Source organism: Grampus griseus (assembly GCF_964374135.1).
Source record: "Grampus griseus genome assembly, chromosome: 5".
In the NCBI taxonomy this organism is placed as follows: Eukaryota; Metazoa; Chordata; class Mammalia; order Artiodactyla; family Delphinidae; genus Grampus; species Grampus griseus.
Genome location: NC_138998.1, coordinates 88554270 through 88842627, shown reverse-complemented (window position 1 = coordinate 88842627; position 288358 = coordinate 88554270). Strand labels below are relative to the sequence as shown.

The 288358-nt window shown below is 39.9% G+C and overlaps 2 protein-coding genes across 2 annotated transcripts; one reads left to right on the top strand and one right to left on the bottom strand.

Annotated features, from left to right (window-relative positions):
• Positions 1-50452: 50452 nt before the first annotated feature.
• On the top strand, positions 50453-64256 carry HHLA2 (HHLA2 member of B7 family; the record flags this gene model as incomplete). Its single annotated transcript, XM_082655328.1, has 5 exons — positions 50453-50516; positions 52077-52427; positions 53430-53696; positions 61233-61550; positions 64108-64256. 5 exons carry the CDS (start codon positions 50453-50455, stop codon positions 64254-64256), a joined length of 1149 nt encoding a protein of 382 aa, XP_082511454.1.
• A 14146-nt stretch (positions 64257-78402) lies between these two features.
• MYH15 (myosin heavy chain 15) lies at positions 78403-245918 on the bottom strand (the record flags this gene model as incomplete). The annotated part of the gene is given in 63 exon segments (XM_082655327.1): positions 78403-78417; positions 80965-81030; positions 81034-81045; positions 81049-81078; positions 81082-81099; positions 91534-91585; positions 91928-92025; positions 92693-92797; positions 94578-94660; positions 94663-94744; positions 97192-97317; positions 101021-101047; positions 101050-101226; positions 101459-101651; positions 107531-107646; positions 110467-110478; positions 110480-110518; positions 110522-110595; positions 112765-112875; positions 112878-112896; positions 112900-112992; positions 112996-113016; positions 113020-113113; positions 116637-116773; positions 116777-116833; positions 119198-119316; positions 129925-130018; positions 130024-130050; positions 143518-143715; positions 143719-143825; positions 143828-143867; positions 143871-143906; positions 147669-147759; positions 150891-151036; positions 152688-152794; positions 152797-152863; positions 154234-154391; positions 154394-154487; positions 161104-161359; positions 165196-165332; positions 167148-167271; positions 168176-168293; positions 171840-171875; positions 171878-171926; positions 172760-172827; positions 175815-175947; positions 177018-177197; positions 184372-184550; positions 184840-184861; positions 203730-203743; positions 203746-203847; positions 218800-218938; positions 220168-220271; positions 229886-229981; positions 230059-230122; positions 233193-233258; positions 233262-233285; positions 235564-235643; positions 237591-237690; positions 237694-237738; positions 239211-239354; positions 241744-241850; positions 245822-245918. Coding segments are annotated over 63 exon segments (5625 nt in total).
• Between the last annotated feature and the right edge of the window lie 42440 nt (positions 245919-288358).

The following is a 288358-nucleotide window of genomic DNA, read 5'->3' as shown; positions in this document are numbered from 1 at the left end:
CACAGGCTCCGGACACGCAGGCTCAGCGGCCATGGCTCACGGGCCCAGCTGCTCTGCGGCATGTGAGATCTTCCCAGACGGGGGCACAAACCCGCGGCCCCTGCATCGGCAGGCGGACTCTCAACCACTGCGCCACCATGGAAGCCCGCCTTCCTTCCTTCCTTCCTTCCTTCCTTCCTTCCTTCTTCCCTTCCCTTCCCTTCCCTTCCCTTCCCTTCCCTTCCCTTCCCTTCCCTTCCCTTCCCTTCCTTCCCTTCCTTTTTCCTTTCTTTCTTTCCTTTCCTTTCTTTCCTTTCTCTTTCTTTCTTTCTTTCTTTCTTTCTTTCTTTCTTTCTTTCTTTCTTTCTTTCTTTCTTTCTTTCTTTCTTTCTTTCTTTCTCTTTCTTTCTTTTTCTTTCTTTCTTTCTTTCTTGACACTGTGGCAACACACATCATCTTCCAGCAACCTAGTCTGATTCAAGGATAGAACTTAACAAGCCTATAGGAGTGTATATGGAATGCAGTTAGGATCTCTGAGACAATTCTTTCAGCCAGGTATATTTTTTAACATACACAACTATTCTTCAATACCCATCAGCTAGCTGCTGATGATTAAAAATGGATCTAGATATTTTAGAAATTAAGCTGACAAGTGGAATTGTAAGTAACAGTAAGGAAAGAAGGGGATAGCTTCATGTCCCAGTCATTGATATAGGTACCCTATTAACGTAAATAGTACATAAGTTTACCAAAAGAATCCTGATGAGTCATATCCTAGAGAGGGTAAGGTAGCCTATAATACAGGGAGTTTGCTTCTTGAGAAAAGTATTAGCTTTAACTACAGTCAATTTGGAATTTAGTCCTTATTGGAGCAGTATTTTTCTTAAGCCCTATTAAAAAGTAGAGATGGTTCTCTTTCAAAGCTTTTTAGAGAGGGTATAGCTAGTTATCATCAATAGCCATGGGAAAATAGATCTTAACTAAAAGGTCTACTTTCACAAATATGACCTACTAAATATGCCTCGCAGGATGAATTAGCTGCAAAATGCATCCATAGGTTACAGGGTTAATTGACCTGTTCTATGGAGTTCCTTTATAATTGACCAATTATGTTGATGACTGTGCTGAAAACAATGACTTGACTTTGCTAATGTTCAGTCTAATTGCTGGAAATAAGTAATTACTCAAATCATTTTTTCCCAGCATCTTTTTCTTCATATTATACCAATTCATGTTCATTGTAGAAAAATTAGAAAATACAGATAAGAAAAAAAATCATTCATAACCCTATCCCGTAAAGAAATAATACTAGCATTTTATTCATGCTGTCAAATATTTTCTACTTACATATATTTTGTGTCCATGTATATTTTTAACTAAGATGTCAGTTGTGCTGACCCTGCCTCTTTCGATCTACCTCAGATCAGCTTGTAATACCACTGCACCCCCCCAGTCATATGGGAAGTTCAGTGAATGTCCTAAGATTCCTAGAATTACTCAGGGACTTTGTTAACCTTGGTTATCATTTCTTTCTTCATCTTGTAGATGTTTCCCTATCTCCACTTGGCATACAGCTCCTTTTCCTCATTCTCCAAAACACATACAGTGTCACTCACAAGGCAGCATAAAGTCCTTTGGCCTCTGAATGCCTTATTATTTTGCTCTTTCTCTGTTTCTTTGCTCTTTTCTTCTTCACATCTCCCACACCACAAATTCACAGTGTGTCTATTTCTTATTCACAGTGCCTTAGGAAAAGGCCTTGATAAGATCACTGCATGTGGCATTTAGGACCTAGTGACCTGGATGGGAAGATGTCAATGTCCCTAAAGGAATTCTAGTGATAGTGAGTAAAATGCTTTAAAAAATCCCATCATATAATGTTATTGACTTTAAAATAAAGAATGGGCCCATGCTATGTTTACATTGAAACCACACACATACATCTAACTATGTTGTTAACAGATTTCAGCGAATTTGGCCTTTTTACAACCGTCAGATTGCACTCACAATCTCTCTTCTCTAGATGGTTTGTCTCCATCTGAATTCTGCCGCACATACTATGGCAGCCATGAAAATACTCAGGTCTCCTGCTGGGGGGAGTATAATTGACTGGCAGTGCCAGCTGCTGCAACTCTGGATCCACCACCTCATTTGTACTAATGTCATGCTTCCCATGGCCAATCCCAATCACTGAGCACAGTTGGAGGTATTAATGCAGGCCCTTTGCTGCAACACGAGTGACTTCTCAGATGGATGACTGACATAAAAATTCCCCATCAGACTGGTTAAGGCTTTCTTGGAACCCCACCGTAATCTAAAACTTTTCCCACTCAATCTTCCTCCCCTGTCTTCTTTACAAGTGTCAGAACTTCTTCATCATCTGAAGGCCTTCTCTGCCTTCTCCAGCTCCCTTCTGTTTTCCTTCATGGGTGTGCCCCCCAATAAATCTCCTGTAATAATCCTCTCGACATCTGCTTCTCAGAAGTACCCAAACTAATACAGACATTTAGCAAGTGACCATAAAGCGTCATAAAACCTGTTTCTGCAAGTTTGGTGAAGTACTGAAACTCTTGTCCTATAGGTACTCAAAGTTCCTTGCCTGACAGGTTTATAAGAGGCAGACACTGCTCTTATAAACTAATTCTAGTGCTAACAGCTCTTGTAGTCATAGGCTTCTATTACACTCCTGTTTATGCAAGAGCAGATATGCTTGTACCTTTCACCAATGAATAAATATTTTTAGCATCTCTCATGTTAGTTGGCAGGTCCTTCAGTGCTGATGGAGTTAGTTATCACTGAAGCACTGACAGTAGCTGCTTCTGAAGCACGTGCTCCCGAGTGTACACACTGAACAGTGTTCCTCAAATATTAACTAACTACCCCTGGGGAGTAAATTAAAACCAGTGCATACACCTATTATATGGTCTATGCTTAATTATTTTAAACTAATCACAGTGGAATGTGAACTTTACCCATGTCAGTGTGTCAGTAAATGCGTCATATCTAATGACTGCATAGAGGTCAATTGCATGAATATCCCACTTATTTTAATCAATTCTGCAAGAGTTGGGGTTTGGGATTCCTAATTTTTAACTGTCAGTTTCTGATTTAGCAAAGCCTTTGTGTATACTTTGGAACATTGTCCAAATTTTTATAGAATATATTTTAGAAGTAGAATTATTTGGTCAAAAAGCATACACAGCTTTAAGGTTGTTTTTTTTTTTTTTTTTGCGGTAGGCGGGCCTCTCACTGTTGTGGCCTCTCCCGTTGCGGAGCACAGGCTCTGGACGTGCAGGCTCAGCGGCCATGGCTCACAGGCCCAGCCGCTCCGCGGCATGTGGGATCCTCCTGGACTGGGGCACGAACCCGTGTCCCCTGCATCGGCAGGCGGACTCTCAACCACTGTGCCACCAGGGAAGCCCAGCTTTAAGGTTTTTGATATTCATTGCCAAAGAGTCATCCAGGAAGTTTGTTCCAATTTACAGTCCAACTATTACTGTATGAGTAGGCTTATTTCTTTATCTTTTATTTTCTGCATGTGAAATTACGTGTAAAATGTAAATGTTTAATCGAAACAACAACAAAAACCTTTGAATCCTCCACCCAGGTTACAAATTAGAATTTAAAATCCTTCCGTGTTTGTTGCTTCAAAACACGCCTTACCAGGCCTCCCCTCCTACAGCGGGGCAAATACAAAGCTAGCTGTGCGAGGGAAAAAAGGCAAGACAAACTCAATAATCTCTGGCTCTTGGGCTTCTGCTTCCAGGGAGTTTACAAGAGCACCTTCTGGGATATTCAGTGGGAGAAGGCCATTCATGAGTTCTGGGAAATCTGAGGCTCACCACAGTCTATGAATTTGGAAGGGTTGTAGTGTAAAACAGGTACTAAACATCTGATATGCCAGAGTGAAGTGAACTGCCCTAGGTTTCTTGCTTCCAAACTCACCATGGCCTTCTTTCAGCTCTCAGAACTAAATAGAGGCAGGAAAGTTCAGTGGGATGAGATAAATGCCCACAGGCAATATAGGCATCAAGACCTGAAGGAAAGAGCAACACACTTATCAGCAAATTGTCAAGAAGACCACATTTTTACCTGGGTCAGACTCTCCAGGGCATTTATCCAGGTGTTTATTTTAAAAAAGACTACACCAAGGCAGTAGGGATCATGGCCATACATCCTGCAGCATGTCTATGTGGACTCTTGATGCCCCAATCTGGTCTGGTTTCCATCTAGCATCTTGGGATGTCTGTTCCCTGTCCTCCTAGGAATTCCTTCATCCCTCTTCTATCTGGAACTCTTTTTGTTTCTCCTGTACCATGTCTTCCTTTTTCTTTGTTTATACTTTCATTTTGGTGGAACACATTTTCAGTAGCTTCTTGAGAAAGCTTATGGGTAGTAAATTCATTTTTTTGAGGCCATCATTCAACCCTCACAAAGTTTGAGAGTTTGACTATAACTTTATGTTACAAGTTATTTTCCTTCAGGAGTCTGGACATAACACCATTTTCTTTCTGCTTGCAATGATCCTATTGCAAAGTCTAAACTCATTATGATTCCTCATCCTTTCTGATCTGCTTTTTCTTCCTGGAAGTTGATAGAATCTTCTTTTCCTCTAGTGTTTTTAAGTTTGAGACGTCTTTGTGTAGATATTTTCATCTACTACTTCCATTCAGTAAGATTTTTTCAGTAATAACAGTTTACTTTCTATTCTGAGAAATTTTCTTTTTTATTGAAGTATAGTTGATTTACAATATGTTATCACTTATATGTGGAATCTAAAAAATAAAATAAATGAATGAATATAACAAAACAGACTCACAGACGCAGAGAACAAACTAGTGGTTACCAATGAGGAGAGAGAAGGTGAGCAGGGAAAGATAGGGGTAGGGGATTAAGAGGTACAAACTACTGGGAAATTTTTTTGAATAATTTTTTTTGTTTTCTGTTCTGTTTCCTCTTTTCTTTCTTTTTTTTCTCATCAGTTTTCTGGGGTTGTCATCCAATTTTCTTTTTTTTTCCTCCCATTTTCTGCTTCTTTGTCTTTTTTGCTATACTTTCTAGGAGACTTCCCCTACTTGTTCTTCTAACCTTCTAGTGACTTCATTTCTGTTATGTTTTCATTTCTAAGCTCTTGTCTGTTCTCCTAAATTTTTATGGCATCCTGTTCCTCTTTTATAGATGTAGCATTTTCTTATTTCTCTGAGGATGATGATAATTTTATTTCATTTGGTTTTGTTGATTCCTCCCCCTCCTGCATTATTTATTTACTTCAAGATGCCTTTTTATGAGGGAGATCAGTTTTTTTGGTTTCTTGGTTTTTGTTTTTTGTTTTTTGTTTTTGCGGTACGTGGGCCTCTCACTGTAGTGGCCTCTCCCGTTGCGGAGCACAGGCTCCGGACGTGCAGGCTCAGCGGCCATGGCTCACGGGCCCAGCTGCTCCGTGGCATGTGGGATCTTCCTGGACCGGGGCACGAACCCATGTACCCTGCATCGGCAGGCAGACTCTCAACCACTGTGCCACCAGGGAAGCCCGGGTTTTTGTTTTTAATTACTGTCTTCCATGATAGGAGCTTTCCTCAGATATCTATCTGGTAATATCTAAATGTCTGCTTAATATAAAGAATGAGGGGATCTAAAAAGCTCCTCTGTGGCTCTGAGAGCTTGAACTATGGGCCAAGCTTATCAACTGAGTTCACTGTAGAGTGATCTACAGTGAGGGTGGGGGAGGATCTCTGTATTCAGCATTAGGTGTAGGTTGGACGCTTTATCCTAACCTTTACTCTAACTCTAATCTGTGCCAGGATCATCACTCCAGACATCTTGCTTTTAGTTTCTCCAGAGAACAAGCTTCCAGATTTCTCTTGGGAAGGGCTATTACTCAGCAAAGTAGAATAGAGGAGGGAATCTGGAAAGTTTAACTTCTTTTTTTTTTTACATCTTTATTGGAATATAATTGCTTTACAATGATGTGTTAGTTTCTGCTTTATAACAAAGTGAATCAGTTATACATATACATATGTTCCCATATCTCTTCCCTCTTGCGTCTCCGTCCCTCCCACCCTCCCTATCCCACCCCTCCAAGCAGTCACAAAGCACCGAGCTGATCTCCCTGTGCTATGTGGCTGCTTCCCACTAGCTATCTGCCTTACGTTTGGTAGTGTATATATGTCCATGCCTCCCTCTCGCTTTGTCACAGCTTACCCTTCCCGCTCCCCATATCCTCAAGTCCATTCTCTAGTAGGTCTGTGTCTTTATTCCTGTCTTATCCCTAGGTTCTTCATGACATTTTTTTTCTTAAATTCCATATATATGTGTTAGCATACAGTATTTGTCATTCTCTTTCTGACTTACTTTACTCTGTATGACAGACTCTAGGTCTATCCACCTCATTACAAATAGCTCAATTTCGTTTCTTTTTATGGCTGAGTAATATTCCATTGTGTATATGTGCCACATCTTCTTTATCCATTCATCCGATGATGGACACTTAGGTTGTTTCCATCTCCGGGCTATTGTAAATAGAGCTGCAATGAACATTTTGGTACATGACTCTTTTTGAATTATGGTTTTCTCAGGGTATATGCCCAGTAGTGGGATTGCTGGGTCATATGGTAGTTCTATTTGTAGTTTTTTAAGGAACCTCCATACTGTTCTCCATAGTGGCTGTACCAATTCACATTCCCACCAGCAGTGCAAGAGTGTTCCCTTTTCTCAACACTCTCTCCAGCATTTATTGTTTCTAGATTTTTTGATGATGGCCATTCTAACTTATTAAATAGTATAATAGGGTCTGACTGCATATTTTGTAAATCTCTGATTGCTAAGAGATTTCAAGCTCTAGTTTATTCCTGCCTCTTCTGCCCCCTATTTGGGCAAGCTGATAAAAAAAGCCAGGGCACTCCTTCCTTTGGCACCAGAGGGAAGTTCAAACCACTCCAGGAGTGAATTCTTCCATAGTCCCACCCCTTAACCATGATAAACACCAGGGCCACTCGCTCTCACTCTCAAGACACTCAAGCCAATTCCAGACCAGCTTGAGTGCTGTCCTGCTCTGCCCAGAAAGTTTCATGATGTGAGTAATACAGTTTGTTCTTACCTCTTAATGTATGCATGGTGTCATCAATCTAGATGTCCCACCTGTTAATAGGGAGGGCATCTTAGTGTGCTTGGGCTGCTATAATAAATTACTATAGACTAGGTGGTTTAAACAGCAAACATTTATTTCTCATAGTTCTGGAAGCTGGAAAGTCCAAGATCAAGGTGCTTGCAGATCCAGTGTCTGGTGAGGGCCCAGACATCTGGTTTGTAGATGACTGTCTTCTCACTATATCCTCACATGGTGGAGAGCAGAGAGAGAAGAAAGTTCTCTTCTTATAAGGACACTAATCCCATCTGAAGGGCCCCATCTCCCAATACCATTTCATTGGGTTATTATAGGTTTCAACATATGAATTTTGGGGGGATACAAGCATGAAGTACATAACAGAGAGGGTCCATGTCACCTGCATTGGATGGCTACAAGAAATAGCTTTCATGGAAGATTTTCTTAGTTTTTCTTTTCCTGCCAGTCCTATGCCTTTAAGCACATTGTGGTATAAATTGACTGGCTCCCACACCTTCCCAGTAGTAGTAACTAGAGATTAGATTTATTGGGTCTACTAAGCCAATTACTACTTGCCCACCTATCTCTAGCTTCCAAAATTTTGCTTACTTTTTTCCCTTTTCTGTTTTTCTGGTTTGTATCTCTCTCTCTCTCTCTCTCTCTCTTTTTAATTTATTTTTTATTTAAAAAAATTTTTGGCCAAGCCACACCGTTTTCGAGATCTTAGTTCCCAGACCAGGGATCGAACCTGGGCCTACTGCAGTGAAAGTGCTGAGTCCTAACCACTGGACCACCAGGGAATTCCCTGTATCTTTCTCTTTAAAAAAAAAAAAAAATTCCTTCCCTAAATTTTTATTGACTTAAGAAGGTAAAAAATAAAATTAGAAACATGCATTCAACTGCTGTTTTAACCTGGAAATCCTGGGCAGCTCATTTCTTCAGAACTTGTAGACAATAGGTGCTATCTTTTCATTTATTGCTAAATTCCTGAAATGTATACTGCATTTAGTTCTAATTGCTCTGACAATTCAGATTATTGATATTATTGGATTCTGATCTGGTCCTCTGTTCATATGACTAAAAACCTAAAGTACAATTTCATGAGTCATGGCAGATTCTTAAATTCAGCCATTCAGTTTTCCCTAACTTTGCTTCCTAATTTTAGTGGCACTCCATTGTAACGCAGATGGAAGCCTTCTATCAACGTTCTAGAAACAAGTTGAAATGAAAATGAATTATCTATATCTATCTCTATTCCATTTGTGTGAGAGATGGAAAGATAATCAATTCATGGGTGTCTGTTTAAAATGAAAGCCACTCTTCTTCCCTTCCTGGTTATGAAAATTTGACCCATCTTTTGAACAAATTTAGCAATGATTTAAAATTCTTGGTTATACATTCCAGATTTAAATTATGATTTCAAAATGCAGTTGTTAAGTTGAAAATAATGATCTTATCAAATGGTAAGCCTGTTTTGGCTTCACATTTGATTTATAGGTTGGTAAAAGAATTTTATTATTAATTCAGAAGTTATGTTTACAGTAAAAGCATATAGATGAAAATTAGTCCCTTTCTTCCATAAACTTTATCAGAGTCCTAGTTTTCTTTCTTACAAGCAGCAGGCCATATTAAATTTATGTCTTGAAAAATGATCTGTGTGAAGATAAGCAGGTATATAAGTATGTGGGCTTTTTTATGCTGACAAGATCATACGATGTATGCTGTTCTATACCTTATTTTATTTAACTGTATATTTCTGAAGATTATACCATATCATCACAGTTAGATCTCCCTTATATTTTTATTATGGAAATAGAATTTTTTGTGGAAATAAAACAAATACAGGAAAGTACACAAAATACATATGTTAAATGAATCAGCACAAAGCAAAAGCCCATCAGTTAAACACCACCTGGCCAGCCAAGCAATAGGATGTTCCTAACCCTTTATGTCCCCTCCAAGTTTTTACCATCTCTCCCTCAAAGGAAACCTCTTCCAAACTTTTATGATATCATTTTCTTTCCTTTAGTTTTACTACCTACATATAAATCCTTAAATCTTATAGCTTAGTTTTGCCTGTTTAGAATTTTTTGCCTGGGTTAGGATTTCTGGCAATTTAAATCCTGCAAATTTAGCAATGATTTAAAATTCTTGATTATACATGAATTGTTTCATGTCTGGCTTACTTAGTGCTTTCTATTTGTCCCATTTATTTTATGTTTTTTTTTCCTTCAAGAGTTTCTTCTTTCTGGCCCTTACCAAAAATTTATTACTCTACTTTTCTCTTTACTACCTTGAAAGTTACACATTATTTTGCAGTTCTTTTACTGGCTAACCACGAAATTATGACATACATTTTTGGTTTTGAAATCCTTATATTAATTGGTATTTACCCTCTTCATGGGCAACGCAAGAACCTGAGACTCCTTTTAGATATCTTAACTCTTTTATCCCTTTTATCCCCTCCGTTTAACCCCTCTAAACTTTTAAGCCAGTATTGTTATGTCCTTTAGTTCTGTCTATGTTTGGAACACTATCATCATTGTCATCTCATCATCATCATCATTGTCCGTTTACTTATTTAAATTCACCTTTTCATTTCTCTTCATTCCTTCCTAAATCTGGGACTTCTGGTATCATTTTCCTTCTTCCTGAAAAAACATGCCTTTAATATCCCTTTTAGTGCTGATCTACTGGTTACAAATTTTGATTTGTGTGTCTTAAAATTATTTCACTCTATTATTGAAATATATATTTTGCTAAACTTATAATTCTAGGTTGGTAGTTATTTTCTTTTAGTATTTTGAAGATATTATTTTGTATCTTCTGGTTTCCATTAACTCTACTAAAAGTCAGCTATCTGCCTAATTGTTGCTCTTTTGAAGGGCAGTCTGTCTTTGTTTACTTCCAACTGCTTTAAGATTTTCTTTTTCTTTGGTTTTTAACATTTCACTATTAGGTGCCTGGTTGTTTGCTCATTATGTATTCTGTTTAGAGTTGTTTTGCCTTCTTAAATCTGTAAATTAATGTCTTTCATTTTTGGAAAATTCTTACCCATTATTCCTTCAAATAATTCTTCTTGCCTATTCTCTCTTTTTCCCCCTCCCTAGAATTCTACTTATATTGCACTTTCTCACTGTATCTTCAGTTTCTTACCTTCCTTTTTAATCTTTCCATTCTTTTGTTTCTCTTTGCTTCATTCTGGATAGTTCTTTCTGACTGATCAATATCCAGACTACTAATTTCCTTTGACTCTCTAAACAGCTGTTAAATCAGTCTATTAAATTGTTGTTAATTTTAGTTATTATTTTCCAGTTCTTGTAATTTCTGTTTATGGTTTTCAGTCTTCCGCCAAAATTCTCTATCTTGTCCTGATTCCTTGAACAAAGTAAGTATGGTTATTTAAAAGTCTATGTCTAAAAACTCTGCCTCTGAAGTACTTGTGAGTTTTATTTTCAGTTATTTCTGTCTGTTTATTATCTTGTCTCTGAGTGCCCGGTTACTTTTTATTGTGTGCCAGATGCTATATTTACAAAAATGTTTTAGAAATAATTTTCAGCTTGGAATAATATCTTCTTGTAAAGAGGATTTGCGTTCTGCTTTTTTTCAGTCATATGGAGTACCAGTATTCTGAAATAACCTTAATCTAATTTCATCCACACAGCATGTAGAAGAGTACAAATGCTACACAAGATGTGATGGTGATGCCTCTTTTGAATGATGCTAAAGTATCTTCTATGGTAAATTGGGAGATACACAATCAGATTTCAGTATAATCTGTACTGGCTACTTGTCTAACCATCAACTGTGTACCAGGTAGTAGTTTAAGTGCTTTCAAATATCATTAATATAGTTCTTAAAACAATGATTCCAAGATGGATATTACTATTATCCCTATGTTACGGATGTAAAATTGGACAGAGAGGAGTTGGGTTACTTAGCCAATGGTACATGGCTTTAAATGGAAAAGCTGAGCTTTGAATCCAAGTAACCTGGGTCCAGAGTCTCTGATCCTAACCAATGAAATAGAGTGAGAATTTTCTTTAGGGGAAAAAAATTGTAGGTTATTGTTTATGCCAATTTCTCTGAGCTTCTTTAGCTCAGTTCCTGGATGCTGAATGTACTGAACCAAAGGGCAAACACCATTAATAGAATCATTTCACTTAAGTTCTTTCTAGGGGCAAGTTTTGTGAATGGTCACTAGGCTAACTTAAAGAAATTGGTTTGCTAAGAAATAATACTGTTGAGGTGAATTTAGACTCAGTACTATATTATTCTGGGAAATGGCAAAATTTGGAATTATGTGGGGAAGGGCAGCTAGGAGTGGAGCTCTTGACTTTGTTTAATGATTACAAATTTAAATTAAAAATGCATTATCTGTTATTTTGGCAGTAGTGTTGAGTGTTTAGGAGAAAATCACAAAAGGATTATTATGTGGGTGTGGGGATCGCATTTTGTGTAAACTCACTGCTGTGGTTCAGAATTGGGAGGAAGCAGAATGAATAGTGGGTTAAGTGTGTGGCCTCTATAGACTCCTTTGCACTGAGAGTAGACGGAGAAACTGCATCTTAAAACTCAGAATCTTTGCTTGATTCATGTGTGGGATTTGTTTATTGTGTTTCTTTTCACAGTGACTGCTCAGGCTGTTTCAGAACAGTTGGCTGAATACCCAGAGAGTGTTTGATTAGCTAAGTTAGGAAGCAAGATGCCATCCAACATAGAGGAAATTTATCCTGGATAAATGTAGATCATTTAGTCAAATTGCTAGACTCTCAGCATGCTATGGCTTCCCTGGGAGAAAATACCATAGGCACTTTCTTAGAAACACAAGTAAACAGAACTTATTTTTGAGGAACCTGAAGAGCATGACTTAACATATGATTCAGGACCAGCCAATATGACCTTAGAGGGAAAGATTCAATAAGAAAAGAAAATGATCAGAGTAAGGCATGAAACTAATCCTACAGAGGGCTTTTTGAGTCAGAACTCCTCTTAGTTGCAAGTGACAGAAACCAGATTTCAGCTTAATCACAGCCATCAAGAGATGGGGAAGAGGACCAAATTATGGTCTTTGGGCTTACTACACTGCATTTCAGTATAAATTTATGCTCATTTTGTTGGATGGACAGAGGACCAAAATAGTTTCAACAGGACTAAATGTACTTTGGAAGGCTCTGAACTTAAAGGGGGCGGGGGAGAGAAAGAATGCATTGGCTCATAATACTGGGAATAACAGGCATGGCACTAAATTACACTTGACTGGATCCAGAGGCTGAAAAGATACCACTGTTGCCCTTGCACCATCCAACTTACCCTTGCTCTCTGTTCTTCTCTTTGTGGGCTTATTAACTCCTACTGCATATGTGCTTCTCCTATGTTATTAGAGAAGAGGGACATAGGTATATTTCACTCTTTCTAGATTAGTCAGGCCTGAGGCAAGTGTTGTATTGGTTACCTACTGATGCATAACAAATAATCCCCAAACTCAGCAGTTTAAAACAACAAACGTTGATCATCTCACACAGTTTCTGAGAGTCAGAAATCTGGAAGCAGCTTAGGTTAATGGTTCTGGGTCTCCCATAGGACTGCAGGTAAGATGTTGGCCAGGGCTGCAGTCATCTAAAGAAGCTGGAGAAACTGCTTCCAAGCTTATTCCTGTAGTTGTTGGTTGGGAGATTCAATTACTTGCCACATGGATCTCTCCACTAGGGCTACTCATACAGCATGACAGCTGGCTTCCCCCAGAGTGAGCAATCAGAGAGCAAGAGAAACCAAAATGGAGGCCACAGTTCTTTTATAACCTAATCGCAGAAGTAACATATCATTTCTGCAGTAGTCTGTTGGTTACACTGTACCAGAGTTGGTCTGTCTAGGATACAAGGGTCTGAATGCCAGGAAATGGAGTGATCATTGAGGGCCATTTAGAGGTCGGCTCCCACAGGGGCTGTAATAGGCAGAACTCTCAGATGGCCCCAGGATTCTTGCTTCCTGGCGTACACACTCTGTATGATTCCCTTTGAGTGTGGGCTGGGCCTGTGAATATGACTGGGTAGTCACAGCCTTGATTAGAATACACTCTGTGACAGAGGTGAAGGGATTTTGCAGATGTCATTAAGGTCCCATAACAAATGATTTTGAGGTAACCAAAAGAGACATGATTCTGAGTGGGTCTGACCTGAGCAGTGAGTCCTTTAACAGAGGGTCCGAAACTTGAAGCAGTGAAGACACTCTCCTGTTGGCCTTGAAGCAGCAAACAGCCAGGTTGTGGAGAGGGCCTTGTGCCAGGGAATGGTGGGTGGCCTCTGGTTGCTGAGGGTTTCAGCGCTACAGCTGCAAGGAACCAGATGCCACTGATAGTTAGCAATCTTGGAAGACAACTCCAGGCCGCAGGTGAGATAGCAGCCCTGGCTGACACCTTGATTGCCACCTGGTGAAACTCTGAGCACGAGATGTAGTCAAGCTGTGCCTGACACCTGACCTACACAGATTGTGAGATAATAAATGTGTGTTTTTCTCAGCTATTAAATGTGTGGTATTTGTTTTGCAGCATAGGAACTAACATAGGTGTCTACCTGTGAAAAGAGGTAGGTGGATGGCACCTCTGTTGATTTCTCCTCATATTGTGAATTGGGAGGAAAATCCCCAAGGAAGGAAAGATGCTGTTAGAGAAATGAGGGAATGGCAAGGCTGCTGGCAAAACAAACTTAGCTCTCAGAGTTTATTATAACATTTCAAACCTGGAGACCCTAGCTATTTCAATGTGAATCATCAAGCAAACAACATCCTCCACTAATGTCTAAAACATTGTTCTCAAAATGTGATCTCTGTACGACCTGTAATGGAACTCTCTGGAGTGTTTGTTAAAATATAGGCCTCACTCCAGATATAGTGACTCAATCTCTGTGGGGGATATAGCTTAGAGCCATGCATTATTTTTATTTATCATTTCACAGAGTTTTTTTCATTTGGAAGATTTTTGAAATCAGAAAAAAGTTGAAGTACAGCGAACACTTGTTTGCCTCTAACCAAGATTCAGTTGATGAATATTTTACCCAATTTTCTTTATTTCTTGTATACATGTATGTGTACACTATTCTATTTCTGAACCATCTGCAAGTAAGTTACAAGCATTATGACACTTTACCCCTAAACACTTTAATATAGATCTCCTACAAATGAAGTAATCTCATATAATCACAGACCCTTACCACACTGAAGAAATGAAACATTGATGTATTATCTAATATATAGTAAATTTTTTCCAGTAGTCCTCAAAACTTCCCTTTAGATTATTGCTTCTTAAAGTTTGATTCATAAACCAGCAGCTTAGGCATCACAGTATTTTAACAAGAATCCAGTGGTTTCACATGCGCATCAGTTGGAGAAGCCCCGTAGCAATTTTTTGATTGAGGACCTAATCAAGGATCACGTTGCATTTTGTTTATCAAAGTTTTCTTTACCCTCTAACATCTTTAAACCAGAATAGTCCAAGGTTTTCCTATTTTCTTTCTGTTCTCTCCTTCTGCTCCCTTTTTGTTTACCTCTCTTCCCTTCATCTACACTGGCAAAAACAATGTGAAATTTAAAAACTCCTCTATGCTTTTGAAACTAACCACAGAAAATTGTGTAAGGGTTTTTTTTTTTTTTGTAATAAAGTATTTTTACATTAAAGTATGTACATTGTTTTTCTAGACTTAGTGCTATTGCACATCTAACAGGCTACAGTATAGTGTAAACATAACTTTAAAAAAATTTTATTGGAGTATAGTTGATTTACAGTGTTGTGTTAGTTTCAGGTGTACAGCAAAGTGATTCAGTTATACATATACATATATTCATTCTTTTTCAGATTCTTTTCCCATATAGGTTATTGCATAATATTGAACAGAGTTCCTTGTGCTATACTGTAGGTCCTTGTTGGTTATCTATTTTTTCAAAGTATTTTTTAAATTTTTCTTTTATTTCTTTCTTTCTTTCTTTATTTATGGCTGTGTTGGGTCTTCGTTGCTATGCATGGGCTCTCTCTAGTTGTGGTGAGTGGGGGCTACTCTTTGGTTGCAGTGCACGGGCTTCTTATTGTGGTGGCTTCTCTTGTTGAGGAGCATGGGATCTAGGTACATAGGCTTACGTAGTTGCAGCATGTGGGCTCAGTAGTTGTAGCTCATGGGCTCTAGAGCTCAGGCTCATTAGTTGTGGTGCCCGGGCTTAGTTGCTCCATGGCACGTGGGATCTTCCCAGACCAGGGCTCAAACCTGTGTCCCCTGCATTGGCAGACGGATTCTTAACCACTGCTCCACCAGGGAAGTCCTGGTTATCTATTTTATATATAGTAGTGTGTGTATGTTAATCCCAAGCTCCTGATTTATTCCTCCCACCATGTTTTCCCTTTGGTAACTGTAAGTTTGTTTTCAATATCTGTGAGTCTGTTTCTGTTTTGTAAATAAGTTCACCTGTATCATTTTTTAGTTAGATTCCACATATGAGTGATATCATATGATATTTGTCATTCTCTGTCTGACTTACTTCACTTAGTATGATAATCTCTAGGTCCATTAGACCTAGAGATTATTCAAATGGCATTATTTCATTCTTTTTTATGGCTGAGTAATATTCCATTGTATATAAGTACCACATCTTCTTATCCATTCCTCTGTCGATGGACATTTAGGCTGCTTCCATGTCTTGGCTATTGTAAATAGTGCTGCTATGAACATTGGAGTGCATGTATCTTTTCAAATTATGGTTTTCTCCAGATATATGCCCAGGAGTGGGATTGCTGGATCATATGGTAGTTCTATTTTTAGTTTTTTAAAGAACCTCCATACCATTCTCCATAGTGGCTGTACCAATTTATGTTCCTACGAACCGTGTAGGAGGGTTCCCTTTTCTCCACAAGCATTTATTTTTTGTAGACGTTTTTTTTTTTTTGCAGTACGCGGGCCTCTCACTGTTGTGGCCTCTCCCGTTGCAGAGCACAGGCTCCGGACGCACAGGCTCAGCGGCCATGGCTCACGGGCCCAGCCGCTCCGCGGCATGTGGGATCTTCCCGGACCGGGGCACGAACCCGTGTCCCCTGCATCGGCAGGTGGACTCTCAACCCCTGTGCCACCAGGGAAGCCCAACTTTTTGATGATAGCCATTCTGACCGGTGTGAGGTGATACCTCACTGTACTTTTGATTTGCACTTTTCTAATAATTAGTGATGTTGAGCATCTTTTCATGTGCTTCTTGGCCATCTGTGTGTCTTCTTTGGAGAAATGTCTATTTAGATCTCTGCCCATTTTTTTACTGGATCGTTTGTTTTTTTGATATAGAGTTGCATGAGCTGTTTGTATATTTTGGAGATTAATCCCTTGTCGGTCACTTTGTTTGAAAATATTTTCTCTCATTCTGTAGGTTGTCTTTTCACTTTATTTATGGTTTCTTTTTCAGATTATTTTCCCATATAGGTTATTACAAAATACTAAGTATAGTTTCCTGTGCTATATAGTATGGAAACTATTGACTGTTAATAGTAAAATGGTCTCTGGGTGGTGAGACTAGTGAGTTTTAATTTTTTAGTGTATTTCCTGCCAGTTTTTTGCAGAAAGGAATAATTGTAAAATCCTGACTTGCATTGTAAATTTCATAGGAGAACTTCCCATAACATTAAATATCAATCTAACATTTAAAATCACCTCATAAATAATGTACGTTTATATACCATATTATTATTTTAATCTTCCTTTTATTGGACATTTAAATTGCTTCCAATTCTTCACTGTAACAGAAAGCTTTGTCCATACATCTATTACATCTCTGATTATCATTATAGAATCCTAATGGGGTTGCTGGTGCAAAGCTTACAGTAAACTCTAACTGGGGTGTGTGCCCAACTCATGTTGACTCCTTCAGAGGCTCTGGCTGTGTCATCATTCTCAGTCCTTGTACCTCATCATTCTGATCCAGGAACAGAGCACTTGAATTCAACCTAGTCCCCCTAAAAGATTTGGAAACCTGACAGAGGTAGAAAAGATGGGGTCATCTCAAGTAGGGACGCGGTGCAATGACCTCAGGCTTCTGCAGCTGGGTTTTGACGCTGCAGTACTCCTACTCCTGTCCTTCCTAAAGCTAGTTCGTGCAGCCCTTGTTTGAATCATTTGAGCACTTTAACTCCTTCCTTTCAAATCCATGTCTTACTTGTTATTCTGGGTTCCTTTCTGTTGCTACCACAAACGAAACCTCTAACTGATCCTGATGGTGGTTTGCATACAGCAGGCACATAGAGAAAGGTAGTACTGATATTTGGAATTAGCCATTGGACCTTGCTGAGGTAAAAGGCAGTGAGGCTCCCTTCTATGATCTGGGATAGAAATGTGAAAGCTTGTGGTAAGGGGCTGCCAAATATCTCACCAATCTCTCACTCTCAGGCAACTGGGCATCTCCTTGCGGGTATAGCTGAGTGTCTGGATAGCTGTTTCCAAAATTAAGAGAATGGAGGCTGATGAGTCACCCTGGCCCTGCCTATTATACTGCTGGTTCTGGTCCAAGATCACAAAGTCTTTAAGTGTATGTGATAGGATTCAAATTTAGGCAATCTCACTGTTTAGCCTTAGTTCTTAACCACTTCTTCATAGGCTCTGCTAAATGCAGCTAAGTCATCTTTTATGAAAAGATGCTAATGCCAACTGCCCCCACTGCAGAGTTGCCAGAGTTAACAAACCAAAAAACAAGACTATCCATTAAATCTGAATTCCAGATAACCAATAAGTGATTTGTTTTCGTGTGCATATGTCCCAAATATTGCCTAGGACATACTTGTACTAAAATATTATTAACTGTTTATCTGAATTCAAATTTCACTGGAGGTCTTATGTTTTATCTGGCAATTCTACATGGCCCAACTCTTTATGTCTCTTTTCATTATTGTTCTCTAAGTAACACAAAGTAATATAAATTCAGCACACACATGCCTTAGAGGAGACAGTGAAGAAAACATTTTCAGAGGAAATTTCAGAAATTCAGATTTGCTAAAATCATGGCAGTAGTGCTCACCAGGTAGCCTGTATTCAGTGAGCTAGCCTAGGCCGCCAGCTTTAATTTCAAGTGTGATGGCCTGATAAGTGCAAACCATTGCTTACTACTGTCCTACACTAGGAGACATTGAATTTCTTCTCCTCTATCATTCTGGGGTTTTCCTTGCTCTCAAAGTCTGCAAAAACTAAAAAAAAAAAAAACCCATTAGTTTGGATATATCTGTATGTGTCTGGCCCATCTACCTCTCATTTTGTTCTGCTATTGGAGGTCAGAAAAATCTTCTTTCCTACAAGAGACAGATTGCTGAGCCAGGCTGAAGAGTCCTGTAAAAATGCACATTGCCAACTCTTTTCGTAGGCCAGGACTACAGAGAAGATGCAGTGAAAATGGGATCCCTAAACTCAGCAGAGTTAAGAATCACAGTGAAGGCAAGTGATTGCAGCCCAGGTGGATGTGGTCAGAGATCCAAAGCCAGTGTAGTAATCAGGGCTCAGGAAATAGACAACCAGAAATCTTTGGCTCACATCAAACATGGAATTTTTAGGAATTAAATTGATGATCCAGCCTTTATAGTCTAGTTTTTGTTTGCTTGTCTGTTTTTACTTTTTTGATATATTAAAAAAAAATCTTCAATTGCCATCAATGTTTTCAATAGCTAAACCAGGGCACTGGATGTGAATAAGGTATGACTATCCATATGTACATCTTTCAAGACTTTGAAAATATCCTAGGATGTGGTATTGCTTTTGATCAACTGTTTTGAAGGTACAGGGCATGCGAATAGTTACCATTTGGCTTTCCTACTCTAGGTAGCCTTCATAAAAGAGGTCAAAGAGCTGATGTAGGGATTCCAGAAGTTGTTAAGGATAGACATTTCTAGTATATACTCAGAGAAAAATGTGTTAATTATAGTCCCTCGGGGACTAGTGTGAGTAAACCTAGCTGACCCACAGATAGTCCTTCTGGGAAAATAGCATCCACTTCAAGTATTTACAACAGAGAGAATTTGATGCAGGAAACCAGGTGATAGAGAAGTAGGGAAATCAAATAGAAGAGAGTGAGGAACTCAGGAAACAGTAGGAAGTTACTTCTATGATGGAAGGAATTGATGCTATGGGATGCCAAGAATGAGGTCACCTTGTGGAATCTGGAACCCTGGCAGGTCTGCCTGACAGAAGTGTGAACCATGGAAAAGGTGGGGCTCGTGCCAGAAATGCTGCCCAGCACATTATTCTTTACTCAGGTGGTGATTCTCATTGTAACTGCTGTCCATATGTTGTTTCCTGGTAGGTCAGCCTCTGCTCAGTTCTGTTTGTTTCTATAGCTAGAAATTCTCCTACAGGGGTTCCTGGGTTCAATAAAGACACTGGAAAATTCAGTCAGAGAGAGGGAGATACCAACCAATGCTACTAGGAAGATTTTTTAAAGTGAGGTGTCTTTGCCCATGTCCCCATCTGTTCAGGCAGTGAGATCCAGGCCCAGCATGATTCACTGTGGAATGATGATTCTGCTTCTCCTTGCATTGGATTCTGGTCCTTACTCTCCAAAGATTAGCTATCACCTTTGAGAAATATAAATTCTCTCATCTACTCACCTCTTTATCAAACCTATCTTCTGGTAATTCCTCCTTGTCTCACTTCTATCCCCTCTAATCTTTCTCTAGACTCTAGCCCTTCTATGGATCTACCACCACCCTTGCCCTCCCTCTCTCCCCATGCCTACGGACACACTGAGTAACATTCCTTGGCCGCATTGCTCTCTCTAATTATGATCCTAATTCCCAACTACCTTACCTTAACCTTCTGAGTTGTATCTGGGACCATATCTATTGCCGTTCCTTCTCACTACATACTAACTAAAGTTCTGTGAACCAGACTTTTTTCCCTACACAGCTGCTGCATCCAGGAGTAATAATAGACTTGACAAAGCCAATGCTCATTAAAATCAGTGCTTCTCAGTTATCTGTAGTTAAATGAACAGGAAAGTTTTGTTTCTAATCTGTCATGGACAAATTCATCGGGAAGATGTAATAAAAATGGATTGCCAGAAAAATGAAATTCAAAAGAACATAAAATGCAAGCCTTGATTTTTTAATTATTACATACAGTAAGCATAGAGACTTTGATACCAATTTGACAGAGTAATTTTAAATGCTTATTCTCTATTCCTATACTTACATTATGAACCAGTAATAAACAGTTCGCTGACTGGCACCACCCTGCAGATCCCCCACTTTGAGTAGCTCTGCTTTAGATAATATTCCCCCTCAAATTCTGCTTCTGTCTGTGGTCCAAAAGAAATACTTCACCACCACCAAAACACTCTCATACAATATAGATATAAAAGAAGGCGCTTTATTCTAAGACATGGCACAGACTATAGTCATTCTTTCTGCCACTTACCCCTAAGCCAGAGCTGACATTTATGCCTTCCTTTTCCTATTACCCATTCTGTGATCTTACCTTGGGCCCATCCCTCAGCTATTTCCCCAGCAGGGTAACCTGAACCTTGATTCTTGAGCTGTTTTAGTTCTTGGTGCTCTTGCCTATAAAACAGAAATGGTCTCCCATTAACTTCTTCCACAGAACATCAAAACCAAAAAACAAAATGGAAGGGATCCACTAAGTTCCTATCATATTCCTCCTAGCTGTACAGCAGTAATTGCAAGTTCCCTTATTAGTCGTGGTCAATCGCCCCAGGCAAGACAGTTTCCCACTTTTCTGCCATTTTCCCCTGGCATGAAGAACCCAAATGACCAGTTTTAGCTTCCAGTTCAGAAGAACCATGCTGTGTCCCATGATAAAAGCATTCTTCCCTTAAGTACTAAAAGAAAGGATGAATGGACACTAAAGGGACAGTGAATAACAGTCATGAGAGCGGGTTAATCAGTTATACTTGTTAGACACACCAGTCCCTCTTCACTCCGTGGTTCTTAGATCCACATCTTGTAACCAAGGGGAGGCAGTGCCTTATTTAGCACACGGTTCGGAACCTAACCAGTAGTCTGCCAAGTAGTTACGTCATGTAGCTTCCAAGGTGGAATAAGATGCCCTGTAAGATAGCAGAGCTAAGTTCTTATAGGCATTCCACTATGTTAGAAGGCTAACAGCTTCATTGATAGGGAACATAAAATAGTGAATTACATTTGAATTAGTCCCTGGCCTTCTTTCTTTGTTTTTGACCAAGGAACTCCCTTCCCAGCCAATTTGAGTGGGATAATACGATGGTATATGGAGTGTTCAGTAAGTCTGCAGTTGGTAGTTCTGACTGAGGCATGGTCAGGGGGAAGTGGAAAAGGGAAATGCTGTCCCCTTCTCTAATGAAAGTGATTAAATATTATCCAACAAGAAGCTGACTTGTCTTTGTTAGGTATGATGCCACATCAGAGATGTGAGCTGATCCCTAAGGCTGACAAGTTGAGCACTCAGCTGTGGCATAGCCTAGTCCACTTTGATACAGAAAAGGATTAGAGGGAAAGAATCTCTCTCCCTGCTACCATGGCTGCCTTATTCAGGTTCCATGTGAATGCTTGCCAGAAAGGTTTCACCACCGAAGAGGCTCTCAATCACATGAATAGGTAATGATGGAGTCAGGTCAGCTGGGCCTCCTTTTCCTGCTTGCTCAATGGACTCCTGAACAATCTCATGCTCTGGATTCATTCGGAATGTTCTGTACTAACACCCCTTTTCTCAATCTTCTAATCAGCCTTCTTCTGTAGCGTTGCCCAAAAATGTCCAAAAAAGTGGTACAGAGCCTGGCTTAAGGCCTCTTCTTCATTTAGCCAAAACTACATTACCCTCTACTCAACGTCCTACTGGACTGGAAGTTTCCCCTACTCCCTTGTCCTTCAGGGTTACCCACCAGGGGCTCTAGTCCTGCAGGGCCTATTTACAGGTGGTGGCAGCTATTACTCTGCAGAACCGTCCTTGGTGCTCAACAGCTTGTTAGAGGAACCCCCTTTGAGGCCATAAGTTCTGGTTGAAGATGAAGCAGCAGCATGGTAGGCTCCATGGGCATGTAAGCAATCTGCGTGTGGAATTTATTTGTTCTTTCAGAGCTTGATGGAATGCTGGAAGGTGCGCTCAACTTTGTTTTTACTTTTGTTGTAGATATTGGATCTCTGATCTGTAGAATCTAAAACTCAAGTATCTTCTTCATGAACTCTGTGTTATCTGATCCTCCTAGACACAATTTCTGGAAGAAATATCCCTTGCTAAAGGGAGTAAAGCCTTTCTTCAAAACCAGGAGATATTATTGCAATTCTCTTATTAGGAATTGTCACAGGCATCGTTCAATATCTGGACCTGCCTCAGTCATTGTATTATCTGGTCAGCTTGGTCTGTGAGGAGACCAATATATTCATGCGCACCGATGTGTCAAACACATATACCCTGTGTTTGAAAGGTCAGAAGACCAACTTAAAGCTTTTGTATTGTCCCTTCTTTAGTCTCAACTCTACAGACTCAACACTAAACTTACAGTGTTGAAGTACATATGATTATGTCATGACATGTCCAATTTATTCTTTCTACAAATGTTCATGTCCTAATTGTATACTAAGTTACTTTACTGCTATATAACCTTATTTTTAAAGGCTCCTTGAAACAATTATTTACTCTTTTTTTCTTTGAAAGAAAGAAGGAGAAGCAGGAACCCTAGAGAGTAAAATAGCTAGGCAAACTCTTTTCTAGTTGTATAATAGAAAACTTCCATTATTTGCAAGGTAAACCTTCAGCTGAGAATCAGTATTTTCCTTTTAATGCTTACACTAGAAAGAAATAGGAATTTTAAGGTTAGTGTGGTTTTGTTGTTAGAAATCTCTTCCTATAAAAAACATAAGGCACATTACAAACTTCCGTTGACTCGTAACTAATGTTTATTTTAGCTTCAAGATTAAAAGTAGTTTTTCACCATTAGCAAGAAAATGCATGTCTCTAACTTTACTCTGAATGCATGTCTCTAACTTTACTCTGGTACAACGTGATACAACTTCCTTCAGTATTTTGTTGTAGTGGGAAAAGAGATTATTTTTTTTCTTTTATTTATGTAGACAGAAATGGAGCCTACTTCCTGTGTCAGCAGCTCTTCCTCAGGTAAAAGACTTATTTTTATTTTGTGTCACTTTGGAATGTTTGGAGACATTTGAAGACCCAACTAACAGCAATTTAAACTTAACAGGAAGTCTAAAGATATAAAATCCATAACAGGCAGATATAGGGACTCAAAATATTATTAAAAGCCCAGATTCTTTCCATATTTCTGCTCTGTTATTCTTATTTTGTTGACTTTGTAATCCTCATACTTGTTTCCTCACATCTGTAGGATGGCTGCTACAGCTCCAGGCATCAAAACAGTGCTCAGAAAGTAGAGGGAAGGGGTTTGCCATTAAGTTCTGCTCTTGCATCTATCCCTGTTACAAGGATTCCATAGAAATCCTCCCAACAGACCTCTGTTTATTTTTCATTGTCCAAAATAATATCAAAATGTTTGTTTTTTCTGTTTGATTTTAGTAGTTAATTTTGGATACAAAGCAGTACAAGAGGCTGGCCACACTTTCCTACTTCTTTAGTCTCAGAGTTAGGAGGAGGAAAAGGTGGACATACAGACATATAATTGGTTCAGTACTCAAGAGTGGGATAAATATGGTTAGCTACCAGACTCTCAGTTTGCAAGAAAGTTGGGAAGTTCTGACTGGTTTGCGCCCCTGATGCAGGCCCAGCTCTTCACAGTGTTCAGCACCCTAGTTTCTCCTTTCCCAAATGAAGAGGACTTCTATCCCACATGAGTCATGGTCATCTCATTTACATTTTCTGAACCCCACCTCAGTTCTCCTTTTAGCTAGAGGTGGTCATACCCTGCACAAGGCTGGGTGGAGGGCGAAGGAGTTTGGTTAGCAAGAAAGGAAGGAAATGGTACCAGTGGCTATCACAGTGTCCTTTTCACTTTATCTATTTCACACTGTTAAGTTTGCTTTTAAATGGTTTTCTGTCACATCTATGTATTGATGCTTACAAGCTGGCTCCTTTTACTCATTTTCTGAAAAACAAATCTGACTTCATCATTAGCTTTCCATTTCCTTAGTATCGATTACAGAAATGGTCATGATTGAACCCTTGCACACCTTTCCAGCATTTTCTCTTCCAAGTTGCCTGCTTGTTTTTTTATGTTCTCTCTTTTAGCTGTATCTTTGTTCTATTGTCTGCCTAGACTATCTTCCCTCATCCACTTCCCTCTTCTCTTCCTTACAGGTCAGTTTCTCCTTATCTTTCGAAACCGATGCTTCAGGAAGCTTTCTTTAACACCCCGTCCCCTCTTAAGCTCCAATATTTTTCCTCTGTGCTTCCAGAGCACCTGGTGGGAGTCCTTGGTGCTGCCTGTATCTCTGCATTCTGATTTATTTGTTTATATAATCCATCTATCTTTTGGTACCACACTGAGCTTTTTGAGATTAGGGACTATCTGACTTACAGTCCCGTGATCTGTAGGAGATGTTCAAATTGTGTGGGTTTTTTTTGTTGTTGTTTGCTTGTTTGTTTGTTTTTAAAATAAATTTATTTATTTTATTTATATTTTTTTGGCTGAGTTGGGTCTTCGTTGCTGCGTGCAGTCTTTCTCTAGTTGTGGTGAACCGGGGATACTCTTTGTTGTGGTGCGCAGGCTTCTCATCGTGGTGGCTTCTCTTGTTGTGGAGCGTGGGCTCTAGGCGCACAGGCTCAATAATTGTGGCTTGTGGGCTCAAGAGCGCAGGCTCAGTAATTGTGGCGCATGGGCTTCGTTGCTCCGCGGCATGTGGGATCTTCCTGAACCAGGGATCAAACCCGTGTCCCCTGCACTGGCAGGTGGATTCTCAACCACTGCACCGCCAAGGAAGCCCCAAGTTGCTGTTTTTAATGACAGAAAAGATGGTAGGCTTGATGGATGACTGGGGTTCCATACAAAAAAAGATCTAGTCCTGTATCCTAGAAGGTCAGGATTAATTTGAGGTATTTCACTTTCTCTTGTTTCTCAGAACTTTAATGTTTTCTGACTTTAATTTAGAAATGAGTTGTGAGTAAAAGATAGGGCTGAAGCAATAGAGCTTTACAAACAAAAGTTGTTTGGCAGGATTGACTCTGAGCTGTACAGAAAGCTCGTTGGTACAAAGCCAACCTGATAACCACTGTACTTTGGCAATGACCCACTGAGCTGTGCACACAGAGCTAGGCCAGCAGTCTTTCTTTTCTTCTGGTTTATTCTTTGGGTTAGCTACAGCTTTAAATTCTAAGAACTGAAAGCCCCTAATTCAGGTCTACATAGGCACATGTACCCGCCAGAAAGCAGTCCATTGTAAATCATCACTTAATGAACACTCTAAGTGTTGCCGAATGAGGTCGTATAGACCCCTGCTTGGGCCCTAGGCTGGCCGAGGGCCCCTGCCTCAGTGGGGAAGTTTCTTTTTCTGCTCAGGTTCATGCAGCCAAAAAACAAAACTGAATCAGAGATTGAAGCAGCACAAGCTTTATTCAATGGCCAGAGAACGGAGAAGCAGGAACTTAGTTCACAAATAACTGCTCACCTGGGGGACAATTAAGGCAAGATTTTAAGGGCAAGGCTAATGAAGAGAAGGCATATGCACTGGTTTTCTGGGAATAGGCTGGATTCTTCCTGGAACTGGGGTGCCATCTCTTTTCTGCCCTTGTATGGTCCTCTAGCATCTGGGTAGGAAGCAGGTCGAACCATCTTGGTGCAGACAGGCAGAGATCTTACTATAACAGTGAGATGGTAATGAGCTGCAGGGGGACCTTCGTCCCACTTTTGAAGCTCAACCAGCTTGCACCAGTTTTCTTGTAGTTAGACTCTCTTATTCCTGTGCTGTGAACACAGCTAGAGAGTATGGTTAGTTGTGGTCTTCTGTAGGTTTACCTGGAGGGAGGAGCAGGGGTAGGTTCTGGGGCAACAGCACTGGTAACATAGCAGCTAAGAATAAGTCTTGTCAAGATTGCGTTTTGCCTGTTCTTCACACTAAATCCTTGATTCTGATATTTCGCTATAGGTCACTCAACCCTAAAACACCCTGATGTGTAGATACAAAGAGGAGTTATTTACTTCTGTATTTGAAAGGATGATACAGGGATTGAGTTAGGATGGTTAATCTCATTCTGAGGAATACTGAATATATCACTTACCCTACAAGGTATTTAAATGCAACAACTGTGACCATCACAGGATGGGACTCTGATATCAGAATTAGGTGATAAACCTAAATCAACGTTAGGAAGGAAGCCTTCTATTGCAGTCTAGCCCAGATTCTTTGACCTCCAGGTACTGTTGCTGGCCCTCCGTAGTACAGAAACATTGTCTCACACTATCTGTGGTGAGAATGCAGAGTACCGTTTTAGAGCTTTCATTATTTAGCTGAAATCCTTCCGTTGGACACAATCAACCCTAGTAGTTGGTCTGGTTAAAAAGAAGTGAGGTATCCAAATTATGTTTTTTTTGTTTTTTTTTTTTCTGTACGCGGGCCTCTCACTGTTGTGGCCTCTCCCGTTGCGGAGCACAGGCTCTGGACGCGCAGGCTCAGCAGCCATGGCTCACGGGCCTAGCCGCTCCGCGACATGTGGGATCTTCCCAGACCGGGGTACGAACCCATGTACCCTGCATCGGCAGGCGGACTCTCAACCACTGCGCCACCAGGGAAGCCCCAAATTATGTATTTTAAACATTTTTAAACTTAAAATACACAGCTGTCTATTCATTTTCTAATTTTTTGAGTGGAGAGCACCAAGGCCTTGTTCTGAGTATAGGGCCACTGTATGATTTTCTATATTATCTTTCTTACACAGACTAAATCAATAACTCACCATCCAGTATTTCCAGTTTTTGTTTCTTAAAAGTGTCCAGGGAGCTTGGCATTTAGATTGTTAAAAAGAATTCAATTCCTTCTAGAGCTTTACAATTTGCTTTCAGTCTTTTACTATTGTTTCTCCCACACCTAATATAAATAGCTGAATTTTCTTCCCTCCTTTTTTGTGCTTTTATTTAGCGTCTCCAAAGCATTCATCTTATTTAACTTAGTTGTTGGAGAAACACCAAGTTTGTCTTGTCCTCCCGTTTAATCAATTAACATAATATATAGTTGAATTATTTAATGATGATAACACACGTTCTGAACAGAAGGGAGTAGAAGTAGACAGGCACAGCCAACAGGCTTCCTGGAGGCATTTGATGTGCCATGGGCATCTTTCAGTGTCTGTTAAAGAGGGAGAGGTGACTGTTTCCAGGAAGTCCTTGGACTTACATCTGCACATGTTCCAAACTCACCTCACTTAATGCAGTCTTGTTCAATTACTTACTACCTTTATGTGATTGGCAGAACACCTGCTGTCTGCCTTGTTAACCCTGGCATTTTTTTTGGTCTGTCACATTGGCTTTGCAGCCTTCTTGCTAAAACAAAACAAAAAACAAAACAGAAAAAACCCCTCCACTCTGTCCAGCTATATTCTTTCTCATATAGAGCACTGTTGAGGAGGATTATGTAATCTATGCTTTTGCCAAGAAGAAATATTTCATGATAGAAGTCTGAACTGGAAAATGGTCCTTGAAGGCTAGTAAGTGCCCTGGTCCCTTCTATGTAATGTAGTTTCCTTTACATGTGCTTTGTCTAGGGCTCCACTTCTAGGAGACCAACCCCTTTGGAGATGGGGGTTTATGGACAAGAATGAAGCTTGTCCCATAAGGAAGAAAACCGTAAGGAAGTGTGGGAAGCAGGATGGGGCAGAGATAGAAGCTAAGCAAGGATGGGGCTTTAGGTGAAGTGTCAACCTCATTTCCATGGTGGGGCTCTGGACCACAGAATGTCTCGTGACTTGAAGCCACCACTGGGGCACAGAGTAGGGAGGGAGTGTAACTGCCAGAACCATAGCTTCCATCACCTAAGGACAAGCATCTGAAAAAGGCTACAGTGATGTGAGCAGGTAGCACTAACTGAGCAATGTGTGCTTGAAAATGAATGGATAAAAGTGATTGCAGGGGATCTGAACAGGTGATTAATGGTCTGCTAACATACAAAATATCAAATATTAAATATGTGGCATTTTTGAAATAACTACTATTATTCGGCCCAATTTATGACCTCCCTAGATTTTCTTGGCCTCACCTGTTTCCTGGGCTTTTAACTGGTTGGACAAAGACAGCTCCTTCCCCAATGCCACTGCCACATTTCCAAACCTCAGCAGCTGACCCTGCCTCCCCTGGGGAGGCCAACTTCAGCATGTCCTCCATTGTACCCTGCACAGTGGAAGCTGCAACAGCTACAGGATCCAGACATGACCCAAGGAGACTCCCAGAGGCTGCAGTTTCCCTTGCCCCATATTTCCAGATTCAAAGTGTCATCCTGGGAGACATGACGTCTGGCTTCCTTAGCGGCTGTCCTGAGGGGCCAGGTGCACAACCAGAAAGAGCATGAGAGTTAAAGCCCCATGGGGTAAACTTTGACCGGTGGAGAAAACCTATAGATAAGTTCCTTTTGTTCTCCTCGTCCGATGGATTGTTCTGAGGTGCTGTGTTTCTGCAGAGGATGCCTGGAGAGCGTCCCCTGTGACTGAGCAAGTGGCTCTGCGTTCTAAAGCTATGGCCCGCAGGGCAACCGCTACCTCGTATCTGCTTTTCCTCCTTTCTTGTTTCACTCCCCTTCTCCTTCACTCTTGCTGCTCTGTAGCTGCACCTTTTCACCTCCCCCAAAATGTGTTAGCACGTGCTTTTAACCTGGGTTCCAAACAAACCAAGAGCTACTCCCTACACCCGCACCCCACCCCCAAAATGAACTTGAAGCGAAGACAGTACCTCTAGAGATTCAAAATTTCAACCCAATATATGAATCCTCAAGTGGAGGATTTTCATCATAAAACAACGGGAGATTTTTTTGAGTAAGGAGAAGGTAATCCTAAAATTGTTCTTTTTTCTATCTAAACAAAGTCAATCCTATTAAAATCTAAGTGGATGCTGAGGAGAAATCCCTAGGATGCTACAGAGTTTTCCTTTGTTATGACTTCTTTCACAGATTGCCTCAGTGCCCTGAGCACTGTGGAGAGGCACTGAATTTAAAAACAATGCAGCGGAGAAAGGAGCACCCTGGAAGCCACTTTTCCTGAAGGAATTCATAACGTGAACCGGCATGATTCAAGTGATGTGAAACATTCTTGTTTATTGAACAAGAAAATTGACCTTCTATGTGCAGCTGGTCATATCAGGCCAGCAGTTATGAAGCCAGGACTAGTCTTGACTGTTACTAATGGGCAGACTAGAGAATCTGACCTGAACACAAGTGAAGTTTGTCATTGTCCCAATTAGTGCTGATGGCCTCAGTCAGTGTGGTCTGTAGCTATTAAGATGAGTATAGGAGTAGCTGTTCTGTTCTCTTTATTTTATGTTGTAGAATGGCCTCAATTTTTTCTTCTGTCTGGTTAGTCTCAGCATCTGGATTTCTTTTTGCCATGTTTCATTACAGAGGCTGCTTCTCTTTGCCTTTCTCCCCCACATCTGGAATCCAGCCAAAATGTACCAGAACAAGATGCTTTCTAACATTTGAGCCCTTTTGTGAAGGGTGCTGATTGCAACTTGGGTAGTTTCAGTTTAATCCAAGGTGGAAGATTTCTGCTGCTTTTAGGGAAGAAAATAAGTGTCTAAAAATAAAACTTAGGCATGAAAATAGGGCCAAATACTCATTAACTGCCTCACTTAGCTGAATGCTGAAATTATTTCAAAAGCGTTAAATCAAGCATTTGTGTAGAAGAGGTTGAGTCTGTTTTTTTATTCACAGTACTTTATCTTAGATGATAAACGGGTTACTGTAATTTCTCATTTTATCCAAAAGACATGAATTAACTAGTTTTCAGGGGCCTAATTTTCAGCTCATGCTGACCCTTGAATTGGAGCCCTTGTGTTCACAAGCCTTTTGGAATGTATGCTGTGGGCGAGTCAGGGTATCCATCCAAAGCTTGATAGGCTAGGGTTAAGAATTCGATCCGAGTGTGGCTGGAAGTCTCTGAAGGGATTTAAATAGGAGGCTGTTGTAGACTCATTTATATTTTTAAGGTGCGACCTCGGATGCTGTGTTGACAGTGGATTATAAGGAGGCAAAGGTAGAACAGTGGTATCTATCCAGATAACTATTTTCGATATCCAGGTAAGAGATGTTAGTGGCTTTGGAGTAGAATGATAATGGTAGAGTTGGAGAGAAGTGCACAAATAATGGAGTTTTGTTGATCCATTAACAAGAGACTGGTTAATGGGTTAGATATGGGACATGAGGGAAAGGAAGAATCAAGGTTAAGTTTCTGGACTAAACAGCATGGAGGATATTGAGATAAAGACTGGAGGAGAAATAGGGTAATTTTTATGGTCTTGTTCAGGGTGGAGAACAATGGTAAAGGGAATGAGGTATAAATCAAGGGATCATGTTTGTTGTGTGATGCCTTTAAGGCATCTAAATGAACAGGTCAAATGGGCAATTGAATATATGACGTTGACTCAGCAGATAAATTTAAGAATCCTTGGTGTACAGATGTCACTCAGAGCCACGGAATACAGGGATCTGTAAGCAGCTCTTTGCAGGAAACCACACTTAGCAGGAAACACCTTTGTCTTGTCACTTTAGCAGAGCTATATTGTAACTAATCTTAAACCAGACACCCCCATGCTCTACTCATCTCCAGCCCAAGCACACCTATCAAGTCTTTGGATCACACAATACCTTGCCTAACCTGTTGGTTCTTTCCGTAGATCAAAGAAGTAGAAATGAAGGATAAGTAATTAACAGATGACCAGATCTCTTCCCTAGCTTCCCCTTCAGTAATCTTGTGAACAAACTCTGTTAACAAGACAGCATCTAAAGAAAGATTACAAGAAGTCGAAAAGCCTGCACACAAGCCTGTACACAGTCGGGGCTGGTGACGACTCTGACCCCCTATCTCAATGATTCACTGAAATTACTTCCCTTTAAAAATTTTCACAGCCAAGCAGAATCTTCGGAGTTGGTTTTGTGGGGACATGAGACTGCCTTCTTACCAGATTTCTGGCTTTCTGATAAAAAGCAGCTTCCCTTTCTATCAACACTTGTGTTTCTCTCAGGTATTGATTTTCAAGCAGCAAGCAGCCGGACCTGAGTTCAGTAACAGGCTTATCTAGGGAGAGAGTACCATGAAAGTATAAGTCCTGAGAACTTTCTATACTTCCACATAAATAGGGCAAGCAAAGGAGGAGGTCCAGTAAAGGACTAAGGAGGAGCAGCAATGAGGAAGGAAAAACTAGGAGAATGTGGTGGCCCAGAAACAAAGAGAAGAATCCTCCGTAAAAAGGACAAGAGCCAATTGTGTTGAATGCTGCTGTGAGATTGAATAAGATAGGGACGAATTGTATCCACCATTTTTGGCAACATAGAACTTCTTGGTGTTACTGACAAAGGGTAGTTTATGACATGTCATGTAAGCAGGGGCCTGGAGTGGATTGGGGGGAAATTGTAAGGGGGAAATGGGGGTGGCTATTTAGACAATTATTTCACAAAGTTAATAGAGCTGAGAAATAGGTATATAGTTAATCCAGAGTCAGAGGAGAACGCTGTTTTTTCTCATGTTCTTTTTTTAAAATATTTATTTATTTATTTGGCTGTATTGGGTCTTAGTTGCAGCACGTGGGATCTTTGTTGCGACATGTGGGATCTTTCATTGCGGCTCGTGGGCTCCTCTCTAGTTGTGGCACACAGGTGCCAGAGCGCGCAGGCTTAGCAGTTGTGACGCGTGGGCTTAGTTGCCCCATAGCATGTGGAATCTTAGTTCCCTGACCAGGGATCGAACCCGTGTTCCCTGCATTGGAAGGCAGATTCTTAACCACTGGACCACCAGAGAAGTTCCTCTCATGTTCTTAAGATGGGACAGGGCTTCCCTGGTGGCGCAGTGGTTGAGAGTCCGCCTGCCGATGCAGGGGACACGGGTTCATGCCCTGGTCCGGGAATATCCCACATGCCGCAGAGCGGCTGGGCCCGTGAGCCATGGCCGCTGAGCCTGCGTGTCCGGAGCCTGTGCTCCTCAACAGGAGAGGCCACAACAGTGAGAGGCCCGCGTACAGAAAAAAAAAAAAAAGATGGGGCAAATTGAAATATTTTGCTCATGGGATGGATCTAATAGAGAGAAAGAACCTAATCATAGAGTAGAGAAGGGATGTAATTACAGGGACAGATTTCTTGAAGATAAAAAATGATGTGCGATGCAGAGCAAAAGTGAAGGATTTGGATTTGGGTAAGAGGAGAAGGGGAGGCAGAAAGAGTGGACAGGTGTTAATGGGTTGGTTAAATTGGTGGTAGGGGGATGAGGGAGCATCCCTGGTTAATTTTAATGAATTAATGAATCAAGAACATTAGCTAAAAGGAGGATGGGAAAAGGGGATATTGGAAATTTCAAGAAAAGGTAGAAAATATTGCAGTCATCATGGAGAATGGGAAGTTGAACCTGTAGTACAAAAGTGGAAATGGAATGCTCCAGAGTTACATTAAACAAAGTGGAGTTAGTTTTTGCTTGAAAGAGATTGATTAAATCTTAAATTGTTTTTTAATAGCCTATAAAGGTGAAATGTATTATTACATATTTACATATATTCATAGTAGAAAATGAATTTAATGATTACTTTTAATCTTACTATTCAAGAGATAAGCCTTGTGATATATATCTTTTCATATATTATACAAGCAAATACAACTATAAGAAAAAATACAAAGGTCTTATTTTCATAACTACTACTCTTTTACAAGTTTTTACTTTGCCAAGCACTTTATTTTATTTTTGTTTTATGTTACATTATTTTAATACTATGTTGGTTCCTATTACACGAGAGTGATTTAATATTTCTATATATTTCAAAATAACCACCATGGGAAGTCTAGTTATGATCTGCCACATTACAAAGATATTACATAATTATGTACTATATTTCCCCCACACTGTACATTTCATACCATGATTCAATTATTTTGCAATAGGAAGTGTGTACCTTTTAATCTCCCTCATGCATGTCTTTTCTTCCCCCTACTCCCTTCACCTGTGGCAACAACTTGTTTGTTCTCTGTGTCTATAACTCATGCTATTTTGTTATGTTCATTTGTTTTGATTTTTAGATTCCACATATGAGGGAAATCATACAGTATCTGTATTTCTCTGTCAGACTTATTTCCATTAGCAAAATACCCTCTAGTTCCATCCATGTTGCCACAAATGGCAAGATTTCATCCTTTTTATGGCTGAATAATATTCCACTGTATATGTATATCAAAACTTCTTTATCCATTCATCTATTGATCGGCACTTATGTTGTTTGCCTATTGGCTATTATAAATAATGTTGCAATAAACATAGGGGTCCATATATCTTTTCTAAGTGGTGTTTTCATTTTCTTTTTATTTAGTTATTTAGTTAGTTGCACCAGGTTGTAGTTGCAGGAGGCAGACTCCTTAGTTGCAGCTCGTGGGCTCCTTAGTTGTGGCATGCGAACTCTTAGTTGCGGCATGCATGTGGGATCTAGTTCCCTGACCAGGGATCGAACCTGGACCCCCTGCATTGGGAGCACGGAGTCTCATCCACTGTACCACCAGGGAAATCTCTGGTGTTTTCATTTTCTTCAGATAAATACCTAGGAGTGGAATTTCTGGATCATATGATAGTTGTACTCTTAATTTTTTGAGGAATCTTCATACTGTTTTTCACAGTGGCTACATCAGTTTCCATTCCCACCAACAGTGCACAAGGGTTCCCTTTTCTCCACATCTTTGCCAACAGTTGTTATTTGTTGTCTTTTTAAATTCTTTTTTAAATTGAGGTATAGTTGATGTACAATATTATATAACTTTCAGGTGATTCACAATTTTTAAAGGTTCTGCTCCATTTATAGTTGTTATAAAATACTAGCTCTATTCACGCTGTTGTACAATATATCCTTGTAACTTATTTATTTTATACATAGTAGTTTGTTCCTCTTAATCCCAAGCTCTATCTTGCCCCTCACCCCTTCCCTCTCTCCACTGGTAACCACTAGTTTGTTCTCTATATCTGTGAGTATGTTTCTTTTTTGTTATATTCAGTAGTTTGCTTTATTTTTAAGATTCCACCTAAAGTGAAATCATACAGTATTTATCTCTCTTTGTCTGACTTATTTCACTTAGCATTATACCCTCCAGGTCGAACCATGTTGTTAAAAATGGCAAAATTTCATTCTTTTTTATGGCTGAGTGGTATTTCATTGCATATATATACCACATCTTCTTTATCCATTCATCTGTTGTTGGACACTTAGGTTGCTCCCATATCTTGGCAACTGTAAATAATACTGCTATGAACACTGGGGTACATGCATCTTTTCAAATTAATGTTTTTGTTTTTTTCAGATATATACCCAGGAGTGGAATCGACGGGTCATATGGTAGTTTTATTTTTAGTTTTTTGAGAAATCTCCACACTGTTTTCACAGAGGCTGTACCAATCTACATTCCTACCAACAGTGTAAGAGGGTTCCCTTTTCTCCACATCCCCACCTACATTTGTTATTTGTGTTCTTTTTGATGATAGCCATTCTGACAGATGTCAAGTGATAACTCATTGTGGCTTTGATTTGCATGTCCCTGATGATTAGCAATGATGAGCATCTTTACATATGCCTTTTGGCCATCTGCATTTCCTCTTTGGAAAAGTGTCTATTCAATTCTTCTTCCTATTTGTTAATTGGGTTGTTTGTTTTTTTGATGTTGAGTTGTATGTGCTGTTTATATATTTTGGATATTATCCACTTATCTGTCATATCACTTGCAAATACTTTCTCCCATTTGGTAGGTTGTCTTTTCATTTTGTTGATGGTTTCCTTTGCTGTGCAAAAATTTTTAAGTTTAATTAGGTCCCATATGTTTATTTTTGCATTTATTTCCTTTGCTTTAGGAGACAGATCCAAAAACATATTGCTATGATTTATGTCAGAGTGTTCTAACTATTTTTTCTTCTATAAGTTTTATGATTGCTGGCCTTACATTTAGGTCTTTAATCCATTTTGAGTTTATTTTTGTATATGGCATTAGAGAATATTCTAATTTCATTCCTTTACATGTAGCTGTCTAGTTTTCCCAACACCACTTATTAAAGATTCTGTCTTTTCTCCATTGTTTATTCTTTCCTCCTTTGTCATAGATTAATTGACCATAAGTGTGTAGGTTTGTTTCTGTGCTCTCTATCTGTTCCATTGATCTATGTGTCTGATTTTGTGCCAGTACCATACTGTTTTGATAACTGAAGCTTTGTAGTATGGTCTGAAGTCAGGAAGCATGATGTCTCCAGCTCTGTTCTTCCTCAAGATTGTCTTGGCTAGTTGGAGTCTTTTGTGTTTCCATACAAATTTTAAAATTATGTGTTCTAGTTCTGTGAAAAATGTCCTCGGTATTTTGACAGGGATTGCATTGAATCTGTGGATTGCCTTGGGTGGTATGGTCATTTTAACAATATTCTTCCAATCCATGAACACAGTATATCCTTCTCTCTGTTTATGTCATCTTCAGTTTCTTTCATCAGTGTCTTATAGTTTTCCAAGTACAGGTCTTTTACCTCCCTGCGTAGGTTTGTTCCTGAGTATTTTATTCTTTTTGATGCAATGGTAAATGGGGTTGTTTCCTTAATTTATCTTTCTGATAGTTCATTGTTAGTGTATACAAATTCAACAGATTTCTGAATATTAATTTTGTATCCAGCAACTTTGCCAAATTCATTGATGAGCTTTAGTAGTTTTCTGGTTGCATCTTTAGGATTTCTATGTATAGTATCAGGTCATCAGCAAACAGTGACAGTTTTACTTCTTCCTTTACAATTTGGATTTCTTTGTCTTGGCTGATTGATGTGGCTATAATTTCCAATACTATGTTGAATAAAAGTGGTGAGAGTGGGCATTCACTGTTGAGTATGATATTAACTGTGGGCTTGTCGTATATGACCTTTATTATGTTGAGGTATGTTCCCTTTATGCTCACTTTCTGGAGAGTTTTTATCATAAATGGATTTTGAATTTTGTCCAAAGCTTTTTCTGCATCTATTGAGATGATCATATAGTTTTTATTCTTCAAATTATTAATATGGTATACCACATTGATTTGTGGATATTGAAAAATCCTTGCATCCCTGGGATAAATCCCATTTGATCATGGTGCATGATCCTTTTAGTATATTGTTAGATTTGGTTTGCTAATATTTTGTTGAGGATTTTTGCAAGTATGTTTACCAGTGATATTGGCCTGTAATCTCCTTTATTGTGATATCTGTGACTGGTTTTGGTATCAGGGTGATGCTGGCCTCATAGAATAAGTTTAGAAGCATTTGTTCCTCTGCAGTTTTTTGGAATAATTTGAGAAGGATAGGTGTTAACTCTCCTCTAAATGTTTGGTTGAATTCACCTGTGAAGCCATCTGATCCTGGACTTTTTTTTTTTTGGGAGTTTTAAAATTACTGATTAAATTTTATTACTGGCAATAGGTATGTTCATATTTTCTGTTTCTTCCTGGTTCAGTCTTGGAAGATTGTACATTTCTAGGAATTTGTTCATTTATTCTAGGTTGTCCATTTTATTGGCATTTAGTTGTCCACAGTAGTCGTTTATGATCCTTTGTGTCTCTGTGGTATTGGTTATATCTTCTTCTCTTTCATATCTGTTTTTAATGATTTGGGCCCTCTCTTTTTTTTTCTTGATAAGTCTGGCTAAAGGTTTATCAATTTTGTTTATCTTTTCAAAGAACCAGCTCTTGGTTTCACTGATCTTTTCCATAGTTTTTTTAGTCTATTTCATTTATTTTTATTCCAATCTTTATGATTTCTTTCCTTCTACTAAATTTGAATTTTATTTGTTCTTTCTCTAGTTGCTTTAGGAGTAAGGTTAGATTGATTATTTGAGATTTTTCTTGTTTCCTGATGTAGGCTCGTATCACTATAAACTTCCTCTTTTAACTGCTTTTGCTGTGTCCAATAGATTTTGGATCTCTGGTTTTTCATTTTCATTTGTCTCCAGGTATTTTTTTAATTTCCTCCTTGATTTCTTCAGTGATCCGTTGGTTGTTTAGCAGCATATTGTTTAGCCTCCACATGTTTGCTTTTTCAGTTTTTTTTTTTTTCTTGTAGTTGATTTCTAGTCTCATAGCATTGTGGTAAGAAAAGATGCTTGATATGATTTCAATTTTTCAAAATTTACTGAATCTTGTTTTGTGTCCTAGCATGTGATCTATCCTGGATAATGTTCCATTTGAACTTGAAAAATCTGTATAATCTGCTGCTTTTGGAAGGAATGTTCTATATATATCTCTTAAGTTCATTTGGTCTAATATGTTTTCTTATTGATTTTCTGTCTGGATGATCTATGCATTGAAGTAAGTGGGGTGTTAAAATCTCCTACAGTTATATTACTGTCAGTATTTCTCTTTATGTCTGTTAATATTTCCTTTATCTGTTTAGATGTTCCTGTGTTGGTACGTATATATTTACAGTTGTTATATCTTCTTGGATTGATCTCTTGATCACTATGTAATATCCTTCTTTGTCTCTTGTAACAATCTTTATTTTAAAGTCTACTTTGCCTGATAGAAGTATTGCTACCCTGCTTTATTTGATTTTCATTTGCATGGAATACTTTTTCCACCCCCTCACTTTTGGTCTGTGTGTGTCTTTAGATCTGAAGTGATTCTCTTGTAGGCAGCATATATACAGGTCTTATTTTTGTATCCATTCAGCTACTCTATGTCTTTTGACTGGAGCATTTAGTCCATTTACATTTAAAGTAATTGTTGATATGTATGTTCTTATTGCCATTTTGTAATTGTTTTGGTGTTGTTTTTGGTTCCTTTCTTCTTTTGCTCTTGTCCTTTGTTATTTGATGAGTATCTTTAGTATTATGTTTGGATTCATTTCCCTTTTGTATGTGTTTATACATTATAGATTTTTGGTTTGTGGTTAACATGAGGTTTATATATAACAGCTTATATATGTATCCATGATTATTTAAAGTTGCTGATCTCTTAAGTTTGAACACTTTTTTTAAAATGTAAATTTATTTATTTGTTTTTGGCTGCATTGGGTCTCCATACAAATTAAAAAATTTTTTTTCTTTTTTTAAATTAATTAATTTCTTGGCTGCATTGGGTCTTTGTTGCTGCACGTGGGCTTTCTCTAGTCACAGCGAGCAGGGGCTACTCTTTGTGGTGGTGCGCAGGCTTCTCATTGCAGTGGCTTCTCTTGTTGTGGAGCACAGCCTCTAGGCACGCAGGCTTCAGTAGTTGCAGCACGCAGGCTCAGTAGTTGTGGCGCATGGGCTTAGTTGCTCCACGGCATGTGGGATCTTCCCGGACCAGAGCTCGAGCCCATGTCCCCTGCATTGGCAGGTGGATTCTTAACCACTGCACCACCAGGGAAGCCCTGAACACATTTTAACAACTGTAACAACCTTGCATTTTTATGCCCTCCTCCATGTTTACTGTTTTAGCATAATATTTTATATATTTTGTGTATCCCTTAACTATTCATTGTGGATATAATTTTACTACTTTTGTCTTTTAGTCTTCCTCCTAGCTTTATATGTGGTTGATTTACTACCTTTACTGTTTACTTGCCTTTTTGAGGTTTTTCCTTTTGTAATCTTCATACATGACCTTTTCTTTGTGCTTGGTGAAGTCCCTTTAACATTTCTTATAAAGTTGGTTTTGTGCAGCTGAGCAATTTTGCTTTTGCTTGTCTGTAAAACTTTTACTCTCTGCTTCAGATCTGAATGATAGCCTTCCCTGGTTGAGTATTCTTAGTTGTAGATTTTTCCCTTTCATCACTTTAAATATATCATGCCACTGCCTTCTGGCCTGCAGAGTTTCTGCTGAAAAGTCAACTGATAGCCTTATGGGAGCTCCTTTGTACATCACTTGTTGCTTTTCACTCACTGCTTTTAATATTCTTTATCTTTAAATTTTACCACATTTTTTTTTTTTTTTTTTTTTTTTTTTGTGGTACGTGGGCCTCTCACCGCTGTGGCCTCTCCCGTTGTGGAGCACAGGCTCCAGACGTGCAGGCTCAGTGGCCATGGCTCACAGGTCTAGCCACTCCACGGCATGTGGGATCTTCCTGGACTGGGGCACCAACCCGTGTCCCCTGCATCGGCAGGCGGACTCTCAACCATTGCGCCACCAGCGAAGCCCTAAATTTTACCACTTTAATTGCAGTGTGTCTAGGTGTGTTCTTCTTTGCGTTGATCCTGTTTGGGACTCTCTGTGCTTCCTGGACCTGGATGTCTGTTTGCTTTCCCAGGTTAGGGAAGTTTTCAGCTATTATGTCTTCAGATATGTTCTCTGTCCCTTTCTCTCTCTCTTCACTTTTTGGTACCCCTATAATGTGAATATTAGTGCATGTGATATCCTGGATGTCTCTTAAACTGTCCTCATTTCTTTTTATTCTGTTTTTTCTATTCAGCTTCAGTGATTTCCACTACCGTTTTCCAGTTCACTGACCTGTTTCTCTGTATCATCTAATCTATTGATTCCTTCTAGTGTACTTTTCATTTCTATTATTGTATTCTTCGTCTCTATTTGGTTCCTCTTTATATCTTCTAACTCTTTGCCAAAAACTTCTGACTTTTCACTCTCTTCATCCATTCTTCTCCCAAGTTCTTTGAGCATCTTTATAATCATTCCCTTGAATTCTTTATTGGGTGGATTGCTTACCTCCACTTCACTTAGTTTTCTTCTGGGGTTTTATCTTGTTCCTTTGTTCAGAACATACTCATTTGCTGCCTTAATTTGCCATTTTTATTTCTATGTATTTGGTAGGTTATATTTCCTGACTTTGGAGATATGGCCTTTTATGGGAGGCATCCTGTGTGTCCCATCAGTGCTGTCCCCTCTGGTCACCAGAGCTGTATGCTCTAGTGGTTCTCCCTTGTGGGCTGCATGTGCCCTTCTATTGTGGTGAGCTGACTACTGTGGGTGGTCTGGTAGGTGTGGCTGGCCCCTGGTCCTGCGGGTTGCCAGGCCTTGTGTTGTGTAGGGGCTGCCAGCCACTGGTGGGTGGGCCCACATCATGTGGTGGCTGGCTGCAGAGCCCCAGGGGGCCCTGGGGCTAGTTGTAGCCCATTGGTGAGCAGAGCTGGGTTCTGGGTGGGTGGTTGCTCAGCCAGGGGTCCCAGATATAGTGTCAGCCTACTGGTGGGCAGGACCAGTTTTCTGACACTGCTGGATATGGGCTCTAAGTTGTCCCAAAGCTGGTATTGACCTACTGCTGAGTGCAGCTGGATCCTGGGGAGGCTGACTGAGGGGTCCAAGGTGTCTTGTAGCTGGCGTTGGCCAGCTGGTCGGCATGGCTAGGGTTCAGGGGTGTCCAGAGCAGGTGTCTTCCTGCTGGTGGGTGGGGCCTGGGGCCAGGGTGTCCTGGGAATAGAGCCTGTCAACTGGTGGGTAGAGTCATTTCCTGGGGTTTCTGGCTACACGGCCCAAAGTGTCCCAGAGCTGGTATTGGCCTGCTGGTAGGTGGGGCAGGAGCCCCAGGGGTTCCAGAGATGATGCCATCCTGCTGGTTTGTGGGCTGAATCCTGATACAGAAGGCTGTGGGACTGCAGTGGTCTTGGGGCTGGTGTCCACCTGCTGGTGGGTTGGTCCATGACCTAGGGGATCCAGGGCTAATGCTGGCTCAGTGCTGGGCCAAATTGTGTCCTGCAGTCTCTGGCTGCCAGGCTAGGGATCCTGGAGATGATGCTCATTCTCTGGTGGGCTGTGCAGGGTTTAATTCTGGATCATTGGTGGACCAAGCCAAGTCCCAGGTTCTCTGGCTACAGGGCCTGGGTGTCCTAGAGCTGTTATTGATCATCTGGTGGGCAGGGTGGGAGCCCAGGGGTCCCAGGGCTAATACTGGTCCACGGAGAGTACAGCTGTGTCCTGGGGCCCCTGGTTACAGGGACCTGAAGGTCTCAGAGTTGGTGTTTGGCCTGCTGGCGGGTGGGGCGGGGTCCCAATGGCTAGCTTTGGAGCCCCAGGACTCCCAGGCCTACTGCTGGTGTATATTGGGTGGGGTTGTGTCCTGGGTCCTCTGCTGGACAGGGCTGGGTCCTGGGGCTGTTGAAGCCTCAGGAAGTCTTGAGGTAGCAGGCTTGCTGGTGGGCAGGGCTGAGTTGTCCCCACACTGGTGCTGACAGGCTGGTGGGCGAGGGCAGGTCCCGTCACTAATAAACTAGAGGGAGGATTCCAGAATGGCACTTGCCAGCACCAGTGTCCTCACCATAGAACGACCTCCCCAGAATGGCTGCCACCAGTGTCTGTGTCCCCAGGGTGTGTTCCAATTGCCTCCTGCCTCTCTGGGAAGCTCCTAAAGACCAGCAGGTGAATCTGACCTAGGCTCCTTCCAAATTACTGCTTCTGCCCTGGGTCCCAGAGTATGTGAGATTTTGTGTGAGCCCTTTAACAGTGGAGTCTCTATTTCCCACAGCCATCTGGCTCTCCCAAATGTAAGCCCTACTGGCCTTCAAAGTCAAGCATTTTGGGGGTTCATCTTCCCAGTGCAGGAAACTTGGCTGGTGAGGTTGATGTGGAGCTCAGACGCTTCACTCCTTGGAGAGAAGCTCTGCAATTGTAATTATGCTCCTGTTTGTGGATCACCCACCCAAGGGTGTGGGTCATGACCATACCACATCTCTGTCCATCCTACCCCCCTCTTTGTGGTTTCTTCCTTATATCTTTAGTTGCAGAAGATCTTTTCTGGTAGTCTTCAGGTCTTTATCATCAACAGTTGCTCCGTAAATGTAATTTTGATGGGCCCATGGGAGGAGATGAGCCTAGGGTCTTCCTACACTGCATTTGGCCACTTGCCAAACATTTTAGCTGTTGCTCTGAGAAAGATGGAAACTATTAGAGTGATAATTTTGACATATGGCAAATGTTTTCCCTATTTATTTGTATTTTAATATGTTTTTCTTGCTTTTCCAGTTTTTTAAAGTCTTTTTTTTTGTTTTGTTTTTGGCTGCTCCACTCGGCTTGCAGGATCCTAGTTCCCCAACCAGGGATCAAACCTGTGCCTTGGCAGTGAAAGCACGGAGTCTCAACCACTAGACTGCCAGGGAATTCCCTGCTTTTCCCATTTTTATGTAGACATATCTGATATAGAAAAGTATAGCCATGTTAAAAAGGCCCTTTTCCAAGGCTGTATATTCATTTATTTTATTTTAGTATTTAAAATATAAAAATGAAACTATAAATTACTAATTTACCAGGTTTCATTTTGATAGGATATTATGAAGGAATCTAACTTTATTTTTTAGAATAGTTTTAATCATTCTTGCATCTCATATCCTACAACAGATTGAGTACAACTTTGTAATAGTGGAGCTCCCAAATGATTTCTTCAAAATTTTCTTTTAGAGGTTTTAAAAATTATCTATAATCCCATCACTAGAAAAAATCAGTTCTATTTACTTACTTGAATTTATACCATGTGTGTATGCATTTTGCCATCTATATTTTCTCACTTTTTTTAGTTTTCAAAGTACTGTTTGTAAACCATGATTTTAATGGCTGCTTCATAATTTGCACAATTACTGGACTTAAGAATATGTTTTCAGGTTTTGTTTTTTTAATGTGTGATTATAAATAACACCATAGTTAACACCATTGGCATTTAATTTTTTTTTTACATCTTTAATGGAGTATAATTGCTTTACAGTGGTGTGTTAGTTTCTGCTTCATAACAAAGTGAATCAGTTATACATATACATATGTTCCCATATCTCTTCCCTCTTGCATCTCCCTCCCTCCCACCCTCCCTATCCCACCCCTCCAGGCAGTGACAAAGCACCGAGCTGATCTCCCTGTGCTATGCGGCTGCTTCCCACTAGCTATCTACCTTACGTTTGGTAGTCTATACATGTCCATGCCTCTCTCTCGCTTTGTCAAAGCTTACCCTTCCCCCTCCCCATATCCTCAAGTCCATTCTCTAGTAGGTCTGTGTCTTTATTCCTGTCTTACCCCTAGGTTCTTCATGACATTTTTTTTTCTTCAATTCCATATATATGTGTTAGCATACGGTATTTGTCTTTCTATTTCTGACTTACTTCACTCTGTATGACAGACTCTGGGTCTATCCACCTCATTACAAATAGCTCAATTTCGTTTCTTTTTATGGCTGAGTAATATTCCATTGTATATTGTGCCACATCTTCTTTGTCCATTCATCCGATAATGGGCACTTAGGTTGTTTCCATCTCCGGGCCACTGTAAATAGAGCTGCAATGAACATTTTGGTACATGACTGTTTTTGAATTATGGTTGTCTCAGGATATATGCCCAGTAGTGGGATTGCTGGGTCGTATGGTAGTTCTATTTGTAGTTTTTTAAGGAACCTCCATACTGTTCTCCACAGTGGCTGTATCAATTTACATTCCCAAAACAGTGCAAGAGGGTTCCCTTTTCTCCACACCCTCTCCAGCATTTACTGTTTCTAGATTTTTTGATGATGGCTATTCTGACCGGTGTGAGATGATATATCATTGCAGTTTTGATTTGCATTTCTCTAATGATTAATGAAATTGAGCATTCTTTCATGTGTTTGTTGGCCATCTGTATATCTTCTTTGGAGAAATGTCTATTTAGGTCTTCTGCCCATTTTTGGATTGGGTTGTTTGTTTTTTTCTTATTGAGTTGCATGAGCTGCTTATAAATTTTGGAGATTAATCCTTTGTCAGTTGCTTCATTTGCAAATATTTTCTCCCATTCTGAGGGTTGTCTTTTGGTCTTCTTTATGGTTTCCTTGGCTGGGCAAAAGCTTTGAAGTTTCATTAGGTCCCATTTGTTTGTTTTTGATTGTATTTCCATTTCGTTAGCAGGTGGGTCAAAAAGGATCTTGCTGTGATTTATGTCATAGAGTGTCCTGCCTATGTTTTCCTCTAAGAGTTTGATAGTTTCTGGCCTTACATTTAGGTCTTTAATCCACTTTGAGCTTATTTTTGTGTATGCTGTTAGGGAGTGACCTAATACAATTTTACATGTACCTGTCCAGTTTTCCCAGCACCGCTTATTGAAGAGGCTGTCCTTTCTCCACTGTACATTCCTGCCTCCTTTATCAAAGATAAAGTGCCCATATGTGTGTGGGTTTATCTCTGGACTTTCTATCCTGTTCCATTGATCTATCTTTCTGTTTTTGTGCCTGTACCATACCGTCTTGCTTACTGTACCTTTGTAGTATAGTCTGAAGTCAGGGAGCCTGATTCCTCCAGCTCCGTTTTTCGTGCTCAAGATTGCTTTGGCTATTCGGGGTCTTTTGTGTTTACATAGAAATTGTGGAATTTTTTGTTCTCGTTCTGTGAAAAATACCCGTGGTAGTTTGATGGGGATTGCATTGAATCTGTAGATTGCTTTGGGTAGTAGTCATTTTCACAATGTTGATTCTTCCAATCCAAGAACATGATATATCTCTCCATCTATTTCTGTCATCTTTAATTCCTTTCATCAGTGTCTTATAATTTTCTGCATACAGGTCTTATGTCTCCTTAGGTAGGTTTATTCCTAGATATTTTATTCTTTATGTTGCAGTGGTAAATGGGAGTGTTTTCTTGATTTCACTTTCAGATTTTTCATCATTAGTTTATAGGAATGCCAGAGATTTCTGTGCATTAATTTTGTATCCTGCTACTTTACCAAATTCATTGATTAGCTCTAGTAGTTTTCTGGTAGCATCTTTGGGATTCTCTATGTATAGTATCATGTCATCTGAAAACAGTGACAGCTTTACTTCTTCTCTGATTTGGATTCCTTTTATTTCCTTTCTTCTTTGATTGCTGTGGCTAAAACTTCCAAAACTATGTTGAATAAGAGTGGTGATAGTGGGCAACTTTTTCTTGTTCCCAATCTTAGTGGGAAGGCTTTCAGTTTTTCACCACTGAGGACAATGTTGCCTGTGGGTTGGTCATATATGGCCTTTATTATGTTGAGGAAAGTTTCCTTTATACCTACTTTCTGCAGGGTTCTTATCATAAATGGGTGTTGAATTTTTTCGAAAGCTTTCTCTGCATCTATTGAGATGATCATATGGTTTTTCTCCTTCAATTTGTTAATATGGTTTATCACATTGATTGTTTTGTGTATATTGAAGAATCTTTGCATTCCTGGAATAAACCCCACTTGATCATGGTGTATGATCCTTTTAATGTGCTGTTGGATTCTGTTTGCTAGTATTTTGTTGAGGATTTTTGCATCCATGTTCATCAGTGATATTGGCTTGTAGTTCTCTTTCTTTGTGACATCCTTGTCTGGTTTTGGTATCAAGGTGATGGTGGCCTCGTAGAATGAGTTTGGGAGTGTTCCTTCCTCTGCTATATTTTGGAAGAGTTTGAGAAGAATAGGTGTTAGCTCTTCTCTAAATGTTTGATAGACTTCTCCTGTAAAGCCATCTGGTCCTGGGCTTTCGTTTGTTGGAAGATTTTTAATCACAGTTTCAATTTCAATGCTTGTGATTAGTCTGTTCATATTTTCTATTTCTTCCTGATTCAGTCCTGGCATGTTGTGCATTTCTAAGAATTTGTCCATTTCTTCCAGGTTGTCCATTTTATTGGCATATAGATGCTTGTAGTAATCTCTCATGATCTTTTGTATTTCTGCAGTGTCAGTTGTTACTTCTCCTTTTTCATTTCTAATTCTATTGATTTGAGTCTTCTCCCTATTTTGCTTGATGAGTTTGGCTAATGGTCTATCAATTTTGTTTATCTTCTCACAGAACCAGCTTTTAGTTTTATTGATCTTTGCTATCGTTTCCTTCATTTCTTTTTCATTTATTTCTGATATGATATTTATGATTTCTTTCCTTCTGCTAACTTTCGTTTTTTTTTCGTTCTTCTATCTCTAATTGCTTTAGGTGCAAGGTTAGGTTGTTTATTCGAGATGTTTCCTTATTTCCTCTTTGATTTCTTCAGTGATCAATTTGTTATTAAGTAGTGTATTGTTTAGCCTCCATGTGTTTGTATTTTTACAGATCTTTTCCTGTAATTGATATCTAGTCTCATGGCACTGTGGTCGGAAAAGATACTTGAAACAATTTCAGTTTTCTTAAATTTACCAAGGCTTGACTTGTGACCCAAGATATGGTCCATCCTGGAGAATGTTCCATGAGCACTTGAGAAAAATGTGTATTCTGTTGTTTTTGGATGGAATGTCCTATAAATATCAATTAAGTCCATCTTGTTTAACGTATCATTTAAAGCTTGTGTTTCCTTATTTATTTTCATTTTGGATGATCTGTCCATTGGTGAAAGTGGGGTGTTAAAGTCCCCGACTATGAATGTGTTACTGTCAATTTCCCCTTTAATGGCTGTTAGTATTTGCCTTATGTATTGAGGTGCTCCTATGTTGGGTGCATAAATATTTATAATTGTTATATCTTCTTCTTGGATCGATCCCTTGATCATTATGTAGTGCCCTTCTTTGTCTCTTCTAATAGTCTTTATTTTAAAGTCTATTTTGTCTGATATGAGAATTGCTACACCAGCTTTCTTTTGGTTTCCATTTGCATGAAATATCTTTTTCCATCCCCTTACTTTCAGTCTGTATGTGTCTCTAGGTCTGAAGTGGGTCTCTTGTAGACAGCAAATATATGGGTCTTGTTTTTGTATCCATTGAGCCAATCTGTGTCTTTTGGTGGGAGCATTTAGTCCATTTACATTTAAGGTAATTATCGATATGTATGTTCCTATTCCCATTTTCTTAATTGTTTGGGGTTTGTAATTGTAGGTCTTTTCCTTCTCTTGTGTTTCTTGCCTAGAGAAGTTCCTTTAGCATTTGTTGTAAAGCTGGTTTGGTGTTGCTGAACTCTCTCAGCTTTTGCTTGTCTGTAAAGGTTTTAATTTCTCCATTAAATCTGAATGAGATCCTTGCTGGGTAATCTTGGTTGCAGGTTTTTCTCCTTCATCACTTTAAATATGTCCTGCCAGTCCCTTCTGGCTTGCAGAGTTTCTGCTGAAAGATCAGATGTTAACCTTATGGGAATTCCCTTGTGTGTTATTTGTTGTTTTTCCCTTGCTGCTTTTAATATGTTTTCTTTGTATTTAATTCTTGACAGTTTGATTAATATGTGTCTTGGCGTGTTTCTCCTTGGATTTATCCTGTATGGGACTCTATGTGCTTCCTGGACTTGATTGAGTATTTCCTTTCCCATATTAGGGAAGTTTTCAACTATAATCTCTTCAAATATTTTCTCAGTCCCTTTCTTTTTCTCTTCTTCTTCTGGAACCCCTATAATTTGTATGTTGTTGTGTTTAATGTTGTCCCAGAGGTTTCTGAGACTGTCCTCAGTTCTTTTCATTCTTTTTTCTTTATTCTGCTCTGCAGTAGTTATTTCCAGTATTTTATCTTCCAGGTCACTTCTCCGTTCTTCTGCCTCAGTTTTTCTGCTATTGATCCCATCTAGAGTATTTTTAATTTCATTTATTGTGTTGTTCATCGTTGTTTGTTTCATCTTTAGTTCTTCTAGGTCCTTGTTAAATGTTTCTTGCATTTTGTCCATTGTATTTCCAAGATTTTGGATCATCTTTACTATCATTATTCTGAATTCTTTTTCAGGTAGACTGCCTATTTCCTCTTCATTTGTTAGGTCTGGTGGGTTTTTATCTTGCTCCTTCATCTGTGGTGTGTTTTCCTGTCTTCTGATTTTGCTTATCTTATTGTGTTTGGGGTCTCCTTTTTGCAGGCTGCAGGTTCGTAGCTCCCATTGTTTTTGGTGTCTGTCCCCAGTGGCTAAAGTTGGTTCAGTGGGTTGTGTAGGTTTCCTGTTGGAGGCAACTAGTGCCTGTGTTCTGGTGGATGAGGCTGTATCTTGTCTTTCTTGTTGGCAGGTCCACATCTGGTGGTGTGTTTTGGGGTGTCTGTGACCTTACTATGATTTTAGGCAGCCTCTCTGCTAATGGGTGGGGTTGTGTTCCTGTCTTGCTAGTTGTTTGGCATAGGATGTTCAGCACTGTAGCTTGCTGGTCATTGAGTGAAGCTGGGTGCTGGTGTTGAGATGGAGATCTCTGGAAGATTTTCGCCGTTTGATATTATGTGGAGCTGGGAGATCTCTTGTGGACCAGTGTCCTGAAGTTGGCTCTTCCACCTCAGAGGCACAGCACTGACTCCTGGCTGCAGCACCAAGAGCCTTTCATCCACTTGGCTCAGAATAAAAGGGAGAAATAGTAGAAAGAAAGAATTAGTAGAAGAAGGAAGGAAGGAAGGAAGGAAGGAAGGAAGGAAGAAAGAAGGAAAGAAAGAAAGAAAGAAAGAAAAGAGGGAGGGAGGGAGGAAGGAAGGAGGGAAGGAGGGAAGGACGGAGAAAAGAAAGAAGGAAAGAAGATAAAGTAAAATAAAGTACGATAAAATATAATAAAGTTATTAAAATAAAATAATATTAAGAAAAAACATTTTTAAAGATAAAAGAAAAAAAAAAGGACGGATAGAACCCTAGGGCAAATGGTGGAAGCAATGCTATACAGACAAAATCTCACACAGAAGCATACACATACACACTCACAAAGAGGAAAAGGGGAAAAAATCATAAATCTTGCTCTCAAAGTCCACCTCCTCAATTTGGGATGATTCGTTGTCTATTCATGTATTCCACAGATGCAGGGTACATCAAGTTGATTGTGGAGCTTTAATCCGCTGCTTCTGAGGCTGCTGGGAGAGATTTCCCTTTCTCTTCTTTGTTCTCACAGCTCCCGGGGGCTCAGCTTTGGATTGGGCCCCGCCTCTGCGTGTAGGCCGCAGGAGGGCGTCTGTTCTTCGCTCAGACAGGACGGGGTTAAAGGAGCAGCTGCTTCGGGGGCTCTGGCTCACTCAGGCCTGGGGCAGGGAGGGGCACGGAGTGCGGGGCGGGCCTGCGGCGGCAGAGGCCAGCGTGACGTTGCTCCAGCCTGAGGCCCGCCGTGCATTCTCCCGGGGAAGTTGTCCCTGGGTCCCGGGACCCTGGCAGTGGCGGGCTGCACAGGTTCCCCGGAAGGGGGGTGTGGATAGTGACCTGTGCTCGCACGCAGTCTTCTTGGTGGCGGCAGCAGCAGCCTTAACATCTCATTCCCGTCTCTGGGGTCTGCGCTTTTAGCTCCGGCTCGCTCCCGTCTCTGGAGCTCCTTTAAGCAGCGCTCTTAATCCCCTCTCCTCGCGCACCAGGAAAGAAAGAGGGAAGAAAAAGTCTCTTGCCTCTTCGGCAGGTCCAGACTTTTCCCCGGACTCCTTCCCGGCTAGCCGTGGCACACTAAACCTCTGCAGGGTGTGTTCACACCGCCAACCCCAGTCCTCTCCCTGTGCTCCGACCGAAGCCCAAGCCTCAACTCCCAGCCCCGCCCGCCCCGGCGGGTGAGCAGACAAGCCTCTTGGGCTGGTGAGTGCTGGTTGGCCCTGATCCTCTGTGCGGGAATCTCCCCGCTTTGCCCTCCGCACCCCTGTTGCTGTGCACTCCTCCGCGGCGCCAAAGCTTTCCCCCTCCGCCACCTGCAGTCTCCGCCCACGAAGGGGCTTCCTAGTGTGTGGAAACCTTTCCTCCTTCACAGCTATCTCCCACTGGTGCAGGTCCTGTCCCTATCCTTTTGTCTCTGTTTATTCTTTTTTCTTTTGCCCTACCCAGGTACGTGGGGGTTTTCTTGCCTTTTGGGAGTTCTGAGTCTTCTGCCAGCGTTCAGTAGGTGTTCTGTAGGAGTTGTTTCACGTGTAGATGTATTTCTGGTGTATCTGTGGGGAGGAAGGTGATCTCCGCGTCTTACTCTTCCGCCATCTTCCCGGAAGCCTCGGCATTTAATATTTAATTGAATTTATTTTTAGTATATTTCCTAGAAAAGCAATACATGTCCACGGTAGAAAACTTTAAAAATAACCGACATAAACTATTATCCAGAGAACCACTATTTAACGTATACCAAATCTTTATTCATTCAACAGCCATTTTTCAATACCTATTATGTAACAGGTACTGCTTTAGATGTGAAACCTGTTCTTCAGAGTTAACATCCTTCTGTAAATTTAGTGATATGTCATGTCAGCCTCCTATGTGCAGAAATGTGTGTGCTTTTAAAAAGGGACTATGCTTCTTAAAAGTAGCATTGTAATCTGATTTTTCTCCTGTAACATTAAGAGCTTCTTTTGATGCCATTGACCCATATTTTACAGTATTATCTTTAATGGTTGCAGAAGAATTATTTGTGTGAATGTACCATAGTTAATTTAATGAATCTCCTATAGGCAGACACTTTAATTCTTTCTTTTCCAATTCCTGTTTGTACTTAAAATCTGTAACTTGTATATTTTGCTTCTCTTTGATAGTATAACTAATACGACCTCCACATGACATGAAGGCACAGGCAGCTCTGTCTTTCTTCTTCATTCTTATATCATCTCTATGTGGATCTCAAGGTAAGCATCTTTATAATACACCCAAGTGTCAGTTGTTTGTATCATTAGATAGGAACATGAGCCACAAGGCAAGGGAGCTGTTTCCTCTGTAGCCATAGCTTATCAACTTTTCTAACTTTTCTTCTATCTACTCTAAGGTTCTTTCTAATCTGTTATCTGCTACCAAATATAAAATCACTAGAAAGGCAAGTTTGATTGATTGGTTGATTTGGTTTTTTTTTTTTTAAGTGTAAGCTTGGTACTTACTTGACACTTGACAAAAGGCGTTATCAGCTTTGCTAGGCCCTGTGGCAGGCATTTTAAATTATCCAATGAAATATTAGAGGTGTTTAGTAGAGCAATTAGGGAGGTCGACAAAAACACTCCTTTTCTTTCCCACCTTTCCATGTCTTTCTTCTCAGCTTGATGCCACATTCCTCTAGCACTTGGTACAGAGATAGACTAAATCTCTCTAAGGCAAAGTGGGACATAGAGTGGAAAGAGCCTCAGAGGAGGGGGCAGAGGAAAAAGACTTTGTGACAAGGCCATATGAACACCCGATTATCCCATCTAGGGTAGCTTTGAGCAAGGTCAAAGGAGTTTAGTCCATTGTCCGTAAGATAAGGTCCTTTCCAGTGCAAATATCACAGAATTCATAGATAGGGCATATGATCTACTAAAATGTTTTGTGAATTGGTTAAAAAATCTGGATACTGCCTTCAGTGATTATGAAATGGGTAAGTAGATTTTCTTTGCAAAAACCTGATTGTGATGAGTCCATTTGCTTTTTAAAATCACCTTCTGAAGTTGACAGTAAATATATATATATATATATGTATATATATATACACACACACACATATACAAACATATATATTAGGAGGATTGGACCTCTACATTTATATCCAGAATAATATTCCTTAACTATATTTTGATGGACTCATAGTATATCCTGAGAGTTGTCTTAAAGCCAAAATAAATGAATCACTTCATTTCCCCTTTTGGACTCCTCCTCTTATGTGCACCCTTTCTTGAAACTAATGTCTACATATTCCCAACAGACCCCTTAATGCAGCATTGTTTTCTACATGCTCCAAATATTTCCTAACCCAGCCAAGTTAAGTTTATTCTATTCTTTTAGGGCCTGCTAGCTCCAGCTAGCTGGATAAACTAATTTGTTATTGTTATAGTAGGTGTTAAAAATGAATGTGTTCAGGAAATAAAAATCAACAGGAATCTTTAATTTATATAACATACATAATTTCCAGCAACTGTAGCAGGCCAGGATCAGAGGAGAGATGAGACTATTGATCAAGCATGGAACAAAGTTTCTATGCTTTATGCTGTTGTCAATTCTCATGGTTACATTGAATACAACAGATACTCGATTGAAATTTCAGACACTCAAACATAGAGCTTCATGGCTTGTTTCTAGTAATTAGACTAGCAAGTGTTCTTGATAGATGATGTGGTCTGTTAATGATCAGGCTGCTGACCTAGGATAGTTCTTCTAGGTAGTCCTGGTATAACGCTTGATAAGCACCCATCACTAATTCTCTTCATAACTGCTCTTGTTTTTAGATACGTTCTTTTTAGCTTCCATAAGTCATGTTCCTATGAGTGAGCAAATAGTCATTGGAAGACTTGATGAAGATGTAATTCTCCCTTGCTCATTTGAGAGTGGGCCCGATGTTGTAGTTCACTGGAAGAATCAAGATAACTATGTTTACTCATACTACAAAAACAGTGACCAGTTGGAAAAGCAAGATCCCAGATATGTAAATAGGACATCCCTCTTCCTTGATGAAATTCACAATGGGAATGCCTCCCTATCTTTCAAAAGATTAAAGCTTCAGGATGAAGGAACTTACATATGCTACGTGGGAACATCACTTGGAAAAATCATAAACAAAGTGGTACTAAAAGTGGGAGGTAAGTGTACATATACCATTTTACAAAACATGACAATGATACCATTCCATGTTTTCTGTAATGCCTTCTTCTTAATTTAATATGCTATGGGCTTCCTTCCAAGATAATACATACAAACTACCTCATTATTTTTAATGCATAGTGTCTCATAGTTTAGACATGCTATAATTGATGCACCCATTCCTCCATTAGTAAGTATTTAGGTATTTCTAGTGTTTTACGTTACAAAAAATGTTGTGATGAACATCCGTATATTTAATACTGGGAAATGGTCTGAAACAAAAGTATCAGAAGTAAAATTTTAATATGGCATTTATACCAGCAGCGTAAGAGTATACATTTTCCCCTTAAGTCTTATCAACACCTAATATTACCCATCTTAAGACATTCTGCCAATATGATAGCTTAAAAATATTGAATTGATTTAAATTACATTTTTCTGTTTTCTAAATGAAGTTAATTATAATACTATATGTTTTCTTCCTGTTTGTATTAACTTCATTTATCTAATCATTTATTTATTGGGAGGGGCATTTTCTAATGGGTTGTTTTATCTAGCTCATGTTCTTTCTCCCTCTGTTCCATTTATCTGCTTCAGACCTTGACTCAGAAATCTAAGAATTATGGGTAAACAAAGAATCAAAAAGGCTCTGAGTCAGTACCTGAATAGTACAAACTGCTGCATGAGCTCTAGTTTATCAGCTTTGACACCCACATTTTGACTGCTCAGTGAGGCCATTAGATTTTTTTCTAGAATTCTTTCTAGAGAATTGAGCTTTCTAGTTGCTATGTATCCATACATGCTCTTTTTTCCTTGTAGATCACCAGACTATATCTTAAGGTTCTACAGGGTTTTTGCTGTTTTTCCTTTCAGAAACTGCCAAGTTTTGCTCGCAAAGCTTAGCTTTTCATTTCATGGGTATTAAAATAATGTGTTCTGCGCAGATGGGCTAAAAAGAAGCTAATGACAGTTCCTCACGTGCCCTTCTTTCTCCCACATAGCTTTTGTCACACCTGTGATGAAGTATGAAAAGAACACCACAAACAGCTTCTTAACATGCAATGTGTTAAGTGTTTATCCTTATCCAATTATCACATGGGAAGTGGATAATACACCAATCTCTGAAAACAATAAGGAAGAAATCGGATCTTTGGGTCCTTTTTATATTAACAGTAGAGTAAATATTACAGGATCAAATTCATCTTATCAATGTGCTATTGAAAACACATTGCTGAAGCAAACATGGACAGGGAGATGGACAATGAAAGGTAGGCTCCACAAGGCTTTCTATGTACCTGTGCTGTCAGAGATAGGGAGGGAATGGGGTTTGATTTACAGGTTAAGAGAAGAACACAAAGGAAGGAAATGCATTTGCAGCAGTTAGAAGACCAGGACTGGAGTCCCAGATCTAATATTACTGGCTCTGTTACCTCACACAGTCATTTTTACTTCTGAGCGCTGGTTCCTGGTTGGTAAAATGGAAGTAATTCTTACCTTGCAAGGTGTTTATGAGTTGAAGGAAAACAATTGTGAAATGGAAAGCAGAAAAGACATCCATGAACATTGCTGTATTTCTCTATGGTTCTTCTACATAGAATTTTCTACTTGCATTGGACTTTAGAAGATCAGAGGAGAAGGAAAGGATACTTGTTTCCGAGCAGGTCACAACCTCTGATTCTTGCCAGTTTTTCAACCAACAGAAATTAGTATTGCTTCTGTTTAGTCTCTTTCTGTTTAGTCTTCTTAAGTAGTATTAGCCCATTAATCTTCATCAGCACCTCTACTCCTTCCTCTCATTTATTTGAACAAACCCAAACTCTCACCAGTCTCGATATCTATAAGCTACTGTTTAAGAAGAGTTTAAGGAGAAGAAAAATTAATTTGGCACCATTTATCTAATTCTGAGGAAAATTATCAATATTCTTTTATACTTCACTAGAAGCAAAGCAAATTTTTTCTGTAAATCTCTATTATGTGGTGAAAGTGGAGGTTAGCTTTCCTTTTTGGCCTTCTCTTCCCCTGAGTTTCTATTTTTAATATTTAAATTTATTGAAGTATAGTTGACTTACAATAATATTAGTTTGGGGTATAAAACATAGTGATATTTTTATAGATTACACACCATACAAAGTTATTATAAAATATTGACTATATTCCTTGTGCTGGACATTACATCTTTGTGACTTATTTATTTTGTAACTGAAAATCTGTATCTCTGAATCATCTTTAACTATTTCGCTTCTCTTCCCATCCCTCTCCCTTCTGGTAACCACTAGTTTGTTCTCTGTATCTGTGAGTCTGTTTCTGTTTTATTATGTTTGTTTTTTAGATTCCACATATAAGTGAAAACATACAGCATTCGTCTTTATTTCTCTACTTATTTTACTAATTATAATACCCTCCAGGTCCATCCATGTTGTCACAATAGCAAGATTTTATTCTTTATTTATGGCTTGGTAATATTCTACTTTGTGTGTCTGTGTAACTCAAATCTTCTTTATCCATTCAGCTGTCAATGGGCACTTGGTTGCCTACATATCTTGGCTATTGTAAATAATTGTTTTATGAGCTATGAACATTGGGGTGCATATATCTTTTTGAATTAGTGTGTTTGTTTTCTTCAGATAAATACACAGGAGTCAAATTCCTGGATCATATGGTAGTTCTATTTTTAATTTTTGAGGAACCTCCATCATGTTTTCCATAGTGACTGCACCAATTTAAATTCCCACCAACAGTGCACAAGGATTCCCTTTTCTCCACATCCTCACCGACACTTGTTATTTGTTGTCTTTTTGATAACAGTGATTCTGACAGGTGTGAGGTGATATCTCACTGCAGTTGCATTGATTTGCATTTCCCTGATGATTAGTGATGTTGAACATCTTTTCATGTGCCTGTTGGTCATCTGTGTGTCTTATTTGGGAAAATGTCTACTCAGGCCTCTGCCCATTTTTAAAAATCAGATCTTTTTTTGTTTGTTTGTTTCATATTGAGTTGTATGAGTTCTTTATATGTTTTGGATATTAAACCCTTACCAGGTATTATATCATTTACAAATATCTTCTACCTTTCAGTAGGTCACCTTTCAGTTTTACTGATGCGTTCCTTCCCTGTGTAAAAGTTTTAAAATTTGATTAGGTCTCATTTGTTTATTTTTGCTTTTGTTGCCCTTGCCTGAGGAGATAGATCAAAAAAGTATTGTTAAGACTTATATCAAAGAGCATACTGCCTATATTTTCTTCCAGGAATTTTATGATTTCAGTTCTTACATTTAAGTCTTTAACTTGTTGTGAGTTTATTTTTGTATATGGTATGAGAAAATATTCTAGTTTTATTCTTTTACATATAGCTGTCTAGTTTTCACAACACCACTTATTAAGGAGACTGTCTTTTTTCCACTGCATATTTTTGCCTCCTTTTTCGTAGATTAATTGACCATAAGTGCATGGGTTTATTTCTGGGTGCTCTATTCGGTTCCAGTGATCTATGTGTCTGAGCTTTGTGCCAGTACCATACTATTTTGATTACTATAGCTTTGTAGTGTAGTTTGAAGTCAGGGAGCATGATAACTCTAGCTTTCTTCTTTCTCAAGATTTTTTTGGCTGTTTGGCCTAAAAAATCACTAATCATCAATAATTTGTGTTTCCACACAAACTTTAGAATTATTTGTTCTAGTTCTGTGAAAAATGTCATGGGTATTTTGATAGAGGTTGCATTGGATCTGTAGATTGCTTTGGGTAGTATGGACATTTTAACAATGTTAACTTTTTCCAATCCATGAACACAGAATAGCTTTCCATTTATTTGTATTGTTTTCAATTTCTTTCATCAGTGTCTTACAGTTTTCAAAGTATAGGTTTTTCATGTCCTTGGTTAGATTTATTCCTACATATTTCATTCTTTTTTATTTAATTATAAATAAGACTTTTCTTAATTTCTCTTTCTGATATTTTTTTATTAATGTACAGAAACACAACCGATTTTTTGTACATTGACTCTATCCTGCAAATTTATTGAATTTGTTTATTCTAATAGCTTTTTGGTGGAGATTTTGTGGTTTTTTATGTATGGCATCATGTCATCTGCAAATAGCAACAATTTGAATTCTTTTCTTCTAATTTGGGTTGCCTTTTTTTTTTTTCTTGTCTGATTGCTGTAGCTAGGATTTCCAATACTATGTTAAATAGAAGTGGCAAGAGTGGCATCCTTGTCTTTTTCCTGATCTTAGAGGAAAAGCTTTCAGCTTTTCACCCTTGAGTATGACGTTACCTGTGGGTTTGTTATATATGGCCTTTTTATGTGAATGTATGTTCTCTCCAAACCAACTTTGTTGAGAGTTTTTATCATAAGTGGTTGTTGAATTTTGTCAGATGCTTTTTCTGCGTCTTTTGAGATGATCATGTGATTTTTATCCTTTGCTTTATTAATGTGGTATATCAGATTGATTGATTGATGGATATTAAACCATCCTTGCATCCCTGGGAAAAATTATACTTGATCATAACATATGATCCTTTTAATGTGTTGTTGAATTAATTTGGCTTACAATATTTTGTTGAGGATTTTTGAATCTATGTTTTTTGGGGATATTGGCCAGTAATTTTCATTTCTTGTAGTGTCTTTGATTGGTTTGGTATCAGGGTAATGTGGCATTGTAGAATGTGCTTGGAAGTGTTCTCTCCTCTTCAATTTTTTGGAATAGTTTGAGAAGGATAGATATTAACTCTTCTTTAAATATTTGGTAGAATTCTCCTGTGAAGCCATTTCATCCTGGACTTTTGTTTGTTGGAATTTTTTTAGTACTGATTCAGTTTCATTACTAGAAATCAGTCTGTTCAGCTTTTCTATTTCCTCCTAAATTAGTCCTGGAAGAGTATAAGTTTCTAGGAGCTTATCCATTTCTTCCAGGTTGTCCTATTTGTTGATGTATAACTGTTTATAGTATTCTCTGATGATTGTATTTCTGTGATATTGGTTGTAACTTCTCCTCTTTCTAATTTTATTTATTTAGCACACCTCTTTTTCTTGATGAGTCTGGCTAAAGGTTTTTCCAATTTTGTTTATCGTTTCAAAGAAACAGCTCTTAGTTTCATTGATCTTTTCTATTGTTTTTTGGTCTCTACTTCATTTATTTTCACTCTGACCTTTGGTATTTCATTTCTATACTAGCTTTGGTCTTTATTCATTTTTCTTTTTCTATATCCTTTAGAAAAGATACGTCATTTGAGATTTTTCTTGTTTCTTGAGGTGGGCCAGTATCGTGATATACTTCCCTCTTAGAATTGCTTGTGATGCATCCCATAGATTTTGGAACATTGTGTTTCTATTTTCATTTGTCTCAAGGTGTTTTTTGATTTCCTCTTTTATTTCTTCATTGACACTTTGTTTTTTAGTAGCATATTGTTTAGTCTCCATGTTTGTGCTATTTCCAGTTTTCCTGTAATTGATTTCTAACTTTATACTATTGTAGTGAGAAAAGATGCTTGATATGATTTCAGTCTTCTTAAATTTATTGAGACTTGTTTTATAACCTAGCATTGTGACCTATCCTGGAGAATGTTCCATGTGAAGTTGAAAAGAATGTATATTCTGATGTTTTTTTGTATGGAATGGTTTCTAGTTATCTATTAAGTCCATTTAGTCTAATGTGTCATTTAAGATCATTTGCTTATCTGGGAAACTATTTCTTCTTCAATTCTGAACGATAACCTTCCTTGGTAGAGTAACCTAGGTTGTAGAGTTTTTCCCCTTTCGGAATTTTAAATATATCATACCACTCCCTTCTAGCCTGCAAAGTTTCTGCTGAAAAATTAGCTGATGGTCTTATAAGAGTTCCCTTTTATGTGACTCTTTGTTTTTCTCTTGCTGCCTTGAAAATTTTTTTGTCTTTAACTTTTGCCATTTCGATTATGATATGTTGGTGTAGATCTCTTTGGGTTCATCTTGTTTGGGACTCTTTGAGATTCCTGGACCTGAATATCTTTTTCCTTCTTCAGATTAGGGGAATTTTTAGCCATTATTTCATCAAATATGTTTTCTACCCCTTCTCTTCTCCTTCTGGAACACCTATAATATAAATGTTAGTATGCTTGATGTTGTCCCAGAGGTCCCCTTAAACTATCCTCATTTTAAAAATGTATTTTTTCTTTTTTGTTGTTCTGATTGGGTGGTTTCCACTATTCTATCTTCCAGGTCACTTATACATTCTTCTGTATTACCTAATCTGCTCTTGATTCCAATTTTCATTTCAGTTATTGTATTCTTCAGCTCTTTTTTATATTTTCTAATTCTTTGTTGAAGTTCTCACTGTGTTCCTCTGTTCTTTTATTGAGTTTGGTGAGCATTTTTTGTTTTTTTTTTTTTTTTTTTGCCGTACTCGGGCCTCTCACTGTTGCTGCCTCTCCCTTTGCGGAGCACAGGCTCCGGATGCACAGGCCCAGCGGCCATGGCTCACGAGCCCAGCCGCTCCGTGGCACGTGGGATCTTCCCGGACCGGGGCACGAACCCGTATCCCCTGCATCGGCAGGCGGACTCTCAACCACTGCGCCACCAGAGAAGCCCCTGGTGAGCATTTTAATGACCATTGCTTTGAACTCTTTATCAGGTAAACTACTTATCTCCATTTCATTAGGGTAGTTCTTTCATTTGGGACATATTTCTCTGTCTTTTCAATTTGTTCAACTCTCTGTTTGTGTTTATAAAATTAGGCAAGACAATTACCTATCTCAATCTTGAAGGTATGTCCTTTTGTGAGAGTCTCCCTATGCAGTCTCCACGTGCCCAGTGGCTTTGGTGGGAGAGCTGGATATGAAGCAAGCATGGAGAGGGGCCTTTTCTGGGGCACACCAGGGCTATCACTGGCACAGGCTGGAGCTGGGGGGTGGGGTGGGCTAGAGTTGGAGCCTGGTATGGACTGGGGCTTCTCCTGAGGTGTGTTGGGGGCTGCTGCCTTGGTGAGGGGTGGGGACTAGAGCTGAGCCAATCACAGGCCAGGGCTTCTTCTGGGGCATGCTGGGGGTGCAGCCTTGGTAGGTGCAGGCTGGAGCCAGGGGGGCTAGAGCTGGAGTCTGGCACAGGCCAGGGCTTTTCCTGGGGCATATGAGGACTACTGCCTTGACAGGGGTGGAGCTGGAGCAGTGCAGGGTCTCCCTCATGGGTGTGGGTCCTGACTAGATCACTTCTCTTCCCCTCCTATTCACCTTGGTGTATTTTTTTCTTTATATCCATAGTTATAGATGAGCCATTCTGCTGGTCTTCAGGTCATTCTCAGAGAGAGTTGTTCTATATGTAGTTGTAGTTTTAGTGTGTCTGTGGGAGGAGGTGAGCTTAGGGTCCTCCTACTCTGCCATCTTGGCCCTGCCTCTACCCCTGAGTTTCAAATTCTCAAAATATTCACCAAGAAGACACTAAAAATATGAACTATTCACTACCTTTATATGATGTCAATAGTGTGAGCAGCCAGTGTTCTCTGTTCATCAGCCAGGCAGCAATGGAAACATGGGAAAGGGTTGAAAATATTAAATTGCAAATATTTTCTAAGGAAAATCATAATTTCTCATGTTTATTCAGAAATGAGTATCCTGGAGTTCCAACAGTTCCTTAGGCTCAGCGTTATTTTGTCTTGTTGAGGATCTATTATGTACCAAGCTTTGCCACTCTCAGACTGTGAACTTAAGAACCGGATGTGTACTAGATGCTGTGGACTCTTACTTCTGGATCCACAGCATCTAGTACAAACATGTAAAAATAAAACTAAACCAGGAATGCAGCATACAAAGAGAGTGAGTAATTCTGTTCACCATGGTTGGGTGTGGGTCAGGTTTTTACAGAACATATGCTTAAGGAAGTTGCATAAGGGCAGAATTTTAAAAGAGCAGTAGGAAATTCCAGGAGAACATAGGCATTCCAGGCAAAAAACATACTAGACACAAAAGCACAGAGGAGTAAATATTGCTTGAATTTGTGGAAATATAAATGGTTGAGGGTTAAACTGAAGTATCAAAAGATAAGCCTAGAGTAGAAGGCAAAAACCAGATCAAATGGCTTCATCTTGCTGAAGAGCTTGAGCCAGCCCTGGAGGTAGTATGGAGCCAAAGAAGGATATGAAATATTGGAGCGACTGGAAGTGGCATTTTAGATGGCTTGCTTTGGCATCACTCTCGCACAGGTGGACTGCAAAGTAGGTATGTCTAGAACCAGGGAGAACAATTCATGGTAGTCCATAGAGGCCAGCTGACAGAACTAGAGAATAGGAAGGACAAGATGGAGTTAGCTCTGGAGGGACAAGCTAAGCATACCCAGCAGAGTCCCTGTTCTAAGAGCTCGGTCCAGTGAGGAATTACCTGCACAGTTAGAAATATACTTCTTACGTGCAAGAAAAGAGACTCTGTCTTGAAAGAGAGATTAAGAAGTGGTTGAGACCATGAAATTAGCAGAGACTGCCACGGTGTAGATAGTGACAAGGACGTAACTCCAGCACTCAGGGTCAGCAGAGGAAGATCACTGAGTTTAAAAGGCTGATAACCATAGCAACATTCTTGAGTGATCACCGCCAGGCTGTAGGAGTTAAAAACCAGGTGTGTCACCTCCCTAGCTGGCCCAGGCTTAGGTCTCCTGAAGCCTAAGCTTAACCTTGGTGGGAGACTTTGAAATAGTAGTAGTAAAGCTTTTAATAAACTCCACAGTACAAATATTTCATTGCTTTCCAAAAGGTATTTTCAAAGATATTTCTAGGTGTAACTTAGAAAATTCATTTGAAAATTTTGTTTTCATTAATCTTTACTTTTCTATTCTGTTTTTAGATGGCCTTCGTAAAAATGAAAGGGAAAACGTTTCACTCTCGTGTAAACCTGAAAACAGTTTTTTCCTACCAAATGAAGATTTCAGGGTCACTTGGTCCAGGGTGGACAGTGGGAATTCTTTGGTCCTGGCTCACTTTCTGAACTCCTCACAAGAAACAATTATCAATGAACCCCTACTTTCACGGAACAAAATTCTGATAAACCTGCATGACTTCTCTTTGACTTTGAAGGATCTTCGTCTTTCAGACAGTGGAGAATACCTGTGCAACATTTCTTCAAGCAAATATACTTTACTCACCATCCAAACACTGTATGTAGGTAAGTTACAAGTAGGGTTGCATAATGGGTTTCGGGTACAGCAGTAGAGATTGTGAACATCAAACAGGAAAATTAGGTTGCCATTTCAAGAATACCTTTGAATAGAATTTCTGAAAATACTGTTTACAGGGATACTTCCAGTCAAGAAAATCTCCTTCCTTCAACCACAGGCAAGTCTTGCATTGAAAAAACAGAAATTACTCCCAGAAGATTTCCTTTTTAGGGTTTCAGGGCTTCAGAAATGAAGAGGGAACCTATATGTTTTGTTACTCTGTGGGCTGAGCATCTTCAGTTCCTGTTACCACTGTGCCTCAGGGTCTGGGTTTGCGGAGTTGAAGCTGTGTAGGTACAGGAGGAAGTTAGAATTTGGACTCTGCTGGATGCTGGGGAAGCATGGTCTGTGAATCTGGTGAAAACAGTTACCAAAGGGCATTTGAAACATTACGTGTATGCCTGATTCAGCTCATTTTTTTCTTACCTCTATTGGTAGCTAACTGGTAAAACTCATTAATTAAAATATTTCTAGTCCAGTATCCATAGAGTCATAGACTGTGTACTCATGAAGTTGACTTTCAAGGTGGGCTGATCACCCTTACCCTTAAGTGATCAACTTGACATCATGGGAGACCACGGCACTTCTCTTTCTATTCTTTATTAAAATATAAGTCAGTGGAACGTATGTTTTAGAAATATTTTTATCATTATAGTTAGGAAAATTAGGAGAAATAACAGATTTGAAGGTTTGGAGATTCTATGTAGTGCGTTTTGGAGATAAGAATACAGAGTTGTCCTTGGGTCAAGGACAACTTCAAATAGATAGAAACTTCAAGACACTGAGTGATAACACTCCCTTTGTAGAGTTGCTACTTTGAGGGTACTGAAAACTGAGATGCAGATGAAGCTCCTATTTTTCCCCAAAATAGGACTGTCACTTTTACATAAAATACAGTTAAGCTTTAATTCTATTTTCTTAAATGTTGGATTCATTTTGGAGTTTAGAAAAATAATCAGGAAGAAACAGTCTGAAGACCACATCTGGCCCATCTTTCTAATTAGAGGTCTAATTTTCAGTTTACACAAAGTGAAGCATCATGACCATTCCACCTCTGTCAAAGAAAAGCTTTTCAGAACCTCTCATTCTGAAGTAAAATACTGGTCAGTTGAGACTGCAAGAGGGTTTGCCCATACTTCCCCCCAGAAAGAGGTCTATAGCAGGAACTACTCCATCGGGGCAGGGAACAGGAGAAACACTCTTTCAAGGAAACTTGCTGTTCTGTACTGAACTGCAATTTTCTGCTTACTGCCTTGCCCAGGAAATACTGCAGTATTTGAAAAGGAGGCCCAGATAGTGGGGCTTATGATTCCTAGAGTCTGGATCTTCTCTAGAAAGGTTGCACTGAATTGAATGAAATTAAATAATTCTTGCTAAATTTTGCTGCTGAATCAATATGTGATCTTGGACAAATCCCTTTACAGATGGGGGAACTGAGGGTCATGGATAAAGTAAGAAGCTATACATTGCAGAATTTTCTTCAGGAGGAAAAATATGCCTATGAAAACACTTTAGGAAGTCAACATTTCTACTTAATTACTCCTTCTCTACGTGGGTATAGAATTTCAGGATGACAAATGTGTGGAGAGATAAATGTTTTATTGGTTGTAAAACATTAAGTAAAAGTATATTCATAAAAACTGACATCCATTATATAGAGCTGTTCATTTTAAAGAAAAGCCATAATTATCTTCCCCCCTGAATTTGACCTCTGTTCTCTAATGCTTGCTCCTTACTCTTTGGTAGAACGTGGATTATAAGATTAGCTGGTTCTGACTTTGGTTACTCAAGGTCTCCAAGTTTCTGGCTTCTGAGTTCCCCACTTCCTTTAATACCAATTATAACAATGCTAGTTCCAACCAAGATGCTGAAAAGAGTTCTGGCTCCTCCAGTTATTCCTGAGGAGCTCCAAGCACTATCGGTTATCCTGGTGGTCACCTGTCACCTTTTACTCAAGATCATGGCTCCTACTCAACTCTTCTCATCCCCTCTGCACTGCTCATCTCTATTCCTCTAGGATCCTGCCTTGTCCAAGCCAAGGGTACACTGCAACCTCCCTTCATCCCCCAAGGAATACACTAGGCTGAGGCTAGTTTGTAGTCATAATTATTCCTTTGTAAAAGTGTGTTGATTATCTTATTACAGTAAAAAACAATAGAGACTTAAAATACATAGAAGACTCATTGTCTCTCAAGTTTTCAGACTTTTTCTCTCCTGACTCTCATCCCCACTAGGCCCCAAATTGGTTAATATCACAGCTTTGGCAGGTTTCCCACAATAGACACATTGAGGTTGGGAGTTATTATTTATGCTCATGAACAACTCTGGTCCAGACAGGGCTGTTGTTCATATCTTTAATGGGTCTTTTCACTAGCAAGAGTTTTTTCACTAATATGAAATCTGTCTCCCATCCAGAACGCAGAAATAGCTAGTTATAAAATTAGTAAATATACTCTACTCACCATCTATACATTTTCTTTTATTTTCTGGTAACTTTTCTTCCAGCTTATAGACTTTTTGTTGAAGCAAGTCAAGGAACAGTTGTCGGAATAATTTCAACATTGGTGGCAGTCATGGTGGCAATTTTGTTAACTCTAGCTGTTAAATCAAGAATACGCATGTTGGGGAGAAGGCGGAAGATGGCGGAAGAGTAAGACGCGGAGATCACCTTCCTCCCCACAGATACACCAGAAATACATCTACACGTGGAACAACTCCTACAGAACACCTACTGAAGGCTGGCAGAAGACCTCAGACCTCCCAAAAGGCAAGAAACTCCCCACGTACCTGGGTAGGGCAAAAGAAAAAAGGAAAAAACAGAGACAAAAGAATAGGGACGGCACCTGCACCAGTGGGAGGGAGCTGTGAAGGAGGAAAAGTTTCCACACTCTAGGAAGCCCCTTCGCGGGCGGAGACTGCGGGAGGCGGAGGGGGGAGCTTCGAGGCTGCGGAGGAGAGCACAGCAACGGGTGCGGAGGGCAAAGCGGGGAGATTCCCGCACAGAGGATCGGTGCCGACCGGCACTCACCAGCCCGAGAGGCTTGTCTGCTCACCCGCCGGGGCGGGCGGGGCTGCGAGCTGAGGCCGGAGCGCAGGGAGAGGACTGGGGTTGGCGGCTTGAACATAGCCTGAAGGGGTTAGTGCACCACAGCTAGCCGGGAGGGAGTCCGGGGAAAAGCCTGCACCTGCAGAAGAGGCAGGAGACTTTTCCTTCCCTCTCTGTTTCCTGGGGCGTGAGGAGAGGGGTTTAAGAACGCTGCTTAAAGGAACTCCAGAGACGGGCGCGAGCCGCGGCTAAAAGCGCGAACCCCAGAGACGGGCGCGAGCCGCGGCTGAAAGCACGGACCCCAGAGACGGGCGCGAGCCGCGGCTGAAAGCGCGGAATCCAGAGACGGGCGCGAGCCGCGGCTGACAGCGCGGAATCCAGAGACGGGCGCGAGCCGCGGCTGAAAGCGCGAAATCCAGAGACGGGCGCAAGCCGCGGCTAAAAGCGCGGACCCCAGAGGCGGGCGGGAGACGTTAAGGCTGCTGCTGCCGCCACCGAGGGGCCTGTGTGCGAGCACAGGTCACTCTCCACACCCCTCTTCCGCGGAGCCTGTGCAGCCCGCCACTGCCGGGTTCCCGGGATCCAGGGACAACTTCCCCGGGAGAGCGCACAGCGCGCCTCAGGCTGGTGCAAAGTCACGCCGGCCTTTGCCACCGCAGGCCCGCCCCGCACTCTGTGCCCCTCCGTCCCCGCCGGCCTGAGTGCGCCAGAGCCCCCCAATCAGCGGCTCTTTTAACCCCATCCTGTCTGAGCAAAAAACAGACGCCCTCCAGCGATCTACACGCAGTGGCAGGGCCAAATCCAAAGCTTAGCCCTGGGAGCTGTGAGAACAAAGAAGAGAAAGGGAAATCTCTCCCAGCAGCCTCAGAAGCAGCGGATTAAAGCTCCACAATCAACTTGATGTACCCTGCATCTGTGGAATACCTGAATAGACAACCAATCATCCCAAATTAAGGAAGTGGACTTTAGGAGCGAGATCTATGATTTTTTTCCCTATTTCTCTTTTTGTGAATGTGTATGTGTATGCTTCTGTGTGAGATCTTGTCTGTATAGTCTTGCTTCCACCATTTGTCCTAGGGTTCTATCCGTCCATGTTTTTTTTTAATTTTTTTTTCTTAATAATTAATTTTAATAACCTTATTATACTTTACCTTCGTTCTTTCTTTCTTTCCGTCCTTCCTTCCCTCCTTTAGACAATGAATCATCCCAAATTGAGGAGGTGGTCTCTGACAGCAAGATTTAGGATTTTTCCCCATTTACCTCTTTTAGTGAGGGTGTATGTGTATGCTTCTGTGTAAGATTTTGTCGGTATAGCTTTGCTTCCAAGATTTGTCCTAAGGTTCTTTCCGTCCCTTTTTTTTTTCTAAATAAGAAGTTTTTAATTCAATAACTTTATTATACTTTATTTTATTTTTACTGTATCTTCTTTCTTTCTGTCTTTTTTCCTTCTTTCCCTCCTTCCTTCCTCCCTCCCTCCCTCCCTCCTTTCTTTCCTTCTTTGCTTCTTTCTTTCTTTCTTCCTTCCTTCCTACCCTCCTTTCCTTCTTTCTTTCCTCATACTTCTACTAATTCCCTCTACTTTTTCTCCCTTTTATCCTGAGCCTGTGGATGAAAAGCTTTTGGTGCTCCAGCCAGGAGGCAGGGCTCTGCCTCTGAGGTAGGACAGCCAACTTCAGGACACTGATCAACAAGAGACCTCCCAGCTCCACATAATATCAAATGGCGAAAATCTCCCAGAGAACTCCATCTTAACACCAGCACCCAGCTTCACTCAACGACCAGCAAGCCACAGTGCTGGAAAACCTATGCCAAACAACTAGCAAAACAGGAACACAACCCCACCCATTAGCAGAGAGGCTGCCTAAAATCATAATAAGGCCACAGACACCCCCAAACACACCACCAGACGTGAACCTGCCCACTAGAGAGACAAGATCCAGCCTCATCCACCACAACACAGGCACTAGCCCCCTCCACCAGGAAGCCTACACAACCCACTGAACCAACCTTAGCCACTGGAGACAGACATCAAAAACAGGAGGAACTACAAACCTGCAGCCTGCAAAAAGGAGACCCCAAACACAGTAAGATAAGCAAAATGAGAAGACAGAAAAACACACAGCAGATAAAGGAGCAAGATAAAAATGCACCAGACCTAACAAATGAAGAGGAAATAGGCAGTCTACCTGAAAGAGAATTCAGAATAATGATAGTAAGGTTGATCCGAAATCTTGGAGATAGAATGGACAATAGATTGGACAAAATGCAAGAATCAGTTAACAAGGACCTAGAAGAACTAAAGATGAAACAAGCAACGATGAACAACACAATAAATGAAATTAAAAGTACTCTAGATGGGATCAATAGCAGAATAACTGAGGCAGAAGAACGGATAAGTGACCTGGAAGATAAAATACTGGAAATAACTACTGCAGAGCAGAATAAAGAAAAAAAAATGAAAAGAACTGAGGACAGTCTCAGAGACCTCTGGGACAACATTAAACGCACCAACATTCGAATTATAGGGGTTCCAGAAGAAGAAGAGAAAAAGAAAGGGACTGAGAAAATATTTGAAGAGATTATAGTTGAAAACTTCCCTAATATGGGAAAGGAAATACTCAATCAAGTCCAGGAAGCACAGAGAGTCCCATACAAGATAAATACAAGGAGAAATACGCCAAGACACATATTAATCAAACTGTCAAAAATTAAATACAAAGAAAGCATATTAAAAGCAGCAAGGGAAAAACAACAAATAACACATAAGGGAATCCCCATAAGGTTAACAGCTGATCTCTCAGCAGAAACCCTACAAGCCAGAAGGGAGTGGCAGGACATACTGAAAGTGATGAAGGAGAAAAACATGCAGCCAAGACTACTCTACCCAGCAAGGATCTCATTCAGATTTGATGGAGAAATTAAAACCTTTACAGACAAGCAAAAGCTGAGAGAGTTCAGCACCACCAAACCAGCTTTACAACAAATGCTAAAGGATCTTCTCTAGGCAAGAAACACAAGAGAAGGAAAAGACCTACAATAACGAACCCAAAACAATTTAGAAAATGGGAATAGGAACATACATATCGATAATTATCTTAAATGTAAATGGACTAAATGCTCCCACCAAAAGACACAGATTAGCTGAATGGATAGAAAAACAAGACCCTTATATATGCTGTCTACAAGAGACCCACTTCAGACCTAGAGACACATACAGACTGAAAGTAAGGGGATGGAAAAACATATTCCATGCAAATGGAAGCCAAAAGAAAGCTGGAGTAGCAATTCTCATATCAGACAAAATAGACTTTAAAATAAGAACTATTAAAAGAGACAAAGAAGGACACTACATAATGATCAAGGGATCAATCCAAGAAGAAGATATAACAATTGTAAATATTTATGCACCCAACATAGGAGCACCTCAATACATAAGGCAAATACTGACAGCCATAAAAGGGGAAATCGACAGTAACACATTCATAGTAGGGGACTTAAACACCCCACTTTCACCCATGGACAGATCATCCAAAATGAAAATAAATAAGGAAACACAAGCTTTAAATGATACATTAAACAAGATGGACTTAATTGATATTTATAGGACACTCCATCCAAAAACAACAGAATACACATTTTTCTCAAGTGCTCATGGAACATTCTCCAGGATAGATCATATCTTAGGTCACAAATCAAGCCTTGGTAAATTTAAGAAAATTGAAATTGTATCAAGTATCTTTTCTGACCACAACGCCATGAGACTAGATATCAATTACAGGAAAAGATCTGTAAAAAATACAAACACATGGAGGCTAAACAATACACTACTTAATAATGAAGAGATCACTGAAGAAATCAAAGAGGAAATCAAAAAATACCTAGAAACAAATGACAATGGAGACACAACGACCCAAAACCTGTGGGATGCAGCAAAAGCAGTTCTAAGGGGGAAGTTTATAGCAATACAAGCCCACCTTAAGAAGCAGGAAACATCTCGAATAAACAACCTAACCTTGCACCTCAAGCAATTAGAGAAAGAAGAACAAAAAAACCCCAAAGCTAGCAGAAGGAAAGAAATCATAAAAATCAGATCAGAAATAAATGAAAAAGAAATGAAGGAAACAATAGCAAAGATCAATAAAACTAAAAGCTGGTTCTTTGAGAAGATAAACAAAATAGATAAACCACTAGCCAGACTCATCAAGAAAAAAAGGGAGAAGACTCAAATCAATAGAATTAGAAATGCAAAAGGAGAGGTAACAACTGACACTGCAGAGATAAAAGAGATCATGAGAGATTACTACAAGCAACTCTATGCCAATAAAATGGACAATCTGGAAGAAACGGACAAATTCTTAGAAATGCACAACCTGCCAAGACTGAATCAGGAAGAAATAGAAAATATGAACAGACCAATCACAAGCACTGAAATTGAAACTGTGATTAAAAATCTTCCAACAAACAAAAGCCCAGGACCAGATGGCTTCACAGGTGAATTCTATGAAACATTTAGAGAAGAGCTAACACCTATCCTTCTCAAACTCTTCCAAAATATAGCAGAGGGAGGACCACTCCCTAACTCCTTCTACGAGGCCACCATCACCTTGATACCAAAACCAGACAAGGATGTCACAAAGAAAGAAAACTACAGGCCAATATCACTGATGAACATAGATGCAAAAATCCTCAACAAAATACTAGCAAACAGAATCCAACAGCACATTAAAAGGATCATACACCATGATCAAGTGGGGTTTATTCCAGGAATGCAAGGATTCTTCAATATACGCAAATCTATCAACGTGATAAACCATATTAACAAATTGAAGGAGAAAAACCATATGATCATCTCAATAGATGCAGAGAAAGCTTTTGACAAAATTCAACACCCATTTATGATAAAAACCCTGCAGAAAGTAGGCATAGAGGGAACTTTCCTCAACATAATAAAGGCCATATATGACAAGCCCACAGCAAACATCATCCTCAATGGTGAAAAACTGAAAGCATTTCCACTAAGATCAGGAACAAGACAAGGTTGCCCACTCTCACCACTCTTATTCAACATTGTTTTGGAAGTTTTAGCCACAGCAATCAGAGAAGAAAAGGAAATAAAAGGAATCCAAATCGGAAAAGAAGAAGTAAAGCTGTCACTGTTTGCAGATGACATGATCCTATACATAGAGAACCCTAAAGATGCTACCAGAAAACTACTAGAGCTAATCAATGAATTTGGTAAAGTGGCAGGATACAAAATTAATGCACAGAAATCTCTCGCATTCCTATATACTAATGATGAAAAATCTGAAAGTGAAATCAAGAAAACACTCCTATTTACCATTGCAACAAAAAGAATAAAATATCTAGGAATAAACCTACCTAAGGAGACAAAAGACCTGTATGCAGAAAATTATAAGACACTGATGAAAGAAATTAAAGATGATATAAATAGATGGAGAGATATACCATGTTCTTGGATTGGAAGAATCAACATTGTGAAAATGACTCTACTACCCAAAGCAATCTATAGATTCAATGCAATCCCTATCAAACTACCACTGGCATTTTTCACAGAACTAGAACAAAAAATTTCACAATTTGTATGGAAACACAAAAGACCCCGAATAGCCAAAGCAATCTTGAGAACGAAAGAAGGAACTGGAGGAATCAGGCTCCCTGACTTCAGACTATACTACAAAGCTACAGTCATCAAGACGGTATGGTACTGGCACAAAAACAGAAAGATAGATCAATGGAACAGGATAGAAAGCCCAGAGATAAACCCATGCACATATGGACACCTTATCTTTGATAAAGGTGGCAGTAATGTACAATGGAGAAAGGACAGCCTCTTCAATAAGTGGTGCTGGGAAAACTGGACAGGTACATGTAAAAGTATGAGATTAGATCACTCCCTAACACCATACACAAAAATAAGCTCAAAATGGATTAAAGAACTAAATGTAAGGCCAGAAACTATCAAACTGTTAGAGGAAAACATAGGCAGAACACTCTATGACATAAATCAAAGCAAGATCCTTTCTGACCCACCTCCTAGAGTAATGGAAATAAAAACAAAAATAAACAAATGGGACCTAATGAAACTTCAAAGCTTTTGCACAGCAAAGGAAACCATAAACAAGACCAAAAGACAACCCTCAGAATGGGAGAAAATATTTGCAAATGAAGCAACCGACAAAGGATTAATCTCCAAAATTTACAAGCAGCTCATGCAGCTCAATAACAAGAAAACAAACAACCCAATCCAAAAATGGGCAGAAGACCTAAATAGACATTTCTCCAAAGAAGATATACAGACTGCCAACAAACACATGAAAGAATGCTCAACATCATTAATCATTAGAGAAATGCAAATCAAAACTACAATGAGATATCATCTCACACCAGTCAAAATGGCCATCATCAAAAAATCTAGAAACAATAAATGCTGGAGAGGGTGTGGAGAAAAGGGAACACTCTTGCACTGCTGGTGGGAATGTGAATTGGTTCAGCCACTATGGAGAACAGTATGGAGGTTCCTTAAAAAACTACAAATAGAACTACCATATGACCCAGCAATCCCACTACTGGGCATATACCCTGAGAAAACCAAAATTCAAAAAGAGTCATGTACCAAAATGTTCATTGCAGCTCTATTTACAATAGCCCGGAGATGGAAACAACCTAAGTGCCCGTCATTGGATGAATGGATAAAGAAGATGTGGCACATATATACAATGGAATATTACTCAGCCATAAAAAGAAACGAAATTGAGCTATTTGTAATGAGGTGGATAGACCTAGAGTCTGTCATACAGAGTGAAGTAAGTCAGAAAGAAAAAGACAAATACCGTATGCTAACACATATATATGGAATTTAAGAAAAAAATGTCATGAAGAACCTAGGGGTAAAGCAGGAATAAAGACGCAGACCTCTTAGAGAACGGACTTGAGGTTATGGGGAGGGGGAAGGGTGAGCTGTGACAGGGCGAGAGAGAGTCATGGGCATATACACACTAACAAACGCAGTAAGGTAGATAGCTAGTGGGAAGCAGCCGCATGGCACAGGGATATTGGCTCGGTGCTTTGTGACAGCCTGGAGGGGTGGGATGGGGAGGGTGGGAGGGAGGGAGACGCAACAGGGAAGACATATGGGAACATATGTTTATGTATGACTGATTCACTTTGTTATAAAGCAGAAACTAACACACCATTGTAAAGCAATTATACCCCAATAAAGATGTTAAAAAAAAAAAAAAGAATACGCATGTTTTCCGACACAGGTAATATCTCATGGAGGATTTGGTCTTGTGCCTGGGTGTTCAGGTAGAGGTGTATCAAACATACACCTGCAGCTGCACACCTACACTGCTGCTAGGCATGTAAATAGATCTGAATTTTCTGCAGAGCTGTTTTTAAACTTTTTCAAAAATTCTTTAAAAGGTGCCCACATTTCCACCTAACTATTTACTTCTAGGAAATTATCCTGAGTTAAATGGTCAGAGACACAGCAAGCTATATACAAGCACATCCATTGAATCACACTGCCAGTTTTTCATTGAATTTTTTTTTTTTTTTTTTTTTTTTTTTTTTTTGCGGCACGCGGGCCTCTCACTGTTGTGGCCCTCCCGCCGCGGAGCACAGGCTCCGGACGTGCAGGCTCAGCGGCCAAGGCCCACGGGCCCAGCCGCTCCGCGGCATGTGGAATCCTCCCGGACCAGGGCACGAACCTGCGTCCCCTGCATTGGCAGGCGGACCCCCAACCGCTGCGCCACCAGGGAAGCCCCATTGAATATTTTAATAATAACAGGAAATTGATTAAATGAATTGAAAGTCACGTGTTATTTAAGTTGTTTTATTTCTCTTTTTTCTACTAAAGAGAAAATTTAGATATGGCAGTAAAATAATACACAGGATGATCTGAATTATCTTGCATTGAAAAATAGCTGAAAAGAAGCTAAAACGTTCTTTGCCTTTGTAGAGAGGTACTACACATCTCTCCACCACACATCTGCCCAGGTACTTCTATTATGTCTGGACTTCCTTAAGTCCCTGGGCTCTGTTTTCGCTTTCTTTGAGTTTCGCCTACAGTTGCTACTGCTCAAAACAGCATTGTCCTTGATTGGCTATTTTATTTTAATCCTTGTTAAGTTTTTAAAAAAACTTTTTTCTAAGTTTTCTGCTAGAAAACTGTGTTACTTATAGCAGTTTAATTACTTGTAGTAATTTAACATGATACATTAAGATTCCATGGTCACAGGACTTCTAAAAAGACTTTGCTTTTATCAACAGAATTAGATCTATGAAAAGCTTGAATTTACTTATTTCCACATTTTACAGATCAGAAAACTAGAATCCAGAAAGTTAACACAAATTCTAAGTAGGTTTGTGAAACAGACTCTTATAAGCACCACCTAAGATGACCCAGCTAACCAGTGGCAGAGGTAGATCTAGGGCCCAAGAAGCTCTCCCTCCTTTCATAATCTCTCCGAGAAAGCTCTGAGTGTCCTGGGAGGTTTAAATAGATCCCATGTCCCTTATTTTGATTGATATTTGCCTATTGCCCCCGCTGAAGTTAGGGTTATTTGATATAGCAGACACCATTATTGAAGGTAGGATTTTAAGGGTGATAGTGAGTGAGAATTTCACCAGTTGTAGCCCTGTGATTGTTTATACTAATAGGTCAGTCCCCTTACTTGTTGCTCCTCTTAGCTGCCAGAAGTAGAAAAAGATGGGAGGTTGCAGGTAGTCTAGTTTGTCCCCCACATGTAAACCCTAATATGATGATACTTGTGATTAGATAGGTTCCAATTATAAGAGAGGGGCCACTACATACTGCTCAAGAAGGATGGTTTAGTTTCTATATTGGAAGTGTGCACAAGTCCAACACAAAGTACCTGGCACACTCAAAACTGGACAAAGGGGAGCACAGAAGATAGTGCATTCCCCCAGAACTTTGCTAGAAAACCTGAACTTGAAGGGACAAGAAGAAAGAGCAGTGCCCAAAACCTGCAAGGAGAGTTATGGAACAAGCTGTGTTGTGAGGGTGACCTTCACTCAGAGGACACAGATAGACTATAGGGAAGGAGCTAGAATAAGTACCTGATTTTGCCCTTCCCTCCCTTTGATCTCCACCCCAACTGGAAACCAGAGGGCAGAGAAGCCCTGCAGGTAGAACCCATCCAGGTCAGCTTCCCGTGGCAGAGAGCAGGATGGATCCTGATTCTGGAGGAGCAGTCAGGAGATATCAGAAAAAACCATGTTAGGGTATTGACCACTTAAAATAAAAAGAAGTTCCACAGTTCTGTAGTTAGGTGGGCTGAAAATATATTTCAAGCTGTTAAACTAAAAGTCACAAAACCTCCAGTTCCCAGGCTGTTGTTTCATATGTATGTTTTCTTTTTAAAGTCCCTTTTCTATTACTCTGTTTTAAAATGCCCTTAGTATAAATTATCCTAGATTTTAGCAAGACCCAGAAGGAAGGCCTTCCTTGAGAAATGACATTATGTCTCTTTTTCCTATCCATCACCACCTTGGCTATTTTCCATTGTTTATATCTGGTAGGAATCAGGCCAACAATCTTAAAGAGCCAGGAATTGCTGGCCTGGTTGAATTGCCTTTATCCCTGCTTTGGAGGACCCTGAAACAGCCATAAGAATTTACTGCTGTCTGTTTCTGATGAGGTATTTGTACATTAAATTCATTTTTAATGCTGTTTGTTGGAAAAAAGATTTGAAGAGGGGAGTAACTAACGTGCTTCTAATAATATAATTATACTGAGGAGGGAATAAGGGAGAATTTGGGTGTTTGCAAAGCCATGTTTTTTTAAGTTCTGTTTTTTCTTGTAGTGGGGCATCCATCTACTGATCAGAGATCTAGCCATTGACGGTACTGCAAAAGAAAACGTGGTAAGGCATTTCCTTTATCAAACTATTTATAGTATAAGGATGCTTCTGTAAAAGGTAACTGAAGTTTTGACTGATTCACACATCATCATGCAGGACTTTTACACAGAAAAAAAGGCAGGAGGGATTGCAGGATAATAGAATGGGGAAAAAAATACACTTAGGCTTTTCCCACTGTAATTAAACATGCTCTACTTGCTTAAATAAGTGTGTGCTCTTATCATCTCCAACTGTTATTTGTAAAGATGATTTCAAATGGCACTATGTACCAATATACTTATTATTCTGATGGAAACATGGGATTGCATAGGAGTGGAAGGCAATACAGACAGATAAAGAAGAGAAAAGCAGCCTATAATTTCTGCCCGGACTCAGACTGCTGACCTTCTACACTTTTCCAGCCACTTCTAGGTTCCTTCAGAACTTATAATTCACTTACGAATTATAGCGTGATTGCATACTTACTTTTTGCTGCACACCTTTTATTATTTATGAGTTCCATTAATCAGAATAAATAACAGTAAAGAGTGGGGTAAACTTGTTTTTCTACTTGTTAAAATCTCAGGAACATCTAGCAGGAAAATTAAAATTAACTGATAAGACCCAGACTTCATAACTACTTATTTTATAACTGTCTCATGGATCTTGGATTACAGATGCAAACAGTAGCTTAAAGCTCCCTCCTTCCAAAAAACAAAACAAAACACTACCAGCATTTAAATACTTAAGATAAAAATGGTTATTCTGACATGAACAACGGTGATTTTGAGTCCATTTTTCTTGGTTCTAGGCTCTTTCAGAATATTCATTCAGTAAAGGAAGTGAAGACAGGAATTGACAACACAGCACAAACATCCTTAATATCCAGTGATCTCACCTCCCCTTTCTTCACTGCGATTCCAGCAATGGCTTGTCATGACCCAACAATTCTGCCATTGCAAAGACTTGTGATAGTGGAAAGAGAATAATTACCTTCTTTCTCACGCCCTAAGAATCATTCATTGACCCCCCTACATGCATCAAGATTATAAATGCCTGGATGCCAAGGGTTCCAGTTCAGCTTGGAAAAGAACTATCCCATTCATTTACATTCCTGCTGCAATCAGCCCAGGAGGCTACAGTGAGGTTTCCTCCAAGAACTCAGAAGAAATGAATCACTAAGAGATGATTCAAAATCTGATTAACTAATGATGGGTGAGTGGTAGAAGCAGAAGTCACTATAGTGAAAAGGTGAAAAACCAGAGCCTAGAAAACAGGCAATGGCTTTGCTAAAGTATTGTACTCTAGTTTTATATGAATGGTTAATATCAGTTTAATCAACTAGATTTAGTATGGTGAGTCTTAGGAGCCCCAAAGAGTAAGAATGTCAGTATCTCTAAGACTACCCAGGGTGCAAAGGGCCCTATCAACTCAAGAATTGACATCTCTGGGGTTGGGTTGTACCCTTCAACACCAGGGTTTGCATAGCCAAGTGACCCTAGTTATGAAGATAATTTGATTTACTCTTTTGGCTCAGTTGTCATATTGTTAATCAGATTTCTAATAAATTTAGATTTTCATAAATTTTATGCAAGGAGAGAATGGATAATTCAGCTGACTAGATGATCTGTTCTCAATTTCATCATCAATATAAAAGAAAGAAAGCCAAACCAAGACTTTTGTTAACTTATTCAAGTTTTTAACCGTATAGCTTACAGGAGAAAACCAATCCTCAATTGTGTATTAATACTATCTGATCGAGAGAGAGGCATGGACATATATACACTACCAAATATAAAATAGATAGCTAGTGGGAAGCAGCCGCACAGCACAGGGAGATCAGCTCGGGGCTTTGTGACCGCCTGCAGGGGTGGGATAGGGAGGGTGGGAGGGAGGGAGACGCAAGAGGGAAGAGATATGGGAACATATGTATAACTGATTCACTTTGTTATAAAGCAGAAACTAACACACGATTGTAAAGCAATCATACCCCAATAAAGATGTTAACAACAAAAAATACTACCTGATCCAATTTTCTTTATCAGCTGGACTTCTTTCACAATCTCCTACTTTGCACATAGCTCTGTTGACTTCAGGTATTTGCTACAATGTTGTGACCAGTGTTCATCACAAACGGTAAAGTATTAAGGACGCTTAAAGAAAAACTTTAGAAAAAAGCACATAAGACACTTGGTGAGGAGAAAGTGCTCAGAATTGCTCTAGTCTACTTACGGTGATGAGGGTGATAAATTTAAAGACCAAAGCCAACACATTGAGGATGGTGGACAAGAAGGACTCTGTGTCCTTCAACGCCGCTGAGTCCCTGAATTAATCTTAGAGCCACCTGTGTGAAGCAGGTTGGATCAGAGAGGCAGACTGCTGAGAACGACAGAATAAGGATTTATTATAGAGATTCAACATTATAGAACTGTGGGCACTGGTGAAGAAGTCTGCACCAGGCTGTCCCCTCTGCATCTGGTGCTGGGCCTGAGGTCGCTGTCAGTCAGTTGTGCCAGCGGTCAGGAAGGACAGCTGGACACGGACTGAGGATGGACTGGAATTTATAAGAACAAACTGGACCCCATGCAGTCTCTCAGGGCCTCCAAAGTCAACACTGTGAGTGACCTGTAAGATGATAAGCTGGCGCCCATTGCCATGGAGCTGCATACCTGCCGGGCGAGGATTCTGACAGGAGCTGAGAGAGCTGTGGGTCCACAGAGCTGTGGCCCATCCCAGCTAACTCACCTTTTTAACCTGGAGTAATAGTTGCCAGCTATCACTGTGCCTGGGGCCATACAATGACCTTATGAGCACAGAAAGAACCCAGCTGTTCCTTCACTTCTTCCTCTCAAATCTGGTGCATATTTCTCTTGTGACCAACTTTAATCCAGAACCACACAGGAAACGTACCTCCAGCTTAGCCAAACTGGTACAATACAAAGACAGCATACCAGCTATCACTGATCTGAACATCTTGAGTGGGTGTTGTTTCAGTATTGCACAAGTATGTAGCCTACATGGTTGTCCAGCAGGAGGGTTTTACCTACAAGTGCAAAATGACCAACTATGACTATATGTAAATCACTATAGAATGCTAAGAAAAGCCTGTTGTCTCCCACCATTAGTGGCTAAAAATATAGACTCACGGATGTAGAAATAAGGCCAGCAGAGTTCACTAACTTCAGTAATAATCATTTACCAATATGCCTTAGTCCCCGTGGACCATAACATAGCTCATGTCTTCTGTGAATATTACTCATTAAGAAGCAATATGGACAAAGTATTTTTTTAACATCAGAATTTAAAAGATTCTTGCATCTATTTAATTTTTCATGGGAAATGTTTACTTGCCTCTGAGGAAAGTTAAAAAAAAAATCAAAAAAATCCCCACTACACTTGGAAGCAACAATATTCCCTTTTATTATTTCATTTTCTGATCACCTTGTTTAAACTACTTTTGACACAGCATAAACATGTTTTTTAAAATGTCTGTCTCACAAATGAGTGGATATATCAAAACAGAGACTTATAGATACAGAGAACAAACTAGTGGTCACCAGTAGCGGGAGGAGTAGAGGGAGGGGAAGGGGATTAAGAGGTACAGACTACTAGGTATAAAATAAATGAGGCACAAGGATGCAATGTACAGCACAAGGAACATAACCAACATTTTATAGTAACTTTAAATGGAGTATAATTTACAAATGTCGACTCACTGTGTTGTACACCTGAAACTAATAAAACGTTGTATATCAACTATACTTCAGTAAAAAAATTGAGTGTATGTTTCAAATGCAACTTAAGTTTCTGGCCATAAAACAGTACCTCCTTGTACTTCTCCAGCCTCTGTCCTTTATAAACAAGGACTGGTCATTCTTCATGAACCTGAAAAACAGAATATCAGCGTGTTCTGTGAGATTCCTGTGACTTTCATTAGTGCAACGCATACCAAGAACCAAACCCAGTGCTTTCCAGACGTAAGCAGGACTTAGCCAACTCTTCATTAGCTTCAAAGGGAGGCAGGGAATTGAGGCAATTGTCTGCATCAGAGAAAGCAGACACCGGTAATTCACCGCAAGGGTGTGCTCGGTCACTTAATTTTTTGCTCGCCTTGCATTGCCAGCGAAGGCAGCGCGCTCTATAGAAGACCCCATGAGGGAGACACTAGCCACATCACCGATTTGCTCCACAGACCTGATGCACAGTTCTATGAGAAAACCTTTTCCTTTGGTTTATGACAGTTGAAGGAATTTCAGGCTCTCCTCCTGTGAATGGAAAACAGTCATTGCACTGCCAAGGACGATTTTCCTATTCATCTCTGGCCTCTCAGAAGCAATTTCTGCTTCACTCATTTTATTCTTTGTTGGAAATAATCGTGACAAAGTCGAATGCATTACATCTGTTTCCGAGGCCCTTCGACCTCCTGCAGCTGAGTGCAATTGCCGCACGTGTGAAGTATTTCCCTAAACAAATCCATTACGTGGGGTTGCTGGGCAGGTTCTGCACAGAAGACCCCAATCTGAGGCCATAACACTTCTCAAACTGAGGCCAGAGTTCAAACCACTTAACTGGATCTCTCCATATAGGCCTTATCCCTGAGACAACTACTTGCTCATCGATAGGAAACTTCTGGAGTCTGCAAATGTCTCATATTTCTCATATTTGGATCCAAATATATTCAACATAACCAATCAGTCTCTTCTTCAAAAGAGATCCTTCGCCCTCCCATAAGGTAGTATTTATTATTGGCTGCCCTATCTACTTATCTTGAACGGTTATTAGTAATTCATTTATAATAAATAAGAAAGACCAAGCATGTACCATGTTTTTAAAACTGAAATGATGGTGCCTGTGCTAAGTACTCTGTAGGCATTCTGTGGAGGGTATCCGACCCCCTTTAATTCTCTCCTTCTAAAGCCAGATCACACTTTAAAACTGTGTTTCTGGGAACAATCTCAATGAGGAAGCTTAGGCTACTCTAACTGCCACAATATGAAGTTTGTGTCCCCGCCCACAAAATTCATAGGTTGAAATCCTAACCCCCATGGTGATGGTAGTAGGAGATGGGGCCTTTGGGAAGTGATTAGGTCATGAGGGTTGAGTCCTTGTGACTGGGATTAATGCCCTTATGCAAAAAAGACCCCAGAGAGCTTCTTCCTTCTCTTTCTACCATGGGAGGTTACAGTGGGAAGAGGGCCGTCTACAGGGAAGTGGCCCTCACCAGATACCAAATCCGCCAGCACCATGACCTTGGACTTCCCAGCCTCCAGAACCATGAGAAATATTTGTAGTTTGTAAGCCATTCAGTCTCTGGTATTCTGTTATGGCAGCCTGAACAGACTAAGATAATGACGCTGCCAAGCCTACAGTTTAGTGCTGTCACTCTATCACTTTACCAGGAAAATTAGGGCACTGGCCCCTACTATTGGATCAGAACTAAAGTTTGGTGGACCAGAGATGTAGACAGTCCCTTTCTCTGTTTTAGGGAAGATAGCTAAAAAGCAGGACTCTTGCATTTGTTCTCATTCATGGCCTCAATTTTTTTTTTTTTTTTTTTTTTTTTTTTTTTGCTGTACACGGTCCTCTCACTGTTGTGGCCTCTCCCGTTGCGGAGCACAGGCTCCGGACGCACAGGCTCAGCGGCCATGGCTCATGGGCCCAGCCACTCCGCGGCATGTGGGATCCTCCCGGACCGGGGCACGAACCCGTGTCCCCTGAATCGGCAGGAGGACTCTCAACCACTGCGCCACCGGGGAAGCCCCATGGCCTCAATTTTAAACGTGTCCGCCTGGGGTCTCCATATCAATATGATACAAAGTCACATACTTGCCCACAATAGAAGGAGTTCACTTAGAATTTCAAGCAGATCCATCTGTGCTTCTTTAATCATCTTTGCTCCCTGGACTTCTGACGGTTCTACCCACATGAATCTAGGCCCTGGAGCTCAGAGCCTGCACATTAACCTAGAATTAAGCATTTGAGAATCATAAATACAGTGTGCATCCCACTCAAATGCTTAGTGCTTCATACTCCCTGGACAAGTAGAATTAATAAATATAGGAAAATTTTGTCAGAACCAGTTTTTTTTGTTTGTTTTTTTTTTGTTTTTTTTTGCGGTACGCGGGCCTGTCACTGCTGTGGCCTCTCCTGTTGCGGAGCACAGGCTCCAGATGCGCAGGCTCAGCGGCCATGGCTCACGGGCCCAGCCACTCCGCGGCATGTGGGATCTTCCCGGACCGGGGCACGAACCCACGTCCCCTGCATCGGCAGGCAGACTCTCAACCACTGTGCCACCAAGGAAGCCCCAGAACCTGTTTATTGATGTAGTTTTTTAAAAGCCTTTAAGAGAGAAACAAGAAATTTCCATGTGATGACATGAACCTGAAACACAAATGCTTTAAAAGTTAGAGCAGAGCTGAATATCTGACGTACCTTTTCCCCAAACTCTTTTGCTTTAATCTTGAGCTTATTAACTTGAGATTCGGCTATCTCTGCCCTTTACTTAGCTTCATTCTACTCATGTTGCTGCTTCTTATACTTGGAAAGTTATGGACTAGCTTCTGCTTCCTGTAAAAATAAAAAATGAAAAAAAAAAGGAATCCCTGAGCCTACTAGTCATATTTTTGTTCTTCTCTGACGTTAGAAAGTTGAAAAATGTGTGAAAGGAATCTAAACTTCTGAGTATTGAATGGAATATCATATATTGGTATGATATACATGGATTCAGATTCCTAGCAGGCACCAGATCCATTTTATAACTGTTGTTCCCTGGAAATTTAGAACATGGTCAGCACTTTCCACAAACTGGATGTAGTCCAGCTTTCACAGATTTGGTATGTGATAGATTAACCACAGTTATTTGTTTTGTAATCAGTTTAACATCCTATTCTGGGTAGAGGGAGCTTGTCTTTACAATTATAAGGGTCAACAGGTAATTATTAGACATAGCAGTATTTTAGCCCAAAGCATTTAAATAATCAATTCAAAACCCTTCAAGATATATTATTATTAGGCATAAGCCATTATATATGGTGCTTATCAATTACATTCCATGGAGCTACGGCTACTAACCAGGGTTGACAAGTACATTTCAAGAGATGGTAGTTTTGGCCACAGTTATGTCCAGGCGCATCAGATAAAAGGACTGTGGGCTGCATTTATGCTCAAGCAAGGTTTTAGAGTAAGGAAAGCCCTAGGGTGAGGAAGGTCTCAGGGTGATTACGCAACCAAAAATTTTCCATCTTTACATGATACCATGCTGTTATTTGGCTCATTTTTTTGCAATGCACATGTTTGGGCATAACCACAAGGTCAAGGGAGAGAGCTCTGTCTCCCTGAAGGGAAAAGTTGCACAAATTTTAACGATAGGTAATAATTCTAGTATGAGAAAAAACAGAATGAGCAGACTAACCTGAGCTGGTCCTCTCTGACAAGCTGCTCATCTAGCTTAGGGCCACATATCTCTATTAATCAAAAGTAAATGGGGGGAGGGGAAGATGACGGAAGAGTACGACACGGAGATCACCTTCCTCCCCACAGATACATCAGAAATACATCTAAAGGTGGAACAACTCCTACAGAACACCTACTGAATGCTGGCAGAAGACCTCAGACCTCCCAAAAGGCAAGAAACTCCCCACGTACCTGGGTAGGGCAAAAGAAAAAGCAAAGACAAAAGAATAGGGATGGGATCTGCACCAGTGGGAGGGAGCTGTGAAGGAGGAAAGGTTTCCACACACTAGGAAGCCCCTTCGCGGGCGGAGACTGCGGGTGGCGGAGGCGGGAAGCTTCGGAGCCGCAGAGGAGAGCGCAGCAACAGGGGTGCAGAGGGCAAAGCGGGGAGATTCCCGCACAGAGGATCGGGGCCGACCGGCACTCACCAGCCCGAGAGGCTTGTCTGCTCACCCGCCGGGGCAGGCGGGTCTGCGAGCTGAGGCTCCGGCTTCAGTTGGAGCGCAGGGAGAGGACTGGGGTTGGCTGCGTGAACACAGCCTGAAGGGGTTAGTGCACCACGGCTAGCTGGGAGGGAGTCCAGGAAAAGGTCTGGAGCTGGCGAAGAGGCAAGAGACTTTCTCTTCCCTCTTTGTTTCCTGGTGCGCGAGGAGAGGGGATTAAGAGCGCTGCTTAAAGGAGATCCAGAGACGGGCGCAAGCTGCGGCTGACAGCGCGGACCCCAGAGACGGGCATGAGACGCTAAGGCTGCTGCTGCCGCCACCAAGAAGCCTGTATGCGAGCACAGGTCACTATCCACACCTCCCTTCTGGGGAGCCTGTGCAGCCCGCCACTGCCAGGGTCCCAGGATACAGGGACAACTTCCCGGGGAGAACGCACGACGTGCCTCAGGCTGGTGCAACATCATGCTGGCCTCTGCCACCGCAGGCTTGCCCCACACACCGTACCCCTCCCTCCCCCCGGCCTGAGTGAGCCAGAGCCCCCGAAACAGCGGCTACTTTAACCCCGTCCTGTCTGAGCGGAAAAACAGACGCCCTCCGGGGACCTACATGCGGAGGTGGGGCCAAATACAAAGCTGAGCCCCTGCGAGCTGTGAGAACAAAGAGAAAGGGAAATCTCTCCCAGCAGCCTCAGAAGCAGTGGATTAAAGCTCCACAATCAACTTGATGTACCCTGCATCTGTGGAATACATGAATAGACAACGAATCATCCCAAATTGAGGAGGAGGTCTTTGAGAGCAAGATTTATGATTTTTTCCCCTTTTCCTCTTTTTGTGAGTGTGTATGTGTGTACTTCTTTGTGAGATTTTCTCTGCATAGCATTCCTTCCACCATCTGTCCTAGGGTTCTATCCGTCAGTTTTTTCTTTTTAATTTTTTTCTTAATAATTAATTTTAATAACTTTATTTTACCCTTCCTTCCTTCCTTCCTTCCTTCCTTCCTTCCTTCCTTCCTTCCCTCCCTCCCTCCCTCCCTCCTTTAGATAACGAATCATCCCAAATTGAGGAGGTGGACTTTGAGAGCAACATTTATGATTTTTTCCACTTTTCGTCTTTTTGTGAGTGTGTATGTGTATGCTACTATATGAGATTTTGTCTGTATAGCTTTGCTTCCACCATTTGTCCTAAGGTTCTATCAGTCCATTTTTTTTCTTAATAATTATTTTTTAATTTAATAACTTTATTATATTTTATTTTATTTTACTTTACCTTCTTTCTTTCTTTCCTTTTTCCTTCCCTCCTTCCTTCCTTCCTTCCTCCCTCCCTCCCTCCTTCCTTTCTTTCTTTATTCTTTCCTTCCTTCCTTCTTTCTTTCTTCCTTCCTCCCTTTCTTTCTTTCTTTTTTCTTCCTACTTTACTAATTCTTTCTCTCTACTTTTTATCCTGAGCTGTGTGGATGAAAGGCTCTTGGTGCTGCAGCCAGGAGTCAGTACTGTCCCTCTGAGGTGGGAGAGCCAACTTCAGGACACTGGTCAACAAGAGACCTCCCTGCTCCACATAATATCAAATGGCGAAAATCTCCCAGAGACCTCCATCTCAATGCCAGCACCCAGCTTCACTCAATGACCAGCAAGCTACAGTGCTGGATATCCTATGCCAAACAACTAGCAAAACAGGAACACAACCCCACCCATTAGCAGAGAGGCTGCCTAAAATCATAATAATTCCACAGAAACCCCAAAACACACCACCAGACGTGGACCTGCCCACCAGAAAGACAAGATCCAGCCTCATCCACCAGAACACAGGCACTAGTTGCCTCCACCAGGAAGCCTACACAACCCACTAAACCAACTTTAGCCACTGGGGACAGACACCAAAAACAATGGGAGCTACGAACCTGCAGCCTGCAAAAAGGAGACCCCAAACACAGTAAGATAAGCAAAATTAGAAGACAGAAAAACACACCACAGATGAAGGAGCAAGATAAAAACCCACCAGACCTAACAAATGAAGAGAAAATAGACAGTCTACCTGAAAAAGAATTCAGAATAATGGTAGTAAAGATGATCCAAAATCTTGGAAATAGAATAGACAAAATGCAAGAAACATTTAACAAGGACCTAGAAGAACTAAAGATGAAACAAACAATGATGAACAACACAATAAATGAAATTAAAAATACTCTAGATGGGATCAATAGCAGAATAACTGAGGCAGAAGAATGGATAAGTGACCTGGAAGATAAAATAGTTGAAATAACTACTGCAGAGCAGAATAAAGAAAAAAGAATGAAAAGAACTGAGGACAGTCTCAGAGACCTCTGGGACAACATTAAACGCACCAACATTCGAATTATAGGGGTTCCAGAAGAAGAAGAGACAAAGAAAGGGACTGAGAAAATATTTGAAGAGATTATAGTTGAAAACTTCACTAATATGGGAAAGGAAATACTCAATCAAGTCCAGGAAGCACAGAGAGTCCCATACGGGATATATCCAAGGAGAAATATGCCAAGACACATATTAATCAAACTGTCAAAAATTAAACACAAAGAAAGCATATTAAAAGCAGCAAGGGAAAAACAACAAATAACACACAAGGGAATCCCCATAAGGTTAACAGCTGATCTTTCAGCAGAAACTCTACAAGTCAGAAGGGAGTGGCATGACATATTTAAAGTGATGAAGGAGAAAAACCTGCAACCAAGATTACTCTACCCAGCAAAGATCTCATTCAGATTTGATGGAGAAATTAAAACTTTACAAACAAGCAAAAGCTGAGAGAGTTCAGCACCACCAAACCAGCTTTACAACAAGTGCTAAAGGAACTTCTCTAGGCAAGAAACACAAGAGAAGGAAAAGACCTACAATAACGAACCCGAAACTATTTAGAAAATGGGAATAGGAACATACATATCGATAATTACCTTAAATGTAAATGGACTAAATGCTCCCACCAAAAGACACAGATTGGCTGAATGGGTAAAAAAACAAGACCCATTATATGCTGTCTACAAGAGACCCACTTCAGACCTAGAGACACATACAGACTGAAAGTAAGGGGATGGAAAAAGATATTTCATGCAAATGGAAACCAAAAGAAAGCTGGTGTAGCAATTCTCATATCAGACAAAATAGACTTTAAAATAAAGACTATTAGAAGAGACAAAGAAGGACACTACATAATGATCAAGGGATTGATCCAAGAAGAAGATATAACAATTGTAAATATTTATGCACCCAACATACGAGCACCTCAATACTTAAGGCAAATATTAACAGCCATAAAAGGGGAAAGCGACAGTAACACATTCATAGTAGGGGACTTTAACACCCCACTTTCACCAATGGACAGATCATCCAAAATGAAAATAAATAAGGAAACACAAGCTTGAAATGATGCATTAAACAAGATGGACTTAATTGATATTTATAGGACACTCCATCCAAGAACAACAGAATATGCATTTTTCTCAAGTGCTCATGGAACATTCTCCAGGACAGATCATATCTTGGGTCACAAGTCAAGCCTTGGTAAATTTAAGAAAATTGAAATTGTATCAAGTATCTTTTCCGACCACAGCGCTAAAAGACTAGATATCAATTACAGGAAAAGATCTGTAAAAAATACAAACACATGGAGGCTAAACAATACACTACTTAATAACGAAGTGATCACTGAAGAAATCAAAGAGGAAATTAAAAAATACCTAGAAACAAATGACAATGGAGACAAGACAACCCAAAACATGTGGGATGCAGCAAAAGCAGTTCTAAGAGGGAAGTTTATAGCAATACAAGCCCACCTTAAGAAACAGGAAATATCTTGAATAAACAACCTAACCTTGCACCTAAAGCAATTAGAGAAAGAAGAACCAAAAAAACCCAAAGTTAGCAGAAGGAAAGAAATCATAAAAATCAGATCAGAAATAAATGAAAAAGAAATGAAGGAAACGATAGCAAAGATCAATAAAACTAACAGCTGGTTCTTTGAGAAGATAAACAAAATTGATAAACCATTAGCCAGACTCATCAAGAAAAAAAGGAAGAAGGCTCAAATCAATAGAATTAGAAATGAAAAAGGAGAAGTAACAACTGACACTGCAGAAATACAAAAGGTTATGAGATATTACTACAAGCAACTCTATGCCAATAAAATGGACAACCTGGAAGAAATGGACAAATTCTTAGAAATGCACAACATGCCATGACTAAATCAGGAAGAAAGAGAAAATATGAACAGACCAATCACAAGCACTGAAATTGAAACTGTGATTTAAAATCTTCCAACAAACAAAAGCCCAGGACCAGATGGCTTCACAGGCGAATTCTATCAAACATTTGGAGAAGAGCTAAGACCTATCTTAGCTTAACTCTATCTTAACTCTTCCAAAATATAGCAGAGGGAGGAACACTCCCAAATTCATTCTACAAGGCCACCATCACCTTGATACCAAAGCCAGACAAGGATGTCACAAAGAAAGAAAACTACAGGCCAATATCACTGATGAACATACATGCAAAAATCCTCAACAAAATACTAACAAACACAATCCAACAGCACATTAAAAGGATCATACACCATGATCAAGTGGGGTTTATTCCAGGAATGCAAGGATTCTTTAATATACACAAATCAATCAATGTGATAAACCACATTAACAAATTGAAGGATAAAAACCATATGATCATCTCAATAGATGCTGAGAAAGCTTTTGACAAAATTCAACACCAATTTATGATAAAAACCCTCCAGAAAGTAGGCATAGAGGGAACTTTACTCAACATAATAAAGGCCATATATGACAAACCCACAGCCAACATCATCCTCAATGGTGAAAAACTGAAAGCATTTCCACTAAGATCAGGAATAAGACAGGGATGTCCATTCTTGCCGCTTTTATTCAACGTAGTACTGGAAGTCCCAGTCAGAGCAATTGGGCAAGAAAAAGAGATAAAAGGCATCCACATTGGAAAGGAAGAAGTAAAAGTCTCTCTATTTACAGGTGACATGATATTTTATATAGAAAACCCTAAAGACTTCAATAAAACTGTTAGAACTAATAAAAGGATTCAGTAAATTTGCAGGATACAAAATCATTATACAAAAACCAGTTATGTTTCTGTACACTAATATGAACTATCACAAAGAGAAATTAAGTAAACAATACCATTTATAATTGCAACAAAAAGAATAAAATACTTAGGAATAAATTTAACCAAGAGGAGTGAAAGATTTGCACACTGAAAACTATAAGACATTAATGAAAGAAAGTGAAGAAGACACAAATAAGTGGAAAGATATTCTGTGCTCATGGATTGGAAGAATTAGTGTTAAAATATCCATACTACCCAAAGCAATCTACAAAGTCAATGCAATCACTACCATAATTACAATGGCACCTTTCACAGAAATAGAATGGAACCACAAAAGACCCCGAATAGCCAAAGCAACCTTGGGAAAGAAGGACAAAGCTGAAGGCATCATGCTCCCTGATTTCAATTTCAAACATATTACGAAGGTATAGTAATTGAAACAGTATGGTATTGGAATAAAAACAGACATGTAGATCAACTGAACAGAATAGAGAGCCCAGAAATATTCATATATAAATGGCCAATTTATGACAAATGAGTCAGGAGTATATAATGGAGAAAAGACAGCCACCTCTTCAATAAACGGTGTTGGGAAAATTGGACAGCCATATGCAAAAGTATGAAATTTGACTGTTATCTTACACCATACATAAAAATGAACTCAAAATGGATACAAATTTGAATCTAAGACCTGGAATCATAAGACTCAGACAACAGAAGACAACACAGAGTGTAAGCTCCATGACATTGGTCTTGACAAGGATTTTTTTTTTCTTATTTGATGCCAAAAGCAAAAGCAATAGAAGCAAAAATAAACAAGTGAGACTACATCAAACTTTAAAACTTCTATACAGCAAAGGAAACTATCAACAAAATGAAAAGGCAACCTGTGGAATGGGAGAAAATATTTTCACATCATTTATCTGAGAAGAGGTTAATATCTAAAAAAATAAAGTATACAACTGAATGTCAAAAAAATTAAAAACCTGATTAAAAATGGATAGATGATCTGAATAGACAATTTTCCAAAAAAAACATACAAATGGCCAACAGGTACATCAAAAGGTACTCAACATCACTAATCATCAGGGAAATGCAAATCAAGACCACAATGAGGTATCATCTCACACTAGTTAGAATGGCTATCACCAAAAAGGTAAGAAATAACAAGTGTTGGTGAGAATGTGAAGAAAAGGAGTCCTTGTACACTCTTGGTAGGAATGCAAATTGGTGTAGCCACTATGAAAAGTAGTATGGAGTTTCCTCAAAAAAGTAAAAATAGAACTACCATATGATCCAGCAATTCCTCTTGTAGGTATTTATCTGCAGGAAATGAAATCACTATCTCAAAAAAGATATCTTCACCCCCATGTTCATGGCAACAGTATTTACAGTAACCAAAATATGGAAGCAATCTAAGTATCCATCAACAGCTGAACAGAAAAAGAAGATGTGGTGTGTGTGTGTACACACACACACACACACACACACACACACAGGAATATTACTTAGCCATAAAAAAGATGGAAATCCTGCCATTTGTGACAACATGGATGGATCTTGAGGGCATTATAATAGGTGAAATAAATCAGTCAGAGAAAGACAATATATTATCTCATCTATATGTGGAATCTAAAAAAACTGAACTCACATAAATATGAGAACGGATTAGAGGCTGCCAGAGGGGGGTGATTGGGGGTGGGGTAAATGGGTGATTGTGGTCAAAAGGTACAAACTTCTAGTTATAGGATGAATAAGTCCTGGGAATGTAATATAGAGCATGGTGACTATAGTTAACAATGCTGTATTGTATATTTGAAAGTTGCTAAGAGAATAGATCTTAAGAGTTCTCATCACAAGAAAAAAAAATTTGCAACTATGTGGGGTGATGTGTGTTAACTAAACTTGTTGTAATAATCATATTGCAATGTAAACATATATCAAATCATTAAGTTGTACACCCCAAAGTGATACAATGTTATCTGTTATATATATATATATATATATATATATATATATATATATATATATATATATATGAAAGGAAGGGAGGGAGGAAGGAGAGTTTGGTTTAACCAACTCTTTGTGTTGCCTAGAGCACTCCTCCCCCACTTCCACCTTAAAGTACAATCTGATAGTAGATAATTAATTACTAATTTTAAACTTCCTAAGGCAGGGGCCAATATATAAGAAATAACCTGACTGGGGAAATGAGATATCTACTTTAAAAATAAAATCCCTCTTTGTTTTAATCCGCCTAGCTCTCTACCTCTCAGGTTTAAGAAACTTGAAGACTCACAGAATTATGTGGTCATAGGGAATTCCAAACCCAATAGAGGTTTAACTGCTTAAAACCAATTTACTCAGGTGAGTAAATTTACTGTGTGGTAAAGGAGGCCACACAGAAGAAAACTGAAAAAGGCTAGGTGGCTGCTGCTATTAATGTTCCCCCCACGTGGGGAGGCAAAGCCTCTGTTAGGTTTACGTTCATATCTCAGCTCCCTCCAAGGCATTAAGTAACTGTGGTTGCCCTAGTTGTGCAGGGCTCAGATTTCCCTTCAAGAAAACAACCTGCCACTCAGCTGTGAGGCGTGCAGGTACCTGAAACCCTCCAACTGCAGTGCCTCTGGGATCTGCTGTAGCATTTATACTGAGATCACACACTCCCCAAGCAGCCCCCAGCCGATAGTGGGGCACAGCCAAGTTACCAGGAGCTGGCATTTTTGCCCAGCATCGGACTTCTTACAGCAATCTATGTGCTGGAGACTTGCCCAGAGCTGCACTGCAACCGGAGGCTCCTTTTATCCCATCCTCCTTCCTTCACCCTTTCCTTTCACAGGTGTCAGACTCGCAAGGTGCTCTGAAAGCTTCCTCTGCCTCAGCCTGCTTGCTCTCCCCTTTAACTTTCCCAGGTGTTACCTCCAATAAATCTCTTGTACTTTAACCCCATCCTGGCATCCAGTTCCTGGAGAACACACCCAAGACTAAATTTTGTTTTCTTATCCCTAGAAATGAAGATACTATATCCATATTTAGATTGGTAAGGATTAAATAACATCTACACACAGATCCCTGAATATAGGAAGCAGACAAAGGTAACATGGAGCAGGTGGATGGAAAGGTGGGAGGAGGGGAGGAAAACTGTCTTTACCTTCTATAACAAGTACAGGTTCCTAATCCTATGTCCTGCTTTATAGCATACCTTTTTAGACACTGGGGAGAGGAAAATAGGATGAATTTCCAGATGCTAGAGGGACATATTGGGGAAGATAAATGCTCAGTGGGGACTGGCCATAGAACTGTTGTGGATGGGGTGACTCTTGATTCCCTTTTCCAATACAGTATGATCTTCCTGGAGGATTTTTCCTAGGAAAGGAAAACCGTATTTATGTCCCTTTCAAAATGACATTTCACAATGGCATCTACAATGTACTGTCACTAAACACCCTGCCTCGTAGTCCTTATGGTTATTTTGATGTTAAAGGAGAACAGATTGAGTTGACTCGACATCTACCTTGAACATTTCAAAACCAGGCATTGATATCAAAGAACGTGGAGAGCTCTCTAATGTCTCTTTAAACTGACAGGGTCTAGCCTGTTATCTTGCATAAAAAGGTACTCAATAGGTATTATCTGACTTGATGGCAGAAAATCACTGCATAATTGAATAGATATACTCTAAACATTGGGCAGACACTTGGAAGAAATCAAGAAGTACACCACCATACTAGTACAAGGGAAACACTAAGATTATTGCTACCAAGAAACAAAGATAAAAATACAATAGAATAAGATTGTATTCCTTGGGACAACAGAAACCAAAGAAAGTATAGCTTTGGTGCATTGTTTATGATGAACCTGTTTACAGAAGAAAACGGTAAGAATAATCCATAGGAAAATAGAAAGAAAAAGCCAGACATAATTAACAAGCAGCATTTTGCTTCCTCGTGTTTTATCCTTGCTCAAGAAAAGAGTAGAATAGCACACGTTTCACGTTCCCCAGGTGTTTACTTCCTCAGCCACACATTCCATGGGCGCATTCCCCAGTGTCAGACTGACCCGCCTTAGAAAAGAACCACTTATTCAGCAAAGAAGAACTGTGCAAATAGCTCATTTCATTTCATCTTAATTAGCCCAAGATGATGCTTCTGAAGCGTTCTGCTTTCTTATCAACACTATCCTTCCTACTGCAAGGAAGGAAGACTTTGATGTCTTTGACACCAACTCAACCTCAGGGACCAGCATCAGGACCAGCAGATCTTGCGTGAGTGCTGTCCAAGTTGCTGTAAAGCAGGCGCCTAGGATGGGTTTGCCTTTTCATTGGAACAAGCTGTACTGTGCAGCGGAGAGGGCTAGAAAGTGACCTTTGGCATCTGTGTTTAACAACTGAAACACGTGCACTTACTCTGTGCTGGGAAAGTGCTGGGCCCAGAGTGATGAGCACTGTGCCACTGCTACCATGGAATCTCTGGTCTTCTCCATTTGAAGGAAAGGGAAGAAAGGCTAGAAAATGAAAACACAAGTGAAGGAGTACGTTGCTAGTTTGGCAATACATTAGTTACTGGTAAGAAGTCTGCCCACCTCTTTTCAGTTATTTGCTTAGACCAAGGCTAGTCCACAGGGAAACAGTCAGAAAGCTGCAGGGGCCTCTCAGCATTTGCTGTGTTTCCACCTGGCACCAGCACCAGATAGAGTCCTCGGTGGCCTGGAGTGTTCATGCGGCCAGAAAACAAGAGTGGAAATGTCCCCTGCTCCAATTAAGCTAGTGTCCCATGCAACCTGATGGCTGAGTCACACACACCCCCCTTCCCCGTCTCTGCCAGTCACTTCATTTACACATTGTTCTCACTCAGCCTCTCACAGGAAGACGTCTTTCTGAAAGTGCTTGCAGACATTATGTGTGAAAAAAACAAGGAGAGTATAAATAGCTTTTCCCTTCTAATTGCAACTTGCTGCTCACATTTTGCTTCCTGAGAGCTCTGAAACGGGACTACCCCAAACCAATAGCAGCACAGGAGCCCTGGAAGGGCAGGTTGATGTCTCCCGCTGAAGGAGACCAAAGATGGAGAGCGAACTACAGGAGACCTAGGGGGTCGTTTCAGACTTGAGGGAGCACACCCGCCCAGGGTGGAGCACAGCCAGGGGAACAGGGAGTGGCTTTCTGGAGTACCTGGTGGGTCAGCTCTTTGATGCATCGCTCAAACCTGCGGGCTCCCCACTGGGCCTCCGCGATGCATCGGACTTCGCTTTCCAGTTCACCATCCAGTTCACAGACCTGCAAGCAAACCACGGTCTCAGATGACAGGCGGGCAGCCAGCAAGCCAGGCGGGCATTGCATTTGCCTGTCGGCACTATCATTTGAAATAGTGACACCATCAGGGAAGACGGGTGCACTCTCATTCTGGCCGTGGTGAAACAGGGCAAACTCTCTGGGAAAACCGCCTTGCCAAAAGTGAGCTGGCTGAACTATGTGAGCTCATAAAAGGGCTGTTTAGACTCAAGGATGTGAAAGGCTACTCCATGCAGAGGTGATAAACTTCCCCTCTTGGATTACAAAATTACACACACATATGTATGATGAGTGTACGTAGTGTATAGAGAGAGAATAAGCTATATATAGCCCTCTTTAAGAATTCAGCCAATGTACTGCCTCATCTTAAGCTACTTTCTCCGTGTTAAGCTCTGACTCTCTAAAGAAATCAGACTCTGAGTTTTTGTCACACATATGTCACCCACAGCCCCATAGCCCTGCTTTGTGGGAGAGCTGTAGTGCAGATGAACAGCTGGCCTGCAGCCTTACAGAGTTATACAACCAAGGTTAACATAATATTCATTCAACAAATATTTGTTGCCTACTATGCACCAGACACCAGGGCCAGGGATACAGCAGGGAACAAAACAGGCAAAAATCTCTCCCCTCTATAAGCATCCATTCTAAGGAAGGGAAACACACAAACGAAACAAAGTAAAATACAGACTATGTTAGATGGTGATAAGTGGTATGGAGAGAAATAAAGCAGCTCACGGGGTAGGGGGTTGAAGGGGGAGGGTGTGTTTCATATGATTTTGCAATCACACCAGCTACACAAGTTGCATTCAGAAGGTCTAGCTTTTATCTCTGTGTTCTCTTCCTATGAGTAATTGTTTTTATTAGTCCTTGTTTTATTCTGTCACCAATTCTTTTTGAAAATACAAGCAAATGTGTACATGTCTTCATATTTCCCCTCTTTCTTGCACAGAAGTTTGTATACCCTCAACATCGCCTGTACCTTTTATCATCATTATACCACTAGCCATGATCTCCAGGACATTACAGAGCTCTTCCTCGCTCCTTTCTAATCAGTGTGATTATATGGATGTACCATAAATGTGCATTGGTATTCCATTATACGGATATACCATAAATGTGCAAAGGCAATACTTTATTTTTCAGGGGCCCTTCTGAACCATGAAATCCCAGTCAAATATTCTTTCCATCCTTATAGCATTTGTCACATGACCTATACGGTGTCACTGAAATTGATTCGATAATTTTAAAAATCCTATTTTCAAGCTAGGTCTTCCTATTTATTTTTGAGCTCCCTAAAGGCAGGTACTACATCATTTCTGTCAGGCCTTACTATATTTTCACCAAGTCTTTTTTGATCCTTGATTTAGTTATTTCCCTCCCCTTTCTCTGGCTGTTAGGAAACGGGCATTCTCCACAGAGGAAATAACAGGAGCAAAGGCACAGAAGCAAGACTGCGAGGGTGTGTTTGGAAACAGTTGGTCTCCCTGGCTGTGGGGAGCCCTAGAGCTGGCGCAGGTGAGCGGGAGGTACCGCATTGTCACTTAGCAGGATGGCGGATTGCACCCAGTCCAAGAAAAGTCCTATTTAGTGGCCCAAAGTCAAGAAGAATGAAAGAATATACTGAGCTCTGACACTGTCAAAGATCAGAGCATGTTACAAGCAAAAGTGAGGAGGGAGGCAGGGACTATCTGGTGTGATATTACGGGACAATAAGCTTCGAATTGGGAGTTGTCAAGACCCCATGATTATGCAGGTGAGCTCCTACCCTGGATTCGAGTTTCTGGCTTTGCTTTCTATTCCCTATCACGACAGTCTGCTCAGCGTCATCCAGCCTTTCCTGTAAGTCTCTGTCCGCTCCATGTTCTCTCTCATCCTCTCCAAGCGGGCATTGGTGTCTTGCTCCTTCTTCAGTTCTTCTGACGTGTTTGCTACCTAGAAAAGAAGGAAAGGGACTGAGACAGTCCAGCAGCCAATCAAGCTTAACATTTCTACCCACAGTCTTCTGTTCCTGATGTGACTAGGTGCCATGCCTCGCCTCTGTGTACTTAATCTCTTCCCACCACGCTCTCCCTGACCTCTGTGGCCCTCGAGTTTGTTAACCAGAAGGCAATCACGATAGCAGCAGCTACTGGAGATTAGGGTGAGGGGTGGTGGAAACAGACCAGAGATGAAACACCATGTGAATATTATTATACAACACCTGTATTGAAAGAAAGATGACCAACTGAAGGTACAGCTTTTAACTGAGTAAAGCACCAGGACGCGTCCTGTTAACATCATGCACCAGGAAACGTGTGGAGTGCCTATGAGAACCTTTTTCACGTCTCACTTCTATAATTCTGTGATTCGCAACTGCAAACAAATTTAGGCTCCAGGAATTTGGTAGCAGCTGAGGCTCTCAGTGCCAACAATCTGGCACAAGGAGGGTTAATTCTTGTGAAGCCCACTCCTGGCTTTGTCTATGTACACTAAGGGCTTGGCGTCTGGCTGCAACTGTTAAGAACTGTTTCATGCCTCTCTCAGTGCCTTTAATGTAAGAACACTGCCCTCCCAGACAAAGTTTCTCTGTCTATCAGGTTACCAACCATCTGTATAATTTAAGTGTGAGACGTCTGTGTAGATGGTGGGGGCAAAGAATGAACGACGGAGGTAACTGGGTTCTGCTGTGTGGGGTTGGAACTCACAGCTGAACGATTGGAGGATTAAAGCGAGGAAAGAGGTAGTGAGTTCATTTCTCAACATTGCCAAGGAAATCTTATAAAGGTGAGGTTATGCAGATAGAGTCTTCCTAACGTGTGACTGCATATACCTACCAAGCAGGAGTAAAAGCTCTTTTTATTCCTTTCTATCCATGTGGATTTTCGTGAATGTTAAGCATATTATTTTTTCCTTGGCCAAACGCTTTTAAGCTTTCACACACCTCTTTTCCATCAGAAAGCATCTGCTTTGATACAAAATGGCTGAGTGCTAGGCACGCTTCCCCATTCGTCTGGATTCTACAGTGATCTGGTAGCTAGGATTTGGTGCAAAAGTTTTGTTTAGCTCCCCAAATGCTAAATAACTCAGTAAGCTTTTCCCTCCTCTTGAATTTTAAAACGACTAATGTAAAATCGAATTGAATATCTTGTCTCCTCGATTCCCATATACTTTTTAGCGAGAGCATCAGTTTTCATTCACAGGGCAAGGTCAGGGCTGCTGCATGTGTTTGTGTGTCTGATGGACTACACAGACCACCTGATGGGGATGGAGTGGGTGGAGGCTGAAATCAAGCCCAAGCTCTTCTCAGCAAGTACTGGCACTTGCAAGGCTGGGTTCTTCACACACACACTTCTCCTCACCTCCCTCCTCCATGACATTTTTTTTTTTTTTTTGCTGAGTATTGCCTTCTGCTTGCCATGCCTTTTGAGAGAAGTCTGCATCTACCCACGGTGGGGGTCCAGCAGGTGTCTTTTTCCAGTTCCCACAAAGGTACAGTCAAGGCAGCCAACGCTGAGCTTAGTCTCATTCAGGAAAAGCACCACTATCAACAATTTTAAACTTGCAGATAACGAAGGTACACCAATCCTGAAGCCCTTCTTCACCAACCTGACTCTGTTACTGAAGCAATAGTATGGGCTGTAAAAAATAAGTGAAATAGGGACTTCCCGGGTGGCGCAGTGGTTAAGAATCCACCTGCCAATGCAGGGGACATGGGTTCAAGCCCTGGTCCGGGAAGATCCCACATGCCGTGGAGCAACTAAGCCCGTGTGCCACAACAACTGAGCCTGCGCTCTGCAGCCCGTGAGCCACAACTACTGAAGCTCGCATGCCTAGAACCCGTGCTCTGCAACAAGAGAAGCCACTGCGATGAGAAGCCCGCGCACCGCAATGAAGAGCAGCCCCCGCTCGCTGCAACTAGAGAAAGCCTGTGCACAGCAATGAAGACTCAGTGCAGCCAAAAATAAATAAGTAAATAAATAAATAAAAATTTTAAAAAAATAAGTGCAATAAGCATTCTTTGCAGATCATCATAAAGCTATTACAGACCCCAGGAAAAATAGCTATGGGTAAGGAAACACAAGAGGAATTGTTTCTAGACACTAGATACATTGATTTTCAAGTGGAAAGTGGATTAACTTTTTAAAAAATCTCTTGCTTTCATAAGATTTTGCCTATGGCAATTCAGCTGCTCCTTTTCACTGTGTGGACAGGGTGGAAGGGAGGAGCCAGTTGGCCTAATTTTTCAAAATGGGGACAGAGGCAGAGGGGTCAGCTAACCTCCCGCTAGCTATATGGAGAATCAATGGAATCCTTTTTGTCTGCAGCTTTGCCCTTGCCCCTTGGCTACCGCTCCCATCAACTCTGAAAGACAGGAGTAAGCAGACAGTCAATGGACCCACCTCTGTAGGGGGCTTCTTGACCTTCTCTTCTGCACTTTGACACCCTCGCATCGCCTCTTCAGCTTCCTTCTGCATCCTGGCAACATCAACCTCCAGTTTCTTCTTCTGGCTGAGGAGACTCGCGTACTAAGGAAAAGCAACATCCTCATTAGGCAAGTTGAGATCATTGGTGCAAAGGCAAGCTGGTCTGTTCAGAACATGCAATAGGAGGGGCTCTGACCAGGAGGGTGTTTTCCTCTCCTCAGCCACACTCATGAAGCCATACTTCCAGGCCCAGGAGACCACGTTAGACTTGAATGCAAGGGATTTCATCCATCAAAGGTTTAGTACCGGAGAGATGACAGCCTGAGTCAGAAAGGAGAAATGGACCCAGACAACCTACAAGCCCCAAACATGTGTTTGGTTTTCAGCTGGCTGAGGAATACGTTTTTCTGCCTTTTGCTCTTTGATGGGGAAGGAGCAAGTGTCCCAGAGCAGAAGTCAGGGTCAAAAGCAGACATGTGGAGAGCAGGGGTTTAGGGAATAAAACTCAGTTTCCTGCATGCTGCTCCAGGGGAAGAACATCTTCCTCACTATCTACCTCTGCTTCTATTAATTTTGCAGTGAGGGGGTGGGCAAAGCAATTTAGATGACCCTCATTCCCCAGGCCTGAGAAACCTCCATTACACTGGAGGATTATTTGTGTTCTTTGGCTGACGCTGCCCTAATCCTTTCCTTCCTGGGTTGTGACATTAGAGGCTGAAACTCCTTTTTGGTCTGTGTTTGTAGCACAGTTTTTCTGAGGGTGTGAAATCTTAGCATAGAGAATGTATTTAAAAGGCATAGCCTTCCTATTTTTAATTTCTTTTCTGTTCATTCACTTTTCCTCTAGCTAGTACCTCTCTCAGTAGCAAGATTAAGCCTTTGGAAATAGGAAGAGAGATACTCCAGCCTCACAGGTTCTACCCTACCTCCTTGATGGCGTGAAGCATCTTCATCAAGGTTGCTTCTTCTGTCCTTATGGAGAGCCAGGCTCTGTGTGCCTCAGGCCTCCCACTGCCATGGGTGTGGCCTGGAGGGATGAGGGTATTTCCTGGAGTATGCTGGGATGTAACTCCATAGGAACTCTTTCTTTGTAAAGAAAGGTACAATATAAATGGTGATTCGTTTATACATAGAATCATTTAAAACCTGCTAGGGAGTTGATGGTTAAAATCTTTTCAAGCTGAATGATTGGTTCAGTTTGGGAAGCAGCGGGTGAGGGAGTACTGTGCAGAAGAGCAATCTAGATTGTCACAGCTCAGGTTTGAAAAAGGACACATGTAATTAGACAAGGATAAGTTTGGCCTCATATGTTTGTTCCACGCTAGAAATCTGGGGATGCAGAAGGTTCTAGAAAATACCCATTGTATGTCAATCAGAAGATTGACGGTGTTCCAGTAATTGCAAGGGGGCCACCAGTGGCTAAGGTGGGGGAGAAGTCCTTCGTGAGCAACACGTCACCTAGGCCAGAGCTGCTCAAAGGGTAGTTTCTGCACTGGCAGCATCACCTGAAAACTCGTTTGATTCCTCCTACTGCAGAGATTCTGATTCAGTGGGTCTGGGATGAGGCCTGAGAATGTGCATTTTTGTGTTAGTTTCTCTTGTACGTGTAAAGTTTCAGAAACTCTGCTCTGGAGATCAGGGCTATTACCTAATTTCCTTTCTTCTTTTTCACATCTATCTCCTTCTCTCTATGTCTGCTTTTGCTCTGGTTGATGTCCTTATCTCTCTCTAGGCTAGTGGTTTTTCATCATACTGGGACCCACTGGTATACCATCATGGCAAATAATTTGTTACCAACAGATATTAAGTACTACAGACAGTGAATGATTTACTTTTTAAAAATTCAATATTCTACTTTATAAGATTCCCACTCATCGTATTTAGTTAAGTTTTCTTGAGAGATAAAGAAAATATTGAAGTAAGTTAGCCTGTTGGGAATTATGCATAACGTATAGCCTATTTGTTTTATACCACATGGTATCCTAATAGGATCGTGTCATGCACATGGGCACAAACTGTAGGCACAAACTAAATGCACTGCCTTCCAGCAGGTACATCTTTGGTTTATATCAATACTTCCTTTTATCCAGTGTTTCTCAGTGGGGTCACAGTTGGCATTCTGGGAGGAGCAATTCTTTGGGATGTTGAGTTATCCTGTATCTTGTGGGAGCATTAGTATCTTTGGACCTTGCCCACTAAATGTCAGTGGTACTTCCCAGTCTCTATGGCAACCAAAATGATCCCACAGATGTTTCTAAATATCCCAGAGAATGGCACATCTGCCCCTAGTTGCATTAATCCATCCTTCACAACAATCACCAGAGTAAACTTCCTAAAATGCAAATCTAATAACTTGCCTCCCAGTTACTCACAATTCTTCAGCAGACCCCCATTAGCTGCATGATAGAATTCAAACTCCATCAGTCTCAAAGTCAAGATCCCTGGTGACCTGGCTCTACTTGCCTCTCCCTTAGCATCAATTCTGCTGACCTCTCCCACCCACTACCGTATGCTATAGTAAGTATATCAATTTTCCTTAACATCCTAAATTCCCTCTTTTCCCCATGCCTCTGACCTTGACTTTTCTCTCTACTTGGCTGACTTCTTCCATGTCCTTCATGACTCAGATTAAGCATACTGTGCATCTACCTAAGTCTAGGATCATCAGGGAAGGCTTTCTGTAGGGGTGTGCTTGCTTTATCACTACAATCCCAGCAGTGCACTGCAGTGTGTTAACTTAGATCTCCACCTTTTTAGGACGATGGAGATATTTTGCATCTGTCTATACCATGCATACCTGTTCAGCTTACGGTGGGTGCCCTAAAAATGTTTATCGAGCTTTTGTCCTAGCCACTATGGCTTCTCCTGATTCCATGAGAATGGCAACGATTTAAGAATTCTTGCTTTGTGTCACTTACATAACCTTCCATGAGAAGCCAGTCCTGACAGTTCATCATATCTGTCAGCAGCCACTCAGAATTGTTTGAAATCTCCTGGCTCTGAAGCAGGAGCATTTATTTCGAATCCTGGGATGCTCGGGGAATACATGGCTTAGCAGGAAAAGGAGAAGCAGGCAAATGATTCTGGAACCCTAGCGAATGTTCCTCTCTCTCTCCCCAGCATCCTAGCTATGAGTACCCTGACAGTTCATTCTTCTGGCAGGGCTTAGTGTTTTGGTTCAAATTGTGTCCCTCCCCCCAAAAACATATGTTGAAGTCCTAACCCCCAATCCTCGGAATGTGACCCTACTTGGAAATAGGGTCTTTAGAGAGGTAGTCAAGTTAAAATGAGGTCATTAGAGTGGGTCCAAATCTAATATGACTGATGTCCTCATAAAAATTTGGAAATTTGGACAATGACAGATACAGAAGGAAGATGATGTTAAGACGCAGAGAAAATGCCAAGTGAAGGAGGTGAATTGGAGTGACGTATCTATAAGCTACAGAACACCAATGATTGCCAACAAACCACCAGAAGCTGGGAAAATGCAAGGAAGGACTCCCTGCAAGATTCAGAGGGTGCACGACCCTGCCAATGCCGTGATTTCAGACTTCTAGCCTTTAGAACTGAGAGAGATTACATTTCTGTAATCAGTTTGGGAACTTGGCTGCTGCAGCCCTAGGGAACCAATGCATCTGGGGATGAATGAAGGGCGAGACCGCCACTCTGCTGCAAAAGGCTCTCCCTGCCTCACCGGCCACCTGCAAGGCTCCACGTGGCAACCGTGTACCGTCCTAGGCCAACCAGTGTGGATCCATTGCCTCCCACCAGCTGACATGGCTAATGGCGAGTTTACGGGCCCCACCTGGGTGTGGAAAAGATTGATTTTTTTCCTGTGGCTTTCAGGAGCTCTTCCTCTGCCAGCCTGCGCCCACATTCTGTCTGCTCATGCGAGGCCCTCAGCTCCTCGAGTTCAGCCTGGAGAAGAGCGTTGCGCAGCTCGGCCACCGCCAACTGCTGCTTCAGCTCACTGTTCAGGCGTGTGCTGTCCTCCAGCTGCGCCCGAAGGTCCTGCGAGAGAAAACACGTGCGGGGGACGTGGATCCCTGGCAGTTCAGTGGGATCTGCACTTACGCATGCGTGCTCTGAACAAGCCCCAGCGATTCAACGTAAGCATCTTCCTGCTCTCCCGAAGGATTAGATTTGCTGTCCTCACGTTTATTGCTCAACACAACCTGCTGCTTGGTTTGCTCCCATAAGCAGAGACATCCCTGCCTCACCCCTGCATTACAATTGAAAATACCTTGATCTGGATCTGAAGCTGGCCCAGGGATTTGGTTGCCTCTGACACCTGGCGGTTGACACGGCTGAGCTGGAGTTCCATCTCAGTGAGGTTCCCTTCCATGCTCCTCTTCAGCCCAGTGGCCTCAATTCTGCTCCGAACTTCAGAATCCAGACTCGACTGCAGGGAGTCAATAGCACACTGCTGCTTCCTCCTAATTTTAGAATAACATTCAGGGGAAAAATCATACACCCAAATTAAGAAAGGTTACCTGCTTTGTACACACAACTGTTTAGGAATCAGAAAAAATTAAAATTCAAGAAAAATTCTGTGTAATTAACAAAATGGGTCTAAAGGGTCTTCATTTGGAAACCATGGAGATGGAAGGGTTAGATCAGTAAGCATTTGTCCATCATAACAGACTAATGTCCATCATTCCCAGACCAACTTCCCGGAAAAATCAAGAAAAGCACCAGAATCTTTTTGAGGTTCCTGTGGGGCAGTCTTCGCCTTATCTAAGAACCCCTCCAGGACGGTCTAGATTCCCTAGAGTGGCTAAGGGTGAAGGAAGGATGCATTTTCAGACAGGCATAATATTTAAATACTTTCAACGGTGAAACATGTCTGAACACGGCAAGAAAGAGCCACCCAGGTTGGAATAAGTCCTGATCGCCAGCAATCCTGCTCTAACAGCCTGTGACACCAAATTCCCCTAGAATAGCATGGTTATCTTTCTCCAGGAGTTTGGGAGTACAACCAAGGATAGGCTGAGAAAACCAACTGCTGTATGATATTGAATTACTTCAATATGCCTTTATAACAATGAAAGGTCCATGCTGAAATCATTTTTGCAAAGTGACAGAAGCTTACACAATAGATGTGTGTTCAGAGAGACAATGAAAAACTGTGGGGAACCCATGGCAATCATTTCCTAGGACTCTTGCAGTAAGTCTGGGACCATGTGACTGAATGCTGACCAATGGACTACGGGCAGAAGTGTTTCCAAGGCTCACACATACAGCCTTTTACTTGTGTGATCCTGTGCTCTCTCTTCCCCATCTATAGCAAACTTGGTGGCCACACATGGATGATCTGGCATCAGAAGATGGAAGGAACCTGGGTTCTTGAGAGACTTGGGATAGTGGCCCACTCTCCATCCTACCCCACATTGGACTCTGACACAAAGCAAAAATAAGCTTTGATGGTTTTAAGCCATCAAGATTTGGTGGTTGTGCGTCAGGACAGTGTAACTCTTATAACACAGGCCCTGTTAAGCTCACCCTATGAAACAGGGCCTAGAACTGGGCAGATAAGACAAGACATACTCATAGAGCCCATCAGCACACAAATGGCAGACACATATTCATCTTGAGTCAGAATTAGGTTCCACACTGAGTTGTCTTTGAGCCTGTATTGCGATCTCTGAGGCCAGCAGCGAGTCACACAGCCTACAGAGGAGTAAGAGTGTGGTCAGAGTTTCCCGTTGGGTGACAGGTGGAGGGGCCACTTTTTGTGACCACCCTCCCCCCATGGATGGGGCGGAGGTTTCAGAAGTAGTTATGCAAATGTACAGGAAAGAACTCTTTCTGGTTCCAGAGTCAGCACCTCTCTGTTGCCAGTGCCATGTCCTGGCTCCCACATGCTGTGGCCAGCCTCTCCTGCCTATCCTTAGGTCCTGGGCTTTTGTTCTGCTCCCAGATCAGAATCCTACAGGAATGCCAGCATGTAATGTTACTAGAGACTGTTATGGCTGAATTTTGTCCCTCCTCTCTTCCCCCCAGCCAAATTCATATGTTGAAGCCCCTAACCCCCAGTACCTCAGAATGCAAGTAAATTTGGAGACAGGGCCTTTAAAGAGGTGATTAAGTTAAACGAGGCCCTTAGGGTAGGCCCTAATCCAATCTGACTGATGTCCTTATAAGAAGAGGAAATATGGACACACAAAGAGACACAGGGATGGGTGAGCACAGAGAAAAGAAAATGTGAGGACCCAGCAAGTTGGCCACCTGTGAGCCCAGGAGAGAGGTCTTAGGCCCAGACTCGCCAGCAACTTGATCGTGGACCTCCAGCCTTCAGAAATGTGGTAAAAGAAATTTCTGTTGTTTAAGCCACGCAGTCTATTTTGTTATGGCAGCCCTAGCCCATAATACTACAGTGACACACACTCAGCATCACTGAAAGCTTTAAGACACTGTTCTGTCTTACATGAGGAAACTCATTTTTGCCACAGTTGACTCTCCTTTTGCAGGAACACTAAGGCGTCTCTAAGCTGGTGTCAAAATCCTCTGCACAGAGATATATTCTACTTAGGCAGACAAAATGAATGTTTCAAATTGTACTTTTTCCACCGTGGTTTATGAAACTTCATGAGTGCCTACAGACAAGTAGAAAGTGCTACGGTTTAAGAGGCTTCTGTATAACACAGGCCTAGAGAATGGCCACTAAACAATCAGTGCATTCCATGCAGAGTCAAGAAATCTTTAAAATGAAAGCTCCTTGAGTATGTTTCTTAAGAAAAATGAAGCAGTCAGGACCAGGGCAATATGGTAAGAAGTTCCTTTTCTTTCTTTCCTCTTTTTTTTCTGAACTGTGAAACACAATTTGAGGAAAGAAACCAAATGCAAACAAGAACAGAACCGTTCTTTTTTAAAACTTGAAAAAGTTAAGGATTTAAATTGACAGTCAATTCAATCAGTAATATTTTTCTCTTGCCATGTTGCTCGTCTATATCAGGGAAATGAAAGATTTTCCTTACTTCTAATACACGCGTTTCAGCTTTAAAGTGATTAACAAGATATTTTGCTAACTAAATGCCGTGTCTGAGTTTGAGCTGCTACTTCTTGAAGTCGCACTAAAATATTTTACTTAGAAATGAGAAGAGATTTAAACATATTCTTCTGGCAGAGACTCAAACAATAAAAGAAATTAAGTTGGATAGTACATGTAAATTGAGACCACGTGGCAAAGTTCGCTATTACTGAACTCAGAGGAGAGGAAGGAAAAGATGATGGAATGTTACCAGGTACCTGAGGCCATAGGCTGGGGGTGGGCAAACTATGGGCTATGGGCCCAGCCATGACCATTTACTTTCTTATGGTCTATGGCTGCTTTCAAGCTACAATTGCAGAGTTGAGTAGCTACAACAGAGACTCTATGTCCTGCAAAGCCAAAAATATCTACCGTGTGACCCCATACATCTAACCCTTCCACAGATGATCAAACCAAAGCAAACAAGCACGCTTCGATAGAGTAAGGCATTTTGATACCTCATTCCCAAAAGCTCCTTCCACAGCACCTCGCTGGGTGTGTCCAGGGAGAGCAGAATGCAGGCCGGGGCACCCTGGTTCTGGGTCACTGAGAAGACTGCCACACATTTCAGCATTTCCTTGAATATCCTGAGTTGGGAGGGGTATGTATATAGTCAGTGGCCCCAGGAGATTCAGGATGCAACTGACCAACTTGTTCTCGACCCAGTCTGGGGCCTTGCAGCAGGGCCTGACTTAGACTGCAGTCATGGCCGCCAGCCGGCCTTCAAGGAGCCATGATGTCACTCTTCCTTTCCTGTGTGGATGAGGGCAAGGATCAAAGCCGGACATCAAAGCTCCTCCCCTCCTTCCAGCAGTGACTGCACTGTCACCTGCCTACCTCTAGCTCTGCTAATTATAACATTTGTAGGGAAACAAAAAAGCCCTAACACTCCATAAAAGTTTGGGAAGCCCCGTCTAGAAGAGCAGGCACAGCGTCTTGCCAACATGAAGCGCTCAGATATCTGTTGAGCAAGTGAAACATACAACTCGTGTACCAGCTGCTCATTCTTTCACCACCAACAGGCTTCCAGCCCGGCTCATACAGGATCAGTCCTCACCGAATGGAAGAGCAGCGGGCTGGGTGGCAGAGAATGAGTGAATGAGTTACCCAGTTTGCAGCTCTACCAAGGTTTTGCCTTTGCCTCTGAGTCTCTCTCCTGTCCTCCTGGTCCCTTCAGCTTCTCGGGTCCTGCTTCACAGGCCTCCTTCGGTTTCTATGGAGCTTCCCAAGGATTATGTGAAAGAGGACCTTGAACCTCATCTTTCCCTCAGGCAATATTTCCCTTGAGTTCTGGATTTTACCTGGTTTACCCCTGATTGCTCAAAATCATCTGCTTTGCTAGTATTTCCCCCTGGCATTCTCTTCAGTTTCCTTAAGATCCCATCCTCTCCTAGCCCTGAAGTCAGATTAAACCCTTGGATTTGACCGAGGCATTGTGATCCAATCTCCACTGGCACAGGGCACTCACACCGAAAGGGTCTGCATGGTATTTGTGATATTTTGTTAAGATATGCTCATCTTTCCTTTCTGGATGTACCTGTGACAGTTATTATGAATCATTAACTAAAACTCATGAATAGCTTATTCCTCCCTTCAGCCCGCCCTTCTTTTTTCAGCCCCTTCGCAGCTCCTGCCTCGTCTTCAGTTCTTTCTTCTCCCAGCCCTAGCTGTTTGGATCTCCAGCTTCCTTTGCACTGAAATTATTATAATTGGGGAACAGCTCTACAACATTCAGATGTATCTGACAAGATGCAGACTCTCAGGGTTCAGTTGTACTTAGCTGGGTTTATTAATAGGCACAGGTTTGACGTTACCTGAAACGAGGGGGGTTTTTTTGTTGTTTTTTTTTAATGGCGCAAGGAGACATTCGTTTTTGTTCCTCATGGAAGGAAGTAGGGCAAATATCAAGGCCCAATGTTTTTGCCCTCCATCAAAAACAAAAAATTCTTTTACACAAGGACTCAGAGCCTCTTAAGTAGACCAGAATTCACCCCTACAGTCAGTCCTACAGAGGAAAGTGCCAGTGAGTGAGAGCAAAGATAACTCAAAGCACACAGAGGACCAAATTTGGCTTGACATCCTCATTAAAAAAATGACCCCCATGGGAGTTTTGTCTGAAGATGGGCTATGGGTAAGAGGCCAGTTCAACTGAACATGGTAACTTTTTCTTTTAATTGTTTAACAAACACGTTAAAAGCAAGTTGCCAGTCGAACCTCAGACTCAAAAATGCTTTTCCATGCTGACATACGGCATTGACTTAAGGGAACAGATCAGATGCATAATACAATCATAGTTAATTCCATGTGTTTATAATTGTGCCTTTGATCTAGAGTGTGAAGTGCTTTGCCAACATCAGCTTACTGATCTTCCTCACCACCTTCTGTGACACGGAGGGGGCTGCTTTCATCCCCTCACTTCACTGAGAAGCTAAGAAGCAAAATTTCTAAAATCATCAGCTTGTTATTATGAAGCTAAGAAGAGATCCTGCAACACAGGACTCCTGTTTAATTCAGTTTCCTGACTATTAAGACTCAGCTGCTTCAACAGGGATTCATAAGCAGCTTAGCTCTTGGCTCCGGCCCCTCTCCAAACAAACGGCTACAGGTACAGGCAGGGGGGATGTGGAAACTTCACTCTGATCTGACATTAATTTTAATGCCCAGCATCACATCTTTTAGTTCTTTTCCTCCACTGTTTAGCATTACCAGTCAGTATCTTAAACGCTCAAGAAAGCAGCTTGTTGTAGGGAAACCCAGACAGTATACACGGTCCTTGTCCACATACTTATTCTTTTTTGGTGTGTTATCTTGAGTCTTGTATGCAAGTAGAAGCTGCTCAAAAAGAATTTTATAAGGGCTTCCCTGGTGGCACAGTGGTTGAGAGTCCACCTGCCAATGCAGGGGACAGGGGTTCGTGCCCCGGTCTGGGAGGATCCCACATGCCGCGGAGCGGCTGGGCCCGTGAGCCGTGGCCGCTGAACCTGCGCATCCGGAGCCTGTGCTCCGCGACGGGAGAGGCCACAGCAGTGAGAGGCCTGCGTACCGCAAAAAAAAAAAAAAAGAATTTTATAAGAAAATCATAAAAAACTGATAGTAATCGTGTAGAGGTATTCCTTTATATTAACAGTGCTGAGCTTACTAGAAAGATTCTAGTGTTGGGTTAGACTGGCTGTTTCTTTGGTAATAGTCCAACAAGGGTCATAAAAGCAGCCAAACACAGTGGGTTCTGTTCAGTTAAGGATTCTAAAATATGCAATTGTTGCTCATCAAAATAATTGTAAATACCTACATTTTACTATCTCTTCATCTGTCTCTGAAAGCTTTCTTTCAATTTCCGCTTTAGTTTCTGAGAGTTCAAGCTGCAGATGAAGAATCTTGCTTTCGTTGCGTTCCAGAGCTTCCTGAAATATATAAATAAAAAGCACTTAATTCAGCCCACTTTTGGACAAAATTTTTTTTTCTCTAAACGTATATCATTAACGGAGCTCTCTTTAGAATTGCTAGGAATAATCTAAGGTCAAATCACATCCCTGAAGATCGGAACAGGATGAGAGACAAGTGATTACTTTTGTTTGTCACGTCACCTATAGATCTGATGTTCTGAGGGCCTTCAGCTGTAGTTCAAGAACTGGAATCTAAAGCATTTTTAAAATAGACATTTTCAATCTTGTCTGTGACTATATTTCATTTTTTTAATTTATTACCCTTGACTTTTTCTAATGTTTCCATCGTTGGGATGAATCAATAAAAGCATCAAAACTAAAACAAGGAAGGTGATAACTCCTACCTGGAAACTTTTATTTATTTCTGGACATCACAGGGGGATAGAAAAAAAGTTGAAAGCATTCAGAGAGCAAGAAACAGGACAGCACTCAAATAAAGGAATTTATGATGTACTTACACATAATGCTTGGTGTGAGCCATTATCACCATAATTACTACTATTATTTCAAATGGATTGCTTTGACAGGCAGGGAGATTTCCTGCCCCCTTGAGTATTTAAATATAGGCAAGGCACATACTGCCAGGGATGTTATAAAGGTGTTTCAAGTTTGAAAGCGTAGGTTTGATTAAATCTTTAAAGCCTGTTCCAAAGATAAAATTCGTATAGAAGAAATAAACAGAACACTGGGGGTGGATGTTTATAAAGGGCACAAGGGGTGACCACCATCTATTGGTCAGTTAACCATTGGCAGACAGTCCTGAGGGCAAACGCAATTTTTCTAGCCCCTTCTGAGGAGTGCTTAGCACATACCATCAAAAGTAAAAGGTAAAACTGAATAGCAATTTCAAAATAAAAATAAGAAAGATGTTGGGACTTTAATATGGCTTACAGCCTTGCTGCTGTTCTCTCAATACTAACTTCAATATAATAGAAAATAAATAAAAAACAAATGCTGGTATAGCAATTTCCCGAGGGAATGATGCCCTTCCTTCAGGGGGAAACTGTCACCTCTAACCCTTTTGAATGCACTGAGAAAGTGAAGCTTTGAAGGTGACCTGGGATAATTTGAGTTTTGTGACTTCAAAAATAATCTGATAACGTTTTTCATAAAGGCTCACTCAGGAAAAGAAATAACCCAGTTTTACAAATACATGTCCAAGCTGATGAAGTATTTATGGATGCAGCTGAAGACAAAACTTGAGAAAATGCGAATAGAATATAATGCCATCTAGTGCTACTGAACGGTATGAGCGCTGGGGCCTTAGTCGTCTCACCTTCAACGGGCAGCTCAATTTAACGTACAAAGATGTTAGTCTACACGTTATATAGGACTAAAGTTGCCCCGGCCAATCACAGCTCTCATTGGCTTCTCATGTTGCTTGAAATTTCCACCATAAAAGTTACTTCTTTGGGTTAAGGTGGTGGCTTTAGAAAGTCCCTAGCCAGGGTGGCCAGAGAACAGACGGGGAACAAAAGGAACAAGTGAATGAGACAAAGTTCACCCACTTTACGAGGACCGGCCTTGTTAGGGGACACCACACTGCCAACTGAAAGGATTCTACATAAAATGTAGAGGCCTCAGAAAACAATTTGCATAAAAAGACAAGAGCTGTGTCAAGAGCGGTCCACTTGACACATCTTCTGTCTGGTAGATTTCTTACAGAAATGTGGTGGTGAGGTAAATTGATCGGACATTGCTTGACTCAGAGCAATCCTCTGGGGTCTAATTTTTTCATTATCACACCTTTGAAAAGGCCCATGCCTGAAATGGACTTGCTATGCCTTTTAAAAATTATTGTCTCTGTTGGAGGGTGAGTGGGTGAGGGATGCATTTTTAATGTGACTGGGTGTTTAGTCAAAGGGTAGGTCAAGAAAATGAAATTCAGCTGCGAGAAAAGAGGCTTTGTAGGCCTTGTTGACTACTTAATGACCGTGACAGGATAACTACCTTCTGAGTTCACCCTCTTTGGCAAAAAGATTTTCTCAGGGGTCCTTTCAATTACTAGCACACACCTAGGGATCAAGTCAGAGATTTTTCCTGAACTTTTAATCCATAACACTGAAAACACTCCTGTCAAACAACCCACACAAAGATAAGCTTTCAGCAACAAATGTTTGAGAACATTGCTTTGAATTCATTTTTCAAACTACCTAAAGTTTTTTTTGCAAAAAAAAAAAAAGTGTTTCGACTGATTTTATTTAAAGAGAGGGGCAGGTATGAGGATATTTAGCTATTCAACATTCAACAAATATTTATTGAACCGCTACTGTATGCCAGGCAATGTTCTAGTCCAGTGCTTCTCAAATGTTAGGGTAAATATGAACCACCCAGGGATCTTGTTAAAATTCAAATTCTGATCCAACAGAGCTGGAGAGAGGCTGAGAGTCTGAATTTCTAACAAGCTCCCCGGTGATGCCCATGCAACCAGTCCACAGGCCACGTTTAGAGTAGTGAGGGTCTAGGTACTGAGGATAAATTAGCGAACAAGATAGACATGGTTCTTGTTTTCTTTATAATCAAGAGAGTTGCATCCACGATTGTTTATCCTGTCCCCCTAGCCTCGATTTCCTCATTTGTACAATGAGGACAATAGTTTGCTAGGGTGATTACATAAAATAGTGCATACAAAGAGCCAGGCATAGTGCCTAGCACGCAGTTAACCCCTGAATAAGGGTCAAGGGTTATAAGCGTGTTCTTGCTGTTGTTGTGACTAGAATGCAGGTCTTCTGCACTGTCACAGTGATGGAAGCCTGCTTTGCTCCCTGGAGGTAATACCTCGGCCTCTTCCGAGGTATGCCATTTGGACTTCAGTCTTTTCTTGTTCAATCTACTTCTTGATCTTTTCCATTTCACTTAAGTTCTTCTTTCCTTCTTTCATCTGATTTTTCAGATTAGAAATCTCTTCTGGAGAGGGATGAAAAACAAAGTTAGTGAAAAGAACCAGTCTCAGATCCATGATGTCAGCCAAAAGAGACTGTTCCCAGAGGCCCACTGGGACCCTGGTCATGCCATCCTTGGTAACTTGATGGCAAGGCCACCGCTGGCACGTATGGGACGTTTGTTTGAATTAGAAAAAAGAATCCCCTCTTCAAAGTATTCTTTTGGCATCTGCCACAAAGTTGCCTACAACAGCTGGGGAGGATGGTGTTTCTTAGAGTATTGTGCATTGAACAACCTGTGTGACTGTACATGGCGGTCCTGCTTGTCAGAGCCATGCCAGATATTGCCCGGTGGGGCTCTAGGACCCAGATCTGGAATCCTATCCAGTGGAAGAGCTTAGCTATCAACACGGGTGGCGGCCACTGTGTCAGCTGTCGCTCAACACCAGAATGGGAACTTACAGCATAAGCTGGGTCACTGTCTGCCAGAAGCCAATGCGTGAACCCTCTGATGAACACACGTCTCTGAAAGAGCAAGGCAGCCAGAAGTGACAAAACCTCCGGCACCTGACACTGTTACTGACACTGACTGACACAACACCTGACACTGTTGTTGACACAGTAACCTGTTGTTACTGACACAACACCTGACACTGTTCATGAAGGAAGCCTCTGCAGCCTAAGGTGTGGAGCAGGGCCAAGTGCTCTGGGAATTACCCACAGTCCAGAGGCAGTGGAAGGAATTCAGGGGCTTGACCGCTCCTCTGGCTCTGAGATCCCCAGCTAGGATAGGCTGTGACAAGAATTTTTTAGTTACAAAAACAAACCCATGAGATGGCAAGTCTCATGTGAATAATAAATCCTTCTCTGATAAAACTTCTCCAGAAGAGGGGCTCCCAGGAGAAAACTCAAGGCAGTGGTTCTCTACTCTGACCATACCGTAGAATCACTCAGAGAGCTTTTGAAAAAGACTTCTTCCCAGGCTCCAGCCCAGAGCAAGTATGGTCCCCACACGAACAGCCAGCTTCGCTTGGGGACTTCTTAGACATACAAACTCTTAGACCCCCTCCTAGACTTACTGGATCAGAAACTCTTGACGGTGGGACCCAGCCAACCGCGTTTTAACAGGCCCTCCAGGTGGTTCAGATGCCATGAAAGTTTTCTAACTGTTCCAGCACCTCTCACAGGCCCAGTCAGTGACCTGCTCATGGACTAGGTAGGTCAACAGAGAAAGCAAGTTTCATTTATGCCTCCAATAGTAATGAACTTACTCCCAGGGCATCTCAGGGTTGTAATGCACATCACTGTTGGTGCTGGTATAAGTTGGCAGCCTCTTTGAAGGGCTGCTGGGCAATATCTCAGAATTTGAAAATTCACTCCTTTAATCCTGCAATTTCATTTCTAGGAATCTACCCTACTGAAATATTTGTACACGTCCCCATTGTACACGGATGTACAATATAGGATTATTTATAATTGTGAAAAATTTTATCGAAAATTAATAAGGTCTAGTTAAACGTGTTAGTCAGCCTTATCATAAAACACTGTGTCGCTAATAACAGTCACTTGGTAGGGCTCCAGCTACAGGCACATGGGAGGTGGCAGAGCCCATAGTTAAGTGTGTATATGCCGGAATCAAGCTGGCTGGGCTCAAACCTCAGATCTGCTACTCATCAAATGTGAATTTGGCCAAGTTCTTAACCTTAAATGACTCAATCTAATCTGCATTTTACAGATAAACTAACACATAAGGCTGTTCTGAGACTTAAACAATGAATAGTTATATATAGAACAGTGCCTGGCACGTAGTATGGGCTATAGAGATATTTGTTAAATTAGAAAATAAGTTAATAAATGGAAAAAATAAAAAGTATAGAATAACGTGTAATTTAAGTAAAAACTACCTGTATGCATATTATGCAGGTTATGAATATAAAGAAATTCTTAATAGGCTTCCTTTACGGACAGGAACTGGGGCTAAAGTTAGGAAAGTACTCTTATGTTTAGAACTCCTTTAATGAAAATAGTATCTGTAGTATAAAAAAAAAAACAAAATCCAAAGCTAGTATTCAAAATGGAGAAGTTAAGACCCAAGCGAGGCCAGGACGATGCTAAGGTTTCTGCGCATCGAGGCAGCCTTGCCCTTGGCGCAGGGCCCTCCCGGGACCCTGCTCCGGTTCCCAGGGCAACGTACCCTTCAGGTTCTTGTTCTCCCTCCGGAGGGTCCGCTGGCTCGCGGTGCTCTCCTCGTAGATGTGCCTGAGATCGAGGAGCCGGGCGCTGAGGGCCCGGGCCTCCTCTGCGGGGCGTCGGGCATCGCCTGAGGCTACTCGTGCTCCCGCCTCCAGCCGTGCAGGCACTGGTTGAAGTGCTGCTGCCACCGGTCCAGCGCAGCAGCCGCGCGGTGCACCTTCCCACGATGCTACAGGGTGTCCCCGAGCTCGAGCTACGGTCGGGGCCTGGCCCTCTCCAGGGAGGCCCTTCTGGCATGGGCCACCCCCATGGCTTCGGCAGCCTCCTGCGACCGAATTGCCAGCTTCTTCCTGAGAAGGGGAGGTCCAAAGGGCGAGTGAAGCCACAACCCTCAGAGAGCTCGTGCAGTGTGTCCTTATTAAACACAGCACTTGGGTACAAATGGGGGGTGGGGGGGCTCCTGAGGGTGGCTTCATAGTCTGAAGGGGAAGCAGCTTGTGCCTGACAATGACCTCCTTGTGCCTGTGGAAGCCAGATGTCTGCTGACCACCACACTCTGGCTTCTGTGTCCACATGTCCCTTATTCCCTCCCCACCCTTTGCCAACCTGGACTTGACACTCAGAACCTCTGAATCCCTGTAAGTATCTGCTTCCCCTGAACCTTAAGTAAGCAATACAGACTTTATCAAAGACTTCATAAGAAATGGGAGAAAGAGAAAGATGGTACTGAACACCCAACAGTAAGCAACCGTTAAAAGTTTGGGGGCACGTCTAGTCTCTAAAGAGCTCCTTGGCTTTATTGCTTCCAAGCAGCATTCTTTGGCTCTCTCCTGCTCAGTCTCCCCCTCTCATCATGGGACTCCTAAACATGCCTGAGTATCTTTTCTCTGAATTTCTTCTCCATCTCAGCTCCTCTTCCCAAATTTATATACCCACATCCATCCCAGCGTTATGCTCACTTATCAGGTCCTACTGCTGTCGGGGGTACTTTAGCCCGTCTGTCCTCCCTCCAGAATCCTCTGAGATGCAGTGGCTTATTAAAATGCTTCCTCTACCATCCTTACAATGTTCATTCGCTTCCTTATGGATGCAAAGTGTTCTCTTGTTCCCATCTCCTGCAGGGACACTGGCAGTCCCATTCTTACTCATTCATCACACCTCTTAGTTGAAAGGTACTGTATGTACCAAAGCTTTTTCCAATCTCCAGTTATTAAACAGAAAAAGATCCTCAGGAATTAACATGTTCCACACAGCAGCCCAACAGAGCAGTGTGCTCATAAAGCCCCCTTTTGGTGGAATCCTGCAAAAACCAGTCTGTGCTCAGTGTCTAAGAAAGACCTGGGCTCTAACAACTACTCCTTGCTCACTGGCTTTCTAACCATAGTCACTTCACGTCTTTGCTTCATTTTTCTTAACTGGTAAGAAGAGATTCTTCTGTACCACATGGTGACTATCATTAATAATACTGTATTGTGGGCTTCCCTGGTGGCACAGTGGTTAAAGAATCTACCTGCCAATGCAGGGCATACAGGTTCGAGCCCTGGTCCGGGAAGATCCCATATGCCGAGGATCAACTAAGCCCGTGCGCCACAACTACTGAGTCTGTGCTCTGCAGCCCATGAGCCCCAACTGCTGAGCCAGTTCTCTGCAACAAGAGAAGCCACTGCAATGAGAAGCCTGCGCACTGCAATGAAGAGTAGCCCCCGCTCGCCACACTAGAGAAAGCCCGCGCACAGCAACGAAGACCCAGCACAGCCAAAAATAAATAAAATAAATAAATTTATAAAAAAATAATAATACTGTATCTTATATGTGAGAGTTGCGATGAGAATAGAGCTTTAGTGTTCTCACCATGACAACAACAATAAAATGGTAATTTAGTGGGGTAAAGGAAGTGTTAACTAATCATGCTGTGGTAAAGATTTCTCACATGTGCATATAATGAATTATCACATTCTACACCTTACTTGTACACCCTACACAATGGTATATGTCAATTATATCTTAATAAGGGAGGAAAAAAAAGGAGATTCTGATGCTTTATCCCACCTAAAACAGGAGTCTTGTAAAACAATTACACATATTTTAACTACTTTAGAAATGCTCAGTTGGAACCAGAAAATAGGAATTTTACTTTGGGTGACCAACTGCGGGGGACTGAGGGGTTGTACCAGGACACGGGGCTACCAGTGCTCAAACTGGGCAAGTCCAGGGCAAACTGGACAATTGATCACCTTCATTTGATTGATAACGTTGCTCTACGTTTACTACCAGCTACAATTTTGCTGCTCAACTTGCCAACCATAAGCATCTATGTAGTTTCCTAGAATACGCAAGAAGGTGTAGGAGATGAAGAAATCAGATTCCTATCCTTGGGGAACTCAGAAGCGGTAAATGGGGTCTCAGGGGAGCTTGATTCCACTAAACTAACTCATCATGTGAACCCCAGCCTGGAAATCTAAGTAGACAGATCCTCAGCTTTCCAATTAAAAAAAAATGGAATCCTAGATTTTTTTTGCAGTTCCACGTCCCTTAGGGGTTTTAGTGGGAAATCATAATACAGACAATGCTTTATTTATTTGATGTTCAACTAAGTTTAAAGCAAAAAAAAAAAAAAGTCTTTGGATATTATCTCATTTGCCCATCATTTCTCTTCAGTTGTCATGTACTACTGGACCACAATTTGTTAGTTCCAACAAATCCATGTGGTCATAAGTAACCTATATACTTTCCCTCTTTTCTGTCCCTCCCTAGGAAACCTTCAAACAGAATGACTGGTAGACACTTTCACCAGAATTCTTCAATTATTAGGAAAAAAAAATCTTGCTTTAGAAGCAAATGCCATATTTTGGATATGAGGCGCCATTTCAGTTCAAAGCCCCACTTTTCTGCAGTCCAGAGTTTTGAACACATTTACTGCAGGTATTTTTAGTATCTGTCATCCCAAAGCCCTTTTTAAGTTACTGTGGCTACAGAGACAGATTGCTTGGTACCCCTTCAGGGACAGAACACAGCAGCTGTTCAGCACGTGCACAGCAATGCCTTTCAAAGATTTAGGTGAAGAACTGAAAAAATAATATTTTTGGTTGATGCTAAAGAGAAATGTATTGATCTTCCCTGAATTTCTGCCAAGCTACCAAGCCAGGGATACACTCTTTCGAGTCAACCTTTAATGATTATAAGCCGGGGATGGTTTGACACTTTCTCTCAAAGACACACAGTCCTTTGACCTCTGAGCAAAATGCTTTAGAACTACATCCTGGTACTAAGTCTTGATTCATGTGGGCCCCAAACTTCTGTAGTTCCTGAGAAGAACTTCTAAAGCCATTATGTAGTGTTGGCTATAAAACCGATATCCTAACCTTAGAGGTGACCCCAAAGTGTTTTCTTTTCAAAGAAACCTTTGTCCCATAGGCAGGATGACAAATCCTAATACGTTTCCAGCTGCCCCTGTCCACCTTCACAGACCACTTTGTAGTGTACAAGTTGTAGACCAGAGACATGATGACTTTAAGGTACGGAGACATGTACACACATGGATTCCATTATTTTGGCGTTCCAAATGAAACACAGGATTTTCGTGCTAGCCTACTTTCAAACCCTAGTTCAAAGTCACATCTATGAAGACTTCCCTCGTACCCCTAGAAATAACCTCTTTTTTTCCCCCAGGACTTCTCTCGTCTTTGTCACTCTGTATTATAATTTTCATTTTTGAACCCCTCTAGAGCATGTGCTTCTTGCCAGTGGTGGCTGTTTCAGCTTTGGTCTTGGGTTAGTTCACACACTTGGTGAGGATTAGCTTAGTGTACACATGTGGCCTCGAAGACACAGTCACTGTTCTCAGAGTCCTCTGTGCAGCCCTGCCCCACTCACTTGGCATCCTCCAAGTCCTCAGTGCTCCGGATGGTGTCGTCTTCATACTTGGTTCTCCACTTAACAATTTCAGCATTGTCTTTGAACAGGGCCCAGAGCAGCTCAGCCTTGGCCTCTTGCTCTTCCTGGTACTGCTCTCATAGCAGGTCACAGTCACGCTTGGCCGACTTCACGGCCTGGGCCAGGGCACTCTGTGACTGCAGGGGACACAACACATGTTACAAAAAGGCACCACGGCCATTAACAAACAATGAAAGGCTTGGAGGTGACATCATCTTTTTTAGATAAGGTTAATAACCACCTGTCACAAATGCAAGCCGAACCTGAACCTCATAAGATGATACCAGGGAGAGAATTTGGGACAAGAAGAGAAAGGAGAGAGTATCTAACTGCTGCCGTTACAACAAAGAAGAGGGTTCTATTTAGGGAAATGCCAGCCTGACTATGTGGGCTTCAACAATAGACAGGCCTGGAGTTCTAGAAATAGTGCAGAATGCAACGGTAGCAAGAGGAACACTCACCATCATTTAGGTAATCAGATTTATATTTAGCAATATACAAGAGTTAGATCTTGTTTGGACTAGAAAGGACCAATGAGTTTTGCCTAGCCTTTTCATTCTATTCATAAGGAGAACAGAACCTTTTATTTCACATGTAAATCCCTAAAAACTTTAAAACTTTAAAGCAGTACTAGCCAATAGAACTTTCCATAGTGATGAAAATATTCTATATGTGCACTGCCAATATGGTAACCACTAGCCACGTGGCTGTTAAACACTCAAAATGTGCCCCAAACAAGGTCAAATTCAGTCAAAACTAAATTTAAAATTTATTTGATTTTAATTAATGTCAATTTAAATTCAGGTCGCCACCTGTAGTGTAGGAGTGGCTGCTGTATTTACTGGACAGTAGAGCTCAGTTTAATGACTACTGCTGGCACTTAAGGGGTGGTCTGGTTAACCTAGCAACATCATTCCCAAGAGGTAACCTAGTCTAGTGTGAAGAACCAGGGTCGCTGCCAGTCCTCATGGGTCCTCAATGTAAATTAGGAAACAGCATCTTCTTAGGTAGATGCAGCTCTGAAAGCACAAGGCTTGGTTAATGGCAGTCTCAGGCAGACACCTTTGGGCAGTGAATGAGGAGCCCTAAGAAGGACACAGGCTTTGGAATCTGGGAAACTTGGCTTCAAATTGCTACCCTTCCTCTTATTTAATATATATTTATTGAGCGCCTGTTCTAAGCAATAGTGTTAATTGAAGTAAAAGAGATGGAGACAAAGCCTTTGTCCAACAGAGCTAAAAGGAGTAAGAGGATATGTAAAACAATCATGTACAAAAATTACTAAATAAAATTGCTGACTGCACTGAGAACGTAAAACAGATTGACATGATGAGGAATGGTTGGTTCTTTCTCATCATCCCCCAAAGGCCTTGGGGAAGGGCCTTCAAACAGTGGGAATAGCAGCTACAAACGTCCTAAGGCCTGAATGATGACAGCTTGTATAAGGGGCAGCAAGGAGGCCAGGGTGACTGGAGGGGAGTAAATGACAGAGGCAGCTGTGGAAGGTAAGGTCACAAAAGGAGGCCGGAGCCAAGAAAGGGGGCCTTGTATGCCAGTTGGAAGCCACTGGGAAGTCAGCCAGAGAGATCTTCTAAACTATAAATCTAGTCATTTCACAACCTGCTAAACTTCCTTCACAGTATACTACCAGCTGTATGACCTTGGATGAGTTGTCTTCTCAAAGCCTTGGTTACTTCATGTAAAAAAATATAATTCTACCAGTTTCATATGACTTATATATGAAGGTTTATATGGCATGAGAGAAGCGTCTAGCATGATGTCTGATGCACAAATCATGACAGTAATTTGAAAATGTACATATGATATAGAAAATAAGGAGAGTGGAAGGAATAAAATAAAACATTTAAAAACTGAAGTCTGAAGAGTTGCAGTGAGATTATATGCAAGTGAAGTCTTTTGGGGTCTTAGTAAGAAAGAGGCCTTGAATATGAACTAAGAACAGACTTGAATACCAGGGCTCAAAAATCCATCTCTCATCTTAGTCACTATGCTTTAACATTAAAGAACCACTTTCACTGTGGTCACCTGCGAGCAACATTATATATTCTCTTGGGAAGAAATGACTAATAATGACTAATATTTATAATATATTGACAATTTGAAATAATATTGAGCTAATCCAGCCCCATTCATTTTATCCTGCTCTTTTATTTAATTCCACTTCTTTGTGCAATTCAGAATCAAAGACCCATAAAGAACTTTGCCGACTTTCTGTTCTAGCAATAATGCAAAATGAAAATGCATACTTTGTTTGCTCTAAATCTGACAAACTAGAGAAGTGATCTAAATTACTGAGGATGTTCCTTCAGTGATCAGAGTCCTCCCTGGCACGTATAAGATCCAACACATCTTTTTCCATAACTTCTAGGGCACTTTCCCCCCTTCTTTTATATGAGAAGATATTCAGGCTGACCTAGCAAGCACTATTTTTTTTTTTAACATACAGTCAAGCTCCTGGTGAGAAACAATAGATGCAGGACTTTGGTCTCTTCTGCCAATTGCCATTTCAGGTCTTGAATCGGCAGAGTGAAGGTAATATTTTCCCTGGAAAGTTGGTTTATCAGAGCTTCCTTTTCTTCTAGCCTTTTTAGGAACTCACCTACAAAAAGATTTCACAAAATAAGTTAATCATGGTCTTCTTATCTACTGCCTCTCCCACTTAACTTGTTGGCTTAAGAGCAACTAATATGATCCACATATTTTTGATATTTATAAAGAGTCGAGGGTCCAGTTATCAGCAAACCATGGCAATGATCCTTTCCAGAACTCTCGAGAGTGAGCTACCATTTATTGAGAATCTTCCATAGAGCAAGTACTTTATATATATTACCTAGTTTAATTCTCATAGCTACTTGATAACATAGGTATTATGTTATCCATTTTTCAGAAGGGAAAATATGGTAACTGACTTAAACGTGATTGAGACACAAACCTGGTTACCAGCTATGCAATGGACGCAGATTCAAGTTAAGCTCCTAATCCTGAGGAACGCATTCTTCCTTCTGTGCCCTGCTCCCTTGTGTACTATGTGGCTCTACACATTTCTGACCATATGATCTTTAGATAATTACAACTTCTTTGCCTCATTTGTAAATTGAGGATGGCGATAAAATATTGTTAATGAAAATTAAATGAGTGTGAATGTACTTTGTAGACTGACTTGCTAAATAACTATTAGAAAGCGTCATTAAATGGTACAGAATGTGACCAAGAGAAGGGTAAATTTTATTTCACTCTAGTCTACTCTCCCAGCTTAGCTTACTTCATTAATGATAGGTGAGAAATGCCTTGCTTATTAGAAATGGTATTAAAGCAGAGCCAATCCTGATCAAAGGCAGTTACTTCTATTATGCAATTAGTGCAATAATAAAAGCCTCAAATATTTATGATTCCCACCCCTCTTGCTACAAACAAGTTCTAAAACTCTCAACATTATAAGAGTGTTTGGGTTAAAACAGCAATTCCCAAACTTTTGGGTCTCAGGAACACTTTATACGCTTAAAAAATTTTGAGGACCCCACAGAGATTTTGTTTACATGAGTTTTATATTAACAGTGTATTCGAAATTAAAAGAGGAATTTAAGGTATGTATTTACTCATTTTAACATAATAAAAATCTTAATGACGTTAACAGAAGCAACGATTTTTAGAGGGAAAACTATGTTCCAAAACAAACAAAAAATTAGTGAGAAAAATAAGCTTATTTTATATTTTTTTAAATCTCTGGCTTAATAAAAGTCAGCTGGTTGAAGAATCCAACTGTTCTGGTTGAAGCATATGAAGAAATCCAGCCTCTCATAGATAAGTAGTTAGAAAAGGGAGATGTGTTTTCATAGTCTTTTCAGATAATTGTGACTATTGTTTGATACTGTACCAAAACTCAACAAATAGAAGTTTCTTAAGGGTTAATGGTATAATCCCTATAAATGAATTTTTTATTCTGTTACATTAAAATTCATGCACCTGTCTTAAACTTTGAATGGATCTTTTACCTACACATGATTTTGCAACATCAAGCAGTGGTGATTTGAAAAGTATACGTTTACTGAACTATGCAGATTTTCCAAATGTTAACACATTTCATCACAGAATATTAAAAAAAATCATATCTGTTAACATCACCACTTATCTCATAAGAAAAGCCTTTAAGGTTCAGCTCAGGATGGGGGAGTTAGAAGATCCTGAGTTCATCTCCTCCCATGGACACACCAAAACTACAACTACGTATAGAAAAACTATCTCTGAGAACAGTCTAAAGACTAGCAGAACAGATTTTCTACAACTAAGGCTATAAAGAAAAGGCCATGTGGGGAATGGGTAAGAGGGCAGAGATATGGTCTAATCAGAGCCCATACCCCCGATAAGGCGACTAATAAGTGGGAGGGATATCACAACTGTGGAGGGCCCCACTGGGGAGTGAGGGGTCCAAGCCCCACATCATGCTCCCCAGCCCAGGGTTCTTGCACCGGGAAGACAAGCCTCCGTAATGTCTGGCTTTGAAAACCAGTGGAGCTTAGGGCCGGGAGGGCCAGAGGACTGCGGGAAACTGCAGACAATGCTTGTGTACAAACTCACTTGCTCCTGGTCCAATAGAGAGGCAACAGCTTGAAAAACACCTGAGTCGTACAAGAAGGAAATTCATTGACTAATATTAGGACATATTTTGGAGGGGCAGGGATCTGGCAGAACTTTCTCCAGTGGCAGAAGCACTTGTGCACACCTTTTTATTTTTATTTTTTTAACTCTTCTGCCACCTAGCTGTCTGGCCCAGGACTGGTGGGCACCATTTCTGTTACTTTCAGTCAACCTAGCTAACACAGTGTACCCTGCCCCAACATTCCCTTGAGGACCCACCTTGGAAGGCCCCTCAAAAGCCACTCCATGTCCACTCCATCGGGCAGGTGGCACGAGCTGGCACTGGTGCCCCTCCAAAGTGGCTCTTACCCCGTCCAACCTGGTGAGCCACCTTGGCCAGCATCAGCACCCCCTCCAAGAAGCTCCCACTTGGGGGTCACCCCAAGTGACCCACAGCACACCTACAGCAGTCACAACCAAGCTATGCAGCCAGCCAGGCCTGGGGCCAGCCCCCTCAACCAGTGTGCCCACAGCAATTGTGGCCCAACCACAATAAGAGGGTGCATGAAGCCCAAACAGGGGAACCCCGGGAAAAACTGGCTCTGGTGACCATGGGGAATTGTGCCACACATAAGGCCACTCTCTCAAGACTAGGATATGGAGCTGATCTACCTAATACATAGGAACAAACACAAAGAGTTAGGCAAAGCGAGGAGACAAAGGAATACTTTCCAAATGAAAAAACAAGACAAAACTCCAGAAAAAGAACTAAACAAAATGGAGATAAGCAATTTATCAGAAAAGAATTCAAAGTAATACTCACAAAGATGCTTACCAAACTTAGGAGAAGAAGGGGTGAACTCAGTGAGAACTTCAACAAAAATATAGACAGTATAAAAAAGAACCAATCAGAACTGAAGATTATAATGACTGAAATGAGAACACATTAAGGGAATCAACAGCAGATTAAAAGATCCCAAAGAACAGATCAGCAATCTGGAAGATGAGGTATTGGAAATCACCCGATCATAACAGCAAAAAAGAAATCTCTCTTTTTAAGAGAGATTAGTTTAAGGGACCTCTGGGACAACATCAGGCATACTAACATTTGTGCTATAGAGGTCCCAGAAGGAGGGGAGAGAGAGAGAGAGAAAGACATAGAGAGAGACAGAGAACATATAGAGGGAAAATACCTCAACATAATAAAGACCATCTATGACAAAAGCACAGCTAACATAATACTCAATGGTGAAAACTCAATGGTGAAGATGGCTCAAAGATCAGGAACAAAACAAGGATATTCGTTTTTGCCACTTTTATTCTACACAGTACTGGAAGTCCTAGACATAGCAATCAGAAAAGAAAAAGAGATAAAGACATCTAAATTGGAAAGAAAGAAATAAAACTGTCACTATTTGCAGATGATATGATACTATACATAGAAAACCCTAAAGACTCCATCAAAAAACTATTAGAACTAAAAAACGAATTCAATAAATTTGCAGGATACAAAACCAATATACAGAATCAGTTACATTTCTGTACACTAATAACAAACTATCAGAAAGAGAAATGAAGAAGACAATTCCATTTACAATTGCATCAAAATGAATAAAATACCTAGGATTAAATTTTTTTGTTTGTTTGTTTTGTGGTACTCAGGCCTCTCACTGTTGTGGTCTCTCCTGTTGCAGAGCACAGGCTCCAGACGTGCAGGCTCAGTGACCATGGCTCACAGGCCTAGCCGCTCCATGGTATGTGGGATCTTCCCTGACCAGGGCACGAACCCGTGTCCCCTGCATCGGCAGGTGGACTCTCAACCACTGCGCCACCAGGGAAGCCCCCTAGGATTAAATTTAACCAAGAAGGTGAAAGACCTGTACTTGGAAAACTATAAGACACTGATGAAAGAAACTGAAGATACAAGTAAATGGAAAGATATTCTATGTTCATAGATTGGAAGAATTAGTATTGCTAAAATATTCCTACCCAAAGCAATCTACAGATTCAATGCAACCCCTATCCAAATACATTTTTGGCATTTTTCACAAAACTAGAACAAATAACCCTAAAATTTGTGTAGAACCACAGAAGACCCAGAATAGCCAAAGTAATCATGAGAAAGAACAAAGCTGGAGGTATCATACTCCTTGATTTCAAACTGTGCTACAAAGCTACAGTAATCAAAACTTTATGATACTAGTACAAAACTAGACACATAGTTCGATGGAACAGAATAGAGAGCCCAGAAATAAACCCACACTTACATGGGCGGTTAATTTACAACTAAGGAGCCAAGAACATACAGTGGGGAAAAGACAGTCTTCAATAAATGGTGCTGGGAAAACTGGAAGTTAAATGAAAGGAATCAAAATGGACTATTTTCTCACACCATGCACAAAAATAAATTCAAAATGACTTAAAGACTTAAATGTAAGACTTGAAACTATAAAACTCCTAGAAGAAAACATAGACTATATACTTTTTGACACTGGTCTCAGCAATATGCTTTTGGGTCTCTTTCCTCAGGCAAGGGAAACAAAAGTAAAAATAAACTAATGGGACCTAATCAAACTAAAAAGCTTTGGCACAGCAAAGGAAACCATCACAAAATGAAAAGACAACCTACTGAATGGGAGAAGATATTTGCAAATGATATATACAATAAAGGGTTAATATCTAAAATATACAAAGAATTCACACAACTCAATATCAACAAAACAAAAAATCTGATTTAAAAATGGGCAGAGGACCTGAATAAACATTTCCCCCCCCCAGGGAAGACATTCAAATGGCCAACAGACACATGAGAAGATGCTCAACATCACTAATCATCAGGAAAATGCAAATCAAAAGCACAATGAGATATCATTTCACACCTGTCAGAATGGATACATCAAAAAGACAACAAATAACAAGTGTTGGTGAGAATGTGGAGAAAAGGGAGCCCTCATGCACTGTTGATGGGACTGTAAATTGGAACAACCACTATGGAAACAGTATGGTGGTTCCTTAAAAACTTTAAAAAATTTTAAAACCTTATACAATCTATCAGTTCCACTTCTGGATACTTACTGGAAGAAAATAAAAACACTAATTTGAAAAGATATGTGCACCCCTATATCCATAGCATCATTATTTATAATAGCCAAGATATGGAAGCAACCTAAGTTGTCTTTCAACAGATAAATAATGAAGATGCAGTGTGTGTGTGTGTGTATGTGTGTGTATGCAATAGAATATTACTCAGCCATAAAAAATAGTGAAATTATGTCATTTGCAATAACATGGATGAGCCTAGAGGGTATTATGCTAAATAAAATAAGTCAGACAAACAAAGACAAATACCTTATTATTTCACTAATATGTGGAATCTAAAAAAAAAAAGGAACAAACACAACAATACAGAAACAGACTCATAGATACAGAGAACAAAGTGGTGGTTGCCAGAGGGGAAGGTGGTGGGAGGGTTAAGTGAAACAGGTGAAGGGGATTAAGAGGTACAAACTTCTTATTTTAGTTATAAAATAGGTAAGTCATGGGGACATGATGTACAGTATAGGGAATACAGTCAATGGTACTGAAATAACTTTGTATGACAGATGGTTACTAGACTTATTGTGGTGAGCAATTTGAAATATAAATAAATGTTGAATCACTATGTTATATACCTGAAACTAATATCATATTTCATGTCAACTATATTTCAATAAAAAAGAAAGAAAAAAGAAAAGTCTTCAAGAATTGATAGCCATCAAGCTTATGATGGTACCTAACTGTTTTCCGAAATCTAATTTTACCTAAAAGCTCCACTTTTATTATTGGCAACAAATATTGTCAGCTGTTTCCCTTGTAGTGACAGGCTCATTTTGTTCATTTTTGAGAAAATATCTGCAATATCTAAGTCTGAATAAGCATAGTTTGTCAAATGTTCTTTCAAGTAAATATGATTCTTCCTGAAAAGATTGCTAGTTCAACTCAGAACTTGCACAATCACACATCCTACTTCAGTATGAAATGGAAGTGCTTTATGCATACTTTTTGTTTTGTCACACAGAATATTAAAAAGATATATACTCGGGGTTGAGATGTAGTATAATTAATTTTTACTTTTTCATTAAAGACATTCTTAAGTAAAACTGACTTTTTTTATTTTAAACTGTTGAGTATGGACTAGCAAATACAATGATTATAACTGCAGTGTGGTGCTACTGCCTCAGCTTGTGATAAAGCTCCAGCAGTTTTAATCGTCATTGCTTTTGCACCATCAATAACAGCAGCAAAAGAATTTAAAAAGCAAACAGAATCTTAGTATTAGAATGAAATAGTTCTAACCTCTTACTTAGTTCCCCTAAAAGAGTTTTGACAATTGCTGGGGTTGCATAGACCAAAACTGAGAAGCTCTGGGTGATACATCATATTTAAAAGTTTTCTGGGGAAATGCCAATCCATTAGGGCAGCAGTCCCCAACCTTTTTTTGCACCAGGGACTGGTTTTGTGGAAGACGATTTTTCCACAGACGGGGTCGTGGGGGATGGTTCAGGTGATAATGCAAGCAATGGGAAGCAATGGGGAGCGGCAGATGAAGCTTCGCTCTCTCGCCCACCACTCACCTCCTGCTGTGCGGCCTGGTTCCTAATAGGTTGTGGACTGCAGCCCAGGGATTAGGAACCCCTGCATTAGGGGGTTAAGACAAACATATCACATATTTTATAGAACTAGGACCCACTTAACATGGCTTAATTGTTCACATTTACTATTGGTCTCCTTTGAAAGCAGAGTATAATCAGTGGCCAGGACAGGCCATGAAAAAGAAACTTTGGTGATAGTAGCAAAAAAAGCAGCAAAAAATCTGGAGCATAGACCTAGTGAGAGGAGGGGAGGTTTGGATAGGTATATACCTAAAATTTAATTTGTACAAAAGCCAAAAGGTAAAGCTAAGAATAAAGGAGGAAATAAAAGGTCCTGCATCCTAAGCAGAATTATCATCTCAGATCCACTTTCATTTCACTCACCCACCAATTTCCTCATCAAAAAAGTGAGTAGAAAATTAATGCCAATAGGTAGAGAGGTAGGCAATGCCTATGAAAAAACTTGTATACAATACTACCTTCAGAGCTGAACAAAAAGGTATACTCCAGCTTAGTCTCTGAACTGAACAGTCCCCACACAGACTACATCCTAAATGGCACAGAAGATCAAACTGGGGGTTTTGTAATGAGGCCAAGTGTGATACACCCTGTCACCAGCATAAGAGTCCTACTTAGTGTCCCTGCTAGAATCCAAAACTCTTTCCTCTTCTAGATTTCCAGGTTTGTTATTTTGCCAGTTCATTTTAATTTAGCTTTGACTCTAGATTAACATCTAGAAACAGAGGTGTCCATAGGCAGAAGGATAAACGGTTTTCACTCTCGTTTTAAAGTGAGTGCCTCTGGGCATCAAAAACACATTGTTTATTTTCATTGACCTAGGAATTCTATCTTTGGGAATATATTACTAAAAATAATTCTAATTACAGACAAACAGCTAGTCACATGCTGTTCATAGCAGACAAGCAAGTTACAGGACAAGATGAAGTAACCATTGTCCATCTACTTGATGGATTCGAAGCACTCTTGTAAGTGATTGAGTATGCAAGATACAAAAAAGCTCATGACAAACTGAAATTGAAAAACCTCAAATAGATTGCCACCATGTAAAATATAGGAAAAAGATCTAACTAACAATAGCGGTTGACAGTTAAGAATAAGCCAACGGAACATTGTTCTACTTTCAATTGATCAAATGTTTGTGGATCTCCAATAAGTGGCAGGCATGGTCTAGATGACTGACAAAAATCAGTGATCAAAACAAAGACCCCTGCCCTTGTGTAGGGTACATTCTGGCAGGTGGAGACATGACAAACTTATTTATTATGTCAAGCATGTAGCTTCTTTGAAGGTATTAAATGCTATGAAAATAGAAGCACATGGAGAAAACTGGTTGAGAGCACTCAAATGTCACCTTCCCAACAAGGCCAATCCTGACTCCTCCCAGATCTATTTGATTAACCCTCATCTTTAAGTCTTTGCTGAAATAGTCAGGACAAGGGGAAATAGTCAGGGCAAGACTCTAGGGTGGGAGTGTGCATGGTATGTTCAAAACACAGCAAAGAGGTCAAAGTGACCAAGGCAGAATGAGAGAAGAGAAAGTAGAAGAGGTCAGAGAGATAATGGGGCCCAAGCATCTGACCCTTGTAGGCCATTGTACAGACTATGGCTTTTTTTTTTTTTTTTTTTTTTTGCAGTACGTGGGCCTCTCACCATTGTGGCCTCTCCCGTTGCGGAGCACAGGCTCTGGACGCGCAGGCTCAGCAGCCATGGCTTACAGGCCTAGCCACTCCGCGGCATGTGGGATCTTCCCAGACCGGGGCACGAACCCGTGTCCCCTACATTGGCAGGTGGACTCTCAACCACTGCGCCACCAGGGAAGCCCCAGACTATGGCTTTTACTGAGTGTAAAAAAGGGGTGTGGGTTCATACTACCCGAGGCAATCTACAGATTCAATGTGATCCCTATCAAATTACCAGTGGCACTTTTCACAGAACTAGAACAAAAAAATTTTTAATTTGTATGGAAACACAAAAGACCCTGAATAGCCAAAACAATCTTAAGAAAGAAGGACACGGCTATAGGAATCATGCTCCTTGACTTCAGACTATACTACAAAGCTATAGTAATCAAAACAGTATGGTACTGGCACAAAAACAGACATATGGATTAATGAAACAGGATAGAAAGCCCAGAAAAAAACCCACACAATACGGTCAATTAATCTATGACAAAGAAGGCAAGAATATACAATGGAGAAAAGACAGTCTCTTCAAGAAGTGGTGCTGGGAAAACTGGGCAGCTACATGTAAAAGAATGAAATTAGAACATTCTCTAACACCATACACAAAAATAAACTCAAAATCGATTAAAGACTTAAATGTAATACTGGATACTATAAAACTCCTAAAGGAAAACATAGGCAGAACACACTGTGACATAAATCACAGAAGTATCTTTTTGCATCTGTCTCCTAGGGTAAAGGAAATAAAAACAAAAATAAATTAATGGGACTTAATTAAACTTAAAAGCTTTTGCACAGCAAAGGAATCCAGAAACAGAGGAAAAAGACAACTCTCAGAATGGGAGAAAATATTTGCAAACAATGCAGCCCACAAGGTATTAATTTCCAAAATATACAAACAGCTCATACAGCTTAATATCAGAAAAACCAACAACGCAATCAAAAAGTGGGCAGAAGACCTAAATAGACATTTCTCCAAAGAAGACATACAGATGGCCAACAGGCACATGAAAAGATGCTCAGCTTCACAAATTATTAGAGAAATGCAAATTAAAACTACAATGAGGTATCACCTCACACCAGTCAGAACTGTCATCATCAAAAAGTCGACAAACAATTAATGCTGGAGAGGATATGCAGAAAAGGGAACCCTCCTACACTGTTGGTGGAAATGTTAACTGGTGCAGCCACTATGGAGAACAGTATGGAGGTGTCTGAAAAACTAAAAAAAGAATTACCATATGATCCGCAATTCCACTCCTGGCCATATATCTAGAGGAAACCAATGTTCATAGCAGCACTATTTACAATAGCCAAGACATGGAAACAACCTAAATGTCAATCCACAACTGAATGGGTAAAGAAGCTGTGATGTGTATGTGTATATATATATATGTGTGTGTATACATATATACACATACACACACAATGGAATATTACTCGGCCATAAGAAAGAATGAAATAATGTCATTTGAAGCAACATGGATGGACCTAGAGATTATCATATTAAGTGAAGTAAGTCAGAAAGAGAAAGACAAATATCATATGATAGCACTTATATGTGGAATTTTTAAAAATGATACAAATGAACTTATTTACAAAATAAATAGTAGACTCACAGACATAGAAAACACACTTATGGTTACCAAAGGGGATAGCAGGGATGGGGGAGGGACATAAATTATGAATTTGGGATTAACATACACACACTACTATATATAAAATAGGTAAACAAGGACCTACTGTATAGCACAGGGAACTATACTCAGTATTTTGTAATACCCTACCATGCAAAAGAATCTGAAAAAGAATACATATATATGTATAACTGAATCACTTTGCTGTACACTTGAAAGCAACACAACATTGTAAATTACCTATACTTCAATTTTAAAAATAAATTTAAATAAATTTAGATATAAAAAAGAGGTGTGGGTTCATTACTGAAAATTAGGAAAAATACCTATTTCAATGAGGTAGATGTGATGAAGAGGCATGTTTGTAGACTGTGTGGACAGCCCCTACCATCCTTTGATCTTGAAAGCTGCTCCAGTCAACTGCATGTTGCATTTTCCCTTCAAGGAGGAGACCTGGGTGGGGACTCCCAAGGTGGTACAGAGGTGATCTTTCCCAGACAAGAGCGTGTCTGTGGACAAGGTAACATCAAGGGCCTCATTTGTCCCCTAGAATTTTTAAGTGCCCACTCAGGCTCAATAACTGTTTCACCATTTCAGTGGTCTCTCTACCAGTCTATGGGATTGAGACTCATAAGTGAAGCGTCACTGAAAGTTCACTTACCATTTTCACTCCGTAGCGTTGTTTTCTGTGCTGTCAGATCATTTGCCAACTGAGTCACTTCATCTAGTTTTGCATTTTCTTCATTCAAGTGCTCTCATACAGACTACAGAGCTTCTCAGCATTACCCTATGAGTTGAGAAGGAAAGATTGGACATGGTTTATAGAGACCAGGCTGAATTAGCTGCATAAGGAAGGAGGGGAGGGGTGGTTCCTGGGACCCTTGTGCTCTCCTCTGCCCTGAAAGCCACAGCCAGCATTGGGAAACCATGTCTTCTAATTTAGGAAAGCACAATACACTCAGGGTCTGGGCCCCTCAGAGGCCCAAACTTTTCAGATTATAGGTATTAATGGAGAAATGACTCTTTGGGTATCGGGGACCCTCTCTAGAATTCATTGCTTTTCTGAAGAAGAAAACATGTCAGTGATGAAGTACATATTCACTTCCTGACATTGTATTATATATTTAACCATCTTTCTTTCCTGCTAGAATATGTTTCATGAGGGTAGAGATTCCATCTAATCACAGATTATGCCCCCAGTGCCTTGAATCGTGTCTAGCACGTATTAGGAGCTCAGTTAACAAGGGGGTAGGCTCAGAGGGAAGGGAAAGGAAAGATGGGAAGAGATGGAGGAGGAAGGAAGGAAATCCAAAGGGCTGACCAAGAAGGATAGGAGAAAGCAGATGGATCTGAGCTGCAGGAGCACAATCACAGAAATTCAAACTGTCAAAACAACTGGACCCTCCCGATCACTAAGGCTGCAGGCTCCTGATTACCCTGTTGAGTTAACATTTCAATCCTAAACTCTAACTCTCAGAATTGTTCATGTTTGAAGAAATGGATATGCCATGTGGCCTTTGCACTTCTACCTGGTTAAGTAACCAATCTAATCATCAGACTCTTGCCACACTCTGGAAACTAATGCCAATACCATGAAGCCCAATATTTTCAGGATGAAGAGCTGCCAAATGTAAGATGGTGCTACCCTCTTTACCTAGCTATAATTTGCATTCTCATTATTAATATGGTCAGAAGTCATAAAATGACACTGGTGGTACTCTAGAACCACAGTTCCATAGATTTCACATAGCTGTTTTTGTGTTTTGCTCTTTACATGTATTAAATCACAATTCATAAAACAGCCCTATGAGACTTTGTCTCTATAAAGAAATAGTACTATGGAAAAAGTAGGAAGAGGAGGGACAACTACAACAAAGAAAGTATCACACCAATGGCATTCCAAGAAAATAGTGAAAACTGTGAAATCTGGTAGTGAGTCTAATAGTTTCCATGTTAAACTAATTTTTATGCTATGGCAATGGCCAAGGACCAAAGACATTTCAAAGATGACACCAGGTTTGGTCCTCTGGGAAACTTCTGAATCAGCAAATATTGGAGCTCTTCTGCTGGAGCCTATGCTCTGTTGAAGACTGTTCTCTTTAAGCTTACCCTAATGACTATTTTAAACTCTTTATGAAAGACTCCTAGATTACATCTTATATTCCGAAGGCCAAATGTAGTGCTTGACACAAAATACGCACTTAATAAATGTCTAGGACACTCAAATTACTGCAGACTTTTGTGAGAGGTTGGCCAACATACCCACCACAGTTTACTTAGAAGTCACCTTCAAGTTTTCCTTATAAATCCCAACCTCCAGACTTGTTTTGTTTTGTTTTTTTAACTGACTTGGGATATTATCCACTGATTAGCAAACAAGGGAAGAGGCACATCAGGTGCCTGCCCATTTGGAGGCTGACAAGGAATAGTTCTATTCTCAGATGTTCCATAGCACACCCACGCTTAGTGGTGGTTATGAAACCAGACCTGGCAAAGATTCAATGATCAGCTCCCTCTACAATGCCATCAGCATCACGTAGTTTAGAGCACTGATGGCAAATGCCAGCCACACTCAATTATCCACATTCTCCACTTGCTACTAGAAGCTATAGTAGTGACACAGGTAACAGTTTTTAGATAGTCTGTACTTTCTAATATTTCAAAGGTTGAATATGTTTGCTCCCACTTCTGAAAGTCATTTGATAGTCAAAGTTGGCACACTTGCTGTTTTCCTCACAATATTCCTCAAGAACTCAGATTGCCTCTGTTTTATAGATGAGAAAACAGAGTTAGAGAGGCTAAATACCTTGCCCAAATTCACACAGCTAGTACGCATTGGGTTTAGGATTTGAACTGATAATTGCCTGTGCAGATGCAAAAAAAAAAAAAAAAAAAAAGTCAGGCACTAGATACCTAAGCATCCATTGTATGATATAACAACAAAGGAAATGTTAAGGATGAATTGACTTAACATCCTAGTTGGCTCAAACTGTCATGAATCCTGGGTCCCAGAAGAAACTGGATAAAAATATGATGACTCTGTGAACCATCTTTATTTTATGTTCTCTCCAATAATAAATGACACATGAACTGGGGCCAAGAGGAACACAGCCAGATGGGAGAAATGCCAATTCTGCTTGTGGTCATGAGTGTGCTCTGCTACACGCCTGTTTGCTGAGGGTAAAAGAATACAGATCTCTATAAGACAACTTAGTCAGTTTTGTGGATATGGCAAGCAAAGGAGCCAGAGAATCTCCAGTTTTCAAGAGAAGCTGGCTGTGCACATCTGCAGAGTAGGCAGCCACTGGGCACACAGGAAAGACACTTGCCCTTAGGCACCGCTTCAGGTCGTAGTTATCCATGGGCATTGTTTACACTGGTATAGTATTTTCAATTGGAAAAGTATTTTCATAAGCAGGGTCTGCAAAAGACAATGAGGTTGTTCATCTAAAGGTGGCCTGTACAGAGGTATAACATTCAAAGGGGTGGTACCTTCAAAAGAACTTCAAGTTTAAGCCTAAAGATAGACACTAAATTTTGATACCAAGAAGGAAAAGGTTAATGAAATAATGCACACTCATCCTAAAGCTGGCTCTTAAAATGATGCATAAAAATGCTGCCTCCTAGAAATTCAGGAACCAATGGGAATTCAAAATGATCAAGATAATTGTGAGATTGCCTATAACTTCTAAATTTCCCTGGGCCTCTCTGTCAGCCGAATATACTTTCAAAAATGCTTCAGTTTCCACCGTACCACGGAGTATTGGCATTTCTGGCATTATAAGTCAAGAAAAGATGAAGTAAAAAAAAAAAAAAAAAAGAAAAGAAAAGATGAAGTAAACAATACAAGATAAAGTTCAGCATAATGGATATGCCTATGAGGGTGAACAGAATCACTTTATCCCACCAACAAATATGTAAGGCAGAATGAAGTCACCCACAGATATACACAGGATTTGGAGCTGAGGCCCAGCTCTGCCATATAATTTTTGTGACCCTGGACAAATTGTTAAACCCATGAGCCACAGAATTCCCAAGAGACATATGTAACAGATTAATGCTAGTAACTGAGTGTACAGATTATGGAAAGCATGTAGTAAACATGAGTAAAATAAGACCTAGCTTCTGCCTTAGAGATGTCTTCTATTGAAGCAAAGTGAAAAGACCATACAATGCAGCAGTAAAGGGGGACACCAAAAGTGCTACAAGAATTAAGAAACAGATAAAATTTTAATATGAAAAGTTGAACTTGAGCATTCCAGGGGGACAGTTTAGTTGGAAAAGGCATATTGGTGGGAAAGTGGATATTTGGCTGAAATAGAGGGTCCAGGAAACAAAGTACCAGAATCTAAAATATTCAGAGAAAGTGGAGTCAGATCACAAGCCATAGGGTACCTTGAAGGGCACAAGTTTGGAGTTCACTTTGAAGCAGGGACATGATTCAATAAAGCCATCTCTCAAAATATCCATACAGATACTATTTAAAATAGACGGGAAAAAAAAAGACTAAAAGCAAAAAAACATAATTTAGAAAACCACTGCAATAGTCCAGTTAAAAGATAATGAAAGTCATACATGTGAGTGGGAATGGAATAAAAAATTGCAAGACAGTGCAAAATTGACCTGCTGTAATAATTGACTGGAAAGCCAAGAACAGAGAGGAAACAAATAATCAATTCTAGGCTTAGAGTCTGGGTGACGGAAGAAACAGGGTGCTGCTGGTAACAAAAATATCCATAGGAAATGTGTCAGCTTCAGGAGAAGGGGATAAGTTTGGTTTTAGACATGCTAATTTGAGGAAAGGGAGACATTACTGAATTTTGAAAGAACTAATTAAGAAAATTCTTTTAAGAGAGACCTTCAAGATGGTGGAGGAGTACGACGTGGAGATCACCTTCCTCCCCACAAATACATTACAAATACATCTACATGTGGAACAACCCCTACAGAACACCTACTGAACGCTGGCAGAAAACCTCAGACCTCCCAAAAGGCAAGAAACTCCCCACGTACCTGGGTAGGGCAAAAGAAAAAAGAAAAAACAGAGACAAAAGAATAGGGACGGGACCTGCACCAGTGGAGGGAGCTGTGAAGGAGGAGAGGTTTCCCCACACTATGAAGCCCCTTCGCGGGCGGAGACTGCGGGTGGCGGAGGCGGGAAGCTTCGGGGCCGCGGAGGAGAGCACAGCAACAGGGGTGCGGAGGGCAAAGCGGGGGGATTCCCGCACAGAGGATCAGTGCCGACCAGCACTCACCAGCCTGAGAGGCTTGTCTGCTCACCTGCCGGGGCGGGCGGGGCTGGGAGCTGAGGCTCGGGCTTCGGTCGGAGCGCCGGGAGAGGACTGGGGTTGGCAGCGTGAACAGAGCCTGAAGGGGTTAGTGCGCCACGGCTAGCCGGGAGTGTGTCCGGGAAAAAGTCTGGACCTGCTGAAGAGGCAAGAGACTTTTTCTTGCCTCTTTGTTTCCTGGTGCGCGAGGAGAGGGGATTAGGAGCTCCGCTTAAAGGAGCTCCAGAGATGGGCGCGAGCCTCGGCTATCAGCGCGGAGCCCAGATACGGGCAAGAAATGCTAAGGCTGCTGCTGCTGCCACCAAGAAGCCTGTGTGCGAGCACAGGTCACTATCCACACCTCCCCTCCCAGGATCCTAGGCAGCCCACCACTGCCAGGGTCCCGTGATCCAGGGACAACTTCCCTGGGAGAACACACGGTGCCTCAGGCTGGTGCAACGTCACGCTGGCCTCTGCCGCCGCAGGCTCGCCCCGCACTCCGTGCCCCTCCCTCCCCCCAGCCTGAGTGAGCCAGAGCCCCCGAATCAGCAGCTCCGTTAACCCCGTCCTGTCTGAGCGAAGAAAACACGCCCTCAGGCGACCTACATGCAGAGGCCGGGCCAATCCAAAGCTGAACCCCAGGAGCTGTAACAAAGAAGAGAAAGGGAAATCTCTCCCAGCAGCCTCAGGAGCAGAGGATTAAATCTCCACAATCAGCTCGTGCCCTGCATTTGTGGAATACATGAATAGACAACGAATCATCCCAAAACTGAGGCAGTGGACTTTGGGAGCAACAGTAGACGTGGGGTTTGCTGTATGCAACTGACTGGTTTCTTGTTTTATGTTTATCTTAGTTTAGTATTTAGAGTTTATTATCATTGGTAAATTTGTTTATTGATTTGGTTACTCTCTTCCTTTTTTAAAAAATATATAGATATATATATATTTTTTCCTTTTTCTCTTTTTGTGAGTGTCTATGTGTATGCTTCCTTGTGTGATTTTGTCTGTATAGCTTTGCTTTTAACATTTGTCCTAGGGTTCTGCCTGTCCTTTTTTTTTTTAATAAAGTTTTTAGCACTTGTTATCATTGGTGAATTTGTTTTTTGGTTTTCCTGCTCTCTTCCATCTTTCGTTTTTTAAAAAAAAACTTTAATTTTTTATTTTTAATACTTTTTTTAGGTTTTATTTTAATAACTGTAATTCTTTTTATTTATATTTTTTCTTTCTTTCTTTCTCTCTTTTTTCCCTTTTCTTCTGAGCCATGTGGCTGAGAGGATCCTGGTGCTCTGGCCTAGTGCCAGGCCTGTGCCTCTGACGTGGTAGAGCTGAGTTCAGGACATTGGTCCACCAGAGACCTCCTGGCTCCACGTAATATCAAACGGCGAAAGCTCTCCCAGAGACCTCCACCTCAACACTAAGACCCAGCTCCACTCAACAACCAGCAAGCTACAGTGCTTGACACCCTATGCCAAACAACTAGCAAGACAGGAATACAACCTGACCCATTAGCAGAGAGGCTCCCTGAAATCATAATAAGGTCACAGAAACTCCAAAACACACCACCGGACATAGTCCTGCACAACAGAAAGACAAGACCCAGCGTCATCCACCAGAACACAGGCACCAGTCCCCTCCACCAGGAAGCCTACACAACCCACTGAATCAAACTTACCCACAGGGGGCAGACACCAAAAACAATGGGAACTACGAACCTGCAGTCTGTGAAAAGGAGACACCAAACACAGTAAGTTAAGCAAAATGAGAAGAAAGAGAAACACAGAGCAGATGAAGGAGCAAGGTAAAAACCCACCAGACCAAACAAATGAAGAGGAAATAGCAGTCTACCTGAAAAAGAATTCAGAGTAGTCATAGTAAAGATGATCTAAAATCTTGGATATAGAATGGACAGAGAGAATGAAACGTTTAATAAGGACCTAGAAGATGATGAACAACAAACAATGATGAACAACACAATAAAGGAAATTAAAAATTCTCTAGAAGGAATCAATAGCAGAATAACTGAGGCAGAAGAATGGATAAGTGACCTGGAAGATAAAATAGTGGAAATAACTACTGCAGAGCAGAATAAAGAAAAAAGAATGAAAAGAATTCAGAACAGTCTTAGAGACCTCTGGGACATTAAATGCACCAACATTCGAATTAGAGGGGTCCCAGAAGAAGAGAAAAAGAAAGGGACTGAGAAAATATTTAAAAAGGTTAGAGTTGAAAACTTCCCTAATATGGTAAAGGAAATACTCAATCAAGTCCAGGAAGCACAGAGAGTCCCATACAGGATAAATCCAAGGAGAAACATGCCAAGACACATAGTAATCAAACTATCAAAAATTAAATACAAAGAAAAAATATTAAAAGCAGCAAGGGAAAAGCAACAAATAACATACAAGGGAATCCCCAAAAGGCTAAGAGCTGATCTTTCAGCATAAACTCTGCAAGCCAGAAGGGAGGGGCAGGACATATTTAAAGTGATGAAAGGGAAAAAACTACAACAAAGAAAGATTACTCTACCCAGCAAGGATCTCATTCAGATTTAACAGAGAAATTAAAACCTTTACAGACAAAGGAAAGTTAAGAGAATTCAGCACCACCAAACCAGCTTTAAAACAAATGCTAAGGGAACTTATCTAGGTGGGGAAACATAAGAGAAGAAAAAGACTTACAAACCCAAAATAAATAAGAAAATGGTAATAGGAAAATACATATCAATAATTACCTTAAATGTAAATGGATTGAATGCCCCAACCAAAAGACACAGACTAGCAGAATGGATACAAAAATGAGGCCCATATATATGCTCTCTATAAGAGACACACTTCAGACCTATGGACACATACAGACTAAAACTCAGGGGATGGAAAAAGATACTCCATGCAAATGGAAATCAAAATAAAGCTGGAGTAGCAATTCTCATATCAGACAAAACAGACTTTAAAACAAAGACTATTACAAGAGACAAAGAAGGACACTACATAATAATCAATGGAACAATCCAAGAAGAAGAAAAACAATTGTAAATATTTATTCACCCAACACAGGAGCATCTCAATACATAAGGCAAATGCTAACAGCCATGAAAGGGGAAATCGACAGTAACACAATCATAGTAGGGGACTTTCACACCACACTTTCACCAATGGACAGATCATCCAAAATGAAAATAAATAAGGAAACACAAGCTTGAAATGATACATTAAACAAGATGGACATAATTGATAGTTAAAGGACATTCCATCCAAAACCACAGAAGGCACTTTCTTCTCAAGTGCTCATGGAACATTCTCCAGGATAGATCATATCTTGTGTCACAAATCAAGCGTTGGTAAATTTAAGAAAATTGAAATCGTATCAAGTATCTTTTCTGACCAGAATGCTATGAGACTAGATATCAATTACATGAAAAAATATGTAAAAATTACAAACACATGGAGGCTAAACAATACACTACTTAATAACCAAGAGATCACTGAAGAAATCAAAGAGGAAATCAAAAAATACTTAGAAACAAATGACAATGAAAACATGACGACCCAAAACCTATGGGATGCAGCAAAAGTAGCTGTAAGAGAGAAGTTTATAGCAGTACAATCCTACCTCAAGAAACAAGAAACATCTCAAATAAACAACCTAACCTTACACCTAAAGCAATTAGAGAAACAGGAACCAAGAAACCCCGAAGTTGGCAGAAGGAAGGAAATCATAAAGTTCAGGTCAGAAATAAATAAAAAAGAAATGAAGGAAATGATAGCAAAGATCAATAAAACTAAAGCTGGCTCTTTGAGAAGATAAACAAAATTGGCAAACCATTAGCCAAACTCAACAAGAAAAAAAGGGAGAAGACTCAAATCGACAGAATTAGAAATGAAACAGGAGAAGTAACAACTGACACTGCAGAAAAACAAAGAATCATGAGAGATTACTACAAGCATCTATATGCCAACAAAATGGATAACCTGGAAGAAATGGACAAATTCTTAGGAAAGCACAATCTTCCGAGACTGAATTAGGAAGAAATAGAAAATATAAACAGACCAATCACAAGGACTGAAATTGAGACTGTGATTAAAAATCTTCCAACAAACAAAATTCCAGGACCAGATGGCTTCACAGGCAAATTCTATCAAACATTTAGAGAAGAGCTAAAACCTATCCTTCTCAAACTCTTCCAAAATATAGCAGAGGGAGGAACACCCCGAAACTCATTCTACGAGGCCACCATAACCCTGATACCAAACCAGACAAAAATGTCACAAAGAAAGAAAACTATAGGCCAATATCACTGATGAACACAGATGCAAAAATCCTCAACAAAATACTAGCAAACAGAATCCAACAGAGCATTAAAAGGATCATACACTATGATCAAGTGGGGTTTATCCTAGGGATGCAAGGATTCTTCAATATACGCAAATCAATCAACGTGATAAACCATATTAACAAATTGAAGGATAAAAACCATATGATAATCTCAATAGATGCAGAGAAAGCTTTCAACAAAATTCAACACCCATTTATTATAAAAACCCTCCAGAAAGTAGGCATAGAGGGAACTTACTTCAACATAATAAAGGCCATATATGACAAACCCACAGCAAACATCGTTCTCAATGGTGAAAAACTGAAAACATTTCATCTAAGATCAGGAACAAGACAAGGTTGTCCACTCTCACCACTATTATTCAAAATAGTTATGAAAGCTTTAGCCACAGCAATCAGAGAAGAAAAAGAAATAAAAGGAATCCAAATCGGAAAAGAAGAAGTAAAGCTGTCACTAGTTGCAGAAGAAATACTATACATAGAGAATCCTAAAGATACTATGAGAAAACTACTAGAGCTAATCAATGAATTTGGTAAAGTAGCAGAATACAAAATTAATGCACAGAAATTCTTGCATTCCTATACACTAATGATGAAAAATCTGAAAGAGAAATTAAGGAATCACTCCCATTTACCACTGCAACAAAAAGAATAAAATACCTAGGAATAAACGTACCTAAGGAGACAAAAGACCTGTATGCAGAAAACTATAAGACCCTAATGAAAGAAATTAAAGATGATACAAACAGATGGAGAGATATACCATGTTCTTGGATTGGAAGAATCAACATTGTAAAAATGATATACTACCCAAAGCAATCTACAGATTCAATGCAATCCCTGTCAAAGTACCAATGAAATTTTTCACAGAAGTAGAACAAAAAATTTCACAGCTTGCATGGAAACACAAAAGACCCCGAATAGCCAAAGCAATCTTGAGAAAGAAAACCAGAGCTGGAGTAATAGACTCCCTGACTTCAGACTTTACTACAAAGCTACAGTAATCAAGACCATATGGTACTGGCACAGAAACAGAAATACAGATCAATGGAACAGGATAGAAAGCCCAGAGATAAACCCATGCACATATGGTCACCTTATTTTTGATAAAGGAGGCAAGAATATACAATGGAGAAAAGATAGCCTCTTCAATAAGTGGTGCTGGGAAAACTGGACAGCTACACGTAAAAGAATGAAATTAGAACACTCCCTAACACCATACACAAAAATAAACTCAAAATGCATTAAAGACCTAAATGTAAGGCCAGACACTATAAAAACTCTTAGAGGAAAACAGAGGCAGAACACTCTATGACATAAATCAAAGCAAGGTCCTTTTTGACCCATCTCCTAGAGAAATAGAAATAAAAATAAACAACTGGGACCTAATGAAACTTAAAAGCTTTTGCACAGCAAAGGAAACAATAAACAAGACAAAAAGACCACCCTCAGAATGGGAGAAAATATTTTCAAATGAAGCAACTGACAAAGGATTAATCTCCAAAATATACAAGCAGCTCATGCAACTCAATATCAAAAAAACAAACAACTTAATCCAAAAATGGGCAGAAAAACTAAATAGACATTTCTCCAAAAAGATATACAGATGGCCAACAAACACATGAAAGGATGCTCAACATCACTAATCATTAAAGAATGCAAATCAAAACCACAATAAGGTATCACCTCACTCTGGTCTGAATGGCCATCAATAAAAAACCTAGAAACAATAAATGCTGGAGAGGATGAGGAGAAAAGGGAAGCCTCTTGCACTGTTGGTGGGAATGTAAATTGATACAGCCACTACGGAGAACAGTGTGGAGGTTCCTTACAAAACTAAAAATAGAACTACCATATGACCCAGCAATCCCACTACTGGGCATATACCCTGAGAAAACCATAATTCAAAAAGAATCATGTACCACAATGTTCATTGCAGCTCTAGTTACAATAGCCAGGACATGGAAGCAAACTAAGTGTCCATCGACAGATGAGTTAAGAAAAGATATGTGGCACATATATACGATGGAATATTACTCAGCCATAAAAAGAAACGAAATTGAGTTATTTGTAGTGAGGTGGAAGGACTTAGAGACTGTCATACACAGTGAAGTAAGTGAGAAAGAGAAAAATAAATACCGTATGCTAACACACATATATATGGAATCTAAATAAATAAATAAATGGTTCTGAAGACCCTAGGGGCAGGACAGGAATAAAGACGCAGATGTAGAAAATGGACTTGAGGACATGGGGAGGGGGAAGGGTAAGCTGGGACGAAGTGAGAGAGTGGCATACATTTATATGTACTACCAGATGTAAAACAGATAGCTAGTGAGAAGCAGCCGCATAGCACAGGGATATCAGCTCGGTGCTCTGTGACCACCTAGAGGGGTGGGATAGGGAGGGTGAGAGGGAGACGCAAGAGGGAGGAGATATGGGGATATATGTATATGTATAATTGATTCACTTTGTTATAAAGCAGAAACTAACACATCATTGTAAAGCAATTACACTCCAATAAAGATGTTAAAAAAAAAAAGAAAATACTTTAAATATAATCAGAGGAAATAAAAGAAATTGCAGGGGTTAAAGGAGTAGGATGTAGTGAGGTATATACCTACTTGTGGGAACTAGTTCCCAAAGATGGCCCCCCAGGGAGCCACAGTCTCTAGTATTTGCAGCCATGTGTAGACCTTACCCCTGTGACTCATCACTGTTGGGAGTCACACAGAATCACTCCACTGTATTGTAAGCCTTCCTCACAAGAGTTTTTGCACCTTTGGTCTCTTGGAATATTTGCTTTTAGTGCCCTGAATTGCCATGTAAGAAGTCCAACTCCCCTATGCCTGCCATGCTATGAGGAAACCCAAGTTAGCTACATGGAGAGGTCACACAAAAAGAGAGATTTCCAACCAGCCCCCAACTGTCTAGCTATCCCAGCCCAGGAGCCAGACACACAAATGAGTAAACCTTCGGATGATTCCAGTCTCAACCGCTATCTGCGATAAGCCTGTCAACCTCCAGAACCAAGAGAGAGAATAATAAATTATTGTTTTAACTCTAAGTGATTTGTTACATATCAGTAGATAAACAGAACATTACTTTTTGGTCAAGGAGTCAGATTAAGACAGATATGGACAGACTTTGCTTTTTTCTCAAAATACCATTCTTAGTGTGGAAAAGCCTTTTGTTTTTGGCAGTGGGTGAATAATGCCCATGTGGAAGAATATTTTATTCTTTGGAACAAGAAGGAAATAAATGGATGAGTGAATAGCTTATAAGGTGAAGAGAGAAGTTATAATTAATGGTCTTAATCTTATCAGTAAGATGTTAACATTTATTAAAAGGAAGGATTCAGAAAGGCAGCATTTATTAAAAGGAAGGATTTAGAAAGGCAGGGTTAGAAGTCTGTTTTTCTTCTAAAATAAAACAAAGTGAGTTAGAAGAACAAAGAACTTCTGAGCAGCAATGAAATTCTATAGGAAGTTGGAAAGTATAAAATTCACACCTAATTAGTATGGATTTATGGTGAACCTATCAACAGTTTTATGATTTTATGACTTCCTACTAAAATGTACAGAAACAGAAGAGTTCCTGAGGATGAATGAGAGGCAAAGAGTATGAAGAGAGTGAGGTCTTCCAGGGCTCACTTGGGCTGACAAAAGAAGATGAAGCCTACAAGGGCAAGGAGTGAGAATATTTTCATTGTTGAGGACAGAATCGATACAAAATGCAGAATACAGAAGAGACAGAGGAAGAGAGGTCCTAAGTCCTCACTAGATTTATATTCTAAGATAATTGGAGGTGGGTTGGCAGGGACAGTGGAAAGAAAGAGAAGGAAAAGCAGGGTAGTTGTGTTTCTACTCAACGTGGTCTTTAAAGGAAATTAATGCTAAACGTTTCAGGAGTCACTCAGTAGCTGAAGAAATTCTACATTTTTCTGACCACCGTCCATAAAGATCAAGCTTTATTGTTGGTTCGCCTTTCCCGGGTGACTATAAATTCTGCTCACAAGGACAATTTGGCACCAGCTACTTGCTCTGTGTGACCTCAAGCAAGGCTCCTCTCAACTGCCAGGAGGTAAGGCAGCTCTCACCTGTGATCTGATACTAGTCATTCAAGATGAGAGCTGGCAGTGTAGAGATTAATGGGCTCAGTGAAGAAGGAACATGTGATAAAGTTTCTCCTAGTGTTGGCTCGTTAAAGAGATGCCAGAGGACATGAAGGAGAAAAAGTTCTCTCCTCCCCGCAAAGTTATTTGTGCCGCCATTTGTTCAGAAGGACTCAAAGTACCTGAGCCCCACCGTGGAGTGCTCCCAACTCAAAGCCATCCTTCAAGAGAGAAGCACCACTCATGAGCTAGTGGTTTCACTTGTCCAGTCTACTTACTACATCATCACTAGAGAGACTCACAAGGAACATGGACTGGAATTCCAATGAAACCAGAAGCCACTGTCAGGCTACCTTCAGGGGATGGTCATGTGACTTTTAACAATCACTGAGATTAGACCTGATCCAGCCAATCTGAAGATCTCTAGCCTCCACTGGCAAATACTCTGAGTCATCAATTTGCTTTAACTTTCTTTTCCTTCCCCTCCTCTGCCTACTTCCATGTCCTAAATTCTCAAGGAGGGCTTGGCAATGTTCCTTACCTTAGCTCTGGTCATCTGCTCAACATGGGTCAGGACATCATTCACTTTGAGCTGCAGGTCACTCTTGTCTTTTTCCAGTGTCTGCTCGACCTGTTGTAGATTTTCTACCTGGCTCTCCAGCTCAGCCAGGCTGTCTCCGTGCCTCTTCTTCAAAGAGGCAGAGGTTGCCTCAAAGTGCAGTGTGGACTCTTCCATGTCTCAGCGGAGCTTCTGGAATTTTGTTTCTTGTTTCTTAGTTATTTCCAGTTGAGCCAAACTGGCCCCTGCTGTCTCCTCCAGCCCCTCATTCAGGTCTTCCAGCTCTCGGTGAGGTCAGTTCTCTCCCTTTCTACCTTGGCTCGAGTGGTCCTTTAAGCTTCCAGTTCGTCTTTCAAAACCTGTATCTGAGCCTGTAGCAATAAATAATTTTGATTTTACTAAGCACTTGTAGCATATTTTATATTCAAGAGCTCTACTGTATTTTTTTTTATTTTTCACAACTAACACTTTTGGTTCTCATTTTATAGTTAAAGAAGATAGAATACAGAGAAATTAAATGATTTGATCCAAACCAATACCAAGAGCAGGATTAAAATTTGTAATTCCTCTCAATTTCCCAGGCTTTGGTGATAAGCAACCTCATTATACTATATACATGAAGAGGAAATTTTAATAAAGAGCACTTTCCAAAGGAATAGAAAATATTTTTCATATAACAAGGAATCATTTTAAAGAGAGCTTATTAAAAAAATAACATGATGAATGTTATATACAATACCTCATTTATCTGGAATTTGCTTACCTGACAACCTCAACTATTGGAAACTTGGGCAAAAATCTGATTAATAGACTAAATATTTTGAGTTCAAGCAGCTAACTCACAAGCATCAATTTAATTTTACACACAATTCTGACAAACCTGGTTACTTGGTTTCTTAGTGTGTAGGTGATTTAAGGTAGCAGGAAAATTGAAATAAAAAATAATTTTATTTTGGTGGAGGAATGAGACTACTAAATTGGATAGTAATCTGATATCATTAGAAGCAGAATTATAAGACAAAGAAAAGAAGTGATAAGAACTCTCAGAGCCCAAAAGTCTTTCAGTGTAATGGCAAAGAGCTCGACAAATCTTGATAGCATCATTGTGGGACAGTACAGTAAAACCAAGGATGGTGGGCTTCCCTGGTGGCACAGTGGTTGAGAATTTGCCTGCCAATGAAGGGGACATGGGTTCGAGCCCTGGTCTGGGAAGATCCCACATAGCGCAGAGCAACTAGGCCCGTGAACCACAACTACTGAGCCTGCGCGTCTGGAGCTTGTGCTCCGCAACAAAAGAGGCCACGACAGTGAGAGGCCCACGCACCATGATGAAGAGTGGCCCCTGCTCGCCGCAACTAAAGAAAGCCCTCACACAGAAACAAAGACCCAACACAGCCAAAAATAAATTAATTAATAAAATAAAATTAAAAAAAAAACAAGGATGGTCATTAACATCACCTTAAATAATTAGGCATAGGTTAGAGTATAGGGAAAAAAGGATAACTTCTATTTTAGAATATTAAAAATTTCATTAAATGAGTATGATTGCTGAGAGGAAGCTAATTTCTAGACCAGCCCATTAAGTAAGTCTATCTAATCTGTAGATGAGTTATGACAGAGAAGGTGCCAAAAAATGTATGATTTCCACATCCAGGTAATCGTGATCCCCTTCCAATTAGTTATCTTGGGATCCAATACCTTTATTTATAACAATACTGTCACTGAACCAAACATTTCTGAAACATTTCTTTAGAAATAACTTTAGTGCTACAGTAATCAAGACAATATGGTACTGGCACAAAAACAGAAACATAGATCAATAGAACAAGATAGAAAGCCCAGAGATAAACCCACGCACCTATGGTCAACTAATCTATGAAAAAGGAGGCAAAGATATACAATGGAGAAAAGACAGTCTCTTCAATAAGTGGTGCTGGGAAAACTGGACAGCTACATGTAAAAGAATGAAATTAGAACACTCCCTAACACCATACACAAAAATAAACTCTGAATGGACTCGAGATCTAAATGTAAGACTGGACACTATAAAACTCTTGGAGGAAAACATAGGCAGAACACTCTTTGACATAAATCACAGCAAGATCTTTTTTGATCCACCTCCTAGAGTAATGGACATAAACACAAAAATAAACAGGTGGGACCTAATGACACTTAAAAGCTTTTGCACAGCAAAGGAAACCATAAACAAGACCAAAAGACAACCCTCAGAATGGGAGAAAATATTTGCAAATGAATCATCAGACAGAGGATTAATCTTCAAAATATATAAACAGCTCATGCAGCTCAATATTAAAAAAACAAACAACCCAATCCAAAAATGGGCAGAAGACCTAAATAGACATTTCTCCAAAGAAGACATACAGATGGCCAAGAAGCACATGAAAAGCTGCTCAACATCACTAATTATTAGAGAAATGCAAATCAAAACTACAATGAGATATCACCTCATACCACTTAGAATGGGCATCAACAGAAAATCTACAAACAACAAATGCTGGAGAGGGTGTGGAGAAAAGGGAACCCTCTTGCACTGTTGGTGGGAATGTAAATTGATACAGCCACTATGGAGAACAGTATGGAGTTTCCTTAAAAAACTAAAAATAGAATTACCGTATGATCCAGCAATCCCACTGCTGGGCATATACCCAGAGAAAACCATAATTCAAAAAGACACATGCACCCTAATGTTCATTGCAGCACTATTTACAATAGCCAGGTCATGGAAGCAATCTAAGTGCCCATTGACAGACAAATGGATAAAGAAGATGTGGTACATATATACAAAGGAATATTACTCAGCCATAAAAAGGAATGAAATTGAGTTGAATGAAATTTGTTGAGACGTGGATGGATCTAAAGACTGTCATACAGAGTGAAGTAAGTCAGAAAGAGAAAAACAAATATCGTATATTAATGCATGTATGTGGAACCTAGAAAAATGGTACAAATAAACCAGTTTGCAGGGCAGAAGTTGAGACACAGGTGTAGAGAACAAACGTACGTATGGACACCAAGGGGGGAAAGCCGCGGGGGGGTGGGGATGGTGGTGTGATGAATTGGGCATTTGGGATTGACATGTATACACTCATGTGTATAAAACTGATGACTAATAAGAATCTGCAGTATAAAAAAACAAACAAAAAACAACTAATACTAAACTTTCTTTGGGTTATTTGTAAGGAAATATGTTAATATAAATGTTTCAGACATTAAAAAGAAATAACCTTTAGATAGTATTTTTTAAATCATCAGGGTAAGAAAATTTGTATTTTGGATAAATTGAACATTTTTTGGATAAAGTATCATTTGAAGAGAAGTCTGGTGAATATGATAGGCAGTCACTTGGAGATTAATATTGTCTGAAAGCTTGCCCATAAAGTAGTGAGACTGGTCTAATTTGGCTCAAAATATCTCAGAAGGTAATAATCAGAAAAAAGTTCCAAAATTATTTTGAATAATAGTTACATTAGTGAGATAACTACTTACCTTCAAAGGAAAAAAATCCATCTGCATGTATACATGAGGAGTTAAACGTATCCATGCTTTAAATTACTTTATAATGTGGTCATATAGTATAAAACAGTTGCCTGGTCTCAAACTTATAAATAGCTGCCCATTATCAAATAATGTTTTGAGGCTACAAGTAGCTACAAGACAGATTTTCAGCATAATTGCCTTCTAAGCACAAAAACTAATCATCATAAAAAATTAAATTGGTAGCATTGAATGCTTACCATGGGTCAGGCACTGAGCTTACCACTTAAATGTACTGTTGCATTTAATTTTAGCTCAAAGGTTGTCAGGAGGATTAATGAGTAAAAATGTAGATGTCCAGGGTTTTAGCACAATACCTAGTTTATGTCAAACGTTCAACAAATTAGCTACTTGTTTTTTTCTTACCTTCGTGATTAGGAAATCTAAGCTTAAACAGTAATGTTCTCCAGAGTCACATATCTACAGAATGCCAGGTTACCTTCTCAACCACTGCTCTTTTCTGCCTCATCTATAGTTGGCTAGAGCTATGGGTACCTTTGCAGAGCGTTTGTCACTGAAGTCAATCATCACCCATGGATCTAACTACAGGTGCACACAGGTATTTGATAAATGATTCCCTGGAGCCCTTTAACCATCTTCTGAAGCTGAGCCACCAGGCCTTTCTCATTCTCCACCTTTGAGCTCATCTGATTCATTTCTGATTCTTTCCTGTTAGGGAAAAGAGGTATCAAGTGGAATTGCTCAGCGTAATAACATTTTGTTTAAATATTCTTTAAATTATAGTAATAACACATGAAGTCATTCACTGTAAAAAATTCAACTATTACATCTATAGCTGAAGTCTTCTTGGCTATTATACCCAATCTCTCTTCCTTGCCTAGAGGTAACCACCATAATCAATTCGGTGTGAATCCTCCAGACATTTTTCTGAGGATTGACATATGTTTGTGCTTATATATCAGTAGAAATAGTTTCATTTTCTTTACTGTGAAAGGTATAATACTGTATACATTTGAATTTATAATTCTACAACATTTTTAACCCAATAATACATGGAGATTTTTCCATGTTGGCCTACACATAGATTACTTCACTTAAAAATTAACTGTGACATACTAGTTTATGATTTAGATATCATGTGGTTATTTATCCATTTCCCTATTAATAAACATTGAGGTTTTCCCCCAAATTTTACTTTTACAAATAATGCTGTTCATATACATGCACCCTTGTGTACATGTGAGTGTCTCTACAGAGTGGATATTGAGCAGGGAATTGGTGCGTCGGGTATAGGTATGTGTTTAAAAACTTATAACCTTGCCCTTTGGCCTCCAATAGCAGTGTGAGGTTATTTCTCTACATTTACACTTAACATTAGCACACTTCTAAATTTTTCCTAATCTAACAGATTAGTATGTCATTGTTTTATAATGAATGTCCTTGTTTACTAGTGAGGACAGCATGTTATCAACTATGAGGATTTTAAAATGGGCAATAAAACAAATGAACTGTGTCCGTTGCCCATTTTTCTGTTAGGTTGTTCATCTAATTATTGAATTATAGATTTTCCTTTAATACTCTTGATCTTTATTTTTTGATATCTGCTGTAGATATTTCTCCCACTTTCTAATTTGCCCCAGTTTTATTTATGTTGGCTTTTGCCACATAAATGTTTAAAATGTCGAGGTATCAACATCAAATTTATCAATATATTCCTTTTATGCCTTTGGATTTTTGTGACTCATTCAGTCTGACCTGCCAGTTTCCTAAGACTTACCACCTATATTGTCTTTTAATGGTTTTGTTTTTTAATGGTTTTTGCTGTTTTTTTTTAATTGAAGAACATTTAACAGGAGATCTACCCTCTCAACAAATATTTAAGTATACAATTTTATTAACTATAGGCACAACATTGTATGTCACTCTAGAACTTAATCATCTCTAGAACTTAATCATCTTGCACGATGGAAGCTTTATGCCCATTGAAGAGCAACTCCACATTTCCCCCTGCCTCCAAGCCCCTGGACGCCACCATTCTACTCTGTTTCTATGAGTTTGACTGTTTGGGATGCCTCATATAAGTGGAATCATGCACTATTTGTCCTTCTGTGACCGACTTATTGCATTTAGCATAATGTCCTCCAGGTTCATCCATGTTGTTGCATACAGCAGGATTTCCGTTAAAAAGAGGCTGAATAATGTTCCATTAAATGTATACACCACATTTTCTTTACCCATCCATCCATCAGTGGGCATTTAGGTTGTTTCCATATCTTGGCTATGGTGAATAATGCTGCATTTTCTAATGATTTTAAAGCTTGATTTTTGCATTTAATTCTTTAATGAAACTGGATTTTGTGTTTGTGTGAATAGCGTGAGGAAGAAATTTAACTTTTATCTCAGAAGATGAAGAGCTTATAATCTGTGTTATTTATTAAGTAATCTATCCTGTCATCACCATTTTAAAATGCCACATTTTCATGTATTGTCTCCATATATACATAGGTCCATTTAGAGAAAATGCTGTATAATAAATTTATCATTTCCTGAAAACATGGGTTTCTGAAATGCCAGAGCTCTTTGACCTGTGGCCTACAAGGACATAGAGTATCATTTTCACTTTGCTGAGCTGAAACACAATCTTCAAAATTGAATGCTTAGGGAACTCTATCATCATTTTACCTTTCACTGTTCCGTTACATTCATAGGGTTACTTATTTCATCTTTTCCTACCTATCAGGTCGGAAACACCTATCAAGTTCAGTAACTTATTGGCAGGCTATTAATCAAGTCTGACCACAAGCATGTGTAATGGAAACTCATGTACACAGACAGGAAAACCAGAAGCTCATAGTTGCTCACTTGACTTTCTTCTTCACTGTGGGCTCCAATAACCAGTGGGCTCCCAGCTTTAACCTGGCCTTATCTCACTCTTAGATCTCACTGTTTCCCTCTCTTATTTGATCTATTCCAAATAACTGGAAAATCCCTAATTGTTAGAAGAAAGTCTAGCTGGGGACTCCCCTGGCAGTCCAGTGGTTAAGACTACGGGTTCCCACTTCAGGGGGCATAGGTTCAATCCCTGGTCAGAAAACTGAGATACTGCATGCTGCATAGCTCAGCCAAAATTTTTTTAAAATATGGAGAAGAAGAAGAAAGTCTAGCTGAACAGAGGAAGACAAAAGGGACAAGGTGAGAAAATCCATTTCACTGAATGATGAAACTAAACTGAGAGGGCCGTCTTGCCCTGAGCTCCTTGGGAATCCATGTGAACTGAAGGTCTACTGATTTTGATCATGTTATGTTTTGCTTTCAATTTTAAGGTTTAATACTTATACGGTAAATTATTTGACCAAAAAAAGTTAGATAAATGTTAATGAGGTTATATCTGGCAAATAAGTTTTGTTTTGTTTTTTTTTTAAATGATCAGATGTTATATGGGACTTCATATTAGGATTTCTTTTCTTTTTTTTTTTTTTTTTTTTACTTTAGGCCATTGGTCTCATCATGAGTAAAAGAAGTGAGCGATTTTTATTTTGACTTGTAACTTCAAATTCCAATAATTCGCATCTCCTGTGCCTTACACCTTTCATTCGCATCTACTGGTCAGCCTTCTCAGTTACTTTCTTGTAGGTTATTACATAATTATAAAAAGAAAGTTCACATAAAGTCTAGCAAAAGAAAAAAAAATCAATTTCCTAGGCTTGTTATCCTTCTTATCCTCCCCTTCAGGTCTTAAGACATCTGGCCCTAGGGTCATGAGGATAAATGACATGAGAGAGCTGTTTCCTCCGATTAAAGGTCTCCCAGAATCTCGAGTCAACAGAAAGGTGACTCACCTCCTCAGCTTTCCTGCTAGCTGCAGCTGCCTGCTCTCCAGGTCCTCCATGCTTTCCCGGTTCAGCTTTACCTCGCCCTCCAGTTTGCACTCTTCCTTTTCCCAGTTCATTCTCGCTTTGCTCTCCTGTTCAAGGGCACCCTCAAGCTGACAGAAGGAGACATTATTGAGCCCAATAAATAAGTAAAGTTTATACTTTACTAGATGTGTTCATTAACCACTTACCTTCTGGAAAAAGAAAGAAAAATACAAGCAGAGTCTGTAAATGATGCCCAGTTATGTAGATATTTTAAAATAAATATTGTACACATCAATAGGACAACAAAAGAATCTAGAAATCATGGTGATGAAGGAAAACTTTAAAGATTAAGGAATACGTGTTCTAGCCTACAGAAGAAGCCAATAATAGATGTCTAGTGAGTCCTTGTTTGATTGCTTTCCAGTGATGGGAAGCTCACTTCTTCACATGGCAGCTCACTTCATGGGTAGATAAGTCCATTTACTCAGGAGCACTTCTTCATAAGAAGCCAAAGTAGTCTCTGTAAGTTCATCCCACCGGCCTAAGCTCTGCTCCCTGGAGCAGCACAAGCAAATCTGTCTCCACATGATCATTCACGAATATTAGGCAGCTGTCCTGAGTCTTCCAACTCAGTATCACTGACCCTTTCAAACGCATCTCACATGGCGTGATTTCCACACCCTCCTTTACCACCTTGGTACCCTCTATGGTCCATAACATTGTGTCATATTCTGGTACCTCCAACAAGGTGATCAGAACATTCAAGTTCTGTCTGTAGTGTTGCCAACCATGATGTTGAGGTTAGCTTAGCGGGAGGCTAAATAACAGTTACAATATGGCTAGTTTTCAGTGATATATTTACTTTGCCACAATAGAAGCTATTTCCTGTGACTAGCAAAAGATATAAAATTCGAATAGGGGAGAAGGGAGAATTTCTGGACGGCATATGCAAAAACCTGAAGATAAATGAACTCTGCGAGAGAACAAGTGTGTGTGTTGTTTGCACACAACCAATAAATCCCCATATTGAGGCTTTGTGAGATATGTATCAGTGGAAATAGGAAGAGAAGTCAGACGACTAATAGGTAATAGAGGAAACTGATAGAAAGGCATGAGGAAAAAGAAGCAGATAATAAAAAAAAAAAACCCTAACCACCCTTGTCAGCAATTTAATAAAAGCTAAGCTTTGGGGACTAATAAAACAGTGAATGCACACAGTGTCAGCTGGGAGGAAACAGGAAGAGTGATGAACCTAACCACTGAGACTCGTCTGAAGCATCTTTATTTCACAAGGTATTTGGAGGCAGAACAGGGGCACCATCTCCAGAATCTTACAAGTGTTTTCCAATAGTGTTGGTAGAACACAGCTTGTGACTTACATATCTTTTTACTTTAATAAACCTCAGTGCATGGCTGGAGACACAACAGGGCCTTAAAGCAATCCTTCAGTACTAGTGTCAGATAAAGCGCCAACATATCTGCGGGGCAAAACACCAGGTTCTGTGGGGAACAGTCAGTCAGATTGATACCCCTTCACGATTCATCTCAGTGTTCTCCCACTGCCCAGGGTTGTGTGAAAGTTGCATATAAAAACAGACAGATTACATGCTGGGGCCCTTCTTCTACTGTAGTGGCTCACCTCTTATTTCTAAATAATGAGGGAAACTAACCATGCTACTAAGTTTTCCTGAAAATGTCAAGATAAATGAACTAAGTAAAAAGTGGAGGTTTGTACAGATGTAGACACACAGCTAACTAGCAAGACATATCACTACTGACCTCGTTCGCTGGCTGCTCTAGTGTCAGCTTGGTTTTGCTCAGGGTGAGGGTTTTCTCCTCTTCCGCGTGCAGGTCCTCCAGGGTCTGCTGGCAGGCCTCCCGCGCACCCTGGCTGCTCGCTGAAGTTTGCTGACGTCCTCACTGAGAGACTCCACCTCCTCAGTCAGATTCTTAACCTGTGGGGAGAAGACGACAACAGTTCCATGAGAGCCACTTATGGAAGGTGGGGTATAAACACTAAGGGCCATTTCCTCTCTTTTCTAGGACCAAAAATCTCATGCGGTATCCACTGTTATAAAGAACTAAATTTAGCCAAATTCCTGATGGACTTTTTAAAACTCTAAATTCACTTTTTCTTTTACACACAGACACAAATGATCTGTTAGCTCTCCTGGTCGGGGAATGGGGTATTCTGGTTAATCAAATATTATCAGCATAGTGGCTTCCCTGGTGGCGCAGTGGTTGAGAATCCGCCTGCCAATGCAGGGGACAAGGTTTCAAGCCCTGGCCTGGGAAGATCCCACATGCCGCGGAGCAACTAGGCCCGTGAGCCACAACTACTGAGCACGCGCGTCTGGAGCCCATGCTCTGCAACAAGAGAGGCCCACGCACCGCGATGAAGACTGGCCCCCGCTCGCCGCAACTAGAGAAAACCCTCGCACAGAAACGAAGACCCAACACAGCCAAAAATTAATTAATTAAAAAAATATATATATATATATATATATTATCAGCATAGGTCAGTGGATGGCCAGTATTCAGAGTGCCGTATTATTTGTATAACAAGAACACCACTAAAGGTAATTTAGCTTTCTTTAGAGTATTCGGGGCAATATTAATCTTGTGCCTCAAATCCTAAGAAAGTGGCAGTTAAAGAGAGTTCCAGCTGATAAAATAGGCAAAGGTGTAAGCCATTTATATCAGGTCCAAGTGCTTTTTATGAAAGGGAACTGATGTACAAGAGTTGCTATTTAATCATATGCCAAAATTACGATATTATTCTGGAGACTTTTTTTTTTTATCAAAGGTTTGATACAGACCCCTCAGCTGACTTCAGTCTATACACAGATGCACAAGATAAAAACCTCAGTTAAAATGAACAAAACATTAAGGTCCTTAGCTGGAATTAAAATGACATCTCAAGGTCAAGCTCCAAATCAACGACAGAGGTGGGAATTCAGACGTGTCCCAAATCACCTTTCAATAAACTGCATCCTGTTCCCTCTCCTTCCAAAAGAGGATACTTAGAGAGGCCCAATGAAACCATTTTGCTCTTTCTATCAGATTTCACATGCAATTAGATTGGAACAAATGAAAACATTTCATTTGGGAGATTAAGTGGGGTTCCATAAATTCAAGTTGGAACTTTGAATTAGGATGGCACAGTTCACCAGATCCTTCATTTGATGCCAGTTCTGACTCCCAGTGCTGTAAAGTTGCGGACCACTGTGTTAATTAATATAAACAGAGCAAGTCTGGTCCTGGAGCCCGATTGAGAGTGTGGAATTCAGGCATCTAGGCCTTCCTGACATTATAGAAAAAGTACCTTGTACTCTGAAGCACGCTTCTCCTTCTGTGACTTTGCCAATAGTGTCTCCAGGTCATCGATTTCTTTCTTCTTCGACGCGGAACATTCATCTTCGAGTCTCCGCCCTCCGGCAGTCAGCTGGGAATTTACCTCCTCTTTTTCCTCCCCCCAACCCCCAACGCAGGCAGCGCCTGGACGCTGGCCTCCAGCTGGATCTTGGATTTAATCAGCGACTCGCGCTGCTCTTCAGCATTTGCCAGGGTCTCTCGTTCCCGCCATGATGAGGAGAAAATTGTTGCCAACAGCTGGAAGTAATTTAACAGCCAGGCGAAATGCTGCTTAACACACAGCAGAGAGATAATTGCCTGTCCTCTGCCCGGCACTTTCACCTACCTTTCCTAAGCAGTTGAAATAATATTCCCAGTTCCCTGACCCTATGGTTGAGAAGTGGAGGAGTTGCTTGTGTTTGGAGGTGCTTTTGATCTTTCAGGCCATTCAGTAGATTAGATTACCTCTTCTAAAGCACTTAATAGAATCCTGGTGGGCTAAAGGAGCTAATGTCCCTCCAAAAATCAGTGGTGTGCTGATTAAATCACAGCTACTGGAAGCATCCCTGCAGGCATATAGTTTGAGGGCGGTACCTGCTCAGAATATGGTCTTTTAAGAAAGTGGTGTTCCCTCAGACAATAGAATATTTATAATATTATTATAAGGACCCTGATGCACTTATTTAATATATAAGCATCTTCTAATAAATAGAGCTGGGCTGTATTTTTTTATTCATAAGCTGAATTTACAATTCATGAGGTTCCTTGAATATCACTAACTAGACTTTACTATTATTTCCAACTAAAATATTTTTCTTGAAGGTTCTGCCAGCAGTAAATTCCCCAAGTTATAACCATAGAGTGTGCAATCCTCCTTCCTCTTATTTTTTCAAACATACTGCTGCCAACTCTCACTGTGTGGCCCACTCTTTCTGTGTTATGGTCCAAGTCAAAAAAGAAGGGGCCGATTGCTTTTTGCTACAAAAGCACCTGTGTAACTTTGAACTCCTTTCACTTGTCTCCATTTAGAGGCTAAATAAAACCTCTTTTCTGTGAGCAAGTTCTTAATTACTAGAGGTCTCGTTGTGACATAACTTCACACATATCTCCATATTTCATCTTTAGACCTCATCCATCCTCTGCAATTTGGGCAATCTATTACCTAACTATTTGCTTGGCTTACGTTGTTTCATCTACTTAGATCAAGAGCAGAGAAGGGCAAAAATCCAGGCTATTGGATCCTGGCTAACTCTCAGCCTGTCTGCCCAACAAATGGGGCTCAAAGAGGCACAGATGGGGGAGGTATAAAATAGTGAATCCCCAACATCATTGAAGACCCAAGAGAAGGACTAAACTAAAAACAAACAAAAATGTTAAGGATCCATGCATATCAGAGAAGCTTCCAATGCTTGAGCAATAATGGGGATATTTGATCTTAGCTCATCCCAGGTTGACAGGCAGAATAGCTCTTTGCTCTCTTCCATTCAGCACTTGTACAGGACCTGTCACCATCACCAAATGAAGCCAACAATCCAATCGACCATCATCGATCCTCTCATTTAACATGATGGCAGGTTTGGGGCCAGCTGAGCAGTGGTGTGACAGCTTAACAGTAGGGACATCCTTTCCCCAGTGGCAGTTATTTTCTCATGTACTCACAGTGTTAATTGAAATGGGTTCACTCAGTGCTTCCGGTATTTTGAGTTAGTGAATAATTTGAAAAGAATCCTTGTTTCCTTGATTCCTACTGTATGGAGGTGTGTTTCTTAAAAATCAATGAGATAAAAAAAATCAATAAGATAAAATATTTCATAGCCAGGTCAGCTTTTTAAATCAGTTACAATTTGAACTCATCTCAGCCTTCCAGGACTTGCCCTGCAATTGGCTTCATGTGTCTCCTATGCTCCCCACAATGATCTTTATTCATGTATCCCAGACTTTTACCCACCTTTCCCTTCACAAGTTGGGTGTATTTCTATCCCCACATCAGCCCAGGTAGTACTGGCCACTCTTTTTGTTGAGAGGAAGAATGATGAAAACTAGGAGGCCAGGTCTCATCCTAGGCTCCCTGTGTCCTAAGCCAGACAAAATATGATATTACAAACCGTGATTCTCACAATATGGATCTTAATGTAGGTTTGGAGCGGGGCCTAGGAATCTGTATTTCTAACAAGCATCCCAGGTGAGGCTGATACACACTAAAGTTCTTGAACCACTGCTATATTAAATATGTATCAGAAATGTGGGTCTGAATGTAAACTCTCGTAAAATACGGCCTATTGGAACACTGATGGGTAGCAGAGTCCCAAAAGAAACGAATAACTTCGGTCAGCCTAAAACTACTAAATTTTCTGTTTTCCGTAAGTCCAAAAAGCAGGAAAAAATACAATATGTTTATATAATGTATTTGAACCCAGTATTATTTAACTTAGCACTGTGCTAAGTGCAGTGGAGAGTACAATAAAGGTGGATAAAATTTCATACCTGCCTTTGGGATGTAACAGTAGTCCTGGTAGCTAGAGAAGAGGAATAAAAAAGGGAGTGAATAAGGGCACATCGGCATCAGATTAGAGATGGAGGCTCAGATGCCTGGGCCAAGGGTTTGGATCCTATAATGCACATATTGCAGGATCTGAAGCTTGTTCATCAGGGAAGCAACATATTTGTTCAAGACAATGGTTCTCAATCCTGGCTGGATATCAGAATCACCCATACAGATGATTTGGACCCACACAAGACCCACTTAGTCAAAGTATCTGAGAGTGGAGTCTAGGCACCTTTCTTTTTATTTGTTAATGCTTCACAAATAACTTTGATGCAAAGTCAAGGTTGAAAACTGCTGTTTTAAGAACTCACCTCATTGTGATATTGACTTGGACTGGGAAAGGGCAAGTAGGGAGATCTAAATCAGGAAAACCAGTTAGGGGCATACTGCAATAATCCTGAAGATCTCAGTAAAGCTTTTCTCAGGACCTATTAAGATCCTATCTTTTTTTTTTTTTAACACCTTTATTGGAGTATAATTGCTTTACAATGGTGTGTTAGTTTCTGCTTTATAACAAAGTGAATCAGTTATACATATACATATGTTCCCATATCTCTTCCCTCTTGTGTCTCCCCCCTCCCACCCCTCTAGGTGGTCACAAAGCACCGAGGTGATCTCCCTGTACTATGCGGCTACTTCCCCCTAGCTATCTATTTTATGTTTGGTAGTGTATATATGTCCATGCCACTCTCTCACTTTGTCACAGCTTACCCTTCCCCCTCTCCATATCCTCAAGTCCATTCTCTAGTAGGTCTGTGTCTTTATTCCCATCTTACCCCTAAGTTCTTCAGGACCTTTTTTTTTCCCTTAGATTCCATATATATGTGTTAGCATACGGTATTTGTTTTCCTCTTTCTGACTTACTTCACTGTGTATGACAGACTCTAGGTCCATCCACCTCACTACAAATAACTCAATTTTGTTTCTTTTTATGGCTGAGTAATATTCCATTGTATATATGTGCCACATCTTCTTCATCCATTCATCCGATGATGGGCACTTAGGTTGTTTCTATCTCTGGGCTATTGTAAATAGAGCTGCAATGAACATTTTGGTACATGACTGTTTTTGAATTATGGTTTTCTCAGGGTATATGCCCAGTAGTGGTATTGCTGGGTCGTATGGTAGATCTATTTGTAGATTTTTAAGGAACCTCCATACTGTTCTCCACAGTAGCTTTATCAATTTACATTCCCACCAGCAGTGCAAGAGTGTTCCCTTTTCTCCACACCCTCTCCAGCATTTATTGTTCCTAGATTTTTTGATGATGGCCATTCTGACAGGTGTGAGATGATACCTCATTGTAGTTTTGATTTGCATTTCTCTAATGATTAATGATGTTGAGGATTCTTTCATGTGTTTGTTGGCAATCTGTATATCTTCTTTGGAGAAATGTCTATTTAGGTCTTCTGCCCATTTTTGGATTGGGTTGTTTTTTTGTTATTGAGCTGCATGAGCTGCTTGTACATTTTGGAGATTAATCCTTTGTCAGTTGCTTCATTTGCAAATATTTTCTCCCATTCTGAGGGTTGTCTTTTGGTCTTGTTTATGGTTTCCTTTGCTGTGTAAAAGCTTTTAAGTTTCATTAGGTCCCATTTGTTTATTTTTGTTTTTATTTCCATTTCTCTAGGAGGTGGGTCAAAAAGGATCTTGCTGTGATTTATGTCACAGAGTGTTCTACCTATGTTTTCCTCTAAGAGTTTGATAGTTTCTGGCCTTACATTTAGATCTTTAATCCACTTTGAGCTTATTTTTGTGTACGGTGTTAGGGAGTGATCTAATCTCATACTTTACATGTACCTGTCGAATTTTCCCAGCACCACTTATTGAAGAGGCTGTCTTTTCTCCACTGTATATTCTTGCCTCCTTTATCAAAGATAAGGTGACCATATGTGCATGGGTTTATCTCTGGGCTTTCTATCCTGTTCCATTGATCTATCTTTCTGTTTTTGTGCCAGTACCATACTGTCTTGATTACTGTAGCTTTGTAGTATAGTCTGAAGTCAGGGAGCCTGATTCCTCCAGCTCCATTTTTCATTCTCAAGATTGCTTTGTCTATTCAGGGTCTTTTGTGTTTCCATACAAATTGTGAAATCTTCTGTTAGAGTTCTGTGAAAAATACCAGTGGTAGTTTGATAGGGATTACATTGAGTCTGTAGATTGCTTTGGGTAGTAGGGTCATTTTCACAATGTTGATTCTTCTAATCCAAGAACATGGTATAACTCTCCATCTATTTGTATCATCTTTAATTTCTTTCATCAGTGTCTTATAATTTTCTGAATACAGGTCTTTTGTCTCCTTAGGTAGATTTAGTCCTAGATATTTTATTCTTTTTGTTGCAATGGTAAATGGGAGTGTTTTCTTAATTTCAATACAATCTTACCTTAAGAAACAGGAAACATCTCAAATAAACAACCTAACCTTGCACCTAAAGCAATTAGAGAAAGAAGAACCAAAAAACCCAAAGTTAGCAGAAGGAAAGAAATCATAAAGATCAGATCAGAAATAAATGAAAAAGAAATGAAGGAAACAATAGCAAAGATCAATAAAACTAAAAGCTGGTTCTTTGAGAAGATAAACAAAATTGATAAACCATTAGCCAAACTCATCAAGAAAAAAAGGGAGAAGACTCAAATCAAGAGAATTAGAAATGAAAAAGGAGAAGTAACAACTGACACTGCAGAAATACAAAAGCTCATGAGAGAGTACTACAAGCAACTCTATGCCAATAAAATGGACAACCTGGAAGAAATGGACAAATTCTTAGAAATGCACAACATGCCAAGACTGAACCAGGAAGAAATAGAAAATATGAACAGACCAATCACAAGCACTGATGTTGCGACTGTGATTTAAAATCTTCCAAAAAACAAAAGCCCAGGACCAGATGGCTTCACAGGCAAATTCTATCAAACATTTAGAGAAGAGCTAACACCCATCCTTCTCAAACTCTTCCAAAACATAGCAGAGGGAGGAACACTCCCACACTCATCCTACGAGGCCACCATCACCCTGATACCAAAACCAGACAAAGATGTCACAAAGAAAGAAAACTACAGGCCAATATCACTGATGAACATAGATGCAAAAATTCTCAACAAAATAGTAGCAAACAGAATCCAACAGCACATTAAAAGGATCATACACCATGATCAAGTGGGGTTTATTCCAGGAATGCAAGGATTCTTCAATATATGCAAATCAATCAACGTGATACACCATATTAACAAATTGAAGGATAAAAACCATATGATCGGGCTTCCCTGGTGACGCAGTGGTTGAGGGTCTGCCTGCCGATGCAGGGGACACGGGTTTGTGCCCCGGTCTGGGAAGATCCCACATGCCGTGGAGCGGCTGGGCCCGTGAGCCATGGCCGCTGAGCCTGTGCGTCCAGAGCCTGTGCTCCGCAACGGGAGAGGCCACAGCAGTGAGAGGCCCGTGTACCGCAAAAAAACAAACAAACAAACAAACAAAAAAACCATATGATCATTTCAATAGATGCAGAGAAAGCTTTCAACAAAATTCAATACCCATTTATGATAAAAACCCTGCAGAAAGTAGGCATAGAGGGAACTTACCTCAACATAATAAATGCCATATATGACAAACCCACAGCAAACATCGTCCTTAATGGTGAAAAACTGAAACCATTTCCACTAAGATCAGGATCAAGACAAGGTTGCCCACTCTCACCACTCTTATTCAATATAGTTTTGGAAGTTTTAGCCACAGCAATCAGAGAAGAAAAAGAAATAAAAGGAATCCAAATCGGAAAAGAAGAAGTAAAGCTGTCACTGTTTGCAGATGACATGATACTACACATAGAGAATCCCAAAGATGCTACCAGAAAACTACTAGAGCTAAGCAATGAATTTGGTAAAGTAGCAGGATACAAAATTAATGCACAGAAATCTCTGGCATTCCTATACACTAATGATGAAAAATCTGAAAATGAAATTAAGAAAGAGCCTGTCTTTTGATTTGCTAATGGGTTACGTGCTAACTACAGAATTTGAATTAAGATCCAGCGCTTCCTGACTCCCATGATAGATTTCCATCTGTTTATATAGTTAAAACCCATCTAAAAGTTTGTCCCTTTTTCAAAGACATACTGTCAATGAAATCACTTCACTGTAAAGGGTGTCTCTCTAAGTGTTTCCACTGTCTGTGTTGGATGAAATTCTACAGTATTTGCATAGCACGTGCCTCTATTTTTTTTCAAGTCAATACTGCCTGCAAAACAAGGGAATCTAATTAGAAACTTGATTTGAAGAAGAAATGGTGGGGCTAGTCACAGCCTGCAGCTGAAGAAGCAAGTCATTCTTTTCCTGGTGTAGGGAGATTTGCTTGGCTTTCAGCTCCTCCCTCGGAGATTCTGATTTCGCCAACGCTTTTTGCAGCTGCACACACTCTTCCTTCAGTCCAGCTACCTCCTTTCCCATTCCAGCAGATCTAACAAAAGGCTTGATCTTGAAGAAGAGCCTCATCCACGGCCAGCCCTTCACAGCCATGAAAGCTCTTACGTTCCACTGGATCAAAAGAAGTGCATCCCTAAGTTGAGGGGGAAAAAAAGAAAAGAAAAGAAAGTTAACCTAGACTATTTAAAAGAGTTACTTTCCGGATTTCCCTGGTGTTGGGTGGTTAAGAATCTGCCTGCCAATTCAGGGGACACAGATTCGATCCCTGGTCCAGGAAGATCCCACATGCTGCGGAGCAACTAAGCCCGTGCACCACAACTACTGAGCGTCCGAGCCACGTGTTGCAACTACCGAACCCGTGTGCTGCAACTACTGAAGCCCACATTCATAGAGCTCGTGCTCTGCAACAAGAGAAGCCATTGCAATGAGAAGCCCGTGCACTGTAATGAAGCGTAGCCCCCACTTGCTGCAACTAGAGAAAGCCCACACGCAGCAACGAAGACCCAACGCAGCCAAAAATAAATAAAATTTTAAAAAATAAAAAAATTTAAAAGTAAAAGAGTTATTTTCCAAATTAAGATCCCTAATAAGCACATCTTTTTAGGAGTCATTATAAATCCTCATTAGTCTTCAAAGCACTTCTACATCCAAGCTCTCATCTGATTCTATCAAAAACCCTTTGAGGGACTTCTGGGGCTAACAATGTTGTGGACTATTTGTCCTGAAAATGTTTCCACTACAAACATCCTTTAAATGAGAGCTGACCCTTAAAGAGGGTAAGAACTATAGAGGGCGCTAAAAAAAAAAAGCAGAGCGAAGAGTGAATGCTTGTACAGTTTGACCATCCTTATGGAAGGAGGAAGCCAGGCTTGGTATTGTAGGGTTTGTATTTTTATATCCTTGTGGATAAAGAGACAGGCTGTGATTTTCAAAGAATTTCACCCTTAATGAAAAGGAGGATTTAAAAATTCACCCACTGGCACAGAGAGAAGTCAAAGAGAAGCACATCTGATTTGGTCTGCGCTCAGGGTGAAGAAAAAAGATCCTACGCTAAGAATGTTTTTTATATACTATGAACCAGCACCACCGGCGTGTTTGAGATTTAAATTATACTACCCGATTAGTGTAGAAATACACAAGAAATTAGCATAATCATTTTTTTACACTGGTAATAAATACCCTTTGGGCCCTTGGGGGAAAAATACAAAAGTGCACTGAAGAAAATACCCTAAAATCAAGCACTAGAGATTTTCTTAAAGTCCCCTTGAAGATGAGCTTACAGTTCAAAATTACAAAACACATATAGAGGGGCTTCCCTGGTGGCACAGTGGTTGAGAGTCCGCCTGCTGATGCAAGGGACACAGGTTCGTGCCCCGGTCTGGGAGGATCCCACATGCCGTGAAGTGGCTGGGCCCGTGAGCCATGGCCGCTGGGCCTGTGCATCCGGAGCCTGTGCTCCGCAACGGGAGAGGCCACAACAGTGAGAGGCCCGCGTACTGAAAAAAAAAAAAAAAGAAAGGAATTAATCTAAACTGATTCAAGAAGAAAAAAATCTCAATAGGCTTATATCTATTAAATAAATTAAATCAAAATTGTAAAATCTTTCATGAAAGAAACACCAGATCTAGATGGTTTTATAGGCAAATTTTACCAAGCACTCAAAGACAGATAATCAAAATAAATTGTTTCATGTTTTGAAAAGAGAAAATATTGCCTAACTCTTTTATGAGGTTAAGGTAACCTTGATTCAAAGTCAGATAACAGCAGAAGAAACAATTACAGGCCAAACTTATTCATGAACATTGAGGCAAAAATACTATAATACTATAAACCATCCCACAATGTATGAAAAATATCATATTTTATAAACAAAGTGGGTTTAACTTTTTTTAATCTATTAATTTAATTCAACACATTTATGGGTTAGATGCAAAAGAAGAATTTAACCCTTTCTTGGTAAACGTGCTTAACAAAATAAGATGGAACGAATGTCCTCTATACAATAAATCATATCTACCAAAAAAAAATCTACAGAAAACATGATATTAAGAGGAAAGCGATATCTTTCCCCAAAGTCAGAAATATGACTAAGTCTGGCAAAAGTTTTTGAAGTTGAAATACCACAAGTTGGTGAGAATATAGAGCCATGTGACTTTCATATACTTCTGGTAAAGAGCAAAACAGAAAGCATTTTGGCAACATCTCATAAAGTTGGAGTTGTGTATAGCCTAAAACCTAATAATTCATACCTTAGAGAAATGCCACTCAAAGTGTGGGCCTCAGTCAGCTGCTACCTAGGTACTATCAGCCAGTGGACCAGCATTTTGAGTAACATTGCCCTCAAGAAACTCTTGCATATATGCAGGGGAAGACATTTACAAAAACGTCACTGCAGAACTGTTTGTAATAGCAAAAACTTTTAAATAACTTAAGTTTACTTGAGCTGGGAAATGGATAAATAAATTGTGGTATATTCATATGATGGAATACTATATACGAGTTAAGATCAAAAATCGAACCTTAGATTTATCAACATTAATAAATTTAAAAGCTAGTACTGAATGTAAAGAACAAATTTTAAGATAATACACAGAGCATATTTATGTGAAGACTAAAAACATGCAAAATCATGTAACTTTTTAAGGACACCTGCATATCTCCACAGAACTTGGATCAAGGGAGAAATATGCAAGGGGCTTCAACTGAGTCTGTTAGTTTATTTTTTAAATATATTGTGAGTAACTACAGAAGAATGTTAAACTTTATATGCTTTATATATGAAATATGAATGAAACAGAGGGATAAAAACGAATTCAGGATCTCAGGAGCTAGGAATAGGATCTGGATCAAGGGAGAAATACACAAAGGTTTCAACTTTTTTAATTATTTATTTTTAAGAGAAAATGTTAGGAACTGATGTACTTTGATGATAGTTCCATGAGTATGCATTATAATATTTTCTGTATTTTTTGTATTTTAAATATTATATAATAATTCCTTTAAAGTCATTCTATGATTTAGAGAGAATGGATAGTAAAGACCTCATTTTAGAGATGAAGGAAGTGAACTTGAGAAATTAAGAGTCTTACCCAAGTTTACAAAACTGGTCATAGAAGGCATATCTCCTGAACCCCAAACTCTCATAAACTCCCACACCACATTGGGCACTGTATGGAGGTCACAGAAGACTCTTAGTAAATGTCTCTCTAATATCGTTGACATCACTATGTAATAATATTTTTCTTCTTCGGGGAAACAGAGGGAATTAACAGACTGTCAAGTAAGCAAATTATACCAAGACCTGTGGACCTCTCTCCAGAAGGTAAACTGTGGTATGGTAAAAAGTAAATACGACAACCACAGAATCCCTTACTCATAGTCCCTCTATTTGGAGATTTTGTTAGCTTGCTTTCCATGATTCTATTAAAGGTTTTCTTCTATTAAACAAAATCTATGCCTCAGTGTCCAGAGGTGATGATAAATGTCCCTAGTGAACCTGCCTGAAATGAAGTAAGAGAGTTATGGTTACATGTCACCAAGAGTAAGTTTCTGACCCAGGGGAGGCTGTAAAGTGATCAGAACACCTACCTACTTTGCAGCAAACTTCCCCACAGAGCTGGCTGTGAGATGCATGCAAACACTTCTAGGTCTGCTTCTGTTTTGAATTATGAGTCACACTGCTCTCAGAGATCCAGACTTGGCCAATTATAAAGAATCCCTCCAAAGGGAAGACTGGAAGCAGTGCAAGAAATATCTGAATTATGCTTATTCTTAGTTAGATAGGGTAATAGAAGCCCTTTGTGCTCTGTTTGGTGTTCCATAATTTTAAAAATTTCAAGTTAAGTCCCAGACTAAGCAGAGGTGGCAGAGCTCTTTACCCTGACCTATTGTAAGGCAATGAGCTAACGTCACATTGACTGAGGCACACCATTACTCTAGCAGTGGGGACGCAGGGTGGGGATATCATACCTCTCTCCCAGAATCCTCTGGAATTTGATTTGCATCAATTTTCCCCGTACCCTGGCTTGGAACAGTGTAAAGACTTTAGATGGTCTCTCATCTCTCATTGCTTTCAGTTGGCCCAGAAAGCCGGCTTTTAAAAACACCTAAAAGAAATGTCAGATGTTACTTCTACTCATAGTGGGCATTCAGTAAATGCCTGTTGAATGGCCCTGTGAGCGACTGATGTATTTGTTTATCAGTTCTACTACTTGTTAATATTTCTTAATGTGTAAAATGTAAATTCTAGAAAGTTTGGTTTTATAAACCTAAAGTTTGCCACACACACACAAAAAAACAACTTTATTTAATCCTGTGGTTATATTGGTTCCTTAAGAACTTAGACTATCCTCCTCCTGATCTATTAGTAATGTCTAGGTTGTCTAGGGAACTTGGTTTACGTTTTAAGATAGGCCCAGGCAGGGGTCTGCACAGTTTTTCTGTAAAGGGCCAGATAGTAAATACTTTTAGGCTTTACAGGCCACACACAGTCTCTGTAGAACCTCCACTCCCACCCCCATCGCCCTCCTCCTCCACCTCCTCTCTTTCTTCTATTTCTTCTTCTTCCTCCTCTTTAAAAATAACCCTTAGAAAATGTCAAACTATATTCATCTAGGGGGGCCATATAAAAAATAGGCCATGGATATGACCCTTAGGCCATAACTTGCTGACCTCTGCTCTAGAGAAAGTCACTTTTGTCTTAGACAATAAAAAATACACATAAATATTTTTTCAAGAATCATTAGTAATGGCCAAGATGAGGTGAGTGAGGTACCTAAAGCACAAATTTTAAGGAAGCACTCACTTTCAGGGTTGTACAAGTCAGTACTTATACAACCTGAAGAGTGAGTGCTGCCTTAAATTTTGTGCCTTAGGAGGCTGTCTCAACTCATGCTAGTCCTGCCCTAGATGAGTAGTATACAGCAAAAATAACTAAACATACAAGGAAGCAAGGCACCAGGAGTAAAAATCAGCAGAAATAGACTCTGAGGTATTCAAAATGTGGGAGTTGAGTAATATTTTATAATCATGTCCAACAGAGTTCTTTTTTTAAGCTCTTCATCCCAGACCCTCCAATTCTCCTTCAAATAATTTGGCCTTTATATGGATGTCATTAGAAACAACCTGATATTGACTAATGGATAAAACCAAATCTGTTAGTCAGAAGTTTCCCAAAATATGTGGATCATGTTAAGATCTTCAAGATGAAGCAGAATTTAGTGAATCACATTTAAGGAAATTAATTTTGGATTAATTTTTTGGATGGTAGGGTTGACCTTAACATTTTTTTTTTTTTTCCTGCGGTACATGGGCCTCTCACTGCTGTGGCCTCTCCCGTTGCGGAGCACAGGCTCCGGACGCGCAGGGTCAGTGGCCATGGCTCACGGGCCCAGGCGCTCCGTGGCATGTGGGATCCTCCCGGACCGGGGCACGAACCCACATCCCCTGCATCAGCAGGCGGACTCTCAACCACTGCGCCACCAGGGAAGCCCGACCTTAACATTTTTAGACAGTCTTTCAGAATTAATTTCCTGAAAGTGTACTTGTGGATGAATCAGTTCACATGCAGACAAGCAGTTATCTCCAGTAAGTTGGTTCAATTTTGTCTAGCTCTGATGTGTATACACATTTTCTAGCACACTAAAGTTGATTCAGTATTTTATATCTTGGCACAAACTTGCTTAGATGAATAATTATAAAAATGTAAATGTAGTCAAGACTGAGGTTCAAAAAACATTGAATTTTGAATTCGCTCTCTCAAATAGTGCTGAAGTTTTCAGTTTCACCGGAGCTCTGTTTGTATTAGTTGTGGTCACAAGAGCTGTAGAATGCCTTATAATTGCACTTTCATGGGTATTTTAAGATACACAGACTTTCCTCCCACTCTTCTCCAAAAGCATTCTTTGTAGTTCTCTGGTTACCTTAGTGATTCCAAAGTGGTACTGTGTATGGTCTATCTCCAAGGAGCCAAGTAATTCTTCAGCTGCTTTTCTGCTGCTCACAAACTTGCTCTTTGGAAAGGCCCTTTGGTTCAGAATGTAGTACCTAATTTAAAATAAGTAAAGAATAAATCCTGAGGTTGAGGTGCAAATAAAGAAAAATCTGGACAAGTGAGACAAAAGGAGGTATATATAGACTTCCACCCCTCCTACCAATATGTTCAATTTTCACAAAACTCTTGGCAGTAATAATGAGGATATGAGCAATAATTCCTTACTTTGGAATAATAGTTTGTACTTTTCATAGTGCTGTAGAGACCACCTCACTTGATTCTTGGCTCAATTAGGGAGGGAGGGAGGGAGAGATTAGGAGAAAAAGAAAGAAAGAGGCAGGCTTAAGTACATCTCTATCGTGCAGATAAGGAAACTGAAAAGCAGAGACGTTAAAGGTCTTTTCCAAGATTCCCTCACCCTAATGGTGAATTGGTGGAAAGCTAGAAATATACTTCTTAATTCTGACACAGGTACTCTTTCTACTCTACTCTACTTTGCTCACATTTGCTTGATCACCTATAATTTACACATTTAGAATTTGGGAAATAGAAAGCAAAGGTGCCTCTTCTGCCTTCTGCTGCACTCCCTGCTGGCTTCCTTCCTCTCACAGGATTGCTAGTAAAGCAACAGCCTGCTTGGATGGCAGCTACGATTAAGTACATACAACATTTCAGAGACTCAATTCAGCTTCCATATCGTTCTTCTCTATATATTTCTTCTATATGTGGGTCTATTATCCAGTAATAGAGATTTAAGGATATTACATCTACATAGGTGTTGGATTTAAGGGGAAATAATAATGGAACTCTGTCATCATATATCTCACCGCCACCAAAACACATCGATCTGTAGTCTGGAGGATATCAACCAAACAAACAATGCATGCCTAAACACTCCAAGAGAAGAAAACGAAATGGACTGCCCCAGGCTTCTTGGATCCTGGGGTGTATGTTTACCTTTGTTTAAAATCAGCATACAGCGGTCGGTTTGGAAAACCTTCACTGCATATCCTGATCCCTTCCAAGACACCATTACAGCGCAGCTGCTGTAGAACCAAATAAGCATCCATTACATCTGAAGAAAAACGGTCACAATGAGTCCATGTCTAAAAAAATGCTTACCCTAGATTTTGTCCTAATTGCTGCATCTGAGGTTAAAAGAGTTTGAATCTAGTGTTCTCTACGTCATAGGTAAGAGGATTCACTCACTCCCAGCCTCATGGCACTCAAAGTACCCATCCTATTATGTAGGAGTCTCCGAATAGGATTTACCTGGAATGAAACCTTTAGTTCACAGTTAGTCAAGATTTTATAAGCAAATACTCCTAGAAGATGAAAAAAATACATTTTTGCTAGAATGCAAATGACTGGCATTGTACTCATTTGCCAGCCAAAAACCAGCTAAAGAGGGGATAAAACACAAAAGAGAACTGGCATCTCCAAGTAAGAAGGGGAGGGATTACAAGAAGGGGGAATACAATGAAAGGGGAAGGTGAGAACAGCCACAACATTGTGTTTACTGTTCTGTATTAGGAAAGAATGGGCCACATCCCGGCCTACGTTCTCTCCTGATTATCTTGAGAAAGCCTAAGTTGTATTCGATAGTATAAGCATTCTCCTAGTACCCCTTTGTTCCTGAGATGGAGCCCACTAGAACTGCAGCTGCAATCTCTGATAGGAGCCTTAGAAAAGCCAACCAATGAGCCACTGTATCTGGCTCTCAGCAAGGCTTCTGGAAGAAGCCAAGCAGCACTCTCCTAACAAAGACCTGCTAGAGTGTTATAAGGAAAATGGAATGAGATGATTCTCTGCTTATGCCCGGGGTCACAGAAATAAACTCTAAGCCATATATTCATAGTCCTGCACTCCCATCCCTTTCATAGACAGAAACAGATCATCTGTAAGAAGGAGCAGAAGTGGAGTTCTATGACACAATAGGGTCAAGCATGCTCATTCCCTTTAAGGACATATGAAGAACTGTTTTGATTAGATCATGAAGCTTTCCTTATGACTTTCTCTTAAGACTTAGAAAAAAAAAAAAAACCTGCTGAAATCAGAGCTGATTCGATGGGAGTCAACTCTAATAGGTAACAGAATTGCTCCAAAATAGAGGTAGCTAATTAGATTCCTTGCTAGATGGAAGCAGTGTCCCTGGATGCATTCAGAAACCCAGCTGATAAGAAACAATGAGGCAAAAACATACAGTGTGAATGCACATGAAGGGTTTGCATTGCAAAAACTCAAACTGCAGCATCATTGTTTAGCATCACACTTTCCCAGAATAGGTCACAGGCTGTCAAGATGGGAGTCTTAATTACAGGAGGTTAATAAAAATGCAAGGTACTACAGAACCTCAGAAATCAGAATCAACAACATCTGGCTACATATTCCAAGGGTGATTAGTGCTCTGAAGACATAAGTGCTTGTCACATATACAACTTTGAGGCTGACAGCCTCCAACCAAGCTCCACAGAAGCCTGTAATTCCAAACAGAAGCCTGGGAATCTTCAAATCCAAGATGTAAGGAAAGTGATCCATGTAATTAATATCTGTAAAAACTTTGTTTTGTTAATTAAAAACATAAATAATTCACAACCACCTATCTATCTCATCACCACCCTAGCACCATCCATTCATCAACAAGTATTCACTACAAAAGCCAAGAAATGGAAACATTCTAAGTGTCCACTGATGGATGAATGGATAAAAAAGTTGTGGTATATGTGTATAATGGAATATTATTCAGCCATATAAAAGGAGGAAATCCTGCCATGTGTGATAACACAGAAGGACCTCGAGGGCATTATGCTAAGGGAAATAAGCCAGACAGAGAAAGACAAATACCATACAATCTCATTTATGGTTCTAGATATTTTCACCATAAGCTTCTTTGTCAAAAGCATTTTTGCTACAAATGTTTTCACTGCATAACTAATTGGCCATGCAGCAATTTTGCCATAAAAGATAAAATAACTGGTTGACAGTTTGGTTTCAACTGGTTGACAATTTGGTTTCATTTCTCCATTGACACAATACTCCCATTTTCTATACATGAATCTGAAAGAGGCTGAGGGCCTCAGAGGTGCAGAGTTGAACCCACATTTTCCATAGAACTTGGAACATCTACCAACAGACATGTGACAATATGCCAAGTACAAACAACAGTGTGGAAGGCTTTCATAACACAACACAAAGCTGTTACAAACATGTATCCTAGTATTTGGAAACCGATACCTCTCTCAATGAGGGAAGAAATTTTAGCAAAAAAGAAAATACGTGATGCAGAACGAGGAGATGAATCAACAAGCCAAAAAATGTATAATGAACTATGAACAAAGACTTGGAAGATAAATGCTTAGGTTCAACCCACAAAGTAAAATCAGATATTTGTACCATATTGTCGTGAATCTACACACATTTTAAATTTATTCAAATATTTTATATTTCACAATAGTCTTTTTAATTTTGTTATTCATTTTTCATGTTTCATTATGTCCTTTTTAATGTCCCTCTTTTATTTTTTGTTATTTTATCTTTTATGACAAAATTGCCTTATCGCCAATTAGTTATGTGGGGAAAACGTTTGCAGCAAAAATGCTTGGGGCAAAGATGTTAATAGCAAAGAAGCTTATGGTGAAAATGCCAGACACACTCACTTAAATGTGGAATCTTCAAAAACCAAACAAACTCATAGAAAAAGAGATTCGATCTGTGGTTACCAGAGGTGGGGTGGAGGAGTGGAACTTGGATGAAGATGGTCAAAAGACACAAACCTCCATTTTTAAGATAAACAAGTACAAGGGATGTAATGTGCAACATGATGACTATAGTTAACACTGCAGTATGGTATGTTGAAAGTTATTAAGAGAGTAAATACTAAGAGTTCTCATCACAAGGAAACTTTTTTTTTCTCTTTCTTTTTTTTGTATCTATAAGAGGCGATGGATGTCAACTAAACTTATAATCATTTCATGATGTATGTAAGGCAAACCATTATGCTGTATACCTTAAACGTATAGAGTGCTGCGTGCCAATTATATCTCAATAAAATTGGAAGAAAAATAAAATACTTCTTAAAAAGTATCTACTGCCCAGAAGTACATAACTAAAGAGACAGGTAGTTTTAAGGAGAGGGAAGATATTACTATTATGAAGGAAGACTAGAGGGAGTTCTCAACAATTAGAAATGGATTTAGAAACTCTCTTTATGGTCAATTTAGATAATTTAGAACAAATGATTTCCTTTATGCTTAAATATCTACTTTAATCCCCAAATTGATTATTCAATCCCTTCTTATTATACTTTGCCCTTGTAGACAATGGCACAGAAGCTCATCCACATTTTAGCGTGAAATTCAAGGAGGAGTTTAAATGATAATGTCAAGCATTCTAATGTTATCCAATTGAGTCTGCTTTGTGAAATCCTTCTGTATGTCCACTTGAATCTCAATTCAAAGGCAATCTTGAGGAGGTTTAAAAAACTCACTTTTAACTTATTTTAGCTTTTCTATCTGAAAATCTACCCTTATATAAAACAAACTGGTAAATATTTCATTAAAACATTCAACATAGCTTAAATCAAATGAATTTCCTAGTGTGGATTACAAAGAAATCTATTTACCTGACATTTTGTTCACATTGGGATTTATGCATCTCAAAAATGAGGTGCTGTTGATTTCAGGTTAGTCATCAACTTATTTAGGTTTTCCTAAAACAGAGATCATAACCAACACAAAATCACTTTGCAAATCATTAAAAACACCAATCTATGCCACAAAAGTCTCCATGTTGACCAACTTAGTCTTAAAGCCAGATGCATAGCAACAATAAAATAATGAATTCAACATTCTTCCCTGCTTACCAAAATACATTATTTCCTTCCCTTGACAAGTCAATATTTATCTGACTGACATAGTTCTGTTGTGTATCATATCTACCTGTTTTAAATTTGGTAGCAATACTTTATGAATGGGCAATAAAATGGCTTGAAGAAAGAAACTGTTTCTCAAGTTTCCTGCCTTGAAAATTTTTATCTTAGCTCAGTTTCTCTGGAAGCAGAATCTGAGATGGAGATTCTCGTTCAAGAGATTTATTTGGAGAAGGAGGGAAGTACAGTAGGGCAGGGGGAGAAAAAAGCAGTGGTATGGACTCAGTTTAGTCTGAGTCCTGCAGAAGCTCTGAGCACAAATGCACCAATTATACTACAGTTGGTACCTCCTTGAGACAAGGGAGGGGCCAGAATCTGAAGAGAAGAGTAAGGAGACAGATTAGTTTCCCATTCGACCAAGGGCAATTCTGGCAACTGTGAATTATTATGAGCTAATATTTTCATAAGTGGTAAGATGGGCTGATAAAGAGGATCTAAGTAGGACACTGACAGTGTCCACGAAAGTCCATTAATATCAAGATAATCTTTAACTTTTCCAACTTGGTTAACTTCAGATACTTTATCCTTATTTGAAGATGTAAAATTTCAAATAAGTAATAACATATGCAGATTGTGAGGTAGTTAATATATGAATAGATGCAATTAAAAATTACTTTATGCAGAGATGCAACCATTTGGAATGAAGCTCCTTTCTTGCCTTTCTTCTCCCCAAACTGTAGAGCTAAAAAAAGAAGAAGAAAAGCACTAAAAAGGCCCTTTTCTGTCACATTACCAAACCCTGCTGATGAAAGCATAAATGTGTCAAAGTTCTAGAAGCAATATGGCTATGTCTACCAAAAGCTTTAAAAATATTCATGTCTCAACACAAAAGTCTATTTCTGGTGCTTTTCCTTAAGGAAATAGGCAACTGTGCACAGATACTCATTGCAGCATTGTTTAGTCATTAAAAAAAAAATAAGCAAAAAATTTAAATGGTAACAAATGTCTACCAACAGGAGATTGGTTACTTAAATTATGAAAGAGTATGCGTACAATGAAACACTGCAATCTTTTAAAATGATGATGCAGATCCATAGAACTGGCATGGGAAGATTGCTCGGATTTATTTTGAGAGAAAAATTAGGCTACAAAATAGTTTGTATATTATGATACTGAGTGTGTATACATGTTTTTAAGTGTGATTGGATTACAGGTGACTATATACATAAAAAATGTTGGGTAGAGTATACACTAAAATATTAGCAATTGTGATCTCTCTATGTGAGATCAAAGGTAACTTTTATGTTCCTCTTTTTAGTTTTTCTGTATTGTCTGTGTTTGGGGCAACACTCATGCATTACTTCTGCAATTTATAAAAACAATCTATTCCCACTTTCTTGAAGTAAAGGAATCTATGCTAAGCCAAACTGTTTTACAAACATTTGTGTAGCGCTAACTCATGAAGGTACAAAAGCATAACAACAAAATCCATAGGCAATCTGGAAAAAAAGGGCCAGCTGTCAATATGAAAAACTGATAAAATACTCTCTAGCTTGAGTAGCAACTGTGCTGAGGCAGATGTCATGAAGTTTAATCACTGATGTCCTATTGACATGCCCCAAGCCTTCCAAGTGAATCACTTGACTTCTTTGTACTTCCCCATGGAAAGGGGATACTACTACCTTCCTTTAATTTTTTAAAAGAATTGTAACTGGTTTACAGTACTTGGATTCTCCAGAAGAAAGTATGGTTATTATGAGTAATTTAATTGGGATGAGTCAGAAACTTGGAGGCAAGTCCTTTTTCAGGGGGTCCTTAAAAAATAATGAAAAAGGACATTCTGGACAATTCTCTTCTAGTTCAAAAGAACACAGCACACCCGGAAGAGTCAGAAGATAATTTCCTCTCTCATTCTCTGCCCAAACCACTCTCTGATTTCTTATGACCAGAGAATTACTCATCTGGGAGCCATACACTTATGTGGCCACTGTTTATCAGACTTCTCAGAGGTACTTCAGAAGCTATTAGAATCAAGCAAACGCACTACCTGCAGATTTTCAGGGTCCATACACAATAGATTCCATTTCTCAAGCTCCTCTTGAGGCGGGCCAACAGGATTTCAGGCATGCTTCTGAATTATGTCATCACGTGCTAATGCGGCTGGGAAGTGCTAAATTCTCTCCATTCCCTGGCCATGCCATCAGGAGTCCCAAAGCAGGCAACAGGGGACAGGAGTGAGCTTGAAGCTGGGTGTAAGACAAGAGGGTGAGAATGTCAGAAAGTAAGAGGACACATCCCACTTAAAGAACAGCTAGTACAGTTTGCCCCATTGCTACAAGGGCATCTGAAATCAGACTGGCCAGATTTTCTATTTTCCCATAATTTCCATTTTTCAAAAGAAAAAGGAAACCCAAATGTGTACGTGAGAACTTCCAATTTTTTTTTTTTTAATCAGTGTGGACCAAACGTGTTTGAAGACCAGTTCTGCTCAGGAGATGCCAATCTGGCAGCTATGAACTGTGACAACTGTGTCCCTCTGCTGCTGGCAGTAGTCCAGACGTGAGGGTAATGGCAGCAACCTGGCCTCTGTGTCCTCCAAGGCTTTGTATCACGGTGCAGAAGTCTGAATTGGATCCTGAATCCAGGTAGCCTGTCCATCTCTCTGTTTTGTTTTTTTCCAGAAGACAGTGAGAGTGGAATAGGCACGAGGCTAGTAAGCACAAGTCCTGTTTCCTACCTTGCCTTTGCCATTTAGTAGTGTTAAATTAATGAAGCAAGGAGGCCATCAGACTGAGGTGGCTCTAATGCTGTGTGGCAGCCTATGTAAGCAAACAAAATCCAAGTCTGTTAATGCCCCAAGGTTACCAAATCAAAATGCTAAGGACAACCAATCGCAAACAGCCAACTGGGCTTTAGATACAGCTAATCAATAATTTCTTTACTTTGCTTCTATCTTTTTTCTATAAAAGTCTCTCCCTGAGCTCCTGTGGGTGGAATGCTGTTAACCACTTCTGATTTGGTGCTGCCCAATTTCAATTGCTTTTTCCTCAAATAAACTCTTAAAAATTTTAATATGCCTGAGTTTATCTTTCAACAGTAGATTTGTGAAACTTTAATTCTGTACTTGCTCCTATAAGATAGGGAGAGATTTCCCTTTACATGAATCTAAAAGGGCTAGGACAAGGATTGAGTAAGATAATGAATCTAAAAGTGCTTTGTAAATTACAGACTACTAAACAAGATTGGTTGTTAGTTGGTCAGCAAGTATTTATGGAGTGCCTGCTAAACAGGCATCTGCTACATGCTTGAGGATACACTTGAACAAGTGAGACATAATCTCTGCTCTCATGAAGCTTACAAAAACCCCATTACTATAATATAAAAGCACTGTGAAAGAGAATTCCAAGATACTTGGGGGATATGTATTAAAGGAGCTTGTTATCTCTCCCAAATCACTTATCAAAACATGGTTTTCTGCTGTCTCTTCAGCTTGGTTAAGTAGAAGATAAAAGCAGGCTGGAGCAGTCTCCTTGAAATCTATCCACCTTAGAGCACCATTTCCCCGAAAAACCACCAGCCAGAGGACGGAAAGGCTAATAAGAGGGGATGACGCAGACCACGGGGATCAAACACAGATATCACAGGAAAGAAGCCAGGATTTTATAAGTGCTGAGGCAGACATGGGTTCCATTCGGAGGCTGAAAAATTGAGGAAGATTTTTCAACTCACCAGTGTTGGTACTGATGTAATTTTCAAAGAGTTTTGCCAGGAGTCTGTTGGACGACTTCTGAAATATAGCCACCACTGTTTCATTAAGAAAGGCTTTGTTCTTGTCAAGCCAGCCACTGACGTTATAAGGCACCTTTGGAAAGGCATGCAGTTCAGGTAACAAAAGAGGTGAATGCATAAGTTACTTAGAAAATTGTGTATTCCTTTTAAAAAAATCATAAATTGTGTGGGTCCTTTAATTTTAAATCAGTTTGATGTAACAGTACTGAATAAATACTCCAGAAATCTATGTGCAACCCAAAGAGATGCTCAGGCTTTACCATTTACATTGTGGAAAGAAAGGACGAGAAGGGGAGGGAGGGAGAGGGAGAAAGAATCAGGGAGGGAAAGAAACACCAAGGAGAGGGAGGAAGAAAGAGATGGCGTTTCCAGGAGAAACAATTCACATCAGCCCTCCTTCATAGGCAAGAACAGATGCAATAAAACAACTGTCTCTGACACACAGTGAGCATTCCAAAAACATTATCAATGATATTTTACTATAAATATCATTATAATTAATATTCAAGGATATCAAAGAAGAGATTTACAAACACATCTAGGTACAACTGGCAGGTCATTTTTAGGTCAAAGTATTATTTTATCCTTCGTCAGTTCTCTTTTTGTGCCATTCAGAATTACTGACCAGAAGCATAAAAGCAGAAAGAAGGGGCATGTGCACGCACACATACACACACACACACTCCAGTGGGGAAATGAGGAGAGGGAGTGAGGGTTATTAGGAATCTTTGTTGGTCATAGTTTGGAGACCATTACTTCACAGTACTCTTTATGAGAGAAGGGAAAAAAAATCTTCAATAAAAAGATCAATTGAAATCACTCGTTCACACAATGTTAAGTTGAAAGGAAGGACAAGTAAGGAAAAGCCCATGTCTTTGATGGTCTCCATAACTTTCTGAAGCTGTCTTACTTTGAGTTGGGGTGACAGAGTCGATTTTGAGATTTTTGACCTCTGTTTTTATAGTATGGGTGTTTCATATCCTAAGTGCTAAAAGGCTACACCAACGTTTTTCGGGGACCTGAGATTTATTTTGTTCATCTCTTTAATCTAAACTTTACTTATATATTATCTAAGGATTTGGGCTGAGTACATTTGAAACAGAGGCAGGAAAATTCAGGGCTGAGGGTCTAGAGGTAACTTACCACTCCTGCACAATGGACAAGGTCAAAGTGCGCTTCATCTTTCTTCTTATTGTCAGGCTTGGGCTTCTGGAAATGAACTGGCTTTCCAAAATGGTTGTCAGAAAGTCTGGTCTTGAAAGTCACATCTGCAGCCTGATGAAACATACATTCCTCTTCAAGGATGGAAAAGATGCCCATTGGCTGTTGGAGATACAGATGAACAGCAGCTGAAAAAAACACCAGTAAGCAGTATTTTCAGTAGAGGGTCAATGTAAATTCTTTCCTATGAACCTAATTAGTTGACAAGGAGAAACGAGCTTCACTACATATAATTAGCCAATCATCCATTCAACAAATATTTATTAAATACCTACTAGGTACCAGGCACCAGCAGGAGCTGGGGATGAAGCCATGAGCCACATTCACAAAGTGTCTGTCCTCAGGGTACTTACATTCTAGTGGAGCAGACAGACAATAAACAAGTAAACACTAAATAAATAACTTAGTTTCCCATAAAGGCTCTGAAGAAATCATGCAAAGTAAAGAGAGAGGATGACTGGGGCTATGTGAGAGCTATTTTAGTAGGAGAGTCCAGTAAAACCCTCTGACCTGAATGAGAAGAGCAAATCCTGAGAAGACCTGTGCACAATTGTACTGGGCAGAAAAATGAAGAGCACAAAGGTCCTGAGGCAGGAGCACCCTTGGCAAATTTCAGGTCCTACCAGAGGCAAGTGTGGACAGAGCAGAGCTAGTCGGAGAGAGTGCGTGGAAGGAGAGATGCAGTACTGGATCCCAAAGGCTTTACAGGCCATGGTAAGACATTTGGATTTTACTTTAAGTGTAATGGGAGGCCTTTGGAGATTTTTTAAGTGATGTGATTTAATTAATACTTGAAAAGGATTATTTGTTTAGGAAGGGGTTGGCAAAGTAAAGCCTATGGGCTAATCCTGCCTATGGTCTGTATTGGAAAGCCGGTGAGCTAATAATGGTTTTTACATGTTTAAAGGGTTGTTTAAAAAAGCAACCAAGAAAGGATATGTGATAGAAAACTGATGACAGCATCAGAAAGCTTTTTCTCTAAAGGACCATATAGTAAAGCTCTTAGACTTTGTGGGCCACAGAGTCTCTGCTGCTCCTTTGCCATCAACTCAGTCATTTCAGTCCTGAAAGCACTAATTGACGATATGTAAATAAAACAGGTGTGACAATGTTGCATTCAAAGTTTATTTACAAAAATAGGCTATTTTTACAAAAATAGGCTGACTTTACAAAAATAGGCTGACTTTGGCCCACAGGGTCATAGTTTGCTGAACGCTGATCTAGTTGATTGATAGTGTTGGAGACTGTGAGAGGTCACTGAAACGTGATGCTGGTGGAGAGTAGAGCTGAGTCATAGCTTGCTGATGGATAGAACGTGGGGTGTAGTAGAAAGAGGAAGGATGACCAGGTTTTGGTTTGAGCAAATGGGTAGTGGATGCTGCCATTAACCAATATAGGGTATATACACATGGGGAAAAACAGGTATGGGTGGGGGGGAAAGATGAAGGATTCCTACATTTGCAAATCTATTTGTGGATTTGTATGTTCATTTATCTACTCCACAAACATTTTTGAAATGCCTTCTATGAACAAATCACTCTACCAAACACTTTGGGTTATAACAGAAGAATCAGACGTGGGCTCTGGCTGCAGAGCATCTAACTGAGAAGACAAGACATGCACATAATATGTAGACTACAAAGCAAACAGAAAATGTCATGAGAGTTCCAAGATAGAACCATGACCCCTTGGTCCAACAACATAGATTTCATGATTCTCTACCAATCCTTTGTACCTAAGAACCACAAATGCTCAGGTTTGGGAGAGACATAGGTCTGGCCCAACCCACCAAAAAGCTCCTTGAATTCCATTTACAATTTCTCTCTAAAAAGTAGGTTAGCCTATGCTTGAATATTTTCATGGAGAAGGAACACACCAACTCCGAGTCAAGGCTCTGGCTGGGTGATATATGAAAAGAAAATTTGTTTGTGGTTTAGAATTCTTTGTTCAAAATTATGCCACTGGAGCATACGAATGGGTCTAATTTGGATTATTACATTCTTGAAGAACATGTTTTTTATCCACCTGAGTCTATCATTCTAATATATGGACTATGGTTTTCTACCTCTTTTGTCTAGTCTCATAGGCTTAGAATCTGCACTTTATAGAAAATGTATTGAATGACATTCCATCAATAACTCTTGTACTGAAGGGCTCTGGCACATCTTCTTTCCTCCCAAGCATCCAGGTGGGGGATGATGCACTGAGTAAATATGCAAAGTCTTGCTCCTGGCGGCACTGACCTTGCAAGTTCTTGGCAAAGTGAGAAATGTGGAGGAGAACAAGCAGGAGGAAGGAGAACCTGATAAAACTAAACAATTGAGTCACCAGTACAGGGTCTTAGAGGTGTGGACTCCATCTTGTAGTGCGTATTTTCCTACCACAGAAATAGTCAACCTTCAGTGAACACTAGAATGAATCATTTAAAAATGTAAGCATCTCCTGGGATGGTGCCTGTTAACAAGAGGGGTGTGGCAAAGCCTCACAGGGAGAAGCAGCCCCCATCTCCAGCAGAGCCACCTTCCATACATGAGGACCATCGTGTCCCTGGGACACCAATGAAGCCATCTTCTGTTTGGAGATGAATGGATGTTTTATGCAAAGCAAGTAGATGTCACAGCTCAAAACGTAACAATTAAACCACTGAGGAGGGAAAAAACGCTATTTCTTCAGGGTCTTCTCTATTTCTCCAATGCTTAGGAAGTATAAAACCCCTAATAAATTTGAGGCCTTCTAGCAAATTAATTTCCAAATAGGTCAGGAAAAAAAGTAATTGTGTTCTGTCCCGTAGCATCAATTGTCTTCTAGCACACAGTATATGGTCTAAGTCAGTTGCCCTGACTCTGAACATTAATGCTGTAACCTCTCCTTCTTCAAATCTTATCAATTCTGCCTTCCTCTCTTTTTACATCTGTTACTTTCTTATTATTTCCATGTCTGCTGTCCTGATTCAGGGCCTCTATTTCTCACCTGCTGTAATAGATTCTTAATTGCCCTAACTCTAGCTTTCCTCCCATCCCAGACCCCATACATAAACCCACCAGATTAAACCCAAGCATCTATGACTGCCCCATTGCCCAATGTGGAAACTTCTCTGGCTCCCCATTGCCTAAAAAACTGGCAAAATTTATTAAGATCCCTTCACAGCCTGACCCTCCTTTTTTACTTCTAGATACTTCCGTTTGTATACTCCGAGCTCTAAGCAGATTTTGAAATGTGTCCATTGCTTTCCTGTCTCTAAGGCTTTGCTCTTGCCTGTCCCTTCACATGCTCACTATCTTCCTCTTTTCACCTGCTGAAATCATATCCATTTCTTCAGACCCAGTTGAAAATTTACCCCCCTTCCCAGCAGGCCTTCCTAGATTCCTGCAGGCAGAGGTGACCTCTGCTCTTCTGAGCGCTGTGGGCCTTTGTCTGTGCCTTTACTGCATTTATCCTGACACATATTTCTACATTTATTAGACTTACAAATATCCTATTTGACTGCATACATCCTAAGGGCAAGGGCTATTTTTAACAAATGCTTAAGTTTTCCACAGCATTTCATTCAAAGTTTTATAAATAGTAATGTAGTATTAGGCCTAAAATTAAGGTCCAATATTTTGTGGGCTTTGACATCAGGGGAACACCAGGAAAGCCTCAAATGACCTGATCAGGGGTTCCCTTCCCCATGTACTACAGTGGGTTAGGTCATCCAGCCATGCAACATTCTTTATCATGGGAACAGGCACAGAGCCTGCTTCTTTTTTTTTTTAATTTTATTTATTTATTTATTTTTGGCTGCATTGGATCTTTGTTGCTGCACACGGGCTTTCTCTAGTTGCAGCGAGCGGGGGCTACTCTTCGCCGTGGTGCACTGGCTTCTCATTGCAGTGGCTTCTCTTGTTGCGGAGCACGGGCTCTAGGCATGCAGGCTTCAGTAGTTGTGGCACACGGGCTCAGTAGTTGTGTCTCATGGGCTCTAGAGCGCAGGCTCAGTAGTTGTGGTGCACGGGCTTAGTTGCTCTGCGGGCAAGTGGGATCTTCCCGGACCAGGGCTCCAACCCGTGTCCCCTGCATTGGCAGGTGGATTCTTAACCACTGCGCCAACAGGGAAGTCCCGAGCCTGCTTATTCTTGAGCAAGTGATTTCAGTTACCTGCAAGCCCATATTCAAACAAGACAATCACATCCTCCAGTGGGAATCAGTGTCACCTCACCCTATTATTACTACAAAGCCCGGCTCCCACAGCTCTCGCTTTTTCATTCTGCTCCCAAGTGTAACTTCCATGTGACCTCACATTGCAGGCAGTGTCCTCCTCCCCCAGGCTCTGAGTATATGTGACTTATAAGCTGCTGTCAATCTCATCTGTCCAGTGTCAGGGGTCATATGTTCAGCCATTCCCATAACCCTAGGATAGGAATTCCTCTCTCACCAGTGGAGTGAGGAGGAAGTGATCAAAACAAGTAGTTGCTAAATACATTTACTTGTTAAACTTTGGAAACTAGTAAAATTTTGGTCTTAAGACATCTTTGCAATTATATCCTCAGTACCTTGAGTGCCAGGATGATGTCTCTGGTTTGTGTTTCTCACAACCCTTAGCAGAGTAGGCCCTGAGGTGACTAAAATCTAGGTCCTCAGCAAATTTCTGTTAAGGAATTGATTGATAAGTGAACACTAAGACATACAGGTTCAAGCTTTGGGACCTGGGCTGCTTTGCTGTGGGCAATAGTTAGGCAGAAAGTAAGAGTTGTGAGCCAAAAAACACAATGTTATATGTTTAAAGAAAATATTCATGTGCATACAAGGGATAACTAACTAGATATTAATGTGATTCACTTTATAATAAAAACACCAGAATTAGCATATCCAAAGAACTCTACTTGGGAGACAACAACAGTCATTGCCAGGATGCTACCAGGATTTAAATATTTTAGAAACTTCTATGGGATATCTGACACCTTTGACTATTGGCATGTGGAAACATCCTGTTGTCTGACCATGGATCATTGCATAGAAACAATCACAAGTTATTTGGGTCAAGTCAGACAAATAAGGTGAAAAATGTGACAAAGTTGGTAATACAGTTTGGACTCAAAAACAGTTAAGATGATCAGTATTAAAGTTAATTTTCTCTCAAAGATAGTAACAATCTAACAATTTATCCCAATCCCTGTCCCATGAGGGACTTTTTCCAAAAGGGCTGAATTGTTGGAAGAAGGACGTAGCCTCTCAAGGTGACTCATTGAAGGGGCAACAGTTTTTAAATATATAATTTTGGATGTATTTGTTTTAAAAAATAATAAAAAGAATCTCTTTACCAATACCTAATGTAAAACCATAAATGTAATCAATGTTAATACTTTGATATGTAAATTATTGATGCTCAAGTTCTAAACAAACTAGAACATTTCAAGTAATCAGATAAGTGTGAGCTAATCCTGTGATAGATCTGTTCACTGCATATGTATAGAAGATTACTGTATGTTTGAAGACCAAATTAACAAAGTTGGTATGAAAATACTTTTTTTTAGTTTGATATAAACTTTTCTGTACAGGTAAAAACACAAAACTTACATGTATGAAAATCTCTCTTTTCCTGATATACACACACACAGATGCATTCTATAAGACATATTACATGTACTGATGTATTTTAGTTCCTTTGAAAACTTCCCATGATGCATTCTGTTTCAAGGAGTGAGTTTGATCATTAATATTTCCTACAAATTTCCTTCACGTACCTGAGCAAACACAACGATCTTTTCAAAATATAGAATCGTTTCAAGAAACATTTTGGTATTCTGCATTTGCCTGATCTGACCACCTTTGAAATCATTCACAGGAAACCAAAGACTTATCTTTTCCTTCTATCATCTGCTCAGTTTTGTTTCTTTTTTCTCATTTTATCATATCAGTAGAAAGTACAACAGGAAATTACATCTAGGTTGCTAGTGTCTTATTTAGAATAACCTTGTCATAAATAAGATAACAGGCTTCAGATCAACTACAAATCAGTAGCATTCACAGGGCTATTAGGATCTGAATAATGTCTGCATCCCACCTTCCTGCCTGAACACAGTATCTTGTCATAATCAGAGTAAGTAGATATTATAGGTGACAATTGCCCAAAGTTAAATCTGCCCCTAGAAGGGGCTCCAGTTCTATTGTTTCATTTCTAATTAGGAAACTATAGCCTTAATAATGCCACCAAATATTTACCAGATCATGGTTAGGTCATTATTATCATTATTTTTAATCAGCTCACAAGCTGGTTCATTATCATTATTTTTTTAATCAGCGTGTCCTCCCCCCAGGAAGTTCACTGGTTATAAAACAAGAAAAATCAATGTGATGTCCACTCCTGTTAGGAATAATGGTTACTATCAAGGAAGATTTAGTTTCATCTAAGTCTAACATATAAAATGGGTGGGACAGTGATTGATACAATCTGGACCCCACAAAGGACAGTGAAAGGTCAGTCACCCTTGCCCCTTCCTGACAGGATTGCTGAGAATCAGATGTGACAGCACAGCATAGCTTCCTAGACCTGTGTCCAGAATTCACTGCAATACATGGCTATAGCAAGACACAAGGGCATGTAGCTGCTCACACCCCACCATGGTTGCTCCCTTGGACAAAGCCACAGGAAAAACCATACTGAATTTCCCCAGAAAATCTGGTTTATCTTTTCCAGAACACATGGAAATAGTTCAAAGTAGAGGAACATCATCGAATTCAGAAACCATACACTGCAGCTAATTTACTAATAAGCCATGAAGTATTGTCATAAATTACTTAAACTAACTGGTACTTGTCCAATTAAATGAACAAACTACATCCTTCAAGGTAGAGGCCTTGAGGATTTATGGCAATGGTTTGTTTGCCTGCTAATTTGCCAAATTTCGTTAAGCTGCTCTGGGTCTACTCACGCACCTTATGTTAATCAGCCAGGCCCTACAGGGTTCATCTTTTCAGCTCTGTGTTTTTCCAGTCAAGAACAGGACCCTTTTTCATCTCAACAAGCTTCCTCACCTATTAACAGTGGAGGTCATGCGTAAGCAGCAAATGTGTAGCGACAGTGTGAGTTAGAGATGATGGAGTAGGTAACTGACGTGAGAGTTTAGTTACGATGCCACGGTGCTGCACAAAAAAGAACATTAAGAGAAAATGTGCAGAGCTCTCCTGCCCTATTTCCCATCCCCTTCACAGAGCCTGGGTCCTGACATGGATCAACATGGCAGGCAGGGACAAGTCTCCTTAAACGAAGACGGATGAGGAGAAAAACATGCATCACCTTCTCAATGAGATCTTTGCAGGCTTGCAAGTCCAGGACAAACTCAATGGACACCCAGTCAATGCCTTGTCTCCTCTTTTCCTCTTGCTTCAAAACCAGCATGTGCTGACTGAAGAACTGTTGTAAATTTTCAATGGTAAAATTAATGCAAATTTCTTCAAGGCTGTTATACTTCAAGGCTGTGATTAGGTAGGAAGAAGAGATAAAAATAAAATTGAGAAAATGGTTATTATTGAAGGTGATGGTTAATTAACTTGATTGTGGTGATTAATTCACAGTGTATATGTGCACCAAATCATTAAGTTGTGCTACTTAAATATATACATTTTTTAGTTGTCAAATATAACTCAATAAAAAAATGAAATAAAATTGAGGTCCACTTGCAAAAATGTAAAGAGAAAACCATAACCACTATCATATGTTGGCAAGTAGACCCAATAAGTAAAAATAGCACAATTAAATTCTTACCTCCTTCATCTATACCTGCAAACTAAAGATTATGACAGTCAAATAACACTTAATGATACTACAATTCAAAATCATAAAAGATGTCTTTATTTACCTCTATTTAAGGCTGAATTAATTTCTTAGCACTATTAATTATAATAATAGTTATTGTTATTTGCTACTATTAATAATAGCTTTTTCCAACCAAAGTAACTCTTCAGGTTTGCACAGAATGAATCTCACCATGCTTTGACTAAATTTTCTGAAATTCAATTCACATAGTCTAATCTCCTTGTAAATATACATTGACTTCATTCTTACTAAATATACTTACATTAAGCATCTCAAAACCAACGATGTCAAGAATGCCAATGAAGATTAGCTTCAAGATGGCGAACAAGTAAGACATGGAGATCACCTTCCTCCCCACAAATACATCAGAAATACATCTACACGTGGAACAACTCCTACAGAACACCTACTGAACGCTGGCAGAAGACCTCAGACCTCCCAAAAGGTAAGAAACTCCCCACGTACCTGGGTAGGGCAAAAGAAAAAAGGGAAAACAGAGACAAAAGAATAGGGACGGGACCTGCACCAGTGGGAGGGAACTGTGAAGGAGGAAAGGTTTCCACACACTAGGAAGCCCCTTCACTGGTGGGGACATGAGGTGGCAGGGGTGAAGCTTCAGAGCCACGGAGGAGAGTGCAGCAACAGGGGTGCAGAGGGCAAAGCGGAGAGATTCCCGCACAGAGGATCGGTGCCAACCAGCACTCACCAGCTCGAGAGGCTTGTCTGCTCACCCGCCGGGGCGGGCAGGGGCTGCGAGTTGAGGCTCGGGCTTCGGTCGGAGCGCAGGGAGAGGACTGGGGTTGGCTGCGTGAACAAAGCCTGAAGGGGGCTAGTGCGCCACAGCTAGCTGGGAGGGAGTCCGGGAAAGTCTGGAGGTGCCGAAGAGGCAAGAGACTTTTTCTTCCCTCTTTGTTTCCTGGTGCGCGAAGAGAGGGGATTCAGAGCACCGCCTAAATGAGCTCCAGAGACGGGTGCGAGCCGTGGCTATCAGCACGCACCCCAGAGACGGGAGCCTGTGCAGCCTGCCACTGCCAGGGTCCCGTGATCCAGGGACAACTTCCCGGGAGAACGTACGGGGAACCTCAGGCTTGTGCAACGTCACGCTGGCCTCTGCCGCCGCAGGCTCACCCCGCACTCCGTGCCCCTCCCTCCCCCTGCCCTGAATGAGCCAGAGCCCCCGCATCAGCGGCTCCTTTAACCCCGTCCTGTCTGAGCGAACAACAGACGCCTTCGGTGACCTACCACAGAGGTGGGTCCAAATCCAAAGCTGAACCCCGGGAGCTGTGCGAACAAAGAAAAGAGAGGGAAATTTCTCCCAGCAGCCTCAGGAGCAGCGGATTAAATCTCCACAATCAACTTGATGCACCCTGCATCTGTGGAATACCCTAATAGACAACGAATCAACCCAAATTGAGGAGGTGGAGTTTGGGAGCAATGATATATATATATATTTTTTCCCTTTTTCTCTTTTTGTGAGTGTGTATGTGTATGCTTCTGTGTGTGATTTTGTCTGTATAGCTTTGCTTTTACCATGTGTCCTAGGGTTCTGTCCATCAAATTTTTCTTTCTTTTTTTTTTAGTATAGGTTTTAGCGCTTGTAATTGGTGGATTTGTTTTTTGCTTTGGTTGCTCTCTTCTTTCTTTCTTATTTTTTATTACTTTTTAAATTTTTTTATATTTAATAATTATTTTTTATTTTAATAACTGTTTTATTTTTCTCATTCTTTCCTTCTGTTTTCTCCCTTTTATTCTGAGCTGTGTGGATGACAGCATCTTGGTGCTCTGGCTAGGTGTCAGATTTGTGCCTCTGAGGTGGGAGAGCCAAGTTCAGGACATTCGTCCACCAGAGACCTCCCAGCTCCACGTAATATCAAAGGGTGAAAATCTCCCACAGATCTCATTTTCAACATCAAGACCCAGCTCCACTCAATGAACAGCAAGCTACAGTGCTGGACATCCTATGAAAAACAACTAGCAAGACAGGAACACAAGCCACCCATTAGCAGAGAGCCTCCCTAAAATAATATTAAGGTCACAGACACCACAAAACACACCACCAGACGCAGACCTGCCAACCAGAAAGACAAGATCCAGTCTCATCTATCAGAACAAAGGCACTAGACCCCTCCACCAGGAAGCCTACATAATCCACTGAACCAACCTTAGCCACTGGGGGCAGACACCAAAAACAACAGGAACTACAAACCTTCAGCCTGCGAAAAGTAGACCCCAAACACAGTAAGTGAAGCAAAATGTGAATACAAAGAAACACAAAGCAGATGAAGGAGCAAGGTAAAAACCCACCAGACCGAACAAATGAAGAGGAAATAGGCAGTCTACCTGAAAAAGAATTCAGAGTAATGATAGTGGAGATAATCCAAAATCTTGGAAATAGAATGGAGAATATACAAGAAACTTTTAACAAGGACCTAGAAGAACGAAAGAGCAAACAAACAATGATGAACAACACAATAAATGAACTTAAAACTTCTCTAGAAGGAATCAGTAGCAGAAAAACTGAGGCAGAAGAATGGATAAGTGACCTGGAAGACAAAATAGTGGAAATAACTGCTGCAGAGCAGAATGAAGAAAAAAGAATGAAGATAATAGAGGACAGTCTCACAGACCTCTGGGACAACATAAAACACACCAGTATTCGAATTATAGGGGTCCCAGAAGAAGAAGAGAAAAAGAAAGGGACTGAGAAAATATTTGAAGAGATTATAGTTGAAAGCTTCCCTAACATGGGAAAGGAAGTAATTAGTCAAGTCCAGGAAGAGCAGAGAGTCCCATACAGGATAAAACCAAGGAGAAACACGCCAAGACACATATTAATCAAACTACTGAAAATTAAATACAAAGAAAAAATATTAAAAGCAGCAAGGGACAAACAACAAATACCATACAAGAAATCCCCATAAGGTTAACAGCTGATCTTAGAGCAGAAACTCTGCAGGCCAGAAGGCAGGGGCAGGACATATTTAAAATGATGAAAGGGAAAAAACTACAACCAAGATTACTCTACCCAGCACGGATCTCATTCAAATTTGACAGAGAAATTAAAACCTTTACAGACAAGCAAAAGCTAAGAGAATTCAGCACCACCAAAGAAGCTTTACAACAAATTCTAAAAGAACTTCTCTAGGCAGGAAACACAAGAAAAGGAAAAGACCTACAATAACAAACTCAAAACAATTAAGAAAATGGTAATAGGAACATACATATCGATAATTACCTTAAATGTAAATGGATTAAATGCTCCTACCAAAAGACATAGACTGGCTGAATGGATACAAAAACAAGGCCCATACATAGGCTGTCTACACGAGACCCATGTCAGACCTAGGGACACATACAAACTAAAAGTGAGGGGATGGAAAAAGATATTCCATGCAAATGGAAATCAAAAGAAAGCTGGAGTAGCAATCATGTCAGACAAAATAGACTTTAACACAAAGACTATTACAAGAGACAAAGAAGGACACTAAATAATGATCAAGGGACCAATTGGAGAAGAAGATATAACAATTGTAAATATTTATGAACCCAACAAAGGAGCACCACAATATATAAGGCAAATGCTAACAGCCAAAAAAGGGGAAAATGACAGTAACACAATCATAGTAGGGGACTTTAACACCCCACTTTCACCAATGGACAGATCAACCAAAAAGAAAATAAATAAGCAAACACAAGCTTTAAATGATACATTAAACAAGATGGACTTAATTGATATTTATAGGACATTCCATCTAAAAACAACAGAATACACTTTCTTCTCAAGTGCTCATGGAACATTCTCCAGGACAGATCATATCTTGGGTCACAAATCAAGCCTTGGTAAACTTAAGAAAATTGAAATCATATCAAGTATCTTTTCTGACCACAACACTATGAAACCAGATATCAATTACAGGAAAAAATCGGTAAAAAATACAAACACATGGAGGGTAAACAATACACTACTTAATAACCAAGAGATCACTGAAGAAATCAAAGAGGAAATAAAAAAATACTTATAAACAAATGACAATGAAACCACAACAATCCAAAACCTGTGGGATGCAGCAAAGGCAGTTCTAAGATGGAAGTTTATGGCAATAGAGTCCTACCTTAAGAAACAGGAGGAATCTCAAATAAACAACCTAAACTTACACCTAAAGCAATTAGAGAAAGAGGAACCAAAAAACCCTGAAGTTGGCAGAAGGAAGGAAGTCATAAAGATCAGATCAGAAATAACTGAAAGAGAAACAAGGGAAACAATGGCAAAGATCAGTAAAACTAAAAGCTGGTTCTTTGTGAAGATAAAATTGATAAACCATTGGTCAGATTCCTCAAGAAAAAAAGGAAGAAGGCTCAAATCACCAGAATTAGAAATAAAAAAGGAGAAGTAACAACTGACACTGCAGAAATACAAAGGATCATGAGACATTACTACAAGCAACTCTATGCCAAAAAAATGGATGACCTAAAAGACATGGACAAATTCTTAGAAAAGCACAACCATCTGAGACTGAACAAGGAAGAAATAGAAACTATAAACACACCAATCACAAGGACTGAAATTGAGACTGTGATTAAAAATCTTCCAACAGATAAAAACCCAGGACCAGATGGCTTCACAGGCAAATTCTACCAAACATTTAGAGAAGAGCTAACACCTATCCTTCTCAAACTCTTCCAAAATATAGCAGAGGGAGGAACAAACCCCAAACTCATTCTACAAGGCCACCATCACCCTGATAACAAAACCAGACAAAGATGTCACAAACAAGAAAACTACAGGCCAATATCACTGATGAACATAGAAGCAAAAATCCTCAACAAAATACTAGCAAACAGAATCCAACAGCACATTAAAAGGATCATACACCATGATCAAGTGCAGTTTATCCCAGGAATGCAAGGAGTCTTCAATATATGCAAATCAATCAGTGTGATAAACCACATTAAAAATTGAAGAATAAAAACCATATGATCATCTCAATAGATGCAGAAAAAGCCTTCAAAAACTTCAACACCCATTTATGATAAAAATCCTCCAGAAAGTAGGCAAAGAGGGAACTTGACTTACCTCAACATAATAAATGCCATATATGACAAATCCACAGCCAACATTATTCTCAATGGTGAAAAACTGAAACCATTTCCTCTAAGATCAGCAACAAGACAAGGTTGTCCATTCTCACCACTATTATTCAACATTGTTTTGGAAGTTTTAGCCACAGCAATCCGAGAAGAAAAAGAAACAAAAGGAATCCAAATCAGAAAAGAAGAAGTAAAGCTGTCACTGTTTGCAGATGACATGACACTATAAATACAGAATCCTAAAGATGCTACCACAAAACTACTAGAGCTAATAAATGAATTTGGTAAAGTAGCAGGATATAAAATTAATGCACAAAAATCTCTTGCATTCCTATATATTAATGATGAAAAATCTGAAAGAGAAATTAAGGAAACACTCCCATTTACCACTGCAACAAAAAGAATAAAGTACCTAGGAATAAACCTGCCTAAGGAGACAATGCCTCCTTAGGCATTACAATAGGCATGACATGGAAGCAACCTAAGTGTCTATCAACAGATGAATAGATAAAGAAGATGTGAACATATATACAATGGAATATTACTCAGCCATAAAAAGAAATGAAATTGAGTTATTTGTAGTGAAGTGGATGGACCTAGAGTCTGTCATACAGAGTGAATTAAGTCAGAAAGAGAAAAATGTATATATATATACATATATATATATATATATATATTCCATATATATACGGAATCTATAAAAAAAAGATGATCATGAAGAACCTAGGGGCAGGATGGAAATAAAGATGCAGACCTACTAGAGAATGGAATATCTTTTTCCATCCCCTCACTTTTGGTCTGCATGTGTCCCTAGGTCTGAATTGGGTCTCGTGTAGACAGCCTATGTATGGGCCTTGTTTTTGTATCCATTCAGCTAGTCTATGTCTTTTGGTGGGAGCATTTAATCTATTTACATTTAAGGTAATCATCGATATGTATGTTCCTATTACCATTTTCTTAATTGTTTTGAGTTTGTTATTGTAGGTCTTTTCCTTCTCTTGTGTTTCCTGCCTAGAGAAGTTCTTTTAGAATTTGTTGTAAAGCTGCTTTGGTGGTGCTGAATTCTCTTAGCCTTTGCTTGTCTATAAAGGTTTTAATTTCTCCATCAAATCTGAATGAGATCCTTGCTGGGTAGAGTAATCTTGGTTATAAGTTTTTCCCTTTCACCACTTTAAATATGTCTTGCCACTCCCTTTTGGTTTGCAGAGTTTCTGCTCTAAGATCAGCTGTTAACCTTATGGGGATTCCCTTGTATATTATTTGTTGTTTTCCCTTGCTGCTTTTAATATTTTTTCTTTGTATTTAATTTTCAGTAGTTTGATTAATATGTGTCTTGACATGTTTCTCCTTGGATTTCTCCTGTATGGGACTCTCTGCACTTCCTGGAATTGATTGACTATTTCCTTTCCCATATTAGGGAAGTTTTCAACTATAATATCTTCAAACATTTTCTCAGTATATTTCTTTTTCCCTTCTTCTTCTGGGACCCCTATAATTCGAATGTTGGTGTGTTTAATGTTGTCGCAGTGGTGTCCAAGACTGTCCTCAATTCTTTTCATTCCCTTTTCTTTATTCTGCTCTACAGTAATTATTTCCACTATTTTATCTTCCTGGTCACTTATCCATTCTTCCTCCTCGGTTATTCTGCTATTGATTCTTTCTAGAGAATTTTTAACTTCATTTATTCAATAATGTTCATCATTGTTTGTTTGCTCTTTAGTTCTTCTAAGTCCTTGTTAAACGTTTCTCGTTTTTTCTCCATTCTATTTCCAAGATTTTGGATCATCTTTACTATCACTACTCTGAATTCTTTTTCAGGTAGACTGCCTATTTCCTCTTCATTTGTTTGGTCTGGTGGGTTTTTACCTTGCTCCTTTATCTCCTGTGTGTTTCTCTGTCTTCTCATTTTGCTTAACTTACTGTGTTTGCAGTCTCCTTTTCACAGGCTGCAGTTTCATAGTTCTAGTTGTTTTTGGTGTCTGCCCCCAGTGGCTAAGGTTTGTTCAGTGGGTTGTGTAGGCTCCCTGGTCGAGGGGACTAGTGCCCGTCTTCTGGTGGATGAGGCTAGATTTTGTCTTTCTGGTGGGCAGCACCACGTCTGGCTGTGTGTTTCAGGGTGGCTGTGACCTTATGATTTTAGGCAGCCTTTCTCCTAAGGGGTGGGGTTGTGTTCCTGTCTTTCTCATTGTTTTGCATAGGGTGTCCAGCACTGTAGCTTGCCGGTTGTTGAGTGGAGCTAGGTCTTAGTGTTGAGATGGAGATCTCTGGGAGAGCTTTCGCCATTTGATATTACATGGAGCTGAGAGGTCTCTGGTGGACCAATGTCCTGAACTCAGCTCTCCCACCTCAGAGGCACAGGCCTGACACCCAGCTGGGGAACCAAGACCCTGTCAGCCACATGGCTTTTGGAAAGTCTGATGTCTTCTGCCAGCGTTCATTAGGTGTTCTGTAGGAGTTGTTCCACATGTAGATGTATTTCTGATGTAATTTTGGAGAGGAAGGTGATCTCCACGTCTTAATCCTCCACCATCTTGAGGGTCTCCCCCCATCCCAGACCTATAAACCAGAATTTTTACTCTAACACAATCCCCTCTGACTCCTACACACCATAAAGTTTGAAAAATACTGGTAGAGTATGTTAGGAATCTCGAATCCCCAGCCCTCGTCCTTCTGCTGCTGTTGCTAATAAATTGTATAACCTTTGGCAAGTGACCTAACCTCCCTGGGCTGCAATCTCTTCACCTGAATTATGCTCTTAAAGATTCTTTCCAGCCTCAGCTTCCACCTTCTTTATTATATTAATTCCCAGGGCCGTTCTCAACTCTGTGCAGGGAGAATGGCAATTTAGTGCATCATTCTGACTCAGATTCTCCTACTATAAAACTCAGGCTGCATTTCCCCTCCCTGGAGGTGTGTGGCAAAAGCTCTCTCATAACCTACTAGGGAGAGCTCCAACCTCTGTGCCTGCTGCTGCTGTACAGATGCAGATCCTGTTGCCGTGATGCAAAGGCACTGCTGTAGTAGCAGGTTTCTGATAGACTCCAAGTAGGAGTGACTTTCAGCTGGACAGTCTCCAAGCCTGGAAGCAGAATGTGCTCCAACGACTTAACATTTAAAATAGGCCTATTGCATCCATCCTTTAGCTGCCCAGGAGAGTGAACACAGCAGGAGCCAGTTTGTGTCTGGTAGTGATTTAGTTATGAGTCACTCACTCCCTGATCAGTTATCTTGAGTCATTTCCACAGTAATCCATAAGCCGATGGCATCACAGTTTTTTATTATTGGCGTCAAGAGCACACCCGCACAAATAAAGCACCAGGAATGATTTTTATCCTCCGGAGCACCGAGGAATCACTCTCTGTCTATAGCAGTCACTTTGAAAGTTAAAAAGAACATGACTAACTTGCTCACTCCCTTTTAATTCCCTAAATACTTGAGAAGTAGGAGTGGGAGAGAAACTGGCCATGGGTGGGGAGTAGCAAAAAACAGGAAGAAAGCCTGAAGTTGTAGCAGAGGAAGAAATGGATGGTATGATATGTGCTGAATCAATTAATAAAACTGATAATCCAATATACTGCTCACCAATTAATCATTTTCATCACTTTCTGTCCAATGAAGGACGACAGAGGCAGGAAAATCTACATGCCCACTTTTCAGGGACTAAATGGACCTATGTCTGAGCTCTTTTCAAAATAACCTCACAGAAGACTTTGATTACTTGGGGTTCGAGAGTATATGACAGAAAAAAACAAAACTGAAAAGAAGTGGAATCAAATAGCCATATTTTTAACCACCTTGATCCCTCACTTTCTCATCTGTAAAATAACAATATTAAAATATTCTTGTCTCATGGTTGTTGGGAGAGGTTCAATGAGACAGTGGATGTAAATATACATAGCACAACATTTGACACTTAGCATCCAATAAATATTAGTTCCCCCTTTCCCATCCCTTTTCCACTTTTATCACTTCCTCACCCTCAATCCAGTATTTATTACCCATGTTGCCTTGAGCAGTTAATCGTTCTAAGGTTCACTGTCTTTAACTATAAAATGGAAATGTAAATAAGATCAATTTTGCAGGCTTGCTGTTAGATTAAATAAGCTATCCATACAAAGCACATAGCATAGCACCCATAGTGAACATTCAATGCCTCTTATTATTATTATTGTTTGATCATTATTAATCTTTTTAAAGTAACATAACTTATTTCTGATCAGCACAGTCAGAACTCTCCTGGAGTCATAAAATACTAGGCCTGAAGAACCTTACTTCCTGATAATCACGTATAGTGTCTCTCAACTCGGGATGGTGCCTCCTCCTAAGGGTGGGGGGCATTTGGAAACAGGGTGGGCATTTTTCCATTGTTATAGTGACTGAGAGTATTACTGGTATTTAGCACCTTGGAGCAGGAATGCAAAGCCTCCTACAATGTGTGGACATGCTCATACACAAAGAATTATCCCCTTTAGATGCCAATCACCCCACCACTAAGACACACAGAAGAATTTAACTTCTTCATGGGTGCTCAGAGAGATGGAGTATTTGACCAAAGTCCAAGAGTTAGTTAGCATTAGAGCTAGAACTAAATTTTGTATAGCGTGTTAACACTGCAAGAATTTTTGCCATCTTTTGCAATTGTCATCAACAGCATATACATCTCTATTCTTAGCCATGACAATTGTCTCTATAAAGTCAGTACAATTCCTAAGAAAAGAAAAGCCTTACAGTGTGCTTTCTTGCTTTGTCTCCAGGAGATGGAAGAAGAGAGAGAGAGAAATAGAGAGAGTGCATGAGCAAGAGGGAGAGTCGGGGAGGGAGGGAGAGGATGGAGGATGAGGGTTTCTTTTCTTTTACTGTTGAATAATAATATATTAGCTTGCTTCACTGATTCCATTATAGTAGAGGCTGGGGTAGTAACTCAGTCCCTGAGAACACAATATTAAAGAGACGAAGGTTTGATTTCAGTCCTCCTATGCGTTCATTAGTTTTACACAGAGCAAGTCCTCTTCTATAATCATAGCATGTCATGCAGGCATGTGGTGGCGAATGTCTTAAAAGGCAAGAAGCTGCCAAACACCTATAACCTCACTACCAAGAAATAGCTTAGCTACTTGTCCTGCTGAGTATGGTTCAACATCAGCTCAATATTTTATTTTAACATTTATGGCTGTGATTAGATGGCCACTGTCTTGAAAGAGTGTGGGTGAGGGGCTGGTGAGCACAGGGAGCTTCCAGGGGCTGAGTGAAGAGGTGTCTCTGATGTCCGTGAAGAACAGTCAGGGATCAGTGTCTTTCAAGGATGTAACTGTAGACTTTGGCAGGGAGGAGTGCCAACTGTTGAACCTTGCTCAGAAAAGTCTGTACAGGGATGTAATGCTGGAAAATGATTTCAATTTGATCTCAATGGTGTGTCAAGTTCCCAAACCAGAAGTCATTTTCAGCTTGGTGAAATATCAAGCCAGAGCTGTCTAGAATACATAGGAAGTACAGAATGGCTAACATACACCTCTGCAAAAAAGAAACATAGGCAGACCTTGAAGACAGCAGAGGAATAAGACGTGGAGATCACCTTCCTCCCCACAAATACATCAAAAATACATCTACATGTGGAACAACTCCTACAGAACACCTACTGAATGCTGGCAGAAGACCTCAGACTTCCCAAAAGGCAAGAAAATCCCCACATATCTGGGTAGGGCAAAAGAAAAAAGAAAACACAGAGATAAAAGAATAGGAACAGGACCTGAACCTCTGGGAGGGAGCTGTGAAGGAGGAAAAGCTTCCACACACTAGGAAGTCCCTTCACTGGTGTGGATGGGGGTGGGAAGCTTTGGAGCCACAGAAGACAACACAGCAACAGGGGTACAGAGGGCAAAGCAGAGAGATTCCCACACAGAGGATCAGTGCCAACCAGCACTCACCAGATTGAGACGGTTGTCTGCTCACCCACTGGGGCAGGTGAGAGCTGGGAGCTGAGGCTTGAGCTTCAGAGGTCAGACCCTAGGGAGTGGACTGGGGTTGGCTGCATGAAGACAGCCTGAAGGGGGCTAGTGCACTACAGCTAGCCAGGAGGGAGTCCGAGAAAAAGTCTGGACCTGATGGAGAGTCAAGAGACCATTGTTTTGGGGGGTGTGAGGAGAGAGGCTTCCTGCTCCATGTGCCCACAGATGGCAGAGCACCGCCTAAGTGAGCTCCAGAGACAGGCATGACCAATGGCTAACATCTTGGACCCCAGAGGCAGGCAAAGACCTCTATTACTGCCGCCACTGCCACCAAGAATCCTGTGTGCAAGCACAGGTCACTACCCACACCCCTCCAGAAGGCTGTGCAGCCCGCCACTGCCAGGGTCCCATGATCTAGGGCCACCTTCCCTGGAAGAACACATGGTGCACCTCAGGCTGTTGCAACATCATGCCAGTCTCTGCCACTGCAGGCATGCCCCGCATTCCAATTATGACTACCATACTCCTCCCTCTAACTAGACTGAGGGAGTAAGAGAGCCCTAATCAGCCACAGCTTTAACACCCTCCTCTCTGGGTGGGGAAGAGATGCCTGAGAGCGGCCTACACGCAGAGGTGGGGCCAAAACCAAAGCTGAACCCCAGGAGCTGTGCAAACAAAGTAGAGAAAGGGAAGTTTCTCTGTGCAGCCTCAAGAGCAGCAGATTAAATCCCCGCAATCAGCTTGATAAACCCTACATCTGTGGAGTACCTGAATAGACAACAAATGTCCCAAAATTGAGGCGATGGAATTTGGGAGCAACTGTAGCCTTGGGGTTTTCTTACTGCGTTTGATTCGGTTTTGGTTTTATGTTTATCTTAGCTTAGTTTTTAGTGCTTGTTTTCATTGGTGGGTTTGTTTACTGGTTTGGTTTCTCTCTTCCTTTTTTTTTTCTCTTTTTGTGAGTGTGTGTGTGTGTATGTTTTTTTGTGTGATTTTGTCAATTTAGTTTTGCTTTTACCATTTGTTTTGGGGTTCTGTCTGTTCACTTTTTTTTTCTTCATTTTATTCCATGCCATGCAGTTGGCAGGGTTATGGTGCTCCAGCCGGGTGTTGGGCCTGAGCCTCCAAGTTGGGAGAGCTGATTCCAGGACACTGGGCTGCCAGAGACCTTCAGAGTCCTTCCAGCTCCACATAATATAAATTGGTGAGAGCTCTCTCAGAGATCTCCATCTCAACATTAAGACTGAGCTCCACCCAATGGCCAACAAGCTCCAGTGCTGGAAAACCCACGCCAAACAACTAGTAAGAGAGGAACACAGCTCCATTCATTAGCACACAGGCTGCCTAAAGTCATATTAAGTTCAAAGACACCCCAAAACACACCAGATGCGGCCCTGCCCACAAAAGAGACAAGATCCAGCCCCACCCAAAAGAAGACAGGAACCAGTCCCCCCCACCAGGAAACCTACACAACCCACTGAAACAACTTCACCCACTGGGGGCAGACAAGAGAAATAAGAGGAACTACGAACCTGCAGCCTGCAAAAAGGAGACTGCAAACACAGTGAGTTAAACAAAATGAAAAGACAGAGAAATATGCACCAGATGCAGAAGCAAGGTAAAAACCCACCAGACCAAACAAATGAGGAAGAAATAGACAGTCTACCTGAAAAAGGATTCAGAGTAGTGATAGTAAAGATGATCCAAAATCTTGGAAATAGAATGGAGAAAATAGAATAAATGTTTAACAAGGACCTAGAAGAACTAAAGAGCAAACAAACAATGATGAACAACACAATAAATGAAGTTAAAAATACTCTAGAAGGAATCAATAGCAGAATTACTGAGGCAGAAGAATGGACAATGACCTGGAAGATAGAATACTGGAAATAACGGCTGCAGAGCAGATAAAGAGAAAAGAATGAAAAGAACTGACAACAGTCTCAGAGATTTCTGGGACAATATTAAATGTAACAACTTTTGAATTATAGGGGACCTAGAAGAAGAAGAGAAAAATAAAGAGTCTGAGAAAATATTTGAAGAGATTATACTTGAAAACTTCCCTAACATGGGAAAGGAAATAGTCAATCAAGTCCAGGAAGCACAGAGAGTCCATACAGGATAAATCCGAGGAGAAACATGCCAAAACACATATTAATCAAACTATCAAAAATTAAATACAAAGAAAAAATATTTAAAGCAGGAAGGGAAAAGCAACAAATAACATACAAGGGAATCCCTATAAGGTTAAGAGCTGATCTTTAAGCAGAAACTCTGCAAGCCAGAAAGGAGTGGCAAGACATATTTAAAGTGATGAAAGGGAAAACTCTACAACCAAGATTACTCTACATAGCAAGGATCTCATTCAGATTTGACGGAGAAATTAAAACCTTTACAGACAAGCAAAAGCTAAGAGAACTCAGCACCACCAAACCAGCTTTACAACAAATGTTAAAGGAACTTCTATAGGTGGGGGAAAACAAGAGAAGAAAAAGACCTACAAAAACAAACCGGAAACAATTAAGAAAATGGTAATAGGAACATACATATCAATAATTACTTTAAATTAAATGGATTAAATGCTCCAATGAAAAGAAACAGACTGGCTGAAAGGATACAAAAACAAGGCCCATATATACGCTGTCTACAAGAGACCCACTTCAGACATAGGGACACACACAGACTGAAAGTGAGGGGATGGAAAAAGATATTCTATGCAAATGGAAATCAAAAGAAAGCTGGAGTAGCAGTTCTCATATCAGACAAAATAGACGTTAAAATAAAGTCTATAACAAGAGACAAAGAAGAAAACCACATAATTATCAAGGGATCAATCCAAGAAGAAGATAAAACAATTGTAAATATTTATGAACCCAACAAAGGAGCACCTCAATATAAAAGGCAAATGCTAACAGCCATAAAAGGGGAAACTGACAGTAACACAATAATAATAGGGGACTTTACACCCCACTTTCACCAATGGACAGATCATCCAAAATGAAAAAAAATAAGGAAACACAAGCTTTAAATGACACATTAGACTACATGGACTTAACTGATATTTATAGGACATTCCATCCAAAAACAACAGAATACACTTTCTTCTCAAGTGCACATGGAACATTCTCCAGGATAGATCATATCTTGGGTCACAAATCAAGCCTTGGTAAAGTTAAGAAAATTGAAATCATATCAAGTACATTTTCTGACCACAATGCTATAAGACTAGATATCATTTACAGGAAAAAATCTGTAAAAAATACAAACACATGGAGGCTAAACAACATGCTACTAAAGAACCAAGAGATGACTGAAGAAATCAAAGAGGAAATCAAAAAATACCTAGAAACAAATGACAACGAAAACACGATGACCCAAAACCAATGGGATGCAGCAAAAGCAATTCTAAAGGGAAGTTTATAGCAATACAATCCCACCTCAAGAAACAAGAAACATCTCAAATAAACAACCTAACCTTACACCGAAAGCAATTAGACAAAGCAAAACAAAAAAACTCCAAAGTTACCAGAAGGAAATAAATCATAAAGACCAGATCAGAACCTCCTAGAGAAATGGAAATAAAAACAAAAATTAAAAAACGGGACCTATTGAAACTTCAAAGCTTTTGCACAGCAAAGGAAACCATAAACAAGACCAAAAGACAACCCTCAGAATGAGAGAAAATATTTGCAAATGAAGCAACTGACAAAGGATTAATCTCCAAAATTTACAAGCAGCTCATGCAGCTCAATAACAAAAAAACAAACAACCCAATCCAAAAATGGGCAGAAGACCTAAATAGACATTTCTCCAAAGAAGATATACAGACTGCCAACAAACACATGAAAGAATGCTCAACATCATTAATCATTAGAGAAATGCAAATCAAAACTACAATGAGATATCAACTCACACCAGTCAGAATGGCCATCATCAAAAAATCTAGAAACAATAAATGCTGGAGAGGGTGTGGAGAAAAGGGAACACTCTTGCACTGCTGGTGGGAATGTGAATTGGTTCAGCCACTATGGAGAACAGTATGGAGGTTCCTTAAAAAAACTACAAATAGAACTCCCATATGACCCAGCAATCCCACTACTGGGCATATACCCTGAGAAAACCAAAATACAAAAAGAGTCATGTACCAAAATGTTCATTGCAGCTCTGTTTACAATAGCCCGGAGATGAAAACAACCTAAGTGCCCATCATCGGATGAATGGATAAAGAAGATGTGGCACATATATACAATGGAATATTACTCAGCCATAAAAAGAAATGAAATTGAGCTATTTGTAATGAGGTGGATAGACCTAGAGTCTGTCATACAGAGTGAAGTAAGTCAGAAAGAAAAAGACAAATACCATATGCTAACACATATATATGGAATTTAAGGGGAAAAAATGTCATGAAGAACCTAGGGGTAAGATAGGAATAAAGACACAGACCTACTGGAGAACAGACTTGAGGATATGGGGAGGGGGAAGGGTGAGCTGTGACAGGGCGAGAGAGAGGCATGGACATATATTCACTAACAATCGTAAGGTAGATAGCTAGTGGGAAGCAGCCGCATGGCACAGGGATATTGGCGCGGTGCTTTGTGACCGCCTGGAGGGGTGGGATAGGGAGGGTGGGAGGGAGGGAGATGCAAGAGGGAAGAGATATGGGAACATATGTATATGTATAACTGATTCACTTTGTTATAAAGCAGAAACTAACACACCATTGTAAAGCAATTATACCCCAATAAAGATGTTAAAAATAAATAAATAAACAAATAACAATATAAATAACCCAAAAAAAAAGAAAAGAAAAAAAATGATGAAGAAGAAAAAAACTATCCTCTATAGTTCACCCCCACCGAAAAAAAGTATTAAATATAATATTACTTAAAATTCACAGGAGGAGAAACAAGTGAAGGTGAAAGTATTGCTAAAATTAATATAAAATTTTCCTCAAAACAAGAGCTATTAGTACTGAAAAGTTCCATTTAAACAGTTTTTAAAAATCAAGTTTATCTCTTAGGGGAAAACATACACAGAACACTCTATGACATAAATCACAGCAAGATCGTTTTTGACCCACTCCTAGAGAAATGGAAATAAAAACAAAAATTAAAAAATGGTACCTAATGAAACTCAAAAGCTTTTGCACAGCAAAGGAAACCATAAACAAGACGAAAAGACAACCCTCAGAATGGCAGAAAATATTTGCAAATGAAGCAACTGACAAAGGATTAATCTCCAAAATTTACAAGCAGCTCATGCAGCTCAATATCAAAAAAACAAACAATCCAAAAATGGGCAGAAGACCTAAATAGACATTTCTTCAAAGAAGATATCCATATGGCCAGCAAACACATGAAAGGATGTTCAACATCACTAATCATTAGAGAAATGCAAATCAAAACTACAATGAGGTATCATCTCACACCCGTCTGAATGGCCATCGTCAAAAAATCTACAAACAATAAATGCTGGATGGGGTGTGGAGAAAAGAGAACCTTCTTGCACTGTTGGTGGGAATGTAAATTGATACAACCACCATGGAGAACAGTGTGGAGGTTCCTTAAAAAACTAAAAATAGAATTACCATACGACCCAGCAATCCCACTACTGGGCATGTACCCTGAGTAAACCATAATTCAAAAAGAGACATGTACCCCCATGTTCATTGCAGCAGTATTTACAATAGCCAGGACATGGAAGCAACCTAAGTGTCCATCGACAGATGAATGAATAAAGAAGATGTGGTACATATATACAATGGAATATTACTCAGCCATAAAAAGAAACAAAATTGCATTATTTGTAGTGAGGTGGATGGATCTAGAATCTGTCATACATAGTGAAGTAAGTCAGAAAGAGAAAAACAAATACTGTATACTAACACATATATATGGAATCTAAAAAAAAAAAATGGTTCTGATGAACCTAGGGGCAGGACATGAATAAATACACAGACACAGAGAATGGACTTGAGGACATAGGGGTTGGGAGGGGAAGCTGGGACGAAGTGATAGGGTAGCATTGACATATATACACTACCAAATGTAAAATAGATAGCTAGTGGGAAGCAGATGCATAGCACAGGGAGAGCAGCTCAGTGTTTTGTGACCACCTAGAAGGGTGGGATAGAGAGGGTGTGAGAGAGGTGTAAGAGGGAGGGGATATGAAGATATATGTATACATATAGCTGATTCACTTTGTTATACAGCAGAAACTAACACAACATTGTAAAGCAATTATACTCCAATAAAGATGCAAAAAAAAAGAAACCCAACCATTTATGGAGCACCTACTGCTTGCAGGGCACTGTGCTAGATGCTGAGGTATTAAGATGAATTAGACACAGTCCATGGCCTCAAGAAACTCTGATTACCACAGAGGACAAAAATGTAAGCAAATTATTCCCATAGAATTGGTATTACGGTAGAGGAAGAATTATTGATTTATAGAGTAAGCTGAACTAGGAAATTGATTTTGATTAGTTGTTGAACTGTTTTAAATAACATAGTCACACCAGATGCCTTAATAAACCAAAAGAAAGAGAGTTTATTGTAGTCAAAATAACTGTCTTCTATCACAAATTTCCACATTTGTCTATCTCATTTTCAGATTTAAGATGTATACAGAGTAAGACAGTCTAAGCGTCACCTGAATACTAGCTGTATGTCCTTTGGAATGTTATTTATGTTCCCTAAGCCTTGGTTTCCTCAACTGGAAAAAACATAAGTTAAGTATCCCTGCCCTACTTAACTCTGAGTATTGTTGTAGGAATGGAAGGAGATAATATGAATGCTTTATATATATTATATGTGATCAAACCACTTCTTCTTTCCAGAAAGACTACATTTCTGAGCCCCTTGTAGCTAAGGAGAGAATTCGACTAATTCTCACCAATAGAATATTAGTAAAGGTGATATCACTTCTAGCCCTAAGCATTTAAAGTGGGTGTATTTTCTTCACAAATCATCTTTTCCCCTGTGCAGCAACATGGGAGGCCTTGCATTCCAGATTGCCTAAGTACAAAATTGAAGAAGGTGGTCCAATCTGTATTGGACTTGGTATGAGTAAGAAATAAATGCCTACTTTATTGTCACTGAGATTTTACTGTGTGTGTATTACTGCAGCATGGCCTACCTCATACTGACTAACACATAACAGATGTAAATTATTATTTTGAAATGCACTAGCATACTTAGATGGTCTCATTACCTGGCAGCTCTGGGACTGTTTATTGCAAAGCCTCAGGATCAGCAGTCCTCAGAGCACTTGTTATTCTATAGTTAAAACATTCTCCTGAATACTGAATAAAACCTATATGACCTTCCATCTCTCACTTCTGGTCTCATTTTTCCCCTCTCTTCAAATCAAATGCTAACTTCAGCATATGTTCTGAAACTCTTAATGAATGTGTCTGATTGCCTAAAAAGTCAATATTCCAAATAGGTGATAGATGTCAATTTGCCAATTTTATTCATGTCAGAAACCAATAGCTTTAAAAACTTCTTAGCTGGACAACAAAGATGTTGATCACAACAAGTAAAGGACTTGTCTGCATCTGCAAAGAGACTTGTTACCTAAGGGAAAGCTGTCAAAATGGTATATTTCAGACTAGAAAGACTCAACACAAGAGCATTTACTGTGGTGTACATCACAGATGAAAACATTTGGAATACTTACCAAAGTCACTTTTTTATAGAAGTTCTTGTTGCAGACATCATCAGAAGTTGAAAAATACACAAATACGAAATGTGTACAATTACTACAAGATCATAGAATCGTAATGCTCTGGAAATACCTTACCTGTTCTAAATTTGGCCTCTAGTAACATATTCATTACCAACTTTGATTCTAGGATGGATCAAGCCCTTCACCAGCTCAGAGGAGTTAACGCCCATGAGGAAAGCAGCTTTGTCAGCATCTGGTCAGAAGAAAGGAAGGAAAAGAAGGGAAGGAGGGAGGGAGAGAGAAAAAGAGAAGGAGGAAAGTGGGGAGGGAGAGAGAGCAAGGAAAACACTATTAAAATTCATTCCACTGTAGCCCAATAGACTATCCAAAAGATGGAAGGATGGTTTGTTTAGAATGATATAGCAAGGTAGATTGTAGTTTGGGAATAAATGCATGAATCCTAAATGTTTAAAAGCCTCTATTTCTTAGAAATGCAAATCAAAACCACAATGAACTGCCACTTCACACCCACTAGAATAGCCATAATCAAAAAGACAGACAATAACGAGTTTTGGTGAAGAAGTGGAGAAATTGGAACCTTCGTACGCTACTAGAATATAAAATGGTACAGCTGCTATAGAAAACCATTTGGCAGCTCCTCAAGAGTTAAACATAGTTACTATAGGACCCAGAAATTCCACTCTTAGGTATACACCCAAGAGAAATAAAAAGTATGTTCACACAAAATCGTTGTACACAAACGTTCCCAGTAGCATTATTCATTATGGCCAAACACGAAAAAAACACAAATGTCCATCAGCTGATGACTGGATAAACAAAATGTGGTATATTAATACAATGGAACTTTTTTAGTCGTAAAATGGAATGAAGTATTGATGCATGCTACAACATGGATGAGGCTTGAAAACTTTATAGTAAGGGAAAGAATCCTGACACAAAGGCCATATATTGTACGATTTTATTTATATGAACTGTCCAGAATAGGCAAGTCCATAGAGACAGAAAGTAGATTTGTAGTTGCCAGGGGCTAGGAGAGAAAGGAATGGAGAGTAGCTACTTTAGGGTACAGGATTTCTTTTTGGAGTAATGGAACGTTCTGGAATTAAGTAGGCGTGATGGTCACACAACATTGTGAATATGCTTAAACTCACTAAACTGTGCATCTTAAAAGGATAAATTTTATAATACGGGAATTATAACTCAATTTTTAAAAAGAATCTTTTTCTTGATACTGGCCCTCTTCTGAAAAGAACTATTTATCTGAAGGACATGAAAAATCTCATTTTCGTTATTTGCCTATTTTCCCCTTCTACATATACATTTGTAGATCCTTTCAATGAAACCGGAACTTGGACCATGTCATTGGATAATTCAAGACAGCTGCCAATCAACAGACGCCAGAACACTTGCCCAGTATCTTTCAGAAACCTTTCCTTTTCCTGTGAAATCTCTGCCCCATAGTGCCCTCTGCTGCGTAACAAGAATACTTACAACCCATACAATTGTACTTTTATAAAACAGCACTTCTATCTTCTAAGGAAAGAAGTGAAGAATAAGTGTTATCAGAAGGAAAAGTAAATAGACATGTATCACACCAGGTGTTAAAAAATGGCAATAACACAAAAGAATGCCACAGGCAAAAAGTTATAAAAACATTTCAAACTGCAGATTTTTTCAGTTATCAGACAAAAGAAATATTTTACTCAATTGAACCTCTCTGCTGTCTTCCATTTTTTTTTTTTAGCGGTACGCGGGCCTCTCACTGTTGTGGCCTCTCCCATCGCGGAGCACAGGCTCCGGACGCACAGGCTCAGCGGCCATGGCTCACAGGCCCAGCCGCTCCGCGGCATGTGGGATCTTCCTGGACCGGGGCACGAACCCGTGTCCCCTGCATCGGCAGGCGGACTCTCAACCACTGCACCACCAGGGAAGCCCTGTCTTCCATTTTAAATGAATCCTGAGATATGCTAGTATATCTGATGTAGTAACTCCATAAAATTAATGTCTTAATATAGAAGAAAATCCAGTCTTTCCTTACTTCACTAAGAAGTACAAAATTTCCTGAGCAGTAACCACAAATAGAGAACAAAGTAAAAACAAAACACATTTAGAGAGCTGTATGTCATTTGTACTAACAATATCCATTTCCTTTCTGTCAGCCTTTAAAATTTTCAAAGACTTGAAAAGCTTGAAATGTTTGATTTGCTTGTTAAATAAAATCAATGTATACTATACATACATTTCTAGAAGCTCTACACCTACTCCATATCAATGATAATGGTCTAGGTACTCAGTTGCTATGAAACCTTTCAAAATGCAAAGCCTTTTGGGAAAATAAATGGAAAAATCAAAAGTAAAGCAGATATGCTCATCCTATGCTGAGTTATTCCTGCTAGGAGTGCCATGTTTGGAGACAAAAGCCTGATTATTTCAAGTTGAGAAGCCAATGGGTCAGAATCATAGACTTTTTGAACCAGAAGAGACTTTAAAGAGCATCTAACCCAAAATGAAAATATTTCAAAGGAAGGGAGAAATGCAGCATGCCTGATGAATCTGAGCAGAGATGAATAGTAACCAACAATGTGAAAAACGAACAATTCCACAATATCTGTCCAGAAAAAAAAAGAGAGGAGTTTGATTTTCTATGCATTGGAAGCATTCAGATGGACAATATAGGTAACAATAGTCTCAATCTCATACAACCTTTTCCCAGTGTTAAGGACAGTCCTTTGAGTCTATTTTTATCCATGAACAAAGGAAACCAAAATTCTCTGTACAGTATCCCAACTTAAGCTCTAACAGAAATAGCCTTCAACATTACAGAATTATTTCTCATCTACTCCAGAGACACTCAAGGATATGCAGATAGAGGAGTAGTGGATTTATCCCACAGGTGTACATTAGACATCTCATGTTCTCCTTTTTTTTTTTTTTTACAGAAAATAATAGTTGTCATCATATTCCAAAAAAAAAAAAAAAACTTCATTTGCATTAAAAGTTAAATCTATGAATAAATGTCCTGACATTTAGGAGATGCCATCATGAAGACAGCATCATCTGTAAACATATTTTCAACATGTAAGCTGATGTGTTCCCCAAAGAGGCTTTATGAAATTCCTATCAATAAACATCATTTTCTAGGACGTTGTGAATAAAACCATGAATTTTAACTTATGTTTTATGATATTACCTGGGAGAGGTTTAGCTAGAGGGGGTTCTCAAATGGTGGTGTGGATTAGACTAGCCTGGGGAGTTCATAAAGGAACAAAGGACTAGCTCACTGAAGAAGGTTAGGGTCTGGGCCCATGTTTTAGCATGTTTGCTGGGTGATTCTGATACACATGAGGGTCTGAGAACAGTCCTTCTCAGAGGGTCCTCAACCTTGTCTGTACATTGGGGTCACCTGGCAAGTTATAAAAACAAATCCTTATGCTTGCATCCTCCCTCAGAGATTGGTTTCCTTTGGTCTGGGTGAAGCCTGAGCTTCAGGAATTAAAAAGCTCCCCAGGTGCTTTCTGATGTGCAACCAAGTTTGAGAACTACTCTCTAGAGAAGGGTAGACAGGTTTGGTGAATACATTTAGAAGATGGAGAGAACAAAGTCTGACTGCAACTGAAAACAGGTAAGGAGGTAGAGAAAAACAAGAGGCAATCCTTTCCAGTGTGACAATTCTATCCCAGTTCTATCTGATCTGTAAATAACCAGATACAAAGAAACAAAATCCAGTTTTGTCAAACCACAATCTGGCTAATGTGGAAAAGGGTTTTGAAAATGATCTTCAATTAGTCTTTTATGTAGGGTTATAATACGGTTTCTGAGCCATTCAAACTTCCTTAATTTATTGAACTGAGTTTCTGAGCACTTGCTATGTGCAAGGCCTGGTGCTAGATGCTATAGTAAGAAGATAGATAAACAAGACAAAAATCCTTGCTGTCAAGGGGTTTATAATCCATGAGAGTAAATAAAACACAGGCAAAAATAGCAAGTCAATAAAACAACTGCCTATAGGAGACAAATCATGAGTATCATGAAAGTTTGAAAGAGAAAGAGATCCCTTCTGGACTGCATGACCAGAGAAGACTTCAAGAAAGAAACAGCATTTCATCTGAGCCTTGGAGGATGAGAAGGGTTTTGATGGGCAAGTATGGGAGAACAAGCATTTCTGAGACAGGGAACAGCATGACTTAAAGGCCCAGAGGCAGGCAGTGCAGCGATGGTCAAAGACGGTGGATAGTACCAACAAGTTAGGAAGTGAAATAAACAGAAATGTGGGTGATTTGTGGTCTCAGGAGACATCTGATGCCACTGTAGGTATTAATTAAATAATGGGGATATGTTAAAGGGCTGTTAGCAGAGAAATGACATAATAAGAGTCAGGCTTCAGAACAATTAATGTTGTGGAAGCATGCAAGATAGACGAGAGTGAGATTACAGAGAAAGCGAACCCACTGTGGGACACTGGAGTGCAAAAGTGCTGAAAGTCTAAACTAAGAACGGGAAAGGGAAAAAGAGAGACTGAGAAACATGACCAAGAGGTTTCTAACCCAAGAAGCAGAGAGAAGAGCAGTACTGTGAATATGAATAGAAAAGTCAACAGGAAGACATCACTTGGGGGACGCGATGATACACTGAGTTTTAGCCATGCAGGGTTTAGGGTAGCAGTAGAATATGCAGTAGAAAGTTAGAAATATGAGGTTGGGACTCAAGAAGGAGGTAAAGGCAAGGATGTCCCCTTAGGTTTGGGTCCCTTCCCCCTTTCCATCCTCTTCTCCATCTGTCCAGCTCCTTCAATTCCTTCTTAAATGACTGGGAGGAAATGTACAAGTGCTTAATATATTAATATTAAGAGCCCTTAGATATCAATAAGAAAAATCCCATACCTCAATTTTAAAAATGGGCTAACAATGGAAATAAAAATTCAAAAAAGAAACAATACAAATAGGTAATAGCCCACAAAAATGTTAACTTTATTAATACTTAAATGTAAAATAAAATCTGGCTAACTGGCAGGAGGAAAATTGTAACTGCTAATATTGGTGAGCATATTGAGAAAGTCACTCAACTAGAAAAAGACAAAGGATATGTCCTATGTCCCTGAGTGGGTAGGATTCATTTAACAAATAATTATTTACTACTACAGTAAGGGCTACTATGATACGGTGCCAGGCACTGTATTAAAACCTAGAAATACAGCAGTGCATAACAAATTAGGCCCCTGCTCCTAGGGAGCTTACATCTGATGGAGACTGGGGAGTAAGACACCCAATAAAAAACAGCTGTATGAATGACACAAACAAAAATATTCAGGGTAAGGAGATAGAGGATGATGAGAAGGAGGTGGGAGCAGTCATGGAAGGGTTTTCTGATAACATAACATCCAAGAAGGCACCTTGACAAAGTGAGGGAGTCAGCCATGAAGATACCTAGGAAGAGTCCCAGATAGAAAGAGGAGTTAGTGAAAATGTCCTGCAACAGGAGAGCTCGAATGATCCCAAAAGAGCCAAGAGACCTGTGGGCTGAGTGAGGGGAGTGAGTGAATGGGGAAAGGGTAGGTAGGTGGGGGTTCTGCACCTGATTCCACTGAGGTGCGTGGGTCCTCGCTAGGCAGTTCTGTGGCACCAGCTGGATGTCTCAACTCTTACACCAACTACCTGGAGATAGCATCAGATTCCACACATTAAGAGTTCAGTCCTACAAGACTTCAGATTGCTTCCTCCAATTCAGATGCCAATTGTGAGTCCAGGTTTTCACTTAGGCTACTGACCGACCATCTACAGATTGGAGGTTCCAACAACACCCTCCTTGGGTTCAGTTAATTTGCTAGAGGCTCACAGAACTCAGAAAGACACTTTACTTATTAGATCAATGATTTATTGTAAAAGAATATAATTCGGGAATAGCCAAATGGGAAAGATGTATAGGACAAGGTATGCGTAAAGGGTACAGAGCTTCCACGCCTTCTCCAAGGATGCCAGTTTCCCCAAATCTCCACGTGCTCAGCAACCAAGAAGATATCTCAACACTGTCCTTTTAAGATTTTATTTTTTAGGCTTCATTACATAGGCATGTCGATTGAATTATTGGTCACTGGTGATTGAACTCAATCTCTAGCCCTGCTCCTCTGCCCTGACAGGGGTGGGATTGAAAGTTCCAGCTCTCTAATCATAGGGTTAGTTCTTGTGGTGACAAGACCCTATCCATAGGTACAGTCCAAAAGTCACCTTGTTAACATAAAAGGCACCTTTATGGCTCTTATCACTCAAGAAATTCCAAATTAAGAGCTCTGTGCCAGATATTGGGACAAAGACCAAATATAAATTTCATATTATCAAGCATAATATGGAGATGGGATGATAGAGAGATTTAGAGAGGTAACAGAAGGAGGCTATGATGAGGATTGAGGGTTTATTTTGAGTAAGATGGAAGCCACGCATGAACCTAGCACCGAGGAGGGAACATGGGCTAGTTTACTCTATGAAAGGATCACTGCTGGCTGCAATATGTAACTACAGTGATGGGATGAGGGAGGAGACAGGGAGATCAGTAAGGAGGTTATCACAACAGTCTGGTGAGAAATGGTGGCTCAGGCTAAGCGGTGGCAGTGAACATGTGATTGTGGGTAGTTGTGAGTTTTACATATATTTAAAGGTAGAGACAACAAGAAAGAGAGAAGTTCAGGATGACTCTAAGATTTGAGTCAGGAGAATCCAGTTGACATTTATTAAGAAGACTGAGAAATGAAGGGGCAGGAAGAGATGAAGAGTTCAGTTCTATACATGTTGAGTTTGAGTTGATCAGCTAAGAAATGAGCAGAGAAAAGTTTCAAGAGTTGAGCTCAGCAGACTTATAGCAGTTAGAAGTAAGGAAGATGAGGACGCTCCAGTAAAGAACCTGAGAAGGAACCACCATGGAGACTGTATGAGATGTGTTGCTTCATTTGCTTATCTGTATTTTCTAATTAATAACTATGCCTTGTTTTTGTAATAAAAATAATTTTAAAAACTTTGTTTCAAAGCGTTGGAAAAGCAAAAAAAAGAACAAGGACAAAAACAGCAAAATAAGGCAGCAAGATGCCATGAAAGCATATATTAATATATTAATATAGAAGATGTTTACACAATATTCAGGGCACATTTCCTTACTGTATTTTCCTCTGAGCTCAAGTGTCCTCTTCTCTGAGGGGACTTTCTGACCACCCTATCAACGATAACCCCCTAACTCCTATTATTTTTTATTCTTTTACTCTGCTTTAATTTTTTCATTCTGACTTCACGCATATTTGTCCATTTATGTATATATTGTCTATCTCCCACACTAGACAATCAAGACAGGGATTATATCTTGTTCATAGGTATATCTCTAGCACCAGGAATAGTCCCCCACACAGACTGCCCCCCAAAAATATTTGTTAAACAATAAAAAAACAAACAATGCAACCAAAAAATGGGCAAAGGAATTGAATAGATATTTCTGCAAAGAAGATATACAAATGTCCAATAAATACATGAAGATACTCAACATCACTAATCATCAAGGAAATGCAATTCAAAACCACAATGAGCGTGTCTCCCCACAACTAGAGTACCTGCTGGCTGCTGGTGGGGGACCCTGGTGCCCAAGGAGATGGGAGGAACCCCCAAGTGAACTGGTAGGATGTGGGGGTACTGAGGGAGGAGGAGAAGTGGAGACCAGACAGATCAGTGACCCTGAGGCTGGGGAGATCAGGAGAGGCAGGTGGGAGAGGCCCTCTAGGAGGAGCAGGAGAGGAGGCAATTGCCCCAGCCACTCAGGCCTGGGGAGCCTGCTGGACTCCCAGGCTGGTCCCCTGCCCTCCAGGGCGCACCCCCTCCCCCTGGCCACATTGGTCCTGGGGACATAGGAGGGAGGTCAGGAGATCAGGAGAGGCAGGTGGGAGGGGCCCTCCAGGAGGAGCGGGAGAGGAGAGGGCATTTGTCTCGCCCACTTGAAACCAGGAAGACTGCTGGGCTCCCAGGTGAGGTCCCTGCCCTCTGACATGGGGGCGGGAGGCATGCCTGGGCCCCTTCTGTTCTGTTGAGCCTAAGCCCCGACGCCCCCACAGCCCCCAGGGCATTTTCCAGCCCTGTGGGTCCTAAGGATACACCCCATCCACCGCCCAAACCTTGCCCTTGCTTAGGCCCCACCTTCTACAGCTAAGGCCCTCACCCCCCCTTTTTTTTCTTTTCTTTTTCTTTTCCCTCCTCCTCTTTTTTTTTACTATTGTGGTACGTTGTACCTTCCAGTTGTTGATTCATCTATATTTTAATTTTTTTATTCTTTCTAATATATCTGTTAGTTTTCTAGTCTAATTTTGTTTTTTACTTTGTTATTGTACTCTCTCTCTCTCTTTTTTTTTTTTTTTTTGCAACCCCATGTGGCTTGCGAGCTCTTGGTTTGTGAGCATGGGTTTGGGCTGAAGCTCCTACAGTGGGAGCTCCAAGTCTGAACCACTGAACTAACAGAGAACCTGAGACCCCAGGGAATATTCATCAGAATGAGGTCTCACAGAGGTCCTCATTTCAGCACCAGGACCCAGCTCTACCCAACAGCCTACAAACTCCAGTGTTGGAAGTCTAAGGCCAAACAGAAAGTAAGACAGGAATACAATCCTACTCATAAAAAAAAAAAAAAGAGAGAGAGATGGCAAAAAATACGTCACAGATGAAGGAGCAAGGTAAAAACCTACAATACCAAATAAATGAACAGGAAATAGGCAATCTACCTGAAAAAGAATTCAGAGTAATGATAATAAAGATGATCCAGAATCTCAGAAATAGAATGGAGGCACAGAATGAGAAAATACAAGAAATTCTTAACAAAGATCTAGAAGAACTAAAGAACAAACAAACAGAGATGAACAACACAATAACTGAAATGAAAACTACATTAGAAGGAATCAATAACAGAATAATGGAGGCTGAAGAAAGAATAAGTGAGCTGGAGACAAAATGCTGGAAATAACTGCCAAGGAGCAGAATAAAGAGAAAAGAATGAAAAGAATTGAAGACAATCTCAGAGACCTCTGGGACAACACTAAATGCACCAATATTCGAATTATAGGGGTCCCAGAAGAAGAAAAGAAAAAGAAACGGTCTAAGAAGATATTTGAAGAGATTACAGTCCAAAACTTCCCTAACATGGGAACAGAAAGAGTCATCTAAGTCGAGGAAGCACAGAGAGTTCCATACAGGATAAACCTTAGGAGGAACACACCAAGGTACATATTAATCAAATTAACAAAAATTAAATTCAAAGAAAAAGTATTAAAAGTAGGAAGGGAAAAACAAAAAATAACATACAAAGGAATCCTCATAAGGTTATCAGTTGATTTTTCAGCAGAAACTCTGCAGGCCAGAAGGGAGTAGCAAGGTATACTTAAAATGTTAAAGAGAAAATTCTACCCAGCAAGGATTTCATTCAGATTTGATGGAGAAATCAAAAGCTTTTCAGACAAGCAAAAGCTAAGAGAATTCAGCCCCATCAAACCAGCTTTACAACAAATGCTAAAGAAACTTCTCTAGGTGGGAAACACATGAGTAGAAAAAGACTCACAAAAACAAGCCCAAAACAATTAAGAAAATGGTAATAGGAACATACACATCGATAATAACCTTGAATGTAAATGGATTAAGTGTGCCAACCAAGAGACACAGACTGGCTGAATGGATAGAAAAACAAGACCCATATATATGCTGTCTACAAGAGACCCACTTCAGATGTAGGGACACATACAGACTCAAAGTGAAGGGATGGAAAAAGATATTCCATGCAAATGGAAATCAAAAGAAAGCTGGAGTAGTAATACTCATGTCAGATAAAATAGACTTTAAAATAAAGACTGTTACAAGAGCTAAGGAAGGACACTACATATGATCAAGGGATCAATCCAAGAAGAAGATATAAAAATTATAAATATTTATGCACCCAACATAGGAGCACCTCAATACATAAGGCAAATGCTAACAACCATGAAAAGCAAAATCGACAGTAACACAATAATAATAGGAGACTTTAACACTCCACTTTCACCAATGGACAGATCATCCAAAATGAAAATAAATAAGGAAACACAAGCTTTAAATGACACAATAGGCCAGATAGATTTAACTGGTATTTATAGAACATTCCACCCAAAAGTGGCAGGATACACTTTCTTCTCAAGTGCACACAGAACATTCTCCAGGATAGATCACATCATGGGTCACAAATCAAGCCTCAGAATATTTAATAAAATTGAAATCATATGAAGCATCTTTTCTGACAACAATGCTATAAGATTAGAAATCAATTACAGGAAAAAAACTGTAAAAAACACAAATACATGGAGGCTAAACAGTGCACTACTAAATAACCAAGAGATCACTGAAGAAATCAAAGAAGAAAAAAAAAATACAAAGGAACAAATGACAGTGAAAAGATGATCCAAAACCTATGGGGCGCAGCTAAAACAGTTCTAAGAGGGAAGTTTATAGCAATTCAATCTCACCTCAAGAAACAAGAAAAATCTCAAATAAACAATCTAACTGTACACTTAAAACAATGAGAGAAAGAAGAACAAAGAAAACCCAAAATCAGTAGAAGGAAAGAAATCATAAAGACCAGAGCAGAAATAAATGAAATAGAAACCAAGAAAACAATAGCAAAGATCAATAGAACTAAAATCTGGTCCTTTGAGAAGACAAACAAAATTGATAAACCCTTAGCCAAACTCATCAAGAAAAAAAGGGAGAGGATGCAAATCAATAAAATTAGAAATGAAAAAGGAGAAATCACAACTGACACTGCAGAAATACAAAGGATTATAAGAGACTACTACAAACAACTATATGCCAATAAAATGGACAACCATGAAGAAATGGACAAATTCTTTGAAAGGTACAATTTTCCAAGACTGAACCAGGAAGAATTAGAAAATATAAACAGAAATATCACAAGTAATGAAATGGAAACCATAATTAAAACTCTTTCAACAAACAAAAGTCCAGGACCAGATAGATAGAATTCACTTCACAGGCGAATTCTATCAAACATTTAGAGAACAGCTAACACCCATCCTTCTCAAATTCTTCCAAAAAGTTGTAGAAGGAGAAACACTCCCAAATTCATTCTATGAAGCCACCATCACCCTGATACCAAAACCAGAAAAAGATATCACAAAATAAGAAAATTATAGACCAATATCACTGATGAACATAGATGCAAAAATCCTGAACAGAGTACTAGCAAACAGAATCCAACAACACATTAAAAGCATCATACACCATGATCAAGTGGGATTTATCCCAGGGATACAAGGATTCTTCAATATACGCAAATCAATCAATGTGATATACCACATTAACAAATTAAGGAATAAAAACCATATGATCATCTCAACAGATGGAGAAAAAGCTTTTGACAAAATTCAACACCCATTTATGATAAAAACTCTCCAGAAAGTCGGCATAGAGGGAACCTACCTCAACATAATAAAGGCCATATACATCAAACCCACAGCAAGCATCATACTCAATGGTGAAAAACTGAAAGCATTTCCACTAAGATCAGGAACAAGACAAGGATGTCTACTCTCGCCACTCTTATTCAACATAGTTTTAGAAGTCCTAGACACGGCATTCAGAGAAGAAAAAGAAATAAAAAGAATACAAATTGGAAAAGAAGTAAAACTGTCACTTTTTGCAGATAACATAATATTATACATAGAAAATCCTGAAGATGCCACCAGAAACCTACTAAAACTAATCAGTGAATTTGGTAAGGTTGCAGGATACAAATTAATGCACAGAAATCTCTGGCATTCCTATACATCAACAATGAAAAATCAGGAAGAGAAATTAAGGAAATAATCCCATTTACCATCACAGTAAAAAGAATAAAATACCTAGGAATAAACCTGCCTAAAGAAGTAAAAGACTAGTACTCAGAAAACTATAAAACACTGATAAAAGAAATCAAAGATGACATAAACAGATGGAGAAATATGCCATGTTCTTGGATTGGAAGAATCAACATTGTGAAAATGACTGTACTACCCAAAGCAATCTACAGATTCAATGCAATCCTTATCAAACTACCAATGGCATTCTTCACAGAATTAGAACAAAAAATTTTACAATTTGTATGGAAACACAAAAGGCCCCGAATAACCAAAGCAATCTTGAGGAAGAAAAACGTAGTTGGAAGAATCAGGCTCCCTGACTTCAAACTATACCACAAAGCTACAGTAATCAAGACAGTATGGTACTGGCACAAAAACAGAAATATAGATCAATGGTACAGGATAGAAAGTCCAGAGATAAACCAAAACACATATGATCACCTAATTTACAACAAAGGAGGCAAGAACATACAATGGAGAAAAGACAGTCTCTTCAATGAGTGGTGCTGGGAAAACTGGACAGCTACATGTAAAAGAATGAAATTAGAACACTACATAACACCACACACAAAAATAAACTCCAAATGAATTAAAGACCTAGATGTAAGACCAGGCACTATAAAACTCTTAAAGGAAAATATAGGGAAAACACTCTTTGATATAAACTACAGCAAGATCGTTTTTGACCCACCTCCTAGAGTAACGGAAATAAAAGCAAAAATAAACAAATGGGAGTTAATTAAACTTAAAAGCTTTTGCACATCAAAGGAAACCATAAACAAGACAAAAAGACAACCCTCAGAACAGGAGAAAATATTTGCAAATGAAACAACAGGCAAAGGATTAATCTCAAAAATATACAAACAGCTCATGGAGCTCAATATCAAAAAACCCCCAAATAATCCAATTAAAAAATGGGTGGAAGACCTAAATAGACATTTCACTAAGGAAGACATACAAATAGCCAAGAGGCACATGAAAAGATGCTCAACATCACTAATTATTAGAGAAATACAAATCAAAAATCAAAACAATGAGATATCACCTCATACCAGTCAGAACGGCCATTATCAAAAAATCTAGAAACAATAAATGCTGGAAAGGGAACCCTCCTGCACTGTTGGTCGGAATGTAAATTGATACAGCCACTATGGAGAACAGTGTGGAGGTTCTTTAAGAAACTAAAAATAACTACCATATGACCAAGCAATACCACTACTGGACATATACCTGAGAAAACCATAATTCAAAAAGAGACATGCACCACAATGTTCATTGCAGCACTATTTACAATAGCCAGGACATGGAAGCAACCTAAATGTCCATCAACAGATGAATGGCTAAAGAAGATGTGGCACATATATACAATGGAATATTACTCAGCCATAAAAAGGAAACGAAATTGAGTTATTTGTAATGAGGTGGATGGACCTAGAGTCTGTCATACAGAGTGAAGTAAGTCAGAAAGAGAAAAACAAATACCGTATGCTAACACATATATATGGACTCTTAAAAAAAAAGTACTGATGAACCTAGTTGCAGGGCAGGAATAAAGATGTAGACATAGAGAATGGCCTTGAGGACACAGGTAGGAGGGGGAATCTGGGGTGAACTGAGAGTAGCATTGACATATATACACTACTGAATGTAAAATAGTTAGTTAGTGGGAAGCAGCAGCATAGCACAGGGAGATCAGCTTGGTGCTTTACGATGACCTAAAGGGGTGGGATAGAGATGATGGGAGGGAGGCTCAAGAGGGAGGGGATATGGGGACATATGTATGCATATGTCTGATTCACCTTGGTGTACAACAGAAACTAACACAGTATTGTGAAGCAATTATATTCCTATAAAGATCTATTTAAAAAAAAAAACCACAATGAGACACCACCACCTTATACCCATTAAGATGGCTCTTATCAAAAAAAAAACAAAAAAAAAAAACACGGAAAACAACAAGTGTTGGTGAGGATGTAGAAAAATTTGAACCCTTGTGCATTGCTGGTGAGAATGGAAAATGGTACAGCCACCATGGAAAATATGGTGGTTCCTTAAAAAATTAAACATAGAATTTCCATTTAATCCAGCAATTCCACTTCTATGTATATACACAAAAGAAGTGAAAGCACAGACTCAAACAGGTATTTGAACACTAATGTTCACAGCAGCATTATTCACACTAGTGAAAAGTGGAAGTAACTCAAGTGTTTATAAAGAGATGAATGGATAAACAAAAAGTAGAATATACATACGATGGAATGTTATGCAGCCTTAGAAAGGAATGAAATTCTGACACTTAACACAACATGTCTTGAAGACATCATGCTAAGTGAAATAGACCAGACACAAAAGGACAATATATATTGTATGAATGCACTTATATGAGGTACCCAGAGTAGTCAAATTCAGAGATAGAAAGTAGACTAAAATTTTCCAGGGGTTAGGGGTAGGTGGTAATAGGAAATTATTGTTTTATGGGTATAAAGTTTCAGTTTGGGATGATGAGAAAGTTCTGGAGATGAATAATGGTGATGGTTGCACAACAATGTGAAAGTACTTAATGCCACTAATATGTACAGTTAAAATGGGTAAAATTTTATGTTGTGTATATTTTACCACAATGAAAAATATAAAATTTTTAAAATTATTTGTTGAAAGATTTGAATGAATGTTTTTTCCTTTTTGTTGCAATTGCCAGGAATTTTAATATTAAATGAAATAATTATGACTATGATTCCTTCTTTTCATAATTGTGATTTTCTATTTTGATGATCATTCTAGACAGATAACTCATTATAGATCTTTTTGGTAAGCAGGCATGACTATAGATTTTTAGAATATGAATAAAAAACAAAGGGAAAAGAAGCCATTTTGTTTTCAACCCAGTGGATAACTCCTGCTTTGGAATTCTACAGATCTTTGTTCACACCTTCATTATGTCACTTCATACATCTCATGGTAATTTGTTCCTTTTTCTGTTTTTCTCAATAGTCTATATGCTGAAGGCAGGCTACGTCTTAGTCAATCCTATGTCACCCAAGTTTAGCAAATTTACTGGCATCATCAATAATTAATTAAGGAATGTGTCTTATCCTGAGATACAAGGATTCTAATTCAGAATGTTGGCTGAGAGAATAATTTGGTGGCACAGCAATTGAGGGAGATTGCTGATTAATTTCAACATTTTCCAAAAACTAAGAGGTGAGTTTAACTGCAAGGAAAAGGGGAGCAGACCTGGGGTCAGGGATTTGAAGGGCATACATGCCATGTCTTTAAAGTAATCCTTACTTTCTGTGCCATCTGCTTCCACTTGCTCTTCTCTGGGCTTCTGTTTAAATTTCATGTTTCTGAAGTGCAGGATGGCTCCAGTGAGTTTGTAGGATCCGTACTTCTCATCAGGAAGAAAGCCCAAAATGTCCATGGCTTGCTGTAAAAAGAGAAGCAGATGGCCAAGTCTTCAGTTGCCTAATGGCTGCAGTAAGCACCTCACCCCCGCTGTGTGTCACACCTCCCTCCACTCAGTGGGCTGTGGGCTGCCAGGAGACAGATCACCACAGCCCTGAAGTGAAGTGTGACAGCTCTGCTCAAAGCAATGCAAATTGGCCCTGTTGGTGCTTGGTCACCCACAGTCTGCTTATCCCTTTAAAAGAGAATTAGGAAGGCTTATGACTTGACTTGTTTAATTTCCAGTAGTTTTAGAACTTTCCGCGGCTGCCCTGACCCCCTCCTCTCCTTTCCAATAATCTATCATTAACTGGCTATATGAGCTAAATTATTTTGCCTTTCATGGTTATGGAAGAAAGTAGCACCATATCTGATAGGTTGCTTATTTCTGGGATCCCATATGTTCTCCCAGCTTTATTCCAGATACATTTTAAAGACTGGCAAAAGGAAGTATTTAAGAAAAGAAAAACCATGTCACCAAAGAACAGCATCCTAGGAAGCCACTGCACATGGTAAGAAGTGTGTTCTCACACACTCCAGGAGGATAGAAATCGGTACAATCTTTCTAGTGTTTAATTTAGAATATGTATCAAGAGACTATAAAAAATTCATAATCCTACCTAGTAATTTCACTTTTAGGAATCTAGCATACGGTGACTCTGATATATAGAAAAAGCACTCACCTACAAAGACATTCACCACAGTAGGAAAAAAAAAAAAAACACAATCTTGAGTCTAACAGTAGGAGAATGATTAAATAAACTATAGGATTAATGTCTGATAAAATATTAAGTATCCATTTAAGTGTTTATGAAGTTTGTAATAACATTAACAATGCTTAAGAATAATCAAAAAAGCAAAGTATATATCACATAGCATATGCAGTATGATTATAATCTTTGATTTTAAAAAAACCACCAAAACAACTATGTAACAACAATCCCAAATAGAAAAAAATAAAGACTAAAAACAATGGTTGTCACTGAGTTGAAGCATCTTCCTACTTTTCCATATGTACCGAAGTCACTATATTGACAAAATAAATAAGTATAAAACTTTGGACAGAAACCGTCCTGGAGGGGCTCCTTCCACTCTCCACCCCCAGGGGAAGGAAGGTCACTTCTCCAGGACCCTTTGGAAGAGAGGAGATCTATGATGCTTTCTTTCATTTCTCATTGTCATTACCATACTTTGATAACTAACAAGCCTTACATCTGTGGCCAGCAATTCTTCAGCATCATCTGAGCTCTCCAGAGCAACTGCTCCATGAGAGCAAAAGTGAAAGTCAGAGGGATTTTCAGACACAAGGAGCATATCTGCAGTGGGAAAACCATCAGTTAAACAGCTTAAAGAAATCCACAAGGCTTTAGAAAATAAGTGACCAATATTCACAGTTTACTCTTACGGCTTACAGCATACTTGTAAACAAGCCAAAATAAAATCCATAGTCTACACCCAAACCTCTGCAATCAATTTCTGCCCTCTATTAACTTGTCAGTCATGTGTTAATGCCTCCCAAGAGAAGACTAGGCAGGCCAAATCTGAAAGCAGATTCAATTGCAGCAGCTTGAATTGATGTGCAAAAAAAACAGATACTGCATGTTGGCAAAACTTTGAAAACAGGAATTTGGCCTAGATACATGGTTGAGGGTCAGAGGACAAAAAGTGGTTTGTAAATTATAACAGGCCTGAGCTTCAAAAGCTAAGAAGCAGGCCGACCCTGGGGTCAGCACCCAGGGAACATTAGCAGTGTCATCCTGTCACATCACGTCCTCCCTATTAGGAGGCTGAGTCTGTCTTTCAAGGGATCCGTAAATCAGCTACTGTGTTCAGTGCTGCACCTCTGATATGTCTAAGACTCCTCACATGATTCACTTAGTCAGGAAGCATAATGCAAGCTGAAGCCAAGGCAAGCTGTCAGCAGCACATCTGCCACCGACGTGGCCAAATCACATTAACCTCTTAAAGCCTGACACTCGCTCCCAGTGAAGTTTTTTGAGCCAATCTGAGTTTTGTTTAGCACTCAATGAAGTGAGGCTCTATTATCCTGAACCCCAAATCTCAGAAACAAAGAAATTGGGCTACGTGAATGTTCATTGCAGCTCTATTTGGAAACAACCCAGATGTCCATCAGTAATTAACAGAACATTGTCTAGCCACACAATGGATTATTATTACTTAGCAAACAAACGAATGAACTATGAATATGTGCTACAACATGGAAGGATCTCAAAATAATTATGCTGAGTGAAATAAGCCAGAAAAAGAAGAGTATATACTGCGTGATTCCATCTTACAAAATTCTAGAAATGCAATCTAATCTATAGATTGCAGAGACCATATTAGTGACAGAAAACATATTAGTGGTTGTCTAGAGACTGGGTTAGAAGAGGAGGGCTTGAGGGTGTGAGGATGGGCAGGAGGGAGGGATTACAAGAGATAACGAGAAAACTTTTGAATGGATACCTACATTATTTTGATTGTGGTGATGGTTTCACTTCATAGATACACATGTCAATACTTACACTTAGGTCAATAATACTTTGATAAAGCTATTTGATAAAAGTAATTGGGCTAGCCCAAAAGAAATCAGGCTGAATGCAAGGACAATATATAACTTAAATAGAAATATAATTCATAATAATTTTTTTAAGTATTTACTTCAATGGTGATTCAAATGTCCCTGAAATGTTACTACTTCTCAGGAATCTCCTTATATTCTTCCTTATGCTTCACTTCATATTAACAAATATTTGTTTGCGATCCAATAATATGCCAGGCATTATTGTAAGTTTTAGGGATACATCAGTGAAAAAAAATCCCATTCCTGCCCTCATAAAGCTTATATTCCAACAGGAGGAGACAGAAGTAAAAAAATAATAATAATGAGTAAAATATATGACATGTAAGATAGTAATTGCTATGGAGATAAATAAAAGCAGGGAAAGGGAGTAAAATGTGTTGGAGATGCAGAGTTGCAGTTTTTAATAGGGTGATCAGGGAAGGCCTCCACAAGTCAAGTTTGAGTTATGGGAGAGAATCATGGATAAGTAGGGAAAGAATGTTCCAGAAAGAAAAAAGCCAATGCAAAGGCCCTGGGGTGGAAGGTTGCCTGGGATTTTGAGTTGCTATAGTTGGTCAAAGAAGGGGTAGATCATGAGGTCAGAGAGGCATCAAGAGTGCCTCACAGGCTATGTTGAGGATTTGGGCATTTCTGCTCTATGTGAGATATGAAGCCATTACAGGTTTTTGAGCAGAGGAGTGACATGATCTGATTTTTTTTTTTAATTTACTATGGCTGCTGGTTAAAGACAGAGGGACAGGGTGGGAGCAGGGATACCAGGAAAGGGTTAATTCAGGAGGGAGATGGTGATACTTGACTGGGAGAATAACAACAGACATGGTGAGAAGTAGCCAGAGCTTGGGTTTTGAAAGTAGAGTCAATAGGATTTGCTGATGGAACAAATGAGAATAATGTGGGAGGAAGGCTGATCAAGGATAACTCCAAGGGTTTGTGCCCAGGCAGGTGGAAGGATGGAGATGACTTCAGCCTACCTGGGAAACACTGTGGTAGGAGCAGGTCTTGCGGGGTGGAGTTTAGGAACTAGGCTGTAGGGATATGAAGTTTGAGATGCCTATTCAATATCCAAGTGGAGACATAAAAGAGTCAGTTAGCTATCAGTCTGAAATACTAAAGAAAAGTCCGGACTCATGATCCAACTTTGCAAGTCATCAGATAGAAATGATCTTTAAAGCGGTCAGCCTAGATGATCTATCACCACAAGATAGAGCCAAGGACTGAGCCCCAGGGTACTCTGAAGTCATGGACTGGATGAAAGAGAGAAACCTGCAAAGCTATGCCCAGAGATTTAGGAGAGAAACAAGGGAGGGTGGTCTACTAGAAGCCAAGGTGGGGAGATTTTCAAGGAAGAGGGAGTCAGCAGGGGTATCAAATACTGTCCCGACTGTATACTGTCAATAATCTCTCTACATATTCTTTTGCAAGGTTCATTCATGACTTTACTGATGACTCTCAAATCTACATTTATTTTCTGAGCTCCAGACCTAGTCTCCAACTTCCCATTGGACATTTCATTGTGGATGGCCATAGGTAGCTTAAACCCAACATTAACACAACCAGATGGATGATGTTTTCCTTATCTTCCCTGAAGGTATTCCTCTTCTGTGGTTCCTTATGCCAGTGAATGTCACCACCACACCCAGGCCAGATATCTGGGTGTGACAATGTCCTGTCCCTTCACCTCCTTCACAGCTCAGATACAGACATCATCTCCATTTCTTTCAAATCAAAGCATTTGTTTAATCTTTTTTCTCTACCATAGGTATATGCTATGGGAGGATGTAAGGATACAAAACTAAAATAGTCCTTTCCCTCGAGGAGGCTGGAGGAACCACACACCTAAACAGGAAACACTGCCGTGTGTCTTTAGGGGGTGGGGTATGTTTCAGTGGCTGACTCGTTAAAAAAAAAATTTACTTTCCAAGATTGCTTTGCCATGAATTACCTGTTAGATCATTCTAGACCAACCTTTCATAGAATTTTCATTTTACTCTCATGCTTATTATGTCATTTTTGATCATTTTCATCCTGGTCATGATGATCAAATGTGCTATATCTGACATTATTTTCTGCATGTTAAATATAGGAAAATGGAAGGCTAGAAAGGCTCACTACTTGCCCAGGGCCAAATTAATGATAAAACGGACATTATTTTCTGCATGTTAAATATAGGAAAATGGAAGGCTAGAAAGGCTCACTACTTGCCCAGGGTCAAATTAATGATAAAACGAACTTAGAACACAATCTCTAGTGTTTCTGTTAGACTACGCCACCCACAACTGAAACCTGTATGAGTAAACATGACGGGATTCCATTTCCTCCTTTGTCATAGACAGAAGCAGGGTCTTACTTCTGTGCAAGCTCAACATCGGACAAACACAGAGGGAGACAGAGCAGGGGGCAAGAACGCCACATGCCCAAGGACTAGAGGACCAGGTGGAGGGAAAGAGCCAAGATTCAGGAGGGGGCTGGTAATAAGACAGAATGGTGAGCCCAAGTGCTATATATGCATTTCTCCCTCAGCCCCTCCCCGCTTCCAGATGCCTCATTTCTGGACGTCCCTCAGCACACGCGATAGACTTTCCTGCCATCCCCTTACAACCAGAAACATGGCTGCCGCAATGGTAACCATTCACTGGAGCAGCTGCCCTCAGCATGAAGTGGGGGCTTCAGAGAATGCTGAGGCCAGAAGCATGACTGTTTGAGGAACTCTGAAAGGCCTTTAGATCAAACATCTCCCCTGCCCTGGGTCTTATCAAAACTTATTTTCAAGGAACAGTAAATTTTAATTGGTTTGAGGCTTGAGGTTATCTCAGAGGAGTATCATGTAAACGGGGATTCCTTTATTTAGTTAATTTCTTTCTACCGCGGGAAATGGCCTTAAGAGAATAAGAAAAAGAACTAAATGCATTTTTATGAGACACTATTAGAGTCAGAGAGACTGTCTAGGCCAGTAAGGGCCCACACGGAAGATTGTTGACCAGGCTGGGGCACCTGGAGGATGGGAGGAGGCAGGCGGGGACAGGGAGTGTGTCATGAAGGATGCGGGTAGGGCAGAAAGAGAAGGGGTGAGGGGATGCTAAAGGTAAAAGTCAACTGCTTCACAATTCCAAAAAGTGCAGGTGTCAACCGTTATATAGGTTCATTTCTAGGGCCCACTCTCCAGTAGGAGATGCAGAGAACCCATTAAGGGTGAGTGTTTTATCATTCAAGGCTTTGTTTCAGACACAGACCTACTAGAGAATGGACTTAGGGATATGGGGAGGGGGAAGGGTGAGCTGTGACAGAGCGAGGGAGAGGCATGGACATATATACACAACCAGGCGTGGGGTAGGTAGCTAGTGGGAAATAGCTGCATAGCACAGGGAGATCAGCTCAGTGCTTTGTGACAGCCTGGAGGGGTGGGTTGGGGAGGGTGGGAGGGAGGGAGACGCGGGAGGAAAGAGATATGGGAACGTATGTATATGTATGGCTGATTCACTTTGTTATAAAGCAGAAACTAACACACAGTTGTAAAGCAATTATACTCCAATAAAGATGTTAAAAAAAAAAAAGGCTTTATTTCATGTCATCCTGACTTAAATTTTACTTTCTGAATGGCTGAATGTTCTCCAGGACTGTGCTCACTATGAAAAGGAGTGAAGCTGACACTGAGCCAAAAATAAACAGTTTAGGATCTCACAAATGAAGTTCTGTAGCTAGTGCCTCTATGCCACATTACCCGTCATTACCTGTTCCTCAGTGGTGCCGTGTACAGCTGAAGAGGTTGTGCACTGCCCAACTCCAGAGAGAATCATTCACATAGTCTATGGTTTGAATTGCATTCTCTCGAGTTGGGAAGCACACAGTCTGCACAACCATGCACACATCTTATGCCGCTTAATAACCAGTGGGGAGAAAGTGAGTAAAGATATGAGACTAATTCAAGAGAGACCTAATGGGTAAAGAGGATAAACTGAATATGCTCCAGAATAGGAGGTCCAGATGCTGACCACTTCCTTCCCCAGAGGCATTCAGGGCACCAGTAGACATTCTCAGGCCCACCTCTTGGCAACCACCACTGTGTATTACTGTCACTTTATGGAGTGAGTTCTCAGGGCATTAGGCAAAGTGTCAAGGATTCTAAGAGTCAAGGACTTGTTTCCTGACCTCCTCTCCTGAAGTTTACACATCACTTGAATAGCAAGAGTGAGCACGATAAATAAACATAAAGAAAAAAATCAAATAAAAGAAGAGAAAAAGGAAGATATATGCCAGACCAAGATATACAGATGATGTTGAGAACTAAAGGATTTCAAGGAGCCTTATCTGAAGGGACTGGGGAAGTGGGTTCTAGCTGTACCTGGAACAAGACTCAGCCTTAACTGAAAGGAAAGGGGAGATGAGATCTTCCAGGCCAGGTAGAGGCTAAATGAGGACTGGCTCTGGGGTGACACATCACTCCATTTCCTTGGCTCCTTGAGTGGGTGGCCAGCCTCTGCTGTCATTTTTCACACCCGATTCGTTTGTCATGCACAAATACTCCTATTTTGGGAAATTTGGACACAGTCCTCATACTGCTTAGCTGTGCCCTCTTGTGTCACTCCTCAGGACACTCTAAAGCTCTTCTTTGGCAGCCATGAATAGAGTTTAAAATTTTTAAATACCCCAAGAATGACAATTGGTGTCATAAACAAATGAACTGACAATACCCAATTTTCACCACCAGATGTCAGCCTTTATACACTAATCAATTTCAGCAGCCCACAGACGGAACAAAGTACATGAATTCATGATAAGCATGAATTTTCCATAGCAGCCCAGAGTCTTCAGATGGTTCTGAGTAAACAGAGATGCTCCAAAATATCTTGCAGTCGCTGCTGGCACTCACATTGGACCCTATGTGTCAGATACCCTGCACAGCATAGAAATGAGTGTCAAGAATGTTAGATTTGGCAGGGCTAGTCAAAGGAAGACCAAAACAAAAAAGAAAACAAAAACAACCTGTTCCAGGGTTATGTAGAGAGAAGGTGGGAAAGAGAGTACATGCTGCTTTCGTATCACCAACTGCACCCATGGCAAAAATAACTGTCCAGTTTGTAGAGCTTTCTCCTTTTGGAGAGAAGAGTTTGGAGTTGAAGACCATGTAGTCAAAACGCTGCTGGATTTATACCATACGTCATCTAAGCATAATGGGCTGTGGGGGATTCTTCCCCATCAATTTGCTCACCTGGATCTCCAATCTCATCCCACAGTCACTCCTGTGGGAGTACTGTTGTCCTCAGTGACAGATGCAATACCTTTGAAATCCAATCAGCTTGTCAATCTCCCCTTCCAATGACTTTCCATAGCACTCGAGATGTAAACTCTCATCATAACCTGCAAGGTGCTGCTTGGTCTGACCCAGCCTATCTGCCCGTACATTACCCCCTCCACCCCTCCATTCTGCCCCTGACGATGGCCATTGTTCTATTCCAAGAATAAACCAAATGCATTCCTGCGTCAGGGCCTTTGCACTCACTGTTACTTCCTCCTGGAAATTTCTTCCTAGAAATCTTTGCCTACTTGTCCCTTACTCATTTAGGTATCTGGAAAAACCTTGCCTTCTTCTTCCCCCCTACCCCCCTCGCCAAGAAGCTTTCAGGATCTTAGTTCCTTAGTTCCCTGACCAGGGATCAAACCCCGGGCCCCTGCAGTAGGAACATCAAGTCCTAACCACTGGACAGCCAGGGGATTCCCAAAACATTGCCTTCTTAGAGAGGTCTTATCTGACTCTTCTATCTAAAATATAACCTCCTGGGGAGTTCCCTGGTGGCCTAGTGGTTAGGATTCCAGGCTTTCACTGCCGTGTCGCCTGGGTTCAATCCCTGGCCAGGGAACCGAGATCCTACAAGCTGTGTGGTGCAGCCAAAAAAATAAAAATAAAATAAAATAAAATAGCAAAGGAAACATAAACAAGACGAAAAGACAACCCTCAGAATGGGAGAAGATATTTGCAAATGAAGCAACTGACAAAGGATTAATCTCCAAAATTTACAAGCAGCTCATGCAGCTCAATATCAAAAAAACAAACAACCCAATATAAAAATGGGCAGAAGACCTAAATAGATATTTCTCCAAAGAAGACATACAGATTGCCAGCAAACATATGAAAGAATGGTCAACATCACTAATCATTAGAGAAATGCAAATCAAAACCACAATGAGGTATCACCTCACACCAGTCAGAATGGCCATCATCAAAACATCTACAAACAGTAAATGCTGGAGAGGGTGTGGAGAAAAGGGAATCCTCTTGCACTGTTGGTGGGAATGTAAATTGATACAGCCACTATGGAGAACAGTGTGGAGGTTCCTTATAAAACTAAAAATAGAACTACCATATGACCCAGCAATCCCACTACTGGGCATATACTCTGAGAAATCCATAATTCAAAAAGAGTCATGTACGACAATGTTCACTGCATCTCTATTTACAATAGCCAGGATATGGAAGCAACCTAAGTGTCTATTGACAGATGAATGGATAAAGAAGATGTGGCACATATATGCAATGGAATATTACTCAGCCATAAAAAGAAATGAAATTGAGTTATTTGTAGTGAGGTGGGTGGACTTAGAGTCTGTTATACAGAGTGAAGTAAGTCAGAAAGAGAAAAACAAATACCGTATGCTAACACATATATATGAAATCTAAAAAAAAATTTTAAATGGTTCTAAAGAACCTAGGGGCAGGACAGGAATAAAGATTCAGACATAGAGAATGGACTTGAGGATACGGAGAAGGGGAAGGGGAAGCTGAGACGAAGTGAGAGAGTGGCATGAACATATATATACTACCAAATGTAAAATAGATAGCTAGTCGGAAGCAGCCGCATAGCACAGGGAGATCAGCTCGGTGCTTTGTGACCACCTAGTGGGGTGGGAGGGAGGGAGACGCAAGAGGGAAGAGATATGGGAACATATGTATATGTATAGCTGATTCACTTTGTTATAAAGCAGAAACTAACACACCATTGTAAAGCAATTATACTCCAATAAAGATGTTAAAAAAATAAAATAAAATAACATCATCCAAACCCCATTTCACTGCATCTCCTCACCCACTTTATTTTTCTCTATAGACCTACCATTCTCTGGAATTATATGTTTCTTTGTTTACTTGTTTGTTACCGTCTTCCATACTAGAATGTAAGCTCACGGGGGCAGGGACCTGTGGGTCTTGTTTACTTCTCTATCCTCCATGCTTAAAAAGCAGTGTATACACAGCAGCCCCACAATAAATATTTGTTGAGTGAATACAGGAAATTCGTTCTCTTACCCTACAAGTTGCTTTTCCATTTCTGTTCATGGCACTTCTTTTATCCCAGTCAAATTACCAAACCTGGGAGTATTTTTGACTCAACACTTTCCCTCATTTCTACATTTTATCATTGCCTAGACTTTTCTATTCTTCCATGAGTCCATCCCCTTGCCCTCTATTCCCACAGACAGTGCCTTAGACAATTGTCTTGTCATCTCATCCTGGGACTATTGCAATCACTTCCCTCAGTATTTCTGCCTCCAGTCTATCCTGCCCATCACACCAGCCTAACTGCCACTGCCCTCAACAAATCACGACCTCCTATTACCCCATCCCGCCCCACAAAACACAGGAACACATACACATACACACACTCACACACACACATGCACACAACACCCTCCCAACTTCCTGAGTTCAGACCCCATCAGAATAAAATCTCTACTATTCCTCTATGAAAATCCTTTCCTCCAGTTCATCTGGTCTCTCTGTTCCCTGATCTTGCCTTACCTTTTCCTGACATTGTGTACACTGTTCCTCTTACCAGAAATACCCTCCACACATTACTCTGGTTACATCCCCTTCCCATTCTCCATATCCCAACCCAAGTCCTCCTTTCTTTACAAAACTCCCATTAACCACTAAACACTATGGTGATGTCTCCCACCTCTGGCCTCTTGTCTATAGCACCCACTTAAATGATTAGTGGTTTTAATCATTTAAGTCTTTAAAATTTTCTAGTGCTTTTTACACACACCCACACCCACACCCACACACGCACAAGCATGTGTGCAGACATGCATACACACACATTCATTTACCTCTGCTGGGCATCCTACCCACCTCCAAATACTACCAAATTGAAACAAAGTGTTACCATTTACTCTCTACCCATGTAAAATTACAGAACACTGGTTCTATAACTGGTTCAATTTCTTAAGTTTTAGGATGAACAAACTGAGTCCTAAAGAGGCTAGGAGACATTAAACAGCACTTTTCCAGTTCCAGTAATCTGACTATTGTCTCTTGTTTTAGAATGAACTTCAGCTCCAGAATAATACACTTACCATGAAGTTCTTTTTTCCCAGACAGAATTTGATAGAATATATGGTAGTTCCTCTCTCCAGGCTGCTGGAAAACAACCCGGGATTTTTCAAGCAAATCTGCATGATGAGACATGAGTAAAGATTCAAACGTAGGTGTAGAAGAAAAGTAATTAGACAGTGCTATGGCTACTTACAGATGTCGATGTCTGCAGATGACAGCTTGCCTCTGGCACAAAAGTGCATCCCGATGAACTGGCCCTGGGTGGACACAGAACACAGTCTCCTATTGAAACATTCCAAGCAGTTGCAATGGCTTCATTACACACATCACTCCCAAAGTGACTACTTGCCCCAAAGTTAAAAAAATGCAACACGGGTCTGTGATGGCACCAATTAATGTCGAGAGGCAGCTGGAGTGTCATCAGGACGAGCAGTGGTCCTGGAGTCTAGCCTCAGACCTGCTCATTGCTGGCTGTGTCTTCTGTTTCTCTTCTTCTTATTATTTTTTTTATTGAAGTGCAGTTGATTTAAAATGTACTAGTTCAGGTATACAGCAAAGTGATTCAGTTATACATACATATGTGTGTGTGTGTGTGTGTGTGTGTGTGTGTGTGTGTGTGTGTATTCTTTTTCAGATTCTTTTCCATTACAGCTCACTACAAGACACTGAGTATAGTCCCCTGTGCTATACAGTAGGTCCCCATTCATTATCTATTTTATATATAGTTATGCGTATATATTAACCCCAAACTCCTAATTTATCCCCTCCTCCTTGGCTGTTCATTCTTGCGTGCATTATAGAATCTCTCTGGGCCTCAGTGTTCTTATCTAAAAGTGAGAAAAATAATATCTGCTTGGCGTATTATTCCATTTATTAAACAGACATTCGTTGAGCATCTGCTATGATCCAGAAAACCTGCTAGGCACTGGAGATACCACATTAGAAAAGTAGGTGTGTTCATGGCTCTTCTAGATTCTAGGTGTAAGCAGCTAATGTAACAGCTCTAATGTAGGAACATTTGGTGTGTTTTGAAATCAAAAGAAAAGGCAGTTGTGCAGGAGTGTAGCAAGTAAGAGAAAAGGGGGCAGAAAATGGAGACTGAGGCAGGCCTGTCAATGAAAAGCCATAAGATAGGATCTAGTGGGGCAGAGAGTCTGCCCAGAAGTGACAGAGCCCAGGTGCATCAAGACGCAGCCAAGGAGGCAGTCCAGGGGGTTAGAGCCCGCAGGACGAGGATGTTAGTACAGAGGGGAAGGCAGACTGGTAGACGTATACCCATGCAAGGAAGGAATCAGACCAGGACTGCAGCCAGGCAAGAGAAGGAGAGTGGCCAATACAAGGTGATTAAGCCATTAAGTTAAAAAATGGAGGGCTTCCCTGGTGGCTCAGTGATTGAGAGTCTGCCTGCCAATGCAGGGGACACGGGTTCGTGCCCTGGTCCGGGAAGATCCCACATGCCGCGGAGCGGCTGGGACCGTGAGCCATGGCCGCTGAGCCTGCGCGTCTGGAGCCTGTGCTCCGCAACGGGAGAGGCCACAACAGTGAGAGGCCTGCGTACTGAAAAAAAAAAAAAAAAAAATGCAGGCTACTGGGAGTCACACACACAAACATACACATGTATATATATACACATATACATACACATATGTGTACCTCTATGCATATGTACATTTACATATAAATATGTGTATTGTCAACTGAAAAAAATGCACAACCTAAAAGTTGAGAATTATGCTTATTCGGCGGACATTCTGAGGACTTAAGCCCAGAAGACAGCCTCTCAGGTAGCTCTGAGGGACTGCTCCGCAGAGGTAAGGGAGGTCTCTGGATATATAGGAGTTTTTGCAACAGAAACCAGGTAGTCAGAACATCAAAAGATTACTGCTAATTAAAGAAAATCAGACATCTCAAGTTAATGAGTTTAGTGCTTTTCGATGTATGGGAAGATGCAAGAGTCTGGCTCATTGAAATTGCCCCTTTGATATGCACCTTAACTATCTAGGGCCAATATTTTGCTTTTCTCCAACCTGAATCCCCTCAGGGTGCACAGTGGTGGGGTAGGGGGCGACTACAGTGGCTGATGGCTTGATGGCTGCAACATCCTTTTTTACTGATATGGCAGGTGACATTCTTTGTGCATAGTATACATACAGAGTATTAATTGAAAGAATTTAACCTGCATTTCTTGATTTTCTGAACCTTCTTTCCTTCTCCCTTCTTTCCTTCCTTCTTTCCATTCATCCATTTTGTTTACTTTGCTTTTCTACTTCTTTATTCCCTTCTATCCTTCCAACTTTTTTCTTGTTCTTTTTCAGTTGCTTTCTTTCCTTATTTACGTTTCTTTCTACTTACTGTTCTTTTCTTTCTTCCTTTTCTTTTACTCTCTTCCCTTTCCTTTATCTTCCTTTTTTCCCTCCCTCTCTTCCATCTTTCCTTTTGCACTCTCAGTTTTTTTTCTTTTCAGCTTTCTTTCTTTCATATTTAAGCGGAAACTCCCTCCACATTGTAACAAATCCCCAATCTAGCAGTTGTTTTATTGCCCAGTATTAGTACCCACTATGCAGCCGGACATAGCAAGCAGATATAAGTGTAGTCAGGGCAGCTCTAAGGCTTTGGAGGGAAACCAGCCAAATCAGCAGGAGGCTGTTATGTAATTACGCCTAGAGTCAAACAGGAAGCCTTCTGCAAATGTCCTTGTAAATTATATCGTGGCTCCCTGCCACTCATTCTTGGCATAAAACGGATTAGTGAAGCTTGAGTTTGAAATCCAAATCCTTCTTCTATCATGGGACTGCTAGTTATCAAAAGCTACTTTAAAAAGTGCTTTCTCCCCGTGCCCCTCCAAAAAATCCTCAGTGAAAAATATGCAGGGGCGGGGGGCCATAGGCAAGAGTAGAAACAATAATTGTAGTAAGTGAATTTGGAAGTGCTTCCTAAAATGACTTATTACAAGGAGTATAGGAAATTATGAAGGAGAAAGTATTTACAGATCTGTAAAATGTACTAAAATATAAAACATTATTAGAATTTGCTGAATGAGCTTCCCTACTGGGAGTATAAAGGAATTTGACACTATTAAGATAAATATTTTCTTCCTGAAATTGACCAAACCGCAGAAACTTCTCAAGCACATATTTCTATGTATTTTTAATTGTCTTAATGATGAAGCTGGCGGACTTCCTTGAGGAATCTAACAATATTATGAACATTAATCAATAACCTTCTTTGATGTTCTAAAAATTTTTTTGGATCTGTGTGCTCAGGCATGAGTTTTACCATTTGCTAAACACTAAAGACTCTGATATATTGCTCAATCATGTTACTTACAAAGCGAGAGGAGTTGTCATTTCTCAGGGTTTTGGCATTTCCAAATGCTTCCAAGACAGGATTCACTCATTTGATTTGATTTTGTAGAGTCCCCTGGGATACAGGTAAGAGAAATACAGCTGATGAAACTTTTCCCAGAATTCTGTAATATGGCAAGTCCTCCATACCCAGGTCAAACCTCATTCTTGTTTTGGTAACCAGTAGCCAAAAACTACTTCCAAATTTGGTGATGAAAGGTTATTTTGGAATGGTAACTCAAAAATAGATGGATGAGGGCTTCCCTGGTGGCACAGTGGTTGAGAGTCCGCCTACCGATGCAGGGGACACGGGTTCATGCCCCGGTCCGGGAAGATCCCACATGCCGCGGAGCGGCTGGACCCATGAGCCATGGCCGCTGAGCCTGTGTGTCTGGAGCCTGTGCTCCGCAACGGGAGAGGCCATAGCAGTGAGAGGCCCGCGTACAGCAAAAAAAAAAAAGATGGATGAAAGATTGACAATATATGATGCCCCATGACTATATGTGGGAGTTCATTTACTTGCAATGCTTCTCTTTTGGTTGACATTGGCCTGAGTAGGAAAAGAAAACTGGTATTTTACCAAAGTAAACAACAACAACAAATACCATAGCCTATTTCCAAACTTCATTCCATATATTCCCCCTCATTGCTAATCTGCCTCTCTTCCCATTCAATTCTCACACCTGGAAATTTATCCAAAAATAATACAGCAGGGCTTCCCTGGTGGCGCAGTGTTTGAGAGTCCACCTGTCGATGCAGGGGACACGGGTTCGTGCCCCGGTCTGGGAAGATCCCACATGCCGCGGAGCGGCTGGGCCCGTGAGCCATGGCTGCTAAGCCTGTGCGTCCGGAGCCTGTGCTCCGCAACGGGAGAGGCCACAACAGTGAGAGGCCCACGTACCACAACAAAACAAAACAAAACAAAACAAAAACAAAACAAACAAAAAATAATAATAATACAGCAGATGCGGCATTATTAAATTACATTTTTGCTTGCTATTATTCCTAAGTAACCTAGAGGTTCATACCAAGCAGTGACTTGAAATGGTATTATTGGTCTTGAATTTGAATCATATTGGCTCAGGCTGATGGGCCAAAGCAGGTCACCTACACTGAGAGAGTCCTAATGACCACTTAGCACCTAAACTGCAACATAGCTTTGTTTTTTTCCAGTCAGCCTCAAAGATACATTTTATGGGGGGCATTTTATAGTATGTGGTATTTAAGAATTTATAGATTTACAAATACTATATTCCTTCTATGTATTATGGGTCTACTGTCCTTTAAAGAAATAAAAGGGCTATATAAGCAAACTTTTTCACAGAACTTTTATGTATTATGTATTGTGTTATGTATTACCATAGGGCTCAATGGTTAGACCAAACAAACAAATGCACACAAAACAACCTAAAATGTACACACAAATGAAGTAATACCTAGTGAATAATAGAATCCAGTGATACCTAGAGAAATCGATCAAATTCAGGAATGTGGTGGTCGGAAAAGAAACTTTCCATGGTGTGGAAATTGGACTAGATTGCTATTTTGATACACTTCTTATCTTGCAAATACAGCAGGAAACATCTAGGATCATACGGAAAAAGCAAAGCAGCAATGCCAGACATAGATGAGAGGCTCCAACAGCTCAGTAACTCATTGATTTTGAGTTTTGCTCAGCATTATCTAATCTTATTTTACATACCAACTCTCATGGTCTAGGTATCCTCAGATTATTACCATCAACCTGTTAATGGAGCTAAACAAAGTAAGCTAAAGCAAAAATTACCAAGGATTAAAATAATTAGAGAAAGAGAGAAGGTAAAGTTTTCAGAACGTAGAATGTGATTGCAGTTGAGTGTACATCCATTGGGCATTTGGGATTTGGTCCAGAAGTTAGTGGTAAAGGAAGCAGAGTTCTTTCTATTGGTACGTATTTGAGGGATTCTGACAGCTCACAGCAGCTAAAGAAATACCACAAAGAAGATATTTCAATATTAAGAAATATCAAAAGTGGCCATTCAAAACATTGGTAAACCTAGTTTTGGGGGAAGGTGGTTTGGATCTTAAGTAGCTAATTCTCAGAGGGTCCAAGCAACAAAGATCAGGCCAGTAAATGCCCCTTGAAGCAGATCTGAAACAAATTATGTAATTTAATGTTTTCGGATTATTGGTTCAGAGTACTTGATGATCCTCCCAAGAGGCAAAGGAAAAATGGGGAAGATGACTTTTCTATAATTTTTTAATTGTTCTGTGGTGCGGTTTCCTCCTTTCTCCCCATAAGTGATCGGGGCAGAGCCTCCATGATTAGCAGATAGGGCCACCCACCTTTTCTGCCAAGATTTATAAACACTTACTGGCTTTTCTTCGGATTCACCCGTGGTTGCTATGGTGGCAAAGTACTGGATAATATGACACAGTTCAATGACACAGCTAACTGGTTGAGATTATAAATGCAATGAAAGATAAATAATTTGAACCATATAAACTAAGGCAAGAGGGAAAGTTTTATAGAAAAGTGGAACTTAAGAGGGAACTTGAAGGAGATGCAGACATTTAGTTGTTTGGGAGAAGGAAAAGGACATCTCAGGCTGGAAAAACATCATGAGCAAAAATCTAGAGTAGGGAAAGATCAAAGACTTTATAAAAATAAGAAGCCTGTTCCTCATGGTCCTGTTAACAAAAAGCTGTAGAGTATCTTTGCTAATTAGAGATAGGTCTCCTCACCACCAACTATTCAAGAGATTGTCACATATGAAGGCTACCATCACATGGCCAGGTCCCTCGGAAGAGAACCTACCAAACATTCTACCAGGAAGTTGAGCTTTAGATTTCCCTTTTACCTTTGATAATCAGCTAACTTTGTAATGTGGAGAGAACACAACGGTGAATTTATAGCCTCTCACCCAAAGCATCATAGGATCAAGGCCTGCCTTTATCTGCCTGAAACTCCAGAAAATAGTCTATCCTCTGCAAAGCGCTAAACTTTAACCACCCTTCTAGCTCTAAGATTCTGAGACCTATTATTTTTCTGGGGATGGCTGAAGTCAATGGACAGCCCAACACACGTGGCAGCATCCTCACTGCATAGAAAGAGCAAGAATTTGAGCATTTGACTGCTTCTAGAGTTCCAGCCTCTCCCCTCAACCACCAGGCTGACAGTTCACCTGGCCAGCCAATGCTCTGCCTATCAAAATTAACATACAATATGGTATCAGTGAAATCCTTTCCATCCTTCTTCTTCACTCCCTTTTCTTGTCCCTCTAAGCCTCACCATCTTTTAGTTCCCACTACTTAATGTACCTTGGCCTGCCCCATTCTGGTTGCTCACAACAGCAAGTTATCTATTCTGTGGTCATATCCACTGGACTTTCAGTCTTTCCGCCCAGTTAGCCAGACCAGAGAACTTTGAAAATGATTATTTGGACAGGGAGCTCTCTTCATCAAGAAAATGATTAAGACCAGCATGTGCACCGCAGGTTCCAAAGGATCTTCTAAAATGTGAGGCAGCCTAGCTGGCACCATATTTGGCTAATCACTGACTAAAGTGTTATGACAATTTCCTATCTTACTCTTGCCTAGAATGTATTCGGTACCTAAAGAACAACAATTCAAAGGCAGTGAATTTATGTTTCATAGCCAGTGAAATGTAGGTGTCTGCTTCGATTGAAACACTCACTGCTGGCCAAAAAGAAAAAGCAAGGCAAACACTTCACGTGAAGAGTACAGACTGATTCTTTCGATCTACAAAAGAAAGGAAAATGTCAGATCATTCTTCTCTCAGAGCTGCCATGTATTGGCACGAACTTATTCAAAATTTCCTTGGTTACAGTTTGAAGTCAGACACAAGAAGGATTTGCTCTGTATACAGTTAGAAAAAATACCATTTCAATGGTACAAAGTAAAATAGATTTTCTCTTGACTCTATGTAGGCCAGCCATAAGATCATACAAATTCTATCACTCTCTCCTTGCTCCAAATACAAACGGTAAATGACGAATGGTTGACATATCGCTATTTTAAGACTTTTATTAAGCCTGGTGTAATAATAGCTACAGAATAACCTCTTTGTGCCAGACATTCTAGCAGGTACTTTTTGTAATAAAAGCTGACATCTACAGGGGGCTCACTCTGGGCCAGACACTGGGCTGAGCACTTTCAAGGCATTATCTCACTTAATTTGATATGCGAGCTAATCGTCCCCATAACCCTAGGAGGTAGGCCCTATTTTGCTCACGTTTTATCCAGAAGGAAGCGGAGGTTTCAAGTGATTAGGCAACTATAAAGGCCATGCTCCGCTCACAATGCCTACCTGCCTCTTAGTGACACGGAGAAAAAGGAGATCAGATATTTTTACCCTTCATTTTGTAGGGCAGCCACTTACTGTGAAGCATATCTTGAAAGGCATTATTGGCCACAGCGAAGATGTGAGGGGGAGCCTCTGATCGCCTCTTCCCTTTGTAGATGGCTGCCACTGCTCTGTGTTACTGGAAGCCACTTTTGAGGCTCACACAGGAGAGACCCGAATATATCTGACAGAAGATCAGAAAAGATTTCCAAAAACAGGTTAGGCATACTTCCAGATTTGTCAGCTCTTTCAATGTCAGGTAACATTTGCTCGAATATTTACTTATAAAGGAACTAAAAGAAAGAGAGCTTTTGGATTCTTGCACAGTAGGGACTTCTGATAGGAAGAGACAGAACCAGGTTAGAGTAACAAGGGGGCCTGGGATTACCTCTCCCCTCGGAGATCTGTCAACCACTAACTTGTCTGACACACACACACACGCGCACACACACACACACACACACACACACACACACACAAAACTTTGGAAGACAAGGAGGACGCTGACAGAAGCCTTGTTGATTTTGGTAACCCGCTCTCAGGCATTTGAGGCCCAAAGGGAATCTGTGCCTCAGCAAGATTAGGAACCTGATGCTTAAGGCACTGGGGTAATAGCTCATGTGGGTCACTCAAACTGTGGTGGCTGGACTGTGGCTCCCCAAAAGATATGTACACGTCTTAATCTCCAGAACCTGTGAACGGCATCTTATTTGGAAAAAGAATCTTTGCACGTGTAATTAAGGTAAGGACCTCAGGATGATATCTGGATGGGCCTTAAATCCAACAGCTAATCACCGTATAAGAGACACACAGAGGAGAAGGTGATGTGGAGATGGAGGCAAAGATTGGAGTGACGCGGGAATATGCCAAAAGCTACTGGAAACCGGCACAGGTAAGGAATGATTCTCCCCTAGAGGTTCCAGAGGGAGTGTGACTGCTGAGCTTATTTGATCTTGGACTCCGGCCTCTAGAACTGTGACAGAATACGTTTCTATTGTTTTAAGCCACCCTGTTTGCGGTAATTTTGTTATAGCATCTTAGGGAAACAAAGACAGTCACACTGTAAAACAGAGTGCCCAGGAGCAAGCTGGCTGCATGGCAAGGCTGCTATAGCAATGGGTCCCAAATGCCATCATCTTTGCCTCATCTGCTCAGTGCAGCTCCTGCTGAATAGATTCTGAGTGAATTAAAGAAGCTGAGCAACCAATCATCACCTACTTAATGATGATGAAACAAAATTATTCCATTTATTGAGCACTAACTAGGTAACAGGCACTGAACTACATGCTTTACATTCTTTTATTTATCCTCCAAGCTACCATGGAGAAACAGACATTATTATCCCACTTTACAGATAAGGTGACTTCGAGCAGAAAACTACTAGTGAGAAACAGAGGTGGCATTTGGACACGGGTCTATCATGCTCCGAGCCTCATGCCTTTACTTTAGGATGAAAACCTGTGGGAAGGGATATGAATACTGACCAAATAAAACTGGGGAAACGCTAAGATAATGTCCCTTCCTAGTGGGCATTTCTCAAGGATTATTCTCATATGAGTATGCTTAAATTCAATATCTTTTTCACCCAAAAGAGGGCTGGGACATCGCCAATGTGATGCCAGCATCCTGTTTCAGTAGTGAAGCATATACACGTACATAGATCATCCAATGGTTATAGCGCCTCTTCAGGGCATGCAGCACAGATGCTTCATTGAGGTGAGTCAGCATTGCCACGTCTTCAATCATTTCAAACTCTGGGGGATTCATCTGCTGGATTTCGTCCTCCTTGACACTCAGACTCTGCAGAGAGGAGAAAAATGTAAGATATATTCCCCTATTTCTTCTATGCTCATTCATTATTGCCATGCATTGGGAAGAATTTTCAAGGAGTTAAGAAAAAGGTGCCTCATTAGCGGACGGAGCCAGAGGAAGTTAAACCAACCTGTTTTTCCCAAGAATTCCTCCGACTCATGTTCTCTCCTTGCCCGAAGATGAAGTTTTTTAAAAGTGGTTTTGTTGGGCTTCCCTGGTGGCGCAGTGGTTGAGAGTCCGCCTGCCAATGCAGGGGACACGGGTTCGTGCCCCGGTCCGGGAAGATCCCACATGCCGCGGAGCGGCTGCGCCTGTGAGCCATGGCCGCTGAGCCTCCGCGTCCGGAGCCTGTGCTCCGCAGTGGGAGAGCCCACAGCAGTGAGAGGCCCGCGTACCAAAAAAAAAAAAAAAAGTGGTTTTGTTGAATCAAAATTTTCTAAATTGCAGTGCCCTGATCCTGTGGCTCCTCAGACTGAGATTGCCCCTGAGAGAACACACATTATATTGCTCATGATCTAGCCTGATCTAACCTCCCCTCGGCTCTGATTCTATTTTCTCTCCTTTCGTTACCAACTTTAAGTATTACTCTCCACCCACTGGCTTTATTGCCTTTGTTAATGTTACAAAGACCAAAGGTGATTGGAAGTGTAGTCACTTCTAACATCAGGAGGAGGAAGCCTGGAGCCAGGGAGACGCTGGCCCCAGAGTGGGGCTGGGGGGAATGGGACCTCCATTAGATGGTGAAAGGTCAAGCAGAACAAAGCCACCCACCTTTAGACTCCTCTTTCTATATCATTAACTTGTTGCTTTCATGTTCTTCTTCCTATGATTTCTTTCATCGTTGTAACCACATTATATTCACAGATCATCATAAATACTGTTAAAAAGACAGCAGTTTTAAAAAATGTGCTCAGAAGAACAAACTTCTCATCTGGAGGCCTAATAAAATTGAACTGGACACAATCAAGAAAGTGAAAAGACAACACACAGACTGGAAGAAAATAATTGAATCCCTTAGTTTCCTTATTTAAGACATTCTGAATTTTTCCCTTGCCTAAATATGTATATTCCTATTGATAAGGACCAAGTTCTGCCCTTAATTCCATTAATTAGTTATATAAAAATCTACCTAACTTGTGATTTTTTAAATGTACAGACACCATCAGAAGGCATATTAGGACATCATAAGTGGTAGTTTTTGAGTGGCCTCCAGAATTTTACAATTCAGATGGCAATGCTTTAGATCATAAATTGTCTAAATACAAAGATAAGGGCATGAAAAAGACAAACTTTCTTGATAATGATCGTACCTGTTTGTTTTAGGATGTGGCTTGTTATGGAGTCGGGAAGGGCAGAATTGGAAGGAGATTGGTGAATTGCATATGGGCAGGAAATGATCTGTAAAATCTATAATGGAGTGTTCATCCAAGTCAGGGCAGAAATAGGGCCCAATTCTCTGCCATGGAGCTGGCAGGCACGTGAGGTCAGTGATGCAAGGCAAAGGTTCTGAGAGTAGGCTGTCTGTACAATATTGCCCTGTTGCTCTGAATACCTTGGTGACAGGCAGAAGGGGTTGGGGACTGTTACAGTCTCACTACACATTCTCTCTATGACTTCTCACAGTCTAACTTATGCCCCAACACTTGACCTAAGCTTCTCTTTCAAAGGTCATAGGTGACCTCCTAATTCTGAAGTTCAAGGCTCTCTCCAAGCCCTAAATCTCTTTCTCTAGCGTTTGACATTACTGACCATTCTCCCATTTCTTGGTTCCTCTGACACTGTTCTATTTTTATTCAGATTATCCCACTCTTTCCTGATCCTACAAACATAGCTTGCTTCACAGTTCCTAAGGTCATTATTTACTCCAAGATGCACCTTTAAAAAAGAACTTGAGGGCTTCCCTGGTGGCGCAGTAGTTGACAGTCCGCCTGCCGATGCAGGGCACACGGGTTCCTGCCCCAGTCCGGGAAGATCCCACATGCCGCGGAGAGGCTGGGCCCGTGAACCATGGCCGCTGAGCCTGCGCGTCCGGAGCCTGTGCTCCGCAACGAGAGAGGCCACAACAGTGAGAGGCCCGCATACCGCAAAAAAAAAAAAAGAACTTGAAATACGATAGAAGAAGTGGAAAAAGTTGTGCATTCTAGAGTCAATGAGCTTTACCACTGGCAGCCGGTTTACTCTGATTCTTCAATGTCCGTCATTACATCTTTGATAGTTAAATGGAGGAGCTTCTTAAAGATTAATGAGTTTTCTAAAGTGTATCAGTGGCATCTCCTACCCCAGGTTTTTAACAAAACAATTGGAGAAAGGACACACCTAATTATTAAATTAAATAGAGAACTTAGTCACCAATGGGCTGAAATAAAGATTTCTTTACCTTTCCATCTGTTGTCTCAACAATTATTCTGTCATCATCTCCACCCCCTTTAATCTCAGCCTCAACATAAGCATTCTTCACATCATGAATCCAGCATTTCTTCTTCCCTACAGAGGGGAAAAAAATGGATATTTAACTACAGTCCCTGTAGGAAACGTACATTGGACACTTTCATACTGATGGACATGGTCTCATTTCTGCTAAGTCTGCTTGTTGACCTGGCATCACCAATATAGGAAGTTGCAAAGTTAGATAAGATCATGAACGCTCACCCTGAAGATAAACCTACATAAGGACTGTTTAGGAGCAAGAAGCGTTTCAGCAAGTGGAGATTGGGAACATTTTGCTACCAGACGGTTACCTGCAAAGCCTTACCCACCTCTCCCAATCCCCACACTTACCTCCCACTCACAGCCCCAGGTGCTTGGTGGTTGGCCTGGTGCTCTCACCCTTCCCAGCTCCCTCCAAAAAACTTCCCTCAGAAAGGTCTGGTTACAGCTAAGTGAAAATTTAGGTTAGTGGCCATGTCTGTCCGTCAGGGTTTCTTTAGACCTTATTTTTAATTTTGGAATGAAAGCCTGCTAAGAGAATTATACGGTAGACTTGGAGGGGGGAGAATTGAGGAGAAAGAATATGGATGATTGCTGTCATAGAGCATAACTGAGTCATATTATTTTTCCCCATATATTGTTTTTCTCTCCCCCTGCCTCCTCAACCCCATGTCTCACGCCTTAGCAAAGCAGCCCTCTACAAAGCAATGAACCAATAAGAGGCTTTGGGTGACACGAGCCAGAATTCTTCTGAACGTCTGAGGCAGCTTCTCTTGGCCTCCTGGGATGCTTCTCAACTCCTCTCCCACCTGAGGCAGATCTCTAGGGAAGATGAATAAGAAAGAGTCTCTTAAAGGAAAGTGAGTCTTACCAGAAGCTCACAGAAATCCCCGTTCACAGCTCCTCAGGTAGATGGGGGGAGGGGTCAAGGAGAGCATTTGGCTGGAAGAGGGAAAACCTGTGCCTAGGGCTGTGGGATGCACAGGGGAGACCCTACTGCAGCCACAGCACTGGTAGGTAGTGCCAACTCCATCCCACCTCCCCAACACATGAATCACAAAAGCTAGCAAGCCTCACTGCTGCAGGATGGGCAGCCTCGCCAGACGCTCTCCCCAGAGGTGGACGATAGGACTTGAGGACTGAGTGTGGAAGAAGGAGGTGAAGCAGGGCAGCACGCACCCCTCTTCCATCACACTTGTCTCTGAAAAGAATTTCACTGCTCACTACTTTCCTGCCATCACCACCTACACTGTGCTCTCTTTCCCTTTCCCTGGTTACAACCAATTCACCACTCAAACTGCTGGGCAAGAGGATTTTTGTATTCCTATCTGATTGATTTTGCATTTGCTTCTACTTGTTGTTTGCATTTTAAATACTGGTTTTAATTGTATTGATCATTTTGGGGTTTTTTTGCAAAAGCTAATTTGGCTTTGTGTTATGTCTATGAAAATAAGCTTGTTTTTGAAAAGCGCCCATTTGCATACATTGTGTGTGCTTAAGGTACTGCATTTTAAACCAAGTGTTATTACTTGAAAGAAACATGGGTACCACCTGGCACAGATTTCCCTTTTGTCATTTTTATTTTTTTTAGAAAAAGAACCTGGGAAGAGAGATTAACAGACTTGTCCACAGTCACATAGCTAATTAGTGACAGTCATTAGAATAATGACACTAGAAATTAGATCATTTACCTCCTACCTGGATGGAACATCGTAGGCAGATCATGGTGGCAAAGAGGGGAATGCTTTTCCACTAAAGCATTCTTCCTCTATATTATATGCTGAGCTTTTTTCCCTCCAGTTTTTCTCTCAGAAATTATGTTCATCACCTGCCTCATGATTAGCTCTTTCTTTTATCACCTCTGGAAGCAGTGGGAGAGAAGAATTTTTGGAAGCACTTACCTACTTGAGACCGAGTCCCAGAGAAGGATCGTTCTGAAGATGAAGTAAATAAACTCAGTCAACTTTTAATTCCTTGAATTCTCATGAATAATTGCAAGGATGGAAACATAGACAGCAATGGCTTTGATTCAGGCCACCTGGATTTTAGGCCTGGCTTTGCTAGTAACAAGATACAAGGCAATGCCTCAACTCTTTGGGCCTTAGTTTTCTCATCTGCAAGCTCAGGAGGTTCATCTCTATGATTTCATAGTTTTAGATGACTAAATATATTTTCCAAAATAAAGGTAACATGTGTTTATTGCAAAAAAGCTTTACAAGTAGAGAAATGTGTGAAGAAAAACATTTTAAAATAATCTCCCATAATGGAACAACTCAGAGATAACCACTGTTATCTATCTGAAGCATTTTTTTCAAGTCTTTTTTTCTATGATATTAATCAAAATTGAAGGAATATTGTATCCAGTTTTGTAGTTATTTTAACTAGATGGTTTACTTGTTCTATAAAAATCACTTACATTTGCCTTGAAATGGTGTTTTGTTTCTATTTCTGAAAGCACACTTCCTCCCTGACACCCAGCAATTCTAGTTTTCTAGGTAGCATAGTAATGCATTGTGTTTATTTTTCACATTTATTGTCTTCTTTGATCCTCATGAAGGAAGGTAGGCAGAGAAAGCATATGTTCCCATTTGAAAGATAAGGAAACTGAGGCTCAGTAAGGTAAAGTGATGTGCTCTAAGTAGCCAGAAAGCATCAAGAACAGGGAATTTGAACCCAAAACTACTTGCCAAATACTCTTATCACACAGCTTCCATTTGGCCTGAGTTCCAAAAAGCAGACTCCATTGTCTACTAGCCCAGGGGGATGAAAAACTTCTGCTGACTCTCCTCTTTGTGCTGTCAGTGCATTTCTATGAGGAAAGATTGTTTGACCAAAAAAAAAAAAATAGAAATTACGTGGATTGTTATAGTTTAAGGAATTGTTTACAGTGCTGACTCTACTAAATGTATCATCCAATTATCTCGAATGCTTTGGCATTTTGATTTTCTCTCTGGTACCACTAGGATCTTGTCCCTCATTATCTAACTATTTGCGATAAGCTTCTGCATGACCAGTTCTGACCTCAGGGATAGTTCTGTTATTGTATTTGATTTGACGGATTATAATTAGCTACTCTAAAATCCAATCACAGTAATGACATCCAATGACTGGAAACTGGGAACTGATCCAGGACTGGTCTATGATGGAAATAGAATGTGCTACCTAACTGGCTTGAATTATAATTGGTCATATTAAAGTCTAATGTTGACTAATTCGGAGTACTGGAACAACTCTCAGTCGGGGTTTATGCTGTGCTGTTGAATACTTTTTGGAATTGAGATATATAGGTGGCTTGATGCTGGATCACACTGTGAAACTGACTGTAAGTCTCCAATTAACCAAAATTCAGAAGATGGCCATGCAGCCCAGACAAGTAAAGAAAGAGGGGGGAAATGTAACATTTATTTAGAGATTTTAATGTAGTACTCAGCCTTTATCTTACGGGTAAATCCTCATTAACCTTTGTCCTTGCCTATAACTGCTAAGAAATTACTCAGCAGGGTGAGAAAATCCCCCAATTATCTTCTGTTTAGTGTTGGCTGAGTGACCCTCCTGACCTAGGAGACAGCCAGGGGGCAAAGTTCCAGCATCAGCAAATCCTGAAGAGGGCCCAGGACAACTTCTGTTTCTCCCACCTTCCTGGAGCCTTTTCCTTCATTCTTCCTAACAGTGTACCAACCCCCCTGCAGTCTCAGCCCCCTCGCTCTCCTCTGCTATTTACCCACATGAAGAGGCTTCTGAGAAAGACTTTATCTGGGGCCATACCGGGGTGCTCCTTGAAAAGAAAACCTCTTGTAGGGCCCAGTAAGCAGGGCTTGGGCCTGGGTTGCCTCCCAGGCCTCCTGATCTTCCTTGCAAACTTCCATCTTTACCCTCCACACCCTGAGCTCCTCAACTGCTCAGTGGTTCATGGAGACAGATTGCACCCCAAGCAAATAAGTTAGGCTCCAGAACTGATGGCTTCTCTCCACTGTTCAGACAGTTGCCGCCTGGAAGCAGTAAAATAAAGTGAAGCCAGCAGGCGCCACAAGTCTGGCCATCGAAGGCCGTGGCCTGGAGCAGAAGCAGCTCAGCCTCACTTCTTCTGAGATAGGCCGCGGCCTCGCCAAGCTCTGACAGGTCCATCCTCCTTAAAGGGATCCACCACATCAGGCTGAGGCCTAAACGTGAGCCGAAAGGATTCACTCTGCAGAAGACGTGTAGGAAGGAACCAGGGGAAAGGAGACATCAGGCACTGAAGTGAGAAACTAGTCACCACAGATGGACCAACGAGGGTTAAGTCTTCTTTTTCACTACCTCTCTGCTGTGTCTCAAGTATATGACAAAACTGTACACAAGGAATCTTACTCTAGCAGGATCAACTTATCCACTAGTCACAGAAGGCCCAGTGCCTAGAGTCCATGATGCTTTTAAGGGCCCACAAAACTATTTTAATTTCTTTTAAAAGCAGAAGAAAAATATGAATATAATCTTAATGATATACAATAATGAAACCAGCCTGGATTCTGTTAATTGGTCTTTATACCAACACAGTTGTAAAATGCAATTTTTAATACTTTTTGTGAAGGAAGGGACCCAGAAAGACAAAAGTGCCTACAGCCCATGAAAGTCATAATGCAACCTTAAAGAACAGAGCTCTGACCTGGGTGGGTGGTGGAATGGGGCAGACTGAGAAATGTCGAGCTGTGGACACCAGGGCCCCTGTAGGAGTGGAGGAAGGGCTTGCAGGTATCTAGGTGCATCCAGGTGGATGGAACATCGTAGGCAGATCATGGTGGCAAAGAGGGGAATGTTCAGCGTTAGAAAGTAAAGGAATAAAAAGGTGAGTACTGCAGCAGAGATGAGTGTCTAGAGCAGATGGTATATGAAACTGCTGGCAGACAGATCTTTAGGAAGCTGTCCTGGGGCAGCACATGCTGAAGGAGGGAAGCAGGCTGTGTGGTGAACGGAGTGAGTGGGTGTAAGGAGTTCATCAGCTCAAGCAAGGCAAGTTCCAGTCTTGGAGGGACTGAGTTCCTGGGCAAATTATCAGGGCTAAATTCATTGAGCATTCAGTCTGTACCAAACACTTTACTTATTTTATCTTTAATCTGCACACTTTACATTTGAAAATGAGAAGAAGAAATGAAATCTGGGCTATCAGATTGACCTCCCAAATGAGAGGTCATTCTCTCCAATTGGACAGAAAAGGTCTTAGGCTTTTTCCTCTCCACTCAAGCTTGCACAGCAAGTCTTCTTAGCCCCATTTTATAGATGAGAAGGTAGAGAAGGACTTTCCAAGGTGGCTTAGCTCTGGGACCTCATGACTGAACAGCCCATTGTCTACCCTGTCGGGAATGAACTGCAGTCGCTTTGTATTTCATACGTGGGTGGAAATTAACAAGCCTAATCATGTATTTTACTGCACTTAATCTATTCTTTGCTTCGTGGTGACTTGGGTGCATCCATGACAGCACCTCTGGGATCTAAGGAGTGCGGTTTAAAGCAAAGACTGATGGTCCAGGACAAGAGCTAATTTTATCTCTGCCAGAAAATAAGCACGTGACTTGTAGGAAATCACTTAATCTCTCTAGGTTCAGTTTCCCTCCCTACACAATGCAAGTCCCTGTAATCTATAGGGACATTTTTCAAGATAGAGAGAAGAAAAGTACTCATGAGAAGCACGTGAGCCAAAGCCCAGAGATGGGAAACGGAGTGACATTGCCCAGGAGAAAAAGATAAAATTGACCTTTCTGCAGGTGAGCAGTCAGATTTAGGATTTGTAATAATAATACTTCATAAGTATTTGAATAGTTAACATGGAGCTCGATGAAGAAAAGCTCTGAAAGTTAGGCAGAGAAACTTTGGAACAGACTATAGGAAACATCATAGACTCTGGGCAAGGACACGAGGGGAAGCAGTATTTTAGGAAAATGGCTCTGGCAGCATATTCAGGGTGAATTGGAACGGGGAGAAACCATAGTCAGGGAGACAAGTTGTGAGTCTGTATTTGTGAGAGAATTAAACCTTCTCCTCCTCTCACTACGTGTGACTTCCTGGTGACTTGTTCAATAGACAGTAGAGCTCAGGAAGTGTACTTTGATATGGAAGATATCCATAAGTTTGTGTGTGGGTGTGTGTGTGCGTGTGTACACATTTCCTGGAAAGATACCTAAGAAACGGGTATGTCTCTGGGGAACAGGATATGGGTGGGAGAAGGAGACAGTTACCCTACACTCTGTACAATTCTGGTCTGTTTCAATTTGTGGCATGTGCATGTACTTTCATATATAACAGATTTTTTAAAGTAGTTCTTATTATAACATCCAAGGATAAAGAGCTCACATCAAAATACAGAGCACACAGCTGTGTAAATCTCTTTCCTAGTCTGCACCACTTAGCATAATTAAAGGTGTAGAAAGCAGCCCTGGATAGGAGGAAACTGCATTGCCAGGAGTATAACTGTTTGGAGGTAGGTAACTGAGGCCAAGAGGATGACCTACATTAGTACCTTTGAAGTAACTACAAAGTGCAGATTACATGTATCCATTATTCACAGGGTACTTAGGCAACATTGCTCTCAGAAAGTTAGCCTCAGACAGAGGCCTTAGATACTTATGCATGTTCGTGGTACAGCCAAACAACTATTACAGTTCTGTTCTAGCACTCACTTTTTCACTTTCTCAGGGACTGAGTAAATAAGTATATAAACCACCATGCTTCCATTTACATTGACATGATAACAATTTCCAGAGTTAAATGTGTCTTGGTTACCTAGTAAAGACAAGGAGTGGGAAAGCCTTATGTGAAAGGGAGAGTTGACATGTGAACTTTTCACCTTGGCCTGGAAAGGCTCATACTGGTCAGAACCTAGCTGCCCTTGATAGGCGATAAGTTAACTGTCATGTGAGAAGTGACGCCAGTGTGGGCGACTGGCCATTCCAGGTGTCTGGGGACTGAAGCATTTCCCAGGACTTGGGACTTTCAGTGCTCAAATCAGGAAAGTCCCACACAAGCTGGAACAATTTGGTTACCCTCCTTTTAAGTCTAGAGCATTTAGTTATTTTTAAGAATAAAATCTCTAGTTTGGAAATTAGCTATTTTTATGCTGGTTGTATTTTCTGTGGTTCTCTCTCTCTCTCTCCAGGTATTTCATCAATAGCTTTTTGAAAATGTCCATTTATTCTCTCATCCAACATGTACAAATTGCCCACCTACAACTGCCCACACTAGGCTTGGGGGCTACAGTAATGGGCAGGATAAATATGCTCTTTTCTCTCTTAGAGTAATAGACTGGGACTGGGTTGGACAGGGTCGGGAGAGGGAGTTCCTTCTGTCATGAATTACAGCTACACTTTAGGCAAATTTGAAGAGAAAAATCTTCATGCCCCCCCCCCCCCACCCGGGGAGGAATGGTGCTGGTCATGCAGCAGAGGTCAGAATGAGGGAGCCCAGGGGACGGTGGAAGCCAGGGGAAGAGGTGAGTTTGTACAGCTGTGACGCCCAGCTCACCACTCAGCTGAAACCTTAGGAGGGGTGATGATTTTCTTGACACGAGAGGCCTTTTCCTCACACTGTTCTTTCACAGGCTCCTTCTCGCCCCCAGCATCCTCTGCCTGCCTCTTCAATGGAAGGGTTCCCATCTTTGGAAATGAACGCTGCGAGTCATTTCCAATTTCTCCTTTTCTCTCATGCCCACATTCAATTGATCACCAAGTTCTCTTGATTCTATAATTCTCAGGTTCTTAGCCACCTTTAGCAGACACGGTTTGGAGTGTCCACTGAGCCCACACACTTCTCTGAGAAGTGCCTGCCTTCATACACAGAAAAGGAACCACAAACTGTCATGTCTGTAAGGTGACACTGATCACTGGCCCAGCTGATTACACCAAGTCTGAGTACCCAATCCAATCAGGGACAATCACGGTGTCTTTTCCTGGAAGACAGATTTGAGACTTAGATGCCACTCTCATTCTGGGTCTTTTGCTTGAACTGAGTGGTGCAGGCTTGGGGGTTGAGGTGGGCATTGTGGTGTGGTCACGTGGTGCCACATGCATGGTAATCAGCAGAAGCATCAACAGAGAGGGAATCATAAGAATGAGGAGAAGCAGCCATAAAGAGATGAGGAAAGAGAGAGAAAAAGAGATTGCTTGCCTGTGTTCCAAATAGCTTTCCCGGTTACAGACCTCTTGAGACCTAGATTCAATTCCTGCCTTTGGCTTTCAAAAAATCTTTCAATAACCTTCCAATAAATCCCTATTCCTTTCCCCTAAACTCAGCTTTAAATGGTCTTAAGTGAGTTTCTGGTTTTTCCATCAACATATCCTTAACGAAGACGTTATGTCCCAGTCTCTGTACTAATACAGGTTCTTATTTTATCTCCTAAGATGTTGTGAAGATTATATATAAATAAAAGTCAGCACAGTGTCTGGTGCATTGTAAAACTTCAATCAATGTTAACTACTCTTATTACTATTCACAAGCATTTGTTCAGGCTTTGAATGCTAACTTGATTAGTGAATCTGAAATGTGTAAAACTGTAATAGAGGACAATACCTTGGGGAAGTAGGGAGGGGAGATGGAAATTCACAAAGTGGCAGTTGTAGTTGGGTGGATGCAGGTGAAACAACGGGATCATTTACTTGGGCAGTGCTCTATCCTGGGAGGTCACGTTGACTCTAGTCCTCTCACTGATGACCACACTGAATCCATCACAGGGCAATCTTACCTTTTTCAATCAGGGCCAGACAATACATTTCTGGAGGGAGGAGACACAGAGAGTGTCTCCTTTGAAATCCTCACCACCTTGGCATTTTAGTGCTTTTACTGTAAGCAGAAATTCAATCGAAGCCTATTAAGTAAATTGTTAAAAGAGTTAAAGTCTTTTCACGTTAGCAACCTCAACAGTTTTCAAGTTGGTTTCCTCATAATTGATTAGATTCAATTGAGTTCTTCATCAAGTTAGGTTATTATGCATGTTTACTTTCAAGGGCTTCCACTGCTCGGAAACCGTGATGCAAGTAATAAGAAGAAATAGTAATATTCCTCTGAGTAAACAAACACTAAGAATCTCTTGACAAAGCCTCTTCCATTATTAAAATTGGAGACAAAGTGCCTGAAAACGAGAATGGATTTATCCAGATGTCAACAGAGGAAGGGGAGAATTATCAAGCACTTAAATGATTCCCTAAAAGCTGGAACGTGTGTCTCAAGGCAGAAGTGAAATACTTTTACTTACAAGGCCCAGTGAATGCCACAAACCTGGGGAAATGCTGCAAGATGCTCTTAATTAGTGGCATGACTGGGGAGACAAGCGATGCCGAGATCTAATATTCATGCTGCTGGGATAATCTGTTACGTGCTTCAACTCAGCAAGATTTACTCAGTAGAAAATTGCTAATCGCTTCATCTTTTTGCATAAATCCACCCCCCCTTAACCAGCTATAATACCTACATTTTATTTATTTATATGCTGATTAGCTTTCTAAAAAAATCAGGGACTTTAAGCAAGTTTACCTCCTTAGGAGAGAAATGTTAAAATATCGAGTTGAATTGAATTACAAATCAAGCAGATCGCAGAAATCATTGATTCTTTGGAGCACTCGTTTCAAAGGGTGATGATGATTATGACCCCACGTCTCCAGGCAATCCAGTGCACACTCGCCACTCTGCCCCCCTCCTCCTGGTCTCTCCCCAGCCCACCACCTCCATCACGCCACAGAAACTCTTCTTTCTAATGATCTAAAGACAAATCCTAATGGTGCTTTTTGGTCTCTAATCCTACTCCCTGGTTCTGGGATACCTTCCTCTTTCTGTTCTCTTCCCCTGTGTCCATTGACTAATCAAAGACCCATCCCCAACCAACATAGTGCTTATCAGTGACATTCCCCTTGAGCTCCCTCCTTCCACTGGTGCCCCTCTCCCAGCTTCTGGGGCCCCTTCTATCCTGTCCAACACCACCTTGCCACCTTGTCCTACTCCTTCCTGTCTCCCCACCTTGGATCAAAACTCTGATTCTCTGTACTCAGCTATTTGCTATTTACCCAAAGAAAAAATTCTGATTAAATTCTGTCATGCATTCATTTTTGAGTACGCTCTCTTAGGCTCTGTGGGTTAAAGGAGCAATAAGACCTCAAGAAGTTCCCATCCTATCTGGGGCTGGGCTACAGAGATGTGTATCAGCTCTTAGAAGCTCAAATGAGAACTGCTAGGATAGAGCTGTACACAGGGTGATACAGGTCATGGAGGCATGACTCTCTCACTTATAATTGTATTTTAAAAATAAAAGTTTGCACTCAAAGGAAAGAATCTCATATGCCCCTGAAATGATACCTGTGGATTCAGTAGCAACGCTATTTTATAAGTACAAATAGTAGTTACCATTTCTGAGGATTTATTGTACACCAGGCACTGGGTTACGTGCTTTACATATATTAACTCTTTTAAATCTCACAGCAGTTCTATGAGGGACATATAAATAACCCACATTTTATAAAGATGCACACTTGGAGAGGTAGCAAGTGATGTCTCTGGTTTGGAAACGGGATACATGAGAATCATCCTTGATTCCTATTTCTCCCTTCACCTTCATATCCAATCATTTGCCAAGCTCTGCTGACTCATTATCTAAATATTGATCAGAACCATCTGTATTTTTCTATTTCCCCTCCAGCACCTTGATCAAGGCCATTATCATTTCTCTCTTGGCTTATGACTTTACTCTCTGAATTGGTCTCTTGACAGTAGCCAATCCAGAGTGAAGCTGCATATACAGAAACACAATCATATTACTATCTTATTTAAAACCTTTCCATGTTTGTTACTAGAGATAAAGTCCAAAATGTTAACAGGGCCTGCAGAGCCCTCCACCCGCTGGCCCGCCCATCGTCCCCATCCTGTCTCCCTTACTCTCATTGCAGACTTGACCTGGCTGGTGCATTCCTGGTGAGCACCAAGAGTGTCTCTGACCTCTGGGCATTCACACATGAGGTGAATTCTGGCTGGAACCTTCAGTCTTGCCCCTCTCCCTCTGGCTAGTTCCTCTTTACCCTTTGGGTCTCCATTAAGCAACCTTTCTACAGGAACATGTTCTCTAGGCTGTGTCCCTCTTAGATATGTTCTTAGATCCCTTTACTACGTGTATCATGGTAATCTTCATTCTATATTGTTACTATTATTTAATTGTCTAGCTTCTTAACTAAATGTAAGCTATCTTAGGGCAGGGACTAGGTCTGCTCCATTCAGAGCAGACTCCAGTCATTTGCACGGAGTAGGGCCTTAATAAACGCTTAGGGAATGAACCAACAAGCAAATTAGACCCACCAGTCTGACTCCTCAGTTCACGCTCCTAAGTGTGATGCTGTACAGCATCCTGGCTGAACTCCAGCTTAAGGAGGGATCATGTTAGTGGTTAGAAAAGCATCACTACCCCATTCTCTACTTTGGATGAGAAATGAAAATCTAGGTCTATGGTTAAAAGGAGTATGATGAAGATAAAAGTCAACTGGTTGATTATATCAAGAAAACTGAACTTGCAGGGAAAGGTTTAAATAAGTAGCTTATTTTTTAAAGAAAAGTATTTGTTAAGAAATCTGTATTTTATTATTCCAAAATTTTTGAATCCATGGACTTCTAGAACTAAAAGTTATTTATTATTAGCTATCTTAATGCTCCATAATTTATAGGTGAGCATAAAAGGTACCAGCAAAGGGCTTCCCTGGTGGTGCAGTGGTTGAGAGTCCGCCTGCCGATGCAGGGGACACGGGTTCGTGTCCCGGTCTGGGAAGATCCCACATGCCGCGGAGCGGCTGGGCCCATGAGCCATGGCCACTGAGCCTGCGCGTCCGGAGCCTGTGCTCCGCAACGGGAGAGGCCACGACAGTGAGAGGCCCACGTACCGCAAAAAAAAAAAAAAGAAAAGGTACCAGCAAATAAACAATTGTCCCAAGTTTAACAGGCAATGACAGTGGAGCCAGGCTGAAAGTATGGACAGTTTTGAGCAGAGTTTAGAAAAAACTACTCATGATAGATCTATGAAGAGGAGCTGAAAAAAACTAAGATTAGGGGCTGTATCTTTGTGCTTCAGAGTTGAAGGCAAATATATTCTCCCATAATACACTAGTTATAACCACACTCAGAGAGTAAATATTAAATAGAATAGAACATTGTCACGATCTAGTACAATATTCCTTATGGTCAGTGACCCATAATCGGCATAACAGCTTAACACCGAGTTTAGAATTGCTGGTGCTATTATTCAGCCCAAATGATATGCATTAAATATTTTAGTAATTCTAAAAGGTGATGTATAATATAAATCAAAGGTATTATTTGTATTATTCTCATTGATTTTGTATTTTTCTAAATGATATGTTCTTAATCCAGGATAATTAGATGAGTTTCGACTAAGTACAGTTATAATCAACATCTTCACATGATTGATATTCAAAGATATACTCCTCTAAAATAAAACTGGAGTATTATGTATTCTAGTTCAATTAAATTAAACAAATACTTTTTGAACACCCAATAAGTGCCAAAAATTGGCAAAATACTAGGGATACCTGAATAATTAATACATGGCTTCTGCTCTCAAGCTTTAAATCTAGTAGGAGATAAGACTTGTCAACAAATTGTTTCCAGCGTAAGTGCAATAAGGGACATACATTTGCTAAGAGATTATAATGAAAATAAAACAAATTGTTAAAATTCTTACCTCAGAAGGATTCCATTCAATAAACACATTGAGTTTTTTGTTTTTTCCTTAAAATATTTCATTTCATGTAATGAATAACCCCCAAGGTAAAAATATCAGTAAAAATAGCAAATTGTCTTTCGTGCCTGTCATTCAATGTACTGGTGGAAAACAGAGAGATAAAAACCTACCTTGAAGAGAGCAAAGGAAATGAGTAGACCAGTGCTGAATCAAGACTTTATACACTTTTGTAAAGGTCAATAGTGACAACTTCAGACAATTTTGCCACTGTTTCCAAATTTGTCTACTGGTTTTTGAGAAGTTGACCCCATGGATCTGGATTTGGCACCCAAAATGTCTCTGAAGCAAGGGTGTAGGATGCCAGAAAACTATACCATTTCTATAACCAAAATCCGCAGACTAATTTAACTCATTCTTTAAATGCTTGCTGCATAGTAGGATTAGACAATATTAATAAGAGAAGCAGCAACACCCCTCTGGTGACATCAATTTTGGAGTCTTGGGGTCTAATGCTACCTCTCCCAGTGATTTTGAACAATCAAGTTAAGGGTCTCAACATTTTCCACGTTGGCAAGTTAACAGTTAACAATAGTTGTCTACTATTTATTTAGACCATTCTACCAATACTAAGAAAGAACACATATTAATGATTTACTATGTTCCAAGCACTGTTCTAAGTACTTTGCATATATGAATGCATATAACAACACTAAAAAGTAAGACTTTTATTATTCCCACTTTACAAATGAGAAAATAGAGGCAGAGGTGATAAGTTAGTAATTTTTGGAGACAAGATTTGAGCCTAGAATTTGGGGCTTCAAAATCTATTCTTGTAACCATTATGATATACAAATATTCACTCATAATTCTGACAATGTTCTTTAATATCTTCCCCCAAAAATGTAATTCTAGAAAGTGTCCTTTCTATCCAAGGAAATATATTGCTATCTTCTTCCAATTGCCAGAACATTTTCTTTTGCTGCGGTTGCTAGGTAAAGCAAACAGCTGATTGCTATAAAGCTAAAAACAGCTAGACAAAGCCTTGGCTTTGAATCACTTTTCCAGGACTTGAAAGCCTTTTGCGAAACCTGAAAATGTCTCCCCGGAGCAAAGGAGTTTCTGAACTATGTTTAAAATAACTTGGGAAGTGATGTAAAAATGTGGAATTCTTTGAGGTTATAGGAAACAACTCATGCAATCAGTTCTCAGCACTGTTGGGCCAGTTCTGCATAACTTTTCACCCAAACCAATTAATTCACCACTTTCCGTTGAGGAAAAAAGAAGAGAGTCGAGAGATACCTATGCTGAAGCCTATGACAGCAGTGTTACGGGCAGAAATGGGCTAGTAGTAAATGCTGAAGCAAGTACTGCATAATTATAGCTAATCAGTTATGCTAAAGTGAGCCAATATGGCAGCCTAATTGAGATGATCCTTGTTGCTTCTTACAGGAATGCAATTTAATTAGAATGAGTACACTGACATCAGTAACCTCACAGAATCCCAGGCAATATGAGATAAGCAAGAGAAGTATCACCCTGGCTGGCTTTCAGTCTGTAGGAAATGGACATTGAAGCTGTCTACTTGGCCTATGGGATACTGGAAGTCATTTTTTCTGTGTGTTTAGGGCTTGAGAAAACGGGTGTGTTATTGTGTTTGGACATTTAAAGAAGAATCAATCCAGATAAAGCAGACAAAAGAGTTTAACGTGCATTTCAAGGAGCTCTGAGTTTTCAAAATTCCAAAAGCAGAAGAAACTAACCAGATTGGATTTTCAGAGGGGTCTAATTTGGAATAAATAAGAGGCAGCTATTAAGAGTCATAAACCTGTTTCCATTGTGAATAGTCAGGAGGAGAGACGGGTTCCTGTGGACTCTGAGGGCAGGTGGTGGGGAGGAAGAGGAGGGGTACATGCTGAGCGACAGGGAGTGTTTTGGTTCAGTCTATTGAAAAAAAAAATCTCAAGAAAAGGCAGGATCAAGGAGTAGCTGATGTGGCCTAGCTGGCATTTGGTAGCTGACCAACCTACAGGGTAGATAGGCAAGATAGCTCTGGATATTAAAATGTGGCCTCTGATATCTTCTGATAATTCCAGGAGAGTGAGGCAGGGTTACTCATTCTCTGGCTTAAATAGAGAATGGGGATCAAAACAAAAGCCTTCTTGTAAAGTTGTGTCTTAAAAAAATAAAACAGGTGAGAGCTAAATTTTGTCAACAGCTGCTATATTCAAATAATCAAATCCCGCACATAATTGACTGGACAATAATATTAAAGTCATTATGTATTCCTAACAGAGAAGCACCTTTGAAGATTTGCTGTATATTGATGACCAGAAGTCATTCTAGTTAAAATGTAGTTGATCAAGCACTCTAATACACAGACCCAAAAGTCAAATCTCAAATCTTAGTATAATAATTGTGAAGACAAAATGTTTTGCAACATTGACTGCACAGATGTTACTACCATTTGAGAGCCAAATAATTCACATGATGTTGCTTTGAATCACAATTTATTACAAGTAATTCTTCCTGTTTTTAACTTAGATGGAAGGGTCAATATCATAAAAGATGTTACAGTATGTTAGTGAATGGAGGAAGGGAGAGAGGAGTTTGCTGCCGATTTAAAAGAAGAAAAAAAACAGCACTATCAAATCCTCTCCCTTCCAGGGTGCCCATCTTTTTCCCCTCCCAACTCTATCGGTGCGATTTGAGGATGAGCACATTTGTCAAAGGACTTGATGTGTGGATGTAAAGTGATGCTTTCATGTTTGTTAGAAAATAAGATCATAGGTTTATGAGGAGGATAATTGTTAAAGAAGTGTGTGGTATTTAAATGAGAATGAGTTACAAAAGTATCATAGTGTATTTAAAAATTACTTGATGTGGGCTTCTCTGGCGGTGCAGTGGTTGAGAGTCCGCCTGCGGATGCAGGGGACGCCAGTTCGTGACCCAGTCCGGGAGGATCCCACATGCCGTGGAGTGGCTGGGCCCGTAAGCCATGGCCTCTGAGCCTGCGCGTCCGGAGCCTGTGCTCCGCAATGGGAGAGGCCACAACAGTGAGAGGCCCGCGGGAATAGTGGCTATCTCTGTGTAGTCGGATTATGGATTCTTTAAAAAATTATTTTGCAGCTCCATATTTTCTTTTTTTAAAAATTTATTTATTTAATTTATTTATTTTTGGCTGCATTGGGTCTTCATTGTGGTGCGCTGGCTTCTCGTTGCGGTGGCTTCTTTGGTTGCAGAGCCCTGGCTCTAGGTACCCGGGCTTCAGGAGTTGTGGCCTGCGGGCTCTGGAGTGCAGGCTCCGTAGTTGTGGCACATGGGCTTAGTTGCTCCGTGGCATGTGGGATCTTCCCGGACCAGGGCTCAAACCCGTGTCCCCTGCATTGGCAGGTGGATTCTTAACCACTGTGCCACCAGGGAAGCCCTATATTTTCTAATCTATAATAAACATGCATTTTTTAATATCGTTATTGGAGTATAATTGCTTTACAATGGTGTGTTAGTTTCTGTTGTACAACAAAGTGAATCAGCTATAAGTATATACATATATCCCCATATCCCCTCCCTCTTGAGACTCCCTCCCATCTTCCCTATCCCACCCCTCTAGGTCGTCACAAAGCATCGAGTTGATCTCCCTGTGCTATGTAGCTACTTCCCACTAGTCGTCCATTTTACATTTGGTAGTGTATATATGTCAATGCCACTCTGTCACTTCGTCCCAGCTTCCCCTCCCCCACCCGTGTCCTCAAGTCCGTTCTCTACGTCTGCATCTTTATTCCTGCCCTGCCACTAGGTTCATCAGTATAAACATGCATTTTTGTGTAATAAAAATTTATCTTAGGGCTTCCCTGGTGGCGCAGTGGTTGAGGGTCCGCCTGCCGATGCAGGGGACACGGGTTCGTGCCCCGGTCCGGGAGGATCCCACATGCCGCGGAGCGGCTGGGCCCGTGAGCCATGGCCGCTGGGCCTGCGCGTCCGGAGCCTGTGCTCCGCGACGGGAGAGGCCACAGCGGTGAGAGGCCCGCGTACCACCAAAAAAAAAAAAAAAAATATCTTAAAATAAGATGCTGGTCAGTATTTCTGGATGTAAATTAGGGTCATAATTGAGTGTATGTCTTTATATATTCACATATATAATATATACTATATGCTTATACATATATAATTAACATATAAATAAGTCAAACATATTATACACCTTTTTTTTTTTTTGGTTTGCCTTTGGCCTCTTGCCGTAATCTGTATCAGAGTTTACAGTTTCTTATACTTCCACTCACATCTTCCTTGCTTTCCCCCCTACCCCACACATGACCCAGATTAACAATTTAGAATTCATCCTTTGATACTTTCCTCCATGCTGAAATGCTCACATAGGTATGCAAACACATCACACATTGCTCTTGGTTGTTTAACAAAATGAGATCAATTATATATAGGTCTCTAGGTCTTACTTTCCTCACTCAATAATGTCATTGAAAACCTGTCAAACCAACCACAGGAACTCTAATTCATTTTAATGGCTGTATGATATTCCATGGTGTAGATGTACCATAATTTATTCAGCAGTTCCCCTATTGAAGTTTCTAGATTTTTTTTGCCACCATGAAAAATATTGTGATTGGCATCTTTGTATGTGTGTCATTACTCAAAGTTTTATTACTTTGGGAAAGTGTCTCAGGAGTGGGAATATTAAGTTAGAGAAAATGCATTTAAAATTTTAATAGATATTGTCAGATTGCTTTCCAAAAAGGCAGTAACACTTAACAATTTCACCTGCCATGTATGAAAGTACACTTTTTCCTGCATTACTGACAGTGATTGCATTCTCATTCTTTTTAATTTTTGACAATCCAATAAGTGTAAAGTAATATCTCATCTTAACTTTAATTTCATTTCCCAGTCTATTAAAGAAATTGAGCATCTTTTCAAAAGCTTATCAGTCATTTGAATTGATTTTTGTCTGAGTTGTTTATTCTGCCTATTTATTTTGCCTATTTTCCTATGGGGGTGTTTCGTTTTTCTTTTCAATTTGCAGCTGTTCTTTGTACATTTTGTATGCCAGTCCTTTGCCATCTGTATTATCTGTTTAATTTACCAAATAATTTGTCTCCTGAATTTGTTTGTGGTAAGAGTTGTATTATATTTTGATACAGTTAAATATACCTATCTTTTCTTTTTATAACTAAGAATATTTATTTGTCTAGCTTTGGAGGATTATAAATGGTTATATTTAGCCAGTATTTCTTGGTAGTCCCAGTATTAGGTGCCAAGGCGAACGACAACAATAACAAAATTGCCTTTTGCAAATGGACAATTTGGGAACAGAAAACTCCAAAATAACAACTTAAATAAGACAGAAGTTTATTTCTGTCATAAAGTGAAGTTAAGAAGGACTTAATCCAGAGCTTGGATGTATACTCCACTGTAAGGGATCAAGTTTCTTCTTTCTTGATGATCTATTGTGCATGGCTTCCATTCCCCATGTCAGCTCATGACTCAAAATTCTATTGGCGATCCAGCCATTTCGTCCATTTCCAGTCCAGAAGAAAGAAGAAGGAAAAAAGCGCCAAGCCCTTTAAAGATTTTTCTCAGAAATTGTCCACCATTTCCATTTACACCACATTAACATCACATTAAGAACTTAATGACACTTAATTGCAAAGGATGCTTACATTTCCCTGGTCACTAGTGAAGACAGACTACGAAACAGTCTTTACTTCAGGTGGCTTCTTGCTCAGCTAAAAACCGGGGGTTTCAATATTTTGGAAGATGACTAAAGCTTACCACAAGAGACCTTCAAAACAATAATTAGTCAAGAGACTTTGAGACTAATGATTTTGGGGAAAATATATCTTTTATGAAGGCTTTATACTACTCTAAATAGATAAATAAATGATGAGTAAATACATTAATGAATTCACTTCTAATATTTTTCCAGAGCTCACTTACTTTCCCTAACCTCTCTCTTACAACACAACCACTCTCCAGTCATCTTCTTCTCTAGCCAAGTGGCAACAGACATTTTATAGCAGATGATGCCCACTTATTTGGAAAATTGTTATCAACCAAAAGTGACCAGACACCACTGAATAAAAAAGTGACTTTTTTTTTTCCCTATCCATTGCTCTGGTTCATCAATTGCCTGATGCTCTCAAGAATCTGGAAACTTCCTTCATGAGGCTGGTAAAAAGGATCGAAGAAAGAATTCACTGGAGAAAAAACATTTTCCAGTTAGAAGGCTAATGTTGCTGGGTGTTTTTTAATGAGTGGCTAGTGGCTAGACTCAAAAGAGTAACTGCTGTTTAGATGCTCTCATGTCTAGCTTATTTTTTAATAAGATTGCACATTGCAAAAGAATGTAATAAATTTTATCTTTAAGAAGTAAAGATAGAGGCAATGCAGATGCCATAGTTTATAATGTGGGTCTGTTATCTGGCTGCCTTTTGAACCCAAGAGATAAATTTCAAATTATATTTCCCCACCGTTTGCCATGTATTGAAAATAATGCAAACTTTTTAAGCAAATCAGGTCTCTAATTTTGAAATAAGATATCTGAATTATTAAAGAAATGGTCAGGAATTACAATTAGGGCCACATGACAGGCAGACATATGTCTTTTTATTTTATTCTTTGATCATGTCTAATAGAAATAAAAGAAAAAAAGAAGAAATAAATATCCGGTGCTGAGCTGCTCATTTACAATTCCACTATCTCTGAAAACTCCTGGATCTGTCATTCAGCAGGATGACTTTTTCCCTCATGATTGAAACTGAATACAAATACATGAAATGGGCCAATAAAGTTAGACTCTTAAGGCAGTGATGCTTCAATAAACAAACTTTCCATGCAGCACTTTATTAATCAATTCATGCCACCAACAAGCATGTTAAAATTATAAGTCATGCAAATCAGAGCTACCTGATTTTGCAGCTGTGAGGCATATACTTCTTTAGTCCTCACAGTAAACTGAAGATGGCAAAGTCGTCAAGTCTGAAATTTATTTTCCCTGTTCTGCTTCCTTTTCCTATCTCTGTTCTCTCACTTGTGAGGTTAATGTTCTCTGATTTTTTTACGCACTTCCAGTCAGTTCAGCTAATGATCTGATTATTGGGCAGCTGCGCATGGGGCTCTGTGCCAGTCATGAGGTGAACACTGGTAAATAGGCAGATCCCTGCCCTCCAGGTGCCCAGGCCCTAGAGCAGAACTGCACAGTCCTATGGTGAGACCTATTACAAATTATTTTAAATGGAATAGTACTTGTAATACTTATGTTTTCCAGTGATTTTTTTTGATCAATTGTATATTTCTTTTTTTTTTTTAGAGAATATAATATTTATTTATTTATTTTTGGCTGTGTTGGGTCTTCGTTGCTGCGCGCAGGTTTTCTCTAGTTGCAGTGAGCAAGGGCTACTCTTCTTTGCAGTGTATGGGCTTCTCATTATGATGGCTTCTCTTGTTGCGGAGCACGGGCTCTTGGTGCCCGGGCTTCAGTAGTTGCAGCACGTAGGCTCAGTAGTTGTGGCTTGAGGGCTCTAGAGCGCAGGTTTAGTAGTTGTGGCGCGAGGCCTTAGTTGCTCCGCGGCATGTGGGATCTTCCCGGACCAGGGCTTGAACCCGTGTCCCCTGCATTGGCAGGTGGATTCTTAACCACTGTGCCACCAGGGAAGCCCCTCCAGTGATTTTTATTTAAAAAATATAAACTAGAATATGCAGAGAATCAGTGATATATATAATAAGTGTTTGATATGACATTAAAAAATATATAAATTAGAACAGATTTGAAAATATCCATACATTAATACATATTACTTGCAATCACTCACACATGTTTTCTCCAATGGAAGCATCTAGCTGACACCTGGTCATAAACTCCAGCCCATCTTGGTCTACACCCCAAACCCTAAGCCTTGATTTTATGAAAACTTGTCATGTATGTGACTGAGGAAAGAGATGAGGACTAGACTTATCTGATGCACTTGTCTCAGAAAAAAAAGAATTTGAAAACAGATCACATGCAGTGGGTTAAAATTCATTTACATTATCTGTAACTAATTCATCTTGAAGAGCTCTCAACTATGTTCTCACACCTTAATACTTAATATTAAGTATTAATATAATACTAGAATATATTACTATGCTATACTATAATAAATTAATATATAAAGTATTAATATAATACTTAATATTTCTAATTGGGGAGTCAAAAGGTATCCTGCTAGAAGTGGCTCTTAAAATTTAGCGTCTAGGGCTTCCCTGGTGGCGCAGTGGTTGAGAGTCCGCCTGCCGATGCAGGGGACACGGGTTCGTGCCCCGGTCCGGGAAGATCCCACGTGCCGTGGAGTGGCTGGGCCCGTGAGCCGTGGCCGCTGAGCCTGCGCGTCCGGAGCCTGTGCTCCGCAACGGGAGAGGCCACAGCAGTGAGAGGCCCGCGTACCGCAAAAAAAAAAAAAAAAAAAAAAAAAAAGACCAGACTCACTTAACCTTGCTCTGGTGACTTAGACACTGGCACACATAGTACGCCTCCAGACTCCAAGAGAGGAAAGTCTTCCCCCCAGGGCTCCCCGTCCCAGCACAGATCTACATGGAAATATCCTTTACTACCTCCCACTGCAAAGGACTCTCAGCTGTAGAGGCTATGTTTTATGAGACAATTTATGTTCATTTTTAAAAAAATCATCACCCGTCCCACCCCCAAGTAATGTCTAGAATGAATTTCCACCATTCCTATTTTGTGTTGACCATGTCTCAGAACTTCTCAATATCTACACTAGTCAGGCCAATTTGGGGTTTGACAAATATGTCACCATAGACAAAATCTTGTTTTGGTTTATCAGAAGAGCCTAGAGGTTAAGCAGTAGGCTCTGAAGTCAGGCTGCCTGAGTGTGAATTCCAACTCCACTCTTACCTAACAAGGTGACACTGAGCAAGTTCCTGAGTTTTCTCATCCATATTATGCCTACATCTTAAGGTTTTTATTTTAAATAAAATTATATCTATAAAGTCCTCAGAACAGTACATGGAAGAGAGAAGGTATTCAGTGGGTGGCAATAATTATTATAAAAGAACTGTAACTACATTGGGGCATATAGGAGTAGAATTTATTCAGTTTCTCACTAATTAAGAATGGCCATATCCTGGCAAGACTAATAGGCAGGTATATAATGAATTTCTTTGGATCTTCAACTTCTTGCAATAGTCTTCGTGGTGAAACAGGTTGAGCTCACAGACACATTAAAATCAGGGATAATGGCTGTGACTTTCTGCACTCAGTCAAACAACATGGTAAGGAATTTTGTCCTTAAAGAGCAATGACCCAATTTAGGAGGTTGAGCATACGTCTCAATTCATTTCAAAAGCACTAAACTCACACTGAGTGTGGCAGGAAGATCTGAGCTCCTATAAGACTCTGTGCTCTGGGTACTGTTATCATCTCCTGTTTATAGGGAAGGAATCGAGCCTTGGGGAGGGAGTGACTGCACAAGGTCACAGTGTTAATATCCAGCAGGACCAGTACTCAAAGTCAGGCAGGCTGACACCAGAAGCCATGATCTTCACCCTTCTGGCCCTTTGTCTCTGGGTTGGTCCCAGAGACAACTATTTTCAGTAAATAATTAGATTCATGCAGCTTTGGTGTCAGTGGAAAGAGAGAAGGTGACATGACATACTCCGTCCTACCAGGTACAGAGAACAGACCTGGAGTGCTGGAAAATTTCAGCACCACGACCCTTGGTGTCTGAGAAAAGGAAAGTGAGAAGTTGTGTGTTGCTGGATTGGACACAGAGCACACAGAATAAAATCACATGGAATGTTTTACCATCTGTCTGGATTTTTTAAAAGTAGGCTGATTACACTTATAATGTCATCTCATGATTACTCAGAAGTTACATCATAGCCTATTTTTATTCTGTCATATAGTAATTTGTGTGCTGCAAATTAAGACTAGCAAGAATAAAACTCCAGGCTCCTGCTGTCAGGCTATTCAACATTTTCTTAGACAGATTACAAACATATGTTGAATATCCACTCACTGCCCAGTCTTGGTGCTAAGCTTTTGGGAAAAATATAAAAATATCAGACACAGTTCCCATCTTAAAAGAGCACATGATCATATTGGTAAGATGAGGTAAATGCAACTAAAATTATTAGACCAAAATAGAGGATCAGATAAGAGGAAGGTAGCCAGGAAGATGGTGTTGCAGTGACAGCATGGGAAGACCTGTGGATAAAGAGGTGGAGACATACAAGCTGTATTTAGTCATTCTGCCTGCAACATGACAATACACTTGAAATTCATACTGAGGGCAGATTGTGGAGGGCTTTGGCTATCTGGCTAAGGACTTTAGATTTTACTCTAGATTTTAAAAATATTCTTCTAAAGGCCAAATACATTTTTCAAACTAACTACAATGTAAGCAACTTGACTGAAACTTCTGTATTTAGCAAGATGGAGAGATGGAGTAGATTTACCCTCTTACCTAAAACAGCTAAAAATATTCACAGGAGATGTGATACAACGGTTTACTAGTCATTATTCAACAAGCAAGGAAGGGCAATGATCCTTTAGAGATGAAACAGACAAGGTGAGCCCCATGACAGCCCCAGGTGACTGCTTGGAGAGTTGCCAGGCCAGGGCATAGGGAGTTTTCAGCCATCTCCCTGAGTTAAGGAGATGGACCTGGGAGTCTGAAGTGACCAGGGTGGCTAGGGTTCATAGAACGGAGCATTGGAAAGGAGAGAGCTGCTCAGAGAGGAGTTCTGGGTACCTTCAGAGGATCTTCCCCAAGTCCTCAGCTGAGTAGTGATCAGTACATTCCTGTGAAGAAAGAACCACCCAAAAGGACCAGAGGAGAATTGTCAGAGTCCACCAGAAATAGTTCCTGTTTCCCCAAGTCAGGGTGGAAAATCTCATACTTCATGGGAAATCAGGAAGAATATTCAAAAAAGTTTTGCCTCAATAGCGGGGAAAATTTGCCCAAGGCTAAGCACTGTGCTAGTACTTCCTATAAAGCTTCAAAATCTGAATTGAAAGGGTCAGTTTCCAAGTAACTCAACTGCATACCAGAAAAAAAGCTCAAAAATATTTATAGGAATACAAATATGTCCAACACCCAATAAACTAAAATTCTGGCATCCAGTTAAAAAATTACCAGGCATTCAAAGAAGCAGGAAAATACAGCTTAAAATGAGAACAAAAAAATCAATCAAAACTGACCTAGAAATGACATGGATGATAGAATTAGTAGATAAGAACATTGAAACAGTTACCAAACTGTATTCCATATATTCAAGAAACTAGCAGAAATATTGAACATGATATGTAGAGCAAGAAATCATTGCTCTGGTCAAGAAATGTTAATGCTAATGAGCTAAATCATGTGTTTCAGTGAAGCCCAGTTTGAGAATTATTGCTCTGGGCTATCGGAAGCCATTGAAGACTTTTCAGCAAAATTTGACATGAAAATAATGAAATGAAAATATTTTAGGAAGATTGAATTGATAGTGAGATTCAGGATGGAATCGACGGGGAAACTAGGAGCAAAGAATTTAGGCAGGAGATAACTGTAATAATATAGCAGGGAAATGATATTTTGGCCTAAAAGAATAGAGGTGAAAATAGAGGTAGGGAATGGTTTGTTATTTTATTTATTTATTTTTAGCTTACATTTTGTTATTAAGGCCACCTAGTGTGCCTGGCAGTTTGTCCATTTGAAGGGAAGGATCAGTGGGGCTGTCTCTTAGGCTGATGACTTCAGAAGTCTGCAGGATAGCATTCAAGCCCATTTTGATAAACTTAGAGCTACACTAGGTATCCTGGAACAATGTCAAAAAAAAAAAGGCATTATCTTTGAAATTTCATGAAAACTGGGTCTTCTTTTTAGAAATAAGAAACAATAATTCATATGGTGTACGAAGGTTAATATTGTAAGGGTACTTGGTTTTAAGTATAGGCTGGTTAATTGACTGGGGTCAAACTTTGTGACAAGCCAAGTTATGAAGGAAGAGATATGGATTTAAGCAGAAGTTTTATGCACAAAAGACACTGAGAAGGAAAGAAGCAACTTAGGAAATGGAAGGTGGTGAATTAATGACTAAAAGCAGTGCTGTCTAATAGCAATGGAATTCAAGCCACGTGAATAATTTTAAATTTTCTAGTAGTCACATTAAAAAAGGTGAAGATAGGGCTTGCCTGGTGGCGCAGTGGTTGAGAGTCCGCCTGCCGATGCAGGGGACACGGGTTCGTGCCCCAGTCCGGGAGGATCCCACGTGCCGCGGAGCGGCTGGGCCAGTGAGACATGGCCGCTGAGCCTGTGCGTCCGGAACCTGTGCTCTGCAACGGGAGAGGCCACAACTGTGAGAGGCCCGTGAACCGCACAACAAAACAAACAAAAACAAACAAACAAACAAAAAAAAACACGTGAAGATAAACAGGTGAATTTAATTTTATTAATTAAACAGGTAATGTTTTATTTAAATCCACATATCCAAAATATGTGGACAATCTAAAAATGATTGAGAAATTTTACATTGTTTTAATATGAAGATACACACATTAATCTAGTGTGTATTTCACCCTTATAACACAACTCAGTTTAGACGAGTCACATTTCAAGTGCTTAGTAGCTGCACGTGCCTAGTAGCTCTTATATTCAGCAGCGGAGCCCATGATCATCAGGCAGCCAGCATTTCTCTCTTCTCCAGTTCTTTTTTTCCACCTCTAATTCTTTCAAGCATTTATTAAGTGCAAAAGACTTCCCTTACTCAGGTAGATTTTGGTATCTCAAAGCACTATGCACAGTCAGACACACTGCATAGAATAGAGTCCCATAACAAGTATTTTTGTGGAAGTGGTCTCTAGTTACTGCTTGTAGAAATAAAGGAGGGAATGAATAGAGCAAAGCTCCACGTGATTGTAATCCAGGGTCAAGGTAATAACCGTGCATGTGGAGGAAAGTGAGGATAAGAATACATGCAATTTGGTTCTGCTTTCTGCTCTAATTTTGCACCCTTGGAATAATTACTTAACGTCTCTAAGTTTCAAGTTTATATGTGTAAAGAAACATGCAAAAACACTTGGAAAATATAAAATGATGTAAAAACAAAGTAGTAATATTAATTTTCTCAATTACAGGGCATTTTATTTACAAAAAAAGTTAAGTAAGTCTCAGTTGGAAGGAATGTAAGGGAAGCAAATATTACCACCATTTTACTGAGAGGAAGGTGTGGTGGGACATTGCACAGGGCCTGATCTGCCTTAGGCTGATAGCGAGTCTCTCTCCAGATGCCAGCACCCTTGGCCATTCCCACCCTGCCCAGAGAAGTTAGGCAATTCACCTAAATCAACAAGCTGGTGTCAGGAATTGCATTTAGATATTCTGCTTCCCAGTCCTCAACCCCCTTCTCCCGACTCTTCTACACTCCTTCCCCAAGGATGTGGACTTTAGATGTGACCAAAGAAATAAAAAGACTGTATCACAGAGAAGGAATTCCTGATGCCATAGAGGCGAAGACATGAAAACTGAAAAATAACTCAGATTTGATAGGGAGCTCCTCCCTCACCTTAGAATAAGCAATTTCAAGGGAGCAATCAAAAGGAAGGGAAACTTATGTATGAGACAAAATTTTGTTTTGGCTGATTTGTTCTTCCTAGTCTCTATATATCTTTTGTGACTGTGCTTTAATTCAACTCAGGTGTAGCAAAACAATAAAACATTTCAGAGTCCTTTTTTTTTTTTTTTCCTTCTCATGAGTTTTGAGCAGGACAGGCAAAATGGGCAAGACTGTTTCATCTGGAGAACAGGATACCCTAGAGAAGGTCCCAACGGCAGGCATGAGAAAGAAGTTCAGGCAGAAGTAACGGCCAGAATTTCAGAGAAGTCTGGTACATGAGGAGGGTTAAGAAAAACTGATAGGGACAGAGTAAAGGCCAAAGTAGGAGATTAAATAGTTAATCCCACTAGGGGATTGTAAGTATAAAAAAGTTTGGGAAACCCCTGTAAGTTAATGATCACTCAAGAAAGCAGGTTTGCTTAACCACAAAACCTAGCAAGCTTGCTTAGCAACAAAACCGTGCAACAGAAGCATGAGACATGTCTCAAAACAATAAAACAATGGTGAAATGAGATCCACATCCTGCCCAGTGAGGTCAGTAACTTAATGATTCCTAGGACATGCTTCTCTGTGTGCACTAAAAACAAAAATCTAAGGAAAAGGTGACATTATACTGAAACCTGAGATGATTTACCATATTTTAGTATATGTTACAACCTTTTTGCTCATTTCCACTGTGCCATGACAGTCCCAGTTCGACCATGTAGGGACAAGAAAACTCCCCTGCCCAACATGGAGGGGGAGGAGAAGCTGATGAAGGAAGCTTGATGTCTACTCAAGAATGAGGAAGAAGGTGGTCTTCTAACCCCTCCACTTTTCCTTTGATTAGAAAACTGTAGCCCACTAAGTTCTGGGGGTGGCACTCCCTTGCCCTCCCGCTTGTATCTCTCACAAGTGTCTTATACTAATAAATTCTTTCCTTACCTGTCACTCTGCCTCTCGCTGAATTCTTTCTGTGCCGAGACAGAAGAACCTACACTCTACCAAGTCCTGAGATGCATTCTGCTGGTTTCAAAACAGTACTGAGTTTATGTTCAGAGAACCCAACTGCATATCATTGTTGATTACTTACTAGCTCAGGGACCCAGGGCAATTTATTTAATCCTTCTGAGCCTTAGATTCTCTGTAATTAAATCAAACTGAAGTACTATCACCAGGCTCACCTGAACATTTCTGATGATCAAAGAAGAGAATGTATAAAAAATAAGAGTGGTTTGTCAAAGGTAAGGCCCTACACAGGTGTTGGTTATGATGATCTAATCGTCCAGTGGCAGATACACTTGATTCCTTACAGCATAGGGCAGGGAGTCAGATTATGGGAGAGAGTCAGGTTGTACTTCTTGGAAGACCTGGACAGTAGACAAGGCCCCAGTCATGAAGGAGTTAGGGTTCTGTATAGGAAACCAGAACACAGGTGGCAGGTTAGGAATCCATTTATTAGAACTTCATTTTAACGTAGGATTTAATTAAAAGATTAAAGCCTGCGTAGTGGAATCTAGACACCTGATTAGAGCTAGAGCTTCATCCTGCAGGGTTTTTAAAATGGTTCTCGGTCAAAGCCAGAACTGACCTCAAATTGTTGGGTGGGGCTGAAACTATAGATGGAGAGAGACCATGCCTTCCTAGATTTGGTGGTAGAGAAATACTAGATAGAGAGCCAAGTAGATCTTTCTTATAAGCATTAAAAAAAAATCACTTACTCTGAAAAAGATAAGCTCATTAATATGAGAAGCTTTTTGAAAGGTTCCTGTTTTTTATTCATGGGTTACTACCAGAGCATTTCTTGCCATTAATCCAAGGAGTCCAGTGAAATATATGATCCTTTTCCAGCTGCTGCACAAATGATCACACTGCTCAGTAAGAGAATACTAATGAGACGCCTAGGTTCTTTAAGAAAGCTGAATGATAGTAATCATCAAAGCATACATCAGAAAATTCCAGTTGCATATGAAGATAAAGCAAATGTCAGGTGTATTAATTCATTTAACTTGCAAATAGAAAATTAGACCAGTCTATTTGATAATACATTATCTTCCAATAGGTTTATCCTTAGAAGGATGCTTGATAAAAATGCTATTAAACCAATGACATCCAAAACTAAATTAAAATCATGTGGTCTTCCATTAGTTCCCCCCCACTCAAAAAAAGTAAAGTAGTCAATTATTATCAAACCAGAAAGTGGTTTAACTTTCTCACTTAATTTTTGTTAAAAATTCATGTGTTAAGAAATACTGATTATTAATTATTCTTTTTACATATTGTTCCTAAAATTTAAAGAGATTTGTACAAGAAATCATTAAAGAGATGTGAGAAGAAAACTATTTTCTTTTTGAGAAGGCAACTTTTGATAATGTGTTTTTTGCATTTGAGTCACTTCAGCACTTCTACTTTATCAAAATTTAACGTAATACCCCTGCTCACAGAATCTGACATCATCTGGGGTCTATTATCCCAAAATAAGTGTGGAAAAAGATAACACAGCATTGATACTGTAAAAGAGCAAATTTCAAAGCGTGGTCCCCAGATCAGTACCATTACCATCACCTGGGAACATATTAGAAATGCAAATTCTTAGACCCATTCCAGACCTACTGAATCAGAAACTGGGGATGGGTTTCATGGGTCCCAGAACTCTGTATTTTTTTTTTCTTTGCGGTACGCGGGCCTCTCACTGTTGTGGCCTCTCCTGTTGCGGAGCACAGGCTCCGGACGCGCAGGCTCACCGGCCACGGCTCACGGGCCCAGCTGCTGCGCGGCATGTGGGATCTTCCCGGACCGGGGCACGAACCCGTATCCCCTGCATCGGCAGGCGGACTCTCAACCACTGCGCCACCAGAGAAGCCCAGAAATCTGTATTTTAACAAACCATCCAGGTGTTCTTGATGTACACTCACATTTGAGAACCGCTAAGGTACTAACAACGTGAGAGCCCAGGAAAAAGGTACTAAATTTTTTTTTTGTAACTAAGGTAACCATGTTGAGAAAAAAATATTAATGATCAGACTTATTATTTGATAGCCTTATAATTAATGACAGACAGGCAGAAAGCATCCAAATCTGACATAAGTATCCTCTAGCCAAGACCCTCCCCTTCCCAGTTCAGAATAATTGGTGAGGGTTATTTATATGCATAATGACGTTTCCTTTGTTGTTTTTGTTGTCTCAACAAATAGCATTAGAAGATACTTGCATGTGCAAGACAGGAAGAAGGAGAGAGGGTTGGTGATACCTGTGTCTATCACCTTTTATTAGGAAAACAGAAGGTTTTCAAGAACAACACTCAACTTTGCAGATTTCTATGGCTCACTGGCCAGAACAGCGATTCAGGATAATCCCTAGCATCACGGGATAATGGGAAAGCAAGTATAGAATTATGTTTTCCCATATGGTAGAATTTATGGTTCTTTAAGAAAGAACTCATACAGGCAAGAAGGGGTTGACATGAGTAATAAGTCAGTCAGTCTACAGAATTATAAATAGGAAATGTCAGTCCAGGGAGCCATAACTAAAGTAAATATTTACAAGAAGGATCTTCAAGCTGCAGTGACAGAAGGGCAAGTGAAATGTGTCAAGGTGGAACCCCAAGTCTCAGGTCCCCAAGTTTCCAGTGAGGTGCTGTCCCCTACACCCAAAGACTGGACCACATTAGAATCTACACTTGTGGGGTTCCTCAGAGATCATCACTTGCTCTTCCTGGGAGGAGTAACTTATCTGCCTGGTGAAACTTGGGAGAGCATGACATCCATGACTACATCATTCTGGAGAAACACAGACAATGCAGGTCCACCTCTCTTTCTCTTGGGACTTTCTGTCCATAAGTGAAGTGTATTCTCCTCTTCAGTGACTTCTCTGTTGTGGTACACACTGGACAGCCCTCCTCAGAGTGGGGAGAGGGTTACTGCTTTGTCCCTGGTGACTGAATGGGAAAATTTCAATTGGGATAGGAGGGAGGCTGGCTTGCTTAGCTCTGAAACCTACAACCTATGAGGAATACATTAATAATATCGAATAAAATCAAATGTAAATGTTGGAAGGATCAGAGATAGTAATTTCTGAAGGTAGAAAGGAATATGAGTGTGATAGTCAGGGTTCCATCAGGAGAGCAGAACTACTATGGGTATTATGGAATAAAGGGTTATTGTAGGAATAAGAAGAACAATTGTGGAAGAAGATGGCCCTCCTCCAAAGGGAAGCTGGTGGATCAGAGACAATCTCCTAGCCAGCCTCCTGAAGCACTGAAGCAAGTTGGGAGCTTGAAAGAGAATCTAGGCAGCTGCCAGGGGAGACTGTGAAGGAAAGCTGGTGACATCTACAGAAAGCTGCTGCCCCCATGGATGGTGGTCAGCCTGGGGTGCTGTGGCTCAGTAGGACTGGCAGGTGGGAGGAAGAGTTGCATCCAGAGGAGAGAGTGTGAAGGTAACCTGGATCTCTTGCTGTCTCTGCGTCTTTCGCTCACCACACCTAACCATGGAAACCTTCAGAAAGTAATGGCAGCTGCTTTGTCTCTGTCTTCCAAATCTTATGCAGTTTCTCTATTGACTCTCTAATCATAAACCTTAAAAACGGGTTCTGATATATTTACTTCCAGCCATACTTAACTTACAAATAAAGACAGTAGAAAAATTATGCTTCCACTTAAAATGATTCATCTATCCCTGTACAAATCAAAACTTACCCTCTCCCCAGAGGACATAGAGTTCCACACCACCTCAGTCACTGGAGATGTCCATTCCTCATTGGGTTGCATCACACTACCCCTCTGATATCCTGTAACCTAAATACCAGGCCATAAGGTTAACCATTATTAACACAGGTTAGATAACAGGGGAAGAGAAGGTGGGGGGAGAGCAAAGAAAAAGAACTGAAATGGAAAGAAAAGAATACACACATTCACTTCAAAGTTGGGATGAAATACTCATAACTACTACAGGCCCTGTTTTTATAACTGAACATGTGGTTACTGCTGGTATTTCTATCTTCCTTCTAGCACTATCCATTCCATATCTCTTTGCTCTTAGCAAACACTTCAGGTCTTAGGCTGTTGCCTACTGGGGTGATGCATACTGTCATTCCTAAAAGTCTGGAATCATTAGCAACTGATGAAGTTTTCTATTAATTTTCTCACAGACATAGGAGTACTAAGAGGCGCCTCAGAGACTCTCCTGTGTTCCAGACCTTGTCCTCCATTGTGTATTGTGCAGGATCATTCATCTCAGCCAGTACAGTAACCCCTTCTTTTCCTGGTGGTTCACTGGGCATTAGAAACTCAAAGAGCCAGGTGTTGGTCTCAAAGTCCAGTTTAATAGAACATTTGTTGTCCCCCCTCCCCAAGGTCAGGCATCTTCCCCAATGGGCAGTCAAGAGCTGTGAGATGGATCACTGAACTCCAAAGAATCTATATCATACCAATTCACATTTCAGGTAGGGTCTTAATTTCAACAAAACGACATCAAGTGTCACATCAAATATTGTTCAAGTGAAGCTTATTTGACTTTATTTATATTGAATTTGTTTATATGTTTTGGTTTTATAGCTATATAAGCATAAGGCATTTATACCAAGATTATATTGATATATTTTTACCAAACATTATAATAAAAATAATTTACATAAGCAAAAAAAAAAAAAAGAACATTTGTTGTACCCCTTGATGAAAGAATTTTACTCTGGGAAACAAAAACTCAAACCTAGCAGAGCCTAAGCTTGATGGAGCAGGAAGCTCCAATTCTGCTGCATCAGTGGGAATAGAGGAGCCCATCCTACTTACATCCTTCGCAGGGAAAGCATTTGTTAAAAATTTTAAATTCTTTTAAACTAAAAATAGAAAGCTTTAAAATCCCATAAAGCATTTCTTAAAAAAGAAATCAATCATACTTAATGGTGAAATGTTAACATCATACTGTAGGTGGTTCTCTTGGATTCTTTCAGGTAAATTCAGTAATAGTTTGGGTACAAAATATGAAACTGCTTATAGAAATCAATAGCTTTCATGTATATATGTGTACACATATATATTAAATCAGAAAATATAATAGATAAAAAGATGGCGAAAAGATTAAATTTAACAACCTATAAAAACTATATACATATAAAATATTATTGAAGGTCATAAAAGACTTGAATCCATGGAAAGGCATATCATGTTAAGAAAAGTTGATTTAACATTATAGAGATGTTAATTCTAAATAATCTATGAATCTAACATTATTCAAATACAAATGTCAAACTTTTTTTAACTAGACAAGATGATTCTAAAATAATGCGGAAAAAATAAATGAACAAGTATATTCAGGAGAATTCTTAAATAAAAAATGAGGAGAGATCAGTTCTATAAAATATTAAAACATTATCAAGCTGCAATAGAAAAATTAGACAAGATTAAAAATTTAAAAAATCTTCATAGAAAAATACACCATAAACAAAGTCAAAAGTCAGTCAACTAACTGGGGAAAATATTTGCAACTTTTATCATAGGTAATTAGAAAATTTACTTACTAAAGACTGTCTGCAATCCAATAAGAAAATAATGGATGACCCAAGAGAAAAAACTGGAAAGGGGTTAAGCAATTTACAGAAAAGGAAAAAGAAAAGTAATTGTCACATGTACAAGAGCCATGAAAAGTTTAACACCATAATAAGTGATACTGTTTGCTTACAATAAAATGATGAGGATGTGGGGAAACAAACATTGCTGGTGGGATATTCTGAAATGCACATATATTTAGACTAAGTAATCCTACTTCAAATGACATTCATATAAAGATATTAATTGCAGAGTCTTCATTATAGCAAAAGATGAAAAATAATTTGTATTCATTAATATGAGTTGAATAATGATGGCATATCTATCAGTGGCATATTATGAAATTGTCAAAAATGATCAAGAAGTTCTACGCATGCTGATACCCTGGAACATTTTCCTACATATTGTGTGTTGAGAAAGGGAAAGTATAGAACAATATGTATAGAATGTTTTCATTTCTGTAATCCACCAAAAACATGTATATGCATATACATGTTCGTATGTATTATACCTCTATTTAAGACTATATAAAGAAACCGGTAACTAGTGAGTGATTCTGTGGAGAACTAGATGGCTAAGAGAGAGGAGTAAAAGGGAATAATTATCATGTATCTTTTCTTAACATTTAAAAATAATATACTTTTATTACTTACCCACTTCTTGGGACCCCTATTATTTACACCTTGCATTAGTCTGATATATTTATTACAACTGATGCACCAATACTGATATATTAACCACAGTTTACAGTTTACATTAAAGTTCACTCTTTGTGTTGCAGAGTTCCATGGATTTTGACAAATGAACGTCATGTACCCACTATTACAGTATCATACAAAATAGTTTCATTGCCCTAAAAAAACCCTAAGCTCCACCTACTTAGCCATCCTTCCTGCTATTCTCACCCCCACCTCTGGCAACCCGTTTTTACTGTTGCTAGGTTTTACTTTTCCAGAATGTCATGTGGTTAGAATTGTTGATCTAAAACAAACTGCTAGTTGTTTCTCCAGCAAAAATTGGTTTATTCGGATCAACAAAGAATTGCAATTCAGGGTTTGCAACATTAGTGAGCCAAGTGCCAATTCCTCACACAGTAAGGGAAGAACTCTTTTATAGAGGGGAAAAGGGACTTGGGAGGGCTATAGTAAACAAAGAGTCCATGGCTTTTCATTGGTTGAATCGTTGCCAGGAAACAAGAGGAAGTCTTTCTTTTTCCTGTTGGCTCTGCTATTGTTGTAGGGTGTAAGAGCTCCCCCTTCTGGCCTCCTGACTTTATTTTAATTGAGATTTCTGTTTATTAATTTTTAGAGACTGACTCCTTTTAGAGACTGACTCCTTTCACTTAGCAAGATGCATTTAAGTTTCCTCCATGTCTTTTCATGGCATGATAGCTCCTTTCTTTCTATTGCTGAATAATACTCCATTGTATGGATGTAACAGTTTACTTATTAAATCATCTTGGTTGTGGTTTATAATTCTTTTCAAACGTTGGATTCAATTTGCTAATTTTTGTTGAGGATTTTTGTACAGGCATACCTCATTTTCTTGTGCTTCACTTTACTGCGCTTCCCACATGCTGCATGTTTTACAAATTGAAGGTTTGCGGCAACCCTGCGTTGAGGAAGTGTATCAGTGTTATTTTCCAACAGCATTTGTTCACTTTGTGTATCACATCTTGATAATTCTCACAATATTTCAAACTTTTCCATCATTATGTTTGTTTTGGTGATGTTTGATGTTACTATTGTAATTGTTTTTCGGTTTGGATTTTTAAATGATGTACATTTTTTAAGACATATGCCATTGCATGCATAATAGACTACAGTATAAACATAACTTTTACATGTACTGGGAAGCCAAAAAATTTGTGACTCACTTTATTGAGATCTTTTCTTTATTAGCAGTGGTCTGGAACTGAATCTGCAATATCTCCAAGGTATGACTATATCTTTGGTTCATGAGATATTGGTCTTCTTGTAATGTTTGTCTGGTTTTGGTATTAGGGTAATGATGGCCTCACAGAATGATATGCTTCTATTTTCTGGAAGAGATTGTAGAAAAATTGTATCATTTCTCTCAAATATTTGGTAGAATTCACCAGTGAAACCACCTTGGCCTGATGCTGTTTTGGAAGGTTAGTAATTATTCATTTAATAGATACAGTCCTATTCAGAGTATCCATTTCTTCTTGTGTGAATTTTAGTAGCTTGTCTCTCTCACAAAATTGGTCCATTTCATCTAAGTCATTAAATTTGTAGACAGATAGATGCTCATAATATTCCTTTACTATCCTTTTCATATTAATGAGATAAGTAGCGATGACCACTCTCATTGAGTGGTCCTGTGTCCCTGGGCTGTAACCTTTACAAGTGCTTCTCAGCATTTTTTCTCCCTTAGGTGAGACTTGAAGTTCTAAAAGGGACTGGAGTTAGGTAATTACCCTTCCTCCAAGCCTGATAAGGCTTCAGTTTTTTCCTTGTCTGATAGGACTTTGTTATGGAGAATGTTCTGGGCTTATTTCAAAAGGGTTACTTTCCCTCTCCTCCAGGCCAAACATGGGGAAGTTTCCTCTGTGAGAACCTCGTGGGGCTCCCAGAGGTGAAACTCAGGAAAGTGTAAAAGCATGATGGTTCCCAGAAGTTTATAACTCTCAAGCTAGTTCACACAGCCTCTCGCAATTACCAAAGTTATTATTTAAGGGTTCCCATCATGCTTTTGCTGCAGGTAGGTTGATCTATATTCTCTGCATTCATTTCTCTCTCCTGTTTTTGAGGTGGTGGTTAGTCCGGTGACCCCAATTCTCCAAAGGATCTAAAAAAGCCATTGATTTTTCAGTTTTTTCTTGTTGTGACGGTAGAAGAGACAGCTTCCAAGCTTTACATGTCGAAGCTGAAAAGCTCATGTATCTTTTCTTAAATTTTGAATTTTGCACCATGTGTTTATATAATCTATTTCTATCATCCACCCCTTCCCCAAATAGAGAATCTCACAGTTGTTAAAATTAAGGTGCTACTATTGTCCACAGAATGGAACAGATCCAAAAAGAACATAAATACATTTGATTAATATGTAATCATCGCTGAACTAACCTTACAAAGAAACACAGCCCCTGGAAATATTAGCAGAATGATCAGAAGTTAAGTACCCACGCAGGCGTCATAGCAAATGAGACATTTTACTACTTGGATCCATCCACAACATCAATACCTCAAGTCTCTGAGATCAGCAGCTCAAAGACAGCAGCAATTCAAGTCATGGCTTCAATCAGTCTAACCTCAAGCTCAAGGGTATTTGCGTGAAATGCCACTCAGACTAAATGGTTCAGGGTGACCTTGCTTATTCTCTTGGTATTTTTACACAGCCAGTTTCAAACATCTCTTACCACATTACAGTATCTCTCCTCTTGATTCTATATAGATTTCCAATATTCTTTAACCCTTCCTTGATATTACAACTAAACTTTTATATTTTTATTATCTCTGTAAACACAAATGTATAAACCTTTACTTTGGAATACATGGCCCTAAACATTTTTGGACTTTTTAAAAGAGGGTAACATGAAATTGACACTTCTAAATAGAAATATTAACAGAATAAGCAAACTCTATATTAAGTGGAAAATCAATGAGGCTGTTACAAATATGTGGCTTAAGTAGCCAAGTATCTTTTTAAAGCTTGTTTGCCTTTAACGTCCATAAATCTACCAAAAGAGCTAGGAATATAACAAGATCCAAATCCTAGACATATTGTTTGGTTATTAAAGTTTGGCAAACTTTTCTCAACTGTGTCTTTCCCTCATACTCTCTTCCAGGAAATAAAATAACAATGTGCAACTTCATAATAAATTTTGTAAATATGTTCATCAGTTGGAGAAGGCTATGACACCCAAGAGAAGGTTGATTTAAAGTATGAAGGATAATTCTAAGAGAAAAATGTTTACTTAACACTGCTCATAGAAGTAAATTAAGTAAGAAAGCAAGTAGACTAACTTTAGTCAATAAAATGTTACCCCTAGGTGTAGACAAGAATACCCTGAATTGATTTAACTCCTAGTACTAACCTCACCACCCTGCACTACTTTTGAAAATGCAGAATCTCTACCATTAATTTTACTTTCTATAATTGGCTATAGGTTTGCAGAGAAATAAGAAACTATGGACAAAGGAAATAAAGGTTTCTATTCCATTCTTCCAAAAGGGTTTAGATAAACACTTATTGAGAAACTACTAAAAGCCACGCTCTTTATGTTTTTAAAAAAATATAACAATACTATGAAGTATGTATTATCCTCATTTTATTGATGAAACTTTCTTTACGTAGAGCCAAAATTTAAATTTAGATGTGGTTATAAAACTCATGTGTTGAAACGTGGTTTTAAAAAGTTAAATTTATTTTAAAATTTTAGAATGTAAATAAACAACAAATTCAAACAATTTCATTACTCAGAGGCAACCACTTCATCATTTATAATATGTATACGTACACATACATATTTATATGCACCTACAAGATATATATATTTATATCCTAAAGATAGGCAGAGAAATGAATCCTTGTTTACAAATAGTCTGGTTTCCTGCTTTTTGCACTTAACACAACAGGAATCTCTTTCCATGTACTTATACATTTCAATATCTTTGTTTTTGAAAGGCAACACATTATTCTATTGAATGAATGTACTTTACTCCTCTAACTGTATACATGGATTGCTTCCAATTTTGTGCCACAATAAACAGTGCTGTAATGAATATTACTGTACCTAAATCTTAGTGCACATCCTTATTTCCTTACGATAAATTCCCAGAAGTGAAACTGCCCATAATACATGTTTTTTTAATCACATATCAGTTTGTGTTTGAATCATCGGGTCTTTTTTCAGAAAATGCAATATAAAGTTTAAATATCTTTGTGAAACACATGAGGCCTGGGCTCACTGTTCTTTAAGAATCCAGAGCTCTAACATGCTGATTAACTGTGAGCTTTATAGAAATTAGTCTGTAGTAGTTAATACTAGTCTTTACTTTTGGGTAAAGAAAAACCCTGCTTAACTGAACATGAACAGTGTTGTCTTTTCTAAGGGCTAATCATAAGCCTTTTTATTTGAAGTTCGCAAAAAGAATAAGGCTACTCTAATACGTTGTTATCTTTTGGCTCTTTGAGATAAGTGAGGTGAAATATAACTCTTGGAATAAGTGTGTACATAATGTTAACAGAGAGGCAGAATCATGTTCACTACTAAATCCCTGCCAAATGCTCAGCTACTTAGTGAAAAATTAGTTTCTAATAACATAATGAAACTGTAATTCAACCTACTCTATTGACTTTGAAAATGTCATTCTCTTATTCAGCACTGGCTAGACTTCATATAAAAAATCCTCTGTGGTATCCAAATTAGAAGGGAAGAGATAAAACTGTCATTATATGCAGATGACATGATACTATATACAGAAAACCCTAAAGACTCCACACAAAAACTAGAACTGATAAACATATTCATCAAGGTAACAGGATACAAGATTAACATACATAAATCTGTTGCGTTTCTTTACACTAAAGAAGTCTGGCCAAGGAGGTGAAAGACTTATACGCTGAGAACTATACATTGATAAAGGAAACTGAAGACGATTTAAAGAAATGGAAAGATATCCCATGCTCTTGGGTTGGAAGAATTAGTATCTTTAAAATGGCCATACTACCCAAAGCACTCTACAGATTTAATGCAATCCCTACCGAACTACCTATAACGTTTTTCACAGAACTAGAACAAATAACCCTAGAATTTATATGGAATCACAAAAGACCCAGAATTGCCAACGCAAACCTGAGGAAAAAGAATAAAGCTGAAGGCATAACCCTCCCAGACTTCAAACAATACTACAAAGTTACAATAATCACAAGTGTGGTATTGGCACAAACACAGACATGGATCAATGCAACAGAATAGAAAGTCCAGAAATAAACCCACACACCTATGGTCAATTAATCTTTTGACAAAGGAGGCAAGAATATACAATGGGGAAAAGACAAAATCTCTTCAGTAAGTGGTGTTGGGAAAATTGGACGGCTGCATGTAAATCAATAAAATTAGAACACACCCTCACACCACACACAAAAATAAACTCATAATGGCTTAAAGGCTTAAATATAAGATAGGACACCACAAAACTCATAGAAGAGAACATAGGCAAAACATTCTCTGACATAAACTGTAGCCAATGTTTTCTTAGCTCAGTCTTGTAAGGCAAAAGAAATAAAACCGAAAATAAACAAATGGGACCTAGTCAAACTTATAAGCTTTTGCACAGCAAAGGAAACCATGAACAAAACAAAAAAACAAGTCACAGAATGGGAGAAAAATATTTGCAAATGATGTGACCAAACAAGGGCTTAATTTCCAAACTAAACAAACAACTCATACAACTCAGTAACAAAAAAACAAACAATCCAATCAAAAAATAGGCAGAAGAGCTAAATGGGCATTTCTCTATAAAGCAGACATAAAGATAGCTAACAGGCACAAGAAAAGATGCTCAACATCACTGATTATCAGAGAAATGCAAATCAAAACTACGAGCCATCACCTCACACTGGTCAGAATGGCCATCATTAAAAAGAACACAAATAACAAATGCTGGAGAGGGTGCGAAGAAAAAGGAACCCTCCTACACTGTTGGTGGGAATGTAAATTGGTGCAGCCACTATGGAGAACAGTATGGAGGTTCCTTAAAGAACTAAACAGTTATCCTATGATCTAGCAATCTCCCCCTGGACATATATCCAGAGAAAACTCTAATTTGAAAAGATACATGCATCCCAATGTTTTACAATAGCCAAGCAACCTAAATGTCCTTTGACAGATGAATGGATAAAGAAAATGTGGTATACGTATACACACACACACACACACACACACACACACACACACACAATGGAATACTACTCAGCCATAAAAAGTAAATAAATAATGTCATTTGCAGCAACATAGATGGCTTAGAGATTATCATACTAAGTGAAGTCAGTAAGAGAAAGACAAATATCATGATATCATATGTGGAATCTAAAATATGATACAAATGGACTTATTTACAAAACAGTAACAGACTTACATAGAAAAACTTATGATTACCAAAGGGGAAGGTGGGAAGGGATAAATTAGGAGTTTGGGATTAACAGGTACAAACCACTATATATAAACTAGATAAACAAGGTCCTACTGTATAACACAGGGAACTATATTCAGTACCTTGCAATAACCTATAATGCAAAAGAATCTGAAAAATATACATAACTAAATCACTTTGCTGTACACCAGAAACTAATACAACATTGTAAATCAACTATACTTCAAGAAAATAAATTTTTTAAAAAACCGAAAAAAAAAAAGCATATGAATGCTGGGTCCTTGGGGAATTAGATAACAAAAAAAGTGCATTTAGTTGGGATGAAAGATACTTCTTTTCACATTTAGTTTCTTTATGAAGGGCTATTTGTGGCTCAATGTGCAAAAAAGCTGGGTTCTGAGAATTAAGGTACTTCTTCATTCATGATGATAATTATGTTTTCTCTAGGGTATTTTTGAAATGCTTAGATAAACACAAGCATAAACAAAATAGGCCTCTTTGTACGACAGGAAGAAAGTCAATTAGCTACAAAATGCTAAGCAGAGTAAGACTGCATAAAACTTCAAAGTAAATTGCAGATTCAAAGGAACCCTTTTTTTTTTTTTTTAGTTAAGAAGTGGATTTATTTAGAAACACACTCCAGAGTGTGGGCCCTCTCAGGTGAGAAAGGCACCAGGGTATGGGGTTGTCAGTTTTTATAGGAGTGGGTAATTTCATAGGCTAATGAGTGGGAGGAGTATTCTATTTTAGGGAGGGGCAGGGATTTCCAGGAATTGGGCCACCGCCTACTTTTTGATCCTTATGGTCAGTCTTGGAACTGTCATGGTACCTGTGGGTGTGTCATTTAGCTTGCTGATGTGAGTGTATACTGAGGCTTAAGGTCTAGTGGAAGTCTACTTGTCTGCCATCTTGGATCCGTTTGGTTCTAATCAGTTTATGTTGTGTCCTTGGGCTGTATCATTCTTTCAAAGGTTCTGCCCTGCCTCCTCCTGTTTCATTCCCCACTCAGAGATTTTACTCCCATATTCTTATGGGAAGCAGAAGGGCGATGGTCTGTCTTCTGTAACTGCTTCAAGGCTGAGTAGGAGCGTCGACCCTACCTGTCAGGGAGTAAAAATCTCTGGATGCCTGATCTAGGGGCCCCAGGGGCAGGAAACCTTGTTTTAAGTTGGTATAGGCTGGAATCCTCGCATAGCCATCATCTTGGTGTGGAAGAACTGTTTCCATAGCCCTTCTATGAATCTCCTTGATGATGAAGCAATTTTTGTAACAGCTTCAGAGTACAAAAATATCTATAAATGACAAAAGACTTAAAAGGCATGGTAAAACGTCTGATTACAGTGTAATCGATAAAGAAACTTGGTTATAAAAAACAGAATTACGACTGATTACATTTAACTTAACATACCAAATAATCCTAGTTAAATATTTCTCTTTAACATACCTCAGGGGCCCTCTAAAGTACCCCAAAGTTAGCTGGAAATCAAAAGAAACAATTAAAATTTGGTATTTGGGAAGTTTTTCAAAAAGTTTTAAAACACTTGGTCAAATAGGATCATAGGTCACTGTGAGACAATACTTATTTCTTAGCCAAAGTTACAAAAGAGCTCAAAAGCAAACACAAGTCACTTAAAGCCAAAGAAACTCACATAATCTGTTGTCAAAAGAAGCATTTCAAGAATACTTTGGAGGGAGAAACCAAATCCAGTCTTGTTCTAGCCCATTCCTAACAAAATCCATTTACCAACTAAATTCAATCCAACCTTACAAAATCCTAATCATGCATAACTCTTTTCAGTATTTTTCATCCTCACTTCTTTTACTAAAAACACGTATCTTACTTTTCTTAAAAGTTTTTTCACATTGAGTTACCTTTCTTGTTGACAAATTTGTAACAGATAGAATAAGGTCTTATTTGACCTCTAATAAACCAAGGTATAACAGAAGTATTATGTTTAACGTTGATGACTCTAGAAACATGTCTATATTAATCAAACCAACAAGCTTAATACACCTTCAATGCCAGATATCAGTTTCCAGATGACATGAACCTGAAAATTCATTCTGGCCAGATTGTTTTTTATTTGAGTATTTATATAAGCACCTAATTTTTTTTTAATGCCAATTAAGTAGAGCTCTCTTATGAATTCATTTTTGGCAATATCATACACCTACAACACACATATAGATACATATGAACACACAACAAACACAGAGGCCTCATAGTTCCCATTCAAGATTTCAGCCCTCAGTCAGGTACAACAAAAAAGCCATCAGTTACAAGGGGTTGGATTCAAATTGGGCTTCTAGCAGATGGAACAAATCAAGGTCACCTACCTGGATGGCTAAACCCTTTTCACTAGTGTTTACAGAAAAGACACTTAAGATTTCTATTTATCCTTGACAAGTCAAGTTCTAAATTACTTTACCATCTTTTTAAAATTTGCCTTTAAAAAGATGGCAGAGATAAGGGTTCCTGAGAAGACCAGATAGGACATGTGCATCTCAAAGAACCCATGCTTTTTTAATTTTTACAATGCTTCCTCTCAACTTATGGATTACAGAGGCATGCGATTTCAAGTACTTATCAGGCTCATTATCGGTATTATAAAAATAAAATAAACCATCTACCTTTTAAAGGCATAGGTCATATTTTTTTGTTCATCTTAATTATTTCTTTAAAATTTATTATCTTGAGTGTAAACTCAGTGAATGCTAAAAATATACAATCAGTTTCTTAACTCAAAATATTTATCATTACAGGTAACATGCATTTAATATTTATTGGAGATCACTGAGAGAGCCAAGGCCAAGTGACTGAAACAAACAGAATCTTATAATCCAAATGAGCAATTGTCAAATTAGGGAGCTTGGGAAGGAAGATAATATCAAAAGGGCTCTATGGTTTGAAAAAATATTCAATATGCTTAACATACATATTATTTATTTTCTCAAATTACAGAAAGCAAACCTCAAAATTCTTGGCTTATGGGAATATGCAAACAAAAAAGTACATACTCTATTAATTGTAAAACTGTAAGCACTGTATTTTGTCAATGATGTAACAGATAATGCAATTTAGACTGTTATGCCCAGTATATCATAGTATTAACAAAATGTTCAATAGTCTCCTATTAAAAAAGTAAAAGCAAATAACCACTTGGCAACCATCTGAGTAATAACTGATTCAAGTGAGAATCATCAATGGACACGAAAACTAGTAGGCAAAAGTTGGAAGAAACAGGATATTTGCGGTATCTTCCCACAAGTTATTTATTATTTCCAGAAGGAAAAATAGTAACGCTACATTGAAGGTACTACTTTGTGTGTCTTATTGTGTGAAGATAGGTAAATATATTATGATGTTGAAAGCCAGGGTATTTCTATATACTTGTTTAAAGCAAAAACTACAACATTGTTTTGGGGGTCAATAATGTATATACTTATACATGTCAACCACAGCATAAAGGATGAGGATAAGAGAATCCACATAGTGGTCAGGTTTCTACATTTTATGTTAAGTAGTACAATATTAACTCCAAGTGGAATGTGAAAGTTAAGGACTTACTTGTCAAAACAGGTAAAAAAGCAAGACCCAACTATATACTGTCTACAAGTCATGCATTTTATAAGACACAGGTTAAAAGTTGATTAAAAAAAAAGGATATACCTGGCCAACAGAAAACATAAAAAGGCTATTAATATCAAATAAAATAGATGTGAAGACAAAGATTACCAAAGATAAAGTGATACATTTCTTAATGATAAAAGGGTCAAATTAATCAGTAAGATATAACATTTAATAGCAAAGTTTCCACTGCTTTTGTAAATAGAATTTTATCAGAACACAGCCATGCCCATTTATTTACGTACTGTGGACGGCTACTTTCATGCTACAATTGCAGAGTTAAGTAGTTGTAAGAGAGACTGTATGTGTCACGAAACCTAAAATATTTACTACCTGGCCCTTTACAGAAAATGTGTGCTGATTTCTGCAAAGGAATTAAGTCACACACAGGACATGTGTTTTATCCAACAGTAGGCAAGTCAAAAGCAAAGTAGTAAATACGATTCATAACTATTTGAAAAGAGGAAAAGAAAAATATCAAAGTAAAATAGGGTTATGTATTTCAGTGACTATACCTTGATTAGAGGTTATCTATAACATATAAGAATGAGCCTCAAGTAGAAGTTGAAATTCAGTTACATTTTCATTTAACTAACAGTCCTAACTCAAGATAGAACCTCACTATATCCTTAACATAAATAACTAGTTTTTGCAACATATAATAAAGAAAACTAAAAGGGCACTAATCTGACAATTTTCCCCCAACACAGCATTAAGTTTTAATGAGCATTTTTTTCCTGCCCTGACATTAAACAGATGACAGTTTAGTATAACTCCAATCAGCCATGGAAACTCTATTTGTTCAAGTAGCAAGTTTAAACAGTATAAGGAAGTGTGTTAATGTATACCTGGATTCAAACTCTTTATAGCAAAATTCTTAGAGAATATGAACAATTCTAATATAATGATGCATTTACTTAGTTTTGTATTCCCCATTAAGAAATGGGAATACACACATAGAAATCATTTGTAAAACTCTGACAATGGTAGTGACTCAAACTTGCTTAAAATAAAATTTTTTACAAAAGAAGAAAAATACATTTACACATGCACACTTGTTTTTCTGATCTAAGGTACACAGAACCAAAAAGTAAAAAAAAAAAAAAAAAAAACAGGTAGCCAACATACTAAGGTTAAGAAAAACAACACAACAGGAACAATATGAAAGATGCTACGAGAGACAGAAAGACTATGAAAAAAGAGAAGTGAAGGTGGATGACAATTAGTACTCACCTTTGAAATATGGCTTTTCTTCTTCAGGGAGAAGAGATTAACAGGTTAAAACTACTGTATTAAAGAAAGGCTGAAAAACATATGGAGTCTCTACCTATATAGGTCATTAAGAATAGGCAAACTGAGTGGCTTAAACAAATGCATACTTGCAAGAATGGCTAGATCTGCACTGTCCAGTAGGATGGCAATTAAAGTTAAAATTAAATAAAATTAAAAATTCAATTATTCCACTGCACTAGACACATTTTAAGCGCTCAGCAGCCTCATGTGGCTAAAGGCTATGGTACTGGACAGTGTAGATACAGAACATTTCCATCACCACAAAAAGTTCAACTGGGTAGCCCTTGGCTAGGCTCAGTGTCTTGAGATGTCTAAACTGTAAAGTTAGCTTGATTTTCCCTAGAACTCTTTGTTTCATTTATGTATTTATTTTATAGAATTTTTTTGGTTTTTATCTTACAGGGCCCTTTTTTCTTCAGTCATATCTATCCATTTCAACATTATTTTTCATATTAAATTGAAAATGCATGCAGTTTCAAAAAGGAACAGAATGTACCCCTTATGGAAAGAGTAGCAATTTAAAATGTGTTAACACAACACAATGCTTTTAAAAAAATTTGCAGAACTGTACAAAATGTATACAAATATATAGAACTATCAGTTTGATATTATTTAATGTAATTAGTGAATTATAAAAATATGTTCTCTAAATATAAATTCAGATATACTATGGTTGAAAAATAGAAGTAAATCTAAGTTACCTAAGTCAAACAGAGATACAAATAGTGAAGAAAATACCAAGTAAAATCAATGGTTGTAATAACATAGCAATAAAATCAACCAAAATTTTTAATATAAAAACTCTTCTTAAACACTACTCAGAACATTTGATTCAAATGAAGAGTACTGAAAAATTCCCTTGTATTAAAGAAATACATAAATAAGGACATTTAAGTCATGCTTTAAAATTTAACAGCCTAATTAAAAACTATGTAAATGAAAGACAATATATCAAATGAAATTCACATCAGAATTAACAACAAATAAATTTCTGAATATGTGGCAAAGGTAGAATCCACATTACCTGTATGTAAATTGTAAGAAATTCATAAATATTGATAATTCTGTAAGTTACTACAGTTTTTTATGTGACAAACAATATAGTCACAATATATCACCTATTTTCTAACTTTTATACATTATTTCTGCAAATATTCACTGCGTGTTTAAAGATTTAGAACTTATACCATATATCTTACTACATTTTCAATGCAGTAATAAAGTTATTTTAGATTCACTGAGTAGGGATGAAGGGGGAATCAGGTGAAAGTGATCAAAAGGTACACATTTCCAGTTATAAGACAAAGTACTAGAGATGTACAGCATGATAAAGATAATTAACATTGCTTTCTTTACCTCCTATATGAAAGTTGTTAAGGGAATAAATCCTAAGAGTTCTCATCACAAGGGAAAAAAACTTTTTTTCTATTTCTTTGATGTTGTTTCTATGAGATGATGGATGTTCACTAAACCTACTGTGGTCACCATTCTATAATGTATGTAAGTCAAATTATTATGTTGTATACCTTAAACTCATACAGTACTGTGTGTCAATCATATCTCAATAAAAGTAGAAGGAAAAATAAATTCACTGACAACTGATTTTAAAAATCTAATCACAAATGAGAATAAATTAAACAAGCAGAAGAGAGTGGAAAGCAACTAAGGAAAAAGAAAACACCTTAGAAAAAACAATAA